The sequence below is a fragment of the Leucopleurus acutus genome (genome assembly GCF_964270905.1).
Source record: "Leucopleurus acutus genome assembly, chromosome: 3".
NCBI classification, from domain to species: domain Eukaryota; kingdom Metazoa; phylum Chordata; class Mammalia; order Artiodactyla; family Delphinidae; genus Leucopleurus; species Leucopleurus acutus.
The window spans coordinates 51283820-51527612 of record NC_139145.1 but is presented as its reverse complement, the minus strand read 5'-3'; the positions used below and the strand labels follow the sequence as shown (position 1 = coordinate 51527612).

At 39.8% G+C, this 243793-nt stretch overlaps 1 protein-coding gene across 1 annotated transcript; it reads right to left on the bottom strand.

Annotated features, from left to right (window-relative positions):
* Positions 1 to 344: 344 nt before the first annotated feature.
* HTR4 (5-hydroxytryptamine receptor 4) lies at positions 345 to 129034 on the bottom strand (the record flags this gene model as incomplete). The annotated part of the gene is made up of 6 exons (XM_082836260.1): positions 345 to 435; positions 20850 to 21418; positions 25041 to 25194; positions 48909 to 49109; positions 50388 to 50513; positions 129009 to 129034. The coding sequence occupies 6 exons, from the start codon at positions 129032 to 129034 to the stop codon at positions 345 to 347; spliced, it is 1167 nt and encodes a 388-aa protein (XP_082692386.1).
* Positions 129035 to 243793: the final 114759 nt, after the last annotated feature.

The window sequence follows — 243793 nt, the reverse complement described above, 5'->3', positions numbered from 1 at the left end:
GAAACATGAGCGAGACAAACCAGGCACAGTAAGGGGATATACTGGGGACAACAGAGACTATGAGGCCAGGGTGACTATGAAGCCAGGAAGAGGGAGTGCTAGGAAATAAAAAAGATCTCTTCAAGGGGGATCTCTGGAGGAGAACCCCAGTGAACAAGGGAGCCCTCCTGTCCCCTGCCACCTGCTGGAATCCTGGAGGAAAAGCCCAATGGGCATGGGGTGCCTGCACCAATGGATGGATGCTGGGTGAAGAGAATACCGGGCACAGTCAGGCACGAGCAGCAGCTTAGGACCTGGCCCTCTCTTGGAGGGATGGCTGTCTTCAGGGTCACTGCCCCAGGGGCCTAAGTGTCACTGGGCTGAGCAGCCACCAAAGAAGAAGTTGTTGGGGGGTGGGACTGACTCTCCCATTGGCCACCACACTCCACTGCATCCCTAGAGAGGGGAGAAGATCACAGAACCTCAGAGTTGGAATGGACAGATAGGCTGGTGAAAGAGCCCACCCACTGCAGGAAAGCCCCTTGTGCCATGCAGATGGGTAGTTGTTTAGCCCCTGCTTAGGAATCTCCACTGACCGGCCAGGCCATATTATTTTTGAGCAACTTTAGTTATTGGCAAGAGCTTATTAATGTTCTGCCAAAATCAGCCTTCCTACAGCTTCTACCCTGTGGAACTACTATGCCCTCCAGGCCCACTCAAAATTCTTCCCTCCACTAATTATATCCTCCAAGTTTTCTCTTCTCCAGGCTACACATTTCCATTTTCTTTAATAGTTCATTATATATTATGGTTTCCAGATTATTGCCCATAATGGGCACTGTCCTCTAAACACAATCCTTATTATAATTATCTCTCTTGAAATATAGTACCAGGAAAGAGCCCAAATTTACACAGTGAGCCTGATTTATGTCACATACTTTTCATCATCAATTTAGTTTACTTCTATGAATGCAGTCAACATTAAGTTCATTTCTGACAATGGTAATATGCTATTGGCTTATATGTTATACTCATTGCCAACTTTTATCTTTTTGATACAAACAGCTGTCAATTCTTGTGGTTCTTTATTACATTGGTACAGTTTATTTTATTTACTTATTTATTTATTCACTCATTCATTCATTTAGCCAAAATAGAGGACATGTGTCTCAGTTTAATTTCATTTTATTGATTTGGTATCATTTTAGTCAATTGAGATCATTCTAAATCATAACAATTTCAACATTCAAGATAGGATTATTTAGCACTGACTCAAGCTAGACTTTAAGGATTTTACCAACACATAGGAAGATCAGATAATCTATTGCTACCTAGATTTTTCAGTTTAGATCTTCTTGAAGATCTTCTTAGATCTTCAATCTTCAGTCAAGAGAAAAAACTACTGATTGAAGAGGGCTAAGCCAGAGAATTGTGGTACCCCACCACAGACTGCCTTCCCAGCAGACAGGTAACAATCCGTGTGCCTGAGAATGGACCCACCCATGGAAGGTTTTGTGTAATGCTTTACTGAAATGTCTCTGTCAAGCAGTAAATCTGTCCTAATAGATAATGAAATTAGTTGGCATGAATTATTTTTTAATGAAACAACACTGACTCTTGCATACAAATCATTTGTATAATAACTGTCTTTGAATTTTGATAAGGTCTATTTCAAGCTATGAGTCTATAGTTTCTGCAGTCTAGCTTTTATCTTTCTTTAAGAACTGGGACAATATTTACTGGTCTCCAGGCTGCCATCATATCCTGAGTCCACAAAAGAGCTCCAGTCAGAAGTCTTATCAACCAGTTCCTTTAATCCCGTGAGAAATAATACATCTTGGCTCAGAGACAGTTAAAAGTTTTCCATCAATCCCAGGCATCAACTTTTTCCCTGTGATGTGCTCTTCTTTCCAGTTGCAAGATTATTCTTACTAAAGCAGAATATGCAAGATTTCGTCCCTAAATAATGACAGCTATTTCTGGGTTTTCTACTTGCTCTAAACATACCTTTTGATTCATCTTTGGTTATACATTCCTTCTGCCAGATTTTCCACATGCCATTCTTCAAGTATAAGCTCTCTAGAAAACTCAAGATGTGGCCTAATGTCTTTACATATGCCCCACATTTTTATCTGTTTTATTCACTGAACATATCTATTAAAAGAAAGAATGAATGAATAGAAAGGAAGAAAGGAAGGAGAGAAGGAAGGAAGGGAGGAAGGGAGGGAGGGAGGGAGAAAGGAAGGGTTTCTCATTTCTCACTGGCCAAATTCCCTTTGTATCATACCTATTATTATCATTATTAGCAACAATAAAAACCACCACCCATTAGGGCTGCACCTGTGTGCCAGGCACTGGGCTAAGTGTGTTATATCCATTAATTCATGTATTTTAAACCCATTTAACAGACAAGGAAACTGAGTTTCAGTTTAAATAATTTGCCCAAATTTACTCAGTTAATAAATGGCAGAATCAGACTTACATTCCAGTCAATTTTGATTCCAAAGTCTGGGCTCTGAATTGTCCTGATACACTGTCACTCATCATCTTGAGAACCACCACTAAGTCCAGTGTTCATGTTCTGCTGTCTCTAGCATCTTTTTGTCCCACTATGATGGACTCAGGGTAAAAGGAATATGTACGTGGGTGTATATTATATCTATTCTTCCCCTGGGAAGCCTACAGTATGATGTGTCTCCTCCTCTTACTGAAACACAATGTAACTGGGACGTTAATATGGGACTCTTTCCTGCTAACCCCTCTTACCCACTAAAAGAACATCTTTGCCAAGAGGTGTATATATTTTCTGTGATTCAGAACCAGGGAGACTAGGTGGAAAAGGAAAAAGAACCTGCAGAGTCAGGAGGAAAGTAGAGAGAGCAGAGGAAGGGGCTAAGTGAGTAAACATAATGAAGAATGAGGAGAGAGGATGTAAGACAAAGCAGGAAGATCTGGGCTAAAGTGAAGCATTGAGTTGGGTAAGTGGAAGGCTCCAGAGCAGTTGGGGATCAAGGAGGAGGCTCTTTGGGAAGTGTTTCCAAAATGTTATATTGGTTATCTCATATAATCCTTCCAAATATTCAAATAAAGACTGAGATTTCTGCAGAATTGCTGTTGGGTGCCTGGTACCACTCCTTTTTATTCAGACAACATCAATATAGCCCTTGCCAAGGAGAGAAGTCATGAATAAACGAAAATGGCCCAGCCTCTTAACTCCATGGAGGACTCACAACCAACTCCCTTTAAGTAGGGAAAAAGGAGACTTGAGAATAATGCTAGGGTGATCTTGTGTCCTGGTTGGCCTGTGTCAGTCTCAGTTTACACTCCTGTACTAGTCTAATTGTTCACAGTTAACAATTTAGTATCATCTGCCTTGTAGGTCTTCATTCAGGATACAAAGTCATGGTGCAATATGCTGCACCCCAAGAGACCTCGACCCATACAATGAATCACACTCAGGAGGCACAGCTTTAACACTCAGTGAGCCCCTTTCACTTTCAACCACAAGGCCACCCTACTAACTCAGCAATGTGAACAATAAACCAGAAGACAGGAACCTGGATTCCAATGCCCTTTTAGCCTCCATCCATGCATGCCTCTGAGGACTTAGTCCCTTTCCTGTGCCTCATTTTCCCCGTTCTTTAAACAAGGAGGATTATCTGTAAGATCCCTTGCAGCTCTGACATTCTGATTCTATGAGGAGCAGAGATGGTGGGTGACAAATACAGACCTTCTTATTGGGTACCAGCTGTGTGTGGGACTGTTCTCCAAAGCTGTGGGTAATTGCTTCAAATTTGGCTTTAATATTCTTTTGTTAGTATCTGATACTTTATATTCTGTGTGGAGGGAAGAGGTTTCGCTGGAAACAGGGAGGATAATTTTTGGATTTGTATTAAAGAATCTGAAAGACCTCAATTTCTGAATCTGTGAAGTTACACTGCAAAGCTGTTAAATGTATCTCGTTAGGATAGGATGGGGAGGGCCTGAGATGCCACAACTTAAAATGCAGCGAGACCACAACTGTCCTTCCTTAAACACATGCTTGATCAGAAACACTGGCAGAGCCGCTCAAAATTTCTGATGCAAAACATCATTAAAAAAGAATCTCTGATATTTTAACAGACTTAAGATGCAGCTTCTTGTTTTAATAGTTTTAGTAAAATCCTCTACAATTTATGAAGCATTTTTGTATCATTTTCCACATTTAATCTTCAACACAAACCTGTAAGGAAGGAAAGTAGGTACAATGTAGGGGCATAGATTGATTGCTAGGTAACAGTGGATCTAGTGCTATAAATCAGGTGTTCTGCCTCCCAAATCAGGAATTCTGTCCATTGGGAAACATGGAAATCATTTGTACAGTGGGAAGAGTTTTGTGATGAAGTTTAATATTAACGGTTGATGAAACAGAGTTACAATTCCCTTTGTTCCAGAAGAAGAGGGAGGAGGAGGAGGAGAAGGAAAAAGAGGAGAAGATGAGAGAGATCACTAGCTAAGTCATCTTTCACAAAATTGTTCAGAGACTGTGTGCATCAGAATTGTCTTGGGTACTTATGGCAAATACAGATTCCCAGGATCCACATCAAACCTCTGACAAGAGGGTGGGAGTGGGGAGTGGGGAGAGGGCAGGGGTGGGATGGGGAGGGCAGAAATCTGCATTTTTAAAAAGTGCTCTCACATAATTCTTAGGCACATGGGAGTATAAGATTCCCTGAGGAGGTGAATGTCCAGTTATTCTACTCACACCTGAGGCACAGTTTAGCACTGGAGACAGGGGGCAGTAAGAGAAAGGACAAGTGAGTGGGAAGGGCCAGAGCTAGCAGTATGAGACATTCAGCGATTCTGCACAAGGGATCAGAAAGGAAGCATTGACATGCATGCAAAGAGTCCATTTTAGCAAAGTGGACAAGGGGTATTTGTTCGCTTTTATGACACTGATGATGAAAAGAGGACAGACTTGGTGATGAATCATGAAAATGAGGTGGCAAAAAATGTAAAGAGATGCACAAAGCAATACTTTTTAAGGTGTTTTTCATGTGATTAAAAAAATAGAATGCTTGGTTACAATTAGCTGATAAAAACTAATTGAACTGTTTATAAACAGTAGGCACATAAACTTGTGCTAATTTATCAGTAAACTCAATGGCTCAAAAGGTGATGGCCTAGGCCAATTTCTTCATTTGTCTTTAGATCACTATCAACCAGAAGAGAATATTGACTCTGGAAGATCTAGTATTTCCCAAACATGGGATGTTTTCCACAGGTGATATGCCAAACAAAAAGGCACAACGTTAAACAATCTGAATTACAGTAAGGAGATCCAATACTTCTTTCACTCATTCTGCTCATTTCAAAGAGACGTACTCAGTTTGGCCCCACTCTGACTTTAACAATTCTCTACTACCTAATAAAATGGAGAGCAGGCCTTTGACTCAGAGACTTTGGCAAACAATATTATTAAATTTTAATAGTAAAAAAGTTATGCAAATAATAATAATTTGTTTTGTTTTCATTTAATTTTAAAATCATCTTCTCTATATGATTTTTCACTTAAGGTCATAATAGAGAGTTCCATTTACAAACAGATTTATTTAAATTAAAAATGTATTTAAAGATATATAGTAAATAAATAATAGCATGGGCAGAATGTTGATATGGGTAAAAATTGTGAAAATAGCAGGCAAATGACAAAAAACCCTACCAGATGAGAAAACTTAATTGCAGGGAGGACAGTGTCTTGACAAGGACATAAAGCAATGCATCCTCAGGGTGGGAACTCTGGGATCTTTCTATTATTTTGTGCTGCTTGCAGAAAGAATCCCAGATAGCTAACTTTGCACAGTTTGGAATGCCTAACCTTGTAGCTCTGGACAAAACATATTCTCAGGGGCTCTTTAATTGCACCACCAGCCTCAGATATGTCCATGTTTCAACATGCTGAAGTGCAAGATCAAGTCAGTACGCATGGCTTATTCTAATCCGAATGCACTTCTATTTCTCAATGTGCACATATAATTAAAGGTCAAACCAATTTCCTTGTGTGGCTTTTTCCCACTGTCTACCACAGTTCCTAAAGCACAAATAAAAGACTGGAACTTTGAGTCTGGGGGATCAGACTGTCTGCCTGCTTCTTCTGCTGAACTATTTTGATATGACAGAACCTAAAAATATGTAGGAGAAAAGTATGGATCCGTGATGATATCAGCCAATATTAATTGAGCGTTTATTATGTGTCAGTGATTGTGCTAAACTAATCATGGATTATCTCATATAATTTTCACAACAATCCTATCACATAGGTTTTATTATTTACAGGCTCAAGTTGTGTGGAATGAGGCGTAGTAACTTGCCCAAGTCAAATCATCTAGGGAGAGGTGGAGCCACCAGCTGAACCAGGCAAATCCAACTCAGAGTCTTATCATACCAGCCTCACTAAATGTGCACCTTCACTGAACAGGCACCCTCGACTCTTAGACACTGCAGGTAGGAAATGTCCTGCTCTCGAGAAGCTGTCCATGTGAGCAGAGGGTGTTTTAAGTGCATAAAGTTACTTAAGATCCCACAGGATGAGCTGAGCCTCCAAGAAAAAGAGAAGCAGGTGTGAGAGCCCAGAGGAGGAAGTGGTTAGCTCCAATATTCAGGGGGTAGGGATCAGGAAAGTTGAGAGAGCTCATATTGGAACTGTGCCTCAAGGAATGAGTAGGCTTGTGCCAGGCAGCAAAGTGAGAAAGAGCATTTGAGACAGCAGAAGTAATCCAGAGGCTGGAGAATTCACTACTTATCTAGGGAAAACTGATCAATCTTGCATGCTTATTGCATAGGGAGTTAGGTCGGGGGAGAGTTGAGGGAAATGAGTTGGAAAACCAGACTGGGTCAGGCAAGAAGGGCTTTATATGCCCTTCACTATCTGCCCACTGCAAGTCACACTATATTGCTCAAGGCTATTCTATTACAGCTCAATCCAGCTGGCATTTACAGTTTAAAATCCCACATGTTTGAATGGCCTTAACATTCTCTTAAACGATACACATGAAATAGCTTCTCTCTTTATGGTTATATTATACACATAGTCCCAAAAGAAAACCAGAGGCAAAAAAATTATAATTTGCAACCCAGCCAATGTCTTGCCTTGGATAATAATAAGTTACCCCTCATTGGGAGGGGAGACAGACAACTACCTACTAGATAAGTTGTAGAAGAGATCACTGCATTGGTTGGGATATTTGACCAGATCACTTCTGAAGCCCTTTCCATGTCTAAGAATCAAAAGTTCTGCATTATTTCAAGAGTGATTAATTAACTAGCAAGGAGCACAGCTTAGTGGTTAACAGCAAGGGCTCTGAAATTAGGTGAACATGTGTTAGAATCCTGGCCCACCACTCACCAGCTATAGGACAGTAGCCAAGTTATTTAATCTCTCTGAGTCTCAATTTCCCCAATCAGTAAAATGGGGATTTTAATACCTGCTCCATGGATTATATTAAGGATTCCATGAGATGACACATTTAATGCACTTAGCACAATGGCTGGCATATAAAACCAGTGTTCAGTAAATGGTAGATGCTAAGATGACGATAATAAAGATGGTGACGTCTGGACCAAGAAACCAAGTTATTCTTAGGCAACTAGTTATTATACATGACAATCATACACACACACACACACACACACACACACACACACACACACACACACACACACACACACACACACTCCTTTTGCCAAAGTCAGAAACTCTAAGCAGGCAATGAAAATTCACAAATAGAAGAAAAATTCCATTATACAAGCCAGCAAAGGAAATAAAAGTTTGAAAAGAATAAAAGGAACATGAGTAGGCACCAAATATATTTGTTTGTCAGGTTTATCAAAATATAGATTCACCCATTTCTTAGAGAACAAAAAGCTCTCCAAGGACAATTCTAACTGTGAAATGTTTCCAAGAATCTTGTAAAAAATGAGAATGAGAAAATAATTCAGGAATCACTTGGTAAAAAGCAGGTTCTTGGCTCTTTGGTTGAATATAACCCAGAGCACACTCAGATATTTGTTTATATAACCAGAAGCCATCCACCAGGTTTCCTTGCTCAAGGGTTGGAGATGATTTCACAGCATTTCTTGGAGCACAGAAGCTAGAACTTTCTGCCTCACTCCCTTCCCCACAGTTCCCCTATCCTTGCAGTTGAAGTAATTTTCCTTCTGCTTCTGAACTTATTGCTCAGGAACTATCCTGTACCTTATGAGGAGGATATTATGATGATTTTGACCCCAAACCATTTCCCCTCAGACCCAGTTCTGACAATGCACCAGTGTTCCAGAAAAAGAAGCCTTGTCTTCCCAAACTAGTGTTCCTGCTTTTTTGCCTACTAAGATGATGATTATGATAAGGAGATCACAATATATCAATAAGTTACTTATCCCAAGCTCTATATGTACAGTATCTCACACCAGCCTCGTAACAGTGTTATGAGGCAAGAACCACCTTTACTTCCACTTTTGCACAGGAAGAAACCGAGGCAGCAAGAGGTCAAGTAACCTGCCCAGGATCATGCAGGTTCAAAGTGGCAGGACCTGAATTCAGACTGAGGTTCATCAAATGCCAAGTCCTATGCTTTTAGCCATAACACTAAACTTCTTCATCAGTACTCTGATTTCCTCTAGGTTGGGACCCTGCCTTAACTACCTTCAGACCAGAGAAGTCCAGGTCTTAACTGTCCCCATGTGAAAAAGGAAGAACATGAAAACCAGGTTGAGGGGATATTTCTTTAATCTCAGTCCTTCTCCTTACAAATCTTTAAACAGCAATTCCATTCATATTAAAGCCTCAAAGAACAGAAATTTATCTGGATAGGTGGATATGACAACATTTTTCTCAAACAGGATCTCAGGAATAAAATCAACTGCTTAACCACTAAGCAGGCATCTATAGAACCCAGGAATGGATTCCTTCCTTAGATGTGTCTAAATTTCCTACTAGCCAGATTGCTAGAAGAATCATAAAGGAAAAGAAAATGGTCCCTGCAATTGACAATATCACCTCTGGCACATCTCTTCCCACTGGTAACCTTTCCAGAAGGTCTCCAGCTTCAACCAAACAAAGTGCTACACTGGCTAAAGTAGGTTGTGCTCTCTCATGTTTAACTGCACTGTGGGAGGACTTGCGTGGTTCTGTAACTCACACAATCACAAAGAAAGGGTCTGACAGTATCTCCTTTGACCTCCCACCCCTTCCTTGGCCATGCTGACAAATGATCAGTCAATGCTTCCAGTGACTGATGGTCCATCAACACTTAGTAAGAGGATCCGTTCCATTTTGTGCTGAAACATGCATTCTTAAAACTTCAATCCTTTGTACCTACCTCTTTCCCTTTAGACCATGCAGAACAAATCAGATCCCTCTTTCCCAAAACAGCCTTCAGAGATATTAAAAACAACGCTCATGACCTGAATCTTCTTTGAGCCCTAAACTCATCATGCCCCATTCCTTCATGAATTCTGCAAAGAAAATCATGATGTTTTTCCTCTCCTGGAGACACTCTAGTTTGTCGACACCCAGAGTAAGAAGCAGCTTTACCACTTGTATGGGCCAGAGTCAGGTATCATTACAGTGTGGACTAAGCACACATTTACACAGAGATATGGTTTCCTAGTAGGTCTCTTAAGTGTGCTTTGGAGGCAATTCCTTCCTGAACAGCTGCTCCGACTAAATTGGGAGGACTGTGTCTCTGGCAAGTGCATGCTGTAAGGGAACAAGTTCACAGAGCCTGCCTCGGAGAAAGGGTTTATCTGCAAGGTTACTACTGGCACTCTAACCACGGACATTCAGGGCCCTTCCTCTCAGAAATAATTGCCTTTTACAGGGTTTTTTCCCCCTTGTCTTGTCTTGGGTGTGGATGTGGATTAAGAGGAGCCAAGGGATGCAGGGGCTGCACTGTAGTAGGCAGATAAAAGCACACACAACTCCTGGCATTTATCAAAGACCTCTCCTCCTGCTGTCCCCTGGCAGAGGTAAGGAGGTTCTTTGTTACAAATCCCAGAGGATTGGTTTAAAGCAAGGTTTTTCAACCACAGATTTATTTTGAAATTTGGGACCAGAGAATTCTCTGGGGAGGGGTGTCCCATGCATTCTTGAATGTTTAGTAGCATCTCTGGTCTCCGTCCACTGGATGCCAGTAGCATCCACCAGTTGTGAAAACCAAAAATGCCTTCAGGCATTGTTAAATGTCCCCTGGTAAACAAAACTGTCCCCAGTTGAGAACTACCAGTTTAAATCCAGACTATCTCAATAGTTTAAGACATGGAGCTAGACCTAAACTTGAAGCATTATCTATGTGAACTTTCTCATTTTATTGGTGCTGAGAGAAATGACAGCAATCAGTAAGGAATTAGAAGACAGCCTTCCTGCTCTTTCCAGTGTCCATTGAGAACACTGATGGTTCTCAATCCTGCTGTACGTTAGAGCTCCTAAAACGTACGCATTTCTGGTCCCCAACCAGACCAATTAAAATGGAATTTCTACATGTGGAACCCAGGAGCTCCCAGGTGACTCTAGTATGCAGCCAGGGTCAAGGGTCAGAGCCCCACATCACACTGCCTCTATTCTTGACCTCTGATAAACCACCTTGAGCACCACTGCAGCTGGGTGTGGTTTGGGGTTTGCCCTGAAGTATGACATGCACAGTGGGCACCAATCTCAGAGGGCTGGTACATGGAACCCTAACAACCTAGCAACAAGAGCACCTGCAGAGCCAAAGGGGGAGAACAAATACACACAGACTGTAACCAACTTGTTAGACAAGTTAGCATGTTTTATGTCGGATCAAAGAAATGCCTACAGGTAATTTAAAAGCCAGAAGGCATATTCAAAATAAGAGTCCCAACTGTTCAGCACAGGGCATGATGTACCCAGGAAACAGGTCTTGTCTCATGTTTAAACAATTATTTATAAACAGTGTAATTAATTTAATTTCATTCATTTCTGGCTTTTCTTCTAACAGAGGGAGCTCTGCGTTCCTTGTTTAAGGAGCAGTGTTTAGAACACAGAGATTTCTATTGACTCATTTCTTAAGAGATGCTTATCAGGAGGCTGAGAAAATAACTGGAGAAGTTGTTTGTTTTAACCAAGATATGAACAATGTTATATCTACAATTATAATAACAACAGTTACAGCAGCTTCCGTGCATGGAGCACTTCCTGTGTAACAGAAGCTGGGCTCAGCTCTGCACATACGTTATCATATTTAACCTTAACAAAAGCCCTAGGAGATGGGTTCTAATATTATTCCCATTTTACAGGTGAGGAAACAGAGGCCTAGAGATGTCTGGTCACATGCTAAAGATTATATAGATAGTAAATGACAGATCTCAGACAGGACTGACATCCAGATGTGACAGACTCCAGCCCCTATAGCCATTATGCTACATTGGGTCCAATGCCCCTTTGTTTACTTACCAAAGTTCACCTTCCTCTGAGTCAGAGACAGTGGAAAGGATGATGTTTTAGGCCTCAGCACTTTAGTCCAGCAGTAGGCATCCTGGAGGGCAGCTTAAGCCACTTGATTACCGAACTTTTGCAAGTACACTCTGCAAACAGCACTAACTTTTCTAACCCTGAGTATTTGATGAGGCAAGTGGAGCTCTTCTGATGTTATTCTCACTGTTTTCCCGGTGTGATCTCAACAAGAACAATGTTTTGTGAGAGCTCCTTCAGGTTGGGATTGGGGAAGGACTGAGGACAGGGCCAGCTTCATGGCTGTGTGACCAAAGCAGTCACACAGGAACCCAGAGCTTGGTGTAATGTTCTGCTTGTCCTCATCTTGGAATTCTCAATAACTTTATCTTTGAACTTGTGATCTCTGAGGGACAATGAAGCATGCATGTGAGCAGAGATGACACGTGCAGTATGTGTGTACACCATAGTTCCTTGCTGCCTCTCACGTCAGTGATGCCCTGTGAGCACAGAATTCTGGTAGACCAACCATACATAAAGAGTTACTAAGACTCAAAGCAAACACAACGTGAATACATAATGTATATAAAGCATCTTCCTTTCTCCCATCGTCTTTCTGTCAGCAGCTTCTGTAACATGCTTACCTTGTATTTGCTGAGTCTTGCTGAATTCCCACAGATCGTGGGTCCACTACAATTCTGCACTCATGTTTCCTATCAACACATCTATGACTGAGTAAGCAGATGGCTGGTGGCCCTGAGAGCCCATGTTTTCCATTTGAACCAGAACTTGCCAGATGCAGAAAGGAGGCAGTGATTTTCTAAGAAAAAGGAACCATCAAGGAACCCTACCAAGTCTTTTCCACATGCATTGCCTTCCTCTATTAGCCAAGCACTTATGTTGAAAATACTGACATAGAAAGAAAGGATATGATAGAGCAAATCATGGTTCTTTTCTCTTCAGTCCTTCTTTACTCCCCAGCAAGCTGAAGGGAGAATGTTAGTAGAATGTGTGTGTATCAAGAAGTGAAATAAAAACAGTTGCGTTAGTTTTGTGCACTGTCTGGTAAAAATAAAATACATAAGCATGTCTGAACTACAAAATACAATTTGTGTAATCTGTATAATTTTGGTGACTCCACACACAGGTTAAATGCTCTTATTTTTGCATTTAAAACTGTCAGTGCACAATATAAAGACAGACGGTAAATTTTCTGCTAATACTTTAAAATTGCATTTTGTTTTTCTACTAGAGAAAAGGTAAATAGCAAATAAAATACATATGACAAGTTGAGAGAAAGACTGAGGAGGAAGGAAAAAGGATTTCCATTTTAATACTTTTAACACAAATGTGTTCCTGCCCTTTGAACCAGGGGCCCCACATTTTCATTCTGCATTGGGGCTGCGAATTATGCAGCCATCCCTGGAGGAGACTGGGGGAGAGAAGGCAAGGTCATGCTCACCCAGCCTTGGTTTACCCAGATTAAGTCTGCTTTGGCTCAAAACAATGAGGCAAATGTTGAATCCAATTGTAGCCTCCAAAGTTCAAGGCAAAGGCCAAAAACCTCTAAGCAGAAACCTCTAAGGATCCAAAGTAAATCAAACCTAAATTATTTCCTCATCCATGGGTAATCTTCCAATCTACTATGTGAAAACCTTTATTTAAATGGGGAATTCTGATGGGGTGAATTAGAAAGTTGGCAAGTGTCTACATAGTGGAAAAACAAAACAAACAAAAAACTATTCCAGTTAAGGAATTAACAAAAAAAAATTTTAAGTGGTGAAAATTTATTTCAGTATACACTGTCCATGTGAACAATAGGGTCTAGATAGGGTCTGATAAGGGCATCCATTCATTCATTCAGCAAATGTATTAACTGAGCAATGCGCTACACCCTGGGGGAACTTTTGGGAATAAAATGGATGTTATCTGCCCTCAGGGACTGACAGTCTGACTGGGAGATAGATAATAAAGAAATAAACAAGACATGAATACAATTATAAATTCTGATAACAAGAGGCAATAATGACCTGAAAGAATTTTTTTTCCTTCTACTGTTTTTTGGGGGAACCTCATTCTCTTTGCCTCTTTCTTACTTTCACTTTTTCCCTATCTTCATATTTTTCTTTATTGATTCCACATATAAATCTGAATATACTAATCTTATGCATGGAAATGTCAAAGACTTAATATAGCCCATCCACTAGAATCAGTTTATTTATTATTAAGCTCTGGTGGATAACAGGAGTTAATAAGTATGAGGGAAAATATACATTGTTTCCTTCGAGAGAGAAGGTTCAAATTGCTTTAGAACCTTTAGAACAGCTTTAGAGCTATTTTGTCCACTGGAACTTTTTACGATAAATGAAATAGTCTACATTTGTACTGTCTAATCCAGTAGCCACTTACAATATGTAACCACTGAGCTCTTCGAATGTGGCTAATGGTTACCCTATTGGACAGGGCAGGTCTAGAGACCTCCAGGTCAATGGAAAACCTTTTCATCGGGGGATTGAGGGTGGAGAACAGAGGATGACAGCCAAGAGCCAAGTTAGATATGTAAGAATTTCTTTGGGAAGTGCTTGAAGAAATGTTCAGCCTTCTTAGGAATCAGGTGAGTGACCTAAGTTTGAGCAAGATCTATACTTGGAGAACCAGGGAAGATGCTGAAGCCTGGCATGAATAGAGAAACCCATCCACAAAGCTAAACTTTGCATGTGAACTCTGCTGTGTTACCTAACTTATAAATAGTCTGCTCTTACAACATACTTATCTCTCCCATGAGGACAGAGCTTTACAGTTAGGAAAGCAATTGCACATCTATTATCTTGTTTGATTTTCACAGTGAGGTAGTGACATAGGCAGGATAGGAATTATTTACCCAAGAAGCCAAAGCTGGAATCCTCAGTGGATTTCACGTACAGAAAAATCTCTGTCTAAAGTTACTGTCAGCACCCTGAGTCCCTACTCTGCCATGGACCCTCAGAGCTAATCAGCATAGAGACAGCTAAATAGAAGAGAAGCTAGGCCAGGGGAGAAGGAACAGAAGCATTCCTTCATTCCCTTGTCAAGTCTCATGATGTTCCAGGTACTTTACTAGGCTCAGAGGATACAGCAGTGAACAAGACTGGCAAAATCCTTGGCGTTTATCCAGTGAACAAAGAATTCCAGAATCAAATCCCTATTTAACCTCAAATCAAATCAATATGGCTTATTCCTATCACCTGTCACCCACGTGACTCTGTGTAGTCACAGTCTGTATGTTCACGCTATGCCTCCCAAGTAGGGAGTATCACTTGGCTTGAAGAATGACTGAGCTGAGGCCAGGCTTCCAAAGGAATATTCTCCCATATTTTACTGGTTAACATCAGATAAAATTATCATGTTTCTTCCTTCTGTCATTTGGATTTTGTACACACAATGTTGAACAGCAGAGATGACAAGGCATTCTTGTCTTATTCCTGACTTGAGTAGGAAAGCAGCCAATGTTTTCTCATTAGGATATTTCTTCCTTTCTCTGCTGTTATGTTTGATGTGAGTTTCCTAGAGTGGCAAAAGTAACTTCTATGAGACTAGGAGAGATGTTGGCAGATGGGGAAAACACAGTTACAGAATCAGTTTAAGAAGTGACAAGGAGAGAGACGCTGGCTCCAAATTCACTAAGAATCAGTTCATACACCGGATGAACCTGTTAGAATCCATTGCTCACATGCTGGCATTATGCCTCTTTCTTATATATGTGTGCATACAAATTAAAATAGCCCCAAGAAACATTTTTATGACACTAATTCATGTTTGGAAGCTATTTTTTAAAAAGACTATGTACCCGGGACTTCCCTGGTGGCACAGTGGTTAAGAATCCGCCTGCCAATGCAGGGGACATGGGTTTGAGCCCTGGTCCAGGAAGATCCCACATGCCGTGGAGCAACTAAGCCCATGTGTTGCAACTACTGAGCCTCCACTCTAGAGGTCACAAGCCACAACTACTGAGCCCACGTGCCACAACTACTGAAGCCCGTGCGCCTAAAGCCCACGCTCCGCAACAAGAGAAGCCACTGCAATGAGAAGCCTGTGCACCGCAATGAAGAATGGTCCCAGCTTGCCGCAACTAGAGAAAGCCCACGCATAGCAACAGACCCAACGCAGCCAAAAATTAATTTTAAAAAAAGACTATGTAATGTACATATCTATAGGACAAACTATTTCATCAGCCAACCAAGTGTTATCTTCACTTCTATTTTGATTGTGGGCTGGATATTCCCAAAGAAGACAATTATCCAACAGAAAACAACCAAACACAACTGCAGACATCTCTGCTACTGTGTGTAATTAGTACAATCTGAGTGATCAGAGTCCTCTAAAAATGTCTTGCAAAAGCATATTTTATTTCACTGGCTACCCAACTGCTTGTTTAATAATAAAATGTCATGTAAGTCAAAGGGCTATGAGGACAGGGCCAAGCATGGGAAACTTACTATTCTAAACCACTGAGGCCAGACTAGCTCATTTTTAATTCAACCTGGAAAAGTACAATTCCATTCTCTCAAAAAGATTTTAAGAGAAAAAAGTTCATAGTCTCATAGTGCTGCCATGAACTGGCTTTCCTCAATGTGAGTCTTGGGTTGTAGACTAAGTCCTCTATACTTTTTAGAGCCCCAGGGAAGATTAAAAAAAGAAAAAACAGATAATTTTCAATTTTGAGCATGTGAATCCTTCATAAACCTGAAGATAATCATGAAGATATTTCATCAGTAAAAATGTACTGATCATTTGACTATATACTATTTTGCAGATATTGTGTGAGGGGCTATATGGTACATGGAGAAAAGAAAGCCATAGTTTCTACCCTCAAGGAATAATTGGCCTTATAGGAGTCAAATAAGGAACTCTATAATCAAAAGCAGCACAAATGCCATGAAAAAGAGTACTTGTAAACAGGCCACTGCCATTCAGAAGTAGAAGAAAAGAACAAATGATCCAATTGAAAAAATGTGAAAAGGGTGATTTCTATAGTAGAGTTTAGTCCCTACCCTGAGGTGAGCTTGTATTAAATTGATTATTTCTTTGAATAGTCAACATGTACCCAGGGACAGGACTCAATCTGAGATTACTAAGAATAGGGCCACCTGATCTAACCTTAGTTCCTTTTTAGAAAAGAGACTGAAAAATGCCTAGATTTGAACAAGTTACTAATCTTCACGGTTTGCAGACAAGATAGAGAAATATAAGCAGGACGGTAGAGTTGACCTTTTGATAAATATTTCACCAAATTTATCCAAAGAGTCAAGATAAACATGAGAAGTGGTAACCCTATTCCTAACTCTAAGTGGGCTGGACAAAACTGAACTCTGGAATCAGAAAGACCTACGTCTGAATTCCAGCTTCATCATTTACTACTTGTGTGAGTTTGGGCCAGTTACTTACCCTCTCTAAACCTTGGTTTTCTCATCTTTAAAATGACGATAATTATAATATCAAATTCTTTGAGTGTTGTAAAAATTAAATGCAATGATGCATTCAGAGTTCTTAAATACAGTAACTGGCACAGTCTTTTCTGGAATTATGTTAGGAATCACAATCATTATCATTAATATGGAAGGAGGTCTCTGGTGGCCTGCCCAGTACTTTGTCAACAGATGCCTTGGATGAGGAAATTGAAGGCACACTTATCAAGTTCCAAATTTTATATATGCAGCTATAAACTTGTTCAGGCATCATCTTACATTTCTGTGATTTATATTTTGCTCCTATGGTTGAATTTTACATTTATTTCAATTTAACTCCATATTTCCAATACCGGCTGATTGGTTCTCCTTTCTAAAATCTTTAAGTCTGCCTTATAACATGTTAGTTTCCTATCAGAACTACAGAAAAAAGTGTCTGGATTTAGTAACACGGTAGATGATAGCTCTACTTATGGAGATAGGGAAGACTCAGGAAATTTGCAGTTGGGGTACGAGATATAGGAGGATTCTGTTTTGGATGCATGAAATTTGATATTCCAAAGAAGCACATAACTGGGGTTGTCAAGGAAGCAAATTGGATCTTGTGGTCTGGAGTTTAGAGGGCAGATATGACCTGGAGATATTAATTGAAGAGAGGGCTGACAGCATGACAATTGTATTTAAAGCTATGGATGGTTAAATCACACCAAGTGAGAATGTAGTTTGAGGAGAGTATCAGGAAGCAAGTCCTGAAGAACTCCAACATTGAGAGGCCAGACAGAGAAGGAAGAACCTGTTAAGGATTCTAAGAAAGAGTTGCTAGTGAGTTAGGAGGAAAACCAGACAAGTATGGTGTTTAGGAAAATTAATGTGGAAAATTTTTCAAGAAGGAAGTGAGTCAACTGTAAGAGGTCAAATAAGAATAGTTTTTTCAAAATCTGAAACTTCTATAAGACAAAAGTTAACCAAAGTTCAAAACCAAGCAGAAGATGGGAGGATGTATTTGAAAATTATATAACAAAGGATTAATATTTGGAATATAATAAAGAGCATCCAGTAATTAATCAGAAAAACAGAACAAAGTTGTCAGATAAAGTACCAAACATATGAAGGTGCAGTCAATAACTAAGTTAAAAGAGGTTCAATCTATAAAGTCATCTGGGAAATGCAAATTAAACAAAAGAGCATATTTTATATTAGTATATTCATAAAAGATGCTTAGTATCCAGTGTTGGTGAGGGGAAGGAGTAGCAGATACTCTCACACCCTGCTGATGAAAATGCAAAGCACTATGGTGCTCTGGGAGGTCAATTTCATGGTAAGCATAACATTTTTAAATGCACATACATGTCAACAGTGCAATTTCACTTTTGGTAGTTATCTGAGAGAAATAATGGCATATGTACAAAGAAATGTGTTCCAGGGCATTAAAAATAGTACAGTTTGTAACAGCAAAAGATTGGAGACACCTACATATCTACTAATGGGAAATAATTAAATAAAATTTAATATGTATTTTTAGTACAGAAGATTATGGAACAGTTAAATAGAATGAGTTAGATTTATATGTTCTGATGTGGAATGATCTCTGAAATATATTGTTAATGGATAAAAAGCAAGGTGCAGAAAAATACACACAGAACAGCTCTATTTATGTAAAATGAAGGGAGAAAAATCTATGAATTTGTACGTTTTTATGAATGTTTGTAAATGCACTGAAAAGATTAGCAGACTAGTGGTAATTCTTGTCTCTGAGGCTAGGGGTAGGATTAGCAGGATAAAAGCTGATTTTACTTTTCATTGTTTTGGTTTTATATTTCATGAACTCATGTGAATTTGTTGATGTCCTATTTGTGGGACTTTTAAGAAAAACACACATTTTCCTTAGATTGTGTTAAGTTAAAACAGTTGATCTGGAGAATTAATTTTATGGTTTGTTAATTTACCCATGAAGAAACATATGGGGTTATTTGTTATGTAGCAGGAAATAAAACAGGCAGGATTCCTGTCCTTGCAAGGCTTACACTCTAGTGGATTCAAGTTTCAAATAGTTTTCTATGTATAGGCCACCCCCACTCTTATAAGATTCCTCACCCCCACAGAAAAACACCTCAGACCAACTTTCTGTACTTCTCATGACCTCAGGAAGAAATAAATGTAAGGAATAAAGTGTGAAGAATATACACATAAGCCATCTCTAAACTGCCATCTCTGCTTAACAATCATGCTGCAGATTTCCAAAAGCAGCAGGGATAAAATAATATAGTATTAGTAAAATAGGTTTCTTGGGATGCCCTAGAAACCCTAAATTCTTTCTATGACTGTTTCTACGGGAAAAGGTACCAGTTCTAAACAACTGACTTAGTAAATGCACTGCTGGAGCACACTCTGTAAGTAGTCGGCAGCCTGTACTCGGGCAACTGCTAAGCTTAAATAGCTAAAAACTCACTGGCACCCGCACAGAAGTTCTTGTACATACACTTTACTGTTGGATCCTTTCTATGACACTGACGAAGGCACAATAATTAAGAAAGAATGACAGCCTATAGGAGTATCCTTTGAGGCCTTTCCACCAGCTGGAATCTCAACATCATACTAGGCTTTAGCTACAAGGCTGCCCACACTGGTAGCAGAAAATTGAATTCATGCTTCTGAGCAGTCTCTGAGGCAAAGCATTGATATTTCATAGCAATTCCTATTTTTTTCTTCTTTTCTTACACATGCAGATGAAAAGTCCCCAGTTTTCAGCTGCCAGAACAGCTAAATATTGTCATCATCAGAGAAATTAAATGCTTGTCTCAAAGAAGGAACTGCTCTTTGGAAATTCCTGTGCATCTCAGGGCAAAGGAAAAAACTGTCGTTGACAATTCATCTTTGCTACAGGATGAATGTATTTATCACACATAGCTTTACACAGCTGAGAACAACTCTAAGCCAGGGTAGCAAGAAAATTCTCAGTTTGGAAAGAGGCATCATGCCTAGTCACTGAACTTCAAAGTTACTCCCACCTCCATCAACCTACGTGACCTTGGGTAAACCACCTGACATTTCCACACTCCTTCATATTCCATTTCCTTCCTCATGCTGTTCTCTGTCTGGAATGCCTTCCTTGACATCTCCTCCAAGTCTCAAATTCTTATAAAATGCTGTTCTGTGACGTTTTCCCTGATTCCCTTAACCAAGCCAGCTTCTTTCCTACTCATATCTCCACTCTACATTGTCCATACTTCCAATATATCATGTATCACATAACATTACTATTGCATATTTATCATTCTATTTATTTTAGTTTAGTTTATCATGTTATTTTATGGTCATCTTAGGGTATCAGGTTATATGCTACTATTCACATTAGTAGTATTATGAGCAATTACTATGTATCAGGCTCTATATGAATACATTATCCCTGTCATAAAAGCCCTATAAGATGGGTATCATTATTATTACCATTTTTTACAGTTGAAGAAAATAAAAATCAAAAGGGATTATACAAATGATTAGCAGTGGCACTGAGAGTCAAAATAAAGACTATTTTACCATGCTTTTAATCACTATCCTAAAATACTACCTATAAGTAGGAGTAGATAATATTTACTAAGTTCTTACTACGTATCAGACTCTGTACTATGTGCTCTACATATATTAGCTAATTTGACCCTCAAAAAAGCCTGTGATGTAGAAATCGTGATTATGATTTTCATTTTTTTAATGAATTTAAGGTTCAGAATGGTTAAATGACTTCCCCAAATCAAAGAACTATGGAGGCTAGATTTGAATGTAGGTCATTCACCCCCAGTGCCTGAGCCCTTACCCTGAGCTCTTACTCTATTCCATTAACGGATGGTAGAATTTTTTTTTTTTAACCTTTGAAAGTACTGCACAAGTTTTCAAGAATAATCTATCTGGAAACAGAAAACTGGAAAGTTACCTCTTGTGAGTCCTGCAAATGAGCAAAGTCTAACAAGCCCTGAAGCACTCACCTTAGCACATGTGTGGATCCATTAATGGTTGTGGTTGAACAGGGGACAGTCTGGCCCAGAACGGAAGGTCTTCGGTAGCGTTCATTGTCACAGCAGAGGATGATGAGGAAGGCATGTCTAAAAGACTTATTCAAGAAGGCGTAGAGAAAGGGGTTCAACCCAGAATTTATGTAGCCAAGCCAGAGGAAAGCGGTCCACACCTGCCCAGGGACAGTGTAGTCTACGAATGGATCCACAATATTGGTGACAAAGAATGGAGCCCAGCAGAGGCAGAAGCAACCCATGATGATGCACAGGGTCTTGGCTGCTTTGGTCTCTGTCCTCATGCGATGAGTGCTATGTTGGTCTGCTGGCTGGGGCCTGCCCTCTGAGGGGGCTCCTGCCCGTTGTAACATCTGGATCTGGTGGGCATGCCCCTTAGCTGTGACATAGATGCGATAATAGGCCAGCACCATGAGGAGAAACGGGATGTAGAATGCCACCACAGAGCAGGTGATGGCATAGGGCTTGTTGACCATGAAGATGCAGTACGTAGAGTTAGCGTTCTTGTTGAACTTCCTTTTTTCTATCTGAGAGTTAGAGAGAGAGAGGAAATGAGGAAGGAAGGGAGAAAGGGAAGGAAAAAGTGAACAGGAAGAAGCAGGAGGGGAATGAGAAAAATTGTAAGAAAAGGAAAAGGATAAAAAAGAAGAGAAAAGGAGGGTTTGGAAGGTAGAAAGAAGGGAAGAAGAATAGTGAAGGAAAGGGAGGGATGAATAAAAGAAAAAGGTGAAGGGAAAGGAAATAAAAAAGAAGGTTTATCAGCAAAGCTTTTCTTTTTCTTCTAATAAGCCTACAGCACATAGAACCATGATGGCAGAAAAGGAATATACTTTTGGCTGCTTTGGGTATTCTTATATCTCAGTATTTCCCATATAAAATTTAGAATCAGCTTATCAATTTCCATAAAAATCTTTTAGAATTTTGATTGGAGTTAGAATAGAATGACTGAGGAAAAATAACAGTTTTTCAATGTTAAGTCTTCCAATTCACAAACATGATAATTCTTTCCCTTTACCTAAGTCTTCTAGAATTTCAGTAATATTTTACATTTTTGTGTAAATATCTTACACATCTTTTATTAGATTAATCCTAAGTATTTCTATTTTTATTCCATTGCAAACAGTACTACATTAAAATTCTTATTCGTAATTGTCTGTTGCTAATACACAGAACTCAGTGAAAATTTTTTGTATATTGGCTATGTATCCAGGAACTTTGTTAAATTAGTAACTAATATTTCATCTTTAGATTCTTCTGAATTTTTTCCATGAATACTCATGTGATCTGCAAATAATGACAATTTCACTTCTTCCTTTCCAGTCTTAATACCATTTTCCTTGCATATTGAACTTGATAAGATCAACAGTACAATACTGAATAAAAGGGGTAATAGTGGACACCATTGTTACAGTCCTGGTTTCAGGAGAGGAGCTTTCAATATTTTACTATTAAGTATGACACTTGCTGTAAGTTTTTTGTCAATGCACTCTATTTGAGAAAGTTCCCTTCTATTCTTAGTTTGATGAACTTATATATACTACCAAATGTAAAATAGATAGCTAGTGGGAAGCAGCTGCATAGCACAGAGAGATCAGCTCAGTGCTTTGTGACCACCTAGAGGGGTGGGATAGGGAGGGTGGGAGGGAGATGCAAGAGGGAGGAGATATGGGGATATATGTATATGTATAGCTGATTCACTTTGGTATAAAGCAGAGACTAACACACCATTGTAAAGCAATTATACTCCAATAAAGATGTTAAAAAAAAAGAATAAATAAAATTTCTGTGTATACTTACACATTCATCATCATAAAAAAATTATGATTGTATATTGAATTTTGTCAATGCATTTTTGGCAGTAATGAGATGATCATGTGGGTTTTCCCTTCTTTCTTTTATTCATACAGTGAATTACATTGATTGTGTTAAATTCCTGGCATAAACCTCATTTGTATTGGATACTGTGATATACTAGGTCCCTCTTAAGAATTGAGACTTTTTTTCCCACCTATAAACTCTGCCTGCTGACAGCTCTTAGTTACCAGCCTTCTCTAGAAATAGTCCTTGGCTGAAGAGAGCTGTGTAACCCAATGACTCTTCCCTTCCGGAGGTCAGCATGCATGTAGTGTGAAGATACACATGAACAGAGATATGTATTATATATATTTTGATACATAACACACTATTTCATTCATTGTGTACACATTTAGTATCTTGTCCTATAGTATTGATATATTGTAAGGTTATAGTATATCCTCCTATTGAACTGACATTTTTAATCATTACAAAATCTCTTTTTTTCTAAGTATTACTTGCCTTAAGTCACAGGAATCTAACTCTATATTTCACCTAGGAACAAAGATTCATGATTTGCTAATTCAGTATTTGCAGCAACTTTATAGACCCTAATTACCATGAATAACAAGGATCAACTGTACATGTGTTATGAACATCTGGGTTTTGCTAGTTTCCCTCTAGGCAGATTCAATGTGCAAATGAGTAAAAAGATATGAAATGCAATCATAATACCATGGAGCAAATACTAGGCACGTTAACAGTAAGCAGATGCCCCATTCAGTTACGTGAAGTAAACAGGGGATGCTTCTATCTCACTCTCACAAATGAACAAAATTCCCTAGGTTATTCTCCTTGAAAGTTCTACGTCAGAAGGTAAGAGTGCTGTACCCTTGTTACAAGTTTTAATGCACAGAAGATTATGCTTCCAAAGGCTTCTCCATTAGGGATTAAGTTTAGCACAAACCTAAGAACACAGACTCTGGAGTCCAGTAAGTCTGGGCTTAGATATAGTCACCACCACTCCCTAACAATGTGACTTAACCTCTCTGACCCTCAGTTTCCTGAGGACAATGACAGGATTTACATATACCATTATTGTGAGGCCTGAGCGAGATAATAATGATTAAATTAACACGGGGCTAGGCACACAGTAAGTGTTCAACATTTGTTGGCCATTATAATTATTTTTCTACTGGTTATTGGAAATTTGAATCTCATTTCCCCCAAGAATGATAAAAATGAAAGTTTGAAAGAAGAGGGACAGGATTTAAGAAAATATCAATACAGTCTCCCTTGTACGGATCCCCTTTCACTTCTCCACTCCTCTGTGCCCAGTATTTCTTTCAGAAGCCCAAGGAACTCTCGTTCTGACATACCACATGCAAATCCTGGCCCAGCCTTGGTTTGGATATCCTTTCCTGGACAAAGAATAAGGCAAGATTAGGGGCTAGGAATGGGATGGAGAGAGGAAGGGGCAGCTCCTACTCTGACTGGTCCTCTTGGGCCAGAGCTCACTCTCAATCTCTCCTCCCCATTCTCCTCCCTACCACAACACGGTCCTGGGATCCATTTTAAAGTGATTGCCTGACAACTTCCTTAGGGAATATACATACCTGCTAATGGATCCAGACCATAGCTTTCGATCTTCATTATAAGTTTGATATTAAAAACATAGTATGTCAGAGCTGGAAACTCTTCATGAGCATCTAGACAGGGCTTGGCAGAAGCCTGGCACCTGTGCCACGTGCTGTTCTCCTGCACCACTGGAAGACACTGTTCCCACTGAGGACCCATGAATTTTCTCATCACAGACTTTCAGGAAGTGGGTCAGGGACGGAGCTGAGCTCAGGGTCCAGTTCTCTCGACTTCTGGCCCAAACATTCTCCAGAAGCCCCCACCTCCTTGACAGGTTTTCTGTGGGTCACTGTAAGCCTCATAGGATCTCAGCATGAAATGAGATGAAGGCCTCTTGGGGCACATCACTTCCCTCAGGCTCACTTCCCTCTATGTCTGCTAAGCTTTGAACACCTGTTTTGCTATTCAATAGCTGTGTGACACTGGGCATGTTACTTCACTTTTTGACCCTGAGTTTTCTCATCTGTGAAATGGGGGAAAAGTATTGTAATTTTCCCAAAGGGATGCTGTCAGGATTATATGTACATAGTGTACTTTCTGGCATGCAGTAAGCTTTTGAAAATGTTAGCCTGCTTTTTTTGTTTGTTATTGTTGTTACTCAGACCGCTATCAGGATCTTTCTTAGAATATCCACCTAACCTGACATTGTTTATTTAGAATCCCAAGCAAACAAAGTTAGTCAGACAGTAAACCAGTGGGGTCTGCACGAGTACTTACCAAATCAATTATGCCAACGTTATTCCAGCCTTGCATTATAGGGAGAAAAGAGATAAACAAGGGGATGACCCAGCAGCCTCCCAGCATTAATGCGATGTGCAGAGGGGTCATCTTGTTCCTATAGACCAAAGGCTGGCAGCAGATGGCATAATACCTGGAGAGGGGATAGGGGGGTGCCAAGGGAAAGGATGGATGAGAGGGAGAAGGAGGGAGCATAATTGATGAGAGAGAAGAGGGGAGAAGGATGAAGAAGGGCGATAAGCAGAGGAGATATTGGGAAAGAGGAAAATTAGAGGGGGAGGTAGAGAATAAAAATAAGGAAGGAAGAGAAAATAATGGGGGGAAATGGGGTGAGTGGGTAGTAGAGGAAGGGAAGGAGAAGGAGAGAGAAGTGGGAAAAGAACAGAGGAAAGAAAAAAGCAATGGTACAATAAAATGTTATATTGGTCAAAGAGTTTCTACTATTATAAATATAAACTTTAGATCATACATATGAGAACCAGGCATTGGTCCCATATCCCTCTTCCTCTCCCAATATCTGAGAAGCTCAACATATACCTGAGGGTCTTCTCAGTCTCAGACACGGATCCAACACTACCCTCATGCCTGGGCATTTTAAGAGCTTCTGTCCAGCTCTCTGGGCCTCAGTGTCTAGATGTATGCAGTCCTCTCTGATAACAACTTGAGGTGACCCAGGGTTGGCCCTATATCTGAGCTCTAAAAACAGTATCTCAAACTTGTCCCCATCCTCTTGATCACCTACCTATACTGAGGTGATGCTCTAAGTCAGTGTTCTTTAAATTGTGGTCCAAAAATTCCGCCCTTCTCCCCTGCATCAGACTCACCTCAGGAGACCTACTTAAAATGCAGATTCCAAGGATCTCCTGAATTAGAGCCTGTTAGGGAGGAATCTGGAGTTTGCATTTTGACAAGTGGAAGTCATTACTGCTGTTTGCTAGGTATGTCCAGTTCCCCCTTTTGGGCACATGCACTTCCTGACCTCCTTGTGGTTAAGTGGGGCCGAGTGACTTGGCCTACGAGTCATGAACAGAATTGACATGTGTTACTTCTGGGCTGAACCATTTAACTGTTTCTCTGATGCCAAGAATGTCAAGTTCCAAATATTTCCTGCTCCATCATTTCCTACCTACTGGTAGAGACCATCTCATCCCCATTTATCAGGGTCCGATCTTCTCATGGGACTCTCTGCTCACGCTTTCCTGAGCCCAGATTCTGCCTAGAGTACTAACTTTCTTCTTATCTCCAGAGAGAGGTGCAACTTGCCAAACTCAATGATCTGGTCTTTAACTCCCAGATTGCTCCTTGTATGTTGTTCCAGTCATGGAGATCACTACTTCCATGCCCAGGAAGTTCACTGAACTGGCAACAGGCAAAATACCATGGTAGTTCTATCAGCCATTTGTCTTTGGAAGAGTCAAAGAAAAAATGCAAAGAGACAGCCTGGGGGCTAAGTCTATTCTTTAAGATTTTTCACCATTTAATGATGAGCCACCCCCTTATATCCCTCATTTTATGCAGTTCACTTTGTTAATTTTTACAACCTCTTCTTTTCTTTTCTTAATTCAAAGCATAACTAATAGAACAATGGCTATATTCTTTGAAAAGGTGGTGGTAGGATGAGTTGGGAGAGAGGGTGCAATGAGAAGGAGAGCCTAGTGTTAAAGCATGACAAGAGCGTGCCTCAGGCGCTGCAAGGGGATTATACCCTTCCCTACAGGGCATCAAAGAGTAGCTAACCACATTGTACCAGGGAGCTCCCTGTGGCCAGCAAGACAGTGGGGTATCCTGATCTGGACCAGAGTATAGAACAACAGACCAAACAATGGGAGAGGGAATTACTCAGGAACTAACTTTCTCTACCTGTAAAACTGACATGGTAGCCAAATCTAACTAAAGCTAACTCAGTAACGGAAAGAACCATGATTAGCTGGAATTCTCTCCACACTCATCACTTATTTAAGAAAGGCAAATTATATCACAGTGGCAAGTTTTCCTTGAATGGCTGTATTAACAATCATCAGAGGTTTACTAACATAGAGCTGATGAATTTGGAGTACATAAAAATATACTTTTTTCTTCAAATTTTGCTCCCTTCCTTATTTCCTGCTAGAGGGCCTAGATTAGATATTGGTTTTGTACATTTACCATTTTTCCTCCTTTTTCTTGGTAATAGCATCCCAAATCCTTTGGGAATTCTCTTCTCTGTTGCTGTCATGTAGCTGGGAAAAAAAATGATGGGACTGACTTTTCCAGCTGGGGAGTGACCCAATCAGACATTTTCCTGGGACTTTGAATGTCATGCAGAGTGATGCAAAAATGGCAAAGTCAGAGAAGGTTCCTCTATTCCCACAGCAGCTTCCTGGTGGGGCTGAGAGTAGCTCCTGCTCCTTGGATCTTTGGGCAGTCATGCTCTTGCCCCTTTGGGTCCTCATTCTTTAGCTCTTCCTTCAATTAAATAAGTCACCTCATATTTTCCCACAAAATTTCCTTTTTGCTTAAGTTGATCTTATGTGTGCAAGTGTGTCCCCATCTCCCAAAAGATATGTTGAAATCCAAACCCTCGGTGCCTTGGAATACGGCCTTATTTGGAAATAGGATCTTTAGAGAGGTAATAATAGGATAGGATAGGATAAAAATAGGATCTTTAGAGAGGCCATTAGGGTGGGCCTTAATCCAACATGACTGAAATCCTTTCAAAAAGGGAAAGTTAGACACAGACAGATATGCTCAGTGAGAAGATGGCATTGTGAAGACAGAGGATTGAAATGATGCTTCTACAAGCAAAAGAACACCAAAGATTGCCAGCAAAACAACTGAAGCTAGAAGAGACAAGGAAGAATCTTTTCCCTACAGGTTCAGAGGGAGCAGGGCCCTGCTAACACCTTGATTTCAAACTTCTAGCCTCTAGAACTGTAAGACAATAAATATCCTGTTGTTCCAGACCACCCAGTTTATGGTACTTTGTTATGATAGCCCTAGCAAAAGCTAACAAAGTTGGCTAAAGGCAGCCTCTGTTACTTGCAACCAAAGTACCTTGCCTCAATAAAAATGGTTTTGAATGCCAGATATGTCCTTCATAGATGCTTCGTTCTGAGTAAGAATACCTTTGTTTTTATTCAATATACCTCCAGATCATAGCACAAATTATAGCATCCCTTCATCTACCAACCCAAAGAAGGCAATCAAGGGATAAGTGAAAAATATTGGGTTGGCCAAAAAGTTAGTTTGGGTTTTTCCATAACATCTTACAGAAAAACCCAAAGGAACTTTTTGGCTAACCCAATAGATATCCCCCCTTACCTTTGCTGTATAATTTATAATTTTTGAGGTTTGGAACGGATGTCAAGATATTGGGTAAAGATAAGACTTTAGGAATTTGGGTTGGATCTCCATTGTCATATAAATCTAAAAATTCAAAAAGACAAAGCCAAATTAAACACCTTGCAGGACAAAAGGTATATTTGAGGAAGCAAGATGTTCTTCTGACCTCCATAAGTAGATATGGATGTTTAGAGGATTATGTTGGGAAGACAATAGAATTTACAGAAGAACATGTAGATTATATTCAAAGTATTTGAATACATGGTTATATTGGTGCTCATAACATTTTTATGAAAGCCTTTCTTTCTAAGTCTAACTTGGCAGGGTGACTGTCTGATTCCCATGGCATGATGAATATCCTGTCAACAATAAGAAATCCCCAAGTTCTGCTGTCCAAATGTTCTATGCTTTAATTTGCATTACCCTAGGCTATTAGGAGCTGCTGCTACAGAGAAATAAATAATGGTGACGGGTTTCCTTTTGAAATTCAACTTCAAGGGGAATCCTGTGGATGTAGTACACATGCTACCAATCCCTTATGCATTTACATACATAGTCAGTGCCCTGGACAATGAGTGCTTGCAATAAAGTTCCTTGGACAGCTCATTTCCCAGGGGGCTAAGGTGGGACACAGCCATGGTTTCTTGCACAGAGAGCTGTAGAAAGTTACTCTTGCATGATGTGAGGTGGCTGGGCAAGCCTGGGAAAAATCCTTCATTTCCTACCTTAAAAGTTAGCAATAAGTAAAAGGAAAAAAGAATTTCATTTTCTTCAAATTATACCGATTGAATTGTGAATAATAGTAAGGATGAATAAGAAAAATACCACATTCTGTCTATGTATGTGTTTTACTTAAATCTTCTCCTCTACATCTTCAATCTGGTGCTATATCTTACAGTAAAAATACTATGATTTTTAAGTGGCACGGAGTAGAGAATATAAGGTTTTTATCTGGAGCTCAAATTAGAGCACTCGATTTTATGGGCCCAAGATTCTTACCAAGGCCTTGGCATCCTTGAGACAGCTGCCATAAATAAGCCACCTCATATTCTTCTAATTTCTTTCCTTATATCTTTCCAACCTTTGCTTTCTAGCAAAGGATCTGAAAAATAAACATCCTCTTGAAGGCTGCATTCAAGAGTGTAAATTAAGTATGTGAAAACAAACATCACTCAATAAAATGATTAATAAAAATTGAGTTCTAGGGCTTCCCTGGTGGCGCAGTGGTTGAGAGTCCGCCTGCCGACGCAGGGGAACATCGGTTCGTGCCCCGGTCCGGGAAAATCCCATGTGCCGCGGAGCGGCTAGGCCCGTGAGCCATGGCTGCTGAGTCTGCGCGTCTGGAGCCTGTGCTCCGCAACGGGAGAGGCCACAACAGTGAGAGGCCCGCGTACCGCAAAAAAATAATAATAATAAAATTGAGTTCTAGTGTTAACTGACCCTTAAAATGCTAACTTTTGTCTACAGATCAAGGACCAGATAGAAATCAGAAAACTTGATCTTTACCTATCATGGTTGCTTTTTAATATTTACATTTGGATTATATTACCAGTGCTAATAACAAATATATTTGTCCTATTATGAACTGCCTCCCAAACACATGTACAACACAAATACACAGAAGTAGCTAGTTAAATTTGCAAGTTATTTGGAGTTTAGGCAAAGCACACTTGCTGGGTTAATAATAAGAGTTACTTTTCATTTACTTACCAAGAGGTCTACCTGTATCATCTCATTTGGTCCTCACAACTACTTCTGAAATAGGAACTATAAATGCACCCCTTTCACAGATGAGGAAACAGAAACACAGAAGTGCTAAGATTTGTCCAAGGTCCCACTGGTGGTAAGAACCAAGCTGGGATCTGGCCCAGGCACAAGGGTCAGAAGGTTAATTTCACTACTACCACTTCACTCTGCCACCTTCCCAAAATCCCCAAGGGATTATTCTAATTCTTTACAAGCCACTTTGGAAACATAAAAACATTGAATCTCAAAACGTGAAGGATCCTCAAAATCCTGAAATCCCCAAGTCCCTTCTAAAATGAGGTATATCCAAGCCTGCATGAATGCACTAAGGACTGGGAATTCACCAAGTCCTACAACAGTACATTCTAAACTCAAGGCTCTCCTGAAGTTAAAAAGGTCTCCTCCAAAATGCATTTTCTGTAACTTCCAGTTTTACCCTCTGTCTCAATTTAAAATTTCTATCTCTAATTCTTCTTCTGCACAGTACTCCTACAGATATCTGAAGAGAGCTTCTACATTCCTCTTAAGTTTTATTTTCTGCAGGTAAAAATATTCACAGTTGTATTCAACCAGGGTTGATTCTGCATGCCAAAGGATATTTGGTAATGTATGGAGACATATTTTGTTGCCATAACTGGAAAGGGTGATGCTACTGGCAACCAGTGGGTAAAGATCAGGGATGCTGCCAAATGTCTTACAAGGCACAAGACAGCCCCCTACAACAAAGAATCATCTGGTCTACAAGGACAGTAGTGCCACATTTGAGAAACTTTGGTTTAGAGGAGGTGATTTTCACCAACAGCAGGGGCTCTGTGTCCTCTGTATGTTACAGTGTGCCATTCCCTCTTAAGAGTGGGAGCCACAAGGAGAGCATAATACTCTGGTGTATCCTACACAGACCAGAAAAGAAAGAACGTCACCTTCTATCCTGCCTGCCATAACTTAATACAACCTGTGGGACACCCAGCAGTACAAGACACCTGCACCTTCTCAGAGCTATGATCTAGGACAGGAGGTGAGAAAAGTCTACCCCTAACTGATTTATAAGTTCCAGAGATGTTTGCCTGTTCACAATTGTATCCTCAATGTCTAGTACAATGCTAGATATAGAGTAATGCTCACAAAAGGGCTGAATAAATAGTAAACCCTGAATAACTACCAATTAAAATAAATTACATTAAAATGTGGAACCAGGTTTTTGGGATGTGAAAGGTCATATCTAGTAGAGGGATGGGGAAAGGCTATCTCCAATAAGTGTCTTTTAAGTTGGATTTCAGAGACTGGGCAAGGACAGTGGAGGAGAAAGTATAATCCAGTTGCTATAAAGAGCATGGACAAAGACCTGGACACAGAAATTGTATATATATAAATATATATCCATCTATAAATATACATGCATGTATCCACATACCCATATAAATATAACAGAGTACAAGTTAACTGGATGGTAGAGTGTTTATTTGGAAGTAGAAGTAAGCCTAGAAAACTGGCTGAAGGGCAGATTTCAGAGCAATGGTTCTCCAACATAGTGTGCTTCAGAATCACCTAGAGAGCTTGTTGAAACACCGATTGTAGGCAGATCTTGAATGAGGCCCAAGAATTTGCATTTCTGATACGTTCTCAAGTGATGTTGCTGCTGGTGGTTTGGAGATCACACTTTGAGAACTACTGTCTTAGAGGAGTGCTATACTCGGAGGAATCACCAAAAGTTCTTTTTGAACTGGAAAATGTCCATCACAATCAACACTGCTCTACCAAAGGAGCTGAATTACAACAAACTCAAGAGACAGAGTGGTTGGTTCACAGGCTAGGTGGATAGTATTCATCAGAAAAACCAATTCTGTCTCATCTCAGGACTAATCTATTAGGTCTGTTCTCTAGACTTCCATTGGACAATTGGCATTCTTTTTTAACTAGAAAACTTTTACACAGTGGTTAAGTAAATGTTCAAATGACAAGTGAGGTTCCAGATGGTCAGGACTAACTAAAATGTAGCAAGGATATTTACAAAGTAATATCTTATGCAAAACAGTTCTAAGTATTGCTCACAAAACTCCATTAAAACCCACTTTGGTAGACCAGCCATCAGCTTCTCCAACCACAGCCATGTGTAAATGTGTGAGCAAATTGCTTTTAAATGTCTCTGGGGACACAATTTACTTTGACAACTCTTAGAAGGCAGTCATGTATTTTAAGTTCCATGCTAATCTCTTCCCCACTCTACCTGCAATTAAGGAAAATTCTTCCTCCTCACTTCCTGCCCTCCCAAGCACAGTGAAGGCAGAAAGAGCAAACAGAACAACCTGGAACCCTAGACTCTCAGAATCAGAGGAGATTTTAGCAGTCATCGTACGTTTTTGCATCTGGGTACCAACTCTGTGGTCTTGGGATCAGTTACTTAACCTCTCCAAGATTCAGTTTCCTCATCTGTAAAGTGGAGATCATTATGTCCAGCTCATTGACTGGCTGTGGGAATTGATGAAATAATACGTTTAAAACTTAGGAAGTTCCTGGCACATAAAGCTTAATAAATAGCAGTTACTATTTTTATTCTCAGACCCTCTGATCTTATATGTATACATATACTTATTTCATGCATGTTACTGTAAACAAAGTTAAATACATTTTGGAACCAGGGACTCTAAATTATTTAACAAATAAAATAGAAGCCACTGGGTTCAACATCTCTCTTAGTAGTTGATTCTAAGAAACAAAAGGTAAATGAGTTGGTCCCTAAAGGTGAATGGAAACGATAAGACCATACTGGCTACAATCAAAGGGGTTGATTAGATGTAGTATCCTCTCATAGACTTAATCCAGGCCCAGTTCTTCTAACTGAGATGGCTGAAGACAGCATCTTGGGTGATCACTGAGCCCAAATTTCCAATCAAGATCAGCTAAAGACCCCTCCCACACCCCAGGCCTGAGTGAGCCAGAGCCCCCTGATCAGCTGCTACTTTAACCCGGTCCTGTCTGGGTGGGGAACAGACACCCTCAGGTGACCTAGATGTAAAGGCAGGGCCAAATCCAAAGCTGAACCCCAGGAGCTCTGCGAACAAAGAAGAGAAAGGGAAATTTCTCGCAGAAGGCTCAGGAGCAGCGGATTAAATCTCCACAATCAACTTGATGTACGCTGCATCTCTAGAATACCTGAATAGACAACAAATCATCCCAAAATTGAGTCGGTGCACTTTGGGAGCAACTGTAGACTTCGGGTTTGCTTTCTGCATCTAATTTGTTTCTGATTTTATGTTTATCTTAGTTTAGTATTTAGAGCTTATTATCATTGGTAGATTTGTTTACTAATTTGGTTGCTCTCTTCCTTTTTATATATATATATGTTTTTTCCTTTTTCTCTTTTTGTGAGTGTGTATGTGTATGCTTCTTTGTGTGATTTTTCTCACTATAGCTTTGCTTTTACCACTTATCCTAGGGTTCTGTCTGTCCTTTTTTTTTTTTTTAAGCATAGTTTTAGCACTTGCTATCATTGGTGGATTTGTTTATTGGCTTGGCTGCTCTCTTCTTTCTTTTTATTACTCTTTTATTTTTTTATTATTATTATTTTTTTGTGGTATGCGGGCCTCTTACTGCTGCGGCCTCCCGTGTTGCGGAACACAGGCTCTGGATGCGTAGGCCCAGTGGCCATGGCCCACAGGCCCAGCTGCTCTGTGACATGCAGGATCCTCCCGGACCGGGGCACAAACCTGCATACCCCGCATCGGCAGGTGGACTCCCAACCACTGTGCCACCGGGAAGCCCTATTTTTTGTATTTTTAATAATATTCTTTTGTTTTAATAACTTTTTTTAATTTATTTATTTATTTTTCTTTCGTTCTCTTTTTTCTCCCTTTTCTTTATGAGCCATGTGGCTGACAGGGCCTTGGTGCTCTGGTCAGGTGTCAGGCCTGAGCCTCTGAGGTGGGAGAGCTAAGTTCATGACATTGGTCCACCAGAGACCTCCCAGCCCCATGCAATATCAATCGGCGAGAACTCTCCCAGAGATCTCCAACTAAATGCTAAGACCTGGCTCCACTCAACGGCCAGCAAGCTGCAGTGCTGGACACCCCATGCCAAACAACTACAAGACAGGAACAAAACCCGACCCATTTGCAGAGAGACTGCCTAAAATCATAATAAGTCCACAGACACCCCAAAACACACCATCAGACGTGGTCCTCCCCATAAGAAAGACAAGATCCAGCCTCATCCATCAGAACACAGGCACCAGTCCCTTCCACCAGGAAGCCTACACAACCCACTGAACCTACCTTACCCACTAGGGGCAGACACCAAAAACAACAGGAACTACGAACCTGCAGCCTGTGAAAAGGAGATCCCAAATGCAATAAATTAAGCAAAATGAGAAGACAGAGAAATACAGAGCAGATGAAGAAGCACGGTAAAAACCAACCAGACAAAACAAATGAAGAGGAAACAGGAAGTCTACCTGAAAAAGAATTCAGAGTAATGATAGTAAAGATATCCAAAATCTTGGAAATAGAATGGAGAAAATACAAGAAACGTTTAACAAGGACCTAGAAGAACTAAAGAGCAAACAAACAATGATGAACAAAACAATAAATGAAATTAAAAATTCTCTAGAAGGAATCAATAGCGGAATAACTGAGACAGAAGAACAGATAAGTGACCTGGAAGATAAAACAGTGGCAATAGCTACCGCAGAGCAGAATAAAGAAAAAAGAATGAAAAGAATTCAGGAAAGTCTCAGAGACCTCTGGGACAACATTAAATGCACCAACATTTGAATTATAGGGGTCCCAGAAGAAGAAGAGAAAAAGAAAGGGACTGAGAAAATATTTGAAGAAATTATAGTTAAAAACTTCCCTAATATGGGGGAAAGGAAATAGTCAACCAAGTCCAGGAAGTGCAGAGAGTCCCATACAGGATAAATCCAAGGAGAAACATGCCAAGACACATATTAATCAAACTATCAAAAATTAAATACAAAGAAAAAATATTAAAAGCAGCAAGGGAAAAATAACAAATAACATACAAGGGAATCCCCATAAGGTTAACAGCTGATCTTTCAGCAGAAACTCTGCAAGCCAGAAGGGAGTGGCAGGACATATTTAAAGTGATGAAAGGGAAAAGTCTACAACCAAGTTTATTCTACTCAGCAAGGGTCTCCTTCAGATTCGATGGAGAAATTAAAACCTTTACAGACAAGCAAAAGCTAAGCAAATTCAGCACCACCAAACCAGGTTTACAACAAATGGTAAATGAACTTCTCTAGGCAAGAAACACAAGGGAAGGAAAAGACCTACAATAACAAACCCAAAGCAATTAAGAAAATGTGAATAGGAACATACATATTGATAACTACCTTAAATGTAAATGGATTAAATGCTCCAACCAAATGATATATACTGGCTGAATGGATACAAACACAAGACCCATATATATGCTGTCTACAAGAAACCCAACTCAGACCTAGGGACACATATAGACTGAAAGTGAAGGGGATGGAAAAAGATATTCCATGCAAATGGAAATCAAAAGAAAGCTAGAGTAGCAATTCTCATATCACACAAAATATACTTTTTAAAATAAAGACTATTACAAGAGACAAAGAAGAACACTACAGAATGATCAAGGGATCAATCCAAGAAGAAGAAGATATAACAACTGTAAACATTTATGCACCCAACATAGGAGCACTTCAATTCATAAGGCAAATGCTAACATCCATAAAAGGGGAAATCGACAGAAACACAATCATAGTAGATGACTTTAACACCCCACTTTAACCAATGGATAGACTATCCAAAATAAAAATAAATAAGGAAACACAAGCTTTAAATGATACATTAAACAAGATGGACATGTAGGACATTCTGTCCAAAAACAACAGAATATACTTTCTTCTCAAGTGCTCATGGAATTCTCTAGGACAGATCATATCTTGGGTCACAAATCAAGCCTTGGTAAACATAAGAAACTTGAAATCATATCAACTATCTTTTCCGACCACAACGCTATGAGACTAGATATCAATTACAGGAAAAAATCTGTAAAAAATACAAACACGTGGAGGCTAAATAATACACTAATAACCAAGAGAACACTGAAGAAATCAAAAAATACCTAGAAACAAATGACAATGAATACCCGATGACCCAAAACTTATGGAATGCAGCAAAAGCAATTCCATTGTATTGTTTATAGCAATACAATCCTACCTTAAGAAACAAGAAACATCTCAAATAAACAACCTAACCTTACACCTAAAGCAATTAGAGAAAGAAGAACAAAAAAATCCCAAAGATAGCAGAAGGAAAGAAACCATAAAGATCAGATCAGAAATAAATGTAAAAGAAATGAAGGAAATGATAGCAACAATCAATAAAACTAAAAGCTGGTTCTTTAAGAAGATAAACAAAATTGATAAACCATTAGCCAGACTCATCAAGAAAAAAAGGGAGAAGACTCAAATCAATTGAATTAGAAATGATAAAGGAGAAGTAACAACTGACACTGCAGAAATACAAAGAATCATGAGAGATGATTACAAGCAACTATATGCCAATAAAATGGAAAACCTGGAAGAAATGTACAAATTCTTAGAAAAGCACAACCTTCCAAGACTGAACCAGGAAGAAATAGAAAATATAAACAGACCAATCACAAGCACTGAAATTGAAACTGTGATTAAAAATCTTCCAAGAAACAAAAGCCCAGGACCAGATGGCTTCACAGGCAAATTCTATCAAACATTTAGAGAAGAGCTAAAACCTATCATTCTCAAGCTCTTCCAAAATATAGCAGAGGGAGGAACACTCCCAAACTCATTCTACGAGGCCACCATCACCCTGATACCAAAACCAGACAAAGATGTGACAAAAAAAAGAAAACTATACGCCAATATCAATGATGAACATAGATGCAAAAATCCTCAACAGAATACGAGCAAATATAAGCCAACAGCACATTAAAAGGATCATACACCGTGATCAAGTGGGGTTTATTCCAGGAATGCAAGGATTCTTCAATGTATGCAAATCAATCAATGTGATAAACCATATTAACAAATTGAAGGAGAAAAACCATATGATCATCTCAATTGATGCAGAAAAGGCTTTCGACAAATTTCAACACCCATTTATGAGAAAAACCCTCCAGAAAGTAGGCATAGAGGGAAGTTACCTCAACATAATAAAGGCCATATATGACAACCCTACAGCCAACATCGTTCTCAACAGTGAAAAACGGAAAGCATTTCCTCTAAGATCAGGAACAAGACAAGGTTGTCCACTCTCACCGCTATTATTCAACACAGTTTTGGAAGCTCTAGCCACGGCATTCAGAGAAGATAAAGAAATAAAAGGAACCCAAATTGGAAAAGAAGAAGTTAAGCTGTCACTGTTTGAGAATCTGTCACTGTTAGAGAATCTGAAAGATGTTACCAGAAAACTACTAGAGCTAATCAATGAATTTGGTAAAGTAGCAGGATACAAAATTAATGCACAGAAATCTCTTGCATTCCTATACACTAATGATGAAAAATCTTAAAGAGAAATTAAGGAAACACTCCCATTTACCACTGCAACAAAAAGAATAAAATACCTAGGAATAAACCTACCTAAGGAGACAAAAGACCTGTATGCAGAAAACTAAAAGACACTGATGAAAGAAATTAAAGATGATACAAACAGATGGAGAGATATACCATGTTCTTGGATTGGAAGAATCAACATTGTGAAAATGACTGTACTACCCAAAGCAATCTATAGATTCAACGCAGTCCCTGTCAAACTACCAATGGCATTTTTCAGAGAACTAGAAGAAAAAATTTCACAATTTGTATGAAACACAAAAGACCCTGAATAGCCAAAACAATCTTGAGAAAGAAAAATGGAGCTGGAGGAATCAGGCTCCCTGTCTTCAGACTATACTACAAAGGTACAGTAATCAAGACAGTATGGTACTGGCACAAAAACAGAAATACAGATCAATGGAACAGGATAGAAAGCCCAGAGATAAACCCACACACCTATGGTCACCTTATCTTTGATAAAGGAGGCAAGAATATATAGTGGAGAAAAGAAAGCCTCTTCAATAAGTGGTGGTGAGAAAACTGGACAGCTACATGTAAAAGAATGAAATTAGAACACTCCCTAATACCATACACAAAATTAAACTCAAAACGGATTAAAGACCTAAATGTAAGGCCAGACACCATCAAACTCTTAGAGTAAAACATAGGTAGAACACTCTATGACATAAATCACAGCAAGATCCTTTTTGACCCACCTCCTAGAGAAATGGAAATAAAAACAAAAATAAACAAATGGGACCTAATGAAACTTCAAAGCTTTTGCACAGCAAAGGAAACCATAAACAAGACCAAAAGACAACCCTCAGAACGGGAAAAAATATTTGCAAATGAAGCAGCTGACAAAGTATTAATCTCCAAAACATACAAGCAACTCATGCAGCTCAATATCAAAAAAGCAAACAACCCAATCCAAAAATGGGCAGAAGACCTAAATAGACATTTCTCCAAAGAAGATATACAGAGTGCCAACAAACACATGAAAGAATGCTCAACATCATTAATCATTAGAGAAATGAAAATCAAAACTACAATGAGGTATCATCTCACACAGGTCAGAATGGCCATCATCAAAAGATCTACAAACAATAAATGCTGGAGTGGGTGTGGAGAAAAGGGAACCATCTTGCACTGTAGGTGGGAATGTAAATTGATACAGCCACTATGGAAAACAGTATGGAAGTTCCTTAAAAATCTACAAATAGAACTACCATATGACTCAGCAATCCCACTACTGGGCCTATACCCTGAGAAAACCATAATTCAAAAAGAGTCATGTACCAAAATGTTCATTGCAGCTCTATTTACAATAGCCAGGACACGGAAGCAACCTAAGTGTCCATCGACAGATGAATGGATAAAGAAGATGTGGCACATACATACAATGGAATATTACTCAGCCATAAAGAGAAACGAAATTGAGTTATTTGTATGTAGTGAGGGGGATGGACCTAGAGTCTCTCATACAGAGTGAAGTAAGTCAGAAAGAGAAAAACAAATACTGTATGCTAACACATATATATGGAATCTGAAAAAAAAAATGGTTCTGAAGAACCTAGGGGCAGGACAGGAATAAAGACGTAGAGAATGGACTTGAGGACACGGGGAGGGAGAAGGGTAAGCTGGGACGAAGTGAGAGAGTGGCATGGACATATATACACTACCAAATGTAAAATAGATAGCTAGTGGGAAGCAGCTGCATAGCACAGGGAGATCAGCTCGGTGCTTTGTGAACACTTAGAGGGGTGGGATAGGTAGGGTGGGAGGGGGGGAGACGCAAGAGGGAAGAGATATGGGGATATATGTATATGTACAACTGATTCACTTTCTTATAAAGCAGAAACTAACACACCATTGTAAAGCAATTATACTCCAATAAAGATGTTAAATAAGAAAAAAAAAAAAAAAAAGGATGGCCACTTCTCTCATCCAGAGGTAAGGCATCTGCCCCCTTCCCACAGGGCTGCCCTGTGACTTGTTTGACCAACAGAGTACATTGGAAGTGTTGTATGCCAGTCCGAGGCCCAACTGTTAAGAGGACCCTTGGTTTCTCAGAGCCAGGAGCTGTCACATAAAAAATCTAGCATGCATCAACATGAGATCATGAATAGGGACCAAAGGGGAGAGACTCCCTTCTGTCAGAGATATGGATTGGTTCTCCATCTCTGTCCTGGTTTTTTTGTTTTTGGGGGGGTTTTTGTTGGCCATGCCACGTGACTTGCAGGATCTTAGTTCCCCAACCAGGGAGTGAACCCAGGCCCCAGCTGTGAAAGAGCCAAGTCCTAACCACTGGACTGCCAGGAAACTCCATCCTCGTTTTTTATAGTACCTTGGAGATATCTGTGACATAGCATTTTTCTAACTGTAATAATTATCCACTTCCTTCTCTGCTACAATTACTACTATTCCTACTATACACACCACCTATTTTTTGAGAACATATTCTGTGTCAGAAGTATATTCTACATTATATCTAATTCCTACAGCAACTCTGCAAGGCAACATTCAACATCCACATTTTAAATATAAGGAAACTGAGGCCCAGAGAATTTAATCCATTTGCCCAACATCACACAGCCAGGATATGGTAAAACTGGGACTTAAACCTACATTTGCCAAAGTCCATGCCGTAGTAATGCTGACAAAAAGCAAGGCTAGACAGAAGTAACCCTATCTAGGAAGAGGAAGGAAAGTATGCAGTGCCCTTTAAGCTTTTTTAGCTGAGGACACAAGAAAAAAGACATATTTAAAGATTAACCTGATAGATAAGATAATACACAGGAATAATAACTAAGAAGCTACTGCAATAATCCGAAATGGGATGAAAAAATGTATAAAGAGGAGGAAGATGGGTTTGAAAGATATTTATGAAAATATAGCTATGACTTGGCATCCAGCTGGTCATGGTAAATAAATTAAAGATGTCCTCAGAGAATTACCTTTAAATGACTAAAAGTTGACTAATAAATGCACCTTTGATGTACAAAGTGGAAAAGGATATCTGTTTACAATGGAAATTTCCATTCTGAGCACACTGGGTTTGAGAAGACAGAAAGATGCTTAAGGCAAGATGTCGAACAGGCAGCTAGCTGTTCAACAGAGGCAGAGGACCCAGCATGGGACAAGACTGCAGGAGAGATGAGGGCAGGCAAGCAAAGCCACAGGATGGGTGAGGTCTCCAAAAAAGAGAAGGGAGATACCCAGGGCTGGAAGGCTGAGGGTCTAACCTTGAAGGACACTCAGCTATGCAAATAGGAAGAAAAAGACAAGTATCAGTGTCTAGGAAGGCACCCACAAGAGTCACCAGGAATTTGCATGGGGAAAGGGAAACAATAATGGAATAATAACTGTAGTTAACATTTTTTTTTTAATATTTTATTTATTTTTATTTTTTGGCCGCGTACCATGTGGGATCTTTTAGTTCCCCGACCAGGGATCGAACCCGCACTCCCTGCACTGGAAGTGCGGAGTCTTAACCACTGGACCGCCAGGGAAGTCCCTGTAGTTAACATTTATTGAATGCTTACTAGTTGCCACATACTAGTTTACGTTCTTTGCATATAATCAGTAATTTAGTCTTCACAAACTCCAAATGGAATATACTATAATTAATACAATTTTGCCGATGAGAAGATTAAACTCAGAGAATTTCAATGACTTCCTTAAGATCATACAGTTGGTAACTGGTCAATCTGGGATTGAATCCAGGAAACCTAGCACCCCAGGCCTCGTTCTTATATATCTATATATCAAGATTTCTAAAAGGGGAGAAAAGCTAACACTAAAGTCATATCAAACCACAAGTCACATCTGAGAGCATTCTATGCTCAGCTAAACATGCCTGGAGCAGCTACAGGGGATCTGTAAGAAGAACACAGAAACAGATGAGATAAAGGCTGACTCTCAAGGAGCTGGTAGTCTAGGGTGAGACAGATAAATAAACCAATTATTAAAATGAGTGATAACTGCTATGTTAATATTTAACATTCTATGGGAGCTCAGAGAAAGAAATAACAAATTTTCTTTGGGAATGAAGCTCAGCCAGTTAGTGGAGAAGGTGAGTATTGAAGAAGGGTGGATGGTCCACCAGGAAAAGAAAAGAAACTCAAGATACAGGTGCAACATGGAATTACGAGGAAACACACCATACTCAGGAAATGATAACAGACCACTCATGGGTGGGAGTAGAGATACGAAAGACAAAGACTGAGGATAATTCTGGGAAAAGGACTGAAAGATAAGCTAAGAATTTAGCCTATATTTGATAATGTGAAACTGAAAAACCTCTGGGGCTTTGCACATGCTGATGTCTAGAACTGTCGCTCCCCATACCTCACCCTCTCCCCCTTCACCTACTGGCATCTACATCATCTACAGATCCCAGCTTCAGCATCACTTCTTCTGAAAGCTTTCCCTGCACTGGAGGTCACATGCTCCAACAACTTCCTTGACTTCCCCTTATTCTATTTCAATGACCACCAATTTTACTATAATTACCTATTCACTATCTGTATTCTCCACTAGACTAAAATCTCTGTGATTCAGAGCTTTTCTGATTGTTCACCACTGCACCTCCAGTGCTCTACTCACCTTGTGGCAATTAGTAAGCACTCAATAAGTATTTGATGAAATTAATATAAAAATGAGATTTCATATCCTCTAGCATGAAACTCAACAAATATTATTATTACATACAAAGCATGAACCTCAAAGAGTATGTGAGAAGGGGAAACTTATAATCCCCACTCCTTGCAGAAATGTATTTCAATCCTATTGGGAAAACAAATGTAATTGTGTGACACAAGTTCACAGTGACAGACACTTTTCATTTATACATTGCAAAATTGAGTTATGCTCCAGGGAGATCGTTAAGAAATGCAGGCACACTTATCTCCAGCACAGGATGAAATATGCAATCTTTAAGTCAGAATTGTATGTTTTACTGTACAAGCAAAATTGTTTTAAAAGAAAATCTGTGACTGAGAAACTGTTGGAGGATTTTTGTAGATAAAACACATCAAATTCCTGGGCTGCCAAGCGGAAGGGTGACAATTCAGATGGACATATCAAAGAGAAAATCTTGCAATGCTATAGATGATGGTACCCTCAATGAAGTGAAATAGCTTTTTTAAAGGGAACTATATTTGAGCCAAATGCAGGGCAAAATACAGCATGATCAGACAAAGAGGATAGGAATGGTTAAAAGTCTGAGAAGTATGGCATATGAAGCCAGTGGAAGGATCTAGCAATATGTGGCATAATATAAAGAAGACTTGGGGATGACACACCTCTGTCATGTTGTAGAGGCTCCATAAAGATACCTGTAAGTCCTTTGGTCAGCTTAAGAGAAGTTGATATCTGCTATGCTCGTCTGCCCAACATCCCTCTTTCCAGAAGGAAATGCCATTTTCCTGCAACATATGCTTCTGGTAAAGCTGGCAGTCACAGTGCCTCACCTCTGACCAGCAACCTGATGTGTCATCCCCACCCCACGATGGTTAGTCATGAGGAGAGTGTCTGACTCAAGCAAAGCCAACCAAAGTTCTTCAATGAGAAATAGCATTTGTTTCTCTTCTTTGGACTCATGAGTTAAGGATGGTTTAAGACATATGTTTGCCTATAGCTATTTTTCTGAACACAGCCTGAGAATGAATCCAACAACAAAACAGCATAGGGACAAAGAGACAGATATAAATATGGGTACAGACATAGAGAAATAGAGACAGAGAGGGAGACACAGAGAGAAAGAGAAGGAAAGAAGGAGACAAAAAGGAGAGGGAGACAGAGACACAGGGAGAGAGCTAGACTAGATGATAATGTTCAAGCCCTGCAGAGCCATGTCTGAAGCCTGACTTTTCAGCTATCAACCAATCAGTTTATTTTCTGTTACATGATGCTGAAAAAGACCTCAGTAATACATCATCCGAGAAGCAAGTTGGTAAAAACACTATACTCAGGCAATTCATTAGGATATATACAGAGAAAGCCGTCTTCAAAGTCTTATTTAATAAACCCATTTGAATAAACTAAAAACATGTTCATAACAAGTCTGCTTATTGTATGTGAAATGATTGGGATTTAGAGGGGGGTACTATTTACAGTTGTTAACTCTCTAGGGTGTACAGCGGTGGAAGTGGAGAGGAAGAAATGGGGACATTTTTACATTTTTACTCGTGAAATGGTAACTTTTTTTTTTTTACAATGCTCAGGTATTATTATTATGATTTTTTAAAAACTGTGATGATTATAAAAGATCTTGCCAGAATAGATCAAACACAAGGTCATGAACTGGGGTGGGGTGATCGAAGATGACGGTGAGGGTCCTCGCGAGGAAGAATCTGCCAACAGGAGATGGTGAAGGCTCCCTTGGGGGTAGATCCTAGGGCATTTTGTGAGGAGGCAGAGAGAACTCACTGGTCAGAAAGATGTCCATGCTCCCCACCTTGTTCTGACCTCAGAGGGAACTTCTAACACTAAAGTCAGAATGTTCTCAGCGATTTGATGAATGTGCTGTCCCAGGAGCACTTTCAGCTAAAAGGCTATTGTGGACATGCTTACATTCAAGAAGTATTAACTTCTAGTAAAGAGAAAACTGAATACATATTTCAGAAATTAGTAAAAATGAAGGCTCCCAACAAAAATCCAAACGACCATCCAGCCTAGCCAACACTACCCCCTACTGTGCCCATATAACCATTGTTAATAGTTTGGTACAATTTCATTCCTACTCTCTCTCACACTCACTCATTCATGTACACCCAGATACAAACATCTATATATTTACTTTATAAAAGTGGAATTAGGGCTTCCCTGGTAGCACAGTGGTTGAGAGTCCGCCTGCCAATGCAGGGGACACGGGTTCGTGCCCCGGTCTGGGAAGATCCCACATGCCGCGGAGCGGCTGGGCCCGTGAGCCATGGCCGCTGAGCCTGTGCATCTGGAGCCTGTGCTCCACAACGGGAGAGGCCACAGCGGTGCGAGGCCCGCATACCGCAAAAAAAAAAAAAAAAAAAAAAGTGGAATTATTCTAAACATTAAAGTCTGAAACTTGCTTTTCTTCCCCACATAATAAACCAGTGATATCTTTCTAGGACAACACATGAGCTATTTCTCATGGTTTTTAATGGCTGCATTATGTTCCACTTAAAAACCAGTACTCTGTTACAAATACTTGGTTGGTTTTAATTTTCACAGTAACTTCAGATTTAAAATAATCAACTGTATGTAAAGCTTTAATGCAGTTTTTGACCTCCCGTGACCCATACTATATGATGCATGTATTTAAATCATATTTTGGAAAATACTTCTAATGAGTCAATAAACTTTCATTAATAGGTTTCGATTCTCAAAGCACCAGGAAGCACAGTGGATAGAAGATGGTGGTTGGAGAAATGCATTCAATAATATATTAATGAAGTCTTGCATTTTACTTTGATACAGAAGTCTGCCATCTGGGTGGAATTAGGAATCAAGGTGAGCATTCTTGCTCGAGAGGCACTACCCTATATCAGTCACCCCCAAAGACTGAGGGCAGCTTTAGAGAGAAGGACAAGATACCTTGCTAGGAGTCACTTGGCGAGCAGCAACATCACACCTCTCTGAGACATTCACTCTGTACTTCAGGCTGTCTCATGGCAGCCCAATTGTCATGCTGGGAGGAATACAGCAAAATAGAAGCTAGATGTAAATAAATCATACTCTTGCAGGCTAAAATGTCCTGTAACATCCAGAGTGAACCTTCTACCTCAATGAGAATGTCACTCTTGGGACAGGAAATGATGGGAGATAAATGGCAAGTTTCCAAGACTCCCAGAAGAAAACAAAACCATTTGACTCCATTTAACTTACAGTATTAGAATTTTGATGTCCACTATCAGAGAAGGAAATGGAATTATTGGCAGAACTATTAAAAAAAGAAAATGTGCTGAACGGTCCATTTGTTCAATGGTGTTTACAAAATACCTAAGTCAGTGTTTATGTAATTACTAGTAAACTATCAATCTCCCAATTAAAAGGTAAGTTCTGTGAGGGGAGGAGCCTTGTCCTTATTCATGTCCTTGATCTTTTTCCCATTGGGGGAGATAGAGACATTTAAGAAAAAATTAATGGTTTTAATCACAATTGCACTAAGTTTTCAAAGGAGAAGGATGGTTTTGATTGGCTCAGAGAGGACTTCTGCAAGGAAGAGAGGATTGAGCTAAAATGTGAAAGACATTCAAGAGAGGAGGGAGCAAAGGAGCTTTCTGGGCAGAGGGATGAGCCAAGGCTGAAGTGGCTGAGCACAGAGCACTGGAAAAAGAGAAAAAATGTCGAGTGAAGCTGGTGAAGGGCATGAAGGGCATGACGTGGGGATGGGAACATAGACAGGAAATAGATGGTGCAAAACCCTACAGGTCAAGGAATTTGGTCTTATCCTCGACGCAATGAACAGCCATTGAAGGGTTTTAAGCAAAGGAACAATGGGATAAGAGCTGCAGTATTAAAAGATCACTGAGATCTTGTAAGTATCAAGCGGATTAGCAGGGATAAAATAGAGGATAAATTAGTGGGGATAAAATGGGAGATCGTTGCAGCGACATACAAGAGATGATATTAGTTTGCACTAGGATGACAGAAATGGGAAGAAATAGACTAGGATCTGTGCAGGAAGGAAAATCAGTAGGACTTGTCATTATTTAAATGTAGGGGATAAGGGAAGACCGCGTCTAGAGTAACTACCTGGTTTCTGGATGTGGCAGCTGCTGGAAAAGCCATGCATTGAGCAGGAGGTCCAAGTTTGGTAAGAAAGATTATGAGTTGTATGGATAGTTACAAGAAACTGGAACTAACACCCACTAACATGGAGGGCTGCACCAAGCTGGGCCAATGCTATGCCTTAAATGGATCATCTAACTTCACCCTAACTGCCATCTGATAAAATAGGTGCTACTGCCCGCATTTTCAGAGGTAAGAAAACCGAGGCTCAGCAAGGCTTAGTAACTTATCACCATTCTCAGAGCTAAAAACTGGCTGAGCTGGGATTTGAACCTGGATTACCTCCGTTCTAAAGCCGATGGTTCTTAATTACCAGCCCATACTGCTTCATGACAACTGAGGCCTACTCAGGGAAAATTTCATGGTTTCAAAAGGTGATAGTCAACCTGGAACTCTGAAGCCAAACCTTCCTAGGAAACCTTCAATTCTTCTCTCAAGGCTGCCCAGAGAAAACCATCCACATCAGGAAGATGATTCTACGTTTTCCCCCATTCTTCACTCCCCACCCACTCAGGCTTTTTGCCCAAACCTCAAGGTTACCTCCAGGTGCCCTGATCTCCTCAACTTTGCCTTCTCCAAGTTCCTATAATACTTTTAGTCTCACCACTTATTTTGGCAACAATCACATGCAGGCTACCCTGCAGGATGTCCATATATTTTCTGTTTCCTCACATTTTATTTTTTCTAATGTGAACTTTTTTTACAGTATATACTGACTGTCTTAAAAAGTCTTTCATGCACTGAAATCAGATTGTTGCAAATAAGCTAATAAACACAAATTTCAAATTGTGACACTATGGTTCTGCCTGCCAACCAACAGTTCTGTTTTACCCATGTTACCCTCTCTAGTTGTAGAGTGGAATCTCATTATACATTGCATTTAAATTATGTACATTCATCTATACGTTCTTGGCAGAGCAAGAGAGAGAGAACATGTACAATTTAAATAGATCAGGCCATTACGCATGCCATTCTAATCAATAAGCACCTGTTCCATAAAATTGGAGATGAATTTGCTGTTCCCTCAGCTGGTTTCAGTCCCTAAGGATCTTTCACAGCATGAGTAATTACCTGGGAAAACTCTGATTTTAGTGTATAAAGGTACATTTTTTGTTTTATTTAAAAAAATGTTTATATCTTTATTGGAGTATAATTGCTTTACAATGTTGTATTAGTTTCTGCTGTACAACAAAGTGAATCAGCTACACATATACATATGTCCCCATATCCCCTCCCTCTTGAGCCTCCCTCCCACCCTCCCTATCCCACCCCTCTAGGTTGTCACAAAGCATCAAGTTGATCCCCCTGTGCTATGCAGCAGCTTCCCACTAGCTATCCATTATACATTTGGTAGTGTATATATGTCAATGCTACTGTCTCACTTCGTCCCAGTTTCCCCTTCCCCCCCACCTCTTCCCCTTCCTCAAGTCTGTTCTCTACGTCTGCATCTTTATTCCTGTCCTGCCACTAGGTTCATCAGTAAAAGGTATATATTTTAGGTATAGCACAATCTCTAATTTTAAGTCAACTATTCTTCCTATTCCTCTAATAAAGAAACAGTGACCTATCCCAAGACTAGGTGGAAAGCTGGGTCTTCTGGACTAATCAAGAGACAGTAAGAGATTGTCCCTGGCAATTCTGCTAACATGAGATATTTCACACCACACTTTCTTTTGGGAACTACCCTTAAGATATGACTACAGTGATGGCAGCATATGTTAGTGTAATAGTATGACTTTTCAACTGCATTCTGACTTTATTATTGAATATAAATAAGCAGGAATTGGAAAATGAAAAGTGCTGATACAAATGGTAAACATGCACCTCCAACAAATGAGGCAAAGATAGAAATCTTTAGGCCTCCTGAAGTCAAATGTGAAGAAGAAGAACACATTTATGCAACAAGAATGAAATGCTAGCTTGGGTCCAAAAAGCAAACAATTATTTGGGATTTTATAATCACCTTTGACTTTCTGGAAAAGAGGCTCCCGGGTCACAGGCACAAACCTAAATATGCACACAAAATGATGATACAGACACATTTTCAGAAGGTCATGTTCAAACAGAATACTCTCATTCTGAACCACCCTGCTGCCTACTGGGCAGAGAGATTAATTCTTGCTTCTCAGCATCCTCAGAATTTTCTTCGTGCCATCAGTATACAACTTAGGGCTCTATCTGTGGGAAACATGATTGCAGCTTAGACTGTAAGCTCCTTGCAGGCAGGTTCTTGGCCTTACTAATCTCTACGTCTGCAGCACCTTAGAGAATGCCTGACTAAAAAGGGTGCTGTGCTAAAGCTGGAGAGTGAATGAATACGTGAATAGCCAGATTTACCTCTCTGAGATTCATTTCCTCTAATGAATTAGGGAAGAAAGAAAGACACAGCCCAATAGCCATCCGGCTGTTGTCTCCAGCACGGAGCTCCACTATGCAAATGGCTCTGGCCTTACCTATCCAGAGAAATACAGCACAGGTGAAAAATCGATGCCGTTGTGAGCAGGACATCTAGAGATGTCCGGACGAGGCAAAACATCTCCCCATAAATCCAGACGTCTTGAACCAGCTCAATGGCACCAAAGGGCATCACCAGCACTGACACCAGCAGATCCGCAAAGGCAAGAGACACAATGAAATAATTGGTTTTTATTTTCCTGTGGGTGAAAAAGTATAAGGGAGGAAGCAGTGGGAAGGATGAAGGAAGGAGGTTAGGGGGAAAGGAGTAGGAGAGAAAAGAGGGGGGAAAGGAAGCAAAGAAAGAAGGAAAGAAGGGAGGGAAGAAAAGGAAAGAAAAGTCAGATGTGCAACATATTCTGTGAGATTCAGTTTCCCCTTCTGTCACATGTGTGGTCCAGTCACTTCAGACTTCTCCAGACCCCTTTGCACCAGAAGCCCTCTCTTGCCCTCCCCTGTGACCACAATGGCCTGACTTGAGCCCCCGATGCACAGAGTCCCTGAGTCTCAAGGGTTTTTACAGGGTGCTCTCTCTCCCCACCGTTGGCCTAGCTACACTCCATCTACCCTTTAGGCCTCGGTTTAGTCATTCTCAGAACACCCTCCCAAGGGGCCCCCTTAAAAAAAAGTGTCAAATTCCACCGTCTTCCACTCTTTGACTACCATGTGCCTCACATTTGCCACACTTGTTAGAATTTAGTTTTTACACTTTCTTGATTAGAGCATGTCTTGCTTAAAGAGGAAGCAGCAGATGAGATAGGACTGCATCTTTTATCCCCCTTTACGGCTTGGTGGCTCTTAATCTAGCCTGCACACTAGAATCACCTAGTAAATTTTTCTAAGTATTGATGCCCAGGTCTCACCCCAGATCAATTAGTCCAGGGACTCTGTGTGATTAACCCACTTACCCACCCCCAAGTTTGCCAGATAAAATATAGGGCGCCCAATTAAATTAGAATTTCAGATAAACAACGAATAATTTTCTAATATATCACAAATATTGCATGGGACATACTCATGCCACATATTAGTAATTTTAAAAGGGTCTTCAAGTGATTCTAAATGCAGCCAAGGATGAAGCAGAAAGAGCAGAAGACCCATGTTTAAATCCTAGATCAACTACTAGTCATCTACCCTTTCTCTGAACCAATTAATAAAGTGGGGAGGTTAGATTAGATGTGCTCTCAGCAATTATATATAGAGTGATCACAACTATTACAGGAAAAAACAATATAGGAAACAGAGGAAAAAAGACAGGATAGAAATTCACTTATGTACTTGTACTACTGGTTATGTTAGAACTATGGGATTATATGTGATTTTTTTCCATGCTCTATTTTCCAAACATCATTCCCATGAATCTTTTTCCCTTCATAATTACAAATTATAATGGAAATTATAAATTCAGACCTCAGTTTTCCAGGGACAGCCCAGAACTCCACCCAGGTTTCTTCATGAGGTTGCCTCACGTGACTCACCTGAGCTGCCTGTCCCTGCACACAGCCACCATCACCAGCAGGTTCCCCAAGACTGCCATCAGGATAACAGCCGACAGAAATGTGAGCAGCACAACCTTCTCCACTGACCCGAAACCCTCCTTGGAACTGGAAGACACACAAACACAAAGAATTGAAGGAAACTCTGAGACACAGGAAAGAAAATTAGTCTTTTCCTCATTCATCTTCAGGAAGGTAACTTCACTATCAAAGCTGCAACACACATATATTGTGCACCTAATATATGCCAATGTCTGCACTTGTCACTTTACATGTTATCCTGGTTAACTCCTACATAATGAGGAGGCTCAGAGAGGTGGATTAACTATCTTGAGATTGCACAGTGATTCTCCATCAGGGAACTTGAGGCTTTCCTTCAGAGCACTGACCTCAGCTTGTGCTCAGAAATGTTTTTTGGTTGATTCTTGTTCGGCATACCTACTCAGCTAGGTTGTAAGCTCCATGGGGCAGGGACACCGTCTGTTTTATCCACTGACAAATTCAATTTCAATGTATCATTCATATTTATCGAATGCAGGAAAGATGACTTTGAATGAGTGAATGACAGTAACTTGAACCACTGTGTGAATACAAGGACCACCCTGTTTTCAGTACCGCATCCCAGCCCACGCAGAAGATGCTGTGTGCATGTCGGCTGTCCAAGGAGTAGGTCATGGCTGAAGGCTGTTCTTATATGGCTGACCTGGACAAACTGATCCCGTATTCTGCAAAGCCCATTGGAAAGACAGCAGACAATCAATAAACTCAGGGACTCCTTTCACTGCCCTGAACTACATTTCTTTTGGTGCCCAATATAACAGTTCAAATTTGTGTTCTTGTAAATTTCAGCAACTGATTTGATTCTATAAACCCTGCCCTCCTACTGTCAACTCAGCATTTTGTCTTACTAACTTGGAAGTGAGTGTCCCCTATCAATAAAAGCATAATGAATGCAGGTTATTCAGAAGCTACAGGAAAAGTTTCATTTTTAATAGAGTAGTAAAATGTTCTTTTTAAATGAAGTTTCAAAGGATCTTAAAACTCTTAGACCCAAACGCACATTTCAATACAGAGAAACTAAGGCCCAGAGAGGGGAACTGAGTTGTCAGAGCACATTAGTGGCTAGTCTGGGAGAAGCTGCTTGTTCTGTAGGCCACCACTAGGAACACAGGTCCCACTGAACCAAGAAAGATCTGTCTTTACTGAGCTCTTCTGACTGAAAACCAAGATGGCTGCTGGTCCCAAATCGCAGCAGCCCATGAAGTCTGGGCTCTGGCTTTGTCCAAAACTTTTTCCATTAGGCCTGGCATGGAAGACAAGGTGACAACTGGAATAAGGAGTCAGAAAGTTCCACTCTGCTCACAAGTGGTTTTATTGCTTAACTTAAGTCCTTATGACTAGGGTTCAGATGAAAAGAAATTTGAGGTACGTCCATCTAAATCACCCTTCCACACCTAAATTCCAACTATCGACAGTACGAAAAATGGACAAGTAAGATTTAACTCAATGAGGAAAAAGAATTCAGTAGCATGTTTTGGCTATCCAAAACTATTTTGATTTTAGGCCATGTTAATTGAGGTAAAGTGTCTAATAAAGGAGGTGATAATGCTCTTTTCCTTGTCCTTCTCAGAGGCTCTGATTCAGAGCCCCTCTGAAACTTGTTCCCCCCTCAAGGTCTCTACACTTGTGCCTTCTTCCTGGAATGCTTCTTCTCAATATTCAGGTCTCAGATTAAAATTAACTCCCATTTAATGTGCCACAGCCAACAAACATTTTTCATTTTCTTTATAACATTTATTGTTATCTGAAATTACTTCTGTTATTGTCTGTGCCCTACCCCCACAGACTCACTTTTGGTTATCTTTTTCACCACAATTCCCAGCACCTGGCACGGTGTCTAATCTACAGCATGTGTAGTGTAAAGGTGGATGCAGTATATAGGAAGTGCACAATTACTTGCTGAGTGAAAGACACTGTGTTCATAATGGTGAGGTTTATTCTTCAATGTCTTTGAAGACAGGCTGCAGGTATAGAAAAGCTTTTACCTAGACAAGAGAAGACCCAAGGATGAGACATAAAAGCTATTTTTAACTATCTGAGGACGGTCCTTTGAAATAAGAGTAGATTTATGCATTCATTCATTCCACAATACTTTGTTGTTGTTTATTTTTTTGCTGCGTTTAACATACAACTCTTAACTGTATAAGAGTTACATATTATAAAGAAAACTTCTTAAAGCAAAATATACCCTCTTTGCTAAAACAGCTAATTAACCAAGAGATGATGCTTTAAGTATATACAATATTCTCTTTAAAACATGCTTTAAAAATTATTTATATGTTTATGATAAATTTTCCTTAGAAAATTTTGTTAAAATAAATAGGAAAAAAATTAAAGGGGTTCTCTGAATGCTTCATTATTAAATAACCCAAAAGTGTTTTTTTTGAATTTTATTTTATTTATTTTCTTATACAGCAGGTTCTTATTAGTCATCCATTTTATACACATCAGTGTATACATGTCAATACCAATCTCCCAATTCATCACAGCACCCCCACCTCCCCACCACTTCCCCCCTTGGTGTCTATACGTTTGTTCTCTACATCTGTGTCTCACTTTCTGTCCTGTAAACCAGTTCACCTGTACCATTTTTCTAGGTTCCACATACATATGTTAATATACGATATTTGTTTTTATCTTTCTGACTTACTTCACTCTGTATGACAGTCTCTAGATCCATCCACATCTCAACAAATGACCCAATTTTGTTCCTTTTTATGGCTGAGTAATATTCCATTGTATATGTGCCACATCTTCTTTATCGATTTGTCTGTCGATAGGCATTTAGCTTGCTTCCATGACCTGGCTATTGTAAATAGTGCCACAATGAACACTGGGGTGCATGTGTCTTTTTGAATTATGTTTTTCTCTGGTTATATGCCCAGTCGTGGGATTGCTGGGTCATATGGTAATTCTATTTTTAGTTTTCTAAGGACCCTCCATACTGTTCTCCATAGTGGTTGTATCAATTTACATTCCCACCAACAACGCAAGAGGGTTCCCTTTTCTCCACACCCTCTGCAGCATTTATTATTTCTAGATTTCTTGATGATGGCCATTCTGACTGGTGTGAGATGGTATCTCATTGTAGTTTTCATTTGCATTTCTCTAATGATTAGTGATGTTGAGCATTCTTTCATGTGTTTGTTGGCAATCTGTATATCTTCTTTGGAGAAATGTCTATTTAGGTCTTCTGCCCATTTTTGGATTGGGTTGTTTGTTTTTTCAATATTGAGCTGCATGAGCTGTTTATATATTTTGGAGATTAATCCTTTGTCCGTTGATTTGTTTGTAAATATTTTCTCCCATTCTGAGGGTGTCTTTTCATCTTGTTTATGGTTTCCTTTACTGTGCAAAAGCCTTTAAGTTTCATTGGGTTCCATTTGTTTATTTTTGTTTTTATTTCCATTACTCTAGGAGGTGGATCAAAAAAGATCTTGCTGTGATTTATGTCAAAGAGTGTTCTTCCTATGTTTTCCTCTAAGAGTTTTGTAGTGTCCGGTCTTACAGTTAGGTCTCTAATCCATTTTGAGTTGGTTTTTGTGTATGGTGTTAGGGAGTGTTCTAATTTCATTCTTTTACATGTAGCTGTCCAGTTTTCCCAGCACCACTTATTGAAGAGACTGTCTTTTCTCCATTGTATATCCTTGCCTCCTTTGTCATAGATTAGTTGACCATAGATGCGTGGGTTTATCTCTGGGCTTTCTATCTTGTTCCATTGATCTATGTTTCTGTTTTTGCGCCAGAACCATACTGTCTTGATTACCGTAGCTTTGTACTGTAGTCTGAAGTCATGGCGTCTGACTCCTCCAGCTCCATTATTTTTCCTCAAGACTGCTTTAGCTATTTGGGATCTTCTGTGTATCCATACACATTTTAAGATTTTTTGTTCTAGTTCCGTAAAAAATGCCACTGGTAATTTCATAGGGATTGCACTGAATCTGTAGATTGCTTTGGGTAGTACAGTCATTTTCAGAATATTGATTCTTCCAATCCAAGTACATGATATATCTCTCCATCTGTTGGTATCATCTTTAATTTCTTTCAACAGTGTCTTATAGTTTTCTGCATACAGGTCTTTTGTCTCCCTAGGTAGGTTTATTCCTAGGTATTTTATTCTTTTTGTTGCAGTGGTAAATGGGAGTGTTTCCTTAATTTCTCTTTCAGATTTTTCATCATTAGTGTATAGGAATGCAAGAGGTTTCTGTGCATTAATTTTGTATCCTGCAACTTTACCAAATTCATTGATTAGCTTTAGTAGTTTTCTGGTGGCATCTTTAGGATTCTCTATGTATAGTATCATGTCATCTGCAAACAGTGACAGCTTAACTTCTTCTTTTCCAATTTGGATTCCTTTTATTTCTTTTTCTTCTCTGACTGCCATGGCTAGGACTTCCAAAACTATGCTGAATAATAGCGGTGAGAGTAGACATCCTTGTCTTGCTCCTGATCTTAGAGAAAATGCTTTCAGTTTTTCACCATTGAGAATGATGTTTACTGTGGGTCTGTCGTATATGGCCTTTATTATGTTGAGGTAGGTTCCCTCTATGCCCACTTTCTGGAGAGTTTTTATCATAAATAGGTGTTGAATTTTGTCAAAAGCTTTTTCTGCATCTAATGAGATTATCGAACATATGGTTTTATCCTTCAATTTGTTAATATGGTGTATCACATTGATTGATTTGCATATACTGAAGGATCCTTGCATCCCTGGGATAAATCCCACTTGATCATGGTGTATGGTCCTTTTAATGTGTTGTTGGATCCTGTTTGCTGGTATTTTGTTGAGGAGTTTTGCATCTATATTCATCAGTGATATTGGTCTATAAGTTTTTTTTTTTTGTAGTATCTTTTTCTGGTTTTGGTATCAGGGTGATGGTGGCCTCATAGAATGAGTTTGGGAGTGTTCCTTCCTCTGCAACTTTTTTGAAGGGTTTGAGAAGGATGGGTGTTAGCTCTTCTCTAAATGTTTGATAGAATTCACCTGTGAAGCCATCTGGTCCTGGATCTTTGTTCGTTGGAAGATTTTTAATCACCGTTTTAATTCCATTACTTGTGATTTGTCTGTTCATATTTTCTATTTCTTCCTGGTTCAGTCTTGGAAGGTTATACCTTTCTAAGAATTTGTCCATTTCTTCCAGGTTGTCCATTTTATTGGCATAGAGTTGCTTGTAGTAGTCTCTTAGGATGCTTTGTATTTCTGCGGTGTCTGTTGCAACTTCTCCTTTTTCATTTCTAATTTTATTGGTTTGAGTCCTCTCCCTCTTTTTCTTTTTCTTGATGAGTCTGGCTAACAGTTTATAAATTTTATTTATCTTCTCAAAGAACCAGCTTTTAATTTTATTATCTTTGCTATTGTTTTCTTTGTTTCTATTTCATTTATTTCTGCTCTGATCTTTATGATTTATTTCCTTCTGCTAACTTTGGGTTTTGTTTGTTTGTTCTTCTTTCTCTAGTTCCTTTAGGTGTAAGGTTAGATAGTTTATTTGAGATTTTTCTTGTTTCTTGAGGTAGGCTTTTAGAACTGCTTTTGCTGCATCCCATAGGTTTTGGATCATCATGTTTTCATTGTCATTTGTCTCTAGGTACTTTCTGATTTCCTCTTTGATTTTGTCAGTGATCTCTTGGTTATTTAGCAATGTATTGTTTAGCCTCCATGTGTTTGTGTTTTTTACGGTTTTTTCCCTGTAATTCATTTCTAATATCATAGTGTGTGGTCAGAAAAGATGCTTGATATGTCAATTTTCTTAAACTTACTGAGGCTTGATTTGTGACCCAAGATGTGATCTATCCCGGAGAATGTTCTGTGCGCACTTGAGAAGAAAGTGTAATCTCCTGTTTTTGATTGGAATGTCCTATAAATATCAATTAAATCTATCTGGTCTATTGTGTCATTTAAAGCTTCTGCTTCCTTCTTTATTTTCATTTTTGATGATCTGTCCATTGGTGTAAGTGAGGTGTTAAAGTCCCCCACTATTAGTGTGTTACTGTCAATTTCCTCTTTTATAGCTGTTAGCAGTTGCCTTATGTATTGAGGTGATCCTATGTTGAGTGCATATATATTTATAATTGTTATATCTTCTTCTTGGATTGATCCCTTGATCATTATGTAGTATCCTTCCTTGTCTCTTGTAACCTTCTTTATTTTAAAGTCTATTTTATCTGATATGAGTATTGCTACTCCAGCTTTCTTTTGATTTCCATTTGCGTGGAATATCTTTTTACACCGCCTCACTTTCAGTCTGTATGTGTCCCTAGGTCTGACGTGGGTCTCTTGTAGACAGCATATATATGGGTCTTGGTTTTGCATCCATTCAGCAAGCCTATGTCCTTTGGTTGGAGCATTTAATCCATTCACGTTTAAGGTAATTATCGAGATGTATGTTCCTATGAACATTTTCTTAATTGTTTTGGGTTCGTTTTTGTAGGTCCTTTTCTTCTCTTGTGTTTCCCACTTAGAGAAGTTCCTTTAGCATTTGTTGTAGAGCTGGTTTGTTGGTGCTGAATTCTCTTAGCTTTTGCTTGTTTGTAAAGCTTTTGATTTCTCCATCAAATCTGAATGAAATCCTTGCCAAGTAGAGTAATCTTGGTTGTAGGTTCTTCCCTTCCATCACTTTAAGTATATCATGCCACTCCCTTCTGGCTTGGAGAGTTGCTGCTGAGAAATCAGCTGTTGACCTTATGGGAGTTCCCTTGTATGTTATTTGTCATTTTTCCCTTGCTGCTTTCAATAATTCTTCTTTGTCTGTAATTTTTGCCAATTTGATTACTATGTGTCTCAGCGTGTTTCTCCTTGGGTTTATCCTGTATGGGACTCTGTGCTTCCTGGACTTGGGTGGCTATTTCCTTTCCCATGTTAGGGAAGTTTTTGACTATAATCTCTTCAAATATTTTCTCGGGTCCTTTCTCTCTCTCTTCTCCTTCTGGGACCCCTATAATGCAAATGTTGGTGCATTTAATGTTGTCCCAGAGGTGTCTTAGGCTGTTTTCATTTCTTTTCATTCTTTTTTCTTTATTCTTTTCCGCAGCAGTGAATTCCACCATTGTGTCTTCCAGGTTACTTATCCGTTCTTCTGCCTCAGTTATTCTGCTATTGATTCTTTCTAGTGTAGTTTTCATTTCAGTTATTGTATTGTTCATCTCTGTTTGTTTGTTCTTTAATTCTTCTAGGTCTTTGTTAAACATTTCCTGCATCTTCTCGATCTTTGCCTCCATTCTTTTTCCGAGGTCCTGGATCATCTTCACTATCATTATTCTGAATTCTTTTTCTGGAAGGTTGCCTATCTCCACTTCATTTAGTTGTTTTTCGGGGGTTTTATCTTGTTCCTTCATCTGGTACATAGCCCTCTGCTTTTTCATCTTGTCTATCTTTCTGTGAAGGTGGTTTTTGTTTCAGACTGCAGGACTGTAGTTCTTCTTGCTTCTGCTGTCTGCCCTCTGGTGGATGTGCACATTCAACAATACTTTCTGAGCACCTATCCTGCATTAAGCATTGTTGTAGTCTTAGGGAAGCAAAAATAAGCAAAACAGATAGCAATAAATAGATAAGCAAGAAAATATGTGAAGTGAGCTAGTAATATGAACTATGGCAAGAAATCAAGGAGAGAAAGGAAGAGAGAACTCTCAGTGGCGGGGTGAAGAAATGGCTATTTTATGGGGGTTGTCAGTGAAGGCTCAGTGATAGGGTTGTCACACTTTATGACCTGAGGTTGTGTGACTACGTAGGACCAGTGAGCAGGCTGTAAACAGTGGTTCTCAACTTTGGCTACATACGGAAATCACCTGAAGAGCCTTAGAAAATCCTGATGTTAGGCCCCCATCCTCAAAGACGCTGATTTAATTAGTCTTTTTTGCAGCCTGAATATTAGAATTTTTAAAAGCTCCCAAGTGATTCTGATGTGCAACCAAGGTTGAGAATCACTGCTAGAGGGAGGCAAGATTTAGTAATGGATGATCCACAATAGCTTTCTGGTGTTGTTCTGAGTGCCCTGGCTCAGGAAGTGTTTACGAATACCTAGGTGTCAATTAGATACCACTTCACACCCATTAGGATGGTTATTATAAAAACAAAACACAACTGAAAAATAACAAATGTTGGTGAGAATGTGGAGAAACTAGAACATTTGTGCATTCCTGGTAGAAATGTAAAATGGTGCAACTGCTGTGGAAACCAGTTTGGTGGTTTCTCAAAAAGCTAAATATAGAATGACCATATGATCCAGCAGTACCAGTCCTAGGTATACACCCCAAAGAATCAAAAGCAGGGACATGAATAGATACATTCACCCCAATGTTCATAGCAGCATTATTCACAATATCCAAAAGGTAGAAACAACTCAAGTGTCCATCAACAGGTGAAAGGACAGAAAGAATGTATATACATACTATGGAATTTTATTCAGTCATAAAAAAAAATGAAGTTCTGATCCATACTACAACATTAATAAACCCTGAAAACATTACACTACGTGAAATAAACAAGACACAAAAAGACAAATATGGTATAATTCCATTTATATGAGATTCCTAGAATAGGCAAATACATAGAGAAGCAAAGTACTATGAGAGGGGAATGGGGAATTGTTTAATGAGTACAGAATTTCTATTTGGGGTGATGAAAAAATTCTGGAAATGGATAATGGTGATGGTTGCACACCATTGTGAATGAACTTATTGTCACTGAATTGTACATGTTAAATGGTTACTTTATGTATTAATGGTAAATTTTATGTTATATATATTTTATCACAATAAAAAAGAAGAATACATGGATGGCCCTGTATCAGGATGCTGTATAGTTTCTTGTACTGGAGGCAGGTGGGACTGGATGATTTTAGGTCCCTTTCTTGTCCATGGACAGTGATCCTAACATATCCTCAGAACATGGATTGTCCATCAACCACACCCTCACCATGAGAACAATCTCCCCTGCACTGCCTTTCCTCTTGTAAGAGAAAAGAACAGATTCAGAGTCTGAGGTGAACACCTCTGGCTCCAGAGAATGTATATTTCAAATTAGGTGGGAATGTCAGGCTCAGAGAACTGCAAGTTCAATGTTATGAGTTATTTGTGGCATGCCAATTAGGAGCTAGAAATAGCTGAACTTTAAACTGTGAGTGAAGAGCAAAATGTAACCATAGCATTTTTAATTAGGTGGAACTGTCCATTGAACTAAATGGAAGTCCAGTAATGATAATTAAAATAAATTATGAACCACTTCTACTGACTCTATGTTAGATCCTTGGATTACCTCTGATACCCTCCAAGACTACTGTCAACCACCACCAGACAATTCTTATCTGTCCAAAGAGCTATCCACTCCACTAAATCAGTTCTTTGACAGTTATTCTTATGAGAAATTTTACTTTCTCTTCTTTTTTCCTTTTCCAGTGATCTCTTGATCCATGAATAAAGAAATTCTACAAATTTGCTCTGTTTACCACTTTCTCTGTTCTTAATAAATGAAAACATGACAGTAATTCTGGGTAAATTTTCACATAGGTTAGTATACGTGAAAACACTCTGTAAATGACAAAGTATAGTATAAATAAGTAATCACTGTTATTAATATCAGAAGCCCATTAGGGACAATAGCTAAGGAAGTTTTAGGTTATGCCTTGTTATATCATCCAGAATAATTGGTTTCAAGGTCTCTCTCACACACACACACACTAAACTTTGTTAAGTAGTCAAGAATACTTTTCTCTCTCTGTTTTTTTTTTTTGCACTGGCTTCGTTAACAATAGCTATGTAATTTCAAAAAAGTCACTTCCCTTTTCTGAGCCTCAGTTTTATCCTGGATCAATTGAGGAAGTTAGAATAAATCTCTCATTTATCAGATATGTATTTATTACCAACCATATGCCAAGACCTATGCTAAGTACTGGAATACAACAGTAAAGGTTGACAAGGTCCCTACCTTCATGGAATTCACACCACTGATGGAAACAGACAATAAGCAAGTATACAACTAACAAAGAAATACAATTTGTGATCAGTGTTTCAAAGTTACACTCTTAAACCTTAATGTTTATATGCATCTTTTGGGGATATTATTAAAATGCAGATTCTGATTATTTGGTCTGATGTGGGGTCTGGGGTTCTGCATTCCTCACAAGCCCATACATAGGCTCATGAAGAGCATCAGTGATGCTCTTGCCACTGGTTCGTGAATCACACTTGGGGCAGTAAGACTATCAAGGACATTGGCATGATGGTGATAGAGAACAACTTGGTTAAAGGGAAAACATGCAATCAGAGGACAGTGGATATAGCTCTTCTGATACACATGAAGGATCCATGAGTTAGAGGAACCAGGAGAAGAGCAAGTGCAAAGGCCCTGAGACAGGAAAGACATCTGGTGTGTACTATCAGAGAAGAATGAACACAGAATAAAGAACCTGAAATGAGCTCCAAAAGGTAGTCAGAAGTTGGATCCAGAGGGTTTTGGATGTGCTGGTGAGACGTTCATGTTTTATTAGACAACAAATGAGAAAACAATAAAGTGATTTAAGGAGAAAAGTGACAGTGGGGATGTAAATGTGAGAGAAAGTAAGTAAACTTGTCAGGGGCCCTTGCCAGGGTTCAGGTAAGGGAAGACAATGGCTTTGAATAGGGTGGTGGCTGTGGAGATGGAGAGAAGTGGGTATATTTGAGAAGTAAAGGGATAGGTAAGAACAAAAGATTCCATGAGTGGATAGAAAGAAGCAGAAATGAAAATTATAATTCTGATTTGCTCATCTGAGTAAACGATGGTACAATTTAATGAGATGGGAAAACATGTTAAGTGTGAGATATGTATAAAACATTCAGGTGTAGATGTCAAGTAGGCAAATGGATACTCACGTTGGAGCTCAGAAAGGATGATGGGGCCAGAGATACACACTGGGATTTCCAGCATTTTAATGGAATTTAGAGCCTTGGGGAAGGATGCAATCACTTAAGAAGAGGGCCAGAGTCTTGATGAACTCTGATACTGAGATATGCAGTAGAGAAGGAGGAACCAGCCGAGGAAACTGAGAAAGAAAGCAGAGGAGACATCACTGGGGTGCCTGAGGAGCACCAGGTGAGTGTGTTGCTGTGGAAGCCAAGTGCAAAGAAAGTGTCAAGTGAGAAAAAAATGTGTTTCTTGATAGTTCCCTGGGAATACCGCAGGGCCACTTCTGGGAACGAAGCGAAGCAAGGAGGCAGCATAACTTTAGTAGTTCTTCCTTTTCTTTTTATGTATTGAGCTTTGCAATAAAATTATGTTTGACAACAGAGCTCCATCACTGGACCAATGATCTCTGCAGAATGTTTCTCCTCTGCCACCGTTGTGTCAACCACACAGGAAACGCTCTTCTTGAAAATACACACAGTACATCCATTAAGGATTCCAAGCAGTTCAAAATACTCCCTATCTGAGGGCTTTCATCACCCATCCTGCCCACCACTGCACAATCCTTTATGAAATAACTGCATTTAAATTACAGCAAACAGTGTTCATTTTCTTACCAATCAACAGTCAGCACAAAGAATGCAAAAACACTCTGAATTAAATGAGAGCCTGACTAAAACTGGATGTCTTCTTCTCAGTGTGAATTTTATTAACCTTAAGTGTAAGGTCCCTGGTGTTTTCTATAGCAATAAAAGACTGGGTGTTGAACAAGAGGGCCTTAACTTTTCACTCAGCTTGACTAAACTTTAGATAGACTTCTTCCTGACTCTAGGCTCTGGCTTCCCTTTTCTTAGAGCGTTATACTTCAGAAAACTTGTAATTGTAAATTCTTTCTCTGGCCCTTTGGGATGTAAATCTTTTTTTTTTTTTTTTTTTTTTTTTTGCGGTACGCGGGCCTCTCACTGTTGTGGCCTCTCCCGTTGCGGAGCACAGGCCCCGGACGCGCAGGCTTAGCGGCCGTGGCTCACGGGCCCAGCCGCTCTGCGGCATGTGGGATCTTCCCGGACCGGGGCACGAACCCATGTCCCCTGCATCGGCAGGCGGACTCTCAACCACTGCGCCACTAGGGAAGCCCTGGGATGTAAACCTTTTTAAAAGCCTCTTGCCAGTTTTCCAAGCTAGGATGTCTTCTTCTGCAAGGATCTGGTAACCATCCCTTTGAAATGTAATCATCAAGGAAGAGAAAGCCCCCATCTCCAGTCTCTATAAAAGGGTAGACGCCTATCTTCCTACCTTCTGTGGGCACATTGCTCCAAGTTGTAAAACTACCTCCTCTTTCCTTTGGGAAAGGTCAATTAGCAAACACAGATGGCTTAGGGTCCCTGCCCCCCACTCCATTTCTGAAAGCCTCTCCTGACTGTCATTTCAGAGAAACTGAGCTCAGATTATATTCTGGGCTCTCTCTCTATTGCAATAGCTTTGAAAGAAGTCATCCTTACCTGTTAACTTTGTCCAGTGCAATTTTTGCTTTGACAGAATATGTTGTTTTTTTACCACTAATTATGTCATGCATGTATTGTCTTCATTACCTCTATTACTCCCCACGAACAAAATCCGTGACAGTTGGAATACACGTAGGAAAGTTAAATTCAGATAATATTTGGATTGGCACTATTTCTTATATAAATTAATGTTCAAAATGCCTTTTTAATCAAAACAGAAATAGTAGGGTCCATGAGTATGTTAACTGTTTTTCCCTATAACCAAAAAACTTGATAAATAATGTAACTGTAACCTTTTTAAAGCATACATCATTCCTTTATATATGTGCCCATTCTTTCCAGGTTTCTTGAGAGACTGACATACAAACAATAGCCAGACCCTATAAATAACAATAAAACGCTGACAATCTCTGTGGCAACCAGCCCAGGAAGGTCAGGACTTGTTCAATGACTGCTAGCTTCCTTATTTTTCTCCTCCTACCTGCTTCCAGCTCAAGACTAACCACAGAAAGCCAAATATGCTCCCCAAAGCAACTACATTAGATGTCCCACTTCTTGTTTGTGCACCTCCTGCTTTCCTAGGTCAACAACCTCTGGTTAGAGCACAGCTGAAGCCCTGTTTTTTTCACTATAATCTTTTCTACTCTGCCTCCTGACTTTGAGTCTTTGCTAAATGCAAGTGATGATGGCTGACTTGCTATAGCAAGCTCTGGATAAATAGCCTCTGTTCTGATTCGTGTGATCTTTGTTTCCACATTCCAGATATGCTCTAGATGTACACTTACCTGGAATCCTATATTTTCAAATTAGGTAGAAGTCTTTTCTGAGGGAGAAAGAATTTCTTATTATTTGGCTTATGTTACGTTGGGTTTTTAATAACTTTTCAGGTGGCCCAGTTAACTTTTTTTTTTTAACAGTATGCTTCTCTTCTTAAAAATGCTTTTTTTAGGGCTTCCCTGGTGGCGCAGTGGTTGAGAGTCCGCCTGCCGATGCAGGGGACACGGGTTCGTGCCCCGGTCTGGGAAGATCCCACGTGCCGCGGAGCGGCTGGGCCCGTGAGCCATGGCCACTGGGCCTGCGCGTCCGGAGCCTGTGCTCCGCAATGGGAGAGGCCACAGCGGTGAGAGGCCCGCGTACCGCAAAAAAAAAAAAAAAAAAAAAAAAGCTTTTTTTAAAGAAACAGAAGGACTAAATTAAATAATTCATATAAAACATTTTCATAATAAGAGCTTCAAAGCAGTGGTGTTCCAGAATCACAAGGGAGCACCAAAATTACCTGGAAAGCTTGATTAAAACACAGAGCACTGGGCCCGCCAACAGTTTCTGATTCAGTACATCTGGAGTGAGTCCCCAAATCTGCATTTCTAACAAGTTTCTAGGTGACGCTGATGCAGCTGGTCTGGGACTACAATTTTGAAGACCAGTTGACCTACAGCATTTTGAAAGATGCCCTTTACCCTAACCCTCATTTCTCCATTGCAAATTACTTTCTTTGCTTCTAGGTTTAAAACTTCCTCCTTGGAAGTGGGGAGACTGTGATATTGATTAAGCTCGTACTATATGGCACATATATATGGAACCTTTAAAAAAAAATGGTTCTGAAGAACCTAGGGGCAGGAAAGGAATAAAGACACAGACGTAGAGAATGGACTTGAGGACACGAGGAGGGGGAAGGGTAAGCTGGGACGAAGTGAGAGAGTAGCATTGACATATATACACTATCAAATGTAAAACAGATAGCTGTGAGAAGCAGCTGCATCACACAGGGAGATCAGCTTGGTGCTTTGTGAACACCTAGAGGGGTGGGAGGGAGACGCAAGAGGGAGGGGATATGGGGATATATGTATATGTATAGCTGACTCACTTTGTTATACAGCAGAAACTAACACAACATTGTAAAGCAATTATACTCCGATAAAGATGTTAAAACAAACAAAAACAAAAACAAAACAAAAAATCAAACAAACAAAAATGACTGCTGGAGCATTCCCACCTGGCAAATCTAAGAACTGTATTGTATTACAGTTCATAAATGCATGTCCAGACTATGCTTATGACAAATGTAAAAAGAATCTTAAAAACATTCATGCTCCAATAATTCCACTTCTAAGAATTTATCCTAAAGAAATAAATTATTAGAGCTGCTCTTAAAGATTTATATATATATATATATATTATAACTCACAACCATATTGCTTCTAATTAGGAAAACTGGAGATAACCTAATTGTCTAAATTTGGGTATCAGTTACATCAACAATTTCATATTTATTTAATATTTACACAGCCACTGAAATCCAGGTTTGAAAAGAATATTTAACAACAGGGGAAAGTTCTCATAAGTATTGATCAGTGCTAAAAGCAGGTATGAAACAGTAAATCACAAGTTCAACTTTTTATAAAAATGTGTATTTACATAAAGGTCCAGGAAAATAACTGTTGAGAGATTAACTTGTGACCGTTTTATTAAAACCACACAAAAAAAAGACTAGGAGGAATGAATGGTTATCTTTCTTCTCTCTTGTAAGAAGATAACTAAAATTTGTGTTTTGAGTTATCAGCAACATTGGTTATGGGTTTTTCAAGTTGCAGAGCTGAAGGCAGCAGTTTCTGGCACCAGAGCATAGTCACCTGACCTAAAGGCAGAAGTAGCTAACTAAGGAGGGAGGGAGATCTGTAGAGCTATAACAAGGAGAAAGCAGGGGTTTGCAGATTCCAAGAACAGCAAAAGGGAACACCACACTCCCTCTTGGCACCCATAGAGACCAACCGCTATAATCAAAGGCCCCAGTGTCAAGCTTGATATGGAAGCAGCAAAACGTCCTTTCTTCCTGGGACCAGGTAAAAGTGGACAACTAGCCTGGTGTGGTAATCAGAGTGGACTAAAAAAAAAAAGGTCCAGCTTGTCCCGGAAACTGGAAGAAGTCCACAAAATGTCTGAGATTAAATTTCCCCTTGAAACCCATTTGAAGGTTCATTAAAAAGTTTACTAATTTAGAGATTAAAAGAAATCTGGCATTTCTTACATCTGAATTTTGTAAAATTCCTTCCAGTGCTTTATTTTTCTTCATGGCATTTATCTAGCATATGTTTCTTTGCTTTTTAGTGTCTACTGAATGCATCTCCCAACCCCTTCACCCCCACTCTCCAATAGACTGTTAGCATCATGAAAGCAGAGCCTTTGTTTTCTTGGCACATAGTAGGTACTCAACAAATATTTGTTTAAATTAAGGAATAAATGATGCCATTAGATTATCCTGGAAATTATGGTTATATCACCTGCTACAATAATGCTTTAGTCCACTCAGGCTGCCATAACAAAATACCACAGGCTGGGTGACTTAAACAACAAAAATTTATTCTCTCATAGTTCTGGAGGCTGGAAAGTGCAAGATCCAGATGCTGGCAGATCAGTTCCTGGTGAAAGCTCTCTTACTAACTTGCAAAAGGCTGCCTTCTCTCTGTGTCTTTACACAGTGGAGGGAGAGCAAGCGCTCTGGTATCTCTTCTTATAAGGGCACTAATCCCACCATGAGGGCCTCTTCTAAATCCAATTATCATTAGTTCCCAAAGGTCTCATCTCCAAATGCCACTACACTGGGGGTTAGGGCTTCAACATATGAGTGGGAGGGAGGCACAATTCATCTATAACAAATAACATGTCGTTATTTATTTTGACCAAAGTACTGCTTTCAGGTACTTTAGTCATCTACTTACAAATCGAACATGCTATCTTTTCCACAAGACTTTACATATTTTATATCCAAATAAAATTATATTTGAAGGAAAATTAAAACAGGGAGAGAAGGAGAGCTATGTCTGCATCTATGCATATATATATATAATTAAATTCAGAGGTTATGGCCATTAGAATGTACAACCAATTGTTAATCATAAATGTTTTGGGCAGAGGACTAGAAGGTAATGGGAAACTTTTTCATTCAGGGTATTATCGGAATTTGAAATGACAAGAATAGATTTATTTATTACTTATTCAGCTGAAGAATACAGAAGTACTACTCCCTCTGCTGTGAATCTCATCTTCCCTTGCACTTCTCAACCACACCCCTTCTCACTTCACACTAGAAGGTTAACATATTGTTCTTGCCAAATAAGTCATACATGAGAGCATTAATTTCTCTAAGCAGTTGGGTGTGAGCTCTGCTGTGATTAGAAAACAAACTCACTGACCCAACTAGGCTTGACCCAGGAATGTCAGCTTAGCTATAGGCATATGTTTGCTCATTTTTTCATTCAACCATCCCTTTGTCTACTCAGTCATCTGTGTATGCACTCAATGGAATATGTGAGGGGCTAAGTATTTCAGTCACTGAGAAGAGACAGCAGGCATGGTTCCTTCCCTCAGTAAGCTCAAAGGCTACCAGAGCAGACAGACATGAATCCAACTATACATATACGTAAAATTACCCCTGCTGTGGAGGCTATGAGAAGAGGTATACGTGGTGGTGCTAACCCTGTTTTGAGATCAGCAAACACTCTTCTGAGGGTGTGATCATTGAGCTGCAATTTCAAGGAAGCGCAGGAGTTGACTGAAAAAAAGTATGAAATGTCAGGGGCCAGGGCTGAAAGTGCAGTGGTGAAAATGATGTGATTTATTCCAGCAGCTGAAAGAAGACCAACATAACTGTAGTGCTGGGAGCCAGGAGAGCCACCAGCACTTGGGGCCAACAAGGGTCAGATCAGGAGGGGACCACAGGCTGCACTAAGTATTTAGGTCTTCATTATGAGTTCAGTGGGGAGTCACAAATTGTTCAAAGAAGGTTGGCATTAAGGATGACATGATCAGATTTACATTTTGACATGTCTAGAGTGTAGAGGGACAACTGTGAGTTATATTTGGATGGACTTTGGCCTTAGAAATTTTAAAACCTTTTAATTATATGTACTCCAGTCAACATACCTAGAACATGATTCTCAGTAGAAGTGGTAACACCCCCAGAGGTTCTCTGAGATACTTGTGGGGCCGTGGGTTGTGGTTATGATTGGGGAACACTATAGGCATTTAGTGAGAGGTTAGGTGACATTACAATATGAAGGACAATCTCTCATTTAAAAAATCACATCCCACATTCTCCATGATTTTAGAATGTCCTATCAGCCATCTGTATAAGTGAAAAATTTGTTTATAGTTACCCAATTTAGCACTTAACTCCTTTTACATATAAACACAAATAATTTTTTGCATGGTAATTTATATACACTAAATGAAGGGGAATTACACTTTCATTTTGTTCAGAACAGGGATTCTCTAAATGTCACCAACCGTGATGCCACTCGTGGTACTCGTGGTATTAGAGTTGACAACCCAACACACCTGTGCTGGACTTCATTAGTAGTTGTTGCATTCACAGTGATTTAATGTACAAGCCACACATATCTGACTACTTTATTATGTTTCCTACTGTAGACAAGTCTGAGCATTTATAATGAAACAAATACTATATTATAAATAACTTTTGCTTTATTGCTATTTTGTATTGCAGTTAAGGAAGTATGTGAATAATTTAATTGTGAATAGACAGGTTATATTACTCATGGATCTCATTTCAGTATAGTCAAGGGGTATTACAAAATATTTGTTTAAAAAAGGGCAGAGTAGTGCCTGACCTGATATGGTCAGGAATCACTGGTCTAGCAAAGTGTAATGACTTTCAAGAGCTTGGCTGTTTTGTTCTCTTGAACTTCAGGTGTCTTGTCTAAATGAAAGCACTGAAGTATTCCTGATTTATCAATCCTGGAAATATGCAGTTAAAGAAGATCAGTGAATGTCAAAGGTTGGAAATAAAAGAGCAGGGGCAGAAGCAGCATACCACTTGTCTATCAAGAAAATTAGAAAGTTCTAGCTTCAAGCTTTTCTCATTCATAGTCCTGAAGGATTTTTAACAGCTGTAATACACATCTTCTGTAAAAAGCTGTATTTCATTATCTTATAAATATCTAATTTGACAATATTTGCAAATCAAGTTTGTGGAATTCTGGGGGGGGTGTGTGTGTGTGTTATTCATTCTCAATAATTTATGGGGTAGAAACGCTTCCATGCTAGAAACTGCTTAAATAGAAAAATTAATTTTTTGGTTAGCTTGAAAATAAATGCTAGGCTGTAATATGTAATGTAACATAATGTAATGTAATATAATTAGGATATTCCCTTATGGTTGACTGTGGCAGCTTTCCAATCCTTCAGGCCTCTTTGGCCTCTCTGCTTTAATAATAATGGGGTAAAGAATAGTTATTATCATTACCTGAGTGCCACCACATGCCAGCAAGAATGCTCTTTTTCATGCATTAACTCATTCTATTGTCACAACAAGTCTACAGAGATGGGTATTACTACTCTATCCAATTTTCAGATGAAGAAGCTGAAGCTCAAAGATTTGAATTGATGTGCCCAAAGTCATACAACCAGTAAACAGTAAATTCAAGATTTGAATGTAGATCTCCCTAACTCCAGAACCTATGATGTACTAGGATAAATGTTCCAATATGTTAGAGAAAATTTCATAATCAGTGGCAAAATTTATGAAGATAATCTAAAAGTTAAAATACATAATCTGGAATACAGATGAATATAAATGCTACCTCTTAAATAATGTTTTGGAAACTCCTTTGAGAACTACAAGTTTCTAAACCTGTTCTTCAGTAAGCTGTGTTCCATACTTCCTCAGTTACTCACTCCAATGTTCAAACCTTGAACTTGTCATTACCAATAGCTGTAACTCCCAACAATCTCAATTTCAAATATCTCACTCTCCAACCATCATTTCCTATCTTTAGAACTCATTCCTTCAGCAGTCTGACTCTAGCAATTCTTTCAGTCTTTCAGGATAGTCAATCCACTGATCCTAACACTTTTTCACTAGCCCTCACCCTTCTTACCTTAGAACATGACACACCCCAGGCAGGTTATGGGATCTTAAAGATATGCATGCTAAAGTTGCTAGAAGTCTAAGGCTACCCTGAGAACTGTCCTGGATAATAATTATTCATAGATACAAAAATATCTAGACAAAGTTTACCAGAATTTTAAAAAGCCCTTCGAATTATTCCCAACATTACAAGCAGAGCAGCTGAGGAAATGGGGATTTCAGCCTAAGGACCAAAAGACTCAAAGGTGCTGGGGTACCTAACTCTAGTCTCTGAAATACTGTCAAGTAGCTCTAAAAAGTGTGACTGGGACAAGTGAGGGAAAACACTGGACGGTAGAATTCAACTCATCCAAAGACAAAATGACAAATACTTTTTTTTCTCATATTACAAGTTTAATCCACTTGTATAGCTGAAATGCTATATTGAGAAGGTTACTGAGAATGGGCCTTCAATCATCACTGTGTCAGTCTGAATGGGCTATATTTTTCTCTGGTTACAAGCAACCCTCAATCTTCAGTACTTTCAAAGAACAAAGGTTTATTTTTCACTCAACGTATGTGTCCATGGTGGGTGGTCAAGGAGCCTCTGCTCATCACGTTCACTCAGGGACCCAGACTGATGGAGTAGCCACCATCTTAAATGCTGCCAGTTGCCATTCTAGAGGGAAAGAGAACTCAGGCAGTGGGTGGGTGCGTGTGTGTATCACAAACTGGTAATGAAATGCTCCTGCCTGAAAGTGGTTCGTGTCATTTCCACTCAACAACTGGACAGAACTAGACACATGGCCCCATACAGCCATAAGGAAGGTAGGATATTCAAACCTACAATGTGCCCAGAAGGAGAGAACAGTGAGTAGCATAATGCAGTGAGCAGTGGTGTACCTCACGGGTCCAGATAAGACATTCTGGCATTTCAGTCTGGTACTTTTCATTCCTACCCTAATCACCAGAGCTGCCCTACAAAGCTTCCCAATGCAGTGAGCTCCCCAACATCAGACGGGTGCGAGAAAAGGTTGGAGGGCAGTAAGTCAAAAAACACCATAATGTCTATCCTCTATCTGATAGACTAACGGAACAATAAGGAAGCCCATAGTTCTAAGTTTCTACATGAGTCCTTTATCACAATGATATAAAAAGAATTAGGCATTGTAGAACCTTGTACTAAATGCAGCCAGATCTTTAGAGAGAAATAACTAGTTCTCAAACCAACTAAATGGCCAAGCACTGGAGTGAATCTTACTCAACTAAAGCAGACGAAAACATGGGCTGACCATCATCATTGCATCGTTGCTTCTCTTCTCCACAAGAGTCAATCACATTACCTCTCTCCCCAAGGAGAGATAATGATCTGAAAAATCAAACAGAAAGCAAGGCAAAAGATTTCCACTGGGAGAAACCCCTATAGCAAGCTTTTTAGTGCTATCAGGATTCTTTATAAAAACCAGAACCTGACTAGCAGTCTATTCAGCAACAGATAGGACAGCAAATGGTTAGGTGAGGAAATGATCTGTTGTTCACCCAAGCCCATTAGCAGCCAGTCAGACTAAGCAACAATGGATAAAACACGTGAGAAATTGCGTTAAAGCCTGTCTCATTCACACACACACAATAGATTTTTAAAATTAACATCTGAATTCAGCCTTCAGTTAGCAAAAGCTTTCCTTGTTATTCTTATTCAATGTACATTTTTCAGAGCAGCTAGGATTGTTATTATAATTGATACTTTTGGACAAGGAAACTCAGGTTCAAAAAGATTAATTTCATTCACTCACTCTTAACTAAATAGTGTTAAGTCTATATATGTGGTGTGCAGGAAAGCCCCTGAACGGGTGTATGCCAAAAACGGACTTGCTAACCTGTCAAAGCTGACATAGCAGAGAAAGGGCCACCTCATCACCCCCCAACGCCTCCCCATTGCCAGAGTCAGTGATGGAAGGTTGGGCTTGAGGGACCATGAGTCCTATAACATAGGGCAGTTCTTACGTTCTCAGGTAAATTATTTATCTTTGATATTCTGCATTAAGTCAAATTTTTACCCACCATGGAATTCATTTTACTTTTCATAAATCACCAAGTGACATAAAATAATTTTCTCTGGTTTATGCTGTTAAAATGTCCTCATAGTGGAGCTGATTACTATATCCCAAGAGGAAGCCAGCATTACCGGATAACTAATGACTAGGTCCGCATGAGAGTTAACGACCAAGTACCCTGAAAATGAGCCAAAACATCTGTAGATAAAAGGGCTGACCGGCTGATGGTCCAGTCAAGAGAAGAGCTTCTGAGTGCATCTCCTCTCTGTCTACCTATTTCTACCTGTCTCTTCTCACCAGCTTGGACTCACTACAGGCTCCTCTCAACCTCCAGTTCTGGGGCTACTATAGCCTTTAATAAAAGGAGAGGCAAGCAGCCCTGGTCAATTACCTAGAGGTCTACACCTCAACTCAGCCTGCCTGGGGCTCCAGTTTGGCCCTAACCAAACACCAAAGCCACACTCTAGTTTAGCAACAGGATTCCTTTCTTTCCTATGCCTTATGCCTGATTTCCTCCTTCTTTCTCTCTTTCCCTTTCTCTCTTTTTCTCTATCTCTCTGCCTCTCTCTCTCCTCCCCCTTCCCTTTCTTTGTAATTACATGGGTAAAACATGAACACATTCTTCAGTTAACGAAATTGGATTAGTAATCATTAATATCTGACATGGCCATGTGTTGACAGAGATCTGGAACAATGGAGCTTCTTATGAACTGCTGGTAGGAGTACAACCACACTGGAGAGGATTGTGGCACTGCCTAGTAACGTTGAGATGTATATACCCTAAAAACCACTCTTAGGCATAGAACCTACAGAAATGCACACATATACCCAAAGTGACATGATAATTTATGAAATAATTTTCTGTAACTGCAAAACACTGGGAATTACCTAAATGCTCATCAACAAGAGAACCAAAAAATAAATTATGGCCTACTACCCAGGAGTGAAAAAAATTAAACTAGATAAACATCAATATCAACACTTTTTTTTTTTTTTTTTTTTTTTGCAGTACGTGGGCCTCTCACCGCTGCGGCCTCTCCCGGCCTCTTCCGTTGCAGAGCACAGGCTCCGTCCGGATGCGCAGGCTCAGCAGCCATGGCTCACGGGCCCAGCCGCTCCGCGGCATGTGGGATTCTCCCAGACTGGGGCACGAACCCGTGTCCCCTGCATCGACAGGCAGACCCTCAACCACTGCACCACCAGGGAAGCCCCAATATCAATACATTTTGCACATACAATGCTGAGTTTAAAAAAGTAAGCTGCAGAATAATACTTACAGTATATTATTTATGTAAAGTTAAAAACATGAAACATGAATATTTTATTAACCTATTAATATATTTTTTGGAATACATGCTTACATACTAAAAAGTATAAAGAAATGCAACAGAACAATAGACTCTAAATTCTCGGGGGCAATCGCCTCTGTTGAGGGAAGCAAGGAGATGCAAACATGAGGGACTCAACTGTATTTGTCATGCCTTATTTCCTATCCTGGATAACGGTATGTGGGAATTTTTTCCATTATACTATGTGCCATTTTGTTAGTTTGACCTACATCATAATAAATTGTAAATACTCTAGAGAAAAAGTTCAAACATTTCAAATAACCTTAAACCTCACTTTGACTAGTACCCAAAGCCTCATTCTAGGCACACTCCAGGGATATCTACTGATATTAATTATTAGTTCTTTTCTTTTTTCTTCCTTTTTATGATTCAGTTTATACTGGCTTGAGCAGCTTCTTTTTTTTTCTTATTTTTTAAACATCTTTATTGGAGTATAATTGCTTTACAATGGTGTGTTAGTTTCTGCTTTATATATTAGTTCTTTTCTACTCAATATATATAGCATTGTTTGAACATGTGTGTCTTTCCTTTTTATGTAAGTGATAATGTAACATGTATACTTTCATTTAACATTATCTCTTGATCATATAAATATACTTTCCTCACTAACAAAAATATGTTTTCCTAGAACTTTAGCTTTTTTCCCCAGGGAGATGGGTACAGCAACTAAGAAAATAGCCTTTGGAGACATGCCTGAGTTCTGCTTAATGCTTAATATTTACCTAGGGCAAGTTATTCAGGTTTTCTGTGTTTTAGGCTTCTCATCTTTGAAACAGAGATAATCACAAGTACCAACCACACAGGACTGCTTAAGGATTAGATGAGGAAATTCAGGTAAAGCATTTAGAGAAATGTCTGGCACACAGGGAGTCCTTGACAAATACTATTATTATTATTATTATTATTATTTATAGCTACTGTCTATGCCTTATGGGGAAGGGTTCTTATGATGGCATCCTTACCCCAAGCCCAATTCATGGTCACTTCACAGGAGAATTATGATGTTCCTTTGCCCACCTCTGTTACTTGTGTGAGCCTTTGGAAATCAGCTGCACTTCAAAACACTGTAGAACCCATGGCAATGTCCAGTCTTTAGGTTCCTGCACACCAAGTTCTATTTGTCCAAATTCCAGGCATTCTTTTTTTACAGGAGAATTTCTTCAGCTTACTCATAGCTGTCAGATCCTGTCAGGCTAATTTGGCAACTAGATAACTACACTTAAGTATTTATACATCACCATTCTTTCTTTAAACTAGGGCTGGTGGCATGGCCAACCATCCTTTTTCACATTCATTTTAATAATATTTTAGTTTGAGTTATGCATAGAATGTATAACTTCCAGGTAATTTATTTTCCTCATAGTTCTCAGTATTTACTCCACATCATTGTATTTACTCCACATCATCCACAGAAATGAACCACATCATTTAGTTGCATTTTAAACTTGCACTTAGCAATTTAAAATATCTAATATATACAAGCCTCTTAGCCTCATCCACCAGAGGATAGACAGCAGAAGCAAGAAGAACTACAATTCTGCAGACTGTGGAATGAAAACACATTCACAGAAAGATAGACAAAATGAAAAGGCAGAGGACTATGTACCAGAAGAAGGAACAAGATAAAACCCAGAAAAACAAATAAATGAAGTGGAGATAGGCAACCTTCCTGAAAAAGAATTCAGAATAATGATAGTGAAGATGATCCAGGACCTCGGAAAAAGAATGGAGGCAAAGGTTGAGAAGATGCAAGAAATGTGTAACAAAGACCTAGAGGAATTAAAGAACAAACACCTAGAAGACTTAAAGAACAAACAAACAGTCATGAACAATACAATAACTGAAATGAATTACCCTAGAAGGAATCAACAGCAGAATAACTGAGGCCAAAGAACAGATAAGTGACCAGGAAGACAGAATGGTGGAATTCACTGCCACAGAACAGAATAAAGAAAAAAGAATGAAAAGAAATGAAGACAGCCTAAGAGACCTCTGGGACAATATTAAATGCACCAACATTCACATTATAGGGGTCCCAGAAGAAGAAGAGAGAAAGGACCTGAGAAAATACTTCAAGAGATTATAGTCGAAAACTTCCCTAACATGGGAAAGGAAATAGCCACCCAAGTCCAGGAAGCACAGAGAGTCCCATACGGGATAAACCCAAGGAGAAACACGCTGAGACACATAGTAATCAAATTGGCAAAAATTACAGACAAAGAAGAATTATTGAAAGCAGCAAGGAAAGAATGACAAATAACATACAAGGGAACTCCCAGAAGGTCAACAGCTGATTTCTCAGCAGAAACTCTACAAGCCAGAAGGAAGTGGCATGATATATTTAAAGACATGAAAGGGAAGAACCTACAACCAAGATTACTCTACCTGGCAAGGATCTCATTCAGATTTGACAGTGAAATCAAAAGCTTTACAAACAAGCAAAAGCTAAGAGAATTCAGCACCAACAAACCAGCTTTACAACAAATGCTAAAGGAACTTCTCTAAGTGGGAAACACAAGAGAAGAAAAGGACTTACAAAAACAAACCCCAAACAATTAAGAAAATGGTAACAGGAACATACATATCAATAATCACCTTAAACATGAATGGATTAAATGCTCCAACCAAAAGACACAGGCTTGCTGAATGGATACAAAAACAAGACCCATATATATGCTGTCTACAAGAGACCCACTTGAGAACTAGGGACACGTACAGAGTGAAAATGAGGGGATGGAAAAAGATATTCCATGCAAATGGAATTCAAAAGAAAGCTAGAGTGGCAATACTCATCAGATAAAATAGACTTTAAAATAAAGAATGTTACAAGAGACAAGGAAGGACACTATATAATGATCAAGGGATCAATCCAAGAAGAAGATATAACAATTATAAATATATATGCACCCAACAGAGGAGCACCTCAATACATAAGGCAAATGCTAACAATTATAAAAGAAGAAATCAACAGTAGCACAGTAATAGTGGGGGACCTTAACACCTCACTGACACCAATGGACAAATCATCCAGACAGAAAATAAGGAAACACAGCTTTAAATGACACAATAGGCCAGACAGATTTGATATTTATAGAACATTCCAACTGAAAACAGGAGATTACACTTTCTTCTCAAGTGCGCACAGAACATTCTCCAAGATAGATCACATCGTGGGTCACAAATCAGGCCTCAGTAACTTTAAGAAAATGGAAATCATATCAAGCAACTTTTCTGACCACAACACTATGAGATTAGAAATCAATTACAGGGAAAAAAACGTAAAAAAACACAAACACATGGAGGCTAAACAATACGTTACTAAACAACCAAGAGATCACTGAAGAAATCGAAGAGGAACCCACAGCAAACCCATAGCAAACTTCATTCCCAATGGTGAAAAACTGAAAGCATTTCCTCTAAGATCAGGAAAAAGAGGAGGATGTCCACTCTCGCCACTCTTACTCAACACAGTTTTGGAAGTCCTAGCCACAGCAATCAGAGAAGAAAAAGAAATAAAAGGAATACAAATTGGAAAATAAGAAGTAAAACTGTCACTGTTTGCAGATGACATGATGTTATACATAGAGAATCCTAAAGATGCCACCAGAAAACTACTAGACCTAATCAATGAATTTGGTAAAGTAGCAGAATACAAAATTAAAGCACAGAAAACTCTTGCATTATTATACACTAACAACAAAAGATCAGAAAGAGAAATTAAGGAAACAATCCCATTCACCACTGCAACCAAAAAAATAAAATACCTAGGAATAAACCTACCTAAGGAGACAAAAGACCTGTATGCAGAAAACTATAAGACACTGATGAAAGAAATCAAAGATGACACAAACAGATGAAGAGATATACCATGTTCTTGGATTGGAAGAATCAATACTGTGAAAATGACTATACTACCCAAAGCAATCTACAGGTTCAGTGCAATCCCTATCAAATTACCAATGGTAGTTTTTACAGAACTAGAAAAAAAAAATCTTAAAATTTGTATGGAGACACAAAAGACTCCAAATAGCCAAAACTATCTTGAGGGAAGAAAACGGAGCTGAAGGAATCAGATTCCCTGACTTCAGACTACACTACAAAGCTACAGTAATCAAGAAAATATGGTACTAGCACAAAAACAGAAGTATAGATCAATGGAACAGGATAGAAAGCCCAGAGATAAATCCACGCACCTATGGTCAACTAATCTATGACAAAGGAAGCAAGGATATACAATGGGAGAAAAGACAGTCCCTTCAATGAGTGGTGCTGGGAAAACCAGACAGCTACATGTAAAAGAATGAAATTAGAACACTGCCTAACACCATACACAAAAATAAACTCCAAATGGATTAAAGACCTAAATATAAAACTAGACACTAATAAACTCTTAGAGTAAAACATAGGAAGAACACTCTTTTACATAAATCTGAGCAAGATCTTTTTTGACCCACCTCCTACAGTAATGGAAATAAAAACAAAAATAAACAAATAGGACCTAATGAAACTTAAAAGCTTTTGCAGAGCAAAGGAAACTATAAACAAGACGAAAAAACAACCCTCAGAATGGGAGAAAATATTTGCAAACGAATCAACAGACAAATGTTTAATCTCCAAAATATATAAACAGCTCATGCAGCTCAATATTAAAAACACAAACAACCTTATCAAAAAATGGACAGAAGACCTAAATACACATTTCTCCAAAGACATACAGATGGCCAAGAGGCAAATGAAAAGCTTCGTAACATCACTAATCATTAGAGAAATGCAAATCAAAACTATAGTGAGGTATTACCTCACACCGGTCAGAATGCGCATCATCAGAAAATCTACAAACAACAAATGCTGGAGAGGGTGTGGAGAAAAAGGAACCCTCTTGCACTGTTGGTGGGAATGTAAATTGATACAGTCACTATGGAGAGCAGTATGGAGGTTCCTTAAAAAACTAAAATTAGAACTACCATATGACCCAGCAATCCCACTACTGGGCATATACCAGAGAAAACCATAATTCAAAAAAAACATGCACCCCAATGTTCATTGTGGCACTATTTACAATAGCCAGGTCATGGAAGCATCCTAAATGCCCATTGACAGACGAATGGATAAAGCAGATGTGGTACATATATACAATGGAATACTACTCAGCCATAAAAAGGAACGAAATTGGGTCATTTGTAGAGATGTGGATGGACCTAGAGACTGTCATACAGAGTGAAGTAAGTCAGAAAGAGAAAAACAAATATCGTATGTTAACACATATATGTGGAATCTAGAAAAATGTTATAGATGAACCGGTTTGCAAGGCAGAAATCGAGACACAGATGTAGAGAACAAACGTACAGACACCAAAGGGGGAATGTAGCGGGGGATGCTGGTGGTGGGATGAATTGGGAGATTGGAATTGACATATATACACTAATACGTATAAATAGATAACTAATAAGAACCTGCTGTGTAAAAAAATATAATAAATTAAAAAAATATCTAACATAAAATTTGGAATTTGCATCATTCCCCAGTGTAAGAGAGATTCAGAACAAAAGCTTTAGAGTTAGCCAGGCCTGAATTCAAATCCTAGCTCTGTCACAGGGTAGTCACGTGCCTCATGGTAAGCACATCAGTTTTCTATAGCTAGATAACAGCCTAAAACAACATCCATTCTTTAGCTCATAGTTTTATAGGTCAAAAGTCTGAGCACAGTATGACTGAGTTCTCTTCTCAGGATCTCACAGGCTGAAATCAAGACGTAGGCAGATCAGGGTCTCATGTGGAGCTCTGGGTCCTCTTTTGAGTGCACATGGTTGTTGCCAGAATTCAGATCCTTGCAGTTGAAGGACTGAGGACCCCATTCCTTGCTGCTGTCAGCTGGGGCCACTCTTAGCTCCTACGGATTGCCCACATTCCATGCCATGGGGCTTCCTCCATCTTTAAAGCCAGTAGGATTTTCCCTCACATCAACTCCCTCTCTGACTTACCTGACTTTACTTCTAGACTTAGATTTAAAAGGTTCATGTGATTGGCCCAGGCCTACCTGGATAATCTCCCTATTTAAAGGTCAGCTGACTTGGGGCCTTAATTTCATCTGCAAAATCCCTTCACAGCAGTACCTAGATTAGTATTCCATTAAGGACATAGGAGAAGGAACATGTACTCCAGGGAGCAGGAAATCTTGGGGGCATCTCCAAGTTCTGACACTCAGCAGTAAGCCACTTTGGCCCCATAAGCTTTGGGCATACAGTGGAGACAATGGTGCTCACTACAACGAAAATGTCATTTGGATACAAAGAAACAAAGACAAACACTTCCAGGTACTCAGTATACTCAGGATTAGTCTCTCTGTTTTCATTATTTCATTTTCCGGACAGACCTTTTGAAATAAGGCTAGTACAGAAGCTCCTTGGGTGACTGCTGCTGATTAGGTCTCTAAAATTATGCATTCTACAATAGAATGAGGCAGAGACTAATACACCCACATTTTATAGATGAATAAATTGAGGCTTAGAGATAATATCTATAAAGCAGTTATCACAGGATCTGGCACATACTATGAACACTCACAAATGTATATCAGCTGCCACCACTACCACCACCACCATCATCATCACTTTTACATTAGAAAGGAGAACCCCAAAAGCCTACAGTAGCACCTTCCACACACCCACTCCTCACACAAGCCAGGAAAAGACCGTGGAGACGGTGAGCACTTTGCAAGGCATTTCTAAGGAGCTGCTGTTCCCTGGGAAGATGCTTGGTCATTTTTTTGGCTGCTTCTTTAATATCCTAGAGAGAGCTATTGTTGAAACTCTAGTCCTGGAACCGACCACACCAGAATCCAGAAGCTTCCAGTCTCTTACCACCAACTTGATGGTGGAATTTGCATTGCCAAGTGCAAAATGCAGCCCTCTTGGCCTTTACATTTGATCTTTGTTTCCTGGTTATACAACTTCCTTTACATAATTTTACCTGTTATTTATTTTAAAGCTTTTCATCCCCTCTTACCCAACTTTCAATGGAGACACGTGGTATTCAGAAGCTCTCTCACATCTTATAAAAGCATATAAAACATTTTGTTCCTATTAAACTAACGCCCTTCATTCTCTTCAAATGTCAATCCATAATCAACATAAATAAGGTCAGCAAAGGGTGATACTCAAAGACGCTTTAGATTTCATCTGGTTCAAACTCTTCATTTTACTGATGGAAAAACTGAAGAAAGGATTTTCTTAAAATCATGAGGTAGAGGCAGAACCAGGACTAGATGGGCAGCAGGAATTCACTCGCTCAGGGCTGTATCCTCTCCAATTACATGACCCCATCAGGCAACTGGTGTATACCTCCCCACCCCCAACAAGGCTCTGCTTAGTAATTAGCTTCTTTCATTCTGTGTGTGTGTTTACATATAAAAACCCAAATAAATGATTTTAAAGTGAAAATAGCTCACTAGAGCTGAAAAGCACTAGTGAGCAAGCAGAGATTCTCTGTGATGATTGAGTGGCCAGGTTGTTCTACACACATAATGAAAACACTGACAGCTACCTTCCCAGTAGCCATCCTCTCCTTCTTCCTGGGTGACAGAACCTCAATTTTGTTTGGGGGCACCATTATGCCCAGCTCCATCAAGCTACTCTCTTTTCCAATCTCCCCTGCCGCCAGGGGTGACAAGATAAAATTTTAGCCAATAAGCAGAAGTTGGCTAGGGAGTTAAGGAAAGCTTTTGTTCTCCTGAGCATCATCCCTTCCCCTTTCTTCCCTCTCAACTTAAATTTGATGCCTTACATAAGGGACAATAAGATGGAAAGATAGAAGGAGTGTGGATTCTTGATACCCCTGACCTCCTTCACCAGCCCTGAACTACTTGTATTTTTATTCAAGATGAGAAACAACAATTCAGAAAGCAATTTGTTATAGTGGATAAAGACACTGCCCAAAACAGACCTGGGTTTGAGTCCTGGATAGCTGCCTGACATTGAGAAAGTTACCTAACTTCTCTGAGTGTCAGACTTCCCAACGCACAGGATTATTTTAAGATTAAATAAAATAATGTACATAAAGTGCTTATAATGGTGCCCAGCACACTGCAAGCCCTCAGTATGTGGTAGCCTGGTTAAATCCAGGAATCTCACTCAAATTATTTTATTATTATCCAATGTATAACCAGGGGATATATGCAGAGTCAATCTAATTGCTCAGCAAACAATATGTATTACCCTCACAACTTTATATCTAGACTGGCTGTGGAAGGCACAAATTACAAAAACAAGACTAATGAATATTCACTGAAGATTGCCTCAGAATCCTGAATGCTAAAGCTAGAAAGATCATTCAAGGTTTATCCAACATGTATTTATCGAGTGCCAAATGTATGTGCAGCACTGTCATTGTAGATACACCAGTAAATAACTGAAACAAGACCACTGTTCTCATAGTCCTTATATTCTAGTGGGGGCACTCCTCAAAGTGTATTTGCTATGATCAACTCATTCTACAGATGAGGAAACTGCATCCCAGAGAGGTGAAGTGACTTGCAGACTTTCCTAGATCACACAGCAGCCGGGGCAGGTGTCAGAGTAGAACTCCAGCCTGCTGATGCCTCTTGCATTATTTTTTGTCTGTATCTGAATACTCCTGAATTTAAATGTTTGTACACCATCACAAGGCATGCCTTGCTGTCTACCGTCATGACTGAGAAACAAAATCTGATCCCTGTGGTCCTTTCATTTTCTAACCTCTCATTCTCTCTATGCACCATTAAGTGTGGTCTTGGTTGTATTTCCTCAAACTTGTCAACTTGTTCTTGTTTTAGGACTTTCACACTCTCTGTCCCCTCCATTTGATTGCTCTTCCTCCTTCATTTTATTTGGATGGCATTCTTTCATTATTTAGGTCTCAACTTGAATGCCACTTTTTTGGACCACCCCCTGAAAGATTATCATCTCTACTCAACCATTTTCTTTTTAGCTCATGTAACCAGCTGAAATTATCTTACTAATTTTTTCCAACATGCTTGTTGCTGGTCTGAATGAGAATAGAAATCTTGTCTACCTTGCTCACAACTGCATTCCAGAGGCCAGAACAATGCCTGAAACCAAAATTGGCACCCAATAAATATCTGTCAAATGAACACTGAATTTCAGCTCTAGAATTCTAGGTTCCTGAAGCAATCTTCATCTGGTAAATAATTGTGAGCTATGCTTGGCAATTTATGTTGAATGAATGAATCCTGAAGGCATTTCATATTTAGCTTTGTAGAACATATGATGCAGAAGAGATCTTGGAACAAAGCTACTCCAACCCTTTCATGTGAAACAGGAGGAAAGTGAAGCCCAGGACCTCCCTCAAGATCCAACTGACTGAATTCAACTAATGTGTAATAGGGGGTGAGGTTGGGGATAAATCTATCACAGGCTACCTGTCTAAAATGTTAGATAGATGCTGGATGAGATAGGAAATGATGATTGACTGTAATATGCCCTTACATCTCTCATTTCTTCACTCCCTGCTGCCCCAATCCTCTTAAACCTCCCGTGATCAATGGCTGAAATCCCATCACAGATTTTCCTTTTCTTTTATCAGAGGCTGTACACTAGTGGCTCCTGGCCCAAACCCAGCCCCAGAAAATCTTTGTTTGTTCAGCATGGTGTTTATGAAACATTTGCACGTGAATGCCTTTGGGTAAGCAGACACTCTCCAGTTCCCCAACACCCACACAGCCCCCTACTATGTCACACCTGCCTGCTTCAGAAATTTATATTACCTCCCTGGTCCCGGAAGATATCTGAGTTTACCATCTTGGTATCAGGGCTAAAATGTAATTTCCCCAGCTCTTAGCACTAGATAAAACATGACCATGAGTAAAGGATCCAGGACTAATTTTGTGGCATGGAGAGAAATATTTTAAAGATATTTATAGCTGTATAGGATATCAGAGGTAGAAAAACTGTAGAAGTGGTCTGATTCCACTTCTTTCATTTGAGAATGAGGAAAGTGAAGCTTAGAAAGGCAGACGGCATGTTTAAATCACAGAGTAAGGTAGTGGTAGATTTGGGATGGAACTCAACTTGCTTATATCACACCAAACTGGTCTGGTACAGGGTAGGGATGCTTTGAGGTCCTGGAGGTGGGAGGAGGCTGGGTGGTACGGGGCAGGCGTTCAGAACATCATCAAGTTTCTGTCTGGGCTGAGCCCACCTTTTTCAGGCTTTTCCTCTCAGCAGCACTCTGAAAGGTAGGATGCTTGCTCCTCCCACATAATGATATATCTGTGCCTTCATCCTCCTTCACTAATTTGTATCTGTATCTTTTCTGCCACTTTATATAACTAATTACTGTTTACTCTAGAAGAGAATAATGTTCCTTTAACCAAACCTCTGAAGAAACAAGACAGTCCTGAACAGAGGGAAACTCCAGTTGGAGAATTCTCTTCTCTTTTCTTGCACATCCTCCCACCTGGGCTCCAGAGAAAGTCCCACCAAGAAGCGAGAGTCAGTAAATCAGACTCAGCACCTCGCAGCAGGTATCTAAGCTGTGCCTGGAAGGCGCCTTGCTAGCTGTACTGGCAGCCCCCACACCCTTACACTTCCTCTGCTGGCCATGACAGCCTCTGCGTGGTGGCGGGGGGGGGGGGGGGTAACTACCCTGGGCCTTTCCTACCTCACCCCTTTTACTATCAGCCTTTCCCTGCTCCCTTCTAACTAGATTTAGGGACATTGGAAGTAATTTTAACCAAAACAGAAAGCACTGTGATCAGATGGAAGAAATTTCAAAACACAAGACTCCTAAGACTCAAAGCTAGTTCCTTCTCTGCCACCAACCAGCTCTGGGTCTCCCCTGCTAAACCATTAATCAGCTCTGTGACTACAGAACCAAGAGACTTTTCTCAGCATCTGTCTGATTTAATTGCGGCACCACCTGGCATTATTGATTAAGAGCCTCTTTTAAAATTCTAGAACAGTTATAAATTATGAAACATTTCAAACATTGCAAAAAGTAAGGAAAATAATACACTGAGTTCAGAAAACAAGGATGAAAAGACCAGACACCCAGGCCTGAGCAATATTTACTGGAGAAAAACTCTGAGGTCCAGGAGCAAGTGTGATGGCAGGGTTCTATCACAACTGACTACAGGTTAAACTCTAGGACAGTGTTGGATTCGACGATGGGGAAAAACTAGGTATAGCTATAAGCCTTGATTCCTTCACCCTCCCTCCCCAGAAATTACCAGTACACTAAAATTCAGTGTATAAGAGTGAAGGAAGTCAGAAACAGAAAAACAAATACCGTATGCTAACACGTATATATGGAATCTAAAAAAAAAAAATGGTTTTGACGAACCTATAGGCAGGACAGGAGTAAAGACGCAGACGTAGAGAATAGACTTGAGGACACAGGGAAGGGGAAGGGTAAGCTGGGACAAAGTGAGAGAGTGGCATTGACATATATACACTACCAAAGGTAAAATAGCTAGCTAGTGGGAAGCAGTGGTTATATGGTTCACAAATAACTTCTCTAGTTTGGCTTGTTTTTTAAATTTTGTTTTGGTATATTTGCCAGGCAGAAGCTTTAATTTTAGTGTAGTCAAACATAGCAATCTTTTACTATTAGGTTATGATTTTTGTGTCTCATTAAAGATGTTTTTCCTACTCTAATACCATACTAGGTCTTTGTAATACGCCTCCAATCTAAAATGCTATTTCCCTGGGATTTCAGGTCTACCTTGTTTTTATTTCACCAAATCACTACCATTATTTTTATTTTGTTTTTATAGAACAGCATAACAAATACTTGCTTAGTATTATGCGTATGTTCATCAAATTCTTCGCTTAATATTGCTTTTTGCATTGTATTGCTACTTTCTGGTTCAGTTTCCTTCCTCCTAAATTCCACCCTTAATACTTAAGTCAGGGACTGATATATAATTGCTCTCAGTCTTGTCTGAGATGTGGTTGTTTCAGAATTAATACTGAAAGACTTTTGATTGGATACAGGTACTTAAATTAATAATTACTTCCTCTCAGCTCTTTGAAGGTAATAGTCCCTTGATATAGTCCCTTGATAGAGGCCATCTTCTGGCCTCTATTGTTGCTGAAAGTCTGCTGCTGCTCTGTAGATAAACTTTTTCTTTCCTCTGATAACTTTTAGTCTTCTCTCTGTCTTTAATGTTGCACAGGTTCACTAAAATGTGTTTATAAATGGATTTACTCTTCATTTTTTCTAGTTAGGACGCATTGTGATTCCTATACATTAGTACTCATCTCTTTCATCAATTCTGGAAAAATTTCGGCCATAATTTCTTTGAATATTGCCTCTGATGACTGTCCTATGGTTTTGATTCCTTCTTTTATAGCTTTATTCACTGTAAATGATTATTTTGTAGTTTCTATTAAATTGGTCTACTATTTCAAGTTCTCTAAGTTAAAATCCTGTTGATTTGGGGGTCTGCTGACTCTTAGTGAAAGCAACCTTTTCTCTCATATACTTTGCAATTTTGGACTCAGTTCTTTGGTGGGACTTTGTGAGAATTCTAGACAACCTAGGTTCGGCATGTTTCTCTCCAGAAGATATCTGAACTTTCTTCAGGTAGGAGGCCTGTCAGGTCCAATTTTACGATATTTTCTTGGCTTGCCAGTTCCCGGACTAGTAAAGTAGCAGAAATTCGAACCTCACATCTCCCTTACAAAATACAACTTTTCATCATTTTCTCCCAAATTACTCTTTCTTCTGATTTTATTCCATTAAACTGTCTAAGGGGGTACCTTCAAGATGGCAGAGGAGTAAGACATGGAGATCACCTTCCTCCCCACAAATACATCAAAAATGAGGAAGAGCTCCTACAGAACACCTACTGAATGCTGCCAGAAGACCTCTGACTTCCCCAAAAGGAAGAAACTCCCCACGTACCTGGGTAGGGCAAAGGAAAAAAGAAAAATTAGAGACAAAAGAATAGGGACAGGACCTGCACCTCTGGGAGGGATCTGTGAAGGAGGAAAAGTTTCCACACACTAGGAAGGCCCTTCACAGGCAGAGACAGGGTGTGGGAGGGGGTGTAGCTTCGGAGCCACAGAGGAGAGTACAGCAACAGGGATGTAGAGGGCAAAGCGGAGAGAATACCGCAGAGAGGATCAGTGCTCACCAGCACTCACCAGCCTGAGAGGCTTGTCTGCTCACCCACCAGGGTGGCTGGGGGCTGGGAGCTGAGGCTCGGGCTTCGGAGGTCAGATCCCAGGGAGAGGACTGGGGTTGGCTGCATGAACACAGCCTGAACGGGGCTAGTGTGCCACAGCTAGCCAGGAGGGAGTTCGGGAAAAGTTCTGGAACTGCCTAAGAGGCAAGAGACCATTGTTTCAGGGTGCACGAGGAGAAGGGATTCAGAGCACTGCCTAAACAAGCTTCAGAGAGGGGCACAAGCTGCAGCTATAAGTGCGGACACCAGAGACGGGCATGAGACGCTAAGACTGCTGCTGCAGCCACCAAGAAGCCTGTATGCAAACACAGGTCACTATCCACATATCCCCTCCCAGAAGTCTGTGCAGCCTGCCACTGCCAGGGTCCCGTGATCCAGGGACAACTTCCCCGGGAGAACACAAGGCGCGCCTCAGGCTGTTGCAATGTCATTCCGGCCTCTGCCACCGCAGACTTGCCCCGCATTCTGTACTGCTCCCTCCACCCAGCCTGAGTGAGCCAGAGCCCCCTAATCAGCTGCTACTTTAACCCCATCCTCTCTGGGAAGGGAACAGACGCCATCAGGTGACCTACACACAGCAGCAGGGCCAAAACCAAAGATGAACCCCGGGAGCTGTGCGAACAAAGAAGAGAAAGGGAAATTTCTCCATGCAGCCTCAGGAGCACTGGATTAAATCCCCACAATCAACCTGATGTACCCTACATCTGTGCAATACCTGAATAGACAGCGAATCATCCCAAAATTGAGGCAGTGGACTTTGAGAGCAACTGTAGACTTGGGGTTTGCTGTATGCGACTAACTTCTTTCTGATTTTTATGTTTATCGTAGTATAGATTTTAGTGCTTCATATCACTGGTGGATTTATTTATTGATTTGGTTGCTCTCTTCTTTTTTTTTTATAACTTTTTTTAAAATGTTTTCTTCTAGTAATTTTTAATAATTTTATCTTTTAATTAATTAATTAATTTTTCTTTCTTTTTTTCTCCCTTTTCTTCTGAGCCATGTGGCTGACAGGGTCTTGGTGCTCTGCCCTAGTGTCAGGCCTGAGCCTCTGAGGTGGGAGAGACAAGTTCAGGACACTGACCACCAGAGACCTCCCAGCCACATGTAACATCAACCAGCAAGAGCTCTCCCAGAGATCTCCATCTAAGTGCTAAGACCCAGCTCCACTCAATGGCCAGCAAGCTGCAGTGCTGGACACCCCAAGCCAAACGATTAGCAACACAGGAATACAACCACACCCATTAGCAGAGAGGCTGCCTAAAATCATAATAAATTCACATACACCACAAAACACACCACTGGACGTGGCCCTGCCCACCAGAAAGACAACATCCAGCCTCATCCAACAGAACACAGGCACAAGTCCCTTCCACGAGGAAGCCTACACAACTCACTGAACCAAACTTAGCCACTGGGGGCAGACATCAAAAACAACGGGAAGGGTTTCCCTGGTGGCGCAGTGGTTGACAGTCCGCCTGCCAATGCAGGGGGCGCGGGTTTGTGCCCCAGTCCGGGAGGATCCCACGTGCCGCGGAGCGGCTGGGCCCGTGAGCCATGGCCGCTGAGCCTGTGCGTCAGGAGCCTGTGCTCTGCAACGGGACAGGCTGCAGCAGTGAGAGGCCCAGTACTGCAAAAAAACAAACAAACAACAACAACAACAACAAAACAAGATGAACTACAAAGCTGTAGCTTGAGAAAAGGAGACCCCAAACATAGTAAGTTAAGCAAAAATGAGAAGACAGAGAAACACACAGGAGATGGAGGAGTAAGGTAAAAACCCACCAGACCAAACAAATGAAGAGGAAATAGGTAGTCTACCTGAAAAGGAATTCAGAGTAATGATAGTAAAGATGATCCAAAATCTCAGAAATAGAATGGAGAAAATACAAGAAACATTTAACAAGGACCTATAAGAACTAAAGAGCAAACAAACAATGATGAACAACACAATAAATGAAATTAAAAATTCTCTAGAAAGAATCAATAGCAGAATAACTAAGGCAGAAGAACGGACAAGTAACCTGGAAGAAAAAACAGTGGAAGTAACTACCACAGAGCAGAATAAAGAAATAAGACTGAAAAGAATTGAGGACAGTCTCAGAGACCTCTGGGACAACATTAAACGCACCAACATTTGAATTATAGGGGTCTCAAAAGAAGAGAAAAAGAAAGGGTCTGAGAAAATATTTGAAGAGATGATAGTTGAAAACTTCACTAATAAGGGAAAGGAAATACTCAATCGAGTTCAGGAAGCGCAGAGTGCCATACAGGATAAATCCAAGGAAAAATATACCAAGACACATATTAATCAAACTATCAAAAATTAAATACAAAGAAAAAATATTAAAAGCAGCAAGGGAAAAGCAACAGATAACATACAAGGGACTCACCATAGGGTTAACAGCTGATCTTTCAGCAGAAACTGCAAGCCAGAAGGGAGTGGCAGGACATATTTAATAAAGTGATGAAAGGGAAAAACCTACAACCAAGATTACTCTACCCAGCAAGGGTCTCCTTCAGATTCGACAGAGAAATTACAACCTTTACAGACAAGCAAAAGCTAAGAGAATTCAGCACCACAAAACCAGCTTTACAGCAAATGCTAAAGGAACTTCTCTAAGCAGGAAACACATGAGAAGGAAAAGACCTACAATAACAAACCCAAAATAACTAAGAAAATGGGATTAGGAACATACATATTGATAATTACCTTAAAGGTAAATGGATTAAATGCTCCAACCAAAAGACACACACTGGCTGAATGGATACAAAAACAAGACCCAAATATATGCTGTCTACGGGAGAACCCACCTCAGACCTAGAGACACATACAGACAGAAAGTGAGGGGATGGAAAAAGATATTCCATGCAAATGGAAATCAAAATAAAGCTGGAGTACCAATTCCCATATCAGACAAAATAGACTTTAAAATAAAGACTATTACAAGAGACAAAGAAGAACACTACAGAATGATCAAGGAACAACCCAGGAAGAAGATATAACAAGTGTAAGTATTTATGCACCCAACATAGGAGCACCTCAATACATAAGGCAAATGTTAACAGCCATAAAAGGGGAAATCAACACTAACACAATAATAGTAGGGGATGTTAACACCCCACTTTCACCAATGGACAGATCATCCAAAATGAAAATAAATAAGGAAATACAAGCTTTATATGATACATTAAACAAGATGGACTTAATTGATACTTATAGGACATACCATCCAAAACAACAGAATACACTTTCTTCTCAAGTGCTCATGGAACATTCTCCAGGATAGATCATATCTTCGGTCACAAATCAAGCCTTGGTAAACTTAAGAGAACTGAAATCATATCAAGTAACTTTTCTGACCACAACACTATGAGACTAGATATCAATTATAGGAAAAGAACTGTAAAAAATACAAACACATGGAGGCTAAACAATACACTACTTAATAATCAAGAGATCACTGAAGAAATCAAAGAGGAGATCACAAAATACCTAAAAACAAATGACAATGAAAACATGATGACCCAAAACCTATGGGATGCAGCAAAAGCAGTTCTAAGAGGGAAGTTTATAGCACTACAATCATACTGCAAGAAATAAGAAAAATCTCAAATAAACAACCTAACCTTACACCTAAAGTAGTTAGAGAAAGAAGAACAAAAAAAAACCCCCAAAGTTAGCAGAAGGAAAGAAATCACAAAGATCAGATCAGAAAAAAATGAAAAAGAAATGAAGGAAATGATAGCAAAGATCAATAAAACTAAAAGCTGATTCTTTGAGAAGATAAACAAAATTGATAAACCACTGGCCAGACTCATCAAGAAACAAAGGGAGAAGACTCAAATCAACAGAATTAGAACTGAAAAAGGGGAAGTAACAACTGACACTGCAGAAATACAAAGGATCATGAGAGATTACTACAAGCAACCCTATGCCAATAAAATGGACAACATGGAAGAAATGGACAATTCTTAGAAAAGCACAACCTTCTGAGACTGAACCAAGAAGAAATAGAAAATATAAACAGACCAATCACCAGTAATGAAATTGAAACTCAATTAAAAATCTTCCAACAAACAAAAGCCCAGGACCAGATGGCTTCCCAGGCGAATTCTATCAAACATTTAGAGAAGAGCTAACACATATCCTTCTCAAACTCTTCCAAAATATAGCAGAGGGAGGAACACACCCGAATTCATTCTACGAGGTCACCATCACCCTGATACCAAAACCAGACAAGGATGTCATAAAGAAAGAAAACTACAGGCCAATATCACTGATGAACATAGATGCAAAAATCCTCAACAAAATACTAGCAAGCAGAATCCAACAGCACATTAAAAGGATCATACACCATGATCAAGTGGGGTTTATCCCAGGAATGCAAAGATTCTTCAATATACGCAAATCCATCCATGTGCTAAACTACATTAACAAACTGAAGGAGAAAAACCATATGATCATCTCAACAGATGCAGAAAAGGCTTTCGACAAAATTCAACACCCATTTATGATAAAAAACCCTCCAGAAAGTAGGCATAGAGGGAAGTTACCTCAACATAATAAAGGCCATATATGACAAACCCACAGCCAACATCATTCTCAATGGTGAAAAACTGAAACATTTTCTACCAAGATCAGGAAAAAGACACGGTTGCCCACTCTCACCACTATTATTCAACATAGTTTTGGAAGTTTTAGTGACAGCAATCAGAAAAGAAAAAGAAATAAAAAGAATCCAAACTGGAAAAGAAGTAAAACTGTCACTGTTTGCAGATGACATAATACTATACATAGAGAATCCTAAAGATGCTACCAGAAAACTCTAGAGCTAATCAATGAATTTGGTAAAGTTGCAGGATACAAAATTAATGCACAGAAATCTCTTGTATTCCTATACACTAATGATGAAAAATCTGAAAGAGAAATTAAAGAAAAACTTCAATTGACCACTGCAACAAAAAGAACAAAATAGCTAGGAATAAACCTACCAAAGGAGAAAAAAGACATGTATGCAGAAAACTATGACACTGATGAAAGAAATTAAAGATGATACAAACAGATGGAGAGATACACCATGTTCTTGGATTGGAAGAATCAACATTGTGAAAATGACTGTACTACCCAAAGCAATCTACAGATTCAATGCAATCCCCATGAAACTACCAATGGCATTTCTCACAGAAGTAGAAGAAAAAATTTCACAATTTGTATGGAAACACAAAAGACCTCGAATAGCCAAAGCAATCTTGAGAAAGAAAAGTGCAGCTGGAGGAATCAGGCTCCCAGACTTCAGACTATACTGCAAAGCTACAGTAATCAAGACAGTATGGTACTGGCACAAAAACAGAAATATAGATTAATGGAACAGGATAGAAAGCCCAGAGATAAACCCACGCACATATGGTCACCTTATTTTTGATAAAGGAGGGAAGAATATACAATGGAGAAAAGACAACCTCTTCAATAAGTGGTGCTGGGAAAACTGGACAGCTACATGTAAAAGAATGAAAGTGGAACACTTCCTTACACCACACACAAAAATAAACTCAAAATGGATTAAAGACCAAAATGTAAGGCCAGACACTATAAAACTCTTAGAGGAAAACATAGGAAGAACACTCTTTGACGTAAATCACTGCAAGATCCTTTTTGACCCACCTCCTCGAGTAATGGAAATAAAAACAAAAATAAACAAATGGGACCTAATGAAACTTCAAAGCTTTTGCACAGCAGAGGAAACCACAAACAAGACAAAAAGACAACCCTCAGAATGGGAGAAAACATTTGCAAACGAAGCAAGTGACAAAAGATTAATCTCTGAAATATACAAGCAGCTCATGCAGCTCAATATCAAAAGAAACAAACAACTCAAACCAAAAATGGGCAGAAGACCTAAACAGACATTTCTCCAAAGAAGATATACAGATTGCCAACAAACACATGAAAGGATGCTCAACATCACTAATCATTAGATAAATGAAAATCAAAACTACAATGAAGTATCACCTCACACTGGTCAGAATGCATATCATCAAAAAATCTACAAACAATAAATGCTAGAGAGGGTGTGGAAAAAAGGGAACCCTCTTGCACTGTTGGTACGAATGTAAATTGATATAGCCACTATGGAGAACAGTATGGAGGTTTCTTAAAAAACTAAAAATAGAACTACCATATGACTCAGCAATCTCACTATTGGGCATATACCCTGAGTAAACCATAGTTCAAAAAGTCATGCACCACAATGTTCATTGCACCACTATTAAAACGTCCAGTATATGGAAGCAACCTAAGTGTCCATCAACAGATGAATGGATAAAGAAGATGTGGCACATATATACAATGGAATATTACTCAGCCATAAAAAGAAATGAAATTGAATTATTTGTAGTGAGGTGGATGGACCTAGAGTCCTGTCATACAGAGTGAAGTAAGTTCGAAAGAGAAAAACAAATACCGTATGCTAACACATATATATGGATTCTAAAAAAAATCGTCCTGATGAACCTAGGGGCAGGACAGGAAAAAAGACACAGATGTAAAGAATGGACTTGAGGACATGGGGAGGGGTAAGGATAAGCTGGGATGAAGTGAGAGAGTGGCATGGACATATATACACTACCAAATGTAAATCAGATTGCTCGTGGGAAGCAGCCCCAAAGCACAGGGAGATCAGCTCCGTGCTTTGTGACCACCTAGAGGGGTGGGGTAGGGAGGGTGGGAGGGAGGGAGACGCAAGTGGAGGGAATGTGGGGATATGTGTATACTTATAGCTGATTCACTTTGTTATACAGCAGAAACTAACACAACATTTTAAAGCAATTATACTCCAATAAAGATGTTAAAAAAGAAAACTGAGAAAATAACACATCATCCTTCATAGGCCTAATATTTCTTTACTCCCACATCGGAATATGTGAGTCTTACAGCTTCTATCTCTTTAATGGAATGCATCTACTTTCCTCCATCTCTAATGTAACTAATTTAGTTTTTTAATCTCATATCTGAAATATGCCTCCTAGTTACTCCCTCTGCCACAAGACTTGACTTCCTCTACTTCATTATCTGCATTGCAGCCAGACTGATCTTTCTAAAATTCAAATTGAATTACGTCACTCTTCTGCTTAAAAACCTTTACGGCCCCCCTCCATTGCCTTCAAAATAAAACTCAAAATCTAAGATGAAATTCAGACCATAGATAATCTGATCTCTCTTTTAAGCTTTTATCTCTTACTAATTTCCCCTCAGTGCCTCCAAATGACCAATGCCTTAACCAGAGTAGATTTTCAATCTACTTCAATTCCCCAGAATGTATTTTGAATATGCTACAAAAAATCAATGAGCTGATCCATAAAATCCATGAGCAAGCTTCTCAGCATGAATTATTATATCTTTCCTGATGATGAAATTGTTATTCTTCATTATGCTTAGTAGTGAAAGCATATTAAATTGTTGTAGTCAGCAACAATATTCTACTTTTTTGGTAATTCTAGTGGAATTACTTTCATCTGTTCATATTCAGTCACGGCATAATATATATTCCTAATAATAAGATATTTTATGTCCTATAAACATACTTTCAATGGCAAATATAATAATAGATTCTTCATAAACATAAATGCTTGTCTTAAGGCAAGTAAGCTCTTAAAGGGGAATTAGTTTCTTAGATATGATTAGAAATTATAACAGTAAAAAGTTGATGTTCAACATTCTGTACTTTTGCATTAGGAGTGTGTGTGTGTGTATGTAAAGCTACCTAGTATTATAATAAGGGCAATTCAGTGTGAAAAGTAATGAAATCATAGAATATTAGGACAAAAAGTGACCTTAGAGATAATTTAGGTCCATAGTTTCTCAGATCTGTTACTAGCCAGGAAACTGTTTTTTTATTTTTAAAAACTTTTGAAATCCAACATGCAAGACAGACACGTAAGTCTCTTCTGGTTTAATTTACAGTATAGGATACTGCAGCCCTAGGCACATGTAATCTATCTCTCTTTTGCCAGAAACACAGAGGCTACACAGAGCCAAATTTAAAAATCATTCATCTACCCCAACCCCAGTCACTGTGCAAATGAAAGTACATAAGCCCAAAGAGGTGACGAGGTACTCAAGGTCACACAATTAGTCAGAGGCAAAGCTGGCAACAAACCCGATCTCATAAATCTTCACAAAGAGCTATGGCTATGACTTATAATTTTTTTTACAATAATTTTAACCTAATCTCAGAAAATCAATAGGATTTCTCATTTCTCATCTTCCATTAATGGATTAATGCTATAAAGTAACAAGTTTTCCCATGTATTTACTACCCAGAAGCTGTGACATAAGAAATACTTTCTACTCATTGTAGAAATTTTCAAAACTAAAGAAAAGCAAACACATAAAAGATTGAAACCTCTAGAAATTCCATCTGGCAGAAATAAGCACTGTGATTTTTTTTTTCTATGGAAACATAATCTCTTTTAACCAAATATAGGATCATACATGAGTTATTAGGCAGCATTTCTAGTTGCAAACAGCAAAATACTCTTTAGCTAACTTAGATAGAAAAGCCATTTATTAAAAAACATTAGAAAGTTCCAGAATCTCTAGGAAGACTAAAGAGTTGGGGTTGGAGCCACTCAATCAGAAAAAAACACAAACAACATTATGGGAGTACTCCAGGGAAAATTTCAGCGCTGCTACCACCACTGGGCACAGAAGGCACAGCTCACATTCTGGATTTGGGTAGGCATCAGAGCCAACACCACCTGTACTGATCTCCTGCCAAAGCCAGATCCTCCACTGCCTCCCAAAGCCAGAAAATGGACTTCCCACGGCATCTGCATCCTCACATTCTTCTCTTCCAAATAATTCACTGAAGTGGATATGACTGACAGCACCCAGGACACAGGACATACTCTACCCACAAAGAACGAAAAATGCCCCAAACACCAGAGACCTGTTTAAAGATCTTACAATACAGTGATATAACATTTGTAGCAGGAGAAATCTTCATATATATTTGTTGCTTTAACTTATATGACATCATTATATTAATTATTAGCCTGCTGAGACTGACACATCGACCATTCTATATAAATCACCTTGCTGAAAGCAATTAATATTGATTCCAAATGTAATAAATAACTCAGTTTGTCCTTTTCTAGTCCTTTATGCTAGGTGTGAGAGATAATTTCTAAATTTTCTATGGCCCCCTACTCACTCCACCCTCCAGCATCCTCAAAAGATTGTTTTAAAAATCTTTTTCCAATTTAAATGATATAAATTCTAAAAATGATACCACCCATTTACCGGGATGAGATCCATAAAACTGTGAGCTGCATGAGTTACAGTAGTGACACACTTATTTACTGCTATGACTAATAATCATTGCAACGTCATGTTTTTATCTTTCCAAGTTAGTTAAAAATATCGTGCAGAAGATCAGTTGCTTCAGACACCAATCTGCAGCCCACAGACTTCCGATCAAAGACTGTGGCTGGAAATCAATCACAGCATATGGCATTTGTGCTTCTATTAAACCTAGAGCAGCAGATGAAGACACAGTAATTAAACAAATGCTAATGAGAAGTCTCACAACCCCAAAATGTATAGACTGTAGCTATCTGACACTCATTTTAAGTGACAAACACGTGTGTGAAAATGTGCTTATAAAAACATTAGGGCTTGATGATAATGCCCTACTACTAGTCTCTGAATGTGTCCCAGTAAACTCTTTTTTTGATGTTTTCATTGAAATGGTCAATTACCCCTAACTCATTGACAAATAATCCTAACTCATCTTTCTGAAACAAACCTCAAATTCAGTCACTCCCTAATGTCAACCCTAGATTAGGTCTCACTGTGTACTGTTCAAAGTCCAGTTCTTAGCCAGGCATTCAAAGCTCTTGACTAAATGTTGTTGGAGGCAGAGAAAGGTTCATCTGAGATTACTTAAGGATCCATCAAGCTTGACTCCAGAGAACTCTAAGTGAAGATTCTGAGATTAAGAGGAAACAGTAGACCAGGAAAAGTGCAAGTAGAATAGGACAGTCAGAAGGAATAAGGAGAAAGTGAGGGAAGGATAGATTGCAGTGGGGTAGGAAGGGGGATGAAGAAATGGAATAGGAAGGTGATGCTCAGAAAGCCAGGAGATGAGATCAGAATAAGTGAAATAAGTGAAAGTTAGTGGTCAGTGAGATCTTCAAGCCACATAATTTAGCATTTTTTAAAGTGCCTTGGCACATGGCAGGTACTAAATAAACATTTGCTTAATAGATTCTAACTAAACCTACTTTTACTTAAACCTACTCCTTTAGCAGTGTGGCTAACATCCTTGGGCTTGCCTGCCTAGTAGCTTTCCTTCTGGTAACAAAATTCATGTTGAATGATAGAATGAATCACTGGTAGAATCACTGGTGGGGGATCTAGACCTTGAACTTTAAAAAAGACATGGACTTTAAAATAACTGTAATTAATATGTCCAAGAAAATAGATGACAAGATAGACAGAATTTCACAATAAAAACTTTAAATACTGTTTAGAAACTCAAATGGAAATTCTATAACATTAAAATACAATTATTGAAATTAAGAATGTAATAGATGGATTTAATAGCAGATTGGATACGGATTAAGAGAACATTAAAAAATAGGAAGATAGGTAAGTAGAAAAATGCTGATTGAATCTTGGAGATAAAACTCAAATGGAAAAAAATAGCATGGTAGATAGGACACATTGAAAAGATCTAACGTAGACACAATATTCAAGAAAAGGTGAAAAGAAGAAAGAGGCAAAGGCATTATTTGAAGACATTTTTAAAACTACTAAAATACATCAAACTCCAGATTCAAGAAATACAATGAACCCAACCAAGATAAGTACAAAGTAAAGGCACATCTAGGCACCAAATAAAAAATAAAAACTGTTTTAAACTCAAATACAAATAGAAAAATTGTAAAGCAGCCAGAGAAGACATTCCTTCAAAGAAGCAAAAAGATTTACACCAGACTTCTCAACAAGAAGTATGGAAGTCAAATGACAACATAATGATATTTTTGCCATGCTGAAAGAAAACAAAAGTGTCAACCTAGAAAGTCCATATCCAGTGAAAATATCCTTAAAAAGTGAAAGAAAAATAAAAACACTTTCACCCAAGTAAAACTAAGAGAATTTGCCATCATTAGTCCTGCACTAAAGGCAATCTGGGTTTTTTCTGGCTGCTTTGGGTCTTCGTTGCCGCATACAGGCTTTCTCTAGTTGCGGTGAGCGAGGGCTACTCTTCGTTGCAGTGCACAGGCTTCTCTCTCATTGCAGTGGCTTCTCTTGTTGCTGAGTACAGGCTACAGGCGTGGGCTTCAGTAGCTGCAGCACACGGGCTTAGCAGTTGTGGCATGTGGGCCCTAGAGAGTGTGGGCTTCAGTAGTTGAAGCATGAGGTCTCAGTAGCTGTGGCTTGCAGGCTCAGTAGTTGTAGTGCATGGGCTCAGTAATTGTGGCTTGTGGGCTCTAGAATGCAGGCTCAGTAGTTGTGGCACACGGGCTTAATTGCTCTGAGGAATGTGGGATCTTCCCAGACCAGGGATCGAAGTCGTGTCCCCTGCATTGGCAGGCAGATTCTTAACCACTGAGCCACGAGGGAAGTCTCCCATGGCAATCTTAAAGAGAGTTCTCCTTATGAAGGAAAATGACCCCAAAGAAAAACATGGGAATACAGATAGGAATGAGGAACAATGGGAAGGTTAAATATATGCATAAATCTAAATTATTTCTAACTGTACAAACAATACATAGTGCGGTGTTCAACATCTATGTAGACTTAACATGCAAAACATAAAAGAAGGGAAGAAGATAAATGAAAAAGTATTTAAGAATTTAGGGTTGTCTGAGAAGTGGTAAAAGTACAAATTAGTTTTAAACTCTAATAACACATTAGTGCACATTTTAATATCTAGAGTAATGACTAAAAGGATGTACATCTAACAAGCTAATAAAGAAGTTAATACAATAATAAAAAAAATTATTAGTCCAAAATAAGTCAGGAAAGCAAAGAAAATAACCACAAAGCAGGTAGGACAACTAGAAAATTAAAATAATAGACACAAACTCAAATATATTGGAATGTAAACAGTTTAAATATACCAATAAAAAGGAAAAGATAGACTGGATTAAAAAATATAGGCTGCTTATAATATAGCTTAAGTATAAGGACACAAGTAAAATATAAACATAAATATAAATACACCTGACCCTTGAATGACAGAGCTTGAACTGTGTGGTTCCACTTATATGTGAATTTTTTTTAATAGTAAATACTACAGGATTCAGAGTTGGTTCAATCCACAAATGTGGAATGGGGGATGCAGATAAACTGTGTATACCAAGGGCCAACTATAAATTATATACAGATTTTCGACTGCTGGGAGGGTCAGCACTCCTGATCCTCACATTGTTGAAGGGTCAAATATATATATATACATATAAAAATATGCATGCATGTATATACACATACATATACACATGCACATATATATGACATTAACTAAGAGAAAACTGATATAGTTATTGTAATATCAGAACAGGTAAACTTAAAGCTAGAAGTATTTCAGAGGTAAAAAGGAATGTTTCAAAATGGCAAATGTATCAATTCATCAAGAAGATATATTTATTCCAAAATTTTATGTATTTAATATCATATCTTCAAAACATATAAAGGAAAAAAAGAGACAAAACTAAAAGGCAAAATAGACATATCCACAATCAGAGTGGGAGACATTAACACTCTCTTCTCATGAACTGGTAGCAAACCCCGCGCCCCCCCCCGCCCCCCCCACACACAAATCAGTAAGGATAGAGGATCTGGGTTAACAGATGTGGCCTAACTGACACATGGAACACTGTACCCAACAATGACAGAATTTTTTTTTCCAAGTACACACAGAAATTTATCAAACCTGACCATATGCTGATCAGAAGCATATCTCAAGAAATTTTTTGATAAATTAAAACATTCAGAGTAATCCACTGATCACAGTGGAACTGAGCTAGAAATCAGCAGCAAAATTAGAATATTTTAAAAAAATATTTGGAAATCAAGTAGTATGTCTCTAAATAAACCATGGGTCACAGAAGAAATCAAAATGTGAATGGAAAGTATTTTGAACTGAATAAAAATTAAAATATGATATATTTTATATAGATTATATCTGTGGTGTGGGATGTAAATAAAGCAGGGCTTAGAGGTAAAGTTATAACCTTAAAAGCATATATTGTAAAAAAGCATTTACTGAGAATATAATAAAAAATAAAAACTTTTAAAATTATTTAAATATTCACCTAAGAAGTTAGAAAAACAAGAGCAAGTTCAAGAAAGTAGAATCCCAAAGAAAGTAGAATGAAGGAAACAGAAAAAGCTAAAGCAGAAATTAAAACAAACGGTGCAGAAAATTATAAACCCCAACTTCCTTCTTTGAAAAGACTAATAAAATTGACCCGAGACAGATATTATTAAAGAAATTTTAGAAAGAGACATAAGGCACAAGTTACTAGCATAGAAATAAAATATGGAACATAGCAGAGATTCTATATGCATTACAATGGTAATAAAAGGAGAATATGAACAATTTAATGTTAATAAATTTAAAATTTAGGTTAAATGGACAAATTCCTAGAAAATCACAATTTACCAAATTGACTCAATAAGAAATTTTAACAATCTAAATAGCCCACGTCTAGCAAAGAAAATTGAATCTCTAACCAAAAACCTTTCCACAAAGCTTCCAGGACCAGATAACTTCACTGGTGAATTCTTCCAAACATTTAAGAAATGAGTAACACTAATCTTACACAAAAACTTCTAGAAAATAAAGGCCAGAATGACCTTGGTACCAAAATCTGAAAGGACATTACAAGAAGAATTATTATAGCAAACTTATCTCCTAAATATAGATTCAAAAATCCTAAACAAAACATTAACAAAGTGGATGCAACAATATCTAAAACAATAAATTAGTTATTATAGTAATGTAAGGTTAGTTTAATATTCAAACACAAATCAATGCAATTCTCCCATTAAAAAAATAAAGAATACTCATATTATCACCTCAGAAAAAGCATTTGAGAAAACTTGACCTCCATTTGTAATTTAAAAAGAAAAAAACTCTTAGCAAACTTAGGGATAGAGGGAAACTTCCTTAATATAAAAGAATATCATATAAAGATACTGTGCACCAAATATCATACTTAATAGAGAAATAGTGAAAGTTTTTCTATAAGATCAAGAAGAAGGCAAAGATGTTCACTTTCACTATGTCTGGAGACACAGTGTGCTGGAGATCCTAGCCAAGGTAATAAGGCAAGAAAATAAGGTACAAAAATAGGAATGAAAGAAGCAAAACTGTCATTATTTGCAAAGAAATATGGTTATATATATAGAAAATCCCAAATAATTTTATTTTTACATAACAGCAACAAAATAATTAGCAAATGAAATTTTAAATGATGCTATTTATAGATGCATAGTCGTACATCAAATGTCTTAAACTACAGTAATTAAGACAGTGTGGTGTTGGCATAAGAAGAAATTAACAAACCAAAAGAACAGAACAGAGTCCAGAAACAAACCCCCACATAATCATCACTGACTTAGAATACTGAGTGCAATGGGGGAAAATGCCTTTTTTAATGAACAGTGCTGAGTCAATTAAATATCTATATTGAAAAAATTCATTTTAATTTTTGCCACATACCATATAAAAACTCAATCTCAAATGGATTATAAATCTGAATATGAGTGATAAAGTAATAAATTTTCTTGAAGAACTCTTCCAAGTATATCTTCTTGACCTTGAGGTAACCTAATTTCTTAAAAAGGATATTAAAAAAAAGTACTAACCATAAAAAATGCTATTGATAAACTGGATTGCATTTTTAAGAACTTCTGTTCATTGAAAATCACCTTTGGGGCTTCCCTGGTGGTGCAGAGGTTAAGAATCTGCCTGCTAATGCAGGGGACATGGGTTTGAGCCCTGGTCTGGGAAGATCCCACATGCCGCAGAGCAACTAAGCCCACGCGCCACAACTACTGAGCCTGCACTCTAGAACCCGCGAGCCACAACTACTGAAGCCCATGCGCCTAGAGCCCGTGCTTCTCAACAAGAGAAGCCACCGCAATGAGAAGCCCGCACACCGCAACGAAGAGTAGCCCCCGCTCACTGCAACTAGAGAAAGCCCGCGTGAAGCAACAAAGACCCGATGCCCAAAAAGAAAAGAAAATCACCTTTAAGAGAGTGGCAGAAGATATTTACAATACATATATAGGCAGAAAAAAGGAGTTTAATCCAGAATTGTAGAAAGAGCTCCTAACAATCAATAAAAAAAAGGCAGTCAATTCAATAGTAAAATGGGCAAAAGACTTGAACAAATGTCTCATTAGAAATACCAGCATTGAAAAAAAAGAAAAGAAATACCAGCATTGGCAAGGATATGGAGCAATTAGAACTCTCATATACTTTTGATAGGAAACTGATAGTTTCTTCTTAGGCTGAACACACTCATATCCTGTGGCCCAAGCAATCTCAATGCTAGCTCAGGTTCAGAAGAAATGGGTGTACATATCCACTAAAAAAAAAAAAAAAAGTCTGTACAGCATTAATCATAATGGCCTAAAACTGTAAACAACTCAAAGACTCAACAGTAAAATGAATAAATAAATTGTGGTACACTCATTACAGTGTAATACTTAATGGTCTTGAGAATGGACTAACAACTTCTACAAGCAACAAAATGAAAAAAGATATAAAGATATCTCAAAGATATAATGATGAGTGAAAGAACACATAATCTATGATTCCATTTAAATGAAATTCAAAACTAATTTATGATGTTAGATGGTGGGATAATGGTTACCTTTGATGGGGAGGGGTTGTGACTGAGCACTCTGGTGTAGGAAACATATTTCTTGGTCTGGGTGTTGGTTACATAAGTCTTCTCATTTGAGAAAATTTATCAAGGTGTATCCTTGTCTTGGCACATTTCTAGGTACGTTTTCTACTTCAATAAAAATTTTACTTAAAAATAATTAATTAATCATATTTGCTTTTCTCATCAGGCTCTTCCTCTATCTGTTTTCTCTTACGTAAGTTATTTCCTAGTCTTCCTGATGTCTTCCTTTGATTTTATAATCCAATTTTCATTTGAAAGGATTCCAGATACACCTTTATCAAAACTGACATCTTAACAAGATAATAATGCCACTTACATAATATAGAAGGTTACAAATACAGAATACTTCATCCCTCATATAGCTGCAACTGTTGTAAAAAACAGTAAAATCACAGGCACAGCTGTTCCATGAATAACATTTTTTTCTACCACTTCCCAGGGCCATCTGGGTAAGAAGATGGAGAAGATGGCTGGCTACCTAGTGTATTAAATGAGATGAGGGAAGGAAAGCATTTTGCAAACTGTAAACTGTGATGTAAAGTAAGATATCATTATACCCATTCTATTTCATAGCTCAGGCAATATAGAAACTCACTGAAACATCTCACATAACCACAATAAAGGGTGTTGGCTGAGCTGGGTATTAGGACCAACTGGACCTAGGGAATCTAATATGGCCAGGACACGTTCCTGTGTGTTCTCCTGAGGTCTCTGCTTTTCTCCACATGTTTGAGTCTTTCTCTGCTACTGCAAATTAGATTTCCCTACATGGGGAAAACAAGTATCTGACAGCTCCTGATCCTCATACTCCACAGCTACCACTATAAAGGAGAGTAACATATATACTCAAGCCTGTATGTAATGATGGTTAAAAATCAGCTATTGAGGTACTGTAAATTTTATTACAATTTGTGTATGTGATGCTATGGCTCAAGTCTGTAAAAAGAACTTAGTGATGGGAACCTATCTTTTTATATATGTATAAAAGGGGTCTATAACTCAGTTAACTTCCATGGATTAGCCTCATATAAAAAATAATAGCATGTTGGAAGTACGCAACATTTGATTGAAGGATGTGGATACTCTGTAGACATAAAGCCTACCTGGTAATGTTTCTATACCCCTCTCACTTGAGCAATACTACAGTAAACCATTTCTGAAGAATAAAGCTGATCCTGTCTCAGTTAAACCTTACTCATCATCGGAGAAGTAAAAATGTATTGTGGGGAAAAAGCACTGCCTTTGGAATCAGCTTGATCTGGACTGGAGTCTAATAGTATTCCTTCCTCTTCAGAGAAGTTGCTTCGTCTCTCAGGTATCCAATCCCTCATTTATAAAGTACTGAAATAAAATACCTGTGCTCTTAACACAGTGCCTAGGCACATATTTACTTCCTTTCCATTTTCTCAGAACACCACATAAACACTGAAAAAAGCAGTGGGCACAGACTGGACCAGACAGTCTGAGATAGTTCCAACACTGACCTGGCCTGTCCAATTCTCTACCATAGGCAGCAATAATGCATATTATAGAAGGGTCATAATTGACTGAAGATAGTTGAAGGAAATAAAATTAGTCATTTTTTTATGGATCTTTGTTGTTTTTATACCCCTCTCTCTAGCATCCTTTCCCCATTCTTTTCCTAACAGGGCCCTAAATCATCTTTGACAAATCTCTCCACTCCCACTCACAGTCCAAGTGGCCTCGGGGGAGGGTCACCACTTGCCTCCAGAGATGAAGCATGTGACACAGGCCCAGCCAACCAGAGAACCAAATTTCTCTGGCAACAGTGATTGGCTCATCATGGTGCACATGACCCAAGTTGGTCCATTCCTAAGAATAACGAGACGTGTAGGAACTACCAAGAGAAGATTCTCTATTATTTCCTTCCTACTATATTTGAATACTTAGAATCTAAAACATAATTAAGTTCCATGGTTTAAGCCCCACTTCACTCAGTGACTAGTTTTTAGGTGAGTTAATGTAGAAATGAAAAAAAACATGAAACTTACTTCTTTAGACTTTCAAAGTTAACTTGGCAAAGTTTTATACTGCCAAGTCCGTGATCCCTAGTGGATTCCAGTCAGAACACTGGAGACAGACAGCTAAGATTAAGAATAGTCCAGAAGCCTAGACACTTACTCTGTACTGTCTAACTACAACTGGAAACTCAGGTAGTCTGGACCACACCACAAGATCTGAAGTCCATCCAAAAATATAGTCTATATAGTCTTGTCTGGATGAAGAGCTATCTTATCAAGAAGCAACTACAGCTATGTCAGAGCCCAAAGTGTAAACCTGGTTTACCTTTGCACTTACTCAACTAATATTTATTGAGCATATACTATGCTAAGAATTTGGATAAAACAAGACAGTTTCTGCCTTCATATACCTTAAGACCTTGTAGAGGAAACAAATAAATAGGCAATTATCATACAAAATCATAAGTGCTATAATGAAATATTAGGGGGACAGCTTGGAAGGGCAGGTAATACAAGCTTGGGTGGTCCACAAAAGCTTCCTGGTGAAACCAACATCTGAGACCTGGAGGATGTGATATAACTAACCAGGTGAAGAAACAGGGAAGAATGCTCTCAGTAGTAAGCGAATGCAATAGATGGAAAAATGGAAGTACTGCACTAGGACTGGATGCAAGTAGTAAAGGGGAGGGTGGTATGATACAAAAGAGACAGAGCAGGAGCCAAATTGCAGAAATTCTTAAAAGCCATGTTAAGAAATTTGGATTTTAATCTGAGAACAACAGGAAACTGCTAAAGGCTTTTAAGTAGGGAAGCAGCATAACAAGATTCACGTTTTAGAAATGTCACTCCAGATGCAGTGTGCAGAATGGATTGAAGGGAGACAAGAGGAGAACATTTCCATCAGTCCCTCAGTGTGACCAGGGAAGAGGCTGTTGCAATAAGCCAGAAGAAGAGATGACAATGTTCTAAGAGATAGAAGCAGTAGGACTTAATATTTTATTAGTTTTTGAGCTTGCCCAATCTTCAACCATCACTCCTAGGTGGTTAATCAAAATGATATATTCTATTAGGGATATTAATACAGAAGGGATTCTTATGTCAGGTAGGGGACTGGTTCACTTCACTCAGGATCCCTTTCAAGTCTGCAGTACTTTGATTCTGTGCTGGCAATAGGGATTAAGAGTAAATATTTATTCACTGATTTCTTGAATAATAGAAGTAGGGATTCCCTTGTTGCCTAAAAATTGGTAAGATATTAGACATAAAAATAAAGCACACTATTTATAATGAAGTTGCACTGTGTATTCATTTAACTTACTCTGAGAGAAAGGGAGGGACCAATTGAATACTACAGGCATTCTGCTCACTGTTCTAGTGAATGACCACATGCCCCCAAATAAGCATGAGAAGGGAACTGGGTGTCAGCTGTTCATTCAGTCAACTTGGTTCCCACTGTCCCTCACTGGGTACAATCCTTGCTACTCTGGTTGTAATTCTGGTAATCAAAGAAAGGCATTTTTGAATTTCCAAAAGCATGCTTCTGCAAAATATGAGACAATTACTTAATATTGTTCTCAAGAGAAGAAAAGTGGTGATGTGGATTTACTGAAAGAGGGCATTCTGGTCTCCACTTTTGTATAGTGTACTTTAATGCTTACAGCTTAAGAAATTTTTAAGGATGATTTTTTACTATGTGAAAATATACCTTAGGCACTGACCCTGAGAACCCTTGAGTGAAATTCCACTTCAAGGAAAAGTAAATAATGGAATTCACTACCCTAAGAGTTGTAGAACCTAAAAATCCTAATTTATACCAATTTTATAAGTTCCAGGAGGGTTATGAAAGAAACTAGAGGGGTTTCAAAACAACCCTAGTATGATGTTATCTTTCCGAAAAAAACATTGCTCATCACAACTATCCAAGAAAAAGAATGAGTGGGGGCTTTTTCCAGCCCTCAAGACCTTGCAGATGAACGTTCCTAAAGAAATGATGGCGTTCTGTGAACTCCTTTTTTGCCAACTGCTCAGGTAAAATGCTGACTCAGGACTTTCATTTGTCAATCAATCCCTCAGGTGAAACCAAAAATATTTTTAAAAAATATTTCCCCTGCCTAAATTTATTCAGATGCTATGAATTAATTTGCAGCTGGAAGATACTGTCTGGGCATTTTCTTTTTCACTTTGTTTTCCATAGTCTTTCTTTCCCTCTCCCCTTTCTATTTTTTGATATAAAATAAAGGACAAGACTTCACAGTGATTAAGAAGCAAACATAGCAATTCCACTCTTGTTGCTAGGCAACAAGGGCCACATATGAGCTCAATGAATGGATCCTGAGCATCTGCACGAAGGAGAAATAGGAGCCTGTGAGTGAACTGTCTTGATAACCACAGGAGTTAGTACTTTTTGACTCACATGCTCCTGGATTTGCCTGAGAAGGGACAAGGCACACTTATTTTAAGCCTTTCTGGTGGTTTATTTTTCCAAGATGTGTTGAAAATTCTCCTCGATGCAAAGTTGGCACAGTATGTTGTAATGATTATCAGCTTGAATGGCGAAATTAGGTAAAAATGGCCTCTATTTCTATTTGCCAAGTTCAAGTCTGCATTACCTATAACTCGGGCTATTTCAACAGCCTTCAGCCTGATCTCTGCTTGTTTCCTCCCCATCCACACCAGTTCATCTCACCTAACTGATTAATTACAAGGGCATTTTCTATCTCCTTAGCAGCAACTCCCATCCCCTGTGATCAGCATTTACCCTATTCAGTTGTGGTGAAAAATATAATGCTGTTGACTATAATTAAGTCTGTTTTATTTTGTTCTTATTACAAAGCAATGCATAATCATTAACAAAAAAGCAGAAAAATACAGACATGTAAATGAACATCACTATCCATTATCCTATTCACAAGAAACAACCAATGTAAATATCTTGGTGCATATCACTCTAGATTATTTTCTGTGCATATGCACACAGATTATTTTTCTTACAGAATTGCATCACCTGTATACGTGAAGTCATAACATGTCTTATAAACTCAACTATAGCCAACATAGTATTTAATGGCTTCTATACTATGCCATAATTATTTAAGCACTGCCATAAAACTTGGGATAATTAACAGAATAAATGACCGTTACAGATAATTTTACTAATCTTATTGCATCTTCCTGTTCATCTCCTGAACATAACCACAGCTAGCTTTATTAATTCCCCAGTCGCATACCATTATTTCCTTTCCATTTCTATTAGCATGAACCTAGTACAAGTCTCTTAACCTGGCTTCTTACATTAATGAATTTCAGTCTTACACATCAGAAACCCCAACTCAAAGTGGCTGAAGCAAAAGTAAATGTATAGCTATATGGCTGAAAGTTTCATTAGCAGGGGCTAGCTGAATGCATAGTGGGATCCATGGACTCAAATAAGGTCACTGGGACAAGGCCTCACTCCCTCTACCTCCCAGCAATTCCCTCTTCTGTAATGGCTTAATTCTTGGGAAGGCTTTCCCCTAATAGTGACCAGATGGCTAGTCAGCATCTCTAGGCTTCGATGTTCTCAGGAATTCCAGAGGAAAAAGCATTCCTCTGATTTAATCCTAGGAGTCACTCTGATGACCAACCACTGTGGCCAGAGGCCAGGCACTCTGAGGGGGGTCAGGCCTAGAGGACATGCTCACTCTGGAGTCTGGGGACAAAGTCTACCATACCCAATAAACACAAAAGCACAAGAGTCAAGGAGGGGTCATTCCCTAAAGCATAATCAGGGAGCTGTTACCAGGGAAAGGGGGTACCATTATCCTCTGTGCTCCATTTGCTCCTTCAGATCCGCTCGCCACCCTTCTCCACCTGGGCTCTGTGCAGGAATCATATCAATCAGCTCCCTTTCCTCTGGTTTCTGGTTGGGTTTAGTCAACAGGAGGCATCAACAAGAGAGTCAAGTCAGGGAATATCTCCATCTCCCTCCTTGCTGGTCCACCAGTTGGCAGTAGCTGTATCGCTGTAATGAAGACAGCTCCTCGTGGATAAACTTCTACAACCAACTACAGATCCTCTTTCAGTTCTGTTAATAATTCTCTCCCTTTGCTCCTCAGACACAGGGGTGGTAACAGCTCCATGCTGTGTGAGCCAGAGGGTACTCCACCACCCCTTGTTCTTTTAACCTTGCACACACCTTTACCCCGTTCAAATTCTCTTTCCAGGGGACCTTGCCAGGTGCAGCCTCCTATCAGATTGCTCAACTTATCAGTGCTCCTTCAGATCAACCACAAATCTGGTTAACCATTAAAATCCTCATTCAAGAAATAAACGGGAACACTGAAAGTTCAAGGCTAAGGGCTACAGTCAATTTAATACAAGTTACCTGTCACTGTTATCTGAGCTTTGGCAACCACAGAAATCACTGAAGATTGTAACACATACTAGTGATTCCAACTGCTTTCATATTTGTTTGATTTAGTAGTGTGTATCTGGAATATACCTTGTGAAGGTTATACTTTAATGCAGTTGCTCTAGCTTCCCTAGAAAAAACTGAAAGAAGGAAGGAAGGAAGGGAGGGAATTTGAAAAAAAAAAAAGAACATAGTGATAAAGAGTTCTGACTTTGGAGTCAGTAAACCTGGAAACTCACCCCAGCTTTGCCTATAACTCATTGTACGTGGACTTAGGACCACTGGGTCTTTCACTGGGTCTCACTGATCTGATCTGTCAAATACTGGGATTTGAATAATATGTTTAGTCCTAATGAACTACAATTAATGATGCCTGCAAAACAAATGCACTCACAAACACGGCCAGTTCAAAGAAAATAAGATATTTTACTAAGTTGGATAAAAATGCCTCTCTTGACCAAGAAAGTAAATTATTTTTGAAAACTAGGCAATCATTTAAGTTATTAATGGAATGGGGTCTTCCCTGGTGGCACAGTGGTTGAGAGTCCGCCTGCCGATGCAGGGGACACGGGTTCGTGCCCCGGTCCAGGAAGATCCCACATGCCGTGGAGTGGCTAGGCCCGTGAGCCATGGCTGCTGAGCCTGCGCGTCCGGAGCCTGTGCTCCGCAACGGGAGAGGCCACGACAGTGAGAGGCCCACGTACCACAAAAAAAAAAAAAAAAAGAAAACAAAAATGGAATGGAAACCTAAGGCACTGACCTCAATTCAAAACAAAATTGTTTTTGTTCGGCTTCTTGCCTCAGACCAAATTTTACGTAGAGACAACATGGGCTATCAATAGGGATCTTCAGTGAAGCCCAAGAAAAGCACTACTGAAGCCAGCAGGAGCCCACACAGCCTGGCCATGGATGCAATGCAAGATTAGAAATACAGCTGAAAGTCTGAAGAGGAGGGAGTCCCTGCACTACTTTGTGTAGGTTGCCTGGTCCAGCCAAGACTGTGGAAGCTGTAGGAGGAAGATCAGAAAAAGGCCGAAGCAGGAAATGAGCTGTAACTTGATAGAGTCACAAAATAAAACAGAAAAACATGAAACATAACAGTTGAAAAGAAGGAGCTTGGAAAATGTAGCCTGTTTATTCAGAAATGAGGCAGTGATATTATTAAAAGGGATTAAAAAAAAACCTTTTAAGCTCTGAGGTATTTCATGCTAAAAATATCCATTATAAAGAGCCAGGTACTGAGTGTCCATCATCGGATGAATGGATAAAGAAGATGTGGCACATGTATACAATGGAATATTACTCAGCCATGAAAAGAAGTGAAATTTAGTTATTTGTAGTAAGGTGGATGGACCTAGAGTCTGTCATACAGAGTGAAGAAAGTCAGAAAGAGAAAAACAAATATTGTATGCTAACACATATATATGGAATCCAAAAAAAAAAATTGGTTCTGAAGAACCTAGGGACAGGACAGGAATAAAGACACAGATGCAGAGAATGGACTTGAGGACACGGGGAGGGGGAAGGGTAAGCTGGGATGAAGTGAGAGAGTGGCATGGACATATATACAAAAGAATCCCCTAAAAAAATAAATAAACAGCCAGGTACAAGAACAGGCAATAGACAAACTGAGTGTGGGAAATTAAACTTGTTGGTATATTGGGGGAAAACGAGGGAAAGACTTAGATGTTTACTCAGGACAAGGTCAGGCAAGGACAGGACACCTGTAGCAGAACCCAGTGAGAAGTATACAGAGGAAAAATCAGAGGTTGAACTATCTGCATTGGCAAAATGGTTTTAAGTCACTTGTCCAGTAACTGGTCACTTGGTAGTGACAGCCTCAAAAACTGTCCAGAAGGATGGTAAGGTCACAGAACCAGGACATGGGAATACAGAGTAATAGACTAGTATCATTTGCAGTTGGGATGAGGGGTGGGATAAGAATGGACAGTGGTGGCTCATTCAAGTAATCTGCTGATCTTGGAACTTGATTCTAGGACTGCACTGTCCATTATGGTAGCCACTAGCCACACGTAGTTATTTAACATTTGAAATGTGGTCCAAATTCAGATGTGCTGTAAGTGGAAAACTAAAAATAGAACTACCATACGACCCAGCAATCCCACTACTGGACATATACCCTGAGAAAACCATAATTCAAAAAGAGTCAGGTACCACAATGTTCAATGCAGCACCATTTACAATAGCCAGGACATGGAAGCAACCTAAGTGTCCTTTGACAGATGAATGGATAAAGAAGATGTGGCACATATATACAATGGAATATTACTCAGTCATAAAAAGAAATGAAATTGAGTTATTTGTAGTGAGGTGGATGGACCTAGAGTCTGTCTACAGAGTGAAGTAAGTCAGAAAGAGAAAAACAAATACTGTATGCTAACACATATATGGAATCTTAAAAAAAAAATGGTTCTGAAGAACCCAGTGGAAGGGCAGGAATAAAGACACAGACATAGAGAATGGACTTGAGGACACGGGGACGGGGAAGGGTAAACTGGGACGAAGTGAGAGAGTGACACAGACATATATACACTACCAAATGTAAAACAGATAGCTAGTGGGAAGCAGCTGCATTGCACAGGGAGATCAGCTTGGTGCTTCATGACCACCTAGAGGGGTGGCATGGGGAGGGTGGGAGGGAGACACAAGAGGGAGGGGATATGGGGATATATGTGTACGTATAGCTGATTCACTTTGTTATACAGCAGAAACTAACACACCATTGTAAAGCAATTATACTCCAATAAAGATGTTAAAAAAGAAAAAAAAAAAAGAAAACCACATTGAGACTCAACAACTGCTGTATCCACACCACAACTCACACCCACTCAGGAATATACACTTACTTAGAAGAACAGTCACCATCACCTCCTCATGTGTACAACCACTTACCATATATGTATACAATCATATTCGTATATGTCAGAATAATATCCATAAATAGGTAAGGAGTATCAGCAGCATCATTAGTTACAGTGAGATTTACATTTCTACTGTCAACTGCAATCATTTGTTTGAATGACGGAGAGTCATTAATGCTTGTTAACAAGAAGAAATGCTTTGAAATTCAAAAGAAGTGTTTGAACTTTGTGTCTCCCATTTTCTAACAAGAAGCCAGTTCACTGAGAGGTATTTCTAGCATAAGTCTTCTACCTGTTATCAAGAGTTCCAGGGCTGCTCATACATAACTGAGCATGAAAACCAAGCTTGTATCTTGGAATGAAAAACTCTAGTGTGATTTACCAACCAGCACAATTGGATCCAGCTCTCTTAGTCGTCTTCTCTGGACTTTTGCTCTCTCTGAATCCTAAGAGCCACCTGATCCTTACGGCCTTGTCAATTTCACTGGAACCTATCACCTGGCATACCTATCTCTCAGTACGTGCCAACTACCTCAAACTCCTGATCTAAACTCTGTCTGGTCCACCATGGTGATACAATAATTTTACATAATGATACAATTATACAAAAATTTGCAAAATGATACACTCTTACGTCAGTGAACAAAGGATTTCCTTCACAACTCAACCTCAAAGATCTCTGAGGTTAGTCTCCTTTAAGCAAGGATTTTGGCCCCTGTATTGAACATCTGCAATTTTAAGCTGTCAAGCATGCATCCCCTCTTCATTTGGTAAAAGAATTCCATTTTCCTTGGGGGAACCATCTTGCGGTTTGGGTGGGACTGAGCCTATTCTCTCCCATCTCATCTCCAGGGACAGCACAGAATCTAGGCCTTGCCAATTGCCATATTTAATTCCCCTAGACATTTCAACAGAAATATAATGCAAACCATAATGGTTTAGAGATGGTTACATGGATGTAAACTGATCCAATGGACTTAATTGTGGGACTCTGTTAGGAAGGAAGACCTTTGTATTATCCATATTAGAAGCTGATAGGTTGTAAGCCTAGAACTTAAAGGCATTGCTACATTGAAAGGCCCTGCTTTAAGAGGATGGCAGAGTCGAGAGAGAGAGAGAGACCAATTCCAAGGATCTTGTTTGAGACCCTGGTCCAGCAAGTTGCACTCCTGAACTTTTCAGTTTGGTGAGCTAATGAATTCTCATTGTTGCTTAAGCTACTTTGAATTGGCCTGAAACTGGAAGAATTCTGACTCACAGCACTCTTCCAATATTTAGCCACTACATGGATAATCTATATTTTTCCTGTATTTCAAAGGCAACTTCTCATGAAGGCTCCCCTGTTGATGTAAGCTCACCCTGAATTTTCCCTTTATTTTGTCCTTTTCAACAAATGGTCTGTAGGGCACATTTTCTTTATTAGAACCTGCCTTGGAAATCTGGTCCATCCATAATCAAGAGAATTCAAAGGTCACGTCAATATTTCATGCTGAGTTACTGACAATCCTCGACATCAAGTCATCCTTACTGCTCATTTGGGTTACATCCCAGCTCTGGGCTCTCGGTTTCAGTATGGAGCCTGAGACCCAGCTGCCAATTTGCATTCCAGCTTTGACTGGTATCCAAATGCACCCCTATGTTTCTGATTTCCTCTTGTAATAACCTCCCATACCCCAGTCACTTCAGCGTCAGAGGTCTCCCTCACCATTCCTCCCACTGGTCCCTAGTACATCTTGAGAAACTTCCTTAAGGACAATGATCTATATGATTTTAAATGGTCAACTTCCAGATTCCCCACTGCTGGGTAGGAATATTACCATTTGCTGGGTTTGCCTGATGCCAGCTGCTTGTTATAACATCACTTCATGGACTAACCATTCCATCATGTACCTGTTATGTTTCTTTGTAAACAAACCTATCCTGATGGATAATTTGTCTTTAGGTCTCCACCACTTCTCACCAGACTTCAGTTAACACTTCCACATATCCCAACCTAGAACAAATACCTAGTTACATCATGTCTCTCTACTTACATTTTAGCACCATATAACACCACTGTTACCATGCTGATATACTTATGATACTGTTGTGTGTACTTACTGCCCAATGTATAGTAAAAATAACACTGGACTCAGAATCAAAACACCTGGATTCTAATCTTGGTTCTGTCATATACCAGTGGTGTGACCTTAAGCACAAAAAATCTTTTTCATAACCTGTCAAATTTTCATTTCCTGGGTTTCCCTGGTGGCACAGTAGTTGGGAGTACGCCTGCTGATGCAGGGGACGCGGGTTCGTGCCCCGGTCCGGGAGGATCCCGCATGCCATGGAGCGGCTGGGCCCATGAGCCATGGCCACTGGGCCTGCGTGTCCAGAGCCTGAACTCCACAACAGGAGAGGCCACAGCAGTGAGGGGACCGCGTACCGCAAAAAAAAAAAAAAAAAAAAAAAAAATTTCATTTCCTTTATCTGTAAGTTAGGGTAATAATACTTGCCCTATTTTGCTGGATGTTGTGAGAATTAGGTAACAATGGATGTGGACAGGACATGGAAGCAACCTAAATGTCCACCAACAGAAGAATGGATATACATGTGGTACATATATACAATGGAATATTACTCAGCCATAAAAAAGAATGAAATAATGCCATTTGCAGCAACATGGATGGACCTAGAGATTGTCATACTGAATGAAGTTAGTCAGAGAGAGAAAGATGAATATCATATGATATCACTTATATGTAGAATCTAAAAATAAATGGTACAAATGAACTTATTTACAAAACAGAAATAGAGTCATAGATGTAGAAAACAAACTTATGGCTACCAAGGGGAAAGGGGGAGAGGGGGATAAGTTGGGAAATTGGGATTAACACATACACACTACTGTATATAAAATAGGTAACTAGGGACTTCCCTGGTGGTCCAGTTGTTAAGACTCTGCACTTCCACTGCAGGGAGCATGGGTTCAATCCCTGGTCAGAGAACTAAGATCCCCCAAGCCATGTGGTGCGGCCAAAAAAAAATGGTAACTAATAAGGACCTATTGTATAGCAGAAGGAACTCTACTCAAGACTCTGTAATGACCTATATGGGCAGAGAATCTAACAAAGAGTAGATATATGTACACATATAACTGATTCACTTTGCTATACAGGAGAAACTAACACAACACTGTAAATCAACTATACTCCAATAAAAATTTTAAAATAAAGCACACTGTAAACTCTGAAATACCTTGTAAATAAACTATTAATATGAGGTCTTATCACTAGTCAGAACTGTTATCTCACACTTCATTTCAACCACAAACACCCATACATATTGTAGATAGTTAGTGAACACTTGTCAAGTTTGTATGCAAGTATTCCTAAAAATCCATTTGTAAAACAAAAGAAAAATGTTTGACAATGAACTAAGTAAGGGGTTAGGGGAGATAAAAATATTGAGAAAAAAGAAGAGGATGAAAACGATGGGTTGTAAATGAGAGTAGAAGTGCCAAGCAGAGTAGAAATGCAAGAGAAAAAGAGAACTAGGGGAGACAGGGAGAGAGGGATGCAAGGTGACATGCCAGGAACACAATGTAGAAGAGGAAGACAGCAGGGAACAGGAAAAGGTGACAGAAGAGAAAAGGCATCAGTCATTCTTAAACTAGAGTTATCTGCTTGGGAAACCCAGGGACTGAGATGGAAATGGGCTCCTGGCTTTCAAGTAGATAGGAAAGAACTAGCCCCCTGAAGTTGTCTTAAGGAAAGCCGTCCAGCCCAGCAAACCTGTTCCCTGGAGGCAGATGCAGATGATGCCTGCTCTGTGGGAAGAGACAGGGGCAGCAACTGGACAAAGAAGTAGCATGTTAAACAACAGCACAGAAAATGAGAGAACGAGTAAAGGTGCAGAGGGCAAACTTAATAGTCTGTAAAATAAAACCTATTGCCAGACCTGACTATTAAAATATTACATAATTTGAGAGTCTCACCATGGTTGCTTTTCTTCACTGAAATACATAATAATCTGGATTGAACTGATGATTAAGTCTAATTTAACCAATTATCTGGACATACTTAAAAAGAGGAGTGGAATTTTCAAGCAGAAGCAGGTATCTACTTTCTAGGACACCACAGTGGGAATTCTGATATGGGAGAGGCTTCAACTCTCTTAAGGTCTCTGAAGGACCATAATTATGCTAACATTCTAGGTCCCCACCCAATCTCAGTCTCCTCTGAATATGGGGGAAAAAAAACCCAGAAGCGATACAACTAATGGATTTCTTATTAGAGGTGAGGAAGAATTCCTGGAGAATGAGACAAAGAGAAGCAGAAAGCCTATTGAAAAGGGCATAATCTCCTCTGATCACAGAGCACACGGGCTCCTCTCTCTGGGATGACACAGGCTTTCTTTCTCAGAGTTGGCCACCTGTATTGTTCCCCAGTGACACTGTTGATAAAGCACTTAGCATAGTATTTGGAACAAAGAAAGTATTAGGAGCTCAAAGTTGTAGTTCTAAATACAGTAGAAATAAGAGAATTAATAATAATAGTTCAAGTAGTAGCAGACGTAGAAGTAAATGAGTAATGGTGGTCTGAGAGCTTGGCATAATAATACCAGCATCAGTAATGCATCACCGTGGTACCATGGTACAGAGGAAGCTGCAGTACAGGAGTCAGGAGACAGAGCTCAGGAGTCAGACCTCGTTAAGTTTGGATCCTTGACTCTACCATGTGTTAGCTGTATGAACTTGGGCAAGTTAATTAATCTTTCTATGTCTCAGTGTTACTACCTATAAAATGCAGATGATAAGATCACACCCTTCATAGAATTGTTATATAGAGTGAATGAAAAAGTAGTGATAAAGGGTTCAGCACAGCACCTACATTATTGAGTGCTCAATACCTGTTAGTGAGACACAGCAGGAATGGTGGTGGCAGCACTGCAAAAGAGTCCATCCCAGGCAAAGGACGCAAAATAAAGGGAGCACCAAACCTGTCACTAGAGGTCATGCTGCAAATCTGTAAACAGCCCCACCGGAGAGGCTTTCTCAACTTCAAATAGAGAACTGGTGTTCTTTCCATCCTCCTGTCTCCTCTCCAAATCTCATAGCCTCCGAATCCATAACTCCAAGTGAAATTTGGTGTATGGGGGGTGGGAGGAAGAGGTGGTGGCTGCTAATATCTACTGGGCACAAACCTGTCTATGACAGGCCTGGAGTGATGATGAGATCTTGTCTAAAGAGTTGTAAAGTGAAATATAAAGGCTTTCTCAATTTTAGTTAAATTCCTCCAACACTATAATATGCCAGACAGTGTGATAAATACTGGCCACATGAAATCCAGCAGAGGAGGCAGACATATTAAACAAATAACTACAATCAACTCTGACAATTACAAACAATTGATAATAGCAATTTGTATACAGAGATCTGGAGAGGTTGGGAAGGCTTGTGGGTCTGTAGAAGATAAGTTTGAATTCAAAGTGTGAATAGGAAGTTGACAAAAGACAGGGGATGGGCATGATTAATCATAAGCTATAGAAAGATGGCCAGTCATGTGACTTCTAAATGAACTGGAGGTGGGACAGCCATAGTCACGAAAGGAGTTTGGCGATGACGCCAATCGCTCAGAAAAGAAATGGTGAGGTCTAATGACAGAAATGACAGGAAGAGGAGGAGAGGGTTGCAGAGTCAAGGTTACATAATTCTAAATAAAACAGTCCTAAAATTAAGCTGGTGTAAAAAGGTTACTAGTTATTTTTTTTCCCACAGAGTAAAACCTCATCAGTTCAGCATAACTTGCATAGAAGCATGTCACAATTAATCAAATATGAATTACAAATTTTTAAAAAATATGACTAACTGCTTAGGGCTTTTTGACTAGATGAGATATTTTAAATACCTTTCTACTTTGCTACTTTTAATTAGCATCATCAATGTTCCTGAAAACAATTAAAGTGGAGGTTCTTAGAAGCAAAGTTTTTTCTGAAGTGGATTGAATGTTTCTCTCTTCTGCTTTTGTTCCCACAAATGCGCTTCCCAGATTCCAAAGCTGATCTTTACTCAGAGCCAATTCCTCTTTCACTAGTATAAAAAAGTCATAACCCCAACCTCAGGCTGACTCACCAGAGAACTGGTCTGAGAGGCCTATAAAATCTCTCAACAAGCTAGAAGACTGGTTGGCTGGTACTTCTTCCTGTCAATTAGGAGTGTCAAACTGGATAGCCCATCAGTAACACAACCATAGAAAATAACACGTTTGTAGTTGCAAACAGAAATCTGCCACATTTTTCTGATTCTCAGGATTCTTTGGGGCAACTAAGTTTGTTTTCAAAACTTCTGTCAGTGATGCAATGATAAAATTCAATCCCAGGACAAGCCACGAAAACATTCCCTTTTACAGAGGGAATTCTATCCTATCCTTTACTAAAGCACTACATTGGTTGAAATCCTTAATTAACATAGCCTGTCTAAAACTCACAGTAAATCAATGCACTATTTATTTTCCAAATACTTGTGCCTTTCTTACATCATAACCCCATGAGTCATAAATAATTTATTTACCATGAAAAATATTAGACTCAATTCCCACAATCACACTGACTAGAAATGAAATTACAAAGGAAATAATTTAGTATTTCCAGATGTACAGGAGGTGGCTTGCTTGCATAAGTTTTCTGAGGTTAGGAATTCAGTAGGGTCATAGTTGTAACTCTTACACACATCCTAATTGTGCAAAACTTCCTTATTACTTGCAAGTTAGAGAATGAAATAACCCCTGAAGTCTCAAGAAGGAAGAAGTTTCATATACAGGCAGTCTCTTTGATATTAATATTTAGAGAGCTACATTCATTTTTCTCTTGTCTAGAAGATAATTAGAGCTTTGGGGATCAATTTCTATTCCATTCGATCCATCATGCATCAGATGGGATCAGAATCTTTCCCCAAACATTTCCCCTCTGAGCCCCACACCAATTTAGCCAACTTTCTATTAGATGTTTATCACCAGAATGTCTCACAGTTTCCTCCATCTCCACCAGCTCCGAACTATGCTCTATTTCTTCAGACACCCTACTGCTCCATGGTCACCTTCAAAATGTCTTCCTCTTCTTTCTCATTCAATTGGTCACCTTCTACCATGAATTCTACTTCTTAAATTCCTCTAGAATCTGTGTCTTCTTCCTCTATCCCTACTCCCTCATTCCTAGTTCCGGTCCTTATCCACCATCCCTTGGACAAGTATAACAGTCGCCTGAGTCCCTGAGCCCGTAACTCCTGTCATCCACTGTAATTCAGCCTGTACTCAGAGTCATCCTCCCACAATATCTGACATGACTTTTCCCTCTTTTGTGCAGACTGGTCACATTTCTGAACCTTCCATATCTAGTTTTCTTCATTTACTATTACCAATATTTTTTGAATGCTGAGAAATTGTCTTTTATTCATATTTAAAAAGCAACTTCAGAGTTCTATACTATCTACACATACACTTTTTCTAGAATTCAACTTTTGACAGTTTGGATTGCAATAATTATACATAATGAACAATGTTGGCATTTGAGATAAGGTAAGGCTAAAAATGTCAGTTACACTGTTGACAGTGAGACCTTACGATAAATATGCATCTGTATCTGTTATGCAAAGGGCACGATAGTATGGAACATTCAAGGCTGAGTACTTTGTATAATACTTTTTGCAAGCACTTAAATTAATAAAGCCATTATAAGCTCAGGAGCAAGTGAGTAGGCGGAAGAGAGTGGAAAAAAAAAAGATTATTCTTACAGTTCTTTAGAAATGCAAATAAGAACATTGCCTGAACATCATTACCTGACTGATCACGTGGTAATCGCTTAGCAGATATTTACTTAGAAACCTGTTCCAATTCTTTAATTGAAAAAAGTTCTTTAATTCAGTACAACCCTATTTGCTAAATGATAATAAGACAAATTTCCAGGGAAAAAATAGCAGGTACTAAGTGTCATAATATGATCTATAAAATTAGAAATGATTCTTACCACTGTTTTCAAAATTTAAGTTATAAAATAAAAAGCCTTCAAGGGTGTGGTAGGTAGATCGAACTCCCTGACCAACTGGACGCTGTAGCTATGGAAGGTAATGTAATGGTTCTTTGCAGGCAACAGGATTCATTGTTTCTCTGGTAAACTGGAGAGTGCCCAGCCTCCCCACAGGTGCTTAAGTCAATTTTTAAAAACTGAGACACTAGGGGTAAGGCAGGAATAAAGACGCAGACCTCCTAGAGAACGGACTTGAGGTTATGGGGAGGGGGAAGGGTGAGCTGTGACAGGGCGAGAAAGAGTCATGGACATATACACACTAACGAACGTAGTAAGGTAGATAGCTAGTGGGAAGCAGCCGCATGGCACAGGGATATTGGCTTGGTGCTTTGTGACAGCCTGGAGGGGTGGGATAGGGAGGGTGGGAGGGAGGGAGATGCAAGAGGGAAGACATATGGGAACATATGTTTATGTATGACTGATTCACTTTGTTATAAAGCAGAAACTAACACACCATTGTAAAGCAATTATACCCCAATAAAGATGTTAAAAAAAAAAAAAAAAAAACTGAGACAGGCCAGAAAAACATATGTGCCAGGCCTTTAGTTTGGGAACCCAAGTCTAAAAATGTATAGAACAGATACTCTATAACACAGAAATTTTTGCACAAGCAAACTGAAACTTAGGTTCTGACATCAAACAAACTGGGTGAAAACACTGGCTTCACTTCTTACTAGAAATGTGACTCTGGATGATGGCACTTATCTCAATCAGAAAGGGTAGAAGCCTAAAAACTACATTTTCCATACTTCCTTGCCAGCTAGCTTCTGGTTATGTTCTCCATAGGAGGTTCAGAATGGGAAACTGGACTTTGAGAAGGAAAAAGAACCTTTTTCTCCAATATCTGGAGGTGCCATTAGCAGTGAGAGCAGCAGCAAATGATGATTCCTTAAGCAACAGATGTGATGGGAGCAGGGCTTGCAGCGGATCCGTGAAGCTTCATGACCTCTGGTTAACATCCCCTTCTTCTTGCCCTTCCAGGGAGCTTTGTGACCAATGCCCTGCATTAAACCTCCTTTTCTTGAAATTTATTAAACAGCCTCTATTTTCCCAACTGGACACTGATAAATATAGAAGCAGAAAGAAACAAGTCAGAGGTGTTTTCCTCTAAACAAAGATCTTCAATCTAGGGATGCATTGCATATAATGGACAGTTGTCTTTATTGAATAGAACACAAGACTAAGAGTCAAAGAGTCACAGGATTGAACCCTAGATCCTCCAATTCCCAAAAAGGAATGGATCCACATTCATGGAAGCTGCAGAGTAAAGAGAAAACAGTGCTGAATAGAGCACAGAAGAGCCGTGGTCTCATCCCAATTATGCCCCTTGTTTCTATCACCTCTGGGAGCCTCAGTTTCCTCAACAGAGAATGGGCACAATCCGGGACAAATAGTCAAAAAAAGTTAACAACTGATTAATAAGGTCAGCCAATTAAATGGACACCAAATTTAAGCAATCAAGAAACCTACAGAGTAGTTAATTATCAGTCCTAGGGGTAATAAAGCCAATATCTCATGGTTACTGTGAGCACTAAAGACAACACTTACCATTTGTTCGATCCATGTATGTGTGAGATACTATGCTAAGAGTATTACCTACATTATAATCCTTACAAAAAAACATTTTCAGATGCCAAAACTAAAGGCTCTGAAAATGAAATAATCAGTTCAAGGTCATATAGCTAGTAAATGAGAAAGCCAAGACTTGAACCCACATCATTTTGTTTCCCAAAATCCCACTCTTCCAGCTTCCTGTGATGCTGCCAGTTGAAATCACTGTGATATATGTAATTCAGAAGCTGTGTAGTGTGACATCACGTAGAGCAGTGGTTCCCAACCTTTTTGGCAACAGGGACCGGTTTCACGGAAGACAATTTTTCCACAGAGGCGGGGGGTGGGGGGGTGGGGGGGTATGCTTCAGGTGGTAATGTCAGTGATGGGGAGTGGCAGATGAAGCTTCGCTTGCTTGCCCTGGGCCGCCCGGTTCCTAGCAGGCCGTGGACCGCTACCGGTCCAAGGCCCGGGGGTTGGGGACCCCCTGATGTAGAGGACTGCTAGCTTTGTGCCACAACCAGCGAATTTCACCCATTGCAAGAGACCATTGTTTTAGGCACATAAATGTCACCCTCTCCCTTAAGGTCCCCTGTGACCCCATGAGGAACAGGGGTTTCCACTACAGGGTAAGTTCCAGTTCATAGTCACTATGCTCATGATCTAATTAGAAGACTAACTGAATAATCACCATTGTATCAGTCAAGCAATAAAGTTGAGTATGATTCTTATTTACATTTCTAAAGCAACATAAAAATAACCCATTTTAAATGGTACCCACTCACTTTCTCCTTATATGCTAATACATGTCACAATTTCAAAGCCTGAAGAGAGATTTCCTGCAAAACGTTTCACTGACTTAAAGTTGCACATGTTCACAGTTGCAACTGCCAGGTTACAAACATGAATTAACTCTGCTTCCAAATCAATTACATATTGATAAGTCTTTAGGGCTGACAACTTGCACACATTGATTTTAAACTCTGGGAGTTATTTCAAGGCTTTAGAATATTTAGCATTAAAAATTCCAACTTCATCCTGAGACTTCAGTGAAATATAAGTATTGTCACCAGTACTAATAATCAAACCAGAAATCAACTCCCTTATTTTAAAAATTGTTCTTTTTTCTCTTTGCTAAAATTGGATTTCAATTAATTCTCATAGGCACATCGATTTACAATTAATTTTATTTCTTGATTTGAAGTAATGAATTGCAAATTAGTGCCATGACAGAATTAAAGCAACTGGGTAATTACAGTTGACCTTTGAACAACTCGGGGTTTAAGGGCACAAACCCTCTGAGCAGTTGAAAAATCTGTGTATAACTTATACTTGGCCCTCAGTACCCATAGTTCCACATCCATGGATTCAACCAATCTCGGACCATGCAGTACTGTAGCATTTACTTTTGAAAAAAGTCTGCATGTAAGTGGACCCAAGCAGTTCAAACCCATGTTGTTCAAAGTTTAACTGTAACTCAAAGCCAGATACTCTTCTTTGTTACGGCTTTTAATTAATGTTGTGATGTGTGTACAGTAGGTGGTTGTACTTACATCGTGTATGTATTTTATATTTTAGAGTATTCAGCTTTTGGCATTTATTCAGATTTTTTGTGCTTTATACAAAAGCTTGCCATCTTGATCTTCTGTTCAATGATTACTGGCTCCCCAGCACATGGCATCAAGCCCTACCAAAGAAGGAAGAAAGATTCTCCCTTGGAAAAAAGGTTTCTTCTTGGATTCCTTTCTCCCCATCTTTCTTCCTTCTTTCCTTAAAGTGGCTTATAAAAATAAACAATATAAGATGCAGTTAAGAAAGCAAACAAAGTAAGATGAAGTGACAAAAAGGGCTGGAAAAATAAAATAAGGGCATGTTACAGCCATAATAAGTGCCTGGAGATCTTCTATAGTTGCCAGTGGTAGTTATAAATTTGGTTCTGACTTTGCTAGAAACCGTAGCAAAAGGAGGGAAATGCTACCATTTATATGATTAATCATTCCTATATGATGCTTTTTTGGTTGCTAGTGAGAAACATTAATGAGAAAGCACAACAGTTTTTCTGTAGAGGAGAAACAGTATTAAACCAAGGTATTCTTACTAAAGAGAGGCAGTGCAGCAGGAAAGTGTACTGGGGCAGGGCGGTGAGTCAAGGCTAGGAAGAAGCCACAGCTAAAAAGAATCAAGATTAAAAAATAAACTTTCTCTCCACTCAAAGTCTGAGGTATTTATCTTGAGAAATCTTCAAAGAACAACTGTGTGTATATTTGGACTTTTCCTCCCCTTACATATTCTGCCTGAACCCTGTACTTTCTGGAACTAGAAATTGATAGAAAAAAAAAAAATTCTTAGAAAGCAGAAACTGTATAAGTGTAATAAACAGCAGGAAAAAAAGAACGGAGACCTGGGTGGCCTTTAGGGATCACACTTGAGCTGAGGAAAACCACATGTCAGTGGGAAGAATCTGGTAGTTAAAACAAAACAGAAGGCATGGGTTATCTCTGAAGTCAGGCAGTGTTTCAGGGCTGCATTAAGCAGCCTCAGGGGCTTAGGGATAGCACTGGGGTAAGGCACCACCAGGCTCGCTGCCCAAACACAGGCCAATGATATCCTCAAAGAGTATCTGCTACAAAATCACTGAAGCCACTGTTTCCATTTTCCTTTCTTCAACCCTTCAAAAAGAATGCAGCTGTCTCCTCTAGAGCCCCAACAAGAAGCAAACAGACCAAAAACTGACATCAGGTGGGTGTCAGACTGCCTGGAAAGGGGTGACTGCTAAGTTTGTGAGACACTACGGTATTTACCAAGGGACAGGACTCATCAGGAACTTGCCGCTCCAACCAGGGCCTGATTCACTGCTAGCTTTTCATCCTGAGTCAATCCATCCTATATCGACTGTTCTCTGCAGTGAAAGCTCTTAAGGGAAATAATGCTTGTAATGCTTCTCCTATTTCTAAAATCCAAACCTAGCATTTTTTTTTTTTTTTTTTTTTTTTTTTTTTTTTTTTTAGTCCTCCCTTATAGTTAGTTCACAGAGAATACAGCTCATTGTATAGCCCACTATTTGGGTTCTTTTCTCATTGTATTACATGCTATTTGTACAACTGTCTTCTAGCTTGAGATCCTTAAGAACAGGCACTTATGTTAACTCTTCCTCGCACATCGTTTAGGTGCTTAACTAATTATATCAAACTAATGAAGGAACCCTCACATATTTTTATTTACCAATGGAGCAGCATTATTGAAATACCATAAATAAATCCAACCGCTACAAAACGAATGGAGCTGGACATTAACATATTTTGGCTACCAAGCCTCAATTCCCCCTTCCTAAAAAGCATCAATTACTTTGGAGGATTTAACTTTCCTCCACTGCATGTCATCTTGAGTGATACCTGCCTCCCATTATGAAATGGACAACAAGTGGTCACATGACTTATCCTGGTCAATCAGATGTCTGACTCTGACTCTTGAGTAGCATATAGAAAGAGGAAATGGTTGGACATTATCCATGACACAGAAATGTACTGACCACTTCTTCCCATGGTTGGCCACTGTTCCACTTCCTAGCTCTACTAGAATTCTCAAAGTTCTTGTTTATTTACAAACCTGGTCTCCCAGAATTTTCACCTTAATTCTTTGAACATATACATTGTAGCTTCCCAAAAATTACCTTTGAATATGTTAGCAAGTTAGTTTCTTTCTTTCTTTCTTTTTTATAAATTTATTTATTTATTTATGGCTGGGTTGGGTCTTCATTGCTATGTCCGGGCTTTCTCTAGGTGCGGCGAGCAGGAGCTACTCTTCATTGTGGTGTCGGCTTCTCATTGCGGTGGCTTCTCTTGTGGCGGGGCATGGGCTCTAGGTGCACAGGCTTCAGTAGTTGTGGCATGCAGGCTAAGTAGTTGTGGCTCGCAGGCTCTAGAGCGCAGGCTCAGTAGTTGTGGGTGCACAGGCTTAGCTGCTCTGTGGCATGTGGGATCTTCCTAGACCAGGGCTCGAACCTTGTCCCCTGCATTGGCAGGCGGATTCTTAACCACTGTGCCACCAGGGAAACCCAGCAAGTTAGTTTCTGATGTTTATAGTCAATAACACTGGTAGATATACAATAGCAAGGATCATGGTGAAATAGCAAACTCAATTAAATGAAACCAAACAAACCAAAAATTAAGTAATCAGTATGACCTGACAAAATACTTAAATGCTAGACATTTTATTTAGCCCTAAGTGTCAACTAGGACTTCTCTGTTCCTTGATATGTGGGGAAAATTGGCTGGAGACTCTCAATTCTATAGCCCGCAGAAATCTTTCTCTCAGATTTCAGATTCACACTCATCCTGTGCCTTTGGGTTGTTCATTCTCACACATGCATTCTCTCTTCCAAACTACGTTTACCCAGACAGGAATGTCAGGCATCTCACCAATTTACACATGCGCGTGTGCGCGCGCACACACACACACACACTCATATAAAATATCTGTAGTATAGTAGGAGGCAGTGTGGTTTTATGACCTTGAGCAGTTTACTTAACCTCTTCGTACCTTAATTATCACACATTGTAAAATGGGGATAATAATGATGTGCCTCAGAGGATTGTTTTAAAAATTAGAAGGATAATACACGTTAAGTTTATAGCTCATGATGACCTCACACATAGTAAACATTCCACACTCTTTTCCTAGCCAAGGTAGAAAATTTTGCTGAAGAACTCAGTGTTGGGAGAGGTCAGCACACATCATGCATTTTCAAATAAACAAACAAAAAGATGCAACCTAACTCCTCTCAGCGTCTTACAGCCACCACGCAGCTAGATATCCCACCTTCTGCTAAGCAGGATCCAGACTCTCCTTCTCTGAATCTTCTCTCTTCCTACCTTCTCCCTCCTCTGGTTAAAAAATTCCTCTCCTGTGCCAGGGACCCAGACCCTTTGGCTTTCACTCTATACAGGCACTTTACCAAGTGAAGACATTTCCTTACCAAAAAAAAATTTCTGGTTCCTATTCTTCAAATGATAAAATTTACTCTATCTAGTTACTCCTAGAACATGGGTTTCTGGACCCTAGTCATCTGCATAGTACCCTTGTGATTTTTTTCACATTCATTTATTAATGAATATTTTTGAAGTACATATTATTTTTCTTTTTTTCCAGCATTATGGAGATATAATTGACTTACAGCACTTATAAGTTTAAGGTGTACAGCATAATGAGCTGACTTACATATATCATGAAATGAGTACCACAATAAGTTTAGTGAACATCCATGATCTCATACAGATACATAATTAAAGAAATAGAAAAAAATACTTTTTCTTGCAATGAGAGCTCTTAGGATTTACTCTCTTAACAAGGATGAAGGCAGGTAAAAGATGCAAACGCCTAAGTACAACGTGATAAATATAATTAACACTGCTGTATAGGGACTTCCCTGGTGGCACAGTGGTTAAGAATCTGCCTGCCAATGCAGGGGACATGGATTCGAGCCCTGGTCTGGGAAGATCCCACATGCCACAGAGCGACTAAGCCTGTGCACCACAACTGCTGAGCCTGCGCTCTAGGACCCACGTGCTGCAACTACTGAGCCTACGTGCTGCAACTACTGAAGCCCGCATACCTAGAGCCCGTGCTCCGCAACAAGAGAAGCCACCACAATGAGAAGCGCACGCACTGCAACAAAGAGTAGCCCCCGGGCTTCCCTGGTGGCACAGTGGTTGAGAGTCCGCCTGCCGATGCAGGGGACACAGGTTCATGCCCCGGTCCGGGAAGATCCCACATGCCACAGAGCGGCTGGGCCCGTGAGCCATGGCTGCTGAGCCTGCGTGTCCGGAGTCTGTGCCCCGCAACGGGAGAGGCCGCAACAGTGAGAGGCACGTGTACCGCAAAAAAAAAAAAAAAAAAAAGAGTAGCCCCCGCTCGTCACAACTAGAGAAAGCCCACGTGCAGCAACAAAAACCCAAAATGGCCAATAATAATAATGATAAAACACTGCTAATAATTTTTTTCTTTAAGTAAAACTTACTTTCAAATTTTAAGTAAATGTATTTTAAAAGAAAACTCTATTTCACTACTATCAGTGGCAAAATAGTATTACCACCATAAGGTTACCTTAAAATAAATATTTTTTTAAAAATAAAACAGATATTCATGTACCACCTAAAATCATCATGCATTACTACTGATCCATGCATCACGATTTGGTAAATAAAGGTCCTTTAACTATGGACACCCAGAGGGTGGGCTGAGAAGGAAATGGCTGGAAAGTCTGTGGCACTTGCATGTTACTAATATTGTGGGTAGAGATGGGGAGTAGGTGAGGATGAGCATACGTTGACGGGATCAGGTTAGAAATCAAACAGAGAGGATAGTCCAGAGACAAGATTCGGAGGGGTGATATCATCTTGTAGCCTGCATTGCAGATCTACAGCACCCAGGAGAATGGCTAATGTTCATTTAATTGAATTGTATTCTGCTATTAGAATCCAATGCTGCTACAAATAAACGTTGAAAAGCTGGAAATGTTAGGGATCATACTATCTGAATCATCCAGAAAGAAGTACTGATTTTAACCAACTGATCCAGTTTAATACAATGTCTGAAACTTAAAATAATTTGATAAACTTATCACCATTGACACTGCTCACTTTGGCCTTTTAATTAATAAAAATAAAATGGAGACTCTCTAGATTCCACTTTGCTTTCTCTGTGCAAATAATGCCACAAATTTTCAGAGGAAAATTAAGTATGTGGTACTAGCCTAAAAATCTCTGTTAAAGTCCTAAGACTGCACCAAGTCAGTGTGTTTGGTAAATATCAAAGTCCACGATGCTTCCATTGGGAGTGTAAAATGTTTTACTGCTGAATATAGAGTCTCTGTGCATACCTAAGTGTACTAGAACATCACCCTATTTGAAATATATGTACAATTAGTGGCTGATCAATAACTCTTTATTAAATACCCACCATGTGCCAGGGATTATTCATGAGACATATTCTATCTTTAAGGAACCCCTGCATTGGGGTGATAGTACATCTTTGCAGCTCCAGTCACATTACACTCGAGTTTCTGTGTGAGTTTCTGTCAAGATATTTGACAGCTCCATTTTGTCACAGCGTTCTCCTACATCAAACACAGAGGCATAGTGCCCCTGACCTATACCTGAAATGTGCTTTCCTACAGATCTCAAATGAAAGAAAAACTGCTCCTGTGATTGCACCAAGAATGTATTTTTTGAGCATGTCTTCCAGCTACTGATATCGATGATATCTTCAGCCTCAAATGCCAATTCATAATATTTAAGCCTTATTGAATACAATTTTCTCCGCAATATTTGGTTGTACCGAATAAAATGCAGCAAGCCTTTAAAGAAAAAAAAAAAATCCCCAGAAGCCATCCTATTATTTGATCTCCAAGGGTTGCAGGAAATTACAGAAAAACAAAACAAAAATCATTTAGCTTTATGTAACTATACCATGCAACCATCATGTCACATAATCTAATGACCTGGTTGATAAAAGAAGTGGCAAACTAGCACTTGTCACAAAAAGCTATTTAAACATATATCTAAAGTTTAGATGTACAGATAAATATTCTTAAGCTATTTTTACCCCCATTTAAATACATCTTCTTTCTTCCTATTACAGAGATGAATATCTATTTTCATGGAGGAGCATCTCCTGTAATGCAGACTTTTAGTATAGGCATCTGGAATCATTTATCGCCATATTATATTTATCATTTAAGCAGAAATGAAAAAACATTAATAATCAAACAGTACCACACTCACAATTATATAAGAAATATTGAAGAAAATCCACATCTATTAGCTTTGTAACTCTACTACAACAGACTTTTCAGAGACCTTAGAGTTCAAATGACCACAATTTACAGCACAATATATACAGAAATGTAACATACCTCACATTAGCATCAAGTTCGTCCATTACAGGAAATAGGCATGGGTGAGTTGGATTTCAGTGTGCACAGGGTACTATAATGGGGAAATAAAAAAGAGATTAGATAAAAATGTAATGTAGGAAAATAAAAGTCATGAAGGGAACAAATGCCAAATAATCATTGCTTCCTAATTATTAGGACTTTTGTAGCATGTCAGAAAAGTATTTAATAAATAACACTACAGCAAAAAGCTATTGGCATACTGAGGTATGGCACAGCTGAGTACTGCAAAAAGTTTCTTTACATTTGACTAATCTCTTAGAGATTAAAACGTAGAAGTATTTCTTTTTACTCCATGTTTAATCTTTATTTTTTGCTCTTCCCAGATACATAGCTTGTTTATATGATCTGCATTAGGACACTAGTTGGTGAAAACAGGTAACTGCATTGTTATGATTAAAATAGTACACTGCCTAAAATGGTCAGCCATCTTGTTTCCTATGAGGATTTTTCAGATTGTTTTTTTAAAAAACTCTTTTTGAGGATGGATAAATCTCTGAGAACCTAGTAAACTCCTGAGAACCCTCTTCCTAGAAAAAAAAAATAGATGTGCATGTACATACATACACACTTTCTGGGGAGCCCGTAATTCCTTGAGGCCCCTCCATGAACCCCAGGCTAAGAACTCACAATTGAAGAGGAATCAACTTTCAAACTACTGTAAGTTGCTCTAGCATAGACCCTCAGAAGACCTTATACCCTTTAATGGATGGACACTCACTGATCTCCACCAAGTCAGCTCTCTGAACTGGCTGTGTAGTTTCAGTTTTCAGAAGAATTCCTATATTTTTCACCACATTTGTTCTAAAACATGGTGAACCAGAGAATGTAGGGGTGGATCTCAGTCTGTTTCTTTTGGGGTTACCCTAAGCAAAACCCTTTCTCCTTCTAACTTCATCCTCTACTTCTCAATAAACAGAAGGGGTTGGAAGAGATGATCTCTGGGTTTACTTCTAGCTCTGACATTCTATAATTCCATCTGCTGGTTTTCCAATAAAATTTTACAGGGAAGAAACTGTAAATCTGTTTATCTACATAAAACCATGAAACTCAGCCTGGGCCCTTGGATTCCTTGGTCAGGGTGAACCAAACATATATGCCTGGCAGCCAGGAAAAGAATGGCAGGCCACCAGAGCTGGAAAGGACATGGATTTCTCTGTGTTTTTCAAAGTTTATTCTTTAAAGCCTCTAAGATTAACAAGGGCTCCCAAGGGCACTTCTGGGTTTGTGACAGGTATGAGGAAGGCTCAGCCTACAGGACTCAATCCCCTACTCTGATCTCAAGCAAAGCACTTCTGTCTACTTCTATCTCTTTTACATTTTGAATCTGGAATAATCTTTTATTTGAAGTACATAAGTACAAAGCCCTAACTACTGAAGCGGCAGGGTTCCATCCTTTGTACTCCTCTATCTAAAATCATTCCTGAAGTGAGATGATGCGTGTGCACATCTATTTTTTTTCTAGGCAGATGATGATCAAGAGTTTACTAGATTCTCAAAGGGATACGATTACCCACCCTCAAAAACAGTTTAAAAAAACTGAAAATACTCATACTATTTTAATCATAACAATACAGTTACCTATTTTCACTAGCTAGTGTCCTAATGCAGATTGTATAAATAACCTATGTTTCTGGAAGGAGCAAAAAATAACAGATTAACATCCATTCCCATTGCTTAAAAGACAGTCTGTTCATTAGAGATTTCCAAAGTTATAAAGTCTAGGCCTTTCCCACACTCATATCACCTACCTGACATCTCAACTTGTATGATTAAAAAGCATTTCAAACTAAACCCTTCATTTCCCACTCCAGCACAAAAACCTACTCCTCCCCTAGTATTCTCCATCTCAGTAAATGGCTCCACTATTTATCCAGTCGCACAGATAAAACACATTTTTTCACACCCTACAATCAAACTATCAGCAAACTCACTCCCTCTGCTTTGAAAATGATTCCTCAATCTGACTTATTTTCATTACCTCCAAAACCAGCACTGGTCCAAGCCACCATCTCCTTTCCCAACTGGTGTCCCAACTCCTCTCCTAACTTTCCTAACTGGTCTCCTGCTAGCTCCACTATCATCTCTTCTCCCCATGGTAGCCAGAATATTTTTTAAATGGAAGTCAGATCATTTCTTGCCTATATAAAATTCTACTGGCTTTCTGTCATGCTTAAAATAAAATCCAAACTCCTTATCATGATCTGGTCCCAGCTCCTCTCCAACTCAACGTTAGCCATGCCCCACCCCCTCACCACCTTTGAACTCTTTGGTTTTGTGTCTTTCCTTGACCATCACAGTAGGCTCTCACCTCAAAGCCTTTTCACTTGTTTCCTCTCCCTGGAATGCTACCATGTAGATCACTCCCTTACTTCCTTAGGGACACAGGAAATAAGGCTGTCACTTCCCTGACCATCTAAATAAAATTTCAGACCTCATTTTCTGAACGTTTCCGTCCTCTGTGTCCACTCTATTTTTTTCTTCTTCGTACACACCTTATATATACGCCATTGCTTCTTTAGTAGTGATCTATCTCTCTTACTAAAATATAAGTTTCAAGAGGGCATAGTTATATCTTGATCACTATTATAACCTCAGTGCCTAGCAAAATGCCTAAAGTATTCTCTTCATAGATATTTCTTGAGTCAACTAAGTAGTTAATTCGTTTTGCAAATGAGGAAACTGAGGTTTGAGAGCTTGTGACTTTCCCTCTGGGAGGTAGTATATGAACCACTCCAGAATAAATACTGTAATTTTTAAAAGTATCAAAAACCAGTTCTTCTTATTTATTTACTCTTTACTAAGTATTAACAAGTGCCAAATCCTGTCCTTTTCGTTCTCCTCCAACCTCTGAGACTTTATGTCTATTGTTAGATGAAGAGACTAAGGGTCAAAGAGGTTAACTGACTTGCCAAAGTCACACAGCTAGCACTTAACCAAACTGAGAATTCAATCCAGGGTTGTGAATTCTGAAACTCAAGCTTTATCTTGCATAGCTTTTGTCATCCTATCACACTTCCTCCCACTGTTAACAAGGGAAACTCCTCATGAAACTGAATATTTGCTTTAATTTTCTGCTGACCATTTATTTCCTCTCTCTCTGAGAACAGGGCCTTGATTTTCCTTTGTGGAATGCCTCCCCTGCCTCAGTCCCACTGATGAGCACATGACCAGGACTGGCCAATCAGAATAGTCCATTCTCTAGCCACAAGGATTCATTAACTCACCAGCTAGACTGTAAAGCCAGCCCTGGGATTTTTGCTAGAAAGAGCCTGTCTTTCCCCTGCTGTAGCTAAACTGATAGACTTTCAATTTAAAGCTGCTGGTGGCCATCAGTGCCACTTTGTGGGGAGAGCTTTTCTGAAAACGAAGCTAACATCCAAAGGAAAACAGAGTTGCAACACTGAGAATGCCGAGTCCTGATGAGATAATTTGAGGCTTAAGGTCTAGCAGTGTCTTAAGACAGTTTTATACTTAAACTTCCCAATTATATTGAGCCAAAAAATTCTCTTTTTTCCTCTGGAAGCCAATCTGAGTTGGGTTCCAACCATTATTTGAAACAAACAAAAAAATCCTTAGTTATATACAAGAAAATCCACATTGTATTTGTATACAGATGAGAAGGAAGAAAAGCTGGAAGTAAGGAAAACAGTTAAAAGCTAGCTAAAGTTCATTCATTGAAACTGCATTTGAAAATGTTACAACATGGGGAAAATCATATATTCATAGCAATGTACATTGAAACTCAATGAGCAAATTTAAAATGACTGCCATTTAACAAGCCAGTGAGAACATGCATTTTGTTAGAGATAAAGGAACAGTAACAAAAGAGAAGCTGGTGATTAGTACTTATCCTGAATTGATTCATCGATTATAGTCTGCTATTTTCTGCCGTGCTCACCAGGGATATCTAATCTGAGCTGTGATTATAGGGACACCACTTGCTGGGAAGACTGCTCAGAGTGACAGGTGTGTGCAAGGAACCATGCTTTTATGTTGCATACTTATATTTCTGACTCCTTAACAAAATACTACCCAGTTAATTAAAAGTACAATCAACTGAGAGCATCTCCCATGCTCAGATATAAGCTATATAATATCCCTTCTAAAAGTTCTAATTTGAAATTCAATTAGACCTCGTGTGCATATGGTACACGTGCATGTGTGTGTATGTGTGTGTTTTAATGATAGTCATGCTGTATCCTTATTTCCTTCAGAGAAACACTCCTAGATCATCATAATCAGAAAAAAAGCACAGCAAGTCCTGGGAAAGGGGTGGAAGAGGGAGCCAAATAAACCCTTCTACCATGTGAGGTACAAATGAAGGTCTCAGTATTATCTCAGCAATAGGACATCAGGTCACTAATTACTCAAAACACTTTATCTGTCACAAAAGTAAAGCAACATACAACTCCATCAGATTCCTTGGAGCTTCTTTTCCTTGTTGGATACATTGAGACTGATCTTTCCTCAAAATGGGAGGAGAAGGAGGAGGAAGAGGTGAAATTCTTTATGCCACCAAATGCTGATTCCAACCCTTAGTTTTCTGGCTTACAAATTTTAAAAAACTAAAGGGCAAACCCCGAAGGTAAGCACACCCCATCTTTACCCTTGTTCTTTTACTCAGAATACTCTGAAAGATTGCTGTGGAACAGCTGTTAATGGTTAACAGAAGGTGTGTAGTTGCATCTCTATTATGAGAAGTGTGAGCACAGGGCTCACCTGTAAATAGTCCCCACCTATTGGAGTGAAATATTGATGTAGTTTGGTACAGTGCCAACACCTGCCAACTTGGAGCTATGTCATAACCTCAGTTTGCTTTGCTGCACTTCGGGTTTTTTCCTTTGGTTTTGGCCACATGGGCGGATATTCATGCATAACTGTGCATGGATTGACCACGTTTCTTTATAGAGTATGCCTACATGGGTTAAATTTCTACATCAAAGGGCATATTCCAATACCTTTGTTTTGGACAAGTGTCAGGAATAAGTAAAACATTATTTATCTTAATTGCCAAATTGAGGGTGGGAGCTTGGCACAATGGAAGGAACACTGGACCAGGAGTCACTTAGCTTGACCCGCTACTAACTCACTGTTCCTATTCTTAAGCAACTCTGTTCATCAGTCTAGGTCTCAACTGTCCCAACTGTAGAATCAACTAGGCCAGAGAGTACTGGACAGGGTGAACAAAGGGAGAAATTTCAAGGAATTAGAACTTCTCGGAAGTTAAAGGAAATTTTGAAAAGGTGAGTTGCTTGTCATTAGAGGCATTTAGGCAGCTTGTGGGTAATTATTTAAGGATGTCTAAACAAGAAATGTGATTCTGGTGACTGATAAAGTTTCTTCCAATGCTAAAACTGTAGGACCGTGATAGTCTGTGTTAGTTCTGCTCAAATCCCCAGCAAAAGACCAAGTGTTTTGAATGATTTTCCAAATTAAAAAAATGTATGATCAATTCACATATACTGTCCCAAACAGGCTCCATCTCCTGAGCATGATCACAGACATTTCGGAACAGGTGGGACTAAAAGAAGAGCAATGTAATGTGCAATTAACTAAAGCCAGATATTCGCTAAGAGTTAGCTGTCAAATGCTTGTTGTTGGCCTCATCACCTCATTACCCTAACTCACTACCAGCCATATGTACCAAAACAGCCAATCTCACCAGGATCAAACACACAAGCATTCCCCCAAATAGTCTTCTGCATCCCATGGTGATCATGATTTCCTAGTAACCTTCACTGTGATAAAAACTCTTGGATCATCTGAAAAATTGCAACCGTGCAAATTCTCACTAAATGGAAGAAAAAGAGCCCTCTTCTTAGCTATTTACTATGACTTTGTTTTCTGGGAAATATTTGGAATTTATAGGATGTTATTTCACCATTTTTTTTTTTTACTTCAATCAGCTGATCATACCCTCTAAAAGAATTTCTCTCTGTAAATTAGTCCTGAAAACATTTACATTATTTGTTTATCTAGACACTAAGTGATGGTCGTTCACAAGTGCAAATGCATATAAACCATGAAAAAAAAGAGTCTGTATTCCAGGAGCTGGATCTTCATTGCAAGTGTCTCTTTCTAGGGCTGGTAGTCAAAATGCCACTTGTGCTAAGTCATCTAGAAAGATTTAGTCTAAATAAAAACCTTCTAGCTGTTTCATTTCCATAACTGAAAATCCAAACAGATGCCAACTCAGTTACACTTAAGGGACCACCATGCTAATATATACAATGAGCATGCAAAATGGCTTTTAATTTTTTTCAAAATAATTAAGAATATTCTTTCTAGGTAAGAAAACATTTCTCAGCTATAGTCCCTTTATTAAAAAACTGATATTGAAAACAGCCCTTAACCAATGAAAGAATATTTAAGAGGCATACCCATTCTACCTCTGGGGAAAAAATGGATTACAGGAAATGTAAAGGAGGAATATGAACTTCCATTTCATGTAGAACTGAATGGAGTATATCTACAGCATTTCTAGAAATCATATTTTTTTAAGGTATAGATCCCCCACCACCCCCAAATAACGTGATGAGGACTGTGAGGTTACAAGAAATCAGATCCAATTAAATGTGGATCTGGATATTTCCTGAAGAAAAAAAGAAGATTCAAGTCATTTATTTATATATTTATTTTTCTGATCACTTGATTAATGTCCCACTCCCAATATGGCCACAGGTTCTACATGGAAAGAGACACAGTACGTGACCAGTATTTTTGAATGAATGGCATGACATGATATGAAAGTTCAACTTCATAATTAGAGAAGCAAGTAGCCTTGTCTTTGTGTTGCCAAAGGGGAGATAGTGGGAGTCTCAAGAGAAGTTTGAACCGCATTATGAGGTAAATCATCTGACATCAGAGCTGTCCAATTGTTGACCTGTGTGCCTTGGCAAGTAACAAGGTCCACCTCAGTGGGAGGCTCAAACAGAAGCCAGAAAACCATCCGTCAGTCACGTTTGAGGGGACGAAGCAAGTCTTGGATGATTCTGAATTCTGATGAAATCCAGGAATGCAGCAAGAGTAGAACTAAATAAGAGACTGTTTACTGTAGAGCAGTGGTTCTCAAGTTTAAGCATGCATGAGAATCACCTGGAGGCTTGTTAAAACACAATGGCTGAGTTCTACCCCCAAGTTTCTGATCCAGTAAGTTTAGAATGAATAATTTGCATTTCTAACAAATGCCCAGGTATTGCTGATGCTGCTGTTCTTGGGATGACTCCTTAAGGTAAAACATAGATCTCCCAAAGTTTTCTCATGTCTCCTGGAGAAAGCACATGATATTAGGCAATAGGTGGATAGAAGTACCATTGGATCATATGGTAAAAAAATGTGTTTATTCATTTTCTTTTTTAATCACTGTTGTTTACACTGAAGAAAAGGATTCATATACGTGTTAGCTTATCTTCGAGTCCTTCCTGATATTTGGTAATCTCTCTTTTATAATAAAAAACAGGTTGAAGGTTCACAGTCTTTTGTTAGAAACACTACTGTCTTACTGGGGTCCCCCTAAGAAGCAGATCTTGAGGTGAGGATTAAATAGATGCACATAGTTGATTTGGCAGGTGCAGGTACACTGGCAGGGAAGTAATGATACAGGAAAGAGGATGAAAGGCAGCTTATAAGACACTGAAGCTTAATCCCACAGGGAACTTCTGGGAAACAGTGTAAAACGTATGCCTCAGAATTATCCTGGACAAATGGGGAGGGAACTGGGGTACTGATACTCCCACAGCCACTATGTATTGCTTAAGAGCTGTCCACAGGGGGACATGGATTCCCAGGCATCTCCAGTCCATTCTGCTTGTGAGAAAGGTTGATTTCAGCAGACTGAGGACAGCCCTCCAAAAATTATGTTGGTTCATCATTGGAAGTCAGGATGGTATACAAAGAAATGGTAAGGGGATCTGTGGGAAAATGGGAGGAACAGTTGATAGTATCTGCTCCAACTATTTAGCTGAAATCTGATACATTGTGTTTTTTGCATTTGTTTTTTACAGTTACCTTCCATCTCTTGCAATTGGTACTGGTTTCCACTTATAATTTTCTTTCTCTGTAAAATAAATTTATTTAAGGAAAACTAATTGATCTAAAGAAAAGTGCTATGTAGATAATGCTCCAGATGCTTGCATGAGAAGGTGGCAAGAATCACAAGGGTAGTACTCAAATGACTGAAGTTTGGGAAATGCTAGCATAGTGGTTTAAAGCAGAGATTGGCAGTTGTTTTTTTGTTTTTTGTTTTCTGTAAAGGGCCATTTAGCAAATGTTTTAGGCTTTTTCAAGCATCAGATCATTATCACAGCTACTCAACTGGTGTTATAGTATGAAAACAGCCATAGACAATACATAAATGAATGAGCATGACTGTTTTCCAATAAAATTTATTTGTGGACACTGAATTTGAATCTCATATAATTTTCACTTGTCACAAAATAGTATACTTCTTTAGATTTTTTTCAACAATTACAAAATGTAAAAACCATTCTGAGCTTGCAGGCCAGTCAAAAACAGGCAGCCAATCAGATAGTTTGCCAGCCCCTGATTCAAGGCATCAATTACCAGTATGCCCTTGGACAAATTACTTACTTTTCTTAACCTCAGTGGCCTCATCTGTATAATGGGGGTAAGCATAATACCAATATTACAAGGTTACTGCAAAAAATAAATGAAAATGAATACTTACAAAGCAGGTGCCCAGAAAGTTCACAATATAATGTTAGCCAGCTATTGTATCAAGGTGGTCTCCAGTTTGGCAGTGCCTCAGTCATTGGAGTCTATATGTTTCATACTCTACTTCTCCACAAAGGCAGCTAGGCACCTGGGGGCTGATCTCCCCTACTTTGGGATGTGGTTACAGAAATTATTCTTCTTCTCTACAGAATAGGTCCCTGAAAGCTGAACCTGAAAATACCCTAAGGGTTTTGTCACCACCGATTTCAGAGGCCTGGAACTGGGAGCAGGTCAAGCCAAAATCTGCATTCCATCTAAATTAAGCTTCCAAATTAGTGTTTTGTATCTCGCAGAATTATGCTGCTGACAGTAGTGGTTCTCAAACATTCGAATACCTAAAAATCACTTGCAAAACTGCAGATTCAGGTGCCTCACTCAAAGAATAGCTGAATCACCAGGTCTAGGAATCTGCATTTTAACAAATGTCTCAGTGATTCTGGTGCAGATGATTCATGGACAGCAGTTTGGAAAACACATCAAGGTTGGACTGCAATCCACCAGGTGAGCACGCCCTTCTGAAATTCTCTTTAATTGTTTTCCTGTATCTGTTTAAATGCCTCATCAGCTGAGAGACCAGGATTACAGTATTTGCTATGCATGCCAAAAGAAAAGTCTCCGCCAGCATATATACCTCTTCTGTCCTCACTCTTTTCCATTTCTCCTGAACCTCCTGGAGTAGAAAGCAGTGTATACAGAACTCTCTACTTCAGATATCATGTGCTGATTATCATATACAATTAAGGACGCCAGTGCAATCTCAAAGGACGTGTGCTATTTAGAGCTTAGATGTAAATTCTTGGGCAGAAGCTGCATCTTTACTGGACTAATAAGATGTTACCTCCCAAAAGGCTGCTGCCCACAGTTTCCTACCAATAGTTCCCCAAAAAACCTCTTGGAAAATATAAAACCAAACCATAGATTTTAAAGGGGCCCACTTAACACAAAAGAGAAGGCTCCTGGGGAAGAAGAAGGAGAGGAGTAATGACATGTTTCTGTAACTGATATTTGTTTAACACATACTAAGTACCAAATTCTTCACATGCATTGCCTCATTTCATCTTCACATCATGCTACAAAGGAGTACTACAATTATACCATTTCACAGACAAGGAAACTGAGGCATAGAAAGAAGATGTTATCCAAGGCCACACCAGAGCCCAGACCTTTCAACCATTAAGTTATACCATAAAGGATGCAGATCAACTTTTCCAGTTCAGTTTTATTAATTAGATATTTATGTAGCTCATCAAAACTTACAGAATGTCTACTGCCACCTGAAAGAGAATAATTTTTTTTTACGAAAGCCCAACTTTGTTCATAGCAGTATGTGACACTGAGTTCCTCATTTTGCTTCCATAAGCGCAAGGTCTCCAGCTGTTCAACATGTTTAAGATATCCAGCCCACCTGTCTTGCATATCTGCTATAACTCATGAAGTTCAAATAAGATAACACATGTGAAAGTTCTCTGAACACTGTAAAAAGTTATCTAGAATGATAATTTCCCAGCCTATCATTTCCACAAATTATTTTAAAATGTTGAGAAGGAAGAGTGTTTTGCAAAATCATCTGTGTCAAAACTCAGGTTTTCCAGAGATTTGGTAGGTTGTAAAGTACCTATATTTGTGAAGCAGAAGACACACTGCTTCTACGTGGAAAGTAGACTATCACGGCTCAATGCAATGGAAATTTCAGGAGCTTGAGAATCAGACGACCTGGGTGCTGGTCATTGCCTTGCCACTAAGTGACCCTGAGTGAGTCTTTCTTTCTCCCCTTCCAGGAGATACAATGCTGCTTGGAGGTTAAGAAAATGGTTTGGGGGAGTCAGAGCAACAGCATTAAATCCACTACCTCCTCAGGAATGACGTTAGGCAAGTCATGTCACCTGTCTTGGTCTCAGTTTCCCAGTGATAAAAACGAGAATTAGAAACAATGGCTTAAGAGAGACCTTCAAGATGGCAGAGGAGTAAGACATGGAGATCACCTTCCTCCCCACAAATACATCAAAAATGAGGAAGAGCTCCTACAGAACACCTACTGAACGCTGGCAGAAGACCTCAGACTTCCCAAAAGGCAAGAAACTCCCCACGTGCCTGGGTAGGGCAAAACAAAAAAGAATAAACAGAGACAAAAGAATAGGGATGGGACCTGAACCTCAGAGAAGGAGCTGTAAAGGAGGAAAAGTTTCCACACACTAGGAAGGCCCTTCACTGGTGGAGACAGGGGTGGGAGGGGGAGGAGGAGGAAGCTTTGGAGCCACAGAGGACAGCGCAGCAACAGGGGTGCAGAGCGCAAAGCGGAGAGAGTCCTGCACAGAGGATCGGTGCCGACCAGCCCTCACCAGCCTGAGAGGCTTGTCTGCTCACCTGCCGGGGCGGGCGGGGGCTGGGAACTGAGGCTCGGGCTTCGGAGGTCAGATCCCAGGGAGAGGACTGGGGTTGGCTGCGCGAACACAGCCTGAAGGGGGCTAGTGAGCCACAGCTAGCCGGGAGGTAGTCCGGGAAAAAGTCTGGACCTGCCTAACAGGCAAGAGACCATTGTTTCGGGGTGCACAAGGAGAGGGGATTCAGAGCACCACCTAAATGAGCTCCAGAGATGGGCGCGAGCCATGTCTATCAGCGCAGACACCAGAGACAGGCATGGGACGCTAAGGCTGCTGCTGCAACCACCAAGAACCCTGTGTGCGAGCACAGGTCACTATCCACACCTCCCCTCCCGGGAGCCTGTGCTGCTCACCACTGCCAGCGTCCCGTGATCCAGGGACAACTTCCCCGGGAGAACACAAGGCACACCTCAGGCTGATGCAATGTCATGCCAGCCTCTGCAGCTGGAGGCTCACCCAGCATCCGTACCCCTCCTTCCCCCTGGCCTGAGTGAACCAGAGCCCCCTAATCAGCTGCTACTTTAACCCCGTCCTGTCTGGGCGGGTAACAGATGCCCTCAGGCGACCTACACGCAAAGGCAGGGGCAAATCCAAAGGTGAAACTCAGGAGCTGTGCAAACAAAGAAGAGAAAGGGAAATTTCCCCCAGCAGCCTCAGGAGCAGAGGATTAAATCTCCACAATCAACTTTGATGTACCCTGCATCTGTGGAATACCTGAATAGATAACGAAACATCCCACAATTGAGGTGGTGGACTTTGGGAGCAACTGTAGACTTGGGGTTTGCTGTATGCGCCTGACTGGTTTCTGGTTTTATGTTTATCTTAGTTTAGTATTTAGAGCTTATTATCATTGGTAGATTTCTTTATTGATTTGGTTGCTCTCTTCCTTTTTTTTCATATATAGACATATTTTTTTTTTCTTTTTCTCTTTTTGTGAGTGTTCTTGTGTATGCTTCTTTGTGTGATTTTCTCTATATAGCTTTGCTTTTACCATTTGCCCTAGGGTTCTGTCTATCCATTTTTTTGTTTTTTGCTTTTTGTTTTTTTAGTATAGTTTTTAGCACTTGTTATCATTGGTGGATTTGTTTTTTGGTTTGGTTGCTTTTTGCTTTCCTTTTTTTTTAATTACTTTTTAATTTTTTTATTTCTAATAATTTATTTAAATTTTCCATTTTAATTATTTTATTTTATTTATTTGCATTCTTTCTTTCTTTTATTCTCCTTTTCTTCTGAGCCATGTAGCTGACAGGGTCTTGGTACTCTGGCCGGGTGTCAGGCCTGTGTCTCTGAGGTGGGAGAGCTGAGTTCAAGACACTGGTCCACCAGAGACCTCCTGGCCCCACATAATATCAAACAGCGAAAGCTCTCCCAGAGATCTCCATCTCAAAGCTAAGACCAAGCTCCACTCAACAACCAGTAAACTATAGTGCTGGACACCCTATGCCAAACAACTAGCAAGACAGGTACACAACCCCACCCATTAGAGAGGCTGCCTAAAATCATAATAAGGTCACAGACACCCCAAAACACACTACCGGACATGGTCCTGCCCACCAGAAGGACAAGATCCAGCCTCATCCACCAGAACACAGGCACCAGTCCCCTACAGCAGGAAGCCTACACAACCCACTGAACCAACCTTAGCCACTGGGGGCAGACACCAAAAAAACGGGAACTACGAACCTGCAGCCTTTGAAAAGGAGACCCCAGACACAATAAATTAAGCAAAATTAAAAGAGAAACACATCAGATGAAGGAACAAGGTAAAAACCCACCCAACCAAACAAATGAAGAGGAAATAGGCAGTCCACCTGAAACAGAATTCAGAGTAATGATAGTAAAAATGATCCAAAATCTCAGAAATAGAATGGAGAAAATACAAGAAACATTTAACAAGGACCTAGAAGAACTAAAGAGCAAACAATGATGAACAACACAATAAATGAAATTAAAAATTCCCTAGATGGAATCAAGAGTGGAATAACTGAGGCAGAAGAACGGATAAGTGACCTGGAAGATAAAATAGTGGAAAAAACTACCGCAGAGCAGAATAAAGTAAAAGAATGAAAAGAATTGAGGACAGACTCAGAGACCTCTGGGACAACATTGAAAACACCAACATTCAAATTATAGGCATCCCAGAAGAAGAGAAAAAGAAAGGGACTGAGAAATTATTTGAAGAGATTATAGTTGAACACTTCCCTAATATGGGAAACGAAATAGTCAATCAAGTCCAGGAAGCGCAGAGAGTCCCATACAGGATAAATCCAAGGAAAAACATGCCAAGACACATATTAATCAAACTATCAAAAATTAAAAACAAAGAAAAAATATTAAAAGCAGCAAGGGAAAAGCAACAAATACCATACAAGCGAATCCCCATAAGGTTAACAGCTGATCTTTCAGCAGAAACTCTGCAAGCCAGAAGGGAGTGGCAGGACATATTTAAAGTGATGAAAGGGAAAAATCTACAATCAAGTTTACTCTACCCAGCAAGGGTCTCCTTCAGATTCGATGGAGAAATTAAAACCTTTACAGACAAGCAAAAGCTAAGAGAATTCAGCACCACAAAACTAACTTTACAACAAATGCTAAAGGAACTTCTCTAGGCAGGAAACACAGGAGAAGAAAAAGATCTACAATAACAAACCCAAAACAATTAAGAAAATGTGAATAGGAACATACATATTGATAACTACCTTAAATGTAAATGGATTAAATGCTCCAACCAAATGATATATACTGGCTGAATGGATACAAAACCAAGACCCATATATATGCTGTCTACAAGAGACCCACTTCAGACCTAAGGACACATACAGACTGAAAGTGAGGGGATGGAAAAATATATTCCATGCAAATGGAAATCAAAAGAAAGCTGCAGTAGCAATTCTCATATCACACAAAATACACTTTAAAATAAAGACTATTACAGGGCTTCCCGGGTGGCACAGTGGTTGAGAGTCCGCCTGCCGATGCAGGGGACACGGGTTCGTGCCCCAGTCCAGGAAGATCCCACATGCCACGGAGTGGCTGGGCCCACGAGCCATGGCCGCTGAGCCTGCGCGCCCGGAGCCTGTGCTCTGCAACGGGAGAGGCCACAACAGTGAGAGGCCCGCATACCACAAAAAAAATAAATAAATAAAAAATAAAATAAAGACTATTACAAGAAACAAAGAAGGACACTACATAATGATCAAGGGATCTATCCAAGAAGAAGATACAACAACTGTAAACATTTATTCAGCCAACATAGGAGCACCTCAATTCATAAGGCAAATGCTAACAGCTATAAAAGGGGAAATCGACAGTAACACAATCGTAGGGGACTTTTAACACCCCACTTTCACCAATTGATAGATGATCCAAAATAAAAATAAATAAGGAAACACAAGCTTTAAATGATACATAAAACAAGATGAATTTAATTGATATTTATAGGATATTCAATCCAAAAACAACAGAATACACTTTTTTTTTTTTTTGCGGTACACGGGCCTCTCACTGTTGTGTCCTCTCCCGTTGTGAAGCACAGGCTCCGGACGCGCAGGCTCAGCGGCCACGGCTCACGGGCACAGCTGCTCCGTGGCATGTGGGATCTTCCCAGACCAGGGCACAAACCCGCGTCCCCTGCATTGGCAGGTGGACTCTCAACCACTGCACCACCAGGGAAGCCCTAGAATACACTTTCTTCTCAAGTGCTCATGCAACATTCTCCAGGATAGATCATACCTTGGGTCACAAATCAAGCCACGGTAAATTTTCTTAAATTGAAATCATATCAAGTTTTTTTTTCTGACCACAACGCTATGAGACTAGATATCAATTACAGGAAATAATCTGTAAAAAATACAAACACATGGAGGCTAAACAGTACACTACTAAATAACAAAGAGATCACTGAAGAAATCAAAGAGGAAATCAGAAAGTACCTAGAAACAAATCACAATGAAAACACAATGACCCAAAACCTATGGATGCAGCAAAAGCAGTTGTAAGAGGGAAGTTTATAGCAATAAAATCTTACCTCAAGAAGCAAGAAAAATCTCAAATAAACAACCTAACCTTACACCTAAAGCAATCAGAGAAAGAAGAAAATAAACCCCACAAAGTTAGCAGAAGGAAAGAAATCATAAAGATCAGATCAGAAATAAATGAAAAAGAAATGAAGGAAACAATAGCAGAGATCAATAAAACTAAAAGCTGGTTCTTTGAGAAGATAAAATTATTAAACCATTAACCAGACTCATCAAGAAAAAAGGGAGAAGACTCAAATAAATAGAATTAGAAATGAAAAAGGAGAAGTAACAACTGACACTGTAGAAGTACAAAGGATCATGAAAGATTACTACAAGCAACCATACGCCATTAAAACGAACAAACCTGGAAAAAATGGACAAATTTTTAGAAAAGCACAACCCTCTGAGACTGAACCAGGAAGAAATAGGAAATAAAACAGACCAATCACAAGCACTGAAATTGAAACTGTGATTAAACATATTCCAACAAACAACAGCCCAGGACTGGATGGCTTCACAGGTGAAATCTATCAACATTTAGAGAAGAACTGATACATATCCTTCTCAAACTCGTCCAAAATATAGCAGAGGGAGGAACACTCCCAAACTCATTCTACAAGGCTACCATCACCCTGATACCAAAACCAGACAAAGATGTCACAAAGAAAGAAAACTACAGGCCAATATCACTGATGAACACAGATGCAAAAATCCTCAACAAAATATTAGCAGAATACTAGCAAAATACAAACAGAATCCAACAGCGCACTAAAAAGATCATACACCATGATCAAGTGGGATTTATCCCAGGAATGCAAGGTTTCTTCAATATATGCAAATCAATGTGATAAAACATATTAACAAATTGAAGGAGAAAAACCATATGATCATCTCAACAGATGCAGAAAAACTTTCGACAAAATTCAACAACCATTTATGATAAAAACCCTGCAGAAAGTAGGCCAGAGGGAACTTACCTCAACATAATAAAGGCTATATATAACAAACCCACAGCCAACATCGTTCTCAATATTGAAAAACTGAAACCTTTTCCTCTAAGATCAGGAACAAGACAAGGTTGCCCACTATCACCACTATTATTCAACATAGTTTTGGAAGTTTTAACCACAGCAATCAGAGAAGAAAAGGAAATAAAAGGAATCCAAATTGGAAAAGAAGAAGTTAAGCTGTCACTGTTTGCAGATAACAAGATAGTATACACAGAGAACCCTAAAGATGCTACCAGAAAACTACTAGAGCTAATCAATGAATCTGGTAAAGTAGCAGGACACAAAATTAATGCACAGAAATCTCTTGCATTCCTATACACTAATGATGAAAAATCTGAAAGAGAAATTATGGAAACACTCCCATTTACCACTGCAACAAGAAGAATAAAATACCTAGGAATAAACCTACCTGAGAGAAAAGACCTGTATGCAGAAAACTATAAGGCACTGATGAAAGAAATTAAAGATGATACAATCAGATGGAGAGATATACCATATTCTTGGATTGGAAGAATCAACACTATGAAAAGGACTATACTACCCAAAGCAATCTACAGATTCAATGCATTCCCCATCAAACTACCAATGGCATTTTTCACAGAACTAGAACAAAAAATTTCACAGTTTGTATGGAAACACAAAAGACCCTGAATAGCCAAAGGAATCCTGAGAAAGAAAAACAGAGCTGGAGGAATCAGGCTCCCTGACTTCAGACTATATTACAAAGCTACAGTAATCAAGACAGTATGGTACTGGCACAAAAAGAGAAATATAGATCAATGGAACAGAATAGAAAGCCCAGAATAGAAAGCCCAGAGATAAACCCATGCACCTATGGTCACCTTATTTTTGATAAAGGAGGCAAGAATATACAATGGAGTATATGGTGCTCCATTGTAAGCCTCTTCAGTAAGTGGTGCTGGGAAAACTGGACAGCTACATGTAAAAGAATGAAATTAGAACACTCCCTAACACCATACACAAAAGTAAACTCAAAATGGAATAAAGACCTAAATGTAAGGCCAGACACTATAAAACTCTTAGAGGAAAACATAGGCAGAATACTCTATGACATAAATCACAGCAAGATCTTTTTTGACCCACCTCCTGAAGAAATGGAAATAAAAACAAAAATAAACAAATGGGACTTAATGAAACTTCAAAGCTTTTGCACAGCAAAGGAAACCATAAACAAGTTGAAAAGACAACCCTCAGAATGGGAGAAAGTATTTGCAAATGAAGTAACTGACAAAGGATTAATCTCTAAAATTTACAAGCAGCTCATGCAGCTCAATATCAAAAAAACAAACAACCCAATCCAAAAATGGGCAGAAGACCAAAGAAGACATACAGATTACCAACAAATACATGAAAAGATGCTCAACATCACTAATCATCAGAGAAATGTAAATCAAAACTACTATGAGGTACCACCTCACACCAGTCAGAATGGCCATCATCAAAAAATCTACAAACAATAAATGCTGGAGACGATTTGGAGAAAAGGGAACCCTCTTGCACTTTTGGTGGGTATGTAAACTGATGGAGAACAGTATGGAGCTTCCTTAAAAAACTAAAAATAGAACTACCATACGACCCAGCAAACCTACTACTGGGCATATACCCTGAGAAAACCATAATTCAAAGAGTCATGGGGCTTCCCTGGGGGCGCAGTGGTTGAGAATATGCCTGCCAATGCAGGGGACACAGGTTTGAGCTCTGGTCTGGGAAGATCCCACATGCCGCGGAGCAACTAGGCCCGTGAGCCACAACTACTGAGCCTGCGCATCTGGAGCCTGTGCTCCACAACAAGAGAGGCCGCGACTGCGAGAGGCCCGCACACCGCAATGAAGAGTGGCCCCCACTTGCCGCAACTAGAGAAAGCCCTCGCACAGAAACGAAGACCCAACACAGCCAAAAATAAATTAATTAATTAATAAATTAAAAAAAAAAAAAGAGTCATGTACCGCAATGTTCATTGCAGCTCTATTTACAATAGCCAGGACATGGAAGCAACCTAAGTGTCCATCGACAGATGAATGGATAAAGAAGATGTGGCACATACATACATTGGAATATTACTCAGCCATAAAAAGAAATGAAATTGAGTTATTTGTAGTGAGGTGGATGGACCTAGAGTCTGTCATACAGAGTGAAGTAAGTCAGAAAGGGAAAAGCAAATACTGTATGCTAACACATATACACATATATATGGAATGTAAAAAAAAAGGTTCTGAAGAACCTAGGGGAGGGACAGGAATAAAGACGCAGACATAGAGAATGGACTTGAGGACACGGGGAGGGGGAAGGGTAAGCTGGGACGAAGTGAGAGAGTGGCATGGACATACATACACTACCAAATGTAAAATACAGAGCTAGTGGGAAGCAGCCACATAGCACAGGGAGATCAGCTCGGTGCTTTGTGACCACCTAGAGGGGTGGGATAGGGAGGGTGGGAGGGAGACGCAAGAGGGAGGAGATACGGGAACATATGTATATGTATAACTGATTCACTTTGTTATAAAGCAGAAACTAACACACCGTTGTAAAGCAATTATACTCCAATAAAGATATTTAAAAAAATAAAAATAAAAAATTTTAAAAATTTTTAAAAAAGGAACAACAGCTTACTTTGAAATCATCCAAAAAATGAATTGCTGAATGGATAGAGGAGTGAATAGATAGTAATATGATAGAGCAAGTTAGTAAAGTGTTAATTGTAGAACCTATGTGGTAAGCATATGGGTATTCACTATACAAGTCTTTCAACTTTTAAGTCGTTTTTTTACAATAAAATATTGGGAAATAAACCCCCACAAAGGCAACAACACGTTTGGTAGAAGAGTTGGATCAGATATAGAGCTCTCAGCAATGCTCACGGTAAGTGCTTGTCATATTTTAGAAATGATTATTTACTATAGAGGTAGAAGATGGGACAAGATGATAGATCCCTTCAGCTCGTACAACCTGTGAGTCAGAGCTGTGCTAGGTGAGCCAGAGGCATGACATGCATAAGCAGAGTGAGAAGCCATAGAGACCAGATTGACAGGGAGGAGCCAGGATGCAGTCACAGAAGTATGAGAAACCAGGAGGTATGCACAAACGAAAGGTGCAGGACCCTACACAGGGAATGGTTAACATGGGGAGGACCTTGAAAACAAAGGCAAATGGCCATTATTACATGCCAAATTAATGTGTTTCTCTCTCAACTATCCCTCTGGTAGGAGACATGCATCAGATTTAGAGTCAAACCTGAGTTCAAATTCTGTCTCTGCCAACTAGGTATGTGACAACAGGAGATATTCATTCAAGCATCTTCTAGACCACTTTTACTAGGAATACCTACCACAATACAAGCATAAGCCCACGGCAACTACTCTTCTGCTATGACCTTGGGCCATCAGATCCTTTCTCTTGAGAGTTTGAACCAAGAGACACACTTGTGGGAATGTGTCATATTAACTGAAGAGCAATGGGGAGAAGACTGTGAATGCCTGCAACTGAGTTCTCCAGAGATGACCTGGTTTCTGTCCTTCCTGGGGTCTAGTTCCTTGATCTATGAGAAGCCCCATTATCCTTCCAATAAATTTCACTTTCTGTTTAAGCAAGCTAAAGTTGGCTTTTATTATGTATGAGGAAAAATATATATTTACTAATACAATTAGCTTTCTAATAATATAAGAGTTTATTTAAATTTCCAGGCCTTGGTTTCCTCATCTCTAAACAACAAAAACAAAAACCCCTCATCTCTCAGTGACTGATTGAAAAATTTAAAAAGACTAGGTGTAACAACTCCACAGTACAGAGTAAATATCCAATAAACATTATTTTAATTGCATCTGAGTTTCACAATAACTAAATCTTTCTGAGTAAGTACTCGGAGACACCTTGTTTAGGTGGAGGATGTGTGGTCATGCAAAAAGAGACTGATGCTGGCAGTCAAGAAGAAGGAAGGAGTTGACTGAGTTTGAAATTTGGTTTTAAAAGAAACTTTTCTGATTGAAATTAAAAAAAAAAATTAATCAGTTACATATTAATGTTTTGACTGGAGTTTCTGTTGGGTTTCTTCATTGTGCTGCTGATGATTCGAAAGGGAAAAATGTACAAAGCAACAGGAAGCAAAAGCTGGATGCACAGATAATATATATTTCTTAATCTCAGAAAGACTGGTCAGAATTTATCTGACAGTAGATAAGATATTAAAGTACTTTTTATTGGGATTATTCTGTGACTAATGAGGACTTTTATCACCCAAATTGAGTGGTAGGTGGAAGGAGGGAACAAGAAAAGATCTAAGATCATAACTATTAACTCAGAAGTATCACAGCTGAGAAAAAGAATACATTTTTCTGAAATTCAAAATGAGAGGCAAAGCTTAGACGCTTCGCGAGAGATGTCAATTAGCCCCTAGCAGTTATTGTCTTTCAATCTTGCTTTATTTATTGATTCTCCTAAATCCAAATATTTAGTTATCTTAAAAATAAGATATCTTTTTATTTAAAAAATTTCAAGTGGGTGAGTTGTGAGCTTTATTTGGTTATAGGGTCTTAACCATGTGGTTTTCAAATTGTGGTCCCTGGACCAGCAGCGTCAGCATCATCTGAGAATCAGTTAGAAATGCAAATCCTCAGACCCCAACCCAGAAGCGCTGAATCAGAAACTCTAGGAGTGGGGATCAGCAATCTGTGTGTTGATATAGGGTCTTAAAGTCAACCTTCTTAGGGCTTGCCTTGGATCTTCAATATTAATGGTAATTGGTAAAGTAGTCATTCTTACTCTGACTGTACTTAAGGTTAGCCCCATCGATAAGCCTGTTTGGTGGCTATTTATATCACACTTATATTTCCCTCTGTCCAAATGTGTACTACTTTCTACTGCCCCAAAGTATAAAAACAGCAAGCAGAATGGAAGAATGAAAGGGCAGGCCAAGAAGAATACAGAAGGAGGGAATTGATAAAAATATGGCAACTTTAGTTTGGGTGATAAAAGAGATACCAAAAGTTTAGATAATAGTGAGGACTTAATGGAAAAAGAAATGTCTCATCCATTGTTTGCTTCTTTCTGGCATTCTTCCTTTCCCTTGAGCCCTTCTCCCCCAATTTAACCAACCCTGCCACCACCTCTCTCACTCTGCATATGCCTTAGAGCTATTTCTGAATAACCTGAATTACAGAGAGAGAGAAGACAAAAAAGCTAAGAAGTCACAATATGTCAACTGAACACAACTATCAACCTCACAGTCTCTAATCTTCCTAGAAGCAGACTTGATTCTACAACTGAAACAGACAATGTTTAAGATCATTTCTACCCTGTAACATCAAGATCCCATTCTCAGAGGCAGTTTAATGTGGGGAATAAAGTTTCAGAACAAAGACTCTGGAGCACACAACCCAACCCCAGCTCCACCACTTCACAGCTAAATGAACTTGGACATGTTATTCCACCTCTCTTAAGTATGAGTTACCCCACCTCTAAGACGGAGAGAATAAAGTATCTCTCTTATAGGATTCTTAATGCAGATTAAATGAGATTATCCATGTAAAGCATTTAGAACTGTGTCTAGCACATAATAAGGGCTGGATTAATGTAAGTTATTAGGATCATTACTATGTTGTCTCTAAAACACTCCTCAGCCTTCAGCAGCATCTTGAGCATTTCCAGACATAGCAACAAGGCAGTGAGAAACCAGGAGGGATAAAGGTGAACGTGTGAGGGTGGCTAATTTGGAAAGGGGTGGAAAAGCAGCAAGCAACACAGCAGTTCATCTATCTACTAAAATACTTCGTTGTAAGGTCTGTTCAAGACCCCAAGACTTGTGTTTGAATTACAACAGCCGTTCTCAACAGGTGTTTGGGGGGTACTTTGTCCCCCAAGGAGATACTGGTAATATCTGGAGATATTTTTGGTTATCACAACAGGGAATTGCTACTGGCATCTAATGGGTGCCAGAGATGCTGCTAAACGTACTACTATGGACAAGCTAGGCCCTCACAACAAAAAATTATCTAGCCCAAAACATTAATGGTACAAGAGGGCTGAGAAACCCTGAATTACAATGTTGTTTGAAGTTATCTTAAGAAGGCTTGACGGATTTTTTTTTTTAATTTTCAAAAAGGCAATAGTATGGAAGATTTTGGCACTTGATGGAGGTGAGAATGGGTGACCTATAAGACCTTTTCAACTCTAAGGCTTGATGTGTGCAGTTAATGCTCAACCACAAAACTAAGTCAATAGTGCATTTTCACCCTTTTCCCTTTGCCTAATTCCTTTCCCTGAAGACAAACTGAATTTCTTTTTTAAAAAAGACGGTTAGATATTGGAAGGTAATCATAAGACATTAGGATAAAATTTTCTCACTAAAACAAAGAACATCAATGATAATCAGATAATTTTAGAGCTGGAAAAAACCTTGGATATGATTTAGCAAATAGATTCTAGTTGAAATCTTCCATTTCATTTCACAGATGAAGAAACTGAGATTTAGAAAGGCCAAGAGACTTGATCTAGGTCACATAATACTACAACCATCAGAAGGTCCAGATTCTTCCAAAGAACTTATTTATTACTCACTGATAATATCAAGGGACTTCTCTATGTGCCTTTATTTTGCATTTTTCAATGATCACAGTCTACATCTGTTCCTATCTCTGGAAATCCCTGAATATGGGTCTCACCTGATAAGGTGCTGGAAGTGGGAATAAAAAACAAACAAAAAAACTAGGTTCAAGAGACATGGAGCAAAAATGGATAAGACCCGACTATTGATTAAGCTGTGGTCGCTACTGATAAAGAAAGAGGAGAAATAAAGAGGTGACTTCAGTTCCCAGCCAGGGTGACTTGAAGGATGGTGGTGGTTCAGTAATAGATGGGATAGTCAGGAGGTGATCTGGGTAGCAGGTACTTATGCTGGGTTTCAGGTGCTGTTCTTCAGTCTGTGAAGTTAAGGAAAGAGATGAGGGGATGAACAGCGTCAGGGAGGTCCGGGAGAACTCGAATGGAAGAAAACACATTCAGTTTGGAGGTTACAAGGCCACTGTGGCCCCTAGAAGGAGCAGCTTCAGGAGTGAAATCCAGATAACTCAGAGGAACCAAGAGCATCACTGTCCTCTGAGCCCTAGGACCTCTGTCTGCTCAACATGTGCTGAATTGAACACTCCCTGAAGCTCCTGCTAGCCTGATGTGCTATAGTTCTCCTGGAGTTTAAATGATGACCCACTGAACTGCACAATAATAATTATAACGAAGACATTTCCCAAAACACAGGAGTGAGTGTAGGCTCAGTAAGGGTGGCATGGAAAAAATAAACGTAAGACAGAAAAACGACTTGAGGATGATGCAAATCCTCTTTACTTTATACTAATTTTTTCCGCACTCATCGTTTCTTGAGAGCTGCTCCTCAGAGCTCCACGAGTCTCATCCCATGTCCTGACTTCTTCCTTGTTTCTAGGGAACTGCATCCATCACCAGTGTCCTTTCCCTTCATCATCTGGGCTCACCAGCAGCACGCAGCAACTTCTCCTCCCTCATCACCGATGCTGAAGTTTCACACAGGGGACTAGGCAAACACCACCCACCACCTCCAGGGTCACCCACAGCTATTGACCTGGGGACTCCGTCCCAGCAATATTAAGACAGGAGAGCAAACTAGCCTCAGTGTCCTTCCATCAAAAGCCACCGTTTGGTTCATGCCAAACCAGTACCCTAAGAAACATTTTTTGTGTATTTTAATGAACCAATGGGAAATCAAGCCAATGTCTTCTAGGAAGACAAGCTCATGCCATGACTTCTCCACCTCTGCCAGACATCACTTCCCTGTATCAACAACCACTTCTTCTAAAGGCAACTAACACCACAGTGCCACACACTGGGTAGCAAGTTGAGAAGAAATGCATCTTAAATTGGGATTGGGATTCTGTGAAAAACAACCACAGGAAGCTAGCCCTGGCAGCCACAGCGAACATTTCATGCAGCACAGCATGGCCACACACTCACGGTCACTTACACACACAGCCAGGTATACACTCCGGGTATGCATATCTTGTCTCACTCACACACACACACACACACACACACACACAGAGTTAGACAGAGTAGTACACTCCGTTACACATCCAGGATCATCCATACTGTCCACACATGTACCCTGTCTCTCCCTGTCTCTCCCTGTCTCTCTCTCTCTCTCTCACACACACACACACACACACACACACACACACACACACACGGTTATATACGCACAGCCTATGTTATGTCTCTCTCACACACACCCTTTACACACACTACCTCACAGAGCCAGCGAACACACAGTTTCACAAGTACTTACGTACACAAGTGTAGGGCACTAGCCCCAACCCTAGTGGTCCCACGCTGGAGGCATGTCCTACACGACCAGCCAGCCCACCTACAGCCTGAGCCGCCATGCAGCCCATCCCTGAGGTAAAGCCGGGTCCCATAAGTCCAGAGCCCCCAGCGCGTCGCCGTCGCGCTGCCCCGCCCCCGCCGCGTCCCCGCCAACACGAGGACTCGCAGGGTCGTGACCCCTGCGCCCTCGCCGCACCTTACCCTCCGCCTGAGGCGAGGGAGCGAGGCGCCCTGGCGGACCGGACCCGCCACCTCTCGCCGCGGAGCCAAGCTTCTGCCGCCGCGCTCCCAGCCGCTGCCTGCGCCCTCCCCGCCGCCCCCTCGGGTGCGGGCTTCATCCCCCGCACTGGGAGGCTGGCGAGCGCGAGGCGCGGGCCCGCCCGGGTCTGCGGGCGGAGGGACCGCAGCGCAGGCTCACCGGGGCTGGCCGAGCATCGTCCTCCTCCCGGCCGGCCGAGACTGGCTCCTCAGGCTCAGCAGCCCCCAGCCCGCGTGGTCCTCGCGGCCGCCCCCTGCGGACGCCGAGGGTGGCTGTGGCGCGTCCGGGCGCGCAAGGCAGTGGGCGCAGGGGTGACGGAGGGACCTCACCCCTCGGGGCGGGCCAGCAGGGCGCCTTCCCCGGGGAGCGCTGCCCAACAGAGGAAGCTAGCCCTGGGCTCACTGCTGGCTCCTAGGTAACCCTGGGCAACTTGGTTAACCTCTCTGAGTACTCATTCCTCTACTGAAAGATAATAAACGTGAACACGGAAAGTGCCTGTGGTGTCCGTGCTAAGGGAAATCTACAGCCTACTTCCTTCTCATGCCTCTGACTCTGCCTGGGCACAGTTAGTTTGGGAGCAGGGTTCAGAGTGAGATCCGTAGTCCCTTAGATACAAGGCTTCCAGGTTTTCCAGGGTCAGTGTTTCAATCGACTGGTCTTCCTAAGTGATCCTGCCAATACTTGTTTTGCTTCCCCCGTCTGCAGGAAGCCTATTCTCCCAGCTTTTTCCACTTGTGACCTTGAGTATGGGGTTAGACGAAAGCCCAGACTCACTGCTCCCATCTGTAAAACGGGGACCATAAACTCCCAGTTGTGTTGAGACTGTCCAAAGCTCCTGTCTGTGTGTCACTAGTGCGTTGTAATATCTGTGAAGAACTGTGAAAGAATGAAAAACATTTTTCCTCAACACATCTTTCCAAGGCCTCAGATTCCAGGGACAAAACAATTCAAGAGTTAGGCCATTTGGAGAAGGGAAGAGGAAAGAAGTCTTCCTTTGATGAGACAGGTGAGGGGCCAAAGGTCCTATAGGTAGGATAATTCACCCCCTCCAGGACCACAGAGTCTACGTGGAAGCCTGACAAACAGAGGAGCTGTGACAGTAATTAACCTGCAAAAGTAAATAAATCTTTCCAGACAATCTTAAAAATGATTAACTTACAATTGTGAGCACAACCCAAGTGAACTGGAAATTTAAATTGACTAATGTATTCATGCCAGAAACCTCTGAGCTGGTCCCTTTCTGAGATTCTCTCTGTTGATATTCCTGCCTTTCTCTTCCTCCTTCTTTTGCCAGCCTGGTCTGTCTTCCTCATGGTCTGTGTTTCTTCCCCATCTTACTTGTACACTTTTTCTCTGTTCTATCTCTCTCTTCCCATCTCAGTCTCTCCCCACCCTAGGTATCTCTTCTTTACTTTCTTTGTGCCCTGTCTCTGTGTCAACACTCCTCACTCTCAGCCGTTCCCACCCATTATTTCTCTCCCTGGATTGTAGATGTCTTGAATCTTTATTGATCTTACATCCCCATTCAAAATTTGAAAGTGGAAAAGTCAGTTATTTCTCTAAGGATCCAAACTTAAATTTACCACTATGCCAGTTCCCTAAACCAAATATTCCTGATGAATGACACCATTATCCTCACCCTCCTGGGAGTGCAAAGCCTGAATCATCTCTGACAACTCTCTACCTCTCTTCCCCTTCTCCCCAGTCTCCACTCAACCTCTTCCCATTTCCTAGGGAGTCTCTCCCCACTCTTCCACAGGCAGCTGTTCTCTCCTCCCTATTCCCATTGGACTGAATCAGATGTGATTAAGTTAAGGATCTTGAGATGAGAGATTATCCTGGTTGCACAGGTGGGCCTTTAGAAGGGTCCTTGAAAGTAGAAGTGATGGGCATGAGAGGAGGTCAAGAGTGATGCAGTGTGAGAAGGACTTGAGCAGCTGTTGCTGGCCTTCAAGGAAGAAGAAAGGTCCCAAGCCAAGGAATACAGAAGCTGAGGTGGGGGCAAGGAAACAGATTCTCCTCTAGAGTCTCCAGAAAGGAAGGCAGCCTTGAACACACCTTGATTTTAGTGCCGTAAGACTCATGTCAGACCTCTGCTCTAGACAGCTGAACAATAATGAATTTGGGTTGTTTTAAGCCACTAAGTAATTTGTTGCACCAGGAATAGGTAACTAATGCAATGCCTCTCTTTTACTTATGGAGGTACACATGAATGCCTTGTCTTATTATTAACAGCAAGCCAAGGCAGCCCCTCTTTTCAGCCTTCTTGGTATACCCAAACCTTGTGTTTCAAGCAATCTGTTCCCTGAACACTTGCTTTTCTTTTGTCTGTACCAGTGCTCACAATGTCCTCTCCAGAGTGCCCTCCTCCAGATGCTGCCTGTCGTACCTCTCTTCAACGCTCATGGATTCCATGGAGCTGTCCGTGATCTCTCCCTTCCTTGATTTCTCAAATACAAAGAACTTTGCATTTTTCAAGGTATATTCCATTTCAATTGGTGCTTTCTAATGGGAGAGAAGGGAACGAGAGAGAAGAATGGACTTTACATGCACAGGTTGAAACTGCTCCAGGTTCTCTGTTCCCACAATGCTGCTTTCCTCTCTCTACTGCAGCAGTTACCACCACACTGTGTGACTGTGAGTTATTTAAAGTTCTGCTTGGACACTGGGTAGTGAGTGCCTCCAAGGTGGACAACAGGTCTTACCTCCCTTTCTACATCCCAGCCCCTAGATCCATGCCAGGTACACAGTAGGGATTCAATAACCATTTCTTGAATGAATGGATGAAGAGAGCAAGTGCAATGTCTGGTTGTGTTGAACAGACAGGGCTATTAATAATTTTTTCTTGTACCGTCTGGCTCTATTTAATTGGGCTGGTCAATTGAAGCACCTCAGTTAATGCAATGAGGTTTTAAATGGGACTGCTTTGATTCATAGCTTAAATCATAGACTTTTCTTTCCTTTTCTTTGTTTTATGTTTGTTTTTGTTTTGCTTTTGCTGAAGAAGACTCCCACAATAAAAGTTCCTTTTTATCCACTTCATTTAAAAGGGGCTACTATTATAAGTAAAATGATTATAATCATGCAAACTCTTTGGTCCAACAATTCTACTACTTAAAATGTATCATAAGGATAATAAGCCTATGTTTACAGAGGATTATCTAAGAGCATGTTCAATGCAGGATCTTTTATAAGAGTGAATCATTGGAAATAGCCCAAATGTAATGGGGGATTCTCTAAATATATTATCTCTACCATGAGATACCATTCAGTTATCAAACATTGTTTTGTCAACTGATATTTATTATATAGAAAGATGTTTATGAATTTTTTATATTCTTTTTTATGTTTATCTTTATTTCCTAACTACCATATAATAAGCCTATATTTAAAACTTAGGTTTAATTGTTTTTTTAAAATAGCTTTGCCTCCAATAGGAAAATTGTATAAAACTTTGATATTTTTCCAAATTCCAAGAAAATTCATCTACAGATGAGATTTAATTCTCTGACTATGACAAAAGAAGGGGAAAATCACAAAAGGCTTGAAATATAATTCATTCCATTAATTCATTCAGTCTGGGAACATTTATTGTACCATCTCAATTAAGGCCTTCAACAGCAAGCAACAGAAAAGAACTCTAGATAACCTAAGCAAAAGGGAAATTATTGGAATGTTATTTAGGGACATACAGAATTGCTGAGCTACTGGAAGCCAAGCTTGGAGAATCAGGTACCAGGAAGAGTTCCAGAGAACCAAAAAGCAGAAAGTGAAGCACCTGGTTCACAGAGGAACTCCATCAGGACCGTGTGCCATCCCTCCTGATATGGCGAATGGCCTCTACCAGTTCTCCATCCTTGGGTCACTCAACCAAGTCCAAAGTCACTGGAGAACACACCAGACAGGCTGAAGTTAACTTTGTATCCCCTCCTTCCCCTGTTCTGAATCAGAGAGTGAGGAAGGAAAGACCTAGTCCTTTCACCAAGACTACACACAGTAGGGGAGATTTTACTTCCCCAGTATATTTGGGGTGCTGTTAGGAAGGCAAAATGGAAGCTGACAGCCTGAAAATAATAAATGGCCACTACGAGCCCCTGAGATGTGCCTGGCATCATGCTGTTCTGCCTTCCAGGTCAAGCTTCCCTGCCAGGAAGCCTCTGGTACAAACAGCTCAGTGGAGCTACCAGGCCAGAAACACCATTCACAGGAGATTAAGAAAGCTTTGATTCTATTATTTCATTTATAAACTTAAAAATGTTAAGGTTTTCTATTGTTAATTTCTTCTAGTCTACAGAAAAAAAATACTATTTTTTCTCTTCTGGTTGTCCACACTTTGCTCAACTGGTACAAATGTCCTGTTATGTATTTACTGCATAGCAGCCTGCCACGGACTGAAGCACCTTATCAGCAACACACCATGGGGGTTATCTTAAAAGTTTCAAAGCTTGTTTTAACTTTATTTGACTCTGGGTGCCTTAGCTGCAAGAGAGAGTGTGTATGAGAGAGAGAGAAAGAGAGGGAGAGAAAGAGAAAGAAAGTAGGCAGAGACAAAGAGGAAGGAACAAAGAAGATGGAAATCAAATCCAAACTGCTGAAATAAATCAAAACTTCTCTTGAACTCACAAACCTGAAGTCTGCATACCTTCCATCCACTAAGAGCTGCTAAAAATTTAAACAGCTGGACAAAGAGTTTTAATGCAGCTGCAAAATAACGGAAACCAAACTGTGAATACCTTTCCTATAATGAAGCCAGAGTGGCTGGCTTCATTTCAATAAACACCACAGAATAAATAAGACCCTAGAACAAGACACTGTGGCATCCCTGGGCACATGTCATTCACATGATTCATTTACTGGAGTCCTCCGTTTACCTTGTAGAGCAGCGGTCCCAACCTTTTTGGCACCAGGGACCGGTTTAGTGGAAGACAATTTTTCCATGGTCGGGATGGCCGAGGGGAATGGTTCAGGCGGTAATGCGAGCGATGGGGAGCAGCAGATGAAGCTTTGCTCCCTCGCTGCTCACCTCCTGCTGTGTGGCCCAGTTCCTAACAGGCCGCAGACCGGTACCAGTCTGCGGCCTGGGGGTTGGGGAACCTTGTTGTAGACAATCATTCTATGTCAGGAAACAACTTCTAACAAAGCCTCCTCTAAAGTTGAAAATGGAGAAACATTTGCAATTTGTTGTTTGTAACAATCAAATTTCCCACAGAGGGTCGTGTTTATTCTTACTTTGCTACACATCCTGGAGTATATGATTATCTCCCACTCCCCCAAACCCAAATCAGACCTGATGAGCGAGGCTTGTTGCTCAGACTCCTCAATTCAGCCTCCAGGGAGCTTTTGTCCTGAACTCTGCTACCTCTTCTACCCCAGCTCACACACTCTGCTCTCCCACTGAGTTCTAGCCATGCTGGTCTATAGGTTTTTAGTCACGCACAGCTCTCTGGCCTCAGGACCTTTGCGTTTACTGTTTCATAAACCTGAAATGCTTCTCCTCTGGTTGGCCCTAAGTATCTCTTGTACAGAGAGGATTCCCCTTGACCAGCTATCCCCCATCCCATTATTTTTTGTTCTAGCACTCCGTTTATGTCACCTACAGTCCTCATCTCACTCTGTAACTAATTCATTGATGTATTTTTTTTACTTGCTTACTCTCTGCCTCTCCAGTAAAACATAAGCTACTAGAGGTAAGAGACTCTGAACTTCAGGAAGAGCCTGGCTTAGAGCGGATACTCCTTGGTAAGAGTTGAATGGATAGAAATACGAACAGACAGTTGGATTTGCATTTGTGCTTTCCAGTGGGTCAGAGTTGCCCAAGAACCAAGGGCTCTTGGAGGCCAAAGGAACCCACAACCCTGTGAATGAAAGGATGATCATGCACTTCTGTGAGAGGATGTGGCTTTGGGAGATATAGGCTAGTGATATAGGGGCTGTGAAATGGAACAGGTGGTTCAGATGCTGTGACATTATGTCTGCAAATGAAAGGTGGATGAGGATCCAGAGAAGGAGGAGAGAAGCTTCAGGTTGCCTCTGGCCAGAAAAGAGCTGTCCAGCAGTCAGTCTATTCCAAAGGGGATTAACAGTATTAAGCAAGAGAGTATGAGACCACAAGAATTCAAAGATAGGCTCTTTTTAGTAACTTGCTATGTGGCAAAGTCTGTATGAACCTGCTTTGAACACTGAACAGCCGGATGCCTGAATTAGCAGAGAATAGAGGCAAATAAAGGGCAGCCAAGCAGAGTTATCACTGTCCAGATAAGAGGCTCCTGGCCCTTTTTTGTGCTTGTTGTTCTTTGTCCTCTAGTCATCCTGATATTGTTGGGTTTAATCTATTTATGTTTGAAAAGGCCGTTAACTAATCCATGTTTTATTATCAATAAAAATCAAATCTTCCAAGAACAGCCAAGTCATAAGAAAAACATCATGAGTGTGATCTGCCAGGTAAAACTCTGACACAACTGAAACTGTACAACTTATTTTAAAATTTGTACATAGTAAAAATTAACTGTATTTTTTGGTGTGCAGTTCCGTGAGTTTTAACAGATGTATAGAGTTATGTAACCACCACCACATTCAGGATATGGCAAAACTAATTTTAACATGGACCAGGGTATTTGGGGATATTCTATTTAGTGGGATACTTTTGACTAGCTTTGCCTAATATGAACAAGTCGCTTCTCCCTCCACACTGCCCATCCTCCCCTGCCTTATATCAGTTTGTTCCATTCATAAATTTGGAAGCTTTTCCCCTGGAACTAGAAGATGGGGCTCTAATGAGGGTAGAAGCTACAGTGGGAAGAAGAGAAAAGTTGGGGATACGGAGTGGCCTCTCACCCCACCAGATTCTTTGGACTGGTTTAAGTTGTAGCAAGAAGGGATTAGAAGCAAAAACCAATAGGACCCTTCAGGAAGGATTTGTGAGAGGCTGGGCACAAGTCAATACTCTGTGTTCAGGGCCCAACTAATGAAGCAGAGCTCAGACCCAGGGAGGAAGCCCGTCCTTGCACCTGGAGAAGCAGGTCATTCAGAGCCAGACTCCTTGGCACAGACACCAACAGTCCCATGAAGGGCAGAGGCAGCAGTGACCTGTCACCAAGAAGCACTGAAGGCAACAGAGGTGGTCAGAGCAAAGAGGGACAAGGTGAGTATGGCTGACATCTTTGGATTCCAGGTACATGTGTAGAATCCCTTTGGGGTCTCCCACAGATAATAAGGGGGCACTTACAATAGGATGGTTAGTGGATGATTTGAGCTATCATTTTATGTTTAAAGAAGGGCAACCTGGGTAGCTAGGGGGTTGGCAAATATCTGTCCCACAAAAGTTTTACTAGTTTCCTCTGTGGCAGACCCTGTGCTCAACCATGGGGATATGATGAATAAGATAAGAAGATGGATCCCTCTTTTCAAAGCACCCAGAGCCAATTACAGGAGATAGGGTTGGACACAGATCATTTCAACACATTGTAAAAGTTAATAAGGTAGCACAAGTGGTAAATGGAGCTCATGGTATGTGTTATTGTTTTTTATTATTACATAACAAACATTTATTGAGTGCATATGATTTGCTAATCACATCGCTAAAAAAGGTTAAGGAACTTGGTATTGAGATGATATGACATGGCTAGAAAGGGTCAGAGTCAAGGTTAGAATTCAGGCTGTCTGACTTCAAAGACTTTGCTGAGAGCAACCATGAAATAAAAATCATAATAATAACAATATATAAGCAACATTAATGGTTGATGATATTATATGTATTGGGCGCTTAACTATCTCATACTATTTCAAAAGCTATTATGCAGAGAGACACAATAAAATCGGGCTGGATTTTTCATGCATGAGAAAGCGAAACAGGGGCCAGGATATTATGGAGAAACAATTCAGCTTGGTGTAAGACTGTCTCAACATTTGGAGCCGTCTAGCACTGTAGGTATCAAAGCACAGGCTGGGTGCCATCTGCCAGGAATGCTGAAGCAAGAACCCCTGTTCCAGGTGCGAGGTTCAACATCACCTCTGCTACTCCCCCAGCTCACTGATTCTCTCATGCTGAAATCTGAAAAGCTCAGTCTCTTTTGCCAGCTCCTTCTCTGGCGAACACTTAAATGTCAAAGCCCTTCCTCTTCTTTTACTCTCTATAGGCCCCTATACTATTTCATCCACTGTGCTTGCTTTATCATTTGTATGCTAACAGGTCCCAAATTTTACATTCTAGCCCAGAATTCTTTTCAGAGCTCCAGACCTACATCTTGGATATAAGATATCCAAGCTGCTGGTCTTGGGAGCACTTGGTCTAATTTGGCCTAGATGACCATGGAAAAGACCTCTCTATGGAAAAACACAAAAAGGTGAATCAGTTTAAACAGGATCTTAGAAAACTTATAGAAATGGTAAAGGTGTTTGGTGGTGTTTAAAAACAGAAGGATTGGGAGACTTCCCTGGCAGTCCAGTGGTTAAGACTCCACGCTTCCACTGCAGGGGGCACGGGTTTGATCCCGGGTCGGGGAACTGAGATCCCGTGTGCCGTGCGGCATGGCCAAACAACAACAGCAGCAGCAACAACAAAACTAGAAGGATTTTAACTAGAGTGGCACAGACTTGTTTCTTTGACCACCTAGCATACCATTTGGATGCTCAAGGACAATATTTATAATATCATAATGATTTAAATGTTATTTTCTGTTTTAAGCTTCTAGAATCAGCCTAGGGGCATTTAAGAAGACTTAACTAGGATGCTCAGAACGTATATTTCTCCATCTCAACATTATATAAATAAAGGTAAAACTGGCAAAGTTTGACAGGTAAAAGTGAGAAGGTGTGGTAAATGGTTAAACGTGTGGTAAATGTCCTTATCATACAACGTGGGAGTCAAGAGATGTCCATCCCTGTGATTAATGGAATAAGAAATGAAGGTTTAATTGTGCTATTTAAAGTTGCAGAGGTGACCAGAGAAGGAATTAAGAATATGATATTGAGAGGTCAATGAACAACCACAAATGAAGAAAGAAAAAATGTCCTCTGGGCAGTGAGGTGTAGGATACAATATCATAAAATACTCCAGTCAACTCTGTCATTCTAGGCAGAGCCCATCTGTGGGTAAAAACAATGCATGAGGAGGATGAGCCAGAGGATCTCTGAGAAATGGAACGAAAGTCCGATGATGTTATCATCAGCTGGATCAAACTGTACCTGAAGCCATAGATAAACCTTGAATTATTTAGTTATGTAAAGCAATATATTTCCTGATTGCCTACACAGTATTGTTCATCTACTTCTATGGGTAATAAACCCCCAATTTTATTCAGTGGTGCACTGATCCCAAATAAATGACTACATTCTCAAACTCCCAGAACTTGGCTGAGCTCTGGCCAATGAAATTTAAATAGATGTTCTGTATGGAACTTCCAGGAAGACTCCTTCAAGTTTCTTAATATGGCTAGAGCATGCCATCTTTCTTTTGCTCCTTACTCCTTCCTGTTGTGTGGACGGAGGAGCTCCAGAAGCAAGCATTTTGAAACCTTGAAAATTGAAGCCATGAGGAAGTGGGGAAATTAGAGCCCAGGTCCCTGATCAATGTGGAGCTTACATAGCAAAGACTGACTGCATATCTTCAGGCATCTTTTTACCCAAGAAAATAAATGATAAAGTGTTTAACCTACTATTAATTTGTATTTTCTATTATATTCAGTAAACCTATTCCTAACCAATACAGCTGATGTATCTGTAATTTGCAAAATTGAACAGTCCTGATAGATGAACTCAAACGAAAAATTCTCTTCTCTGGAGACAAATGATTCTTGGATAGTTGAAAAAATAGACAGATGACTATCTCTTTCCTATAAGCACTGCATTATGTGATTTTTTAAAACTTTGATGTAAAAAATAAAATATGAAGACAATATAATAAGTCATGGAGAGGCCACAGAGTAAGAAGTAAAACACCAAAATACATGATTTAGGGGAGCTCTAGGGCTACCACACATGAAGATTAATGTTATACAGAATGCAGGATAATTCTCCATCTAAGAGAAATTTTAAATTATGGAAGAAATCACTAGAAAGCACTGTGTACATGTATATACACACATACAAACATTTTCAAACAGGTCTCATAGACTACTAAATGATATGTAAAAATATTCACAAAATAATATGAAGAGAAAAAAGTGGATGCCTAACAGCACATTTAATAGCATCCTACTTGTAGAAATGCCTGTGGTACAGGACTAAAAATCTATGAGGAATTTCCTGAGGAATTTCCCCAAATATTAGCAGTGGATGTCTCTGGGTGGCAGAATCATAGTTCATGCTTGCTTTTTTTACTTATACTTTTCAGCATTTGTCAAATTTTCTACATATCTTACTTGATGATCAGAAAAAGGCAATATACTTTTTTCCGAATGTGTTTAAAATATTTTTTAATTGAAAAGAGTCCTGAGCATTTATAACACAGCTATTCTGGAACACCAGCTGGCATCAGCTGTGTTGAGGGAAACTAGAGCAGGGGATATGACCACACCTGGGCTGAGAGTGATGAGAAATGAAGCAGCCTCGCCCCAAAGGCTAACTGGGCTGTCCTCACATTCGTGCTGAGGGCCACACTCTCAGGGCTAAGAGCAGCAGGTGTAGCCTGAGAGTGCATTCCACATACTCTAAACAGACATGAACATAGGAACATAGCAACTCACCTCTATGAATGGGCAGCTAGCCCCAGGCAGCCAGGTTTTACTGTGGCTTCTTTCATCCTCTATCCAGGGATGGACCCAGAAAAGTGGAGTCAGGTAAACAGAGGATCACGTGACAGGGGCATGAAGTGGCACACACTCAGGGCTGGTGTCCTTCTGCACACATAGGTGATAAAACCTGGCTTTGTGTGTTTCACAGCTTCCAGTATCTTTCTGATCCAGAAGGCAGCCTGGGTCATAAAGTACCTTGAGGAAAGAAAAGGAAAGAAGGTACAAAGTTGAAATAGATATCTCTTGTTGGCACCAGTAATTACAACAAACTCCAGATTAAGAACACAAAGTCAAAGAGGCACCTTTTTTTTCTTTTTTAAAATTTTTTATTTTATATTGGAGTATAGTTGATTTACAATGTTGTGTTGTTTGTGCTGTATTAATGTTTGCTGTACAATGTTCAGGTGTACAGCAAAGTGATTGAGTTAAACATATACATATATCCACTCTTTTTCGAATTCTTTTTCCATTTAGATTATTACAGAATATTGAGTAGAGCTCCCTGTGCTATACAGTAGGTCCTTGTTGGTTATCTATTTTATATATAATAAAATGTATATGAAGAGTCACCTTTGAAATGAATTAGCCAATTGACTTTTAAACACAAAGCAAAATCATCATGATTTTAGGGAGAAAATGAAACACTGTAAATGTCTACTAAGTCTGGGAAGAGTGATTTGCGACGTGTGTGAACACATGTATGAGTGTGCGTGTGTGTGCACGGGCACATGGGCATGCATTGCTGTGACAGGCAAGATGCTTTAGGAAGAATGGAAACTCACCTTCCATCACAGAGCTTAACATTTTGTCACTTTCCTTTGACTTTGGTAGTTAATAAAATCAATTTTGCAGTAATCGTAGAGGTCCCTGCTCCAAGGGAATGACTTTTTCCTTTAAACTGGGTATATGTTCTTTTCAAAGAGAAATGAGATCAGAATTGGAGGCAAAGATAGTTGAGGAGTTAGCCCATAGTACTGTGGCTACCACAGAAAGGTGAATTCAGTGAGAGAGAACCACGGAAGCATACCCATGGTATCTATGTCTTGAAAAGTACTTGTGTATTTCATCATTCATAGGAATTTGAAGCTACACAGAGAGCATCCAAGTTACAAGCTTTACAACACTGGACAAGCTACTTCCCCTCCACAGACTTCATTTCTAAAATAAGCATAACCATGGTACCTACCACAGGATTGCAGTAAAGATTAAATTAGATAATACATGTAAGTGCTAAGGTACACTATCAGGTATGTGAAATTTACTCAATAATGAGTTATTATTATCCCTCTTCAATCATAAAATGAGGGATGAGATTAGACAATCCCTCCCAGCTTTGATATTTTAGCATATCACTGTCCAACAGAAATATACATAAGCTACATAATTTTAAATGTTCTAATAGCCACATTTTACAAAGTAAAAAGAAACAGTTGAAATGCATTTTAATAATATGTTTTATTTAATTGTATACATACGAAAGATCATTTCAGCATGTAATCAATATAAAAACCATTAATGAGATATTATGCATTCTTTTTCTTGTACTCAGTCTTTGAAGTTCAGTGTGGGTGACACTTAGAGCACAGCTCAACTCAGACTAGCTCCATTTCATGTGCCCAATAGCCACACATGGCATACTGAAGAGTACAGTTCTAGAATAACAATGAGTCCAGTTTTAAACTTATTCAATTTGTTTTGGCTGAAGGACATGTAGAAAGCAATGCCTCCAAGTTATCTGAGGTTAAGCATTGGTACCTTGGATGAGAGATTAGGCTAGAAACGGAAATGAAGCACCTATTCACATTGTTAATGCCACAAGCATGGATGACCACTACCAAGCCTAAAATCCTTCCTAGGGGGTCATCTGTTAGGTTAAGGCATTCTTAGGTCCACAAAAAGTTACAGGAAAATATGTTAACCTTGAAGAACAGTTGCTACCACTATTTGGATTTCTCCATGGGCTGATGAGAGAGGAAGAGAAATTACATTATGCTTTCATTCCTGATTAAAGCCCAGTTACTTAACAGTGACTGTATCCTATTTACTTATTTATTTTTTTAAGTATTTTTCTTTAAAAATTACTTAGCTACAGATAACTTGTCTAATTTTTTTTAGTAAATTTATTTTATTTTATTTATTTATTTTGGGTCTTTGTTGCTGTGCACGGTCTTTCTCTAGTTGCGGTGAGCAGGGGCTACTCTTCATTATGGTGCACGGGCTTCTCATTGAGGTGGCTTCTCTTGTTGCGGAGCACCGGCTCTAGGCATGCAGGATCAGTAGTTGTGCCTTGCAGGCTCTAGAGCGCAGGCTTAGTAGTTGTGGCACACGGGCTTAGTTGCTCCGCAGCATGCAGGATCTTCTCGGACCAGGTATCAAACTCGTGTCCCCTGCACTGGCAGGCAGATTCTTAACCACTGTGCCACCAGGGAAGTCCCCCTATTTATTTTTAATAATAATTAAAAGTTAACAGACAGGGCTTCCCTGGTGGCGCAGTGGTTGAGGGTCTGCCTGCCGAGCAGGAGACACGGGTTCATGCCCTGGTCCGGGAAGATCCCACATGCCACGGAGTGGCTGGGCCCGTGAGCCATGGCCGCTGAGCCTGCACATCCGGAGCCTGTGCTCTGCAACGGGAGAGGCCACAACAGTGAGAGGCCCACGTACCGCAAAAAAAAAAAAAAAAGTTAATAGACAAGCAGAGTTGTAATAATCATCAAAGGAATGTAAAGATAGTTTTATGTTGGTTACTTGAACCAGAAAAACACTGACAGTGAATTGTGAAGCAAAAGAGACAATCATGGTGTGTGTGTGTGTGTGTGTGTGTGTGTGTGTGTGTGTGTGTGTGTGTGTGTGTGTGTGTGTGTGTGTGTGTGTGTGTGTGTGTGTGTGTGTGTGTGTGTGTGTGTGTGTGTGTGTGAGAGACCAGTGAGGCCACATGACCTGCTCAGGAAGGACTGACTTTGCTGTTGACTCAGAAATCCAAAAAGATTTCCAGGAGACACACACTGGAGAACAGGGAGGAACAAGGAGATAGAATTGCAGGGCAGGAATTGATAAGACATTGAAACTGTCACCAGATACTTTGGTTGATCTACCCCAAAGGGGCTATCTAATGAGCCTTCTCACAGCCCATAGGAAAAAGTCCCCCCAAATTAAATCATTTTCAGGGCTCTACACACAGTGGAAACTGCTTACTCTCATGGCATCCATCTATGACAACTAGACTGTGAAATGTAAAGTTATTACACCTTTGAATCGATTTATTTTGCCTTTTGATGAGTAAAATGGACGGATTAAGCGCCCAGACGTTGATTCTACCATACGTAGGCTTGGAGTCTGGCTCTACCATCTGACCTGGAGCCTAATCTCTCTAAACCTTGACCTACTGAAATGGAAACATGACGGCCCATCATTCACAGGAGTGTTGTAAGGCTTGAGCGAGGCATGCAAGCCTCTAGGCTCAGTGCCAGGCACCTCGTTGTTATTATCATTTGTTCTAAACTCTCTCCCTACAAGGTTTTAACTTGGCAGATCATAACCAAGAATAAGCATTTGGATGATTCTATACATTTTGCTCCATATTATGCATTTAATTATGTTGGGCAGTTGCCGGGAAAGAATCAATAAAAATGCCAACAAGGAAGGCAATTTTTAAAAACATTATTACCATGTTCAAACATAGAAGTAGAAGGGAAAAATGTATTCTGGCTTCATGAGAAAAATCTTTAAGGTAGCATTGTGATTCCCACTGTGACACAATAGAATCTTCTGGGGATGGGAATTCAATATAAGGAAATTAAGTTCTGAGCCTCATTCAAGGGAGTTTAGCTATTAAAATATGAACATATGGCCTCACTTATCAGATAGTTCCCGGTCCTGAGAAACTACTCTGGCTTCCCCTCTATGTACCTCAGATTTCTCATCTGTAAAGCAAGAGCACTGTACTAAGATCCCGCATTTCCTTCTGCTTCTCACATCTTCGGATTCTATGTCTGTAGCAGAATTGAGTTCTGCAGATTCAATTAATGAGCATCTGACAGAATGAAAATAATTAGCTTTTGAAGGTCCTTCCTTGCCTGGGAAGGGAGATCCTCCCTATCATTCTTGGGATTATAGGATGCAGGATCAAAAGGAAATGATGTGTGTGAGGGTAACAGAAGGAACCTGAGGATATGGGGAGAGAGAGGGCAGAGAAACTGGAAGGGAGAATCTGCAGTTTGAGAGGTAGCTAGGAGAAAGCAGGAAGAGAGAACTTGAAAGTCCTTAGGGATTATGTTTCCACTTCAGTTATTTACAAAGGATTTGGTTTATTTTTAAATGACTGTACATAGCTGGATGTGTTTTGATAAAACACTAGTCCTAGACCAACCAGGGCACCCCCCTCTATCACCCCCTCACCTGTGGCATTATCAGCCTTCCTACTGGCTGCAGAGAGTCCAACAGTCACCTGGTCAGGTTTACCCCCTTTCAGATTGATACACCCCTCCCCACCCCACATGTACTCTAAGGCGGCGGTCCCCAACCTTTCTGGCACCAGGGACTGGTTTCGTGGAAGACAATTTTTCCACAGACCTCGGGGGCGGGGGTGTGGCGACGGTTCAGGCTATGCGAACGATGGGGACCGATGGGGGGCGGCAAATGAAGCTTTGCTCGCTTGCCCGCTGCTCACCTCCTGCTGTGCAGCCCAGTTCCTAAGAGGCCAAGGTCCCGGGGTTGGGGACCCCTGCTCTAAGGTACTCTCTTACATGATATTATTGAATACATCCCAAAGGTGGCTATTCGACCTTTTTGATCTGGGAAAACCTAAGATGACAAAAGTTATTTCCTTTTCTTACACAGTTCATAATTTTCTTTACCTAGACTCATGTCAATCGTTTGCACAGGACATAAGCAATGGGCAGGATGTATTTTTTACTTTTCGGAGGTTTAATTCCTCTCTTTTTTTTTTCCTTGTGTGCTTCAATTCTTCTTAATGATTTTAAATTGAAATTGGAAAATAATTAACAATTGATGAGAGAGTTCCTCCCACTCTCTCTCCCTTCCATTTTTTGGGTAGCTACAGGACAATATTCAAACACAGTTTAGGCACTGTCTCTCCAGAAGCTCTTTTGACTTATCTCTTTGCACTTGACACCTTGTGCAAAGCCCATCACATCACTTACTACACTGTTTTGAAATGACTCAGGTAGTGGCCACCAACCTCCCTGGTAAGCACTATCTCATTCACCTCCTTTTCCACAATGCCAGGCACAGTATCTGGCACTGAGCAAGTCCCAGCAAGTACTTGTCATCGTCAACCACCTGATGAACAGTGAAGTTTGAAGCAGTTCCTGAAGAATCCCTTATGTCCATTTTCCTTTACTGAATGAAGCCCAAAGGGGTGGGGAAAATAGGGAAAGTCCCTCTCTAGGTTCGCATGGGAACCAAAATAAATGCAGTAACAATTAGAAGAGAAATGAACATACTAAAAATATCATTTTACAAAGTAAAAAGACTGTCACTTCTTTAAGTATTCACATTATATTTGCTGCCCTTTCTTTTAGGAAAATGTTTAAGACAGCTTATAAAACGATAGCTTTTTATTACTTACAAAGCTTACCTCCTTTATCCTAATAATACAATTTATTTGTATAGCGTTACGGACCAAATGTTTATGTCCCCCCAAAATTCATTTGTTGAAATCCTAACTCCCAATATGATGGTGGAGCCTTTGGGATGTAATTAGGTCACAAGGATGGAGCCATCATGAAAGACATTTGTGCCCTTGTAAGAACAGACAGGAGAGAAATGATCTTTCTCTCAGCCATATGAGGATGAATGAGAAGCTGGCAGTCTGAAAACTAAGAAGAGGACTCTCATCAGACACCAGAACTGCAGGCACCTTGATCTTGGACTTCCCAGCCTCCAAGAACTGTAAGAAATAAATGTCTATTGTTTAAGTCCCCCAGTCTACGATATTCTGTTATAGCAGCCCAAACTGACTGTGACAGAACAAAAAATATATAGGTCCTTGCAGGGTCTGTATCTATGACCCTCTCTCTCTTCTTTTCATTTATTCATTCAGTCTTTTTTTTTTTTTACAAGTGCAAACAACAACCTGCCAGACACCATGGCCAGCTCTGGGGACACAACCATGAGTAAGAGGAGTTCTTCCCTCACAGAGTTCACAGTCTAACAGGAGAAATAGACAACTTAAAAAGCAAGCAAACAAATAAACACATCCTTACCAACTGCACAGGGGAGGTGCAGGAACTAGAAAGGAGCTCTGATGGAGACTAACAGAGGAAGAGTGGGGATGGGCATCTCTTAGGATGAGGCATTTAAGATGAGAAGGGTCTGGTCTATGAAGAGCTGGGGGAGGACTGTTCCAGGCAGGTACAAAGAGCTGCAGGCAGAGAGAGTCAGGGGGCTGAGGAATGGAAAGAAGGTTCATGTGGCCCTTAGCAGAGTACAAAAGAAAGAAACTGACTATGTGTGGTGGAGAGGATTTCAGTCACTGAAGCACTATTAGCCAGGAGTGTGTTATAATCCAATATACATTTCAAAGATCATGTGGTTGCTGCACAGACAACAGTTTTGACAGGGTGAGTAACAAAATGTAAAAGCCAGGAATGAGATTTTCAAGAATTTCAACGAGAGCTAGTGGTGGTTTAGACAATGATAGTGGCAGTAGAGACAGAGAGATGTAAAAGCGCTTGAGGAATATTTTGAAAGGACTTCTTGTGTCATTTCTCTGTTCAAAACCCATTGATGGCTCTTCTTATGACTCAGTGTAAGGTAAGGATTCTGCAGGATCTGCCCCTCCCCTCACCACTCTGCTCTCATCTCCCTCTCATTCCAACCACACTCACCTCCTTGCTGTTTCTTGAACATTAAAGCCATGCTGTCAGCTATTCTCTTCCCTCTGCCTGAAATAATTTTCCCCAGGATGTTTCACCAGTTTCCTCTCATGGTTCTCCCCTTCAACTCTTCTCCCCTTTGCGCAAACGAATCTCATTAAAGCCCTCCATGACCATGCTCTTTAAGACTGCATGCCCCCACACTGGCAATCCTTATAACCCTTCCTGCCTTAATGTTCTTCTTGGCACTTTCCACCTTCTAACATGTTGTGTTATTTCGTTTTGTTTTTTTTCACTGTCCGACTCTTTGCACTGGAATGGGAGAAGCTTCCATGAGATACCCAGAATGTGGAACAGAGTGTGCTACATGATAGGGACTCAACAAATTTTGTTTTATAAATGTAGGGGGTCAGGGAAGGAATCAAGAATGATTCCCATGTTTCAGGTATAAACAATTGGGTTATGCTTTTTAATGAGATGGGTAAAACTAGGGAGGGGATTGTTTTGTTTTGTTTTGTTTTGCTGTACGCGGGCCTCTCACTGTTGTGGCCTCTCCCGTTGCGGAGCACAGGCTCCGGACGCGCAGGCTCAGGGGCCATGGCTCACGGGCCCAGCCGCTCCACGGCATGTGGGATCTTCCCACACCGGGGCACGAACCCGCGTCCCCTGCATCGGCAGGCGGACTCTCAACCACTGCACCACCAGGGAAGCCCGGGAAGGGGTTGTTTTTATCCTATGATAGAATGAAAACAAGTTCAGCACCATTTTATTCTATGATAAAGTTAGTGTTTAGAATAAAATGGGTTTGAACTTGTTTTCTTCCGCAAAGTGGGAAATATTGATTTTGTAAAAACTTTGAGAGATCCAAGTAGAACAGCTAAAGGGAGAGTTTGATTCTCCCTTTCTCGAGCTCTCTCCCTTCTCCCTCCTTCCCTCCACTACTTGCTCCCTTCCTACACACATTCTTGGGCCTTCCTCATCCTGAAGTAGCCTCCACCTTTTTCCAGAATGAGCCCTACATCTTAACTCTTCCCCTTGTTGCCTACTAGCACTTCCTACAATTGCTTATATCTGTCACTTCCAAGCATTCATAATCTGGCTTCTGAGTCCCCTGCAAACAAACACAGTAACTTTATCATAGAATAAATCTTTCTAGTAATTTTCCTCAATTTACCCTTCCAAACTACTCTCTCACTTAAAACTACATGAACTATCCCCTGGGCTAATAAATCTAGAGCAAACACATACTCCCCTTCACCTACTTGTTCAGGTCTTTTTCTCTTTAGTAGGCTCACCTCATTCCTCTCCATTATCCTTTTCAATTAAGCATGGGATTTAAGCTGCAGTGACATGAGATAACTAGTGGCTTTGGACCAAAAAAACTGCTAGAAAGCCTTTGGTGAATAAAATAAACACTGGTATTTCATTGCAGAGCCATGAACTCATAAAAATGCATTTTTAATTGCTCCCTTAACACTTTCATCTTGATGTTAGGCATCCTGCTCCTTGCTGGCCTGTTAGAAGAGAACTCTTTCAATTTTCTGTTTGAATGATACACTGTTGTGGATAGGATTAAATGAGGCTAATACATAAAAAGCAATTAGGTCTGTGCCTGGTGTCTAACAGATGCTCAATAAATGTTAACTGTTCTGAATTATAAAAGCCTTCTCCCTCTGCCTGTTATCAGGTTGGGGCTCATCCAAAGAGAAGTCCCCCAAAAGGATCTTCAAGATCAAGGTGAAGCCTTCCCCTTCCTTAAAAAATTTCAATTGCCACTTCATACCATAAAGCCTATTAATCTTCATCTGTTTTCAGCCAGAGACCTAATAAAGGGGTTGAACTTGTTTTCTTAGAGACAGTGAAAAATTAATTTTAACCAAACAGGATGGTTAGTAAACTAAGAACAATGTATCTTATAATTGTGCTTTCTCAACTACAGGAGTACAGTGATAAGTAGAAAATGAGAACGTGAGCCCTGAATAACATCTTAGAAGTCATTTGTCTAATTTTTCATTTTCTTGTTCTTATAGGAAATTAAAGTCCTATAGGAGAAAAGTTATTTGCCTAAGGTTATGTAGTGAGTTTGAGGAGGAGCCAGGATGAAACCAAGGTTTCCAAATTGCCATCCAGTGCCCTTCAGACTTCTTTCCTTCACTGGCAGGAGATTCCTCACACAGAGTTGCGGCCAAATCTTATTGTTGGGGTCTCACTCCACACAGGGACAGAGAAAGGGGATCCTCAGTCTGTAGAGGATCCAAGACACGACAGTCCCCCCTCACTTATGCTAACATCTCAGGAAAAGAGAGAGGGCCAGAAACCAGTGCAAACTTTCTTGTTGGTCATGGGCTCCTTAGATTAATTCAGATTTGATCTAAACCAAATGCCAATTTACAGAATCAAGAGCAAGCCAAGGATGGGATAGGGACGGGGAAGGGAAGTGGTATGCATATACCACACTGTGCTTCTTTAAGGCTAGGACCATATTTTTGTAATCTTGCATTTCTCAATATTCATTGAATGAATGAATAAATTCTCAGCCTTTCTCTGGCATTATCTTAAAACAATATGTTAAACAAATTCTAAACCTGTCAGAGCATCAGTCAGAGTTATATTAACCTGACAATGTAAGAACTAGACAAAATTAAGAGCTGAAAAATAAAGTTGACCAAAAACTGTGTTCCAAATAAAGGTGCCTAATGGACTCATTTTCCAGCTCATTTATCTGATCTAATACAATTTCCCAGTTCTGTGTTTGTCTTAAAAGTCTTCCTATTTTGACAATTTTTAGACAAAATGTACATAATCCCTCCATTCATGGAGGGAAGACAATAATAAAATGATCACAAAAATAAATGTGTAATTACAACTGCAGTAAGTAGTATGAAATAGGGGGAGCTAGGAGCAACAATGACCTAATTAACAGAGGTCAAGCTTTCAGAATGTGGGAAGTGATTCTCTGTTGCAACTCAAACTCTTCTCCATGTTTGAGTTCTGAGTTTAGTTCTAACTGCCCTCATTTTAAGACCTGAGCAAGAAATTCTCCTATTGCCTCCACAGTTAGTCTGACTTTTCAAGTGCCATTTTTTAGGGGCCCTGCTTCGCTTCAAAGCAGGAGGAGGAACAGATAAAAGGAAACTATATTTCATTCATTCATCAAACATTTATGGAGTCCCCGCTATGTGTCGAGCACTTTGCTAGAGCTTAGGATACAACAGGTGGTGAAAAGGACGACCATGGTTTCTCTTCCCCTGATGCTTGCAGTTTTGTAGAAGATCAGGTGTAATTACCTGATCTCACAAATAAAGACATAAATACAAATTATAAGTGCCCAAAAGTACAAGAACCTATGAGAAAACATACTTTAATTCCAATTATGGCTCTTGAAAGGCTTTTCTAAGAACTGAAGTTCACATTGAGATTTTCAACCACTTTATTAAGGTATGATTGGCATGCCAAAAAGCTGTACCTATTTAATCTATAGAACTCAGTGAGTTTATAAAACTCACTTGAAACCATCACCACCACCATAACCGTAGACATATCAATCATCTCTTAAAGTTTCCTCCTGTTCTCTGTATTATTTTGTGTGTGTGTGTGGTAAGAACATTTAACATAAATATCTACCCTCTTAGCAAATTTAAAGTGTACAATACAGTAATGTTAGCTATAAGCACCATACTGTATAGTGGATCTCCAGAACTTATTTATCTTGCATAACTGAAACTTTGTATCCTTTGACCATCTCCTCCCCATTTCTCACTTCCTAGAACCCCTGACAATAACCATTCTACTCTCTGCTTCGAGTTTGATTATTTTAGATTCTGCATGTACAAGAGATTATAAAGTATTTGTCTTCCTGTGCTCGGCTTATTTCAGTTAGCATAATATCCTCCAGGTCCATCCATCTTGTTGCAAATGGCAGTGTTTTCTTCTTTTTTAAGGCTAAAAAATAGCCACATGCTAAAGAATGAAACTGGACCACTATCTCACACCATACACAAAATCAACCAAAACATAAGACCTGCAACCATAAAACTCCTAGAAGAAAACACAGGTAGTAAGCAACTTGACATAAATCTTGGCAATAACTTTTGGATTTGACACCAAAAGCACAGACAACAAAAGCAAAAATATACAAGTGGGGCTACATCAAACTAAAAAGTGTCTGCACAGCAAAGGAAACCATCAACAAAATAAAAAGGCAACCTACGGAAGAGGAGAAAATATTTGCCGTATAACATATAGGCTGTATATCTAATAGGAGGTTAATAACCAAAATGTATAAAGAACTCAAGCAATGCAACAGCAAATTAAAAAATAGCATGACTTAAAAATGGACAAAGGACTTGAATAGGCATTTCTCCAAAGAAGACATACAGATGGCCAACAGGTATACAAAAAGGTGCCAACATCATTAATCACTAGGGAAATGCAAATCAAAACTTGATGACGTATCACCTCACACCTGCCAGAATGGCCATTACCAAGAAGATGAGAGGTAACAAGTGCTGGCAAGAATGTAGAGAAAAGGGAACCCTTCTGCACTGTAAATTGGTACAGACATCATGGAAAGCAGTATGGAGGTTCCTTAAAAAATTAAAAATAGAATTACAAATTTGAGATTCAAAGAATATGTAATAGTTAACAAAGCAGAGAGGAGTGATGCCATGTTATAAATACTGAAAAGGCAGTATCATCAAGCCAGGTTGTTCCTGGCAAATCATTTGACATAATGATTTAAACTGTAAATTGGAGAGAACTGAGTATTCCAAAGTAATGAGTTAAATTGCTAGGGCCAGTGAGCCAAATCTGGCCCCACTGCCTATTTTTGTACAGCTCATGAGATAAGACTGATTTTTACTTTTTAAATGGTTGGGAAAAAAATCCAAAGAAGAAGAATAGTTCATGACATGTGAAAATGATATGAAATGTAAATTTCAGTTCCATAAATAAAGTTTCATTGCAACATGGCCACACCCCTTCTTTTACATGTTGTCTATGGCTCCTTTCATGCTACAGCAGCAGAACTGAGTACTTGTGACAGAGAATATATGGCCTGCAAAGCCTAAAGTATCTGCTATCTGGCCCTTTACAGAAAAAGTTTGCCATAAATTTTTTTCTGGATTATAAGAAAGTGTTTCTTTTGAGAAGATTAAATTATCAGTGTTGAAGTTGCTGCTTGAGGGAAGCATTTAAATGTTTAAAGTAGTGGAACTATATTGGTTCCAGGAAAAGTGCCTTCAACATGTGTAAAGGTGACTGGCCTGCTCTCTGGCCCCAGGTGTCCCTAAGAGATAGCTGAGGCCTCAGTTGAAGCCTTCACTCCCATATCATAAGCCACTTTGCCCCTGCTAGGATGAGGCAGTTACTTGTAGGGGTAGGAACATGTGAGTTCCACTTGCAGTGCCCCATCTGGGAAAAAAACAAAAACAAAAACAATGTGGGACATGTCATCTCCCATGTCAGAAGCAGACAGCCAGCATCTGGTGACATTAAGGTTGCCAGGGCCTGGGATCCTCACTTCCTTCATCCTGCTGCTCAGACACGGGAAGGGTAAAAAGGAGGTTGCATTTTTTGCAGTGCTAACATTCTCTACACCCCTCTGTCAGGGTCAGTGGCTCTGAGGTAAAGGGTGTGAGCAAAGAAAGGCATACATGTGTGAATCTGAGAATTTGCAGAAACAGGGCTAAGAAGTTCAAAACAGAAAATAATCCTGCTTTAGTCCCCCCCCTTGGGAAGGAACATTATAAAGAGGGGAAGAGTATACCAGGCAGAGGGAACAGCATGCTTGTTGTTTCCCAAGTGAGAAGGAGCTTGATGTGGTGAAGAACAGCAAAGAGGCTGGTGTGGCAGGAGCTCAGAGCAAGGTAGAGAGTACAGGAGATGAAGTCAAAGAGAGGCTGGAGTCAGATTATCTGAGGCCGTCTTAGGATATTGAACTTCATCGTAAGTGTCATCAGAAATCGTGGAAGGGTTTTAAGCTCTGGAAATTGATTGAAGATATTGAAATGTATGCCTTATTATATTTTCCAAAAATGCCCACAGCAAATATCCCATCCCACATGCTCCTCTTTCAGTATGAAGTAGATACTCCTCCAGAGAGTGATGAGGTCTATCTTTCCTCCCCTTGAATCTGGGTGAGACTGTGACTAGAAATGACCTCACATGACTTCCTAGGCTAGGTCATAAAAAGGGTTGCAGCTTCCACCTGGTCCTCTTAGAACCCAGCTGTCATGCTATGAGGAAGCAGGGAGACCGCATGGAAAGACCACGTGTGATGTTCCTGCCAACAGCCCCACGGAGGCCCCAGTAGACAGCTAGCATTAACCTCTAGACATATAAGTGAGTAAGCCTTGAGATGATTCCAGCCCCCAGCTGTTGAGTCACTTCAGGCCTTCTGGTGTTTCCAGCTCAAGTCCTAGACATTGTGAAGCAGAGGCAAGCTTCCCTTGACTTCCTGACTTCCAGAATCTGAAGCATAATAAAACGGTGGTGTTTTGTGCCACTAGCTTGCAAGGGGGCAGGAACTAGGTTACACATCAACAGATAACCAAAACAAGAGACTAAAAATCTTAAAGTCTAGGTTTCTTAAAAACCTCTCTTGTAAATTCCCTTGCTTTTTTAGCTTGTAGAATATCTATTGGTAATAATTCCCCTTTGGTGTTTAACCTAACTACATAGGACTACACAGAACTTTCTCCAGGCCTTAACTAAGGCTGCCACTATTAATTCTGTTCCAATGGCTTCAGCTCACAAGTTCACTTCTTTTTCAGAACCTAAAAACTCATAGTATAACCTGAGAGAGCATTTGAAAAAGACATCTTAACAGAATTTGCAATTTTATCTTTCTTCCCTTCAGAGGTATGGGTGCTTGAAGGGGGGAAGAAACCTGGTAAGCCAAAATCACTGTTAGTAGCTACCGAAGATTAGAAAAGGCATGAATATTATATGCAAATCTAGTTTTACCTAGTTGCAAAAAAACTTGGGTGAAATGAACACCTGCTCACAAACTGTAACCTTTCTCACAAAACTTGGCATGATTCACTATTCAATCTGCATGCAGATTTGATCAGAACACTGCTTTCTTAATCATCATAGCCTGTTTTCTTGGAAACAGATCCCTCCTAGGATTGCAGGAAGTTTGACGTCAACTCTCAGGTTTCCCCAAGTGCTGGCAGGGAATTGCTGCTCTGTGGGTATCTTGTGCCAGCCACTTTCTTGCCCACTACCTACCTGCCCATCCTTCTTGCCCTGATACTACAAGGAGGAGGCTTCTAGCTAACAGAAAAGAAGAAGAAGGTAATTAACCATCTGTCTGCTCTGGTTCCTGGCCCCCGGCTTAGCAGCCTCTTCGTTCACAAAGAGGAGCAAGTAGATAGTAGGTCCCCCAGTGACTGCTGTTTTTCCACCAGAAAGGAGTCATCACCTTCAAAGGGAAGAGAAACTTACTCTGCTTTTGATAGGATTTTCTGCTGCTTTTTCAAGCACTGTTTGACTTAAATATAATAGTGAACCTTCTGGATTGAATACTTTTCATTTCTAAGAGCAGATCAATTCCAATTTACTTCTGAAATTCTACTTTCATGAAATAACCTGTTTTGTGGTCATACGTGATTCTGGCTTTTATAAGAGAACTTATTGAGCTGCTGAAGACTGATGAGTTGTGTGTGTGTGAAAGGGTTTTGCAAAGCCTAAAAAGCCATGGTAAAGGAAGAAGAATCCAGTGGACTGTACTACTAACATTTCTGAGCATGTATTAGGTGCCTGGCCACAATGATAAATATAATCCACAAAGGATTTTGCTTAATTCTCCCAACAACCTTATGATTTGAAAGTAAAATTGTCAGTATTTTAAGTTGAGGAAACTGAGGCTTGGAGAGCTTAAGCAACCTTCATGTGATCACACAGCTGGATAGAGACAAAGCTGGGATCCAACCCAGGTCAAACAGCTCCAAAGCCAGCACTTATTGGAAATCCACAGTGGATTCTGACACAAAGCCAGGTTTGAGAACCAACAAATAAGGGTTTCCAGATTTCATTCAGTTCTAATCAGGTAGCAGATCAACCACACAAAACAGTCTTGCAGGATGTCTGATCTCAGTTGATGAATGATAATCACTTCCCACAATGTTTGCAATTTTTCTTCTTGACTGTTTGGATATGGTTTTTTTAAAAAATCCTTGAAAAGATGCTTAGCACCTAAAACTACCCCCAGTAAACTATGTAATGTAGCTTCTAATTTGAACTTACTTAGAATGGAATGCATATGGAATGCACAATAATCATAATATCAAAAGTAGGGGCCGCCCAGGATTCGAGTTGGAAAGTCTAGGTTGTGGTTTCTGTTCTGTCCAGATTTGGGTAACTTGGGGCAAAGTCAACTACCCCCACCCCTACTTTGCATGGTCTCATGGGGTGTCAGTCAAGGGCCCCTAACCTCTCTGGACTTAGGGGTGGTTCCATGGCCCATATCAGGGTGATCAGATTCTCTGAGAATATAAGTTTAAAACATGGAATTCTAGGAAAGAACAAAATTGGAACATATTAATTCCCAGGAAAAGACTGAAAAGACGGCTTCAGAATTTTGCTCTTTGGAGGCCCAGACCTGCTCTTTCTAAGGTCTGGTATGTCGACTTTCCTTGGAATCTGTGACTTATTCCAGATCCTCTCCATAAATTCCTCATTGGCATACATTAGGCAGAGTAGGTTTCTATTGTTTAAAACCGAATAACCTAGCAGCACAGTGTTTCTTAGAAGAAAAAAGTCAAAACCACAGCCTAGATGGTCCCTAAAGTCTCCTCCAGTCCTAGCACCTCATGGTTTTTATCTTACTGTCTTCCTAGGACTTGAAGTTGTTTCTCTACCAGAGCATCCACCCTTCAGAAGAAGTCTGAAAAGGAAGAAAAAAATCAAGCAGTTTGGCATTTTCCCTACAAGTTTTCAAATAGCTAAAAAGCTGAAAATCTGGTTAAGTCTGCCTGAAATTTCCAGTCTTTGTATTTACTGTAAAATGTGATTATGGTTAAGTCTGAGGAAATTAGAATGAGCTTTGGGGCTAGAGAGATCAGGATTTAAAATTATCACTCCCACTTATTAGTGCTTAATCTTGTACGAGTTGCTTCATCTCTCTGAACCTCAGTTTCCTTATCTGTAAAATGAGTGTGGCAAAATGATGTATTAAGATAGTAAATTGTGTTTTATTCTCACTCTATTTTTACCAAACCCCCATGCACATATGCATGTGTGTAAATGCATAAGCATTAAGACAAATGTATGTGCACAAATCCTCACACACAAGTACACACATGTGAATTCCAAGAATTCCAGGCCTTTTGTGTCTCTTTGACTCAGAGCCCAAAAAAGATGACTGCAAAAAAAAAACCTGCTTCCGGACCTTGAACTTGTGGAGTGATTTGTGCTAAGACAGAAGGTACTAGAGATAGACAATCCTCAAGACAGACAAGAGGACATAGATTTTGCATTCCAAAAGCAATACGAACCTGGGCTTCAATTCCCGGGGCCACCCTCAAGGAGAATTCAGGACCTCAGAGGGATCTCTCAGAGGGAAAGTCTAGTCTCAGCAAAGATTTTCCACCAAGCTTAGCATGTAAAACAACTTATTGCCCATGCAAGTGTGGACAAAATAGGTATTGGTGGCCACCATAGGAAAGTGGGACCAGATAATTTGTTCTTTTTTTTTTTTTAACATCTTTATTGGAGTATAACTGCTTTACAATGGTGTGTTAGTTTCTGCTTTATAACAAAGTGAATCAGTTATACATATACATATGTTCCCATATCTCTTCCCTCTTGCGTCTCCCTCCCTCCCACCCCCCCCATCCCACTCCTCCAGGCGATCACAAAGCACCGAGCTGATCTCCCTGTGCTATGCGGCTGCTTCCCACTAGCTATCTACCTTACGTTCGGTAGTGTATGTATGTCCATGCCCCTCTCTCGCTTTGTCACAGCTTACCCTTCCCCCTCCCCATATCCTCAAGTCCTTTCTCTAGTAGGTCTGTGTCTTTATTCCTGTCTTACGCCTAGGTTCTTCATGATATTTTTCTTTTCTTAAATTCCATATATATGTGTTAGCATACGGTATTTGTCTTTCTCTTTCTGACTTCATTCTGTATGACAGACTCTAGGTCTATCCACCTCATTACAAATAGCTCAATTTTGTTTCTTTTTATGGCTGAGTAATATTCCATTGTATATATGTGCCACATCTTCTTTATCCACTCATCCGATGATGGGCACTTAGGTTGCTTCCATCTCCGGGCTACTGTAAATAGAGCTGCAATGAATATTTTGCTACATGACTCTTTTTGAATTATGGTTTTTTCAGGGTATATGCCCAGTAGTGGGATTGCTGGGTCATATGGTAGTTCTATTTGTAGGTTTTTAAGGAACCTCCGTACTGTTCTCCATAGTGGCTGTACCAATTCACATTCCCACCAGCGGTGCAAGAGTGTTCCCTTTTCTCCACACCCTCTCCAGCATTTATTGTTTCTAGATTTTTTGATGATGGCCATTCTGACTGGTGTGAGATGATATCTCATTGTAGTTTTGATTTGCATTTCTCTAATGATTAATGATGTTGAGCATTCTTTCCTGTGTTTGTTGGCAGTCTGTATATCTGCTTTGGAGAAATGTCTATTTAGGTCTTCTGCCCATTTTTGGATTGGGTTGTTTGTTTTTTTGATATTGAGCTGCATGAGCTGCTTATAAATTTTGGAGATTAATCCTTTGTCAGTTGATTCGTTTGCAAATATTTTCTCCCATTCTGAGAGTTGTCTTTTGGTCTTGTTTATGGTTTCCTTTGCTGTGCAAAAGCTTTTAAGTTTCATTAGGTCCCATTTGTTTATTTTTGTTTTTATTTCCATTTCTCTAGGAGGTGGGTCAAAAAGGATGTTGCTGTGATTTATGTCATAGAGTGTTCTGCCTATGTTTTCCTCTAAGAGTTTGATAGTTTCTGGCCTTACATTTAGGTCTTTAATCCATTTTGAGCTTATTTTTGTGTATGGTGTTAGGGAGTGATCTAATCTCATACTTTTACATGTACCTGTCCAGTTTTCCCAGCACCACTACTGAAGAGGCTGTCCTTTCTCCACTGTATATTCCTGCCTGCTTTATCAAAAATAAGGTGACCATATGTGCATGGGTTTATCTCTGGGCTTTCTATCCTGTTCCGTTGATCTATCTTTCTGTTTTTGTGCCAGTACCATACTGTCTTGATTACTATAGCTTTGTAGTATAGTCTGAAGTCAGGGAGCCTGATTCCTCCAGCTCCATTTTCCGTTCTCAAGATTGCTTTGGCTATTCAGGGGACCAGATAATTTGTATGTGACTCTAGGAAGGGAGAGAAACTCCCCCAAAATCATGAGGATTGAATTTCTTGTCCTCCTGTCAAAATGGGGACTCAAGAGTCAGATTTCATTTAATTCAAAGAAAATAATTTGACATTTCTCATCAAATATATATATATATACACACACACACATATGGATATATAAATATTTGCTTACAGGAAAAAAAATATATTTGTTAATTAGAATGGAATTATGCAATATACATTTACCACTTACTTTTTTCAATTTACAATATATTTTGTATCCTTTCCATAGCAATACATATAAATATGTGTAATTATTTTTTAGTAGAAGTACTACATGTTCATGGTTAAGCAAATTCCTTATGTAGAAGGTATAAAATACAAAGTAAAAATCTCCCACCCAGTTGCAGAAGTAACCGCTGCTCATCATTCCATGTGTAATCCATGTGAATATTTTAAGCATATGTGAGTATATCTTATGTTTGCTTTTAATTAAGTCTTAACCAAGATCAGTTATTATGGTCCCAATTTCTTCTCTCCATGTGTCTATCTGAACTGTCACCCAGAAGATCCTACAGTCTAATTTTTAAGTCAGTCCCTAAATGGAAGAATGATTAGAAAAAGGGACCTCAGCAAAAAATTTCTATTTCTAAACGTATGGACACCAAGGGAGGAAAGCAGCGGCAGGGGTGGTGGTTGTGTGATGAATTGGGAGATTGGGATTGACATGTATACACTAATATGTATAAAATGAATAACTAATAAGAACCTGCTGTATAAAAAAATAAATAAAATTAAATTAAAAAATAAATTTCTATTTCTAATAGGACTAGATATTATGTTTTCTAAATCTTTTTTAAACCATATATCATAGACAGTGATTAAAACAAGAATATACAGGCAACTAAAAAATATACATAATTTTGAGTGTGATCTAGCGTTAAAAACAAGCCATAAACAGCTTTCTTCAACAAGCCCCACATACTTACTCTCAATAATGATGGTCCCAAGTCCATTTTTCATGCTTACAAACCTGTAATGGAAAAGACTTCCTAGTCTGTTTATTTAACACATCCCTCATTTATCACAGCTCTGCTAGTCCTAGTTATCCAAGCCCAAAGTAATTCAGGGACCTAAATACTGCTCATGACCAATGGAATTTTCAGAAAATACAATTTTAAAAACAATTTTGATTATGTATCCAGTCTTCTCTGTATTCACTACAATGATTTGTCTGTAGAGGAATCTTGACCATGCCAAGAACTTAGCTCAAGACCACACTGCATTAAGCCCCACTTGACACTACAGTTATTTGTTTGGTCACTTCTGTAGGTAACAGGAAGTCAGCGAACTGTGCACTTCTGTAGGTAACAGGAAGTCAGCGAAAGCTTTCAAGTAAGTGAAAGGCACACACTGGTCTGCCTTTTGAAAAGGTGGATTTAGCTGCTTCAGGAAGAGGTATTAAAGTGACTGAAAGCTAGAGGTGAGGCCCAAATCCATGGTCCAGGCAGGATATGGTGAAGGCCCAAATCTGGAAAGTCCCAGTGGACTAGGCAGATCAAGGAAGATAAATTCAGTAGGATGTTTTGATATTATACTAGGTAAGACAATAAAAAGGGTCAAAATAACCTCAAGGTTCGTAACTTAAGTGGTCCAATAGTGGCTAGAATTCTAATGCTGGGGGAGAAGCACTCTTAAGGGTGAGAATGGGCAATAAGGAGTTCCATTAAGGAAAGTTGAATTTAGAACGCTTATTAGGTATCCTCCATTTCAGGTATAAAGTGAGCGAGGAAAATAACCCATCATGGAAATCACGACAATGGTAGGAGAAGTATTCATGGCAAGGAAGGGGATCATATGAGAGATGTTGCAGAGATTCAAAGGGACACATTGAGAACTTTCCACAATTTCATTCCCAGGGTCACAAGATTCATTTTTATTTGAACTTGTTATACTCAACAAAGAAGCTGACAGTGGAACCCATCAGCTGAGCCCAGGGACTCCCAGGGCTTATGCTACTAAACTTCATCTACTTACAAATATCAAAATGATGCCGGGGGGGCTTCCCTGGTGGCGCAGTGGTTGGAAGTCCGCCTGCCGATGCGGGGAACGTGGGTTTGTGCCCCGGTCCGGGGGGATCCCGCATGCCACGGAGCGGCTGGGCCCATGCGCCATGGCTGCTGGGCCTGCGCGTCCGGAGCCTGTGCTCCGCGGCGGGAGGGGCCACAGCAGTGAGGGGTCCACGTACCGCAAAAAAAAAAAAAAAAAAATGATGCCAGGGACAAAGGCTTCCCCTTCTGAAAGGAAACCTAAGAGCCAGCTTTCTCCCTCTGCCTTCCAGATGGCATTATACATGTCGATTAGAAATATTCAGGAAGTGTTTTCCTCTTTGTAACCAAGAGAAATATTTTCCTTCTTTGGAGCCTGCTCCCACTTTCTCTCCCTTCCCAAATTATCCATGACCGGTCCCTTGCACTGTTTGTGCTCTTGGTAGATACTCTGCAGTGGGCAGATAAGGATGGGGCTCAGTGATGTACATTTTTCTGCTGGTTTCCTTAGAAATGCCCCAGCAGGCTTCCAGTTCCCCTACAAACCTGCTTCTGAGTCAGCTTGCTTTCGGCTACAGTCCAGGCTCTGCCAGAACATCACTTTTAAAATAATAATTACTCTTTTTCCTTCATGGCACTTTATAGTTTATAAAGATCTTTCATAGTCTTTACTTCATTTTGCCTCCACAGTAAAATCTTACAGAGAAAATATTAATATAACCATGTTACGGGTAAAGAAATCGAGGATCACAAAAATTTAGTGACTTGCCTAGATTGCATAGCAATAAGTCAACAGAAGGGTATGAGGCTTGGAAACAGGGGCTCATGGAGTTTGTTCACCTTGGGCAACAGTGGTCACTGAGTCACAGTCAGATTTCCCCATGCAGTCTGAAGACTTCAGATAGGGGTTATTCTAGCCCACGATAAAATAAGGGGCAGATCTTTTCTCTGAATTAAGATATGTTCCAGATTTACTGACAATGTCTAGTTCATGGACAGTAATGATAAAAGGCTTCTTAATTCAGCCACCAGCTTGTGTCCCAGGCAGCATTAGTGGTCAAAATACAACAGTTTCTTAAGTGCTCATCACATAATAAGAATTGTACTATGGTCTCATCACAGGTGTGCTCCTACAGTTACTCAATGTGTAAACTTAATTTTGCTTTAACTGTTGATTCACACTGTTACAGCAGCTTGTCAGGTGTAACGCTGAATTGAATGGTTTACTGAAATAACGTAGAGTTGGTAGAACGTGTTTTAAATAATTGGTACAGCTCAGTACCCAGCTGGCATCTAAGAAAGGATGCATGTTTGCTGGCATATGGCTGCATGAGTATAGGAGGAGCAGGAGAGAGCAATAAAAGGGTCTCCCCTAGGAGCTCCCCAATGCGGATGGGTGATGAATTTACACAGTACAAACTATGGATGCTTCTACAGACTATCTGAGGCACCGGTACCTGGGATTAGTGTTTACATTGCAGTTATTGCTGACTTGTTTAGAGCTCTTTGAATCTCTTGATCCCTTGAGGGAAGCTCTAAACTTTTAGTGTTTGAATGTAAGACACATACACAAAAACCTGAACACTGCTGTTCTAATGTCTATTTCTGGAAAAAAATCAAAATTAATATTTAAGATATTCGATTGTAAAACGTCCTTAAAATGTCATCAGAAAAAATTAAATGGCCATTGAGTTAAATTACACATCCAAATTTAGACTCTATCTGCAAAAAGATATACCATTTACCCCACCTGACTCACTGGCAGGAGTCTCACTACCTCACAAGACAGTCTGATTTTTCTACCACATACTACCCTATTTCTTACAATTATTCTAGAGTATTTTTCAGGGTCAGTATCACTGTGGCCTGCAGGTCACAGATTTCCTCTTATTTTTGTGGACAGAGGATCACAAGCCTCTGCTTGGATCCTTCCAGAAACAAAAATGTCCACCACCTCCTGAAGTAGAACATTCTTAATATCTTCCTTTGTGTTGATTAATAGTCTGCCTTCTTATAGCTTCCAGGGGAGTCAATTAAGCAAAAAAGATAAAGTCTCCAGTTCTGAAGTCAGATAACCTAAATTTAATTGCCAGCTGTGCCACTTCCTGGTTCTGCAACTTGGGATGAACTGCTTAATACTTTGGAGTGGCAATATCCCAATCTATAAATAAGGAAGAATAAAAAAAAATAATACCCACCTCTTGTGACTGTGATAAGGATTAACTGAAATAATGCGTGTAATATTCTTATGGCACAATGCTTGGCAAATCGTAGTTATTTAATTAACTGTAGCTACTATGAGTGTTTTACACCTTGTTCTTACTTAGCTTGGTCTTATGGAGGCTTGTGAAATAGATCAGTAAGCTCTTCCACATGTAAGTTTTCTCCTATCTTTGAAAACTGTGCCCAGTGACACCCTTGTTTTCTCTTAGGGTAACTCATCTTAAGTAACACTGCAAAGTAAACACAAACCATTTCTGTCCCTGAAAAGTTAATTAAAAAATAACAATGCTCACCATTGACAGTCTGGAGAATACAACTTGGCTTAAGAAGAAGCCTATGAGAGATGTATAATGGGGTGACAGGACATAGCAGTGAAGAGAACATCTAATCAGGATTCCTGATGAATGGATTATACTTGCTCTGTGCTCTTGGGCAAGTCATTTGACTACTTCAATATCTTCAATTGCAGAAAAGAAGGAATGAGATAAGGGTCACAATACTGATGTGGGAATTAAGGAGATACATATGCAAAATTACTAGCAGGAGAACTGTGTTCAGCACATAATAGGCATTCAGCTGGTATTGGTTGATTTTATTACTAAGCCCCAGATATTCTGGCACCCAACAGTATTCTCAGTCTAGATAGTTGGGTATAGTTTTTCAGCTCACAAGTGTGATAGCTTCTTTAACTAGTGCCTACTTCTAGTCCATCCCTGAAAGTCTGGTTCTAATCATGTGCTCAGAATCCAGCAGCAGAATATAAAGAGAATAATAATTATGAATCAAAAATCTATGGAAAGTGGTTGAAACAATATTTAGAGGAGAGCTCATAACTTTGTCTTCATTCTTTAAAAAATAAAGGAAAATCAACTAAGTTATCACCTTATTATATAAGATGAGGAAATGAGTAAAAAAGAGGATAAGAAACTGTGAATGTGATAAAATGAACAACAAATTAGTTTAATAATAAATAAAATATAAAGAAGTGATTGATATAACCAAAGATAACTTGTTGGAAAAGACTAACAAATGGCCAAAAAACAGCAAGTCTAATTTGAAAACTAATATAATTAGAAATGGGCAGGAAATAGAGCATCCAGGATAATAGGAAAAAATTATCAGGAAACATTTTGCACAGTTAAATGCTAATTATTTTAAATTCTATCTGAAATAAATTATTTTCTCAAAAGCAAGGGAATTATCACTTACTGAGTACTGACTTGGTACCCAGTCACAGCACTGAGTGTTTTATGTGCACTCTTTCCTTTTGTTGCTGTGATAACCCCATGAGATAAAGAACTGAAGCTTTGAGAGATGAAGCTGTATACTCAAGGTCACCCAGCTACTAAGAGATGCAGTTGGAATTCAAATTCAGATCTGTAAGGCCTTATACTATTTATACTTTTCCACATTTTCATCCTAATAACGTAAAACGTCAAAATAGTCACAGTAAGAAAGAGGAAGCTTGAATATCTAGTAACTAAATATGTTGAAAAATTGTTCACACACCACACACACATAACTGGATATACTTGTTTTGATCAAAACTTCTCCAAACTTTCAAATAGCAAATAGTAACCTAACTACCTATTTCATTCCCCAAAAAAGAAAATAAGAGCAAACTACCTAAACTACTATAAAAGAAAAAATTGGTTTTATTCCTAATAGTGATTAGGGTATACACATACACACACACCAATGGTGAGCTTTCCCCTTATAGACATAAACTTTTCAATAAAAAAAGCAAATTGAATGAAGTGATAAATTATTACATGCTAGAAGATGTCAGCACAATACAGGCATGCTAGAAGAATACAACAAAAGGGAAATATATTCTACTTAATATTTTCATTTCAAAAGCTTCATCACACACACAAAAACTCACACTGATAGAAGCAATAAGTCATTTGACAGAACCTAAGACCCATTCCTGATTTTTGGATAGTTTAAAAATAGTAAAGGGCAGCATGACAACATGACAAGCTCCACAGACTTGCTCTCCAATGAAACTGGTGAAGATTATATATATATAAAAAAAAACAACAACCATTTAGAGTCTCTGGAAATGGTCCCAAGGAAACACAGCAAATGAAATTTACTCAAGAAAATCTATTAAAGTTTGGTAATAATAGCAAGTCTGGTATTTCAACTGAGACATACTCTGTCCTTCTCCCTCTGAAATCAGTGAGATGGAAACTCTGCTCCAGACTGGTGTAGATAGAAAAACGGGTCTCCCTCTCCCTCAGCTCCCAGTCAAAGGGCTATCTTCCCAGGAGGAGCAGAACGTTAGCACTTTTCATCTTGCCCCTAGCTACCTGCTGGTGAGGCTAAGTTCCAGACAAATGCCACTGAGAGGTGGGAGCTCTGTTCCTCCACTCACCCCCCATTTGTGGTGTGAAGGCTCTACCTTGGGTATGCTGTCTCTGAGAATATTGGAGTCCCAACAGCCCTTGCCCTAAGGCGGTGGTGCCATGCAGGACAGGCAAGCTGAGAAGACTGGGGCTACTGCTCCCACCTCCACCAGGAGTTCAGCTCCTAAAGTGGTGGTATCACTTGGAGAGAAATGGTTCATTATCCCCACCCTCAGCTCCAGAACCCTCTCAGATATTTTGCCTGAGGGAAGAAGCAGGCCATAATGTAGGTAGATCCTAATCTCTTCCCAAAGGAACTGACTTCACTTGGAATAGAATGTAGAGAAGTTCAAGCCTAAGGACACTCTCAAGAACAGTGAAAGTTGTGGTTAAAGGCAATTGGGAGGAGATTGGTAGATTCACTGGATTTATAGCCTGAACTGTAAACCAGCTAGTTATCCAAGAGAACCAGGGAAAGGCACAGCTGGGAGGAGACATTTAAGGTCAGAACAAATCACAAACACTGACCTTGGGTACTGTTCCTTCAAAAGAGACTAAATTTTCATCTGTGGAGCAATTTATACTCCAGGGCATTTTTTTTTCTTTTTTTACTGGTACGCGGGCCTCTCACTGTTGTGGCCTCTCCCGTTGCGGAGCACAGGCTCCGGACACGCAGGCTCAGCGGCCATGGCTCACGGGCCTAGCCGCTCCGCGGCATGTGGGATCTTCCCGAACCGGGGCACGAACCCGTGTGCCCTGCATCGGCAGGCGGACTCTCAACCACTGAGCAACCAGGGAAGCCCCCCCCTTTTTTTTTTTTAATGGAGTAATCAACCTGCAGTTAATGGAGTTTAACAGTTGGTTGTGGACAGGGAAAAAGATGGTCAAAGAGAGCACTACCAAAACCTTTGTCAGCCCAAAATGACAGTAGACATATACAAGGCTGCACCCCCTAAGAAGCAAAATCAGATGCTTAACACTATGCAGGAGGGAAACAGACTTCACTAAAATAATCCATCCAGTCACTAAGCAAACAGCAATGAAAAGCAACAAGGGAGAAGGCAGTACTGAGTTGCTACAATATACTACCTACAATATCCAGTTTCCAACAAAACTGCAAAGACATGCAAAGAAACAGAGAAGTATGAACTATACACTGAGGAAAAAAGCAGATAGAATAAACTGCCTGTGAGACAACCAAGTGTTAGATTTAACAGACAAGGCATTCAAAGTAGCCATCAAAAAAATATGTTCAAAGAGCTAAAGAAAACCATGATTAAAGAAGTAAAATATGATGACAAAGTTGCATTGAATAGAGAATATTAGTAAAGAGACATTATTAACAAAAGAATTAAATGGAAATTCTGGAGTTGAAAGTGTAATAGTGGAAATGAAAAATTCACTAGAGATGTTCAACAGCAGATCTGAACTGACAGAAGAAAGAACTGGCATACATGAAGAGATCTATAGAGATTACACAATCCAAAGAACACAGAGAAAAAAGAATGAAAGAAAAAAAAAGAACAATGTCAATGGTATTTCTGTACATTTGCAATGAACAATCTAAAAATGAAATTAAGAAAACAATTACACTAGCATCAAAAGAATAAAATACTTAAAAATAAGTTTAACAAAAGACATGCAAACTTATACTCTGAAAATTATAAAACAATATTGAAAGAAATGTTAAAGGGTTTAAATAAATGGCAAACATCACATGTTCACTATCAGAAGACTTAATATTTTATTTGTTTGTTTGTTTGTTTGTTATTTTGCAGTACGCGGGCCTCTCACTGTTGCGGCCTCTCCCGTCGCAGAGCACAGGCTCCGGACGCGCAGGCTCAGCGGCCATGGCTCACAGGCCCAGCTGCTCCACGGCATGTGGGATCTCCCCGGACTGGGGCACAAACCCGTGTCCCCTGCATCGGCAGGCGGACTCTCAACCACTGCGCCACCAGGGAAGTCCAGAAGACTTAATATTTTAAGCTGGCAATACTCCCCAAATTTAGCTACAGATGGAACACAATTCCTGTCAGAATACCACTTGACTTCTTTGTAGAAACTGGCATGCTGATTCTAAAATTCTTATCGAATTGCAATAGACTCAGAATATTCACAGCCATATTAAAAAAGAAGAACAAGTAGGAGGAATTAAAACTTCACAATTTTAAAACTTACTACAAAACAATGATAATTAAGGCAGAATAGTACTAGCATAAGGATAGACATATAGATCTGTGGAATAAAACTGAAAGCCAAAAATAATTCATGTGTCTGTGGTCAACTGATTTTAGGCAAGGATACCAAGACCATTCAATTCAGGAAAGACTAGTCTTTTTTTTTTAACAAATAGCACTGGGACAACTGAATAGCACCATGCAGAAGAATGAAGTTGGACCCCTACCTCACATCACATACAAAAATTAACTCAAAATGGATTAAAGGCTTACATCTAAGAGCTAAATCTACAAAATTCTTAGAAAAAAACATAGGGGTAAATCTTTACAAACTCAGATTTGGAAATGGATTCTTAAATACGACACCAAAATCATGAGCAACAAAAGAAAAAATAGGTAACCTGGAGTTCTGCAAAATTAAAAGCTTTTTGTTGCAAAAGACACTATCAAGAAAGTGAAAAGACAATCCACAGAATGGGAGAAAATATTTGCAAATCATATATCTGATTAGGAACTTGTATCTCGAAAATATAAAGAAGTCTTTCAACTTAATAACAGTAAGACAAATAACCCAATTTAAAAATGAGCAAAAGACTTGAACAGACATTTCTCCAAGGAAGATATACAAATGGCCAATAACCACATGAAAAGATACTTGACAGAATTAGTCATCAGAGAAATGCAAATCAAAACCACAATGAAATTCCACTTCACCCCTAATAAAACGGCTATAATAAAAAAAGTCAGATAATAACAAGTGTTGGTGAGAATATGGTGAAATTGGAACCCTCATATACTGCTGGTGAGAGTGTATAATGGTGCCACTTTGGAAAGCAGTCTGATAGTTCCTCAAACAATTCATCATAGAGTTACCTTATGACCCAGCAATTCTACTCCTAGGTATATACCCGAGAGAGTGAAAACATATGTCCACACAAAAGCTTGTACACAAAAGTTTGTAGCAGGGCTATTCATAATAGCCAAAAGGTGGAAACAACCCAAATATCCATCAACTGGTGAATGGATAAATTAAAATGTATGCCCACACAAAGAGTAGTGTTAGGCCACACACAAAATAATGAAGTACTTATACATGTTACAACATGGATGAACCTTAAAAACCTGCTGAGTTAAAGAAGTCAGTCACAAAAGACCACATATTATATGATGTCTTTAATATGAAATTTCTGGAATTGGCAAATCTATGAAGACACAAAATAGTGGTTGCCCAAGTCTGGGGTGAACAGAGAGGGTAGAAGGTGCTGGTAGCTAAAAGGTATGGGGATTCTTTATGAGGTGATGAAATAGTTCTAAAATTAACTGTGGTGATGTGTGCACATATTTGTGAATATACTAAAAGAACATCTGTATCAGTTTTCTAGGGCTGCCATAACAAAATATCACAGAATGAATGAATTAAACAACAGAAATGTATTATCTCACAGTCTAGAGGCTATACGTTCACAAACAAGGTGCTGGCAGGATTGGTCTCCTCCCAGACCTCTCTCTTTGGCTGGCTGATGGCCACCCTCTTGTTGCTCATTTTCCTCATATGGTCATCCTTCTGTGCATCTGCACTTCTGGTGTCTCTTCTTTTTCATAAAGACACCAGCCATATTGAATTAGAATCCTACCCTAATGGCCTCATTTTAAACTATTGTCTCTTTGAAGACCTTATCTCCAAATATGGTTACATTCTGAGGTCTTGCAAGTTGGGGCTTCAACATATAAATTTTGAAGGGACATAATTCTTCCACAAAATCAAACTGTACACTTTAAAGGAATGATTGTGTGATTTGTGAATTATATCTTTAAAAAGCTGTTTTGGGCTTCCCTGGTGGCGCAGTGGTTGAGAGTCCGCCTGCCGATGCAGGGGACACAGGTTCGTGCCCCAGTCTGGGAGGATCCCACATGCCGCGGAGCGGCTGGGCCCGTGAGCCATGGCCACTGAGCCTGCGCATCCAGAGCCTGTGCTCTGCAACGGGAGAGGCCACAACAGTGAGAGGCCCGGGTACCGCCAAAAAAAAAAAAAAAAAAAATCTGTTTTAAAATAGTGTAAGAATGCTCTCTTAACATGATAAAAAAATCTTTTGACAAAGCCAAAATTATACTTATTAGAGAGACATCAGTCATTCTCCTTAAAAGCAAAACCCTGATATTACAGAACATTTGGGATGAAAGTTAGAATGAATGGATAACAGATGGGATAAGAGGAAAAAAGCATAGGTATAAACTCTTGGAGAAAAAGAAAACTGGAATAAAGGCAATGACCTCCCCATGACACTATACCTGGCCCTACGGTGTGTCACATTTAATCATAATATTGATTCATTCACTTATCCAATTCTTTCAGCAGCTACTATGTGCTAGGCACTCTTCTAGGTATGTGGCATACATTAGTAAACAAAATGAAGATCCCTGTTTTCACAGAGCTTCTAGCAAGGAGCAGGAATACAGACAACAAACTGAGACATAAGTAAATAAATTCAGTAGGTTAGAAGGTTAAAACTGCTACTGAAAAAGTAAAAGGCTATTGAAAAATTACAATTAACAGAATGAAGGGACCTAAAAATGATGAGAAGAGGCAGGAGGGGGGCAGGTTGAGAGGAGGGTAAGGGTGTTGACCATAAAAATATTTAGAAGTGTGTTACATTCCAATGCAACAGCCCTAGTGGAGACCCTAAGGTAAGAGTGGGTCTGAGATGCTTGACAAAGAACAAGAAGACCAACACGTCTAGAAAGATGTACACAAAGCAAAGAGTAGCAAGAGACTAGATCAGAAGGTAATGAGAGTCAGATAGTGCAGGGCCTTGAAGGGCATTGTAAGGACTTGAGCTTTTACACCAAGTAAGTTGAGGAAACATTGCAAGGTTGTGAGCAGAGAAAAGACAAGACCTTCCTTGCGTTTTAGAAGGAGCCCTCTGGTTGCTATTAAGACTAGAATGTAAGGAGACAAGAGTAGAAACAAGGCGACTTTGAGGGGCTACTGCATGCAAAAGTAACAATGACTGGATACAGATTTTGTTTTTAAAATAGTAGTGTTTACTGTACATATGGAGAAAGATGAGGAGATAGAGTAGAAGGATGGTATGAGAGTTGAACCACCATCTTCTATAACAAGGAGTCAAGTACATAATATCTAAAATTAATAACTATAGAAAAGCAGTAAAGGTGAGCATTTAGAAATATTTAGTTAAAATAAGAGATAACTAAAAATAGTTTGAAATGATTGCTACTAGAGAGAGAAACTGGGGAGGAGGGATAAGGGACAGCTGTTTCTTATTGTGAGCCTTCTGCTTCATTTTTTTACCCTATGAATGTATTACTTTGATAATTTTTTTAAGAAGGGGCCAGAACAAGGTTGGCATTTAACTTCACAATTAATGTTGGATTGGAGAATTGTGCAATTGTAATGGTTAGAAAGGAAGAAAAGAAATCTAACTGTTGGGAAAGTATATGTAAAATATCATTATTTGCAGATGGCAGAATGCCTAGTTGAAATAAGAGTGAACTAAAATATTTCAGTAACGTGATCAGATAAGGAGGCTTTTTTTTTTAACTTTCTGGCTAGAATGTCTTGTTTAATAACTGTTTCTCTTAAGTGGACTAGAATTGCCTTTACTACTAGTTCAGGCTAAATTCAGCACTCAACTATAGCGACTAAGATCCTACAGACTGGCTCTTTTCAATTCTTAAAAACTAAATGACCATTCAGCTTTATCAATGGTTTAATAGTATTTGCTGCTCTGAGTTCCTTTGGGAAGAAAAAGACATCGTATTCTTTCCTCCCGGATATTTTTGGTTTAGGAGCAATAGCTGAGCAGGCCAGCAAGCAGTTCAAGCACATGCTATGCTCCAGTCAAAAGCCAAGGGTAGATCACTACCGATGGCTTTTAATATTCACTTCCCCTACTCTGGAAAGGAGAGTAGAAAGTGGTTTCACCTGAGTTCTGGTCAACAAGTCATGCATTCACCCATCCATCCATCCACTTATTCATTCATCTACTCATTCAAATCCTTACTGAACATGAGCAAGCTAGGCCTCCAGATTTATGTTACTCCCAGCTGTCAGTAGGCTTGTGTGAACAACACATTTAAAGGACAATTACAGTACATTGCAGAAGGACTAAGAGAGGTTTGCCCAGAGTGCTCAGAGAGGCATGTGTTAGCAGGGGTGGAAAGTGTTGGGAAGAGGGAGTGATAGAGAGGCAGGAAAGGAAGTGAATTGTACTGGTTGAGTTAAAGTGATAGGACAGTTGAGCAATTGTAAAGGATGGAAAGGGCAAACTATAGTGCTCTGGAGGAGCTAGAGAGAGTGAGAAAGAGAGAGAGAGAGAGAGAGAGAGAGAGAGAGAGAGAGAGAGAGAGTGTGTGTGTGTGTGTGTGTGTGTGTTATTCAGTGGTCTTAACCTCAAATGGCCATAGGAGCCAGAGGTAATGTGAATGAGTGGAGTCGGTTAGGTCCTGGGAAGGACAAGAGAGAGTAGTGAGACTGTGGCAAACTGCGGAGGGCATGCTGCACTCAAAAAGATCAACCCCCACAGCTCCAGTGACTGATGCTAGGCAGGACCTAGTATTCCTACAAATTTTCATTTTTCAACAGAAATACAAGTCTGTGTTGAGATGCATGTATGAAATTGTTAGTAAATTTGAATGTCTAAAATTGTAATAACAAAACCTACTGTGCCCTCTTCTCTCCCCCCACCCCCAAATCTATGGCTGATTTCAACCTGAGAGCTATTAGAGCACTCCCTCTGGTATACTGACTGAGTTGTTCTGCTGTATGCCACATTAAACACACCACTGAGGTTGTTCTAAGCCTCAGTTTCCACATCTGTAATAATAACAGTACTTAATCTAATTTATTTAAATCAAAGGTTTTGCAAGAACTAAATGAGGAAACATGTACAGCTAGACCCTACTGAAAATGCTGCTTTGTAATAAAGTTGTCTTTGATGTATTTTTATTAAAATATACTGCATATCCATATAAATCATTACAGTAAGTTACACAAAATGGATCATTATAATGCACTCTATATGCACACATTTGTTCACCACCAATTGAGAGCTCAAGAACGGGCTGCATGGAAAGTATTGATCAAGATGTATAGTTTACTCTGTTAATTTCCTCTGTGCCATTTATTTTGCATTCTGGCAAGCAATGTTGACCCATAACAGCTGACCAAGATGGCGTAGGTAACAAGACTGAGCTCCCCTAAGGGTAACAAAGGACAGGTGTCAATCTACATTCTGAAATGCAAGTGTAACAGCAGCCCCAGGAGGCTTCAAGGAAATGGCTGCAGGAGAGAGAAACCTTCAAGATGGCGGAGGAGTAAGACATGGAGATCACGTTCCTCCCCACAAACACATCAGAAATACATCTAAATGTGGAACAACTCCTACAGAACACCTACTGAACACTGGCAGAAGACCTCAGACTTCCCAAAAGGCAAGAAAATCCCCACATACCTGGGTAGGGCAAAAGAAAAAAAGAGACAAAGGAATACGGATGGGTCCTGCACCTCTGGGAGGGAGCTGTGAAGGAGGAAAAGTTTCCACACACTAGGAAGCCCCTTCACTGGCAGAGATGGGGGGTGGGCAGGGGAGAAGCTTCGGAGCCACGGAGGAGAGCACAGCAACAGGGGTGCAGAGGGCAAAGCAGAGAGACTCCCACACAGAGGATCAAAGCCGACCAGCACTCACCAGCCCGAGAGGCTTCTCTGCTCACCTGCTGGGGCGGGTGAGGGCTGGGCGCTGAGGCTCGGACTTTGGAGGTCAGATCCCAGGGAGAGGACTGGGGTTGGCGGCGTGAACACAGCGTGAAGGGGGCTAGTGCGCCACAGCTAGCCGGGAGGGAGTCTGGGAAAATGTCTGGAACTGCCTAAGGGGCAAAAGACCATTGAGGTCTCTCGGGGTGTGTGAGGAGAGGGGCTCCCTGCTCTGTGTGCCCACAGATGGCAGAGCACCGCCTAAGCAAGCTCCAGAGATGGTTGCAAGCCATGACTATCATCTTGGACCTCAGAGACGGGCACGGACCGCTACTGCTGCCGCCGCTGCCAACAAGGATCCTCTGTGCAAATGCAGGTCACAACCCACACCCCCAAGGAGGCTGTGCAGCACACCACTGCCAGGGTCCTGTGATCCAGGGCCAACTTCCCCAGGAGAAAACACAGCACACCTCAGGCTGTTGCAACTACATGCCAGACTCTGCCGCCACAGGCACTCCCTCCATTCCACTTCTGACTACTGTACCCCTCCCTCTCCTGAGCCTGAGTGAGCAAGAGAGCCCTAATCAGCTGCTGCTTTAACCCCTCCTGTCTGGGTGGGCAAGAGACGCCCTCAGGCGACCTACACGCAGAGGTGGGGCCAAAACCAAAGATGAACCCCAGAAGCTGTGCGAACAAAGAAGAGAAAGGGAAATTTCTCCCAGCAGCCTCAGGAGCAGAGGATTAAATCCCCACAATCAACTTGATGTACCCTGCATCTGGGGAATACATGAATAGACAGTGAGTGTTCCCAAAACTGAGGCTGTGGACTTTGGGAGCAACTGTAGACTTAGGGTTTGCTTTCTGCATTTGATTTTTTGGTTTTATGTTTATGTTAGTTTAGTTTTTGATGTTTGTTTTCATTTGTGGGTTTGTTTATTGGTTTCACTGTTCTCTTCCTTTTTTTGTTCTTTTTTCCTCTTTTCGTGAGTGTGTGTGTGTATGTTTCTTTGTGTGATATTTGTGTGTTTAGTTGTGCTTTTACCATTTGTCTTGGGGTTCTGTCTGTTCATTTTGTTTGTTTGTTTGTTTTCTTCCTTTTCTTCCATACCATGCAGCTGGGAGGGTCCTGGTGCTCTGGCCAGGTTTCGGGCCGGAGCCTCTGAAGTGTGAAAGCCGAGTGCAGGATGTTGGACCACCAGAGACCTCCTGACCCCATGTAACATTAATCGGCGAGAGCTCTCCCAGAGATCTCTCTCTCAACACTAAGACTCAGCTCCACCCAATGGCCAGCAAGCTCCTGTGCTGGACAGTCCATGCCAAACAACTAGCAAGACAGGAACACAACCCCACCCATCAGCAGACAGGCTGACTAAAGTGATACTAAGTTCACAGACACCCCAAAACACAACACCAGATGTGGCCCTGCCCACCAGAATGACAAGATGCAGCCTCAAGCACCAGAACACAGGCACCAGTCCCCTCCACCAGGAAGCTTACATAAGCCACTGTACCAACCTCACCCACTGGGGGAAGACACCAGAAAAAACAGGAACTACAAACCTGCAGCCTTCATAAAGCAGACCCCAAGCACAGTAAGTTCAACAAAATGAGAAGACAGAGAAATACGCAGCAGATGAAGGAGCAAGGTAAAAACCCACCAGACCAAACAAATGAAGAGGAAATAGGCAGTCTACCTGAAAAAGAATTCAGAGTAATGATAGTAAGATGATCCAAAATCTCAGAAATAGAATGGAGAAAATACAAGAAATGTTTTAACAAGGACCTGGAAGAACTAAAGAGCAAACAAACAATAATGAGCAACACAATAAATGAAATTAAAAATACTCTAAAAGGAATCAATAGCAGAATAACTGAGGCAGAAGAACGGAAAAGTGACCTGGAAGATAGAATAGTGGAAATAACTGCCACAGAGCAGAATAAAGAAAAAAGAAAGAAAAGGATTGAGGACAGTCTCAGAGACCTCTGGGGCAACATTAAACACACCAATATTCAAATTATAGCGGTCCCAGAAGAAGAAGAGAAAAAGAAAGGGTCTGCGAGGAGCTTCCCAGGTGACACAGTGGTTAAGAATCCACCTGCCAATGCAGGGGACATGGGTTCAAGCCCTGGTCCAGGAAGATCCCACATGCCACAGAGCAACTAAGCCCATCCACCACAGCTACTGAGCCGGTAACCTAGAGTCCACGAACCACAACTACTGAGCCCATGCACTGCAACTACTGAAGCCCACGTGCCTAAAGCCCATGCTCTGCAACAAGAGAAGCCATTGCAATGAGAAGTCCATGTACTGCACGAAGAGTAGCCCCCACTCGCTGCAACTAGAGAAAGCGTGTGCACAGCATCGAAGACCCAACACAGCCAAAAATAAAGTAAAACTGAAAATAAATAAATTTATTAAAAAAATAGAAAGGGTGTGAGAAAATATTTGAAGAGATTACAGTCGAAAACTCCCCTGACATGGGAAAGAAAATAGTCAATCAAGTCCAGGAAGCACAGAGAGTCCCATACAGGACATATCCAAGGAGAAACACACCAAGACACATATTAATCAAACTATCAAAAATTAAATACAAAGAAAAAATATTAAAAGCAGCAATGGAAAAGCAACAAATAACCTACAAGGGAATCTCCATAAGGTTGACAGCTGATCTTTCAGCAGAAACTCTACAAGCCAGAAGGGAGTGGCAGGACACATTTAAACTGATGAAAGAGAAAAACCTACAACCAAGATTACTCTACCCAGCAAGGATCTCACTCAGGTTCGATGGAGACGTTAAAAGCTTTACAGACAAGCAAAAGCTAAGAGAATTCAGCACCACTAAACCAGCTTTACAACAAATGTTAAGGGAACTTCTCTAGGTGGGAAACACAAGAAAAGGAAAAGACCTACAAAAACGCCCTGAAAACAATTAAGAAAATGGTAATAGAACATACACATCGAGAATTACCTTAAATGTAAATGGATTAAATGCTCCAACCAAAAGACATAGACTGGCTGAATGGATACAAAAACAAGACCAATATATATGCTGTCGACAAGAGACCCACTTCAAAGCAAGGACACATACAGACTGAAAGTGAGGGGATGGAAAAAGATTTTCCATGGAATGGAAATCGAAAGAAAGCTGGAGTAGCAATACTCATATCAGACAAAATAGACTTTAAAATAAAGACTTACAAGAGACAAAGAAGGACACTACATAATGATAAAGGGATCAATCCAAGAAGAAGATATAACAAGTGTAAATATTTATGCACCCAACATAGGAGCACCTCAATACATAAGGCAAATGCTAACAGCCATAAAAGGGGAAATCGACAGTAACACAATCATAGTAGGGGACTTTAACATCCCAGTTTCACCAATGGACAGATCATCCAAAATGAAAATAAATAAGGAAACACAAGCTTTAAATGATACATTAAACAAGATGGACTTAATTGATATTTATACGACATACCATCCAAAACAACAGAATACACTTTCTTTTCAAGTGCTCATGGAACATTCTCCAGGATAGATCATATCTTCGGTCACAAATCAAGCCTTGGTAAATTTAAGAGAACTGAAATCATATCAAGTATCTTTTCTGACCACAATGCTATGAGACTACATATCAATTATAGGAAAAGAACTGTAAAAAATACAAACACATGGAGGCTAAACAATACACTACTTAATAACCAAGAGATCACTGAAGAAATCAAAGAGGAAATCACAAAATACCTAAAAACAAATGTCAATGAAAACATGATGACCCAAAACCTATGGGATGCAGCAAAAGCAGTTCTAAGAGGGAAGTTTATAGCACTACAATCCTACCGCAAGAAACAAGAAACATCTCAAATAAACAACCTAACCTTACATCTAAAGCAATTAGAGAAAGAAGAACAAAAAAAACCCAAATTTAGCAGAAGGAAAGAAATCATAAAGATCAGATCAGAAATAAATGAAAAAGAAATGAAGGAAACAATAGCAAAGATCAATAAAACTAAAAGTTGGTTCTTTGAGAAGATAAACAAAATTGATAAACCATTAGCCAGACTCATCAAGAAAAGAAGGGCGAAGACTCAAATCAACAGAATTAGAAATGAAAAAGGGGAAGTAACAACTGACACTGCAGAAGTACAAAGGATCATGACAGATTACTACAAGCAACTCTATGCCAATAAAATGGACAACCTGGGAGAAATGGACAAATTCTTAGCAAAGCACAACTTTCTGAGACTGAACCAGGAAGAAATAGAAAATATAAACAGACCAATCACAAGTAATGAAATTGAAACTGCAATTTAAAATCTTCCAACAAACGAAAGCCTAGGACCAGATGGCTTCCCAGGTGAATTCTATCAAACATTTAGAGAAGAGCAAACACCTATCCTTCTCAAACTCTTCCAAAATACAGCAGAGGGTGGAACACTCCCAAACTCATTCTATGAGGCCACCATCACCCTGATACCAAAACCAGACAAAGATGTTACAAACAAAAAAGAATACTACACTCCAATATCACTGATGAACATAGATGCAAAAATCCTCAACAAAATACTAGCAAACAGAATCCAACAGCACATTAAAAGGATCATACACCATGATCAAGTGGGGTTTATTCCAGGAATGCAAGGATTCTTCAATATACGCAAATCAATCAATGTGATAGACCATATTAACAAACTGAAGGATAAAAACTATATGATCATCTCAATAGATGCAGAAAAAGCTTTTGACAAAATTCAACAACAATTTATGATAAAAACTCTCCAGAAAGTAGGCATAGAGGGAACCTACCTCAACATAATAAAAGCCGTATATGACAAACCCACAGCCAACATCATTTTCAATGGTGAAAAACTGAAACCATTTCCTCAGAGATCGAGAACAAGACAAGGATGCCCATTTTCACCACTATTATTCAACATAGTTTTGGAAGTTTTAGCCACAGCAATCAGAGAAGAAAAAGAAATAATAGGAATCCAAATTGGAAAAGAAGAAGTAAAGCTGTCACTGTCTGCAGATGACATGATACTATACATAGAGAATCCTAAAGATGCTACCAGAAAACTACTAGAGCTAATCAATGAATTTGGTAAAGTAGCAGGATACAAAATTAATGCACAGAAATCTCTTGCATTCCTATACACTCACAATTTAAAATCTTGAAAAATTAAGGAAACACTCCCATTTACCACTGCAACAAAAAGAATAAAATACCTAGGAATAAACCTATCTAAGGAAACAAAGGACTTGTATGCAGAAAACTGTAAGACAATGATGAAAGAATTCGAAGACAATACATACAGATGGAGAGATATACCATGTTCTTGGATTGGAAGAATCAACACTATGAAAATGACTATACTACCCAAAGCAATCTACAGATTCAACGTAATCCCTTATCAAACTACCAATGGCATTTTTCACAGAACTAAAACAAGAAATTTTACCATTTGTATGGAAACACAAAAGATGCCTAATAGCCAAAGCAATCTTGAGTAAGAAAAACAGAGCTGAAGGAATCAGGCTCCTTGACTTCATACTACAAAGCTACAGTAATCAAGACAGTGTGGTACCAGCACAAAAACAAATCTATAGATCAATGGAACAGGATAGAAAGCCAAGAGATAAATCCATGCACATACGGGAACCTTATCTTTGACAAAGGAGGCAAGAATATACAATGGAGAAGAGACAGCCTCTTCAATAAGTGGTGCTGGGAAACCTGGACAACTACATGTAAAAGAATAAAATTAGAACACTTCCTAAAACCATACACAAAAATAAACTCAAAATGGATTAAAGACCTAAATGTAAGGTCACACACTCTAAAACTGTTAGAGGAAAACATAGGCAGAACACTCTATGACATAAATCACAGCAAGATCCTTTTTGACCCACCTCCTAGAGAAATGGAAATAAAAACAAAAATAAACAAATGGGACCTAGTGAAACTTCAAAGCTTTTGCACAGCAAAGGAAACCATAAACAAGATGAAAAGACAACCCACAGAATGAAAATATTTGCAAACGAATCAACTGACAAAGGATTAATCTCTAAAATATACAAGCAGCTCATGCAGCTCAATATCAAAAAAAGAAACAACCCAATCCAAAAATGGGCGGAAGACCTACGTAGACATTTCTACAAAGAAGATATACAGATCACCAACAAACACATGAAAAGATGCTCAACATCACTAATCATTAGAGAACTGTAAATCAAAACTACAATGAGGTACCACCTCACACTGGTCAGAATGGCCATCATCAAAAGATCTACAAACAGTAAATGCTGGGAGGGTGTGGAGAAAAGGGAACCCTCTTGCACTGTTGGTGGGAATGTGAATTGGTACAGCCACTATGGACAACAGTATGGAGGTTCCTTAAAAAACTAAAAACTGAACTACCATATGACCCAGCAATCCCACTACTGGGCATATACCCTGAGAAAACCATAATTCAAAAAGAGACATGTACCACAATGTTCATTGCAGCTCTATTTACAATAGCCACGACATGGAAGCAACCTAAGTGCCCATCGACAGATGACTGGATAAAGAAGATGTGGCACATATATACAATGGAAGATTGCTCAGCCATAAAAAGAAACAAAATTGAGTTATTTGTAGTGAGGAGGACGGACCTAGAGACTGTCATACAGAGTGAAGTAAGTCTGAAAGAGAAAAGCAAGTACCGTATGCTAACACATATATATGGAATCTAAAAAAAAAAGAAAAAGTGGTTCTGATGAACCTAGAGGCAGGATAGGAATAAAGACGCAGACGGAGAGAATGGACTTGAGGACATGTGGGGGCGGATGGGAAGCTGGGACGAAGTGAGAGATTAGCATTGACATATATCCACTATCAAATGTAAAATAGATAGCTAGTGGGAAGCAGCTGCATAGCACAGGGACATCAGCTCTGTGCTCTGTGACCACTTAGAGGAGTGGGATAGGGAGGATAGGAGGGAGACACAAGAGGGAGGGGATATGGGCATATATGTATACATATAGCTGGTTCACTTTGTTATACAGCAGAAACTAACACAACATTGTAAAGCAATTATACTCCAATAAAGATGTAAAAAAAAAAAAAAGGAAATGGCTGCAGCTCAGAGGATGCAGATGAGCTCGCAATCGGGTTGACTGCAGACCTGGCGCAGTATGAAGAATGGCCCTGCAGCCCAGCCGCATCAACTTGGAATCCAACTAAGGGACATTGGTAGAAACTGTGATCAAAGACACATGATGGTTTCAGGGAATGTGAAAAGAACAGAACAACAATTAGCAATGAACAATGTATACAAGCGCCTATAAGGAGCATACCCCTGAGACCTTAATTTACTCAGCAATCCTATTTCTGGGATTCTTACTTTGAGCTATATGAGGTTTATGTTAAGTGTTCAGCATAGATGCTGGCCCCCAAGTGTGGGCTTTTATTATTATTATTTGCTTGATATGGCTAGATAATAAAGTATATATTAGAAGGTGGTAAAACATGAGGCTGAAAAGGTAAATGGCCAGAGATCAGGTCACAAAAGGTCTTAGAGACTATATTAGGGAGTTCAGACTTTCTCCAAAGAGTTGGGAATGCACTGAAGGATATTAAGCAGTGTATTAACCACCTCTGTTAAATGTGATATACAACAAATAGCTCACTACTTTCACTCAAATATAAAATGATTGACATGAAGCTGAAATACATTCAGATTTTTCAGTTCTCTCCAGTGTGACAATACATACTCTGACTGCAATCTTTAGAATCTGCCTTTACAGCATATGTCCCAGGGGAGAAATGAAATTCAGGTTCCATATGCTCTTCCCAAACAATGACACTACTTCTGAACTTTGCATACTGATGGCTGTTCTAAGATAGCATCGGCAGAAGACAAGGACAAAGAGACCTCACAGGAAAAATGACATCTTTCCATACCTGAACTACAACTTCGTTAGTAGACACCAGAAGTGAATCAAAGGGTGTATTAGTTCTGCTTTCTGCTCTCTGAAAACAACAGCTTACAAAGACAGAACAGGGCAAGAAGTGGGTGGTGGGACAGAAGGAAGCTGCATTTTGCTGACAGAAACAGCTTCTGGGTAAGGTTTAACCCACAAATACTACATGATTCCAAGAAGATGGTGGAGGAAATATTTTCTAACCCTTGGTAGGAAAAAGGTCTCAGTACTTTTGCCTCAGTTTCTCTCATTATTTCTAGGTGATAGCACAAAAATAAGTTGAAATGAAATGTCTTTGTGAGATAATCTCCCTCACAGTTCTTAAACTTCCTAGTCCCAGAACCACAAAGGGCACAGGGAACTAACACTGAGTGAGCACCTGCTAACCTGCTATCTGCTGGGTATTTTCCTTACATCAAACTCAGAAGATTGTCCAGTCTTTTTCTATTTGTCTCTTCCCTGCACTGCCCACACCGTTCACCCCACACACAACCATCTGTCATTATCTCCCCAAGGCAGAACAATTTTGAAAATTGTCAATGGCCAGATAGTTGCACAATGAATATCTTTTGTTTTGTTCCTGTTGCCCCAGGTCTAGAATTCTGCAATGACCTCCTGATTCCCCAGTTGGGATGCACTCCAATTGATGACTAACACATTAAGCAACCACCTTAAAAAAACCCCACTGCTGAAGATATTGGAAATGACATAAATCCAACCGGAAGAGCAAGAGATTAGACAGGGCCTCTGCAAAGGAAGCACCAGAACCTCATATTCTGTCCCTTTTGCTCCAGAGTAACTGCAGGTGAAACTACTAGGAGGCGTCTAGGGAAGTCAATATAATGTTTGAACTTATTAAAATCTTTGAGAAGGTTTCTCCCTTTGTCTCTCTTTCAGATGGGTCATGGCTGGGTACTCTGTAGCAAATAAAATTTCCTAATGTTCTTCTGGATAAAATGGTCTCTGTGTTCTTCTAAATCACCCACGACCACAAGAGGCTGTGACCATTGAAGGGTTTGGTTTTGACACCCTAATACACTGTACAAATATTAGTAATTATTATTCAGGTAAGAATTATTATTTAAGACATACTTCAGGAATGTGGTGTGACAGAAGCTGATAATTACCCATCATCACTTCTTCCTTAATAATAGAAACCTGATCTTGTTGGTGGCATCAATGTGCACTGATACAAAACTACTTTATCCAGCATCACATTATGAAAACGGTAGCCAGGTAAGCAAGTATGGGATAAGGCTTTCAGGAGGGCTGCTAAATTAGGTAGGAGGCTCTTTTGCATTTTTCCCATTCTTCCTTCCTCCTGCCTGGAATATAGACTTGATGTCTGGAGCTGCAGTGGCCATCTTGCACCTTAAAATTGGAAGTCACATGCTAATGATGATAGAACAAAAAGACAGAAGCTTAGGGCACAGATTGTGTCATAGAACAACTGTAATAACTATAAAAAGTCAGCCACCAGACTGCCTATATATGAGAGAAAAATAAACCTCCATCTTGTTAAACCATGTTATTTCAGGTTTCTGTTACTAGCCCCCAAATACAGTTCCTAACTGATTCATCTTCTGTATGGTAAAATAAGAAAGGCACAGCAAAAATTATTTAATCAAGATGTTAACAAAAGAGAGCATTTTAAAACTGTCTAGTTTTCAGAGCATGGTGCATTAATGGGGAGGGAATTACTAGATGGAAGCCATGGGATAACTGCGATGTCCAAGCCGGGTAGTGGAGGGGGGGGTTCTTGTAAGAGAAAGCTGTAAGAATCCAGCAGATTTCACCTGTAGCTTTCAGACACTTTGCCCTTTATGGAGATTATAAGCCTGGATTATTTATCAACATTGAATTTGCCTCGTCTACAGGAGAAATGACTGATCCTTAGAAAGCGTTTCCCATATGGGACCTGGGGGACTTCTGAATCTATTTAATGAAAAATGAAATGATACAGTATAACAAGTTCAAATTCATTCAAGTCAACATCAATGCCAGTTCCTCAGAAGAGGCAGGAAAAGAGACAGCAGAGAGGAAGGTAATAAAAGCTCTTGGCTCTGCTTTCCTAATTACCCCTAATCCACTAAAACATCTTACAAATGCTAATTAATTAAGCCCCCTATCCAGGAAGAGGCCACAGTATATGGACTGTGACAAAACAGGGTGGGATGGAAATGGACATCTAGCTAAGCAGGCAGTGTTTGAAGTCCTATAGGTCAACTAAGGCAGAGAGAAGCACTACTAGCAATGTAAGAACAGGAAGGTACAGAGGACTTCTAGAAATCAGCATGTATGAAACCATGGACCATCTCTTCTTCACCCTATCCTCCATCCATCCATTTCACCTTCCACCTCATAGTGGAACAATTGTATTGCACCCTAATCTCAGAATTGCTCATCTTCTGGAAACCTTCTGAGTTTCACCTTTGTCCTCTTTCAACCACCATTAGCACATGCACTTATCAGAAATTATCATCTCATGGTACTGTCCTATTTTCATGCTTCGCAAATTGTGTTCTTCTGAATCATACTGCAAAAGAAATTTGAATCAGCCACAATGCTTTTGGCTGCAAATAAAAGAAAACTCAAACTGTAAAAGAAATTTGTTGTTTCTGGTTCATTTAACTGAGGAGTTCAAAGGTAGGTCAGCTTCAGGTACTGATTTAAGATTGGGGCTCCTGTTCCCTTTCTCTGCAGTTCTCTTGGTGTTATCTGCTCTGTCTGCTCTTTCCTCTGACTGATTTCTAGTATAGTAACAAAATGCTACAGCAGTTCTTAGTGACACCACTATATATTACAGCATCTGAAGAAAGAGAGAGACTCTTCTCCCAGATGTAACACAAATGCCCTGAGCTTCGTCCCTAAAGGACCAAATTAGGTTAGGCACCCACTCTTGAAAAATGTTCATTCTGGCCCAAGAAATGGTATATTAGTCAGCTTAGGCTAAGTTGTGCCGTGGTAACAAATAACCCTAAGACCTCAACGACTTACAAAGCAATAAAAGGTTTGTTTCTCATTCAGCTTGCATATTGGCAGTTATGGAACAGCTGAGACTTCATCCATGTCCTCTTCATTCTGGGACCAAGGCTGAAGGAGCAGCCCATTTCTAGAGCATATTACTCTTGTGGGAGAGGGAAGAGTGACGGCAGAACCACATGCTGCCCCTTAAAACTTCCACCTGGAAGTGGCACATGAAAGTACCACCCACATTTTATGGGGCAAAGAAAATCATTGCCTAAGTGTGTTGTCAGTGGGATGGGAGTAAGATCTTTTGGTCGGATCATCGGTAGATGGGATGAGCTTGATATACTTTGAACATAGCATAATCTACTGCAAATTCTATGTGCTGACTGGGATAAATTGGGTTGTTCATCCCTGAACCTTACCAGGTAAGGGAGAGAGGATTATACTTTTGGGCTTATATCAATCAAAGCCTACCCTCTAAGTGGGAATGGAATCAGTCAATCTAGACCACATGGTCTTCATTTCACTTACCAATAGATAAGGCAGATTGGAGGCTCTTTGTACAGATGAGAAAACTGAAGCTTATAGCAATTTTACTTCTTTAAGAATACATAGCCAGAATTCAAGCCATGTCACCTACGTTGATATTCAGTCCTTTCCATTGTACTAAAGACTTTGAATTTGGTACTACTGTTTCTAAAAACAACTTTCTTACCTAATTTATTCATTTTATTAACAAATGTAACAAACATTGGCAGGAATCATTGGCAGGAATTCACTATTTTCCCATACAGTCACCATCTATAAAATAATTCATAGGTTCTAAATTTGAAAACTCCATAATTTGGAGACAAAGTCAAAAAGAACACACTTCATCTAGGAAAACAAGCATCCTCAAACAATGCAGTTCAGAATATACATTATACAACCTTCTAAGAGATCAGTTTGACTATATTTAGCAAAAGCCTTAAGATGTGGATGTAGACTGACCAAGCAATTCTACATATAGAAACTTCTCATGAAAATAACCATGACTGAGTGGGAAAGTTAAACAAAAGTAAAAATAAACTACAAGAATGTTCAATGCAGCAAAACGTTTAACCTAATATATTCAACCTAAATATACAACAACATGGGATTTGTTAAGTAAAGCAGGGAATATGCACTCAATAAAATACTGTGTAGCTATTTTTAAAAAATCTCATAAACAAATGGGATCTAATTAGACTTAAAAGCTTTTGCACAGCAAAAGAAAGCATAAACAAAACAAAAAGACAACCTACGAACTGGGAGAAAATATTTGCAAACAATGCTACTGAAAAGGGATTAATATCCAAAATATACAAACAAGTCATACAGCTTAATATCAAAAAAAACAAACAACCCAATCAAAAAAAGGGCAGAAGACCTATACAGACATTTCTCCAAAGAAGACATATAGATGGCCAAAAGGCATATGAAAAGATGCTCAATATCACTAATTCTTAGAGAAATCCAAATCAAAACTAAAATGAGGTATCACCTCACATCAGTCAGAATGGTCATCATTAAGAAGTATACAAATAATAACTGCTGGAGAGGGTGTGGAGAAAAAATCCTCCTACACTGTTGGTGAGAATGTAAATTGGTACAGCCACTATGGAGCACAGTATGGAGGTTCCTTAAAAAACTGAAAAGAGAGTTACCATTTGATCCAGTAATCCCACTCTTGGGCATGTATCTGGAGAAAACTCTAATTCGAAAAGATACATGCACCCCAGTGTTCACAGCAGCACTATTTACAATAGCCAAGACATGGAAGCAACCTAAATGTCCATCAATAGATGAATGGATAAAGAAGATGTGGCATATATATATATATATATATATAAAATATATGTGTGTGTGTGTTGTGTGTGTGTGTTTATATACACACACACAAAATGGAATATTACTCAGCCTTAAAAAAGAATGAAATAATGCCATTTGCAGCAACAGGGATGGACCTATAGATTATCATATTAAGTGAAGTAAGTCAGACAAAGACAAATGTATGATATCACTTATATGTGGAATCTAAAAAAATGATACAAATGAACTTACGTACAAAGCAGAAATAAACCCACAGACATAGAAAACAAACTTACAGTTACCAAAGGGGATAGCGTGGAGGGGGGAGTGTGGTGAGAGAGAAATTAGGAGTCTGGAATTAACATATACACACTATTATATATAAAATAGGTAAACAACAAGGACCTACTGTATAGCACAGGGAACTATACTCAATAACTTGTAATAATATATAATGGAAAAGAATATGTATGTGTGTGTATGCCTATAACTGAATCACTTTGTTGTACACTTGAAACTAACACAGCATTGTAAATTAACTATACTTCAATAAAAAGAAAAGAATCTCATACCTGGATATTTAATTACATAGAAAGATTTTTTAAATCATTGTAGCAAAAGCAAATTATCAAAAGGTATATACAATATGTTTCCTTTCGTATGTATGGAATTATAGAAGATTTGGGTTTTTTCCTTTTGTTTATGTTTATATTCAAATTTCCTACATCAAATGTGTATTACTTTTATACTAAGAAAATAAGCAATGAAATTTTTTTTTAATGAGTCACCCTCCAAGAGAAGCCATGTGAAGCAGATGAGATTACCATCTGCAGAAGTAATAAGATCTAAGAATGTGCTGCTGATTAAACTAGGGTGCCTCTCATATATGATGGAGAAGAATAAAATATGACTCAAGCAATATAATCCCTGACATGTAGTTCTCTCATAGCCCAAGAAAATGGGTCTTTAAAAATGAGAAATTCTGATTAAGAATGGTCAGTATGACTAGTATTGCCCACTGGGAAGGTTTGTAATTCATCAGAAAGTGAGGTAGAGTTTTTCCCAGAGAGAAGATGACAATTTATCAAATGTTCCAGCTTGGTGCTTAAAATTTTCAGCTTCCTTTCATTTTAATTCTATACTGACCTAGCTACCTTCTGTCTGAAATTACTCTTTCATCAAGAATCAATGCCCCATGTCAAAGACACATGTTACTTTTCCTGACTGGTGGAACTCCAATTGAACATGGCTAGGTAAAAATTCTCGTTATGCCAGTTTTGAGTAGGAATTTAATCAGTACCATTGTGTTTGCCAAGGTCATTTTAACCCAGGGTGAGTTAACCCCATCAAATGGAAGACCAGCCAATCGGTTACTTTCTTCTTATTAACATTTCCACTTTCTTCTCTACCTGAAAAATTCTCAATGCAATCAGATGTTTTGGCCAATGTTTCCAAATTTTGATCCTTGGGTTCCTTAAAACTTATATGTAGGAGTTGCCTATGCTCAGTGATTTGTTTAAAATATTAGATTTAACATTATAGAAAGGAAAATTAGAAGTGTGTTCCTTCATAATCTGTCCATGCTTCCACTTATTATTGCAGTAAAATTTTTACTATAGCCAAACTTTCTGGGTACATCTTGCATATCTACACCATTGGGCCTTCGTTAAGACGACTCCTTAAGTCTTGAACCTTTCCACACCCTATGTCAAAATCTTTCTCAACTGGGCTTCCCTGGTGGCGCAGAGGTTGAGAGTCCACCTGCCGATGCAGGGGACACGGGTTCGTGCCCCGGTCCGGGAAGATCCCACATGCCGCAGAGCGGCTGGGTCTGTGAGCCATGGCCGCTGAGCCTGCGCATCCGGAGCCTGTGCTCCGTAACGGGAGAGGCCACAACAGTGAGAGGCCCGCGTACCGCAAAAAAAAAAAAAAGTCTTTCTCAACCACCAGTTCGCAGGTGGAAAAAAAAATTCTCTTCCTCTGAAACCTGTAATTCAAAATTCTATTAAGTAAGATCCTATTAAGCAATAATGTAAACTCTGTAAAGGTAGATACTTTATTTTGTTCATTTCTGTATCTCCATTACTTATTGAAAAGTGTCTTGTTTTAGTAGGTAACGCAAATTGCATGAATTAGTATAACTGTCTTATTCCTAGCTTCTCTCCTCACCAAACTGCATGTTCATTGAGAGCAGAGAAGAGCAATATTAATCTCAATCACTCACGGCATTGTGCAATATGCATGTTTAACTTTTTATGCTAATAATTTTCAAACATATACCTAAATAGAGATAATAGCTCCAACCCAAATAACCCAGTTTTCATTACAGTCTGTTTTTCCATATATAGCAATGAAAGTCTTGAGCAATTCAAAAATGTATTCATGCACAAACTAAAGATAGAGTGATTTCAGGGTATAAAATCAAATTTGTATTCTAAGTGTTACATTCCTTACTCAGAAGCCAAAACTTTCAGAGGTTTCATGTCCAGATCCTAATTTAATGCCTCAATTCAATGAAACCTTCTAAAATGTCACTTGGAGGATGAAATTAGCAAGCAACACTTCTTGCTGAAACATAATACAGTAGTATCATGAATATAACTTGCACTAGTTTTCAACATTTGTTTAATAAATGCCACGTCCTAAGGTTTTCCATTGATAGTTGAGCTTGCTGCATTTTTTCCCAAGAAAAGTAAAAAAACAAAAAACAACAGACAAAAACTGTGACAGAAGTCCCAAGATTTTGCTAGGTGCCAGCACATACTTACCAAAAATGTTTTTAAAAGAAAAATGGAGTGAACAAAAATGTAAGTCTATTTCTCCAGATACCTCCACATTATTGAGCTTCAAAAGAAATTCTGACCCAAGACCTTTCCTGCCGTATCTTTGACATATGCTCCTTTTCTACAACACAGAGACTTATTTTTGAAGTTATAATATGCTTCTCGAGTTCAACAAGGGGTAATAGAACCCCATGATTGAAAGTTTCATGAACATTTTTGAACTGGGACCAGGAAGACAGGAAACATAAGACAAAAAGCTCAAGAGGAGCATCCTAGGCTAAATAAGGAGTTGGTCCCCCAAAGGAGGGCAGCAGGCTTACAGACAGTTCCACCCAGCCTCAGCAGGCTTGGATATCCAAGGTAGCTCATACAGAGAGCTGAGCACTGTAGCAAGTGTCAATGCCCAGAGAATATTCTGCATCATGTGAGTGGTAGTATCACAGTCCCAGGTAGCTTTGAAATAGGACCCGAGTAGGGTTAAACAAGCCAAAGGAAGGAGGAATCAGTTTATTGGACAGATTGGAACACACTGCCAGGTTCTGGATGTGGCAGAGATACAGTAATAACCTCAGAAAACCAGGCACAAGTACAGTCCTGAGGACTTGAAAATCATAGCCATGATAAACAAGAAATGCCCATTTGCATCACTCCCCTTACCACAGGGCACCAAACTACTCTCAGTCCACACCTGCTCGTAGGGATGGAGTTCCTGTTTCAGGGAAGGGCTAGAGCTGGAGCAGAACTTGGGGGCAGACACAGTTGTGAGGAGATCCTGAAGGTAGGAGAAGCTGGAGTAATAACAGATACCACATACGGAAGACTTACTATGTGCCAGGCTTTGCACCCATCTTTATATGCATTACCTTTCACTACTAATATTACCATCACTACTCCATGAAACATTCACTGGACACTTATTTTCTGCCAAGTATTGTTCTCCATGTTTTACATAGATCATTTTATTTGTCCTTACAACAACTGTATGTGCTCAATACATTTTATTCCTGTTTTTTACATAAAGAAACTGGAAAAAATAACTGATTGAATACCTTGTCCCCAGGTCACAAAGATAGCAAGTGGCAGAAGTGGGATTATAACCCCGGCTTTCTGAATCTAGAGTCCCAATCACTGGCTCATGATTTCATTTAACTCCTAGGAGTAGCTCTTGCTAAGACAAATTTACAGTAAATGAAGTAGACTCATTTGAGGTTCCATGATTGGCCAAGGATGCAGGGCCTTCTGGTGTCCTCATTTTACAGGTTCAGAAAGAACTTGGATCACCCATTAAACAAATGGCAACAGCACAGTGAAGATGTGTATCCCCATCTTGAATGCTGAGGCTGGGCTACTCACACCAGGAATTTTCCACACCTCCTGCCCTAAAGCCCCTCAGTCCTTATCTCTTTCCTTTCCCAGCCACCTCTCATAAATCTGGAATACAAGTTTTTCTATTGTTCTTCCTTTCTTCTGTTTTCATTGCTGGAAAGTGAATCTTATCACAAATAAATCCTGACCCAGGGGCTTCCCTGGTGGTGCAGTGGCTGAGAGTCCGCCTGCCGATGCAGGGGACATGGGTTCGTGCCCCGGTCCGGGAAGATCCCACATGACACGGAGCGGCTGGGCCCGTGAGCCATGGCCGCTGAGCCCGCGCGTCCGGAGCCTGTGCTCCGTAACGGGAGAGGCCACAACAGTGAGAGGCCTTCGTACTGCAAAAAAAAAAAAAAAAAAAAAAAATCCTGACCCAGAGAGACACTCCCAGAAACTGGATGAAGTCAGCCTGAAGGGTTTCTGGAATCCAGTAATGGCAAATGAATCTCTAAATTACTGGTATTAATCAAATGCCTCCTAAATCTCCTCACTTCATTGCTTTCCCACAAGACCACATCCACTCAGAGCCAACTCTTTCCTTGGTACAGTTCTTGACACCTGCTATTAGAGTTGCTTCATCTAAGACATAACAAGTTACTGGCTGCACTGTCCAAGAAGAGGTAGCATTTAACTGGTGGAAGGAAAACGGGTGGGTAGTAGTGAGCCAGAATGAAATCATGAAGCACCAAACTGGACTAGACATGGGTGGAGCAAGGCAGGAAGGAAAGAATGCAGAAGTCATGGAAGCAAGAGTCACCACAAACTTTAGGGTTTAAATAAATATTAGAACAGCTCCCTGAGAACAAAGTTGATGATTTTTGTCACTGTTTGGTGTATGCGCCATTAGGTGCCAGACAAGGAACAGGTCCCCTACAGGTTCAAGGTGCTGTGGTGGAAATAATGTTAGCACCATTTTACAAGTACCCCTGAGTGTGCTGGGCACTGTACCTGCATGACCACATTTTATCCTCAGAACAGCCTTGCACGGGAGGTTATTCAAGTGTATAATTCACTCACATGGTTCCTAACTAAAATGATACAAAAAGTTATACCTGAGAAGTACCCCCCATCTTTATCGCCGTCTATCCCATTCCCACTCTCACCCCTTACAGGTAACCACTTTGATTTGTCTCTTGTTTATCTGTCTGGTTTCTTAGTTTCTGCAGACACACACACAAAAAGAAAATATATATTCTTATTTTCACTGAAGGGAGATAGTATTATTCACACTCCTTTACCACACAAGGAATGCAAAGTTTGAAGGAGGTGACTGAGTCTTCCTCTGGACTGATCTCTGGCTGGTCAAGAATCCACCTACTCCCAGGGTCATTGTTGGCTATATGAGGGTCAAGAGTCTGAGGGTCAAGAGTCAAGGCACCCCACTAAAAGTGACCCTAGCTTCTGAATTAAAGGTCCCTGGTTGAGTTAGTAGATGTGAAAGTTTGAAAAATGTCATGCCCTTGCTCTATGGTTCTAAGAAATCAAGCATCTAAGGTACCACTAATGCCTGGAGCTGGAGGTTTTCCTAGACTGTTCAATGGGGGTCTTTTTGCAAGCTTCATAGAAGAGAAAGGATGGGATATGTATGCTTAGGGTAAAGCTGTCAGATAAAATACAGGGTGTCCAGTTAAAATTTGAATTTCAGATAAACAATGAATAATTTTTTGGTATAAGTATATCCTGCATAATATTTAAATGCATGTTCTATATTTTATTATTATTAATTGTTGCTAAATCTGGCAGCCCTAGCATAGAGCAGTGTTGGAACTTGGGCCCTTATGTCTTTAACAGACAACAAGCCTTAGGCCAGAAGGACTGAAGGAGCTGGACTTTGGGATGAGCTGGGACTTATTCCTTTATAGCAATAAATTCTAAAAGCAGAAGTCTTATCTTAAAGGTTTCACGGACCTCAAAAATAGAGGAGAACACCTTGGTCATTTCTGGGAATATAGCTTTCCAAGAGTTTCCTCAATCCCAATTAAACTGCCACCAGTGGGGCAGGAGACTGATAATTGCAGCCTACCCTAGCCAGTGCATTATTGGCATTTCTTTGAATCTTTTGTAGTCATTAATTTAATTTTTAAATTTTATTTAAAAATTTTTTTTTAATTTATTTATTTTTGGCTGCATTGGGTCTTCGTTGCTGCACGCGGGCTTCCTCTAGTTGCAGCGAGCAGGGTATACTCTTCATTGTGGTGCGTGAGCTTCTCATTGCAGTGGCTTCTCTTGTTGCAGAGCACGGACTCTAGGTGTGTGGGCTTCAGTAGTTGTGGTGCGTGGGCTCAGTAGTTGTGGCTCGCAGGCTCAGTAGTGGGATCTTCCGGGACCAGGGCTCGAACCCGTGTCCCCTGCATTGGCAGGCGGATTCTTAGCCACTGTGCTACAAGGGAAGCCCATAATTGACTCTTAAACCTAATGGTTCTCAAAGGGTGGTCTGAGAATCATCTGCACCAGATTACCTCCTTTGTTTGCTTGTTTATTTTAATGCCCATTGCTAATACCCATGACAAACCTAATTAATCAAAATTTCTCTAGAAGGATCATAGAAATGTGTATTTTTAACCACCCTCTGTGATTCTTCTGAAGCTTGAAAATCACTTATTTAAATCATATGAAATTTATTTTTCATTTATGTTCGCAGGCAATAAATTGACTCAGAATAATTTAAGCCAAAAAGGAATTTACTGGAAAGACTGGGGAGAATTTACAGAATTGAAGTGAAAGCTGATGAGCTTGGCTTGGAGAGGGAATAACCAGGCAGCTCTGGGGATCTTGGCAGGAGAAACCACTCATCAGACATAAAAGGAATATGGCAGCAAAAGGAAGGGGCACTTACAGTCCTCTGCCCCCTTCCTCACCCACCAGAACGTAAGCTCCATGGGGGCAGGGACCTCTGCCTGGCACACAGTAGGTACTCAATACATATTCCTCCTTTGCTCTGTTCACAGTTTCTTGAGACAGACTCTGATTGTTCTGACTTGGGTGACAGCCACCCCTTGACCAGAAAAAGGCAATGAACCTTGATTTATAGTCCCACCCGCAGTGCACATGCAAAAGAAGAGGTTATTCCCCCAAGCAAAGTTAAGGTTTATTATCATAGGAAGGAGGAATAGATTCTAGATTATTTTAACAATTTTCCAGTATATCATGGTATAAGGTATCATTCTAAGATAATTTTTTTCCCAAATTGTTCTCCAATTATTCCCAATATCACTTATTATTCATCAATCTTTCCAATCTTCCTTCTATGGAATACTTTACTTAAGCATAGGATACATTGTTACACCTAGCCGCATCTTTACTGAGATTCTCATTTCACTCCATAGATCTATAACTCTCTGTAATACTAAACTCACTCCTATTTAAGACACAGGATTTTCCCATCACCTTTTAGAACCATAAAGTAATTAAATAGGCTGCTCTTTGCACTACCTACATGGCTCCATTCTCTGCAGATATGCTCCTAGTTTTAACGTTCTTGTTCTTGGCATTGTAAACATCTTGCATTTCCCTCTAGGGCTAAACTGTATGTTTGCTTAGCAATGAACTCCACTCTGTTTTTCCCTTAGGTACACTCCAGCCAGACATTGATCATAAGATAATATACATTTTCTTCTTTGAACTTGTCAATAAAGGTGATCCCAGCCTTCTTCTTTTTCCTTTAATTTATTTATTTGTTTTTATTTTTGGCTGTGTTGGGTCTTCGTTGCTGTGCATGGGCTTTCTCTAGTTGCGGTGAGAGGGAGCTACTCTTCGTTGTGGTGTGCGGGCTTCTCATTGCGGTGGCTTCTCTTGTTGCGGAGCACAGGCTCTAGGCACACGGGCTTCAGTAGTTATGTCACATGGGCTCTAGAGCGCAGGCTCAGTAGTTGTAGCACCTGGGCTTAGTTGCTCCGTGGCATGTGGGATCTTCCCGGGCCAGGGATCGAACCTGTGTCCCCTGCATTGGCAGGTGGATTGTTAACCACTGTACCACCAGGGAAGCTCTGTCCCAGCCTTCTTCACTTGAGTTTATTTTAGGAAATGGAAAGTTGCAGACAATCGAACAAGAAAGCCCTAACAATAGGTACCCCCAATTTCTCAAGTTTCTTTAGTGTTCAAGGGAGGCCCTTCTGCTTAATATCCAACTAATTTTGCTGGGCCCTATCCTATATTTTATTTATTTATTATGAAATATCCATATTTATTGTGGGGGGCTTCTCCTTATTATTCCTGAGAATCCTCAGGGCATAATTCCACATTGTAACAAATCCACTTTGATCATCATTTACCATCTCTCACTATGGACCACCGCTTTGCACCCCTCTGCTGGTCACCTCTCACCATCTCACTGTTGTTTTACAGGCTCTCACTACAAGACTTTGTTAAAGGGTACAGCCTGAAGGACATGCCCCCTGTCTTGGTATGGCCCACACCAGGAGGGTACAAGCCCTGTCCTAATTCTCCATAATCCAGCACATGAGTGATAAAATACTATTGAAATCTTGAGAATAATGCAAGGAAAAAGAAATTTTGAACTCAATATTAAGCAGCACAGCTCCTAGGATCTATAGGTCTGAAACTGGTTTCCTTCCCCACTACACAGAGGTATAGTTCAAGGACTGGGTCACCTCCTCCAAGAGAGCTTTGTTGTTTTTCTCTTTTGCCCCAAGTCCAAGCTTTTACTCCCTTCAGCCCCAGAGAAAGGAGGAAGCGGAGCCAACCCCCGCCCTAATCCGAGGCTCTATTCATTTCTTCACCATGGAAAATAACAATAAGCATATATCATTGCCCCCATGCTGGAGTCCAAACAAAGCAACTCCAGTGGTAGAAAGTGTAATTCTCTGCATCTTTTTCCAGCGTAAAAGATAGGGGGGAGGTGCTGGGGAGGGAGTACTGGACACTTTAACCCACAATGAACTGCACCACACCAGCTATAGCTCATGCTTACACCTCATCATGAAGGAAAGATCAAACCTACCTGCTTCCTGTTGGGAGGGATCTGGTTTTGTGAAAACCTAACGACAGTATTTAAGCCAACGTATTTCCCAAGGAAAACAACATGATTTTCTGGGACAGACCAAATAAAATCTACATAAAAAGTAAATAAATAAAATGCCTCTTCTCTGTAAGGATGCAGTCCTGTTGAAGATACTCCCAATATCTGTTATGACAGAGTACTTTATACCCCAACCTGAAATCTTTGGCAGGGTTTGAGTGATTTTGTGGGTTCAGAGCTTCCCTGAGTACAATGATGAGTGGACATTTATCTTAAATGTACATGATTAAACATTTCACTAAAGACTTGAGGCTAAGAATGCAGCCCAAGAAGGAAAAACTGAGCCTTAAATTCCCTGTTGAAGCACTGCAATTGATATAAGGAGGAATTTGGTGAGCAAGAAGCTGAAAGTTCATATTGGCAAATGGTACTTACAACAATAAGATCTAGTCTAAGAAACAAATGTTACGCTGCTGCCAGCAAAGGCAGGTTTCCATCATCTTTGTTGTACAGAGGCTTATCCTTGGGCCACAAAAGACTCAGTCAGGAGTAACAACGCAGAATGCCACAGGGAGCTGCAGACAACTAGGGCTGAAGGGAGGACTTTGATTTATTTCTTGCTGGCATTGGTTCTCTTTAGGCTGCAATCCTGAACACAGAGTATCAGAAGCAAGAGCTTGTTCTACTGGAGAAACCCGTAGAAGGCCCAGGAGCCCAGAACACAGGGGTGCTCCATTTCAGGTCTTTACCATTCACAAGGTAGGTGGCTGTAACTCTGGGCAAGTCATTTCACCTTTCTGCACTCTAGCTGGAAAACAGCACAGCTGACTGAGAACTGGGGTGTGGTTTAATAGTTTGCAAACATAGAAGACTGGAGGGATTGACAGAAATGAGCTCATAAGTGGGGTTGGATTTAGATGCCCAGAAAAAGAAACATGGGATCCATCTTACCAGTGAGTAGCTCTTGTCTGCCAAATAATTCTAGCTCCATGCCCCTCACTGTTTTTCCTTTTTGCACTTTTTACAATAGTTTAAATGAAATCCAGTATAATATTTTTGACAATAGTTATTGTATTATGGAACTACTTCAAGTTGTGGCCAAGTCCTGCCCTCTAGCGGTCTAAAACTTGCAATGCCTCATCATTAAATTGTTTTTGCACTTCCTGAGAATTTTTTTTTTTTTTTGCGGTACGCGGGCCTCTCACTGTTGTGGCCTCTCCCGTTAAGGAGCACAGGCTCTGGACGCGCAGGCTCAGCAGCCATGGCTCACGGGCCCAGCCGCTCCGCGGCACGTGGGATCTTCCCAGACCAGGGCACAAACCCGTGTCCCCTGCATCGGCAGGCGGACTCTCAACCACTGTGCCACCAGGGAAGCCTCTGACAATTTTTAGTGGTTGCGTGACCTCAACTGTTATATTAGTCATGTCTCAGGAGATGTAACTAAATGCGACTTTAAAATTCATCTAGTCTTTCTTGAAGTCTGAAAAAAAAAACATTCATCTAGTCTGTTCCATTTCATAACTCAATCCTTCCAAAATTTTACTTGGCTCTTTCTTCAACACCCAACTTCCACGTAAAGATAGCAGAGTAAAACAAGATCACAGAAACTTCTTCCCACATCTGATGAAGTTGTTATTTCTTTAAGGCCAATAATTAATCAGCAGCAACCAGAGAGGAAAAGAGTAGCACCTGAACCACTATCTTTTAGGTTTGGTAGCCATGAAAAGAAAAGAGACTCCAATGTGACTGAGGACAACTCCTAAGGTCACACCCATCTCCCAAAACAGAGTTAGTCAACAAAATACTGGGAATTCAAAATGATGTTGTCAATTGAAAAGTAAATAGAAAGCTGCACTCAGCTCTTAAACAATCCTGTGATGCAGGGTAGACAAGTTGGTCCCAGTTAAAGTGGGAAAGGTGTTCAGGAGAATCCATCTACACCACTTCAGAGAAGCTAAAAGCAAAGTTACTCATCGTTAAACGTGAGCAAAATGAAAAGAAGTAGTACAGAAATTATACAAATCTACTACAATGAAAATGAGTAATATATCAGGCAAGACAAAGATAAAACAAACAAACAAAAACCCTCAGGAAGAAAATAAAACCCAAAGGAGAAATGCTGATTCCCTTTCAATGCTTCATTATAGAGAAGAATTCATTAAGATACAAATTCAATAAGACAAGACCTCAAAGAAAAATCATAAAACAATTGACTAAGATGAAAGAAGTGATTGTAGAGCTATGAAAAAAACAGAGAAATGAAACAACGTTGTTACGGATTTAGTAAGTTATAAATGGCAAAAGAGAGAAAAGTGGGGTTGAAAACATCACAGAGAAGCGGCTGGGGATAATCATCGAAACTGCAGAGTGAAAAGACAGTGTGATTAAAGAACAGATGAAAGAAGATATATAGAGAAAAAATCATCCAACATGGAGACATTACATCCTTAGAGTATAAAGAAAAACAAAAATGAATTCAAAGACATAACCTAGGAAGAATTTCCTGAAAGGAAAAACTGTATTCACAGATAAGAAGGGCACACCTTAGGTTAAGAAAATTTGATAGAGAATGATCAAAATTGAGATCTTTCCTGGTTAAACTATTCAATGTTAAGGGAAAAAAATCTTTCAGACATTCAGGGAGATAAAGGCAAGTCAGCCACATGAGGGGAAGAAGTCAGGTGGGTTTCAAGGCTCCTCCATTTCAACTCCAATGCCCAGAGACAGTGGAGCAATGACTACAAACTTCTGAGAGCAGTGTGCCCAAGAATATTAGACCAAGTCAGGGTGTTACCAAGTATGGAAATAAAAGACAGATAATTTCTGATATGAAAGAGTTCAGGAAATATAATACCCATGAACTCGTTTTAAAACAAAACAAACTAAGCAAAGCTATTTGACAAATACAGTTGACCCTTAAACAATACAAGTTTGAACCACAGGGGTTCACTTAACACGCAGATTTTTTTCAATAAATACATCGGAAAATTTTGTGGAAATCAAAAAAAAGTCACAAACTGTGTATTCTAGAAATATCAAAACAATTAAGAAATGTTATGTCATGAATGCATAAAATATATGTAGATACTAGTCTATCCTTATATAGGGATATTTAATATAAAATTAATAGTATGTTAGTTTTCTTACTGTTTTATAACTTTGCTTTCAAAGAATTACATTACTGTACAGTTTGCCCCTTTCTCCCATAAGTGGAGAAACTGCGTATTGGTCTACCATCCCAGGTAAGTGTTTTTTTAAAAAAAGGTTAACAATGTTTCCAATACTGTATTATGCATATGACTGGAATACTGTATGCCATAAAAATTTTATAACAACATTATAAATTAGTGTATAAGCTAGGCTACCATAAAGCAATTATATTGCTACTTCTTTGTTATCAATGCACGAATTGTTACACTTGTAAAAAAATATGAATTGCTTTTGCATATTATCTTTTCATTTTTGATGTCTAGTCTTAGTATTACATATAACATCTACAGTGTTTTGTATCATATAAGACAATATTAATGTAGGTACTGACAGACAATTCAGATGATGTAAACTTATGGTAAATACAGTACTGATAAATACAGTACAGTACAGTAAATGTATTTTCTCTTCCTTACGATTTTCTTAATAACATTTTCTTTTCTCTAGCTTACTTTATTGTAAGAATATATAGTATATAATACATATGACATACAAAACGTGTTAATCAACTATTTATATTACCAGTAAGTCTTCCAGTCAACAGTAGGCTATTAGTAGTTAAGTCTGGGGGGAGTCAAAAGTTATACAAGGATTTTCAACTGCACAGGGGTCAGTGCCCCTTACCTCCACATTGTTCAAGAATCAACTGTAATCCCAGCTGAACAAGAGTCGAACAATAATAAAGAACTCATAATAATAAAGAACTCAATAATAAAGAACAAACATATGGACACCAAGGGGGGAAAGCGGCAGGGGGTTGGGGTGGTGGTGTGATGAATTGGGAGATTGGGATTGACATGTATACACTGATGTGTATAAAATACATGACTAATAAGAACCTGCTGTATAAAAAAATAAATAAAATAAAATTCAAAAAAAAAGACACTGGGTATTCTAAATCTCAAACATGCTATATTCTTTCAGTTATTTAAGGATTGATTTCACTTAGCAATGTTTTGTGATATTCATTGTGTGTATTGTATAGTTTATTAAATTTATCCCTTAATATTTCATGGGTTTTAAAAAACTAAATAAAAATAAAATAAAGAACTCATGAGTGAAAAAACGATGAAAAAGAGAAGTACTGTGAAATGCTGCTATAGTCTGAATACTTGTGTCCACCCAAAATTCATATGTTGAAATCCTAATGCCCAAGGTTGATGGTATTAGAAGGTAAGGCCTTTGGGAGGTGATTAGGCCATGAGGGTGGTGCTCTCATGAATAGGATTAATGCCCTATAAAAGAGAGCCCAGAGGGATCCCTTACCCCTTCCACTATGTGTGGATACAGCAAAAAGATGACCATCTAGGAAGTGGGCCCTCATTAGACACCAAATCTACTGAGGTCAGCATCTTGAACTTCATAGCCTCCAGAACGCTTAGAAATAAATACTTGTCGTTTATAAGCCAGCTTTGGGTGTTTTTGTTTTAACAGTCCAAATGGACTAAGGTAAACATCAAGTTTACTTAATTTCACAGCTAAAGCTAATCGTGTGTGGACATGAAGGAAGCATAAAAGAATATACATATCAGAGCCTTAACAAAGTGAAAATATTATAAGCAAAATCTGGAAAAGTGAGGTGGAAGGAAAATAAGCACAGTAATTCTCTTCTCTTTAGTAGTAGGGGTTTAGCCAACTACAGCCTCGGGCCAAACCCAGCCCACCACCTGCTTTTGTAAATAAAGATTTATTGGAGCACTGTCATGCTCAGTCATTAAGTATTGTCTCTGACCGCTTTCTTGCTATAATGTCAGGGCAGAATGGTTGTGACCCTTTGCAAAAATATGTTTGCAAATATATCTATATAAATGTATCTATATAAATATATAGATATATATATTTATATCTATATATATTATATCTATATATCTATATAAATATATCCATAAATATATCCATATAACTACAATTGAAATATGTAACAAAAAAATGACTGTGTCTTTCAAATTGCTATATTAATTGTTTTAACTGTAGAGGGATCTTTATAGAGGACATTTTTATCCAACCTGTATATCTATATGCATGCACATGACTAAAATAATGTTGAATGTTATTGAATGTTATTGAGTATTATTCAGTAACATTGAATGAATATTCAATAACATTGAATGTTATTACTTGTTACATCTGAGTGGTAAGATCTGGAGTAATTTTCTGCTTTTTTATGCTTGTGTATTGCCTGATTTTTTTTTGTAATGAGCATGTACAATTTAAAAAAAAAGTAACATGACTAATTACTCTTAAAAATAAAAGGGCCAGCTTATTCCATTTCCAACCCAGCTTTACTGAAAAGGTTGCACATTCTGGTTGGTAAGGTCTTCACCCTCTCTTTTTCTTCACTTCAAAATGTTGATATGTCTATTTTGGAAATGTGATTGGAGAATTTCACAATCAAGAGCTGGGAGGTTCCTTTCTTCACTTCCTAGAAGACCTGCCTTCAAAGGAGGGTTAAAGAATACTTGGAACAGCAGAGGGCACCCTCCTCCATGTATCCTCCATGAAAGCACGTCCCAGCTTTTCAGTGTCTACCTGCCCGGCCCTGCCTTTTAGAAGTGGTGTGAATGGCAGTCACTGAACACCTCCGGGACTCAGTTTCTCTACCTCCCACTCCTGCCCACCACCAAGTCATCCTCTACACTGCAGGGCAGACCAGGCCACTGTCCTGCCAGCAACCCTTCTGTGACTTCCCACTGCATTCAGAATCAATCCTAAAGCCCTAACCAAGGCCGCCAGAGCCCTGCCTCTTCCTGCTCCTGCCATCTCACTGCACCACCACATCACACACTATGCTCCCACACACTGGCATTTTGTCAATACCTAGAACATATTAAGCTCTTTCCCACCTATGGGAACACTCGCTGTTTCCCCTGCTGACTCTTTCTTCTACTGAGCTCATTTGCATTAAGGAATCCTCAGTGCTTAAACCTGGTTAACTGTCACCTTCTCAGAGAGGCCCTCCCTGATGACCCTATCAAAAATCTAACCCACTTTATTTTCTATCACTGCACTGTGTGCAGGATCTTACTTGTACTTACCACTGTCTGTAATTGTTTTATTTGCTTAATCGTTTTTTGCCTGTCTCCCACTAGAGCCTAATTTCCACAAGAGCAGGAACCTGCCTGTCTTCTTGGTCATTATATCATTAGCAGCTAGCTGGTGCTTGGCAATTGGTAAGTCCCCAGTAAGTATTTGTTGCATTAGTGAATGAATGGATTTACAAAATAAGTGTACTGGCTGCTCCCTCAAGGCTATTATAAAAAGAAATAGTGTAGGGCTTCCCTGGTGGCGCAGTGGTTGAGAGTCCGCCTGCTGATGCAGGGGACACAGGTTCGTGCCCCGGTCCGGGAAGATCCCACATACCGCGGAGCGGCTGGGCCCATGAGCCATGGCCGCTGGGCCTGCACGTCCAGAGCCTCTGCTCCGCAATGGGAGAGGCCACAACAGTGAGAGGCCTGCGTACCGCCAAAAAAAAAAAAAAAAAAAAAGAGTGTAAAAGCCCTTGTAACGGGCTGAACTGTGTCCCCCAAAATTCATATGCTGAATACGTATTTTGTAGTTCACACATGTATATGTATTTCCTTCTTACCAGAACAATGGAAATACTACAAAAGTACTAACTCAACTTTTATTTCACTTCTTGTTACCTGTACATTCTACCAACACTGCCTACCTTCACCTTACCTATAAGGAAGGACTGAAAAGAAAGGAACTATAGGAAAGAAACATACTTTCTTCCTGTGTCCTAATTTTCAGCCTAAGTATTGTCTAATACACAGAAGTAACATGAATAAGAAAGGATATGATGGGGGGACCCTTGGTCACTCGTGTTTCTTAGGATGCTACTGTCTTCCTTCTGTTTTCAGAGCAAGTTCTGACTTGAACAGAAGCATGGCCTCTCAGTGGTACCTATAACACACTTGCCTGGTACTCACGTGAGTTTCACTGAACTTCCATGCATCATGGGTGCAGCTGAATTCCATGTTCATGGGACATCGTGAATGCTGTATGCAAATGGGTCTGTGAGGAACAGCAGTGGACACGTATATTCCATATGCATCTCCTCTGCTCACATGAATGCTCCATTGTCCCATTGGACTTTACTTACAAAACACAAGTTCAAAGATAAAATTATTAAGAATTTCAAGATAGCCACAACAGAGCATTAAACTAAACACAGGACATGCTGAGTGTGGGTCCGGGGACAATTAACTACACAGAGTGCAAACCCTTGACGTCAGCCCTGAAAAAAAAGAAGCCATCATTCAAGAGCAAAGAAATTAAGTGGGCCCCAGGCTGCAAACAAAATGCCAAAGAAAAGCATCCTGTGGAGGCCCCTAAAGCTTTCCTGTAAAGAAGTCCCAAAGTGAAGTTTAGTATCTACCCCTTAAGAGTAGAAACAGGAATTAACTAATTTTCACTATTGGTCTATGGTATCTCAGGTCCAGTGGGCTTTGTGAGACTGAGAACCTAATAAAACAAAACACTTTTTCTATGGGAACTGTTCCTAAACTCTGAAAAATCGACTTGCAAATCTTCCTTGGGAATCCACCCTGTTTCTAAGATAAAAATGACCTGTGTCTGTCAGTGCTGGGACCACATTTGGCTCTTTAATAAGGCACAGCCCAGCTGGTCACCTTGCGGAGACCACAAACAGGTGGTTGGAAGCAGCCAGGTGCCATGGAATCCATGGGCTGGAAGCCCGGAGACCCAAGTAGGGTGACCAACTCTGATAGGAAGTGTGTGGCCTTAATAACTCACTTAGAAACACTGAGTCTCATTTCTCTCTTCTGCAAAACCAGAGAGTTGGATTTGATGATCCCCAAGGGCCATACTGAGCTAAAAATAACCAGAAGCAGCAAAACTTTTTGAGGCTGGAAAAGACAGAGAGAAAAGAGTGATAAAGTCACATGGAATAACTTGACAGTGAATAATGAACTGGAGATGCGTGTAGAAACCACTGTGGACTGGTCCTAACCGGCTCTTTGCAGGTCTTGAAAGTTCCCTGGCTGCTTATGGTCTGACTTCTTCCAGGCTGAGGGAGTGTGGGCTGGGGCAGTGGTCAGCAGCAGCTTTTCTGACCAGCTTGTTTTCCTGCCTGCCCACTTGGGGCAGTGCCTTTCCTTTTGTTACTCTGGAGACAACTTTGGCCAATTTGTGACCCTGGACCAGAGGAAGATCCTGAAGGACTTGTGACTTCTCTAATGTTTTTTTAGTACTACTACTTTTCTTATTAACCCATTCCTGGCCTCTGACCACCTGAAGTCTCTAGGAACACTGGTGGAAACAAAGCTTTCAGGAGGCAGTAGGGTTTGAAGAAAGTAAGATGGGGTGAATACCTGAGCTCTAGATTTGATGCTGACAAGCTGGGTGACCTCAAACAGGTCCCTTCTTCCCATGGTTATTGTTTATTCCCCTCTCCAGCATCTCTTCTCAGGTGACCGCACTGTTTTTCACTTGTGGATACACCCCTCTTCTATTATGAAATCCTAATGTTTATGTGGGACTGACACTTCTTCCAGTTCTCGAGTAAGCTCTACTGTCTCAATCCAATTGGCACATCCTAACCCTCTGGCCACAGTGATGGATCAGGGCTAAGAACAGGACCTGACTGGAGCAATGAGAAGACTTGACCCCTGTAAAAGGGCTTCTGTGAGAGAAAAGTTTGGTATCTGTTCACTAGATTTAAAGGCATGAGCATGTGAGGCTTGGAGCTGATGTAGCCATCTTGCTTTCATGAATCTGAGCCAGTCTGAATGAAGTCAACAAATGCATGAAGAAAAGCAGAACAAACAGAAAAGTACAGACACTGTGCCTTAATGACATTTTTCTGAGCCTCTGGATCAAACTGTGCCTGAAGCCAAAAAGCACCCCTGGATCTGAGCCAATAAATTTCTTTGTTTATTTAAGCTGGTTTAAACTGAGATTTTGGTCACTTGCAAGAATACTATACTTCATCTCTCTGGGCCTCAATTTCCTCTACCACAAAATGGCTATTTTGTGGACAGTAATTAGCATGGGCCAGCATAATGGTATTATCTTTTCCAGGTGTGGCCATAATTCCAGGGTGGTAGCAAAAAAAATTTTTCAAAATGCCAAGGACTGATTTCTTCACCTATGAAGCATTAGATTTCACAGCCTCATGTACATGTTACATAGCAGCCTTTAATAAGTGTAATTATAATTGTTCACATATAGTATAATTTTGTATTTCTGGCTGGGGTCTCTTTTCTGAGCCTCAGATGCCATATCCAACTGAATACTGGACACCTCCATCTAGATGCTTTACAGTCATCTCAACCTTCAGGTTCCAGACTGAACATAGATCCTCCAACCCTCCCAACCTCCATCCTGCATTCCCAATTAGAATTAACAGCACCATCAATCACCCAGTTGCCCAAGCCTGAAACCTGTAAGTTTCCCTTTCCTCGCTCGCCTTCTTCCTTCACAATCCATTCCATCTGCAAGCCTCGTGAAGTCTGCCTTCCAAATAGCTCTCATGTTTTCACCTTTCTCTCCAATACTCTTGTCACTTTTATATGGGGCTCATCAATACCCTGGCCAACCACTGAAAAAGATTTCTGATTGGTCTACAGAGGGTTCTCTCCATCTGGGTTCTGGTTTCAGTTCCTTCCCCTCATTTCTTTGTGCCTACAAGTGGTGAGAGCTCTGCTGCTACTACCCCTGCTTGACCAGCCTCTGTGGTTCCTCTCTGTAGATAAACGTTCCCTAGATTGTTCTAATGTGAGGTCCCATCTGTTTCCCACTGGAACCCTAACCCTTACACACCTTCTCATGAGCACTTCACTCCCAACAAAGATGACCCTGTAATGACTCTCCTTTCCTCTCCTCTCCTCGACTTCTATTACGTAGCCTGGAGGGGAGGATGGAGGAAGCTGAAAGGCCCACGGTGGAAGGCCAGTTTTGACTTTTAGGAAGCCCTGAGGATTTGTGGGGAGAGGGATGTCCTGGCCCCAACTGTTGAAAACTCTTTTTGGAATAAGGGACTAACTCCTCTTTGTCCATTGTTTGGGCCCTTCTTCTCAGTGCTGGAGCAATAGGGAAAATATGGCTGACCATCCTCTTACAGCATCTGGTGCAGGACTTAATTAAGCTTCCAAACACAACCCAGCCACCACAGATCTTTCGATTGCTAGCTGATATCTTCTATTTATTACTCTCTTACTAAAGCTTTGCCTTGAATGCGTATGGGCGGGCAGTACTCGGGTAGCTAGTGGTTGCTTCTACCTGGGGGCAAGACAGGTGAGGGAAGCAGAACAAACACACCCAATCTGACCCAGTCGGTAGTGAATTATTTGCATCTGAGAATGTCATATTTGTGTAGCACGCTACAGTTTAACAAGGGCTTTCATCCCCCAACAGGTGGCACATGGCTGAGTAATCAATAACTGTTTTGTAAATGGTTGAATAATCTGTAGAGTCATTTTCTCCTCTCCAAAATAACCCTGTGAAGTAGGCAGAACAGGGACTATCATTCCCATTTTACAGACAAGGAAACCCGAGCCCAAGGTGGTGGAATAAGTTTCCTGAGATGACACAGCCAGCAATCACAGCAGCTCAAACCAGAATGTGGGTGTGTTAGGCACCTAAACCAGTTCATTTTGAAAGGAGACTGGCCTGCTGTCAGAAAAGGAAAGGGCTCCTGGATGGGGTGAACCTAAACCAGTTCATTTTAAAAGGAGACTGGCCTGCTGTCAGAAAAGGAAAGGGCTCCTGGATGGGGGGAGGATCACATCCTACCACAACAGGCACTACTACAGCCCAGTTGGTAGCTGCCATGGGGATCGGATGAGTAGGCAGAAGTTCAGGCTGCTAATCAGCTGGGAATTGAGCAAAAGGAAAAAGAAAAAGACCTTCTGGTGCCAAGACTCCAGGGAAATGTTTGTTGACTTTTTGCTTCATATCGACTACTTCCAACTAGGCTTTGAAGCTAACTTTTTGATATAAGGGCTCCCTGGGGTGGGTGGGGAGTTCAGGGCCTTGTTGCTGTGGTTCTCTAGGCAACCGCAAACCCACAGCAGCTCCAGGAAGATGCCTGAATTACATGGAAAGTGACGAGGAACTACGGAGAAAACAGAGAGAACTCCCAGGAAAGTGGAGACAGAAAAACAAGAATTTAAAGGGCAAAACAAAAACTGCTACAGGGATGGGACAACAGCCATCAGCACCGTGCCTTCAGGATGCCAAAGGTGCTTCTTCGCGAGTCCTTCACCACAAAACTGTCCCATACAGAATTGAACTAGGAGGTGTTCAAAGGAACCAGCAGCCCTAGCTCTCAGCCAAATTTCTTAAAATGGATTTCTGGGTGGAGGGATCTTCTGAAAACGAAGATGTGAACATTTACATTTACCCGCTGACTGTCGGTTCTTCTTGCTCCCCATCACCTGTAGAATGAAGTCTGTGCTTCTGCAAAGAGTTCACAGGCACTACTGAATTTCTCTCTCCACGCTCAACAGTGTTCTTGAATCTGGGCATCTGTGCAGGTTTTATCCCCCCTTGGCTAATTCCTGTTGATCCTGAGGGTTGAGGTTCAATGTTACTTTCTCTAGGGACACTTTTCAATCCATTTCTACCCCTATATTAAGTCCAGCGCTCCTTTTATGCATTCCTTATATACTTTCCCATGGCATTACGGACCTTTTATGATGGCCACATAGCCAGCCCCAATGAGGGTATGTGTGTTGCATACTCAGCTACATCTCCCATATGAACCAGAGGCCCTAGCCCTTAGGAAATGTTCATTAAGTCTCTGTTGAACAAATAAGTGGCAGAAATATTCAACATCTCCATAAGAATCTTCTATCTCACCAAGCAAGGTAGGAAAGGGAAATAATCAAGTATGGGGGGAGGGGGCGGGATTTGAGCAAAGAGGTTTTTCTTAAGGACAGAAACACAGAGGAGTAAATGGCCCTTAATCTAGGGGTCATCAAGAAGCATATTACTGATAATTGTGCAGTTATAATTGCACTTACTGGAAAGAGGGGCCTTCTTGGAAGTATTGGAGAGATTTGGAGATGTCCTTCTTTAAGAATAAAGGTAGAGAATCAAAATCCAAGTGTCTGGATATGTCCAAAAAGAGATCACACGCAAATGAGTAAGTGGACGAGACAGTTGATGCGGGGCTGACGGAGTCACCCCAGCTAGAAGGACAAGCTTCTTCTCAGCTCCAGCCAACTGTTGAAATGCAAGAATGCAGGGCACTGTTTGCCAGAGAAGCCAGAAGTCCATGTAGTCTGTGTGTGTGTGTGTGTGTGTGTGTGTGTGTGTGTGTGTGTGTGTGTGTGTGTGTGTGTGTGTGTGTAAGTCTCTCCAACTTGTTTATATTTTTAAAAATCAACTTGCATGAGCCCCGAGATGCCAGTGTTTGGCCTTTGCACCAATAGACCTGGCTTCCCTTGGGTCTGTTTATCTAAACCTGTAGACACTAAAGCTCCAAACAACATGATTCACCACCCATAGAAAGTGATCAATATATGAATAACTAAATAAGGACAGAGACTTCTCTGCATCAATTATTGGCACATACTAAGTGGTCAATAAATAGACGCTGAGCGGGAGAAAGAGAATAAATGAAAAAATGAATGTATGTCTGCAGTTCATGATTTCTACCACTAGTTGGCAAAGTTCAGTTTTTTCTGCAGATGGAAACATCACATTGGAGATTTCTGAGTGGGAGGATTTACCTTAAGTCAAACAATTCTCTAAAGAAATAACATCTTTTATTAAGATAGTTTTATGGGCACATCTACAAGCCATGCATACTTAGCTTGAACATCCCATAAATACCAAGAATGTTTTCTCATTGTCTTTGCTCTCCCTCCTCACTTCCCACCCCAGTCAGCTCTGGATACAAAGTCATTAGAAGGAGATGGTCTCCCTTGGTGTGAGTAGCATCATGGTTAGAAATAGAGGATGAATACTAGATGGCGGGGCCAGGGTGGAGGCGTTGTGTATTCAAGAAGCACACAGTCTTTTTGGATAAATAGACTTTTATAATACAATGTATTTGATTATATGTATTTGGCTATAATACAATGTATTTGATACTGTAATGGTCATGTGGAGATGATGCCTGTGGACCCAGATAGGAGAGAGACTATTCTGTCTTGGTTGAGGAAGGTGCAGGAAGTCCTCAGGTGAGTAGTTCATGGGTTGGATGGACCTTGAAGATAAGAAGGAATTCACCACGGTACAAAGGCAGGAAGAACATTCACTCATTCGTCAAATATCTACTGAGCAACTATGTGTGCCTGGCACTCTCCTGGCCATTAGGGATGCAGCAGTGAACAGGATACAAGGGCCCTGTCCTCAAGGAACTCACAATGCAGTGAGAGAGACATTTACTAATCAAGAGAGGAAATAGATTTTTTTTTAAATACAGTTTGTTGGAAGAACTGGGAAGGAAAAAGGTAGGATGCTGTGAAGGAAATAGGAGGCAAGGCCTATATTATACAGGGTGGTCCAGTGAGGACTCTGGAGGAGGATGCATTGTAGCTGCAAATGAAGGATGAGAACCATTAGTCATAGGAACAAGATGGTGAGGTGGGAGTGGGGGCCCAGAGGATCCTTTTAGCAGAGAGAATACCCAATGCTCTCTAGGAAGAAGACATTTAACCGTTGTGAAACCATTTCTGAAAGGTGGGGAAACCTCCCAGGATATTTGAGGAACAGTAAAATGTTCCTGTTATATTAGGATGTACAGTGGAAAAGGGGGAAAGACATTGGTGGGAGCTGAGGCCTGTTTGCAGAGGGCCTCAGACTTTTATCTTAAAATTTAGTCTTTCCCAAACATGTGTCATACCCATAGCAAACTTAGCATTTCTGCCACAGCCTCATTCCAACAGAACTGTTACTTCCTTATTTTTTTTCAATAAACTTAACTTTTATGTAAAATATTTTAAAGGAAAGCTTAATAATATTGTCAATACTATATACAGAAAGACAGTATCATTTGCCAGTAAGAACAGGTAACCAGAAAATTGAGCACAAGACCAATAAAATTCTCACATGCCTCCTAAAATTTTGTCAAGTGGTTCACATCCTATATAGGATGTGGGAATGGAGGACATTGAGAAACTTTAATTAGAGAGCTAAGGAGGTGAGATTGCTACTTCAGAAATCAGCACTGAAAGCACTATTCCATTTATATCTCCTAAAAACCATGATGATGATCCTGGCAGCCATAAAAAAGGATACTCCTGGACAAGAACTGCTCAGCCCAAGGGGCTTTCCAGTGGAGATTTACATAAAGCCAATTTTGAAAGCCCTGACAAATAGCAGGTTAACACGAAAAATTCAGGGAGAGACTGGGTGAGAACAACCTGCTCACTCAAATTCCCATGTTTAGTATCAATTTCCTCTAGCTTGAGGAGGATTGCTTAGCTACTTGGCAACTGGTAAGTAAAGAGATTTAGATAAAGCTCCTGAAAATGAGGAACAAGCTCATAATTCTTGACTGGGGAAAACCACAATACAAAATCTAATATAATATACTCTTTTGTTCTTCTTATGAACTACTATCTGGCAGCTTAGAGAAAAAAGTCCACTTAAGCACCCATACCCCTGGAGCAGTTTAGACTTTCATTTTGCCATGTGACAAATATTTATGAAGCATCTAAAAAAGTCAGATACTGTGAAGAAATCAAAAATGCTTAATGGGGTTACAAATTCAAATGCCTAACAGGTGCCAGGAGAGAAAGGTTAATGAAAGAAGCAGTCTAGTATAATACAATAGGGAGTGCTGGGGACTGTAGTGAACTGGAGAGTGCAATCCCCATTTGAAATGGGAAACTTACTCAGCTCTAGTCAATAGCAGCAATGCAGGAATGTGGGGCCTGTGTTGACAGGACTTCAGATATTTCAACAGAAAAATTATTGCACAATGGTCATTATATTTAGGGGGAAAGTCAGGGGTGGGAGGAATACCTCTATGATTTTAAAAGCTGGCAAGTAATTCAAAAAAGTTTTAAATACTCTAAGCCAAGGAAAACATATCTACAGACAGGATGCAATCCAAGGGCCCCAGTGGGTGACCTCTGGGTGTCACAGAGTCTCAGCCTTTTTGGGACTTGTGTGTTAGGAGATAAGACACGTTCATAAATAACTCCAATACAGAACATGGAGATAAGTATTGTGTGAGCAACACAAAGTGCTGAAGGAACTCAGAAGAGGCAGGAATGACATCATAGTGAAGCCCTAAGTGGGGAGTAGTGGTTTCTCACAAGGATATATCTGGCCACATATCAAGGAGCCACTGAACTCAGTGAGGAAGGGAAAGAGAACATCCAGTTAACCCCAAAGGAAAATAACTGATGACATCAGGACTGAGCATCAGCATATTCCAGAAAGTATTTTCAAGATGCACATGTCTAGCCCTTAACCCAGACATCCTAAATAGGAATTTCTCGGGTTGAGAATTATGCACCCAAATTTAAAAATGTATCTTCAGTAAATTCTTATTAAGTCCCCTCCTTAAGAAACTCTGCTTCAAGGAGATGCCCCCAAAATGCTGATTAAAACAACAAATGTGACTCTTTTGTCCCTCCTATTCCCCCTAATTCAAGCAAACTAGGATACATACCTTGCCAGTTTTTCTCCCTGGGAGTGTGTATACCCTTGTGCCTGCACACAGGACCCCAGCCAAGAGGGCTGCCAGGGCCAGCCATGGGCCTTGGTAAAGCACTGTGTTAGCCCAGAGGAGAAAGAGCTTTCCTGTTCTTGGTTCCTTTGGAGCAGATGCCATTTTGTTATTCACACAAAGGCACTCTGCCAGAGTGGCCTGCAGACTGTACAGTAATTGCTGTATTTCCAAGCCATCTTCCTCCAAATGTTATCTAATAACAAATTCCATAATCCTTACATTGACACAGGTTATACAGAAAATACAGCCAAAAGTGCATATTGAACTTTCCTGGTATTGAGGATGGGATTTGTATTCAACACAGTGATATAAATCCAAGAAGTTCACCTACATTTTTCCAATTTAGAACACAAAGTCCAATCAGAATTGCTCCATCTATGCCTTAGTTTCCAGCTTCTTTCAGGCATATCTGGGCTCAGTTTTCACATCAAAGAAACCCAGCAAGTAGGCCCTATTGATTAACTATTATTTTTGCCACATAAGAGTTTTTTCTGCGCTCCAAGTCTGCTGCCCCTCTCACCACTGACCCTCCCTCCTGAGGGGTTGCTTATTTAAACACCAATCTACCCTAACAACTCTTGCATCAAACTGTGCACTGTCCAAAAGAAGACACACAAAGAGCATAGTGTTCTTTGGCTCTTTGAATCACATACATTTCAAAATCAAGGAAGCCTTTAACATGCAGAAACTGTCAGCTTTCTTAGAGTGCCCCTCCTCTTTTGAGCTATAATCATTCTCTGCCAGTCCAGATTCCAGTAAATATGCAAGTTGTACATGCCTTCTAACTGTGAAGCGAAAGACTTTGGATAATGAGAAAGCCTTCAGACTATTAAAATTAATGACTCCGTAAACCTCTAGCAGCTGCCATTAAAATAGCAATATTTGCATTTTGTGAACCACATGTGCTGCCCAAAATAAACTAAGGGGAATACCCTTGAATCCTGCAAGAGGAACTGGTCCCAGGAAACTTGAAGCTGCAGTCAGTAGGGTGAAAAGTGCCCATGCAGCTCGATTATGCTCTTGTGTACCTGACAAAGGGGGATAGCAAGCCCTTGAAACAATATTATTTCATATTGTATGTATTTTATAGTTTAGAAATGTGTTTATACCCACTGCCTCATTTCATTTTCACAACTATCTTGAGTGGTGCGCAGAGCAGGATTACTATTATCATTTTACAAAGAAACTGGGTGCAGAGACAAGATGTGTAGTGGATAAGTAATGATGCTGCCAAACATCCCTCCATCCTTGTCCTAGTCCTCCTCTGGGGAACACACTCCCGTTTTCAGTCCATGTACTTTAAGAAGATCTGACAACACCATTTATCACTCTCAGGATGGGGCACGTGAATAACAGTATTAGACTTTGGAGGTCCCACAAATTTCTTCAGGGATGGGCCTATAGACTTGGTTAGAGTTAACGAGATACAAGAAGACTTTTATTGTTTAGTGGAGAGGTGTGTCCACTTTCCTTCTTACCATCATGTGGTATCTGGAAATGAAGCAATCATAGAGGAAAGTAGAACCACTGGAAGGAGAGAAACTTGGTCCAGGTGAAATGATTGACCTGCCCATCTTGGAGCAATGACATTTCCTTTCTTTGATTAACATAACTTGTGCTGGCTCTGTTGATACTTGCAACTGAGGAGTGATTCAGAATGCTCAGTGTCCATTTCCCCATAACTTCACTTTGCTCATGGGCAACATAGGTCTCTAGCCCCCATTTGACATCACCTTTCTGCATTCATATGTGTTGTCAATTGGCAACTTCTCTCCATATTTGGGAGACAGAAGTGAGAGGGATGAAATACAGCCAACTCTCTTTTTGCTGTCTAAAAATTTCTGGCTACTGACTAGCCAGTGGATTGCATATCGTTGGCTCAAGTGCACCCTCCCTTCCTGACCCAACCCACAGTGGCCAGAGAGGGTGGGGGTGGGGAAAGGCCAATGGGTGATAAGGCACAGGACATGGTCACTTAAGTAGCAGAGGCTTAGAAAAGGCAGCTCCCTTAGAAAGGGGCTGTAAGCCCAGGAAACCTTTCTATAGGTATTCTACTTCTCAGTGGAGTCTCAGAGATCCACAAATTCTTGGGCATCCTATGATAATGTTATAATTTTCCTTTGACTTTTATAACCATTCAAACACTTTTAATACTTGGGTCACCTGCATTACTATTTATGAGATTTAAGTGCCTGTATTTGTTGTTGTATTTGTAAGCAAATTGGCGTTGGCCTCAAGTAATACTACTTAGCTGTCGTGGGCAATAAAAAAAAAAAAAAGAAGTCTTAATGAATAAGTGATGTCTTCACAGCAAGTGAAAGCCAAATGACATCACAGAACTTCATGGAACAAAAGTTTTGCAACAATGCAAATAGAAAACCTGTGATGGGAGATCTGAGGCTCAAGTAAGTACAGACAAATCAAACTCCAAAGGACCTTGTCAGAGCAGGTGTAAGCAGAGAATTCCTTTCAGCCAAACAGGACTATCTTTCATATGTAATTAAATTTGTCCACTTAAATTGTAGTTACTTTGTCATTTTATTTGCATTCAGTTTATAACTTTATTTTTGTCATTTTAGTTGTATACAAGCTATAAAATGAACAAGGTATTCCTACGTTTATGTACATGTAGATAACATTATACTAAAAGAAACATGTCAACACTGGGAACCATAAGAAATGTTTTTTCCTTTGCAGGGCTTGGTCAGCATCCCAAGCTTGAAAATCATAGTGGTAGCGTCTATTCCATAACTACCTGCCTACTCCTGGCTCTCTCCTTGTGGTCGTAGCCCTACAAGACCCTTGCAATGGTTCTTCCTGCCTCTGGTCCCTCCATTTCTTAATCTACCCATCATACAGCTAATCTTCCTTACACACTTTCTTCATGTCAGTCCTAGACACAAGAACTTCCAATAGCTTCCACATGGCTACATCTCTCCTCAGCATGCAAGTCCTGAGCCTGGCCTATCATATCTGCTTTGCCTTCCTCACTCACAGTCTGCACTCCACTCATTTGAATTCTCTTATTGGGTCTCAAGCACATCCTGTGCCTTTCTTCTGTCTTTGCTGGTGCTCCTGACCCGCCTTTCCATTGTTATTTTTCTCTATAAATTCTTCCCAACTACTCCAAGTCCTATTTTCATTGCCAAGTCCTCTATGAAAACCCAGCCAATGGTTCCAGCCCACAGCGATCCCAACTCCATTCCTACTACTCATAACACCTACTGAAATTTGTCTATATTTCCATACTTGATAGTTTTCAAATTGTGTGCTGTCTGCTAATGTTATCTAATTGTTTCCACGGAAAGCTCTGCCCAAAATATTCTCAGGATTTCTCTTGGGTATTTTATCCATGAGCAAGGTAAGTGGTGATGCAGTACCTTCAATTTCATTGTCCAGATGGAGAGAGTTCCTAAAGTTCCTAAACCAAGAATGAGAATAACATGTTTTATAGAGTTTACTAAAATGTCATAACCATTAAAAAGGAAATAAATGTTCTTGAGAAACAAAATGTTAAATAAAATAAACACATGAGGCACACTTTTTATTTCTATTTGGTCTTAACTGTTATCAATCTCTGCTTAAAAATTTTTCAAAAATTTTAAGTTTTGAGTCAAAAGTTTTTCCTTGGGCATAATTACATCTGGTATCTTAAGGTTCTAACCATGTATGTTGCTAAACCAAGTCCCTTCCTCTCTCCCTCCCTCCCTTCCCTCCTTCCTTCCTTTCTTCCTTTCTTCCTTATTCATTATTTAAAGGGTCGTATATACACACACGCACACGTGTGTGTGTGTGTGTGTATGAATGTTTCTTCTGAGCACATTAAAAATTAATGAGGAGGAATGCTGAGAGGAGATTCCAGCCTTGAAAAGTATGTCTTCCTCACAGGCAGCCAGAGCCTATTATGTCATGGATTAAAGCAAGTGAATTAATCCATTTAAAGAACATTTGTTTAGCAGTTGCCTTTTAATTCCTTTGGGACTACTAATATAAATATGCAAAAAGAATTTTTTTTTCTTTATAACCCAAAGGGTACATACCGTACCTGCTGTTTAGGATTTTGCTCTAATCACGTAACAATATACCTTAGAGCTATAATAAAGTTCTACTTCATTCTTTCTTTATGGTGTCATGTTTTTCTACTATACAGATGTTCCATAAATTTTTAATAGTTTTCTACTAATGAACAACAAAGGTTTTTTTTTCCCAGCTTCTTGCTACTACAAAATAAACTATTATAATAAATGATCATGTACGTACATCTTTGCTGTCCAAAGGAAGGGCATTTAGAAGTTTGGCAGATTTTGCCAAATTGTTGTTCAAAGAAGCTGCACCAAACTGTACTCTCACACACATAGCATATGAAGATGAATCTCTGCTATATTGCCATTCTTTTCAATATCTGTTAACCTTATGAGTGGCAAAATGGCATTTCAGTGTTTTCATTTACATTTCTTTAATTATGAATGAGGTCGAACACATTCATAAATTTAGAAGTCATTTTATTTATTTGCTGTGGATTTCCTGTTCATATCATTTAACCAGTTTCATTGTTTTTCTTCCAAACTTGTTATAGCTCTTTAACAGAAAAAAATAGCATACCATCTTTCTTATGTGTTGCAATTTATTTTTCTGCCTAGCAGGCATTTATATGGGTAAATGAATCACACATTTTATAGCTGCTAGATTTCTGTGTCTTGCTTTGAAAGAATTTCCTCACTCCAAGCAAGATTTTTTAAATATATATCAATATTTTCTTTTAGTACTTTTATGATTTCATTTCTACATTTAAATTTTGTATTCTCATAGAATTTATAAGGGTAAGAATTGAACTTTATGCCTCCCCAAACTGTTCACTGAATAATCCTTCTTTTTCTATTGATTTTAAATACTCCCTTTATTGTATATTTAGTTCCCTATGTGTTTGGGTATATTACTGACTGGTTTGCTGTTTAACATGGCACTATTACTAATAAAAGCATTATAGAAGACATCAAAGTGAACATGCAAGGTATTTAGTATTGCCTCAAGCCCCATAAAAGTAAAAAGGCAAACAAATTTAAAATGTAAGTTTTTCATAAAGAAAAAAATATAAAATTTTTCTTCTTGGTTGTGATTATTCTCATACTCATCCAGCGCTCCACTGTTTCACATCTGTTTTCTCATTTCATCCTAGGTCTGTAGAAAAGATGTTATTACTTCTCCATTTTACAGAGGAGGAAACGGAGGCTCAGAGAAGTCATGTGGTTTGTTTTAGCGTAACCTGCTGCTAAGTGGCAGAGTGGGAGTGAAAGTGAGGTTTTCTGACCTCAGGTCTCCCACGGAATCCCAAAATTCCTTTGAGAAAGCAGACATCATATAAATAACTGGTGAATGAGGACCATCCCCCCATTCCCAATCTGCTCTCTTTATACTATATCTGGCTTCTGTTAAAGTGAGTTCCCCCATTAAGCATAATTTTTTTCAGCTGAGAAAAAATTAAAATCTTGAGTGGTCACAATCAATATTTGACAAATAGTTGCTAAATGTATTAGTCATTCAGTCCACCCCTCACTTTTGATAGGAAAACTGTATCCTCAGTGGGAACTCATCAGTTAGGAGTTATCTTCCAAAGAAGAGGTCCTTGGAGTACTAAAAAAAAAAGTCTCCAAGTATCAATATTTAAACATCATTTCAGAAAAATTTAGATTATTTTGGTCCTTAGAAGAATCCTCTGCCTCTCATTCTCATTCCATGAAATACTTGAACGTGACTCGAGACTTTCTACTTTTCCCTACAGCTGGAATCCCCTCCAAATCAAAATCAATCATATAATTAAATTATTTGTTATTAGTTTTCAACAGTCATGTCTCACAGTAAAAGCCAAAGTAACCCACCAAATCCTGGGGGGCCTCCTTAGGCAACACTGTCCACAGCCAGGTTTCCATGGGACTGATTTTCTTGACAAGTAGATTTGCGGAATTTCAATATAAAGGATTATCCAATTCAACTTTTAGCCCATGTCTTTCCATATATTTCAAGAAGTTACCCGAAGAATTACAAACCCAAATTGTTGAAAACTTTCTGGCGAGCAGAACATCAACAAATGTATAATATGTCCTGTTTATCACAAGAAGTCATCAAGGAGACCCCAGGACTGGAGGAGCTGTTGCTCAGAGCATACGTTTATTCACTCACTCCCTCACCTACTCATTCAGATAAATCATGAATAAAAATGAATACGGTCTTTGTCTTTATGGAGTCAACATGCTAATGGAGATTTAGGCCTTCTGTTTTACTATTTATTTTCTATTTGTTTCACTCGTCTTTTGTTCTTCTGTTTTTCCCTTCCTGATTTTCTTAGGGATAATTTAATATTTTTTTTTTAGAATTCCATTTTATCTATTGGCTTCTTAGCTATATGCCTTTGCATTATTATTGTTTTATTTTCATTATTCAAGTGGTAGCTCTAGGGGGTTGCAACATATATTTTTAACATTTCAGTCTGCTTAGAGTTAATATTGTGTTACTTTATGTTAAATGAAAGAAACTTGTAACCATATACATTTATTTACCCACCCCCAACACTGTCCTTTATGCTATAGTTATTATAGTTTGTACATACATAAATGTTAGCAACTCCACAATTCAGAGTTACAATATTTGCTTTAAATAGTCATATGTATTTTAAGGAAGTTAAGAAGAAAAATTACTTTTTTAAAAAATATTTACCCGCATGTTTATCATTTCTGATATTTTCTTTTCTTACTGCAAGAACCATGTTTCAGTCTGGTATGATTTCCCTTTAGCCTGGAAAACATCTTTTGGTTTTCCTTGAAGTGTAGGTCTGCTGGTGATAAATTCTCTAGTTTTCTTCTATCTGAAAACATCTTTATTTCACCTTAATTCTTTTTTTTTTCTTTTTGCGGTACGCGGGCCTCTCACTGTTGTGGCCTCTCCCATTGCGGAGCACAGGCTCTGGACCTGCAGGCCCAGCGGCCATGGCTCACGGGCCCAGCTGCTCTGCGGCATGTGGGATCCTCCCGGACCGGGGCATGAACCCGTGTCCCCTGCATCGGCAGGCGGACTCTCAACCACTGTGCCACCAGGGAAGCCCTCACCTTAATTCTTGCAGGATGTTTTTAGTGATGTAGAATTCCAAGTTGACAAGTTTGTCTGTTTCCCCCACCCACCTCCCCTTGCTTTCAGCACTTTCAGATGTAGTTCCACTCTCTTCTGGAATCCATCATTACTAATGAGAAGTCAGAGATGATATGTAGTGTTATTCCCTTATAGAATGTGCCACTTTTCTCAGGCAGATTTCAAGATTTTATCTCTTGTTTTCAGCAGTTTGACTACGATGTACCTAGATATGGTCTTATTTGTATTTATTCTATTTGGGATTACTGTTCTTCTGGAATCTGTAAATTTATCTGTACATTTATTTCTTCAAAGATTTTTTTCTGTTCTATTCTCTCAATCCTTTCCTTCTGGGATTCCACTTATATATTCATCTTTTCAATATGATCCCTAAAATTTGCAAAGGTTGTATTAAATTATTTTTAGTCTTTTTCTCTTTTTTCAGATTGAATTATTTCTATTGCTCTGTCTTCAAGTTCACTGACTCTTCCTGCTGTCATCTCTCCTCACTGTTAAGTCAATTCAATAAATGTTTTATTTCAGATACTGCATTTTTCTGCTCTAGAATTTTCAGTTTTTATAGTATTTTTGAGATTTCTTATTTGTCTATTAATTACAATAATTACTTAACTTTGCATCTCTGAGCATGGTTATAATAGCTGCTTTAAAATTTTGTCTGCCAAGTCCAACATTTGGGTTATCTCAAAGTCAGTCTCCTTTGATTGCCTTTTTTCTCAAGTAGGAGTCAACAGTTTCCTGCTCTTTGTATGTTAGTAATTTTGATTGTATCTAGGACATTGTGAATGATACATTGTAATGAGGAGCCACTGAAGTGCTTTAAGGAAAGAGAAAATGATCATATTTTTGTCTCAGAAGTATTCTGGCCAATGCACGGAGAATGGAATTAATGTGGGTGAAACAGCTGGGAGACTGCTGCAGTAGTCCAGGCGAGATGTATTATTAACATTTACTAGAAAGATGGCAGTGCAAAGTTGAAATTAGGTAGAACAGGTTGGAATGAGAGACCTGGAAGGGACTTAGATATCAACTGCCTACGAGGCCACATTTTCCTAGACGACTCACTAGTAACTTTTACCCAAAAGGCCAAACAGAATACCATTCACCAACTTCCAATGAAAGAAATCTCAATAATTCCTGAGGCTTCGTGCGTGCTTCACTCTCCACAACCAGCGAGCTCCCAGGTCCCAGCAATTCTTTTTTTTTAAATTTCCTCTCTTCATCTACCTCCACTGATTTCAGAGCCTTATCCTTCTCCCAAATGAGCGAAATAGTCTCCTGACACATTGTCCTACTTCCAGTCTCAATCTTTTCTTATTTGTCCTCTACCCTGCTTTGTCCTCTACCCATCTTTTCCACAGACCCAATCTAATTATGTTATTTCTGTTTAACAACTTTCAGAGCCCCTGTTTGGACAAGAGAAAGTCCAAATGCCAGAGCATGGCATATAATTCTCATGGCATATGATTCTTTCCTTTGGTTTTTTCACCAAATGTTTTTGTTCACATCCTATTTGCTGGAAAAACAAAACAAAACAAAACAAAAAAGGAAGGAGTGGTGACTGAGATCTCTGTCCTCCTCTCGCCAATAGTCTAATGAGGGAGACAAGAGACCAGTTTCAATTTCATCTTCCTCTACTTCCTCTGTTGCCATCACTGCCCTCCCTA